General features: G+C 36.0%; 9 protein-coding genes and 3 long non-coding RNA genes across 21 annotated transcripts; 5 read left to right on the top strand and 7 right to left on the bottom strand.

The window, feature by feature from the left end:
* Positions 1–5,666: 5,666 nt before the first annotated feature.
* On the bottom strand, positions 5,667–7,368 carry LOC144425810 (uncharacterized). Its single transcript, XR_013477674.1, has 2 exons — positions 7,091–7,368; positions 5,667–6,506 (listed from the first exon to the last, which is right to left on the bottom strand). It is a non-coding gene; the product is annotated as an uncharacterized LOC144425810 (long non-coding RNA).
* Positions 7,369–17,980: 10,612 nt separating this feature from the next.
* LOC144427274 (uncharacterized) lies at positions 17,981–32,472 on the top strand. Its single transcript, XM_078116201.1, has 7 exons — positions 17,981–18,333; positions 18,690–18,953; positions 26,043–26,831; positions 27,133–27,236; positions 30,238–30,301; positions 30,985–31,942; positions 32,037–32,472. Exons 1-7 carry the CDS (start codon positions 18,009–18,011, stop codon positions 32,470–32,472), a joined length of 2,940 nt encoding a protein of 979 aa, XP_077972327.1. The 5' UTR covers positions 17,981–18,008.
* Positions 32,473–33,433: 961 nt separating this feature from the next.
* On the top strand, positions 33,434–37,722 carry LOC144424242 (uncharacterized). 2 transcript variants are annotated; one of them, XR_013476592.1, is made up of 3 exons: positions 33,434–33,611; positions 34,691–34,813; positions 35,700–37,722. It is a non-coding gene; the product is annotated as an uncharacterized LOC144424242 (long non-coding RNA). The 2 variants fall into 2 exon arrangements; XR_013476593.1 differs by having other exon boundaries at positions 35,697–37,722.
* A 6,419-nt stretch (positions 37,723–44,141) lies between these two features.
* LOC120334829 (protein Hook homolog 3-like) lies at positions 44,142–72,652 on the bottom strand. 3 transcript variants are annotated; one of them, XM_078113349.1, is made up of 21 exons: positions 72,433–72,652; positions 71,618–71,703; positions 70,582–70,654; positions 69,857–69,907; positions 68,780–68,912; positions 68,282–68,346; positions 64,335–64,490; positions 63,234–63,296; positions 62,504–62,664; positions 61,800–62,028; positions 61,216–61,329; positions 60,180–60,290; positions 58,828–58,982; positions 58,038–58,178; positions 57,344–57,431; positions 53,341–53,375; positions 52,522–52,674; positions 51,442–51,580; positions 50,740–50,811; positions 49,649–49,773; positions 44,142–44,505 (listed from the first exon to the last, which is right to left on the bottom strand). In XM_078113349.1, the coding sequence occupies exons 1-21, from the start codon at positions 72,472–72,474 to the stop codon at positions 44,487–44,489; spliced, it is 2,211 nt and encodes a 736-aa protein (XP_077969475.1). In that variant the 5' UTR covers positions 72,475–72,652; the 3' UTR covers positions 44,142–44,486. The 3 variants fall into 3 exon arrangements, with proteins under 3 accessions (XP_077969475.1, XP_077969469.1, XP_077969480.1); XM_078113343.1 differs by lacking the exon at positions 44,142–44,505 and adding an exon at positions 48,854–48,893; XM_078113354.1 differs by lacking the exons at positions 44,142–44,505; positions 63,234–63,296 and adding an exon at positions 48,854–48,893.
* A 2,309-nt stretch (positions 72,653–74,961) lies between these two features.
* LOC120334835 (dynein light chain Tctex-type 5-B-like) lies at positions 74,962–80,831 on the top strand. The gene is made up of 4 exons (XM_039402346.2): positions 74,962–75,232; positions 76,867–77,000; positions 78,036–78,211; positions 79,435–80,831. The coding sequence occupies exons 1-4, from the start codon at positions 75,084–75,086 to the stop codon at positions 79,552–79,554; spliced, it is 579 nt and encodes a 192-aa protein (XP_039258280.1). The 5' UTR covers positions 74,962–75,083; the 3' UTR covers positions 79,555–80,831.
* A 15,753-nt stretch (positions 80,832–96,584) lies between these two features.
* Positions 96,585–97,862, bottom strand: LOC120339708 (uncharacterized). The gene is made up of 4 exons (XM_039407894.2): positions 97,418–97,862; positions 97,133–97,295; positions 96,804–96,991; positions 96,585–96,715 (listed from the first exon to the last, which is right to left on the bottom strand). The coding sequence occupies exons 1-4, from the start codon at positions 97,557–97,559 to the stop codon at positions 96,585–96,587; spliced, it is 624 nt and encodes a 207-aa protein (XP_039263828.2). The 5' UTR covers positions 97,560–97,862.
* Positions 97,863–98,441: 579 nt separating this feature from the next.
* On the bottom strand, positions 98,442–102,768 carry LOC120334838 (uncharacterized). Its single transcript, XM_078110341.1, has 5 exons — positions 102,710–102,768; positions 101,927–101,942; positions 101,256–101,306; positions 99,309–99,532; positions 98,442–98,907 (listed from the first exon to the last, which is right to left on the bottom strand). The coding sequence occupies exons 4-5, from the start codon at positions 99,432–99,434 to the stop codon at positions 98,707–98,709; spliced, it is 327 nt and encodes a 108-aa protein (XP_077966467.1). The 5' UTR covers positions 99,435–99,532; positions 101,256–101,306; positions 101,927–101,942; positions 102,710–102,768; the 3' UTR covers positions 98,442–98,706.
* Positions 102,769–107,385: 4,617 nt separating this feature from the next.
* Positions 107,386–176,776, bottom strand: LOC120334833 (uncharacterized). 2 transcript variants are annotated; one of them, XM_078113340.1, is made up of 8 exons: positions 176,758–176,776; positions 126,144–126,321; positions 114,929–115,052; positions 113,386–113,519; positions 110,965–111,105; positions 109,817–109,987; positions 108,562–108,731; positions 107,386–108,246 (listed from the first exon to the last, which is right to left on the bottom strand). In XM_078113340.1, the coding sequence occupies exons 2-8, from the start codon at positions 126,301–126,303 to the stop codon at positions 108,055–108,057; spliced, it is 1,092 nt and encodes a 363-aa protein (XP_077969466.1). In that variant the 5' UTR covers positions 126,304–126,321; positions 176,758–176,776; the 3' UTR covers positions 107,386–108,054. The 2 variants fall into 2 exon arrangements, with proteins under 2 accessions (XP_077969466.1, XP_077969462.1); XM_078113336.1 differs by lacking the exon at positions 176,758–176,776 and adding an exon at positions 138,923–139,143.
* On the top strand, positions 156,593–161,472 carry LOC120334840 (uncharacterized). 3 transcript variants are annotated; one of them, XR_013477672.1, is made up of 3 exons: positions 156,593–157,040; positions 157,882–157,944; positions 158,031–158,188. It is a non-coding gene; the product is annotated as an uncharacterized LOC120334840 (long non-coding RNA). The 3 variants fall into 3 exon arrangements; XR_013477670.1 differs by lacking the exons at positions 157,882–157,944; positions 158,031–158,188 and adding exons at positions 161,192–161,254; positions 161,334–161,472 and having other exon boundaries at positions 156,598–157,040; XR_005568567.2 differs by lacking the exons at positions 156,593–157,040; positions 157,882–157,944; positions 158,031–158,188 and adding exons at positions 160,422–160,921; positions 161,192–161,254; positions 161,334–161,472.
* On the top strand, positions 165,874–175,265 carry LOC120334832 (uncharacterized). The gene is made up of 3 exons (XM_039402343.2): positions 165,874–166,771; positions 173,101–173,269; positions 174,301–175,265. The coding sequence occupies exons 1-3, from the start codon at positions 165,920–165,922 to the stop codon at positions 174,477–174,479; spliced, it is 1,200 nt and encodes a 399-aa protein (XP_039258277.2). The 5' UTR covers positions 165,874–165,919; the 3' UTR covers positions 174,480–175,265.
* A 2,349-nt stretch (positions 176,777–179,125) lies between the features above and the next one.
* On the bottom strand, positions 179,126–188,686 carry LOC120334866 (uncharacterized). Its single transcript, XM_039402381.2, has 7 exons — positions 188,320–188,686; positions 185,664–185,738; positions 184,678–184,812; positions 183,716–184,156; positions 182,496–182,957; positions 181,951–182,058; positions 179,126–181,637 (listed from the first exon to the last, which is right to left on the bottom strand). The coding sequence occupies exons 1-7, from the start codon at positions 188,380–188,382 to the stop codon at positions 180,906–180,908; spliced, it is 2,016 nt and encodes a 671-aa protein (XP_039258315.2). The 5' UTR covers positions 188,383–188,686; the 3' UTR covers positions 179,126–180,905.
* Positions 188,687–189,551: 865 nt separating this feature from the next.
* LOC120334853 (AP-3 complex subunit delta-1-like) lies at positions 189,552–233,339 on the bottom strand. 4 transcript variants are annotated; one of them, XM_078113329.1, is made up of 33 exons: positions 233,112–233,339; positions 231,660–231,755; positions 230,088–230,168; positions 227,994–228,182; positions 227,169–227,298; positions 224,100–224,239; positions 222,928–223,001; positions 221,268–221,317; positions 220,591–220,640; positions 213,652–213,700; positions 212,662–212,807; positions 212,111–212,259; positions 211,077–211,206; positions 210,351–210,454; positions 209,694–209,820; positions 208,752–208,856; positions 208,013–208,158; positions 207,479–207,632; positions 205,871–205,930; positions 204,478–204,498; positions 203,266–203,388; positions 202,432–202,510; positions 201,561–201,664; positions 200,994–201,070; positions 200,206–200,329; positions 199,046–199,225; positions 197,652–197,722; positions 196,904–197,099; positions 196,091–196,263; positions 194,997–195,236; positions 193,938–194,062; positions 192,321–192,403; positions 189,552–191,410 (listed from the first exon to the last, which is right to left on the bottom strand). In XM_078113329.1, the coding sequence occupies exons 1-33, from the start codon at positions 233,211–233,213 to the stop codon at positions 191,324–191,326; spliced, it is 3,765 nt and encodes a 1,254-aa protein (XP_077969455.1). In that variant the 5' UTR covers positions 233,214–233,339; the 3' UTR covers positions 189,552–191,323. The 4 variants fall into 4 exon arrangements, with proteins under 4 accessions (XP_077969455.1, XP_077969456.1, XP_077969457.1 ...); XM_078113330.1 differs by having other exon boundaries at positions 220,591–220,619; XM_078113331.1 differs by lacking the exon at positions 204,478–204,498.
* Between the last annotated feature and the right edge of the window lie 31,872 nt (positions 233,340–265,211).

The raw sequence follows: 265,211 nt of genomic DNA, 5'->3' as shown, positions 1-265,211 counted from the left end.
TAAAATTAGGAGACTCGTGGGTAAATGCATTGTTATGAGTATTTTTAAAAGAAAGAAAATAGAAGAAAACAAAAAAGGAAGGGGGGTGTCCTATGTTAATCTAAAGCGACCAGAATAATGCTATGGAAATTTAATATTTAGCTGAAAACTAAATTACTAAATTCATAAATTCAATTGGGCTTGAAACGATAATAAATAGAAATAATAAATAATTGGATATATATAAACAGTGAATCAGGGACAAAATTTTAATGTGACAAAATGTGGAAAATATTTTAGTGCAACTTAGTGATACATACACAGTATTAGGAAAGTAAATAACAAAAACATGAAAATATTAATTGAACTCCCGCAGTATGTGTACCATGTTTGGGCCAGACCCAAATCCTATCCAGACCTTCTTTATATTAGTTCCATCAAGGGCTTGGGAGCAAATGAGTTTCTTTCCAAACAGGACTCAGTCACCTCATATAACCCGATGTAAAGCAGGCGAACAAAACCAGTTACCCGCCCACTGGTACACATACTACTACATACATTAATTAATCAACAACACATAGCAATATCATATACACCAAAATATATGAAAGAAGCACCATTCCATTGATCAACAATAGCAATGATAGTAATTAAATAAACACTGGTATGGTGGAAGGACCTTGACACAAACCTGCAACAATGTAGAGCAGTAAGTTGTGTGTATTGAGAAGAAACATTACAAGTGATTTGAGCTATGGGAGTGGAACTTATCCATTACACAACACAACTAAAAATACGAATATAGTCAGGAATGACTGAAATGCAGGGTAAAAGTAATTGGAATTGCACAATCAATTTGGCTAAGAGATTTAACATTATTCAATTATGACAAGTGCAACTGCACAACATATACCATAATGAAAATTGAGCAATTAGAGGAAACTTTGTTCCAAAAAATCTCGAAATATAATAATAGATACCACACATAACTGATAACATTTGAATTGAACAACAATGATAGTAACTATTCTAGTGACAAACAATTGTGATGCAGAGATGAAATTTGACATTTTGGTAATTCCATTCTTGCAAGTAATGAAAATAAAGAGCATCATTTGGAAAGTTAACTATGAAAAGTACATATGCTAAAAGCAGTCAAATTTTATCAGGTAACAATATAAGGGTTTACGCCTACGGTAACTACTATAACCTCATATTATGTCAAAAAGTACAAGTGCTGAATAGTTTATAGTTTGGCTTATGATGAAAACTGTTGGTGTTACATGCAAGCCAACTCATGTACTATATATAGTTATCACATCAGGAGGAAAATAAATTTCTATATAGAAAAGAGCTGACTTAATAGATTATATTTGCAAAGATAAAGATGCAAATCGTGAGTGAAATAGTTATTAAGATGCAAAAAAAAAAATAAATACAGAAAATATATCCCTACACATATTAATATTTATTTATGAGATACTTCATATACTTATATTTGAAACAGCTATAAGACGAATCTATGATTTCATTGGGAATAGAGTTCCAAATACTTGGACCAGTAATTTTAATGGAGTCGCGGGCCAGACTGGAACTTGTCCGACTAACAAAATATGCTCCTCTACCCGCTAAACGAGTGTTGTATTGGTGGACATTACTACAATTTGTGAAGTAGCTATCGAAAATTTCAGGCAGAATTCCATGTTTAAATTGAAACATGATTTTCGCTATTTCGAATTTATATACATCAGCTACTGTAAGAATATTCATCTTTTTATAACTGGGACTTATTCTCTCACGAAAACGAGTACCACTCATTAACCTTACTGCACGATTTTGAAGTATTCTAATCCTATCCATAAAAGTCTTAGGGGCAGAACCCCATGCCACAATTCCATATTGAAGATGTGAGTAAAATAGAGCGAAATATACGGTTCTTAATACCTTTTCAGATACAAACGGTCTCAGTTTAGACATAGCACCTATGGCTCTGGACAGTCTACCTGCAAGTTGATTAATATGCCTATGCCAGTTTAGCTTATTGTCTAGAATAACTCCAAGATATTTGACAGAGTCACAGATACTAAGTAATGAGTCGTTTAGTATAAATTTTGGAGTGAGGTTCGAATTTTTAAGGCTTTTGTTACAATTAATCAATAAGACTTGGGATTTACTAGGATTGACAGTTAGCTTGTTTTTAATTAGCCATTCTGATATACAATAGAGATCCCTATTAACTATATTTTCTAGGTCGGACAGATTTTTTGCAGCGAAAGTAGCACTAGTATCATCAGCGAAAAGTTTAATTGGAGCCCTAATGGCATTGACAATATCATTTACATGAATTAAAAAAAGGGTAGGCCCCAGAACTGAGCCCTGGGGGACCCCTACCGACACCTTTTCACTTATCGATTGACAACCAACCAAACTTACAAATTGACGTCTATTTTGCAAATAACTTTTGAACAATTTATTGGCTATTCCCCGAATTCCATAGTAATTAAGTTTTGTAATTAAGATATCATGATCCACTGTATCGAATGCTTTTTTCAAATCCAGAAATACACTACAACCTAATGAGCCTTCATCTATAACGTTATAGTAATGGCTGATAATATCTAATATAGCATGTGAAGTGCAATGTCCATCCCTAAAGCCAAATTGGTCCCTATTTAGAATTGAGTTTTTGTCCAAAAAAGATTTCAGTCTCTTTAGTAATACTTTCTCATAAAGAATTGAAAGACAAGACAGTACCGAGATGGGGCGATAATTTGACACGGTTTCCTTATTTCCAGATTTGTAAACCGGTACAACTCTGGCAACCTTCAAATGCCTGGGAAAAATACCCAGGGTCATGGAGATGTTGAAAAGATTACACAAGGATTACACAAAGATTACACAGTCCATTGACTCAGTGAGATTGATGAAACTGTAATTTCCTTTTCATTATATCTTCAATACACAGCTCTATTTTACTTAACGCAATACGCAAGTTGTCACGGGTATCGAGGCGATTGCGAGCTTAGTGTTGATAACCGTTAGTGCCAAATATCCTCGCTCGCACAAGTGCCTTGTCACGAATTGTAGCAGAAAAGTGCCGCTGTCCGTCGCAAACACGACATTCTAGCTGGACTTCGGTATTTCTCGCAATATACAACTTTTTACTCATCAAATGTGCACACACTGCTTCGTTCGCGGTAAATTGTGCCTCGAGATGAAGTCACATTTTCTCTAGATATTGAATAATCTAATGTTGAGAGGCGAGCTTTTTCATTGCGTCGTCTATTACAATTTACATTACCAAAAAGACACCCATTTTTGGTTATTTTAATCCACTAAGACGACATTCCACACGGTCAACACAACGACAAGCGACGTGCATGGTTACCGATACCATAAAAATAATACACGTGACTGGCATATCAGAATTGTGATGTAACAATGAGCTCAAGACAGTTCTTTCCGTGAATGAAATTTTATATTTCATTATTTTTAAATACCAGAGTTTAGAAGCTAAATTGAAACATTGGGAAAGCTGAAAATTCGTCCTTCTCCTCTTAGATTGCCCTTGCATTGACGACCTTGTCGCGACCCATTTTAAAACCTTCCGCGACCCATACTTTAAGAACCACTGATATATATTGTCCTGTCCTATGAACTCTCCTGCATAAACAGTTTTGCATACTACTCCCTTGGCACTTTCACCACATCAACCCATCGCCCCACTTTGCACAACTGTCTGTGAATGGGACCATATTATACATATTTAATCTAACGTTTTTTGTTTTATATTTGTCAAAATGGGTACATGCCGCACATTTGTGTTTTGGCCAGTAGGTCTTGTACATGCATCCTGTCTCAAATATTAATAATTATCAATTTATTTATATTTCTCGCTATTACCAGACGAATAAACATACATGCAATTGGTGCTATTGGGACACGTGGTTCAAGTGTGATATGTGAGGCAAGTGGGACACGTGGGACCAAGCGAGACACCGCAAAATGTATGGCAGATGGTTGCATCTGTATAAATAATGAGAAATATAATGGAATCAGGTTCCGCACAGAAGATCATTTTTGTCTACAATGAATCCTCCCAAAATGAATGGCAGATGTGATAAATAGTCATGACTGACATGAGGCGCAGCGGTGTGGCTCATCGTGCTAAGCGTTGAGAATACGCTCGCCACCACACCTCTAATTACTCTGCGTGGGTTCGCTGGTTCGAATCCCATGCGGGATGGTTATGTGCGAGAGGATTGGTGGACTTCTCGCCACGGTAGGGTGGTTCACGTAACCGCTGGTCGGTTACGGCTTCCTCCACCATCAAAGTCCATGCTTCTGTAAAAATAAAATAATCCCATACCCGACATGGAATGGTAACCCAACGAGAGGCCGTGGTTCGCCATATGGATAAGCCGTATTATCGGCTTTCCTCTCCCCCGGGATAAATATGTAAATATCCTATCCTACCCTATGAGCAAATATTTGAAAAGTCTACTCTAGGTGGCAGTATAGAATAACAAAATTAATCAATGTGGTCTATGAAGATTGACATCTGATGATCAGGACATTTCATTTAATTTCAACTCAATGGACCTTTCCCCGACCTTTGACCTTTATTGTTTTGATTTTGGTCGCTCAGACAAACATTGCAAATATTCAGGCTTGCGTAGGGCGATAGAGTGGTACGTTGCTCGTTTTAAAGGCATTCGAATGGCATTTCACTGGTGATGGTGGTATTTTCGTGCTTCTGAAGTTATAACATATTGTCAAATGATCTAATATTAACGTTATCCCGCCTTCACATTGCCGTTACCGTACCTGACTTAGTTCCAAAAGCCTATTTCACATACAAAAATGGAATCACTCAGAGATGACTTTTCTATGGACTTGATTCTCCAAGGACTTTTCTTTCCATCAGCTGGAGAAGGATACAAAACTTCTCATTGAAAGGTGATATTTAAACTTATATGGTGAAGAATGTCAGAAGACTGAGAGACCTGCGTGACTACCGGTACCGTATCCTATGGTTCATAGACTAATAGTTAGCGTCCCAGGTAGGACTGAATTTGTGGGTTTACTATAGAAACAAATGAAATTCAGGGGCAGTTTCAAAAGTCTTTTAAATTTTCTAGAAACATTGCACAAACTACAGAAATCTGTAATTATGAACAGATGAATATTTTTTTCAGATACATTCATGATGGTTCGTTCAATCGTCAATTTTAGTTCAACGCTGGAGTTCAAAGCCAAGTGCTATAGATAAGTTCAGGAGTCTCTGATGCAATTTGTACATGCTAGGGCTAGGCACAGTGAAGGCACTTAAGTTTATGTCCTATCATAGAAACACAGATTTATTAGCTCAGCCTGATGGGTGCAAATATACTATTGAAAGATAGGTTTTACAATATAATTTATTCATTCAGTGTAGAAATAGAATATAACAGATCATAAAAAACATATGATGAAGGAACAAGCAAGTAAATCCAAGAAAATTACTACAAATTATACAGTTTTCCAGATACTGTGTTGTATAGGATAAGAATACACACCAGATATATGCTTTTAGGCACAACAATGAACGTCAAAATAATAGAATTAAATTCATTTTACAATTCCATTGACAGACATAATGTATCACAATGATTTTACTGCTGAGTTATTTCATTAAAGCTGTCTGGTTTCATCTCCTGATAATATGGAAGAATTGCGCTCGCTGAGCACTAACGTTACCTCTTTGTTATATAGTCAGATGGGCAAACACTCACCACTTGGTTCGGTTCTAAAGTTATCAGATGATTATGAACAAGTTGCAATTTATATGACAGTGATAAATGCAGTATAAGTATATATCACACACCACAGTTACTACAAAGTGCAAGGCCAACTTCTGGTATCAGGTGCAGCTTGGTGTGACTTTGCAGTTCGCACAAAAAATGATATTACGATCACCAGGGTCACACCGGACATGGCATGCATGCGGAGCATTCTCCATAAAGTAACATCATTTTATCACCAATGGATTGTAAAAGATTCTGCATGAAGCCCCAAGTCTTCAATATTAATTTCCCTTCTTTATTCATCATTTTTACAGTTAGCAAATATGACACCAATGCTGGAAGAAGTATGTGTTTTCTCATTTTGAATTACGTTAAAAGTGTTGCCCGATTCTGAATCTTGTTAATTCTTTTGTGCCCTTTTATTATTTCTTTTCCTGGTGGGTAGCCACGTACTTTTTGAAATCTATTTTAAGTTATGCTCGACTTCCAATTTTCTCTGCATTTTATTTGTATGTTGGCTTTTTGTGTTGTTTTATGCCAGAGAACCAAAATAAAATGATGAAGATGCTTGCTTACATTTTTCTGCTGTCTTGACAAAGCGCTGTCATTTTCATCAGCGGCATTTGAGGTAGTTTCAACTAAAGAGTCTGGGGGCAGATCTGGTTAGATCCTTGACAATCCTTTCTCACTTTCGTCAGATTCCCATGTCTCTGTATCAAATGAAGTATCTGGTGATAGATCCTGTTAAATTATGATCCAAAGTTAAATTATGGTATAAGTAATCCATACCTCACAATTTAACGGTGCTCTTTTGCTGGGCGACAAGAATCTGATATGGGGTCAGGGTATTCATCAGTTGGTTCATCGACTCCATGAAAATGCATGATGGAACGCATTGCTTGTATGAAAATTCATTTCATATAAGAATCAACATATTGAATATATATCATAGCATAGGTAATTTTTCCTAGGTTGAATTGACTGTGAGGCCTGTTGCATTCCTTTATCCACCTCATTGCTTTTGGCGGTCAATATGTGGCTTCGGAAAAGGCACAAATCTTACTCCATTTGAACGGCAGGGGTACCGTACAGGTTGTCAGACTGGCAAATACCATATGCGCAGCATTTACACATAGCCTAGTTAGTCTACCAAAATAATTCACTAATATACGGTATTCTGTTTAATAAAAATGCAACATCGTATTGAAAGTGAATTCTTCCGTACTGACGTACGGTAGGCTTCCGGTACTCTTGATTGCATCAGCATGACTGTCTACTATTTTTTGGTTCGAAATAGCATTTGGTTGACCTGTACGGTACCTTACCTGTAAGGTGCATGCAACGGGTACAGCCTTTTAGTATAAATATACAGATTTCGTAAACGTGATTTGCAACAAGTAACATACAGTATTACAGATTTCTAATTATCGCAGCCCTGTGAAGAAACAAAAAGCGAAAAAAAGGACAAAGATCTGCCTAAACCGCCAGCAACTTGTGCGGAACGCGTCCAAAGTTGTCTGAGCGACTTTTCAGCGGAGAATGTTTGTTTACATCTGCTCGCTTGTGATTGGTTGAGAATACGGATGTTTTGATGTCGGGGAAAGGTCCATTCCGACTTTTTCCTTTAGTAATCAAATACTATTATGCAAACTCCACACACCTACGACCTTTTTAGTAGTACATCAAATAATATTATGCAACCCGTCTATCATCTAATTTGGAATTTTTAGAACCTCAACAGCAGCCACTATGTGGCAACAATGAGCAATATCCATTTGGGTATCCATGGCGACAAAATTGTAGCTTCCGGGCTAAGTTCATAATTTTTCAAGTATCTGGAATGCAAAGCTTTGGGGTTCTTAGCGTTAGTGTTTGGGTATCCATGGCGACAAAATTGTAGCTTCCGGGCTAAGTTCATATTTTTTTTAAGTATCTGGAATGCAAAGCTTTGGGGTTCCTAGCGTTAGTGATATAGCTTTAATTCACAATTATTTGAGGCTCTTGATATACAACAACTTAATTTTGTTTTGAGAGGAAGGTTATTATTAGGATAGGATAGAAGAGAGTTTACATATTCAGAGGGAGAGGAAAGCCAACAACACCTCCTAACCTTATGGCAAAAAAACACCAGTTACCAGTACATGTCCGGTATGGGATTAGTTAGCCAGTTATTTGATTTGGGATGCATGTACATGAGGGTGGAGGGAACTGCAACTGACCAGTGGTTATGTGAACCACCCTACGGACTACGGTTGGGAGGGGTCCAGCAATCCTCTCACACATAATTATCCATAACAGGGTTCAAAACTTCAAACCCACACAAGGTAATCAATGGTGTGGTGGCGAGCGTATTTCCAAGGCTTAGCACGATGTGCCACATCGCCGAGCAGATTAATCAATTAGGGCTTGCCATTAAATTTCTTATATGTTTTCTTTTTGTTTTTCATGAGATGGATTCAGTTATTATCCCACCCTTCTCTGTTTATCATTTTCTCCCAACCCAATATAAACACAAATAAGAAATAAATCAAATAAATAATGGTGGGGCAATAACAATAAATTATTTTGAAAGTAACCCAGAGTTCAACCCAAATATTTTTGTTGAAACGCTTGAGAATTTCGATTTTTATAATTTATTGAAAAAGCAATATTTAGGTGTAATTATTCATTTCCACTTATCAGTGATGACTTGTGAAAAGCCCTGTTCAGAGTGTAGTAGTAATAATAATATCAAATTATATGAAAGTTATGTCATGATTTAATCGGGGATCTAGAGACACGTTATTGTAGTATAATCCAGTGGGTTGGACCCAGAAGTTCTTCAAGGTTGGCCTCGAAACCAGATGGGCATTATCATTATATTTAGCAATAATAATTATGAGCCAATATAGCAATTATAATTATGCGTTGTGTCGCCTAAATAATTTCAGTACGCCCCTACATGTTTGAAAGCGTAGGTAGTCAGTCTACTGGCCAGATTAGTAATTTGTCTAATTCGGGTATACAGCAGCAAAGGTGCCGGTTCATATGTTATTGTTATTGCTATGTCCAATGAGTTGCATTATGAATAACGGCTGAACCAGGGTACATATGTATACTTCATTCAAACACCCTAACTTGCAAAAGTAATATTAAATTGCATGTAGATGCATTGTTTCTTTTCTCATGTATTAACATCTTATTGTTGGTTGCAAAGGCAATGAAATTGGCAACACAAAGTTGATCATCATAAGTTAATAAATATAAGTCAAACGTATAAATTTTTTAAGCTTGCATGAGTTCGTACAAGCAGATTTTATTTTAAGGACCAGAACCAAGTTTAGTTCTGATTGAAATGTCTATAGTCTAGAAGAAATTTAGTTTTGACTGACTATCATTGGATTGCAATAAATTCTTCTTCTAAATGATCTAAGTAATTCGTCTCGAAGTGAAAAAAATATTCACAGCATGAGACTGATGTGAGAAAAATAAATTTGCCAAAAATGTGTTTTCAGATTCATATTATATTATGATGAGTCATACATGGTAGTTTGATTGTATTTTTGGTTTAGCTGTTTACAACTTGATATGAATGATAATTGTAAAATTTTTAGCTTTGCTAGATTTAGCTGTTTTCAAAAAACAAATTAACAACAAATTAATATTAAATTCAATAATAATCACAAAACTCGATTATGTGAAATTATTAAAATGTTGGGGTTTGTTGTAACAGTATTGGCAAGTTGGGTGCAATGGCCTAGTGTTGGCATTGCAGGGTAGAAATATCTCCCAAACTTAGAATCAGAACGAATCTGGTTCTTTTAAAATGAAGTATCTACTTACATATGAGTAGATAAGAGTAAAGCAGGCACGTTTACGCGTTGAATTCTCATTGTTTTTTTCTCTGTAGTCATTAATTTGAATTTGTTGCTTCTTTTTACACCTCGAGTCATAAGCCAGTAGGAAGCCGTAACCGGCCAGTGGTCATGTGAACTACCCTACAACAGCGAGGAATCCAGCAATCCTCTCACACATAATTAACCCTGCAGCGAATTCGAACCTGGGAACCCACGCAGAGTAATCAGAGGTGCGGTGGCCAGCATATACCTAACGCTTATCACAATGCGCCACACCGTCGAGTTAATTGGGAGAATTTTGTCTTTTTGTTAAATATTGTAGTTTAGATATTTGTGGATTCATTTTGTTTCTTTGTATGATTAGAGGATGGTATCTTTCATAATACTCTCTTCACAATTAGGATTCAATGTTACATATGCATAGAACAGAGAGTAAATAGTAACATTGTTTGGTTTTGCATGGAATGAACGGCAATTTTGATTGAGTCAGATTTTCAATGATATGTGTATATGAATGCATTACGTCAACTTATTATATTTTGGGCTTTTTTGTAACTACAGTAAAAATTTACAGTAGAGAATTACGATATTTTCAAATATACAAAATATAAAACTGATATATATATATAAATTTACTTTTTATATAACGCGTTTTTATTTAAAAAAAAAACTGCTAAATATAGAATATTGAAAAATGACTATATCATCATGCACTGGTACGTCTTGTATGTCACTAGAATCATAAATTTTTCATTTAACTGAATTTTCGGGCAAATTTTTGCAACTACACTTCGGTCTGTCATGTGAATGAGAATTTCTTATCCAGGTAGCCTAGCCTATCGACTAGATCAAAAAAAAATCATGCTATCGACCAGGTCTTATTTTAAGGGTAGGGCTTATAATGAAATCTTTTTTAAAATACAGGCTTGGTCTTATTTTGGGGGAAACGCGGTATGTCCAATATCAACAATCATAAATCTCACTCATTATTTATGTTTGGTGAATCCTTGAATGGTTTAGCAACCAAAAAGACAAGAACCACTGCTGACAAAAATTAAGTTTTTATATTCAATATTTCACGCCACATTTAAAATTCATGATGCACTAATCCAGACACAAAATTTACCAACAAGTAAAAAAAGATTCTTATCTCTTTGTTCAGCCAGTCACTAGTCCAATTAGGCTAAGGCTCGGATCTTTTATACAAAGCAAAAATGTGAGAAGAAAAGCACCTCCGCCACATTTAAAAATAACAAATTGGTAATTATCCTGTTGAGTTAGGGTTTGTGGCAATTTAAAAATTTGAATTTCCAGTGCAATCTGCATTTCTATCCCTCATCCTAACAGGATAATTATTAATTTTCCGAATTTAAGTGTTTTTGGGAGCTTTGTACAAAAGATCTTGAGGCAATACCAATCTATTCAATCGCTCTAGATCAGGGGTCGGCAAACTGCGGATTGCAAACTCATTTTGTGCGACCCTTGACAGACCCGACTTTTATTGCATAAAAAAAAATTGATATCAAATTTATTATTGCTCTAATCAGGATTTATGTGGTGACAAGTGCTGCTGTACGGTGTACGGCTTGTCTTGTATTAAGTTGCGTCAGATGTATATGGTGTACTAGCGGAACGTCCCATCGTTGGTTGTGAGTATAAGTTAAGTTTATGATGATTTTGAAACAGAGAAATCTGGGAAACGAAGGGGAGTTGGCGACAAGGGTCGAACATTTCAAAGTGCTTGAACGGAAAAATATTTTTCATTCTTACTCATTTCAAAACCAGTTTGCTTGATATTCCAAGTCAGCATCACAGTTATGAGGGATTTGATGTTAAATTTAAATACGAAACTTGTCTACGAAATTCGACCACAAGACCCTGGGCTGCGCCACTGCTCATCTGTGCGACAGTGCAAAACGTGTAATGTGTACATTCGGAAGCATATACTGTTGCGAGCAGCTTTATGTAAAATGCATTGCACGAAGAATAAATTTCGTACTCACTTGACAGATCGTGATTTGGACAAAGTACTGCGGGGCAACAAAGTTGGCTTTTGATTTCAACACTCTGGTCATGACACAGAAACAACATCATCCTCTACATTGATAATAAGTAAATAAAAACAATGTTTTGCTTGATAATATATTTAAAAAGGCCACATACACATTCAATTTTGGCAGGCTTCTAACACAGTAACAGAAGGTGCAAGTGCCCCATGATTCAAAGTTTAATTTAGCAAATATTCGAAGGCAGAAAATACTGCGGCCCACACGCTACCGGAGATGTTTATAGTTGGCCAGCGAGTACATAAAGTTTGCCGACTCCTGCTCTAGATGTATGGACATATGTGTTATAGTGTTGTTACGATGTCATGTTTGATATTTTTAAGTTTTGATATCTTCAAATATTTTTGATCATGAACGAATCCTACTGAGATGCTGAATATGCGAATGGCCTTAACCAGGGTCGTCTAACCCGTGGCCCGCTGGCCACATGTGGCCCGCCGAAGATTTTTGATTGGCCCGCGCTGTATTATTCGAAGCCCGATGTCTTTTACAAATCTGAGCCACTATTGTAACCTCTAATAAAAAAATTAATTATTTCTCGTCGTTCAAACGCGCGATAAGCACCAACGAGCTATCGGAATCTTTTTAAAGTCTCTTTGCGGGCGTTATTGCCTGAGAGAGAGATATTTAAATTTCATTTTTATTGTCTGCTGTTTATTTCAATCTGTTTTACTATTTTTTTTCTGTAAAGCTAAAAGAGGCAGTTTTCATGACCTCAATATTTGACAGCACTTACATAAACGAGCAAGTTTTTTCACGGATGAACCATGTCAAATCCCTGTGATATCACTAATTTTTAACATTCATATGAAAAATTCGCTTCGCATTTCTACATCGACCAACACCTAATCTTGACAACTTTGTATAAAATCAGTTCATACTTCACATTAGAATTTGTATTGATGGTAAAAACTTTTGACTTTACTGTATCTTCGTATTTTCATTGTTATTATAGTTTTGGTGACAGGCTGTTTATTCATTAACCTGTAGTCGGTGTAATGAAAACTAGAACATGACTACCATGACCATACCAAGTGGCCCGCGCAATCATTCGTAAACTAAAAGTGGCCCTTCCGCCAAAAAGGTTGGACAACCCTGTTTCATAAGCATGGAATTACATTCGTACTGCGTGTCTTGTCGCCGAGTAATTAAACTTTTCGCATTCACCGTAAGTAATGTTTTGATTCGCCGCGAAATCTTTTTGTTAAATAAGTGTCTAATTCTCTACACTGTGTTTCTGTCCACATCAATCTCGAATAAAAGTTGTTAAAGTTACTTGAGTATTATTTTACTTGAACAACAAAATGTCCAATTCTTTCAACAAAAATATTTAGCGTGTTACAGGCCATTTCCGATTTAATCTGCGCTGTTGGTCAAGTATGGATCAATACTTTGGAACAGGTATGAATATTACATGTTTCAAGATTTATGCTACCACCGAATGCAGATTGAGATTTAAATTTGAATTGTTCAGATATTGGTGAAATATTAAACTCTGAATGTTTGAAATATTAAACTTTGTTTGATTGAATTATTTATTTTGAGTACGTCGCAAGGCTACTACTTATGTGTTTATGTTCCTTTTGAAACTTTGATACTTGATTGTCGAATGGTTTTACAAACTCTCTTTAGAATGAGTGATTTATTAATTAAAAATGTAGAACTATGTACTGTTTTAGGGAATATTGCATATTAAATTATTATCAAAAATGCTTTCATCAATTTGAGGATGCATTTATTTAGAAAAAATAATAAATCAAACATTTTCATTCCTAAGCCAAATTCTGTATGTAACAATTTGCTATTCTATTGCTGAAGTCAAGTTTATTTATCCATCCAATAAATAATCATTCAAACCCAGAATATGAGAAAATGACAAATATACACTGGGAACCAAAGCTGGAGCAGCGGCACTCAAGGTTCTAATATCTGATTTGAAATATTCAGTTTTGAAATTACTATTTTCGCCGCAATTTTATAATTCAGAAGTGTTTCAAGCAAAAATGCACTCAATAAAATGAGAGCTCATCCATGTATTTTCTATTTTAATTCCTTCCTTTGTGTCCGTCTTCTCAATATTTTGGTGCCGGTCCACGAGGTCACCACTGCTACACACAATTATTTAAAACCAGATTCAACTATCTTACATACTAATATGAATGAGTGGTAAAATAATATTGCATTTCACTGTACCTAATGGATTTCATTTGATCAATACTTCACATGTAGATGGCTTGGTACATTTTTTTGTTCCTTTGTATTGTAAGATTATAACTATTGAATTCTAAGAGCTATTTGTTAGTAATTCGATTTAAACAAAGATTATATTTGGCACATCCATGATTCGCTTCAAAAAAAAATAAAAATCTGTGCGGCAGCGTTATACCTTTGTGTTCTGTTCTCATTTGTATTGTTTAAAAAGCGATCAATTTCCACAGAACCCACTCTCACATGTGAGCGCATATCATGTTACAGGGTTAATGAAAAGGTTTTTGTAATGTATCTGTTCCACGCCATGACAACCACATAAACATGTATCCTTCAAATATCTAATATAATTACATTTGCCTGATATACAAAATTTAAGAAGCTAATTCTAATTGATTAAAATATGTCTTTAAAATTTTAAGATGAAAAAAGTGGGAATTACCCACTCGCCTGTTTTAATAAATAAAGGATTATTTGTGAAGCGTTTGTCATTCTCATACTGAATTAACAAATGCAGTTTTTGGAGAGAGAGTGGTTGGAGAGAAATGAATAAAAAAAGTTGCTATAATGGTTCCAATGGTTATTTGTAATCTGTAGTGTTTTCTGATATAGCTTTAGACTTTGTTTCAAAATTGACAGGAGAGAAAATTTCAAACATAATTTGTAATTGAAATCAAATTTAATTCATTCCAGAATAATATTTTTTATAGCCCAACAACCCTGCTTTATCAGTGTTATTGTATTTTGTAGTTCAAAATACTGTTATTTGTCTGAGTATGTCTTTGTGTGAGTCAGATTTCACTTTTATTGGGTTGATTATTCATTTGGCTATCACAGACAGTCCTCGAACTTGTAATAAAATTAAAATAGGGAAAATGGGAATAAAATCATGCCCTAACCTGGTACACACACCATGGGAGTACCGATTTTTGTCCATACTACGTTTTATCAATGCAATTTTTTTTAATGACCTCGAGTTTTTGATTCTGTTGATTTCTGCCTGTATTTGGTATTTGTCTAAGTGAAGACATTTTTATCTGTCAGCCACAGGGAAAAATTTCATTTAAGAAGCCCTGGATGGTTATATTATTAAGTATGGTGTAATGTCTGATGAATCAGCGCTCCAGAAGTGTGTGTACCAATATGGAGGTAACTGATTTTGTTCGTCCACTTTACATCAGGTCGCGCGAAGGGACTGAAACCCATGGGCAGGGGATATATTCACTTGGCTAACACAGACAGTCCCCGAACTCGTAATGGAACTAAAATAAGGAAAATTGAAAAAAATCATGGCCTAGCCTTAACCAGGTTAGGGTTAGGCAATAATTTCATTCTGATTTTCCTTATTTAGTTCTATTACTAGTTCGGGGACTGTCTGTGTTAGCCAAGTGAATATACTCCCTGACTATAGGTTTCAGTCCCTTTACACAACTTAATGTGAAGTAGGCCAGTAAAATTAGTTACATTCATATTGGTACACACACTTCTGGAGCGCCCATTTAGAAATGCAAATACTGTCTAGTTATTTGGTAAAAAAACAAGTGTCTCTATTGTATAGTTTTGTTATGCTTGGTCCATTGTTTTTCATCTGAAACTATTGACTTGTTATCCTATCCCCATGCCCAAATTGGAATAGCAATTGGATTGTTTGCATACCGTAACCCAGACCGTGACACAAATTCTACTTTATATGTTTACCTCAATTGTTCGCCTAACAATAAATATCTACGCTAACTCAGAGCATACCAAAGTAAGCTGTCACGACACTAATGTGAGTCATCAGCCACTACGATGTGGGGGTGGCTGTGATATTGCCCACTTTGAGAATCACTGGTCTCAACAATATGTGTATACGCATGCAACAATGTGACACATGAAACTTATTTATTATTATGTCATAATATCCCAAAATTTTAGACAATTGTTATGCTGTCATTGTATAACAACATGTTTGTTTACCTCCCAATTTTTTTTTAAGTTAGGTATAAGGGGCATCATTTTCAAAAACTTGCCCCTGGCAGCAAAATTGTGGGGTCAAGCTTTTCCAAGCGATGTAATATAGCGCTCACTCCCACATCTCGCTATGAACGAAGCCAGGTGCAAACTGCTACTGATATCTAACAATAACCTAAAGAAGATTGACTTTTTTGGCAAAGTTATCCAAGCTATGCTAGCTTGCACTGAAACACGTCCTTAAAGAAAACATATGACGTAATTTCTTTCTGGGGGGAAGTGGTATGGCCCAATTATAAATAATTTAGGGTAATAACAGGGTATTATTCTGAAGTATATTTAATTTGGAATCTGTACTGAGCATTCCAGTAATAAGTTTCTACATCAATATATTTTATCAAACTCTACTGGAAACAATGCTTTTATCAAATTGGTGATTAATACGCCTTACTTTTGAGGTGGGACACCATACTTTAATTCCACTCTTGAATACAAATTGTATTTGAATACCCAGAAAGAGCTATTATTGGTGTATAGTGCAATATTCCATTCTCAGAAACTTTTTTTTTATATAGATATCGTACTCAACAACAAACCTTGTCAAAGGTTTGATTAAATGCCTTGAATAAGCATGTTCTATAATATCACCAAGATGTTATGTTCTCCTGTAGCTTGACTCATCGAGTTAAACTAGAGTTATTATCTTTTCAAGCTAGACAAATTAAACGTGACGCAATACATAACGATATTATATAATGTTGTTAATCATTCTCAGAGTTTTAACAACCCTTATATAACACTCTACTAATGACTACTAGGTATATTTGCTTTGGAACCAGTAATGAGTATTCCATTAATGGGTGTCTGTCGTATAAAATAAAGTTTTCTGAAAACAAGCTATAAATGGCTGTGATTTTATTGTATAACATAAACTGAAACTGTATCTTATACATGGGTTCTGGCAGAAACTATAAATATTACGATTAATATTTGAGTGAGTCAGGGATGTTCAAAGGCAATCGAAAATCAGGACCTGCGAATATCCTTTTAGAGTTTCTCATAGTTATTTAGTGAATTCGCGAACAGATCTGAGCGCCGCGTCCAAAAATATTGAAAATATTTCACAATTATAGTATCTTACATTTTATCATATTGGAAGACAGTCAGTCTAAGTGGGTACAACTGTATTTGGTTGCAAATGTACATGGGTGAAAATGCGAATGGGCGCAACTATACGTGGGTGAAACTGTATGTGGGTGCAAATGTACATGGGTAAAAACTGTATGTGCGTGTAAATGTACGTGGGTGCAAATCTAAGTGAGTGCAACTGTACGTGAGAGCAAATGTAAGTGGGTGCAAATCTAAGTGGGTGCAACTGTACGTGGGTGCAAATGTACGTGGATGCAATTGTAAGTGGGTGAAACTGTATGTGGTTGCAAATGTACATGGGTGCAAATGTTTGTGGGTGCAAATGTATGGGAATGCAAATGTACATGGTTGCAAATGTTTGTGGGTGCAAAACTAAGTGGGTGAAACTGTATGTGGTTGCAAATGTACATGAGGGAAAATGTGAGTGAGCGCAAATGTACGTGGATGCTGTGCAACTATACATGGGTGCAAATGTTCGTGGGTGCAAATGTACTTGATTGTAAGTGGGTGCAAATGAACATGGGTGAAAATGTGAATGGACGCAAATGTACGTGAATGCAATTGTAGGTGGCTGCCAATGTACGTGTGTGCAAATGTAGATGATTGCAAATGGGTATTCCGAAGTATGTGAACCAAGATGGCGGACACAGGAACGTAGTATGTGTACCAGGTTAAGGTAGGCCCTATTTTTATTTCAATTTTCTTTATTTTAGTTTTATTACGAGTTCGGGGACTAGCCAAGTGACTCCCGTAGTATTTGTACCTGTATTATGGCCTAACTATAGCCTGGTACACATACTATGTTCCGGTGTCCTCCATCTTGGTTCACATACTTTGGGAGTACCTGCAAATATCAATCGGTCAAATATGAGAGGGTACTATTATACTTGTACTATTATATATATGTTAACTATTATTATGTGATGGATATACCGACACACAGGCGAGTTACCTACATTAACTTACCCTAAAATGCCTAGATATTTCGTAATATACAGAATTATTATTTTGTGAGTGTAGATTGTATAGATATGAGTGACCGACTAGAAGATGTGATCAGAGGATGTGTGAGACAATTTGCCTCAACTTCAGATTTCAAAACCTTTGCACAATCTGGGAACGGACTCTCACTTAGTGAGCAAGATGTCACTACGATCATTGAAAACCACAGATTCTCTGCTGAAGAACAGAGGAAGAAATTGTTCTGGCTTTGGGTTGAAAGAAACAAAGCGAATGCAACTGCACAAGAGATAAGGAATCTTGTAACACAATATTATGGAGTAGAACAATATACTGCTGCCCCCTCTGTTGGCAGACTCGAAGATATTTCACAAGATGTTGCTGCCACGGATTCGTGTACGTTTTTAACCCCATTTTAGGCTATTCTCACGTTCCTTGTTGACCTGTTTTAAAGTGTCGCCATGTTTTGTGCAAAGAAACAAAAACTGTGTCATTGAGGATGCAATAGCTAACATGTTTAATATGAAGTCGGATCCGATTTTATGTTAGGAAATGTACTCATAGAAGAGCATGAATAATGTCCTATTTTCCTAGAAAAATCAAAATTATGGGCTATGGCAAGAGAATTCCTTTTGAATACCTCCCTCACTTGTCCAAAGCCAATATATTCATTCGATATCAATATTGCAGCTTATATTTCACATTTAAGTAAATTGAAAATTATACCTGCTAACTCACTACTTTATTTTTAGATTTGCCACAAATTGAAAATGTTTTATCCCAAAGAAGTGGATCCGACATTCTCTTGACTTGGGATGAGGTATCAGACAGCAACATTCTGTACAATGTAGAAATTTTCTCTGATGATGTGAAACTAGAAGAGACTCACACTGCAGAGGTTTCTCAGTATAGAATGAAGTCACCTATACTTGGTAAAGAATATCGTTTCCAAGTCTGGGCCAAGGATGCTTGGGGAAACTCTGGCATCAAAACACAGTCAAAGAATGTTATAAAAGGTAAGTTATGACCATTGATCATTAGGTAAAGTAGCAACCCATTTTCATCACTATAAAAACATGAAGTATTTTCATTCTGAAAACTTATGGATGTAGTTTGCGTCAAACAATGGTGTTTCTATAACTTCTTAATTGGTCGTCTGTGCGCCTTGGTCGCAGTGGTGAGAAAACTTGAGTAACTCACTCATTGGAACCAGACTAACAGCCATATAAACTTTACTTGTTGTCTATAAAAACTTTACTATTGTCTACTCCAAGTTCATGCTCCAAAAAAAAATAACTGGCTAACTAATACCATACCCAAAATGGAATGGTAACCGGGCGAAACCTTTTTTTCATTACAATTCAAAATAGGCTGTGAACATGTTGGCATTAACGTTGTAAATACAATATTTACAGTATTTCAAAATCTTCTTCTATTTTTTATTTTTACAATATTTACCGTGTATTGATGGTAGATAAATAGATGATTACCTGAAGTAGAATAAAACGAAGCTAACGAATATTCGAATATTTCACATTTTTTTTAAACTTTCTGGGCTCGAATATTGGCAATTTTGCAAAAACGGAAAATTTTTGTAAGATAACCGAATCTCTCGAGCTTTTCCGGTCGCGGGGGCTAAAATATGAATTTACCAATAAAAACCTTGGTGATTACCTGTACCTCAAATATTTTGGGGTTAGAATATTGACAATTTCGTAAAAATTAAAAATTTAGGTAAGATAGTAGATTTCTTTTTACCTTTTCCGGTCTCGGGGGCAAAAATATGAATCTATCAATGAATAGAGCACTAATATAAAAACTTACCGCAAGTGATTTTTTGGAACTTTTTTGGGTTCGAATACTGACATTTTTGAATAAATTGAAAATTTTGGTAAGATAGTCGATTTTTTTTACCTTTTCTGGTTCCGGGGGCAAAAATATAAATTTACCAATGAAAAGAGAACTAATATGAGAACTTACTGCAACAAAAAAAATTTGGTGATTACCTGCGATTTTTTCAACTTCATTTGGTTCGAATATTGACAATTTTGTAAAAATTTTGGTAAGATAGTCGATTTTTTTAACTTTTCATGTCCCGGGGGCAAAAATATGAATATACCATTTGATGCTAATTATACGACATAATTCATCCAAAATCAATAGGGTTCTGGTCCGAGATATACACATGCAAAATTTGGAGCAAATTCAACCTCACATGAGATATCACGTGTATCTAACAGACAGACAGACAGAAAATACCTATCAACATACTCACCGATCGAGATCGATAAGTAATAATATAATAACTTATTTCCAATGACGAAAGAAGGCTGAAGCACATTGTTGGTATAAATATAAATTATATAACCTATGTTTAGGCTCGGTGAACTTAATGTTTGAAAGTATGTGTTTATGTTTATTAATGTTTAATATGTTACGCACATATTGTGGTAGATTTGCACCTCTTATTGAATATGTGCAGAAGCACTTGGGTTGTTGTTTCCCGTTCATTCCCGATGTTGAATGCTGGATGTTAAATGTTGTATTGTATCTACTATTCTTTGTAGCTTCTTACATTTTAGTGGTTGCGTGTGGGTGTGACTTCGGGGCTTTCCATGACCTTCTGAGATTTCGTGACTGCATTCAACCTGACTCGAAGCGACTTCTAATAAAACTTGTGCGGATAAAAATTGGAATGTGGAAGAGAATTATGTTTGATTTAATTCTCAATTCGATTCTATATTTCTGTCGCTGTTAAATAAATACATCCAAAAAATAACCTTTGACACTAGTCCTTATTTTTGTCTTTAGAAAGATGGTGTAACCCCGTGATATAACATATAAAAGCTCTTCTATGAATAAAGATAGAACTGCGTAATCAAAATAATTCGATTTTTTTAAAAAAAATCTAATTTTTGCATAATCGAACATTTTGCACCTCAAAAAGTTCGACACAATTTTCCTTGTTGAAATATGTTCTTATATTAGACCTATATTCAATGTTGTATTCAAATCTTCGCCCCCGTGATCGGAAAGATTCAAAATATTTCGATTTTTTATACTCGATCATTTTCAAACCTTAAAAAGTTCGAAAATTCGTCAGATGCTACAATTTTGTTGTTGCAATAAGTTCTTATATTAGTCCTCCATTTATTGGTAAATTTATATTTTTTCCCCCGGGACCAGATAAGTTGAAAAAAATCGATTATCTAGATTTTCAATTTTTTCAAAATTGTTAAAATTCGAACCCAAAAAAGTGCGAAAAATCGCAGGTAAGCACCAAATTTTTTTTTGTTGTGATAAGTTTTTATATTAGTCCTCGATTTATTGGTAATTTCATATTTTTTCCCCCGGGACCAGAAAATCATGAAAAATTGCATTATCTTACTAAAATTTCTAATTTATCAATATTCGAACCCAAACAAAAATGCTCAAAAAATCGCAGGTAATCACAAAAATTTTTAAGATCTTTTCAGTCATAACCATACATGAAATGGCTTATTACATTCTACCGGATAGAGATACAACTCGATGCTATTTATAGAACTAGCGTTCTCTCCTACGAAAACTTCAAAAACCTGACTTTAAATGTTATAATCGATAATATCTTATCAGTCATGATCATACATGAAATGGCTTATTACATTCTACGGCAGTGGTTCCCAAACTTTTTTTTTGCGACCCCAATTTTCATAAAATCAGAGCCCACAGATACTCGCGACCCCACAACTAGAAACGTTGAGCAACTTCAAAAAACAGTACTGTATATCAGTTTAATTACCTCAATGGGAACACAATGTACTTGTATATGGGACTGCTAATGGACGTTGACGATGAACATTAGCGCAAAAATATACAACGAGAGCGCAGTGCGCTCGAAAACGGTGAAACTTCGAAAGATTTCAAAATACATGGCATCGTATAAAAACCATGATGTAAAAATCTCTTAGATCAGAATTATAACGGTTCTTTGGCGAAACATAGACGGACTTGATAAAATGTACTAGGCTGCAAAGAAGCGTACGATATCTCGAAATTAGTAAGACTGCTTCTAAATATACATAAATTATAAAGCTTATTTAGTATATTCCAACAGTGTCTTTATTATTTTTAGTAAAAGGTTAACAAATTACAGATTGCTCCATTATTAATTCTAAGTAAAACAGGGCATGAAAGTAGAATAGGAATAACGTGTACAGAATCACATCTTGCAGGTGCCTTTCATTATGCTGAGAACTTGTTGTGGTTTTTTGTTTGACAACTTGGAACGCTTCGAAAGTATGTATGAAACATCTAAATACGTAATATGAGGCGATATAGACAAATCACGCAGCCGACTGGTAGATTTTGCAAATTAAAAAGCGCTTTCGCAACTGATCAAAAGCTAAAGTGTAAATACTCTATCAAGACACCGCCTGGTAATCAATACCAAACTTGTCATCTTCCATAACCAAGCGCCTACACTGATACAAAATAACAAACAACATAATTTCTCGCAGTCTGGCAAAAAATCCAATTCGCATACTTTTGAGATATCCTGTATAGTTCGATTCAGTTATGTCAATTATTATAATTCGAATACGGAAAAGGCGAAACGTTAATTTGCGCAATCTGTGATCGAAATAAAACTTGGCCAATGTTTGCATAAGAAAAGTATTATGTGATATCGTAAAATGTGGAAAAACAGAATTGCATCTTGCGTCTTTATTTGAAGTATATCTGACTAATTTGTTACAATTTCGGTAGTGCTCTCAACATTTAAACAATCAACAGACGCATTTCAACAGTCAGAAAACACGATGCGGTCAAATGATGACATCTAGTCTTTCGATTACGTAATGAAAAAACAAGGAAGAAAAGGGCAATGCGCGAAACGTTTACCGCCGTATATATTATAACATTCAAGTATATATATATAATCGATAGCATTCGACATCTTCTGTATTCAAGAAAATTGCGCAAGAAGTCGTAAATCATCACAAGTGTAAACATCGTTTTACTCTCACTCTGCTTCTTGAGTTCTCCCTGCCAGACGAACACAAACAAATCATGCTTAAACCTGTGTAGTAATCCCATAATCTGAGGAGATGAATGCCAGCAGGGTTGTGAACATTGACTCATTTGGCCTTTTTGACATGAAATTTTGGCTCGGCGGTGTGGCTAAGCTTTAGGAATGCGAACGCCACAATGTCTATAATTAGGGTTACCATATTTTTCTGACTTCAAAGCGGGACACCTCCAAAGACACGACCCCTTAGCTGTAATCCTGTAACTTTACAGTTTCCGATTTTACCACATAGGCCTACATTTAAAGCCATCCTGGCTGTCTTCATTGACCATATTGTCATCGAGAGTTCATGTGCATATTCTCTATCTAAATATCGGGTTCAGTTCGAAAAATAGAAAGGAATAGACGATAACAATACGAGCGTTTAAAATTTAGATGTTTTATATACAGCAAAAGATGTTGTTCAATGTTACATTCATGTGAACGTCTGAATGGGACCAATTAGAATTGATTTTACATGTAATACGTTCGCTAACAATGTTAGCGGGAAACAACGAAACAAACAAAATAAACATTCACCTTCAGTAAGTAGGCTAGCGTTGTGCTACATAGCAATGAGAACATGTTCATGTAATATGCTGGATGGCTGAACGCCAAAGCGGGATGTTTGGCTGACTTGTCGGGAAGGCGGGACAAGACGCAAAAAAGCGGGACTATCTTGCCTAAAACGGGACGTATGGTAAGCCTATGTCTATAAGCCTAATCTATGATGTGAATTACATGTGCAATAAACAGCCATACAAGACTTATCAACAGCTTCATGTGATAGAAAAATGAGACATACACTCAGGATAAAAACCCGACAATAAATTGGATGGTACGCTGGTCACAACTGTAACACGCATTACACATCGTTTATTGCGTACCAGCGGGATTTAACATGATCAAAAAGGCTATAAAAAATATTGAGCAATTTGGCGCCGTTTGGACAATAAACGGTCGAGTTATTGCTGAAAAAGTTGGGCAATTTCACAGTACTTGCCAATCAGCACAAATGTAATGTAACATAAATGTAAAATAAGAAGCCTTACAAGGAAATGTCCACCATGCAACCACGAAAATGTGTCGCAACAATATGAGGCGCAGGGTTGCACAGAAGATAAACAATCAGAGTTTCAATTTTATTTACCGTCGTCATTACAATACGTGGCAAAGCGCTAAAATTCGATTGAATATTTCTTTTGACAACTAAACACCGTGATGAGGGGGAAAAGTGGCTATTAATCAAAAATCGGCCAAAAAAGTATTCGAATACTTTGATATCCTTGACTGTGATAGGTGCATATGGGCGTGTTACGATTCGTAGAGTCGGCTTATATGCGGACTTTTATAAAATCGTCATTTTAGGGCCGTTTTAGGGGGGAGCTTATATGCGCGACCGGCGTATCTGCAAGAATATACGGTATATTACCAAAATTTTCAAGTTTTTCCGAATTGTCAATATTCGAACACAAAAAAATTCGAAATATGTCAGATAATCACCAAAAATTTTTTGTTGCTGTAAGTTTTCATATTAGTCCTCGATTCATTGGTAAATTCATATTTTTGCCCCCGGGACAGGAAAAGTTAAAAAAATCGAATATCTTACCAAAATTTTTACAAAATTCCGAAAAATTACAGGTAACCCAAAAAATTACAGGTAATCACCAAATTTTTTTTGTTGTTTTAAGTTCTCATATTAGTCTTCTATTCTTTTGTAAATCCATATTTTTGTTCCTGGGACCAGAAAAGTTTAAAAAAAAATTGACTATCTTACTAAAATTTTCAATTTTTACAAAATTGTCAATATTCGAACCTCATAATATTTGAATGTTAGACTTCAAATATTTTCTCTTACTACTTTTTCTATTATAAGTTGCAGTGTTATTTCCAAATCCTCATCTAGATCAGGGGTTCCCAAGCTTTTTCACGACGACCCCAAAGACAACTTTCAAGTGTCCAGTGAGACCCTAGGTCAATATACTGTACATATTTTTCATGAAACTTTATAGCTTCTTTCACTGGACTTTTGAGTTTGGTCATGTGGTGGTATTAAGTAAAATAAGCTAAAACCAAACAGTGATGTCACAATAAGCACTTACATTTTCTATAGCATAAGCATAGAGCGACGGCTATGGGCCAGTTTTTCAGTAAGCCATGGTACAAACCGCTAAATATAACATTATTTGTCAGATCTTAGATGTTTTGTACATTCTCCCTCCACCATACCTCAGCGACCCCACTGACCCCGCGACCCTACCTAATTATTACTCCAATCCAATTTGGGGTCGCGACCCCTGGTTTGGGGACCCCTTATCTAAATATAAATTCTTCCATAGCGTGATGCCCCAAAGTATTAGTTTACGTTGTAAGTACATTTTGTTTGACGTAGACACATTTAAATATGAAATTCAGGAATATAAGTTTGATATTTGGCTGGCGTGACGGTTGTTTTTATTCTACTATTTGTGGTGGTTCAAGGTTTGGTTACTGAGGTTTGAGTGTACTATGTTAAACTGAAACTACTACTTTACTGGCTCCTGAACACTACCCTTTCCCTTAATTGCAATTCATGAAAATATATCGTGCTCTGTTGAATCATTTTTATATTTCTAAATGTGGATAAATTGTTCAATAACTGCTTTACCAGATTGCAGTGAAAAAATAAATAATAAAAAAAATTCTTACTCAATATATGTTAACAATATTTTGTCGCATTTTCAGTTGCTCCACTTTGATTTATGTCCAAGTATCCATGTCCTGCTCAAGCTACTACTTGCGTTTTATTTCAGTAATTAGCGATCTTCTCATTTTGTAGCCAATGACCCACTTTCCCTAATGGGTTTTATGCATCTGAAACAAATTTCTGGTTAACTATTCATACCCGACATGGACCGGTAATTGTACAAGGGCCATGGTTCGCCATATGATTGAAACGTCATGTTTACTTCCTTTTCCCCCAGGATAAATATGGAAATCCTAATGACATTGGAAGGGTTCTTTAGATAACTTTGAAACCACATGTTATAATTTATTTTTTGTCCCATTATTTTTTCAGTGGAAAACATTGAAGTTGCCGGTGGCTCCATGAGACTGAACGAATGCAAAGTCACGTTTCCTATTGGAACTTTCAACAAACAAACAAAGGTCTGGATGTCGGTTGGAATTGACAATTCCCTATGCCCAGAAGAATACATTGGTATCACACCAGTTTTGGATATCAGTGCAGATTCTAAATTTCTCCAAGATGCGATCGTGCAAATCAAGTCATGGTGTGTCGGTTTAGAGAAAGACAAAATTGACATATTACGGTTCTCAAGTAAAACTGATTGGGGCATTATTAAACCCCTGCGAATCACTAAGGATAACAGCATAGAATTTCGATGCAGGGAGTTTAGTCTGTATACTGTCGCTATCAAGTGGTTGCAATGGCTACTTGGTAAGCAGGAGGTTATTGTGGACAACTGTCTTTATATTTCGAACAAAAACAAGTTTCATTTCACATTTTTTGAGAAAAGTGAGACTGCTGAAACCAGTATCAGATCTCATTACAGAGAACTAGGGGCACAGCTTTCTCCAATTTGGTTCAACCCATTCACTTTAAAAACTGGTGACAGACTTCGTCTTGAGTTACAGATTGAGGGGGGTCAAGAAGATTTACAATTCAATATGCCTCATGGACAATTCATTTGCGACAATATTTTTCGAGCAGCCCAGAGACATGAATTAAGACTTCAACTTCTACCTGATTTGCCAGAATATCCTGAAAGACTCATCATTTGCCGAATTTTGATAAATGGCATATTGCAAGAAATGCAAAACTTTAATTTTCCATTAGCATCACCAGGTAAGTGATACTGGGTACAGGGTTGTATAATATGCAGTGTTCCAATATTCGTGATTCATAATGTCCTAGTTATGACTCTGCTTCTTAAGCTTGCTCAAATATTTGTTATCATGTTGTTAAGTTGTTAGTCCCTTGATGACTCAACTTGATTGATGAAGATTTAACCAAGGTTTTGTAGTGTGGATTAGTTTGTTCAGTTTCTATACTTGAAAACATGTTTTACCCAACCAACATTAGTTTTCAAATGTCAAATTTGAAATATCATTTAACATGAATCTAATGTGTATCTCATAATGTTTAGATATGTCAGGACTGCAAACTCTCAATTTCTATGGAGATGTTCATGTTCGAGGGGACATGAATATAAATGAACAAGGAAACATTCATCAACAACAATTACAAGATGTGAGTAAATTTGCCTTACGTAATTCACACAGTGGTACAAATACTCCTGGAGCGCCCAAATATGAAGATAAACGATATTTGAATAAGATCAGCTGACAAAACTTCAATTTAAAACAAATACAGTTCTATTCCTCGTACAAAATGATAATATCCCATGAAAATAATCTAACATAAATAAATTTATTAAATATAACTATTTTAAATTGCAGTCTTGATCATAAATGATAGATAATACACAACTCAACATCATATTATAAATATTCTTCCACAAGACATTCATTTAATTTGACTAACAAAATATCATGCTGACAGTGCATGTGGACGCCAAATTTGGAATGTCTTTTAGCGCCCACACCAGGGTTTAATTCTTGGATGGTCGATCTATTTTAGTAAACTGATTTTGTAACTCTAATGCAAGAAGACGCGCACGGTACAAGTTGATGTCGTTTTATTGTCAGTAAAGTACAGGTGTACGAGGATACGTACAAAATTATGACAGAGATACGTCGGTACGACGGTAGGCACGTCAGTACGGTTTTCTAAAGAAACAAACAAACAATATTTACACACTCAATGTGCCGGCAAGAAACATGTCAACAGTTGAAATCAATACCGTAACTTAGCAAAGTTAGGCAAATTAGAAATGAAATAAACACACGCTGGTCTAACCCAATGAAATAACAGTTACGACTGATTACAAAAACAGGCATTCAAATAACATTTTACACTGAAATACGTACTTCACAGTGTAGCTTCCAGCTTACAAAACAATCGGCAGTTGATTGAAAACCGTTTGGTAAAATTAAGTTACTGTCATTACATCTAAATATATAAAAATGACAATTGAAACCTCGAACCACAAATCTGCAGTCCCAGTATCCTGAACAGGTCGAATCAAGGTCCTTGTAGCGGCACGCGCATGTGGCTATTATGAAGTAACAATCAGTAAAATCCATTAACGTTTGTACCACCAGCGGTTCTAATGGTAAACAACAAAAATAATAATAAAGCGGAAGAGGCAGTATCAGCGCAATTGGCTGTTTAAGGCATAAATCAAACAGAGAAAAGCAAAGCATCAAAGACAGGCAGATGAAAACAGGGGCTGACGGACAACTCAACTACACGGACAACTCACCAGAGACAACTCGACTACCTAGAGGCCTGGTGAGTTGTCCGTCTTTGGGCATTTTCTACGGTGGTGTTTTAGGTCTATAGAAATGCGTTTTTGATATTTTTAGTGCTCAAATGTTGAGAAAAATACATAAATATGCTCTAGAATTTTTATTTGTATAAGTGCTTTACTTTGATCATGTTGTATGAATACAAATACAGTCTACAGACGAAATTGGAGTACCGTAATTCTGGACTGGTGAGTTGACTGCCTCTCGTTGCTCGGTAGTCGAGTTGTCTTCACCTCGAGCATCGATGACGTCACGTCGCAAAGCGATTGCTCGACTGGTGAGTTGACGGCCTGTCGGGCGACTGCCGTAGGCGAGTTTAGACTACTGCAACCATAGACTACTGAGCTCACATTCATAAATATTTAAGTGTTACTGTGAAGTATGAAGGTTTTAATATATTTAAATGTGCTCATTCAAAACATTTAGAACCAAAAAAGTTCAAAAAATCAAACGAACACAGTCCTATAAGTCAACAGTCTAACTTCGCTAACGTTACTCCAATTTCGTCTGTAGACTGTATTTGTATTCATACAACATGATCAAAATAAGCCACTTATACAAATAAAAATGCTTTCTAGAGCATATTTATGTATTTTTCCCAACATTTGAGCACTAAAAATATCAAAGACGCATTTCTATAGACCTAAAACACCACCGTAGAAAATGCCAAAAGACGGACAACTCACCAGGCCTCTAGGTAGTCGAGTTGTCTCTGGTGAGTTGTCCGTGTAGTCGAGTTGTCCGCCTCCCAAAACAGGGACCGGACCGTAAACCAGAATTGCTTTTCCAAATCGCTTGTTTGCAGTTGTTTTTTCCCGCTCATTTTGCTGGGTAGCTTACATCTGATTAAACCTTATAATTTGTTTCTGGCTGCAATTTCATAAACTTCATCGCGACCAAAGAGTCTCTCATATTAACCTTTCGGCGCTCCAGAAGTATTCGTACCGAGGCATTTTTCCTTAGGATACTTTGCTTTACTTATCCCTACATTGGTGCGAATACTTCAGGAGGGCCGTATTGGTACCAATGTGGGGATTAAGTAAGGAAAGTAAAGCAAAGTATCCGAAGAGAAAGTGACCTGGTACAAATACTACGGGAGCACCCATTATTAAATATATCAACCCAGATGCATAGTTAACACACAAATCATGTAAAAGAAATATATACGAAAAATAGGCCAATCCCATAAAAATAAAATAAGCATAGTCGCCCAATGAGATGGCCCCCGAAAATCCGGTTAAATAATTAGGTCCAGGAAAGTGACTTAATAGCCGGGAAATAATAATTAATAGCCAGTGCTCTTTGAGAAAAACCTAGAGGCGCCGCGATTGTTTCACTTACTTATCAAAATCCTGACTTGGCTAACTTTGTTACTGTCCAAAGAAGCAATAACGGCATTTATTAACTTTGACAACGGTAGCAATAAGGCGTCAATTTAAATTTATATATGGCATCATCTACATTTCCAATGCGTAACGCCATATTTCACTCACCGCCTTGTTGCCACATTTCGATATTATTTTATAAATATGTTTATCAAGTGTATTTTTCAAATACAAAGCAGCAATTACACCAAAGTCATTAAATAAAGTCATTTTAATTCGCTCATGAACATCAATCGGTAGGTAAAAAAGTTTTTCTATATTTATTTTTATAAATTTATTGAGGGCTATGTGAATAATACTCAACCTCTTCACAGGCTCCATAACCCCGAAAGTTTGACAAGTCCTGCTGTCATTGATTGATATTCACCTTCAATACAGCAGACAATAAAGATAGGCTATGTCAGATAGTTCATACGTAATATTTATTTTAAGCAGCAAAATGAACAAGGAGAAGCTGGTGCAGTAGGTGGAAACAAAGCAAGAAATCTAAGTGATGACGGTCGGTGAATTTTCACAATTTTTATTTCCAAGTATTTTCTCTTAGAGAGAATCATACTATAAGTCTTTGAGACTTCTGGAATAAGTTATTTTAGATGAAACAATGACATATTTTGTTTACATTATTGCACGTAAGAAGATTGCTGGGTTATTTATTGATGCAACAAGTGTCATATGTACTGGTGCGGACTGTACTGAACCATGGATTTCTCTCGGCGCGGCGGTGTGTCTCATCGTGCCAAGCGTTAGGAATGCGCTCGCCACCGCATTTCTGATTACCCAGCGTGTGTTCGCAGGTTCATTTCCCATGCGGGGTAGGTATGTATGAGATGATTGCTGGACCCCTCGCCATCGTAGGGTGGTTCACTTAACCGCTGGTCGGTTACGGCTTCCTCCACCATCAAGTCCATGCTTCCGAAAAACAAATAAATAAAAATCATATCACATACCCGACATGGACTGGTAACCGGACAAGAGGCTGTGGTTTGCCATATGGTTAAGCCGTCTTATAGACTTTCCTCTCCCACAGGATAAATGTGTAAATTCTGTAAATCCTCTGGGACAAGTTGAACAAATAATTCGAATATGCCTTGAGGGCACTTATACTTGTTCCTGAAGTCCATGCTCAAACAATATATTACCCTCGCACAATTATTAAAAGTTGGTTGCTTTTTACATTTACAGAATTCTCAATTAAAGATGGAAACTCTGAAATTATCTATAATGGAAATATCCCTCTGGGATTTAGAGTATACGAGGGAAGAATTGTAACGCATGATATTCTTGGGAAAACGTTCATACAGGACAAATTAGCTGTCAAACTTCGAACTATTGATACAAGCTTGTCGCCAAAAGAAATAGATAAACAGTATTGGAATGAAATAAAAAATTCAATAAATTTGCCGCCACATAACAATGTGGGTAATTACGTAAGACATCACACATGCTATCTTCCCAACGAACCTACTGTTGTTATTGTCACAGATCTATGCAATCATAAAAAGTTAGAAACGCATCTGCCTGGATTCTCAGTAGAAGATAAAAAAATATTGCTTCTACAACTTTGTTATGGTCTGAAACATATCCATGAGACTAAGCCTAAGCCGATTGCCCACCGAGATCTTAAACCAAGTAATGTGTTGCTATCATTAGATGGAAATCATATTAAAATTATTGATTTTGGAATCAGCAAGGAGTTTGCATTAGATGGAAAGAAAACCATTACCAGATCAACTGGATTTAGTGGAAGCTACGGTTGGGTTGCATCAGAAATGTGTTCAGACAACCGATCCAAAGAATTCGACGCATGGGTCAAGGCTGATATATATTCATTAGGCCTTCTTATTTATTTTATTTTTACTGATGGAAAACACCCCTATCAAGGAAGTCCTGCTTCTAGGCATGCGAAAATAGAGAACAAGGAACAACCAGATTTCTCAGTCATTGAAAATGAAAAAGAATTTCATGACAGATATTTACTGATCGACCTCCTGAAGGCCATGCTCAGTCATGAACCAGACGCTCGTCCTGGAATTACAAAAATACTTCAGCATTGCTTTACATGGAATGCAGTAAAGAAGATGAGTTTCATCCATGTTTGCCATCGATATTTTGAACAACCTTGTGATGAAGACAGGAAAAAGTCAAAGAGAACAGCAAAAAGACAACTAAAACACAGTGGAACGGTGGAACAGAGAATGGCATATGTTGATAAAAGAAAGCACTGATTCTTATAGCAGCGATGACAGTCAAGATCCTGTTCAGTTCGACAGAAGTGAAAAGGCACCTAAGGACAATGACGAACCTGTGCGAACAAAAGAAGAAGAAAAAGCATTGCAGAGAATTCATGGAATCATTGGTGGAGACTGGGTTGAATCGATAAAGGAAAAGCTGGAAGATCCCAACAGTGGAAATAATGAAAGACCATATGAGAACAGTTTTACTGATCTGGTCCGTTACATACGAAACACTCATGAATATTATTATAAGAAACCTGAAGAAGTGAAATCCAAACTTGGCTCAAAAAATGAAGGCATGTGGAAGTTATTCACTTCAAATTTCCCAGAGTTTTTCATTCACCTATTCCATCTCATTAAAAAGGAATTTAAAGGAGATGATGAAAAAAAGTATTTGCAAAAAAAAGCAAAGAATTGTGAATTGCCACAGAAATAAAGCAACAAAAAATTCCGAAACTGTAACTTATCGAATATCCTTGTCAGGTGATTGTCACGTTATAGCTATTGTTGTTGACTATTTCATTTTCAATTAACAACTGGTTCAGCTATGCATTTCTTTTACTTACATTTTATATCTTTTTTATATATGTCAAGTGTAAATTTTATAAGTAATAAAAATGAAAACACTGCGCTTCTTGATGATGTAAATTGTTGCAATCCATATATTGCATAGTCTCATATTCTCATATCATTCCAATTTTTGCATCTCCACTCTGTTATATGATTTTCACCTTTATCCCATAATATAAGAATGTCAATATGATAACCTAACACAGAGAATCCAAGCTAGCCCTCTGTTTCATCTTTTAAACTGGGCAAGAATGTTGTCGAATATCAGTAGTCGAGCAATCCTCTTACACAAACCTCAGGTTATTCAGTACCATCTTGAACGATTCTGACTGATTATGCCGGTAGTTCACTAAATAGCTGTGCCACTCTTACTGCATGGTACGGAATCCGTAATTTGATAAATTGTTGCATTGTTGTGCCAATTCCACTACTTATGCATGGTGCCTATAATTCAAATAATATTTGTGCTTGTGCCATTTTTACTGCTTATGCCATCTAATGGCATTTCAATAAATAGTTGTGCCATTTTCACTGCTTTTGTCCAATATGGATAATTTAATTAGGAACCATGCCATTGCACTGCTTTTGCATGCTACCAGTAGCATTTGACAAGTTAACTGCACTTGTCTAGCCTTAGACAAAATTGTATATATTGTTTTGTATTATTATTAGCAAGACACCTGATTTACTTGAATTATATTTTTAAAAGCTCCTTTTACCAAAATGTGATGATATAAAAATATAATTGCCAATTATTGCTATTAATATATGTATTGTATATTACAGGTACCACACTTAACATTAATTTAGATAATAATAGTTATGAATCATACAATGACAACTGTTTGAGGACTCAATGTTTGAAAAAAGATTGCTCATGAAAATTGGCAAGCCAAAAAAAAAAGGCACTCGATTGGATGTAGATGGAATTTACTGAAACAACAGCAAATTCTAAACTGCTACCATTTTTAGAGACAGCGGATAACCTTACTGGTTTATTCACAGGTGAGTTAGAGATTCCCCTGTGTCCTTTTTATGCAAAATATTTGATAAAAAGTTGGATATTTTTAGAAATTTTTTTGATTTTCTCCAATGTCCTGATTTGACTGATTTTTTGGTTTTTCTGTGACTTTTTTATATGTCACTTATCAGCGTCGTTCATTGTAAACGAGGCCCTGTGCAAGAATCCACATAAGCTTTGAAGACATGAGTCATTTTAGTTCAGCATTGCCTACCTGACCTATTATATCCTGGGTGAAGTGATGAGAAAGGGACCTCAACTCTAAATGTGTGAATTTGTGATGGAAAGTAATATACAGGGTGTCCATAAAGTCCCTTTACAATTTCAATTCTGTTATCAAGTCAGTTCTCGATAGATCTTAACCAGGTTTGTTATTTTTTAATCAGTAATTGTTTGAGTCTTTTTACTTCATCTGTGAGGGCCAAAACAACATATGGTATCGATAAATTCCCTTTGGTATGTGATCTCAGTGTTATGGAACTACTTTGGTAAAAGATCGCAAACTATGGACACCCTGTATATTGAAGGTTGTCACTTTGGTATGCGGTCTCAGTGTCATAAAGCTATTTTGGCACATGACCTCAATTGCTCAACATGATCTCAATCACCAAGGGGTCTTTCCAGTTTGGCTTTGCCTACCCGACCTATTAAACCTATTGAATGATGAGAAAGGGATTTGAACTCCAAACTGTGTATATTTGTGATGGAAAGTAATATACAGGGTGTCCATAAATTCCCTTTACAATTTCAATTTTGTCACCAGTCAGTTCTCAATATATCTTAACCAGGTTTGTTCTTTTTTAATCAGTAATTGTTTGAGTATTATTACTTCATTTATCACATCTGCGGGGACCAAAACAATATATGGTATCGATAAATTCTCTTTTGCAATTTTGAAAAATTTCAAGATTTTATGGACACCCTCTACTCGCGGAAAATTATGAATAGATATGTTTATTACTGGTTTCAGTAAAACTGAATTCCGTCAACTGGCAGGTGTCAGGTTACCGTCCCGACACTGATTTTCACGATCTGTGCCTTTGATTTGTTTATTTTAATTTAGGTTAAAAAAAAGACTTAACGGAAGATGAACAAAATTGAAGGAAACAGATTGGAAAATCTGAGACGAGGAAATACCAGGGCAATGTCAATTAACGGAATTTGGCATGATGGAAACAAAAGAAAGGTATGTCGAAAATCGTAATGGAAAAATTAAAATTTACAGGCTTGTTACAGTAATACCAGTAACTCAAAATAAGCCACGTTTTGATATAGTAAATATAGCTAAATTTTCAAAATAGCACTACTTGACAAGAAATATTGGGATGTATTTTCTTTGGTACTCCCGAACTATGTGAACCAAGATGGCGTACACTGGAACGTAGTATGTGTACCAGGTTAAGGTTGGGCCTGGGCCCTCTCGTAGTATTTGTACCTGAAATTATCGCCTAACCCTAACTTGAACACATACTACATTCCAGTGTCTGCCATCTTGGTTTATAAAATTACGGCCTAACCCCTACCTGGAACGCATACTACGTTCGGTGTCTGCCACCTTGGTTCATAAAATTATGGCCCAACCCTAACTTGGAACTCATTTTACGTTCCAGTGTTCGCCATCTTGGTTCATAAAATTACGGCCTAACACTAACCTGGTACACATATTACGTTCCTGTGCCCACCATCTTGGTTCACATACTTCGGGAGTGCCTTTTCTTTAATTGGTAAAGGCAGAGCTGTTGAGTCAAGAGCATTTTTTTCTTGATATTGCAGAGTCAAAGCAGTGATCTAAATTTCACACCTGCACTGGTGACATTGAAGTTCGAATTGAGTAAAAAATTTCAAACAATCAATAAAGGGGGTTACATTCACAAATTTGTTTTTCTTGGGAGCACAGAGCTGAAGTTAAAATTCCCTTCAACTTGGGGAGTATGTAGTAAAAGTCGTTTTTTGAATAGCCAGACGTACTTGCTCTGGGTGTAAATTTTGCTTGATTCCCTAAAGCTGGTTGAAAGGCTTGACATCATTTTAGAAATTGACACAAGTTTTTTATTTTTTGATCCAAACAGCAGAAGTGAAGACAAAATACCGAACGAAAGCGAACAATTGAAAATCTCTGCCTGACAAGACGAAATCGTTGGTGCGACATTGGTGAAAGCAAGCTGGAGTAGTGACTGACTCTACCTCATTCCTGTCATTCAAAGTCTATTTGATCAACTTTAGTGCAATTTAAAATCAACTTGACCCCCAAAAACAAAAAGCTGAGAACCAGCAGCATAATCATGCTTAAGTTAGACTGGGAATATTCTGGCCAGTCATGTCCCAATGCCTTCAGTCTATTGACAGTTAACCAGACCTGTCCAGCATTGAAACAAAATTATATTTGTTCTGTGTTGGTATATAGCAGACATGGGCAAAGTACGTCTTGCGGGCCGAATCCGGCCTGGCCGCCTGATGCTGCCAAAACATAACTGAAATCCAATTTTGATGTTTCAGCTAAAATAGCTCAAGGAATTTGTTGAGATTGCGGTTAAATCTAGTTTTGGCACGAGGCTTATTGTTTTCCACCTTTGTCTCGTAACACTGTAAATATTGTTCATAAAATGTAACTTTTTACCTCACACTTACATGGCCCATCAGTCTGAGTGGGCAAAATTTTGGTCCCTGGTTCGAAAACCTTGCCCACCCCTGGTATATAGCAATGAAAATTGTTTTATCTGTATTTTACAAAAATATGGCAATATTTTTTATAATATGATTATCATGTAATGCTATTAATATTAGCTAATGATCAACCTAATTGCTATGTTCCATAAATTCCATTATCTGACCCATTCTGGCAACTGGGATATTAACAGAGAATTGATATAAAAAACGATGAGTATGCGGGCATAAGCAGTCTTAGTGCGCACACTTTCTACAATTTTTAAACAGCGTTTTCATGCGTACACTCCAAGCAAGGCTGTAAGACCGTAAATATTGTTCAAAAAATGTCACTTTTTACATGGCCCACCAGTCTAAGTGGGCAAAATTTTTAGGTCCTGGTTCCAAAGCCTTGCCCACCCCTGTTTTAGAGCCTTCAAATATAGTAGCACCTCGTATATATCAGTGGACGATGCTTGCACATGGCCTTGTTTAAAGCAAGACACCCAAATAAGCACTATAATAAGAAGAAACAGACAGTTTTGCCACTATGTATTTCGGTTTTTCCCCATTCTGGGTAAAGGGATGGGCGTGGGGTGTACAACTGGGGGTCTTAACCAGCATAGGTAAATCCAACAAATCACTAATAACAACTAGGGTTGTGCTATTCAAATTGTAAATTATTAGGTTCAGACAAAATTTTCAAATCACCACCATCTTTGTTTGTTTTTTTTGTCCGCCAAAGGCCAAGCTTTTTTTTTTGTGAACAATATTTTTTTTGTTTACAATTTTTTTTCAATTCTCGCTGAGTGTGAGGCCAATCCAGAACATGATTCTTTATATATTTTTGAAATAAATTTCCTATATAAGACTTTTTTTTTCCTTGTAAGTTATTGATGAGACATGTTTTTAATGTGCGTGAACACCTGTTGAAGGGCGCTCCAGCAGTATCTGTACCAATAAGGAGGTAACTAATTTTTTTCGCCTACTTTACATCAAGTTGTGTAAAGGGACTGAAACCTATGGACAGGGGTTATATTCACTTGGCTAACACAAACGGTCCCCGAACTCACAATAGAACTAAAATAGGAAAAATTGGAATAAAATTATGGTCTAACCTGGTACACACACTACGAGAGTAACCATTGAAGTAACTGAGAGATGGATTCTATATTTCAGTAACTTGTGTGTTTGGACAAGTAATTAAATTACAATAAAAATTTTGTATACAATTAATTATGTTGTCATATTATTTTTATTAGATTCTGAAATTATCAGGTAATCAAAAATGCCCGGTACTCCTATCGTATGTGTACGAGGTTAGGCTAGAGGTTTTTCAATTTTTATATCTCAGTTGTATTACAAGTTCGGGGACTGTCTGTGTTAGCCGAGTGAATCTACCAGCCCATAGGTTTCAGTCCCTTTTACACAACTTTATGTAAAAAAGGCGAACAAAATTAGTTACCTCCATATTGGTATACATACTTCTGAAGCACCAAATGCCCAGCACCATCGCTACTCAGTAACCCAATCTTCCAAGCTCAAGAGGCCACAATAACAGTATTTGCAACAATATATAAAGGTTTCAATTATGTAGTTGTATTGATTTAAATATATTTGGGGTGTGAATTAGGTATTCAAATATGCCAAGCCCTAACCCCGGTCAACCTTGAAGTGTTCCCCGCCCCCTTTCAATTATGTCATTGTTACTGCAATATGTACTTATGGTCAGTGGCGTATCTAAGGTGTGGCAGCCATGGCTCGTGCCATGGGCGCCGTTTGGACTGGGGCGCAAAAACGGCGGAATATTTCAATTGTACAATGTTTCAATAAAATAATTTCAAATTAGAAATAATTGAAACTCGTATTTTTACGTTAATAGTAACGTACAAGTATCTCAATCCAATACCAGTCGTTAAAAATTGTTAGTCAATGATCAAAGGGGTGCATTTTCAAACTTTGCCACGGGCGCCATTCTACCTAGATACGCCACTGCTTATGGTATCCCGTAGTATGTGTACCATGTTAGGGTTAGGCCATAATTTTATTCTGATTTTAGTTCCATTACGACTTCGAGAACTGTTTGTGTTAGCAAAGTGAATATGCCCTCATCTGACCGCAACCTGTCACTAATCTCTGTTACTCAAAACTACAAACAATATTTGCAACGATAATTTTATTCGCCACCCTGGGTAAAGCGATGGGCATCAGGCGGGGTTTACCCCCCGTTTGAAAAAAAAAGCATTTTTCTGTATCATGTATAGCAATTTTTCGTAGCTTGAAAAACTGTTTAGATCCGCAAGACTCTTGAAACCCTATGTTTTCCCGCCGGCCGCTAGCTCTTGTGGGCCGACTTAGCAATTTAAAGTTTCAGACCCCTCTCTAAGGTATGCAGTATGCAAACCATGATGGCGGACACCGGAACGTAGTATGTGTACCAGGCTAGGCCATAAATTTAGGTACAAATACTATGGCAGTCACTTGGCTAATCCCCGAACTCGTAATGTAACTAAAATGAGGAAAATTGACCCTGGTACACATACTACGTTCCGGCGTCCACCATCTGATGCGCATACTTCAGCGAGTAAGTACCATTTGAAAATTCCTTGCTACCCCCCAGGGCATCAGGTTTCGCACTTGAGTCCTTCTTACCAACACTCCTAACTGCAAGCGGTCCCTGAACCTAATAATCAGACGCCAAGCTCCAGGCTAACGAGACCGTTGCAACAATATATATAGGTTTATTCACCCAAAATATTAATAACAAAAATAATAAGTATCTCTGTAACCGACAATTGACTCAACTTCATGACAAAAATATTCTTGGGAGAAAAATGAAGTTCCATTTGTGAGTTGGAGTTAGTCTTGAGTATGGGTATTAAAAACATTCAAAGTGGGAGACTGGATAATGAAAATAGCGGGTTTATTGGATGAACTAGAGGTAGAAAATTTTAAAGTGTTGATAATTGAACTTGAGCATATATTTTCAAGCGAAAAATGAATATCCATTATGGTTTGCAGATAACTTTTCACTTACGGTACTTTCAGCCTAATTTGATCTTGTATAGTGACACTTTAATGTTGAAATGCGATATTTTTACTCCATTGACCAAAATTTTGAAATAGAGGGTGTTCCATAAAGTCTTGAAACTTCTTGAAATTGCACAGGGTATTGTTGTTTTTGCCCCCAGATGTATTTAAATGAAGTAAAAATACTCAAACAAATACGGATTAAAAATTAACAAACCCGGTTAAGATATATTAGGAATTACTTTTTGGATACCCTGTACAATGATTGATCCCCGATGTTTTTCATATTGGTTGAAAGTTTTTTAAAAAGCAGGGAAAGTCAAAGTGAATTTTTGTCACTGTTCAAATACTTGTGTCGCATGACTAGAAAATTTCAGCAATACTTATATTCTGGGCATTCATAGATTCTCCTGAGGAGAAATGCAGCCTCGCGGGCAGAAATGAAATAATTATAGAGGGAAATTGGAAGATTTGTGCAGTGAGTTTGCAATAGCCTCCTACTAATCCGAACTTCTGACCACTGCTGATAAATTGGTACCCTTTTCAAAAAAGACAAATATTAACAATTCATATGCCGAAATTCCTCTTTTTGTCAAACTTGAATCCGGAAACGCCTGTATGATGTTTTCAGTTCATTTAACTTTTTTGTCAACATTAAAATTAAGCTGTATAAAATAATTGCTTTGTTCAAGTTAAATGAAGCCTTTTGGACAGACTGTCAGGAAATACATGGAAAGTAGAAAACACTGAATTTGGAAGAAAAGAACTGGATCAAGGAATCCAGGAAACTTGTGAATATCCAGGATAAGGAGAAGAGGAAAGAGCGACGATTCTAAAGAAAAGAATAAAAATAGATTGAATTCAAGGAATTCATATTTTTTTTCCATGTTTTCAACCCCCATCCTGCAGGGCAATTTGAACACATAGTAGATGATGTGTATAAAAGGATGCCACTTTCATATGCGATATCAGTGTCGTAAAACTACTTTGTGTCGTTGCACAATTGTGCAAATACAATTTGAGAATTTCAGGTCAGAAATGGCCAAATACAAGATACGTTCATATCTGAGTCATGTACAACACATAATGACATAGCAGTCAATATATAGGGTGTCCGTGGAGTCTTAAAAATGTTTAAAACTGCGAACGGAATTTAATCGATACCATATATTGTTTTGGCCCTCACAGATGTATTAATAAATGAAGTTAAATTCAACAATTATAGATTAAAAAACAACAAACCTGGTTAAGATATATTGATAACTAGGTGCTCCCGAAGTATGTGAACCAAGATGGCGGACATCGGAACGTAACATGGGTAACACGTTTTTTTCCAATTTTCCTTATTTTAGTCCTATTATCAGTTCGAAGACACTAGCCAAGAGCCTCCCGTAGTATTTATACCTAAAATTATGGCCTAACCCTAACCTAGTACACATATTACATTCCGATGTCCGCCATCTTGGTTCGCATACTTCGGGAGCCCCGATAACTGACTTCAGAACAAAATGGAAACTGAAAAGGGATTTCACCCTGTATATATATTGAAGGGTGTCCCTTTGGTATGTGATCTCAGTGTCATAGAACTACTCTGGTACGAGATCGCAAACTATGGACACCCTGTATATTGAAAGATGTCACTTCGTTATGTGATCTCAGTGTTACAGAACTACCCTTGGTACGAGATTGCAAACACCAATTGTGATACTACTTTGACATGCTTCTAATCTCATAAAGACATTCTCACAGAATCCAGTTCCTAACTCTGTCATGTTTGGGTTCGGGTAAAACTAATATCATGAAGATCACAAACCAAAGTTTGAATTTGGAAATGTAGGGAAGTTGAGATGAACAACAGAGATTTGGTTAGTTCTTTATTTTTCATAGTTGCCAGGAAGAAACGCTTTTCTGTTCAGCAAGAATACTTTACAAACAAAACTATTGCGAAATATTCCTAGAATGAACGATTTCAGACAAACCATATGAGATAGATGTTTTGGGCAAGAGCGTAGCCAGCCCCAAATTTTTTTTTTTGGGGGGGTGGGGGAGCAAATTATTATTTGCATAATGATGTCATATGATGTTCACTCGAGCGTTTTTTTTAAAGCGGGGGGTCGTATGGCCCCGTCAGACCTCCCTGATGGTTCTGGGAAAAGTAAATGGTGTTAGAATAAGCTTATGAAGTGGGGTCATTTACCGAAACAAAATTTTTAGGGGGACCCACGACTTGTATCCACATTCTACCACACAGATATATCATTTTGACTCGGAAACCAAAGTTAAGTAATATTTGGTTGTATTATAATGGGTTTTTCAAACAGCAAATGCCGCAACATTATCATATTATAGTTAGTAATAGATTTCATAATTACAATTCCCTAAAATATAAGAAATAAACAAAAAACACAATGAGAAGAAAAATATTAAAAATGCAGGTGCCATATTGTAAAAAAAACACAATTCCGACATTTATTCGTCCATGTGGCACATTTCTCATGCCATGAGGCACCAAGTGAATGCCACAATGCATCATGTCGAAGCCACTTCAAACTCAGGCAATGAAAGTCATATCAGGCTCTGGATATCTGTAAACAATTTTGTTCGGTTCAAAGGTCATGGTTCAAAGTTCACGAATGAGGGAAACCAATGATAACTGAAAATCCTGATAACATGCAACATAAGCAGCGAAAAATAATATTTTCGTTTCAAAACAACTTAATTATATAAACAGAAAAATATTCGCAAATTGACTAAATTGCATTTTCCCAAATTAGGAGTTATTTTGTAAAGACAAGTATTGCTATTTTGTGTTTTTAGCTAAATAGGAATAATGACATTTTTATGAGAACTTCCGGTAAGTCTCCAAGCCGATAAAACTTAAAAATCAGAGTCAAAAATTTGGACTAAAATTAAAAAAGGTTCCACACAGGGCCGGGAGACAGGAGTCTGGCATTTCGTTGGAGATGGGGCTCACCATGTTACTAGCTATATTGTTGGAATGTATCAATAAAGTGATTATGACAAAACAATAAATGTAACATGCCAACAAATCAACAAAAGAACATTCAGATGAGGGGGAGAAGCTCCTAATTTGAATTTGTACCTTTTTTTGAGAAATCAATTCTTTTCTATGTGGTTTGGTCAACATAATTATAAAACTTGGAATTCAATGAAAAAACTGAGTTGGTAAAAAACTAATATCAATGGACCTTTCCCCGACCTTTGACCCCGAAAAATTCTTTTTATACTTTACCATTGCAAAATTTTCGGGGCTCATTTTAAGAGTGGTTCCGCGAGTTGGCCCCTGTAAAATGGGGTATTTGTTTCGAACCATTATTATGATTCATCGCGTACAATAAACAGTTTTTTAAAAATACCGGTAAAGAATTTTAGACTAGTCTATCACAGCTATTTCTACACCAATTCTTTATTACTGCGATTAAATTAAAGCTTCTAAAAAGACATAGTGATCGTTGAATTATCTGATTTATATTTAAATTTCCAAAACACAACTGAAAACTAACGAATAGAGTTCAAAAACGCGGAAACGAGGTGATGTTCACAATCACGCCTGAAAATCTGCCTGAGCGGATGTGAAAAGTGGGCATTGTTACGTCATTTGCTGATTGGCCAATGTCACGAAGGAAGTCGATGCTCGGGGAAAGGTCCATAACTTGAAAGTTTCATATTTTTGAATTTTGCAATTTGCAACTGATGAATGAATATACATTAGCAAACATAATCATAAAACTTTGAATTCATTGAGAAAAATTTGGGTTGTTAAAAAACGAATGCAAAATATACATGATAGCCCTGATCAATACGCAACGGCATGAGAAAATGGCTCTATTACCCTAATTAAGGATGCCGAAATCCTGAAAGTTTTGTATTTAAGTAAGAATTTTAATTTGCAACTGATGAATGAATAGACATTTGCCAACATAATTATAAAACTTGGAATTCATCGAAAAAAACTTGACTTGTCATAAAACTAATGCACTCTGCAAAAGCGTGAGGAAATGGCTCTATTATCTTTAATTAGGGATGCCAATATCATAAAAGTATTAACTTCTAGAATTCTGATTTGCGACTGATGAATGAATTAAGTCGAATGTGCAGTTTTCTCCAAATAACCTTCTGGACGAACATACTTTGACACTTACACTACACTTATTCCACACATTTCATTTGAAAAAGAAAAAAAAAGACTATTTCTAATGATAAATTTAAAATAAAATATGGGATAGATATATTGTAGCAGCATGTAAACAAATATTTTGACACAGCATGTAGTAGCACATCACATATATGTCCATGTAGCAAGCGTGTCTGCAAGACGATGCTGATCGGAGTCTAGTCTGTAGTCATGACAACATGCAACAACACAAAATAAAATGTTAAAACAAATAAAAAATGAAATGAATTTAAAAACATCTTGAGCCGGACATGCTCCAAACATAAACCATGCTTAAATGGTATAAAGCATAATTGGCTCAAGCTTGGTCATACAATAATAAAGAAATAAGTACTCTCGAAGTATGTGAACCAAGATGGCAGCACTGGAACATAGTATGCGTACCAGGTTAGGGTTAGGCCATAATTTTATTCCAATTTTTCTTATTTTAGTTTTATTACGAGTTCGGGGACTAGCCAAGTGACTCCCGTAGTATTTGTACCTAAAATTACGGCCTAACCTGGTACACATACTACGTTCCAGTATCCGTCATCTTGGTTCACATTCTTCGGGAGTACCGAGAAATATTCCTCAATGGCTAAAAATTGGAAATTAATGTAAATTCATGATAAAATCAAAAGACCAAGTCTCAAAAACTAAAAAATGACAGGTTTTCCAAATTCATCCGATTAAAGCAGCATAAGCCAAATCATAAAATAGGGAAAGATCAATGAAAACAATTTTTCTCTTTTCTATTTCATTAAAATTATGGCAAGTAAAATTTTTGGTTAATTGATCATTATTACATCACTATTGACAAACTGTGATAAAACAATGGCAGTATAAAATTGATAATTGTGAAACGATAAAATCACTCTTGTGATATCACCAACAATATATAGTGATAGAACAATTCAACTTGTATGACAAAACAAAACGTCCGTGCATCCCACGTCAACATCAAAAATGAGAGAGACAGAGAATAGGAGAGAGGTCACGCATGGTTAGCTCTTCATGCTTTGGTTAAATAACTAAAAAGAAACATGCAAAATGAAAATAATCAAAAGAACACAATGATTAAATCTATGAACATATTTCAGTGAAGTTTCTTAAATGTTTACTCTAAACAAGGCACTTCACAATAGGGGTATGGGACAGGATTTTCATATTAATATGGGAGAGAGAATAGCCGATAAGACGGCTCTATCATATGGGTAGCTATTCCTTTATATAAATAGCCTATATTTGAATTTGTGTATCCTTGCCTTAGCATGGAGAACAGCAATCCTACCACCCATGAATTCGACCCAAAAACCCTTACAATCAGAAGCAGTGACCCTAACCCAGGGAGAGGGGCAAATTACAGCCTGCGGGCTGGATGCGCCCTCCGAACTGTTTCATTCGGGCCACTTGTGTCTGCTGAGATTACGACTAGTTTTTATGGGTACTCCTGAAGTATGCGCACCAAGATGTCACACAACCTGAACCCTAACCTTGTACACAACCTGACTTCAGGTTGTGCGCCATCTTGGTGCGCATACTTCCGGAGGTCTTTTTTTTTATTATAAAATTTTGTTGAAAATATCGATTTAAAGATATAGCCACAATGTCTAGCTTTCGCAAATAAACTGTTATTTATTCATATCGAATTTTGTGCCGAATTTTATGCTTTGTAACGGCATCACAAAAGTAATTGTCCACCCCTGGCCTGAACCATGAGTCGAGTAAATCACGAAGTTAAGCCTCACTGATTGCCAATTGACCAGCCCTAGCCAGTAGCCATCCCATTTAGATGACTCAAGTAATTTCAAGTCTTTGATAAATGATAACTAAAGTCGAGTCGATGGTGGAGCCTCCTCGGTGCTGATTAGACGGAAAATGTTTGAAATTCCATTAACACTGAAATATGGAGATTTATACCAAGAGAAGACTTATTTTGCAATAATTCTTGAAGTGGTTCAACTGGGTTTACCATCTCTGTACCTGGCCCTCACAACCAAAGTTACTACCTAAGATTTTTACCAAGTTAGTTAGTTGAATGAGGTAATTGTTAATCAGCAGGCAATAACTTACTTTTTGCATCGAATATAGAGGTCTGGTATCTGGATTTATTTGACGGATAATTTGCATATTTATGAATTTATAAATTTTGTTTTGGAGTAAAACTTGGAATGTATGTTCTAACGCAAATTTCAGGGTGATTTAGCCTACATCACTAAAGTGTCGAAAAATTTTCTCTCACAGAAAACACGAGAGTTTGGGTTGAATTTTGTCTCTGTGGTATATTCCACAGATAGGAATCAATTTTTAGAAGGCGTAGGTTACCACACAGACTCAGGATAACCAAATCTGAGTAACAGATACCTATATTGATTTATGTTGGTGTATTCATGTACCAAAATATTTAATTTGACCTAACTAAAACAAAGAAAACAAAAACGAAATCAGCATTCCGCAACCAAATGTGAAACCATAAACTGAACACCGAACTTAAGACAAAAAAAAAATCAAAACGAAAATGGTACTCTTATTGCCCGCCATTTTTTCACCAACTTCACCAACTGCCCGCCAACTGTTCCTTTGATTGTTTATATCAGCTTAGGACAGGTTTGTATTATACTGGGTGTTAGAAATATTTTATAGTGATACCTATTAAAAAATTTCTTTGTATTTGTTTATCAATAGTTCTTATTGTGCTTGTGGTTTTCATTTATCATACATTAAAATCATTGCCCGAAAAATGTCGCCTGATTTATAGTGATACCAATTGTAAGTTTAAATAAATTTTATTGTATGATAAATTAGAACTATAAGCACAATAAGGACTACTGTATTAATAAACAAAAACAAAGAAATTTTTATTTTGTATTTTTATAAAATCATTTTTATGATTATTTTTGTCATTTCGCAGAACAGAATAAAAAAACAGATAACAAAAAAGTGGCGGGGCAATAACAGGACCATGACCAAATATGGATGAGAATAAAAAACAATAAAAAAATTCATTAAAAAAATTTATGAAAAATTATCTTACCTTCTGCTCGTTTCCATGACGATACATGAAAATTAAAAGAAAATGCATTAGTTAGAGGGTATGAAAATATTAAAATATTTATCAGTAATAAATCATTTAAATTAAATATCAAAACATTTAAATTAAATGTCAATAAAAAATAAAAAAAATTGCGGCAGCAAAAATTAAAAAATGATAATATTAAAACGAGAATAGAAGACTTATCGATCGAAAGTTAGGGGATCCCCCAAAACAGCGCTCTTACTCCATAGTGACACCTTGTGTCCCATCACTAATTAATTGACAACTCACTTGCTAATTATACGACATAATTCGCCCAAAATCAACAGACTCTTGGTACGTGATATGATGAATGCACATGCAAAATCTGCAGCAGATCCAATTTTGCCTTCGTGAGATATCGCGTGCATCTAACAGACAGACAAACAGACAAATACCTATCAACATACTTACCGTTTAAAATCGATAAGTAATAAAAAGCAGATGAAATAAAGCAGTGGTCCCCAAAGTTGATTGAACTAAATTAAGAGCAGAAGAATATTCGAGGGCCAAGAGGGGGGAGTGCCCTCAAAGGGCCGATACCGGTACGTATGATTGAGATACTTGTATATTTGAATTGTTAAAAATATACAGAAGCTTAAACTAAAGCTTGGCGTTATCTAGATAGAACTTAAATTATTAAAAACTATTTCAATCAATTTTGGCGTGTCATATTAATCAAATAATGGCATTATTACTTATCTATCTATTTTAATCGGTAAGTATGTTGATAGGTATTTGTCTGTCTGTTTGTCTGTCTGTCTGTCTGTTAGATGCACGCGATATCTCACGAAAGCGAGATTGAATCTGCTCCAGATTTTGCATGTGCATTCATCATATGTCGGGCCAGAAGCCTATTGATTTTGGATGAATTATGTCGTATAATTAGCGAGTTAATAATTAATTCACTATATATATATATATAATTAGCGAGTTAATAATTAATTCACTATAGAGTAAGAGCGCTGGTTTGGGGAATCCCCTAACTTTCTATCGATAAGTCTTCGGTCTCTGACAGATATTCTCGTTTACTGTTTGGTTGAACATTATCTAGTTTCTTCGGAAGAAGTTAGAGTCCAGCGGTTCCCAACCGGGCCCTCTCAAGGGGACCATAGAGCAGTTTAAAGGGGGGCCACAACACAGGGCGCAAAACTGATGTTACTTTTGCCTTCACAAAAAAAAACGGCCGTTCTTCCTAGTTTCATTGCTTGATAAGGTTAGTTCTCAAGATGTTTTCACTTTGTTGAGGTTGAATTGTTTGAACACAATGGGATTTGGAATCTACCAATCACAATAACATTGGAATGATAAACAGGGGGCCATGAGTTCTAAAAGCCTATAGAAAGGGGTCTCGAGCCATAAAGGGTTGGGAAACACGGAGTTAGACTATGATCTAAAGAATTTATATGTAAAGCTATCATGCTGTGCCATCTAAAATTCGGACCTCCAGAAGTAACTGCCCCAAGATGGCACACATACTTCAGGAGCGCCCAAAAATTCATACATAGAGAGAGTGATGCCAGATTTTTTATTAAAAGAAATTCAATGTCAGTTAGTTAAAGAGAGAGTTTAGGTACCTCAGTAAAGAATAAGGCAGGGCATTTCGAATCGAAAAGAGAATTATTCAAATTGATTCAGACGGAAATTTCGAAACGCCGCCATCTTGTTTTTTTCTGTCCGCTAATGACCGGGGAGAATTCCTCAATTTTGTTTTATTGAAGCCGTATGTTTGAGGTGCAATCCTGACATACGACTCTTTTTTTCGTAGTGAGTTATTGATGAAACATGTTTTTTATTGTGAGTTAACACTCAGCGAATTGCAGAGTGGTGGTCTTCATGTTTTCAGTAATTTATACATTGAGAGGACAATTACATATCTCATGAGTATTTGAGATTCGATTCGAAAAAAAATTTTTGACTGTTTTATCGTAACGAGTCCTTTTGACAAATAAATTAGTGAAAACACGTAATCTATTACCCAGACAGTTTGCTGAGTGTTCACACAGTAAGAAACATGTTTCATCAATAACTCACTCGGCAGAAAAAATCATACGCCAGAACTGCATTTTAAAAATTTGACATCGATAACAAAATTGAGAGATTCATCTCGACCTGTGGGTAGACAGAAAAAAACAAGATGGCGGCAGTTCTAAATTCCTGTGTGGAATGACTCAAATAATTTACTATTCGACTTGAATATTCGGTTCAAAACGCCTAGCCCTAGCTTGTCCAGAGCCTTTTTCAGAGTAGAAAAAGAACAGCTATTCTACCCCAACAACTACAACCCACTATTTACTACTTCACCCAACTACTGATTCTATTTACCATCGAGAAGTGACAATTGAGCTAAAATATGGCAACAGAGAAAAGATGGTTAGTGTTGCATTATGGGAAATATATGCATTATGGGTAGAAAAGAGACTTTGCATGAAGAGCTATTTTGATTTTAAAATGATAATATAAAAGCAAGTAAAACATTCAAGAGAATAGCACAGTAATTGGATCTAATTTTTTTCCTAGTTGTTTTCCAGGCTGTATTTCAAATCGTTTCAAGTTATGGGTGTCAACTCTTCAACACACTCGCAAAATAAGTATCTAAATTTTTGCAATAGTAAAGTTATAGGGAGAATTTTTCTGGGGTCAAAGGTCGGGGAAACGTCCATAAATTGAGCAGGACGAAACAGGAAGATGTCAGTACTTCCAGAAATAGTAGCATTATGTATGTTGGCGGTGTGCCGCATCGTGCTAAGCGTTAGAAATACGTTCGCCATCGCACCTCTGATTACCCTGCATGGGTTCGCAGGTTCGAATCACATGCAGAGATAGTTATGTGCGAGAGGATTGCTGGACTCCCTGCTGCTGTAGGGTGGTTAACGTAATCTAACATTAAGTCCATGCTTCTGAAACTAATAACTGGCTAACTAATCCCATACCCGATATGGACTGGTAACCGGACGAGAGGCCGTGGTTTGCCATATGATTAAGTCGTCTTAGCGGCTTCCCTCTCCTCTGGATAAATATGTAAATCCTATGTGACTGTTTATTTGAGCTTTGTTTGGTATGAAAAAGACTTTTATGAAATAAATGAAAGAACAGCTTACCTTGCCGCAGACCCAGGGTGAGATCTTCTCGCAGCAGAAGCTTGTCGTTGCCTTGCTAAGAATGATTGGCCTGGGTTGGTGTGAGACAGTCGCTCATCGACTGCTTTCCGATGCAGTTTCATGCCCTGGAAACCAAAAAAAATGTGAGAATGTCAGAGATTTATCAAATCGTGCACCACAAGATGATTTCTAGTACGTTGAAACCGGGAATCAGACGGAGAGGCTGTGGTGCGGCATATGATGAAACAGTCTCCCTGGCTTTCTTCTCCCCTGGGATAAATATGTAAATCCTATCCTTCTACTATGTTGAGAGTTTTTAATTTACTCCTTTGCACTACACTTGCCGTAAAACGACAAAAATTATCAAAATAAATATTCAGAATACAGTACAGTTGGTGATTAGGACATCCAATCAGGTTATGACAGTTTATGTGCACAAACAAGCCCACACACAGGGTGTTCATAACGTCCCTTCACAATTCCAATTTCAGTTTTCAATATATCTTAAACAGGTTTGCTGTTTATTTTAATCAGTAATTGTTCAAGTATTTTTACCTCATTTAATACATCTGCGAGGACCAAAACAATATATGGTATCGATAAATTCCCTTTGCAATTTACCTATAACACCCTATGTATCACATTGATTAAATGTGCATATATCCTAATACTTCCTTGTCAAAGTGAATTTTTTTCCAAATGTGTTGTGAATTTTATTACAAAAAGAAAATGCCTTGAGTTTGAAAAGTTGTAACCCCCCCCACCCTTGAGAAAACCGGTTTTAGATTGGCAATGACATCAGAAATTATGGCTTGGATTTGTTAAATTGGAATTTGCATTCATATTGAAAATTTCAATCCCGACCCAACTAGGACTGTGATACTTGCAAAAAACACCACTCGTCTACCCAACTACCCGAGCCCTCGGTTGAAGAACTCATATTCCAGGAAAAAGGATAGTTGTAGGCACTTATATATTTATAACTCTACAATGTACAATGATTTAGGAATTCAATCCATAACTCAGATAGATTCTAATCCGGGACCTCTGACAATATGACCAAGAATGCTATCCTAGGACCCCTCACTTACCATATTATACCAGGCATTCACAATCATCCTTTCTTCTTGATCTCTAGTCTGTTTGGTTTTCTCTCTTTCTTGCTGTAAAATAAAATAAACAAAAATGCATAAAAAAACACAAACATGCAATGTTCCCTCTAATTTTTTGTAGTATCTGTGCACAGAAATTTTGGTGTGTGCGCACTTTTTGGGAAATGACTAATATTTGTACAAAAACCAATGAAGAAATTTTGGCGTTCTAACCGGGTAATAAGTGGGCCAACAACAAACTTTCTCAACCTGCCAACCGAGAGCATTGTTACATTACATCGAAATACTTCTGTGCGCAGTAAATCTATGCGTGTGCGCAGCCTCTAAAAGCTGTGTGCGAGCGCACACGCGCACACCTTAGAGGGAACACCGCTAACATGTATGGCATTGGTGTGGAAGTTTTCATGAAGCATGGCCTCTTCCAAGATTCTCAACACTTGTGGCTTTTCTATATAAATAACTAGTTTTCCTTTTAACCCCCAAAGAATTATTTTGGATTGAAGCAGTGATTGTGTAGGCTACTTAGTGCTGGCAGCTGCCAGAATATCTCTATGGCCGTCTAGGTGGGCCAAGACAAACAAACCCCTAGTGCAGTGAGGGATGAATAGAGGGTTCTAAAATAGCCAAAGAGAGGAATTTAATGAAAAAGTTTGGAAAACATTGGATTAAAGAAAAACTTACTTCAGCCTGTTTGAGCAATTTATCCTTTTCATTCAACTGAGCTTTCAGTTTCTCCATTTGAGTTCCAGATTGCTGTTGGTTTTTGTTCGGATCCAACGTTCGGATAACTGTCTTCGCTTTCTCAAGATATTTTTTGTACCTGGAAGAAAATGGGAATTTTTTTTATTTGATTTTAATCAAGCGAGGTCATAAATACTCTCTCGAATATCTCTGAGTATAGTCCCTGGTGAACTTTTTTCATTGAATAGCAAACTTCTTATTAACCTTATTTTTTTATCATGAATAAGGAGAATGTCGGACATTTTAAATATTTAGGCTTACACATATCTGGGTTATAATTATAACGTTACAGGAAGGTTAAGTCACTGTGTCCCAAGCTTGCAAGAGCGGAAATGGCATACTTTTTTTTTACTTAATGGGCCACGCAACTTGTTACTTATCGATCTTAAGATCGGTAAGTATGTTGATAGGTATTTGTCTGTATGTATGTCTGTCTGTCTGTCTGTCAGATGCACGCGATATCTCACGAAAGCGAGATTGAATCTGCTCCAGATTTTGCATGTGCCTTCATGATATCTTGGACCTAAAGCCTATTGGTTTTGGGAGAATTATGTCGTATAATTAGCGAGTTATTGATTAATTAGTGATGGGACACAAGGTGTCAGTATGGAGTAAGAGCGCTGTTTTGGGGGATCCCCTAACTTTCGATCGATAAGTCTTCGGTCTCTGACCGATATTCTCGTTATATTCTTTTTCATGGATAGGAAATAAGAATTATGCCAATCCTTGAGCATGCGAAATCATATGTAATGCAAAAGTTATTGCTATGTCCCAAGGATCGAAACAGCATTTTTGCAAGTGACAGAAAACAATTGATTGGAATTTGTAGTTGACTTAACTTGTAATTAACTCCTTAGTTGAGACTCAATCCCAAATTTTATATTGATGCTTTTGTCATTGAAAAGTTCGTATAATTTTCAAAATTTCTTCGTCATTTGAGGATGTCACCAAAAAAACTTTGTAACCTGCAGTTCAGTGGTTCGTCATACATCTTGAAAATCCCAAAGAAGTAATTCCTACCTTTCCTCCATATTCCTCATATCATCTTCTTTCTTTTTCAGCAATTCTTTCAATTCATTGACTTGTCGATCGCCAGCCGATACTTGAGGTTCGATCTCTTCAATGTAAGCTTTCTTGTTCTGAAGTTCTGAGTCGCGATCTCGAAGTTTGACTCTGAAATGTAGTTGAACAATTTAGTGCATATTATGGCCAGGCTGAATCAAGAGATAGCCAAAACAGAATATTTTACTATTCCGAATACATTCTGATAAAATAATTTTGACTAAGTGATATTAAATACAGTCTAAATTGGGGGCAAGTAAAAAATAATATAAATTAATATATTTGTATGTTAATCACATCTAAAACGATATAAATTTATTGTTTTCATTGATTTCTCGGCGGCCCAGAAGTATGTGTACCAAGATGGCGCACAACCTGAACCCTATCTTGGTAAAGATACTATGTTCCGGTTGTGCGCCATATTGATGCATATACTTTGAGTTCGAGAGCACCAATTTCTCTGCGATGTTTGTCATAAATGATTGTTGCATTGCATGGTTTTATGAAATACTTCACAACTTCTCCTAGAAGTATGTGTTCCAAGATGGCGCACAACCTGAACCCATCTTGGTAAAGATACTATGTTCAGGTTGTGCGCCATATTGATGCATATGCTTCGAGTTCGAGAGCACCAATTTCTCTGCGATGTTTGTCATATATGATTGTTTCATTGCATGGTTTTATGAAGTACTTCGCAATTTCTCCTGAAAGTGCTCTGAATAGGATTTCTATATTGCTAATTTTGAATCTAATTAAAGATACCATGAAGATACTTACAAATGTTCTTCTAACTTCTTTCTCAAAGCAGCATTCTGAAACAAAACGATATGAATTAGTTTGACTAAAATAACTTTTCAAAAAAAAGAAAAAACATTATCAATAACACATGAGAAATCTGATCTTGCTACATCGTTAAAATAAGGCTAACACGGTTATATAAACCCAAATAGTTTGGCACCAAATTTGAATTTTGGTTTCAAATAGTTCCTGAGTCCTGTTGCAGGATGGATTTTGAAATAAGCGATATGAGTATATAGTTGTGTAAGCGTGACTCTTGAATCACAGTGCAGATAGCTGGTGCAAACTAGCGTGTTAAGCAAACAGTGACTACTTGTGCTTGTGTAGTGAATTATTGTGTAGAGCAGAGGTGTGCAATATTTTTTGTCGGTGGGCCATATAACCAACTTCAGGCATTCAGTCGGGCCACGCAAAAATTTAAGTTTATCCATGCGGAAAAGGCAAGATAGGAGAATGCGACTATTGCTTAGCCTTGTAGTAAGTGATACAGGTACCAGGCAAAACAGCGAAAGATTTACTGCAGCGCAAGAGCAAAAACATTTAGTATTTTTACCAAGACGAGCAACTTTTTGAACATAAACTGTCGAATTAGGACTTTTGATTGATGGGTAAAAAATCAAGTGTTGGTAAGGGCCACACTAAATGGCTTGGAAAGCCAGGTTGTGGTCGCCTGTTGTACACCTCTGGTGTATCGGATACAAATTATTTGGCTGAGAGAACCCATTTGACATTAAAAAGTGTTTTTCCATGAAGCATTAACTAGGGGTGTCCCTGAAATGCAGCTTATCAAACAAGATTCAAATCACTCCTATAACTCGTTGTAAATTTATTTTAAACAGAATATGCCTAATTGATGTTTTCAAGGCAATTATAAATTCCTAATTTTTACATTAAAAATCATTTCTGGCCATGATTTATTGAGATTTTTTGGGCAAATTAAACGAATAGCATGATTTTGATCTAAAATAGTCGCATAGTCCAATTATATCGAATTGATCTACTACTGGATAATACATAGAACACATCACACCACTACGCTAACAAAGTCAGTAAAAACAAGAATCCAGGGCCGATTAAAACCAATTTACTAGCTATTTCAAATACATTGTGTTAGCGAATATCGAACATATTTTTAATTGAGTCATGTTCCACCAGGAATACATAGAAGTCATTGGAGGAATTTTGAGATTAATTTAGTGTTTTCCACTTTTCCAAATGTTTTTAAAGACATTTTTAGCCATTTTAAAAGATTTCAATTGCCCTGGATAATAATTTTTTGAAATAAATTAATTATTCTGAATTATTTTTGAAATCAAGAATTCAAACGATTGTGCCACTACTCTACCAAAGCCAATGTAAATTACTACACGCAAATTACAAAAAAATTGCCTACTTCTGAATAGTCTGAGTGTTATTGAAGAATAAACATTTGCTCTGAACAAGGCTCCAAAAAGCAGTGGTGGGGGCAGTAAAATTCGAGCTCAGGAAATACAAGAGGTTCAATAACATTGTAACAAATTTTTACAAATCCTGTTTTGCAATGTTTCATTTGAACAAAGTCAATCCGTATATTAGTAATTGAGATGGCCTATTAGTTTGGACCAAACTTGGTTGGAATTGCAGATTACAGATCTCCAGTTTATACCCCCCTCACTCAAAAAGGTGTCACAAATTGAGGAGGCAAAGCCGCAAACAGAAGATTCCGGTAGATCTAAAACATGTATAAATCAGTGGGTGGGCTCGATTGCTTAGCGGTCACAGCGTTAGAGCAAACTATGTTTGAGTCGCCGGTCACAAACAATATGCTTATAGGCGCATAAATCTGATCGCACTATTTCTCTTTTACAACTATTTGCAGCGATAGGTGGGTACGGCGTGTTACGATTTGTAGTGTCGGCTTATATGCTAACTTTAGTGAATAAGCTGTTTTTGGACTGTTTTTAGGGGTCAACCTATATGCGAGAATTTATTAGTGAATGCTTGTTCAGAACAGATGTACAAAATACTTCATAAACAAATCAAGCTACTCAGGCAAATTGTTGAACTCAATTAGTGAGCATTATTCATCTATCACACAGATTTCACTCTCTACTTGTGGATACTACTACTTACATGAGGCTGTAGGTTGGAAAAAAATAATACAATTATAACATTTGTGGAATAAGGGAGCAATGCTCAAAATATGAACACAAAGTCTTCGAATCGGTTGGGCATTATAGCACAAGGGCACCATTATTATTCTCATATTGGGGCTCCCGAAGTATGCGAACCAAGATGGCGGACATCGGAATGTAATATGTGTACTAGGTTAGGGTTAGGCCATAATGTTAGGTATAAATACTACGGGAGGCTCTTAGATAGTCTTCGAACTGATAATAGGACTAAAATAAGGAAAATTGGAAAAAAATTATCGCCTAACCCTAACCTGTTACCCATGTTATGTTCCGATGTCCGCCATCTTGGTTCGCATACTTCGGGAGCACCCAAATTTTGCCATAATGATCAGCGGACAACCGATATGGAATAAAAAGTGTTCCCCTTTAATAAATAAAATTGCTGGAAAATATTGCATTCCATACATAAAACTAAAAGGAAATTCGAAAGGAAATAAAAGTAATCGCCTCCTAGCGACTTTTTCGTCTTCTACTGAAAATTTTGAATGGAATAGAAAGTGATCCCCTTCAAATAAAAGTATTGGAAGGTCCCGTAGGACAACAAAAAACTTGAATGAATGTAAAAGTTATAAGACTTCTAACAGCTCTTTCCATGTTTAGGAACTGAAAATTTTGAGTCGATGGACCTTTCCCCGACCTTTGACCCCCGAAAAATTCTTCCTATACTTTACCATTGCAAAATTTTTGGGGGTATTTTAAGAGTGCTTTTGCGAGTTGGAGCCTGTGAAATGGGGTATGTGTTTCAAACCATAATTATGATTCATCGCACACAACAACCTGTTTTTTAAAAGTACCGGTAAAGAATTTTAGCCTACTCTATCACAGCTATTTCTACACTAATTTTTATTACTGCAATTAAATTAAAACTCCTAGGAAGACAGGGTGACCATTGAATTATCTGATTTACATTTAAGTTTCCAAAACACAACTGAAAACTAACGAATAGAGTTCAAAAATGCGAAAACGAGGTAATGTTTACGACCACGCTTGAAAATCTGTCTGAGTGAGAAAAGTGTCTGAGCGGATGCGAAAAGGGAGCATTGTTACGTCACTTTTTGTAATTTGCTGATTGGCCAATGTCACGAAGTAAACAAGGAAGTCGATGCTCGGGGAAAGGTCCATTGGTACACTAGTTGCAGATAAAAGTGATTTTTTTGCCCAATTCATGCCCAAATTTGACAAAATCATCCTTTCATTTTTCTAATCGAACATTTTGCTAATCTAAATATATACAGGATAAGGGAATATGCTTGTCAACCGTGGCTCTGGTTATTTGATTTATGTCGCATGGATTCTGTAAACAACATTTAATCCTGTCATCTTGAGCTCACCGACCAGTCGGTGAACATGATGGACTAGCGGTCAGCAAAACAATTGGGCGCTCCAGAAGTATGTGTACCAATATGGAAGTAACTAATTTTGTTCGCATACTTTACATCAAGTTATGTAAAGGGACTGAAACCTATGGGCAGGGGGTGTATTTACTTGGTTAACACAGTCAGTCCCCGAACTCGTAATAGAACTAAAATAAAGAAAACCTGAATAAAATTATGCCCTAACCTGGTACACACCCTACAAGAGCACCCACAATTGTGTAGGCGTTGGTGATTTATGGACCACGTTTCAAGCACCGCGCATAACACAGTTGGCGGGCCATTATAGTTTGACTTCGACACAATCACAAAAAAGCTAGGGTTGCTAAACTCGATGCTAGGCACAGTCTGTTGAAGATCTCAAGTTCAAATATTGCAATTTTTGGACAACAAATTGAATTAAATTTGAATAAAATAAGTAAAGTCTAAACTTACATCCTCCAACTGTGATCCTTTATCCTGCAGATCAGACTGAAGATCTTTCACTTGATTCTGGAGTTCCAGTGATCTTTGGTTGCTTAGCCTAAGAAAAATTATTTAGGGCAGTGGTTATCAAACTATTTAAGCCGCGCCCGCCTTTTTTGAATTTAACAAATCTCGCACTCCACCTCAAAATAACTAGCTAACAATAAGCTACAATTAACAGATAGTATGGTGAAAGTATGTTTTATTTAAAAACACGTTAAAAATACGTGAATGGAACATAAATAATAAGTTTTAATGACAAGCAAAATTTGTTGTTATTTCAAATAGTGCAGTTGTTTTCGGCAGACAAAATAAGAAATGTAAATACTCAAAACAAGGCGGGCAAGATCAAATCTAACAAATATTTTCAATTAGTTTCACGCCCCCTCAAAAAATAGTCCACGCCTCTCCCTTGTGGGGCACGCCCCACCGTCACAACCTATTGGTTGTGACCCAAAATTAAATCATCTAAAAAATTTCTTTCAACAAAAACCTAAAACGACTTTTATTTTCTTCAAATAATTTTGTTTTATTTTATATATTTGTATTAAAGTTTTGCTCAATAGTAATTGAAGCAATTTTCGATCCACGAACTCAAGCATAATGCAATGCTACTGTAAATATATTTTCATCATATCACAAGAATTCTCTAATTTGCCATTACCTTGTTTCTGTTTCAAGTTCATTAATTCGTGCATTAGCGACCTCTAGTTTTGACGTAAGTTCCGCTGTTCGTTCGTCTCCCAATTCAACTTGACGAGCTTGCAACATCTTGTTCTCGTGTTGGAGTCTGATCAACTTCTCTCTAGAAGTTAAAAATTTATTGTGTAAAAACTTATATTCCAGACTTTTGATATTAAAAACGTTTTCGTATGAGCAGCCACTATCATTTTTAGAAACGCCGCTATCTTTAACCTTCAGCATTGACTCCCCGATATATTACAAATTACACCCTGGGCTAGGTGACGGGATGAGATTTGAACATGCGATAACATGCATTGCTAGGATATATAATAAAGCCCTCAGACTGGAAGGTCATCCACCGATATTTTGCAAACATCATGCATACAAATATTTAGAAAACTTACTCAAAGCGAGATCACGTACATTTGCTAAGAGGACAAAATGATTTTTCTATGAGCAAAGTGACAGGCAATAACTAAATTACCAATCAAGGTAGACACCAACATATTTATGTTTAGCATTAACTAATAAGCCATCCTGTTATGATAGGATTTACATATTTATCCAGAGGAGAGGGAAGCCGATAAGACGGCTTAATCATATGACAAACCACGGCCTCTCGTCAGGTTACCAGTCCATGTCGGGTATGAGATTAATTAGCCAGTCATCTGTTTTTCCGTGCATGGACTTGATGGTGGAAGAAGGCATAACTGACGAATGCATGGGACTAGAACACATGAACCATTTCTCAATACACATTCCCAACTTACTTCATTTCTAAAGGATTCATGCTGAATCCATCAGAACCAGAATCACCACTTCCTAATAATGTTTCCTGGGTCACGCTCTTTGACCCTTGTTGATGAGAGGTCATTTGCAATTCATCATTGGTTTCTTGCAAGGAGTCCCGTTCAATAGATAATCTCTGTAATGGAAAATTTGATATAAAATAAGAATATTATCATCTAATTTATAAAGTTAGCTGGGGGACTCGGTTGGGGGACTGATAATACAGAGCTGACATGAACAAAATACAGCCCAAAGGCCAAATCCGGCCTGTTGGGTAATTCAATCTGGCACGTCTAATGCTGCCACAACCAAACTAAAACCAAATTTAGATGTTTTAGTTAAAAAATAGCTCAAGGAATTTGTTGAGATTGCGGTTAAATTTAGTTTTTGCACGATGCTTTTTGTTTTCCACTTTTGCTTTCGTAACACTGTAAATATTGTTAATAAAATGTAACTTTTAGTGTCACACATACATGGCCCGCCAGTCTAGATGGGCTGAATTTTTAACCCCTGGTCCCAAAAACCTTGCTCTTCCTTGATGTAATGTAAAGCCTGAAAGTTTCCAGTCCTTCCAGTATATGAAGCTACTTATGTATGTCGCTCATACAAAGCCTTATTCAAATTAAATGAGTGAAAAAGTCTGCAAAGCCTGTAGGCTGCAGTTCAGATAATGACAGTGAAGTAATAAGTAGTATTGAAGAATATTATTTTAAAACCATCAGTAACAGCCTGGAGTCAAAAGTCGAAACAGGGGCTGTGCCAGAGGAAGGGATTTCTTTGAAATGTGAAAAAAAAAAATTTTCTGTACCAAACATAGCAATTTTTCGTAGCTTTAGAAATTTCAGAAACCCCCGAGTTTGAAACTTCTTGGCCAAGATGTTGTCTCTTCTTCCCACCCCTGTCTCTGAGTCCCATGTCTGTGCTATTTCAGAGTAAAACTTCACCTATCTGACCCTAGTTCAGTTTTGGTGTTTTTTCAGTCTAACCGGCCCCCAAATCACATAAAAACTAGTCTAGAGCCTATTTCAGAGTGAAATTTTACCTCTTTTTCCGCTTTGAAACATTGTACAAGAAACCAATTATAATCCTTATAATGAGGGGTACGAATTCCATCCTTGAAAAATTTTTCCGTGAAATATGCAAAATTCATCCATAACCCTCATTACAGGGATTTTTTTTGATTTCTTGTACAATGTCATATTTTATACTTTTTTGCTCCAGAATTTAAATAAATGCAATTTCCTGGATATCCCTTACCTCGACTTAACAACTCTGAGCAGCAGCAGGACTGAAATACTGCTTGACCAGAGCCTATTTAGGAGTGAAACTTTACCTCTTTCTCTGCTTCAAGATTCTTGATTTTCTCCGATCTTGTTTTCACTTCGAATTCTGCTTTATCTGCTCTCCTTGTCTCTTCTGATAATTTATTGTGAAGATCTAATACCTGGAGAAAGACGAGAGGGCAAAGGTCAAATATATGAACAAGAAGGTGCACCAGGGGGCGACTCAAAGATTGGCATACAAATCTTCAAATTACTGGAGTTCAATCTTTCCAGAAATTACATTTTCACATTTTTAAACATGTTCTTTCTCGGCCGGTTAATAATTTTTCTCTAATCAAGATAGGGCTATTGGAGTTGTTTATTATGGCGTTACAGTCCGCTCCATATATGGTCAGGTGTAAATATGAGCAAATTATAAAATACCCTTCAAAACTATAAAGTTATTTTTAATAAAAGGAAACCTTCACATGTCCAAGATGGGTTCAATGATCCAAAATAAAGAATTTGGTGCAGTATGGATCAAATACTCAAAAGGTCCGGATTCGGACCGCAGTATGCCAGTTGAGTAGCTGAGTACAGATGTTCGCATTATAGAAACTGGGGATGGCCTTGACGTAGGCAGTCACGCATGGCAGAATAAAAACTGTGTTCCCATGAATAAAAACTTTGCACAGATATCAGATCTCATAGGATTCATGAGAAACAATAATCTTTAACCACTGAAAATTTCAAAGCAATTGCTCCAGTAGTTGAAGGGAAAAGCGTTTTTCATAACGAGGAGAAAAACACAAAAACATAATAACAAAATGATCCACTTAGAGTCCAACAAGAATTCGTCAACATTTTGATTCAAAAGGTCTTTTTTGAGCATCAGAGAATTCACTCAGAGCTTTGTCAAAGGAAAGATATTTTTAGCGGTATTTTATGTCTGTAACATTTAGTTGTAATTTCAGCAGAAACACAAGTGGGGCGGATGAAACATTTAGGTTGGCTGGATCCGGCCAGCAGGACATAATTAGCCCGCCCACGCCCTAACATTTTTATTTACTATGCAAAAACCTTGATAAAAGTCTATTTACTATTTACCTGTCTCTTATACGTATCCAATTGCACTCGGGCTGCGTTTGCTTTTCTCAATTCTTCCTCAAGTTGAACGGTTTGTTCCATAAACGAAGTGTTCTTATCTTCTAAGAGTTTAACCTGAAAAAATAAAGGAAAATCCTTATTTATCAAAATGTTTCCATGCATGTTTTTTACATCCTACACTCAAAAAAAAGTCTCACGACAAGTAATAACTGATTGTGAAATGTTTCACACAAATAGCTTTATCAAGACCCACGGTTCCTAACTGGGTCTTTATAGCTCCCTGGGGAAGCCACTGAGCAGGTTGAGGGGGCCACAAGGATAGGCTTAAAATTAATTTTAATGGAATTTTGTTTGTATACTTTCTCTTATATAAAAAAAATTTCAAGTTTTCTTTAGTCCCATACTATAAATACTACTGAAATGATCAGCATGAAAGGTTGGAAACCACTGATCTAAACAAAAAGCTACTAATTTTTTGGGGATTTTTTATGCGTCTGGTTCTTTGCCAGAGAAGCTTCCATTATACTAACTGATAGCTTGTCTAAGAGATTATATTAAGAGCAAACATGTAATATTCTAGATACCTGTCCTCTCAAATCACCCAGTTCTTTCAATTTCGTTTTGTACGTTTCCACGGTAGCTTCCAACTTTGTGGCTTTAATCGATGCGGAACGGAGATAATCAATCTCGTCTTTTAACATTCGTGATTCGTCCGCTAGAGTTGAAAGGTCATCGACACGGGTCTGTGATTCTGTCAGTTCACGCTCCAGTACCTCACAACGGAGTTTAAAGTCGTCTCTCGCTGATTCCAACCTGGAAAGCACAAATACAGAATAGGACTAGGGTAGAAATTGCCGAGACTGCAATATTAAACCCAGTCAGAAATGATTTTTCCAGTGTCCGGAAATTTTGCTGCAGGAAATTTCTCGGCATAGGGTTAGGTTAGGGGGTATGCTTCATCACAAATACTTGTTTTTCAGCAAAATGTTCTTGCGGCGATTTCCTGCCGAGAGATTTCCTACAGCGAAATTTCCTAGATCCAATTTCTCCAAACATGGAATCTATATTGGTTATGCTCTACATTCAAATCTACAAAACTCAGTTTTAATTTATTACCTAAAAATTTGTAATCGGAAAATGATTTAAGAATCTTGTTCTAATTGTATTGTCATGTATTATAATGTATAAATAAGTAGAGTAAAAAGCTAATTTAAAATTTTTTTTTGATATTACATTTTCGAGTTGTCGCCAACATCTAATCCTAGAGTCCAGGAATGTAATCACCAACCTGTACGTCTCTTCTTGTAGTATCTCAATCTGTTGCAACATTTGTGTATGTCTGACACTAGCTGGCGATGTAGGGTCATCAAAATGTTCTGCAGAAAGTCTTTCTTGTAGTTGTTCGTTCTCTAATTGTATGTTGGATTTCTCTTCATGTAACAGAGCCACCTGGATTAGAAATCTTGATAAGTTTCACGGCATACGGATACAGATTTGGCCATAGATGTGAAATAGGCGTCAGGATTTTTAATTTTCGTGTTCAGGAATTTTTAATGGTGGTAATATAGGTCTATTTCTCTAAACCTAGAGTACCACGGTCGTAAATTTCCTCAAAAAAAATAATTTTCCATGGCTGCATTTAAACATTCTTTGAATATGAAACAAACTCAAGTTCAAAGATAAAATAATAAGTAATTTGCTATTCTGAACAATTATTCTTAAATTTTAAATATCTGATATATACTATAAAATGGATGGATTCAAAAAAAATTTGTGCAAATTTTTGAAAATTCATAGAAACAGCAGTGCCAGAAGCTATGTGTATGTTAACATTTGATCCCTGTATGATAAATGCCCGAAATGAAACTTATCTAAATTATTCCTAAAGACAAGAATTTATGATATCGGATGTAACCAATTTCGAACCGATTGCCATTAATATAACAAATTTCAAGTGAAAACGGTGGAGTGAGTGGAAAGTGTGAAAAAAATAGATGAAAAAGAGAGAAACGACAAACCTGATCGAAAAGCATTGCATGGTCTGATTGCAGAGTTGTGTGTTCGATAGAAATCGTAGTCAGCTGATGGAGAGAGATAGATATAGGAAAGATTCAAGATAAGTGAGAATAAGAGATAACTTGAAAAGTTATAAAATATGTGACAGCTTGTGTGTCACTCTCTGAGGCAAACGAAAATATATCTGCTGGAAACATAGAAACAAAAGAATGAAGAACAAAGTACGCTCCAGAAGTGTGGTACCAATACGAAGGTAACTAATTTTGTTCGCCTATTTTACATCAAGTTGGGTAACGGGACTGAAACCTATGGGAAGGGGTACATTCACTTGACTAACACAGACAGTCCCCGAACTCATCCTCTTTTTAATAGAACTAAAAAGAGGAAAATCTGTATATAATTATGGCCTAACCCTAACCTGGAAAAATACAAAAAAAAAATGATAAATCAAAGAAGATTTTGTGCATTATTAAGGTGCTCCCGAAGTATGCGAACCAAGATGGCGGACATCGGAACGTAACATGGGTAACAGGTTAGGGTTAGGCGATAATTTTTTTCCAATTTTCCTTATTTTAGTCCTATTATCAGTTCGAAGACTAGCCAAGAGCCTCCCGTAGTATTTATACCTAAAATTATGGCCTAACCCTAACCTAGTACACATATTACATTCCGATGTCCGCCATCTTGGTTTGCATACTTCGGGAGCCCCGTTATTAATAATGGTGTGGTATATATTTTAACGGAACTGGAACAAAGCAAGATCACACACACATCTTAATGGTGAGTGGTCGCATGTATTGAATAAAAAAGAGAATTTTAAACATGTAAGCTATTTTGAAAGCACCAACTCTCAAAATATTTTTGCACAGGTAAAGCACAGGCAAACCCAAAGTTACAGGCGAGACACTACCACTTCATAATAGCGAGCGGTCGCATGTACCAAATAAAAATGATAAAAATTATATTTTCAAACATGTACACCATTTAGCAATATTTTTGCAAAGATAAGGGATAAATAGAATTTTTACTGTGGTCGGAGGTTAGTGAAACATTCATTGGGTTAGTCTCTGCAATTTGTCCCTCAAACAGGAAGGGGCGTTTACCTGGTTATCAAGCTCATGACACCTTTGCGCCATTTCTTCTTTTTCCGCAATCAGTTCTGTCATTCGTTGCCGTAGTGATTGTAATTCCTGACTCATGTCTGAATTTGCTGTGTCATTGTTTTCAGATCCGCAGGGAACATAGTGTTGCATGAGTTCCTGAAATAGAATAATATGATGGAATTCAGGATACAAATTTAGGCGCTCCAGAAGTGTGAGTACCAATATGGAGGTAACTAATTTTGTTCGCCTATTTTACATCAAGTTGTACTTCGGGAGTACCCAAATTTATTTCAGAAAAGAGGAAAGACAATATAGCTGGCTCAATCACAGCCTTCACAGGATAAGATTTTCTTTTATAGGGTGTTTTAAAGGGCCATAAAGTCCCTCTACCATTTCACATTTGTTATGAAGTCAGTTTTCAATATATCTCAACCAAGTTTGTTGTTATATTTAAATCAGTAATTGTTCAAGTATTTCTACTTCATTCAATACATCCGTGAGGCCCAAAATTTAGGTACAAATACTACGAGAGGCACTTGGCTAGTCTTCGAACTCATAGTAGGACTAAAATAAGGGAAATTGGAATAAAATTATAAACCGCGGCATGCTATGTTTCGATGTCTGCCATCTTGGTTCACACACTTCAGGAGCACCCCCAAAACAATATATGGTACAGATAAATTCCTTTTAAAATTTAAAGACTTCATGTATAGGACTTCATATGCCGGGTGAGAGGAAAAAGGTAAAATGACTTAATCATAGGAATAAATTTCCAAGTTTATTTCAAAGGGAACCTCAATCGAATGGCTTCATAATAAGATAGGTTGTTCGGTTCATCCTGGGTGGGAAAAAGTCGACAACAAGGCTTGTTCAAATGAATAACCATGGCACGTAGTCAGCTGACAGGTTCAGGCAAAGTTAGAATAAGATTTTTATTTTAATTCATAATTTATCGCATTTCATAGTTAGTTGAGTTGTTTAACCGAATTAAAAATATTGTCGCACAGTGTTGAAGAGGCAGAAACTGTTATCGCATCCTCCAAATTTAGTATACCCAATACAGCAGTGGTTTCTAAACCGCGGTCCGCGGGCCAATTACAGCCCACCTAACATGTTAACATGGCCCGCCGAAGTTGGGTGAAATAGTTTAACACTATGTTTTTACTTTTTTGCGTTCTAGATACCGCCAATTGTTATATCATTATCACAGTTTGTATATTCGTAACAATTCAATTATGTTCTTAATTATACGTTCCAGTACCGCGGCCTTTTCCGACGTTCCACTCGACTGGCCATCCTAGCGTATGACAATGATTACTAGTCGCAAGACTCCATAATCGCTTACCCAATTGTTTTTCAACCAGCATCCCAATTCGCTTCAATGAATTCATAAAACTGACAAAGGAATTGTGAGGATATGATTTTGTTTTATTTTTTGTGTTCTGAATAATTTGGACTTTAATTACCTGAAATTTCAATTCAAAATAATGTCACAATTCTCAAACAATTATCTATTATTAAAACATAATTATTTGATTAGTGAGACATTTATGAAACTATAATTACTCATTTGGGAATGGAAAAGTCTAACGGGAATGTTTTGTTTTTAACTGGGATACTCTGGGGTTGTGTGAGTTTATGTTGAAAAGGTTTGCCAATATTATGACACCGGCTACACTTTGTCATTTTGTTTTGCCAGTATTAGATTTGCTTTTTTGCTTTCAGAGTTTACTACTATTGTCCTTACAGCTATACAATTACAAAAAATGCAAAGGGGTTGCTTGAGCCTCTCGAATGTTTAATTGAGGTTCTGCGCCACCGATAGTTGAAAACCGCTGGGTGTAAGAGTGTAACAATATACCATATTAAAAATAAAAAAAAAAGGTAATGAATTCATTTGAATATTAGCTATTCTGGACACCTTCAGCCTACTAGGCAGACACTTCACCACCTGATCGCAACATAGGAAAACTGAAAACATACAATTAATTACTAATTATGTCTATCAATTTACAATGATTTCTAGAAATTTTCCTGTTGTACATGTCTAATGTGGAAAATATTTTATATTCCAAAACATCATTGAAAATATATTTTGAAATAATAATTATTATGTTTTTGTCACCTTGGTATTTTAAAGGGAGCTGTTGCAAAATTAATTGAAAGCCTTCTTATTAGATGAAGTAATTATTATATAAGACAGAAACTATGAATGTTTTCTCGTTCCTGGACCATTATGAAAGAAGCTAGGTTTCAAAATAGCCAGGTTTCAAAATATTTCATGATCAGAGCTCCCTTTCAAAGACTCTGAACCAGATACGTGAAACATTTTTTGTCGGCGGGCCATAAAACCAATTTCTGAAATCCAGCACGGCCACACAAGAATTTGGCGAGAAAGGCTATAAAAGAGAATGTGGCTATCATTTAGCCTTACAGTAATAACCGCACCAGGCTAATGAGCAAATAGTTTACCTCAGCGACAAGAGCCCCTGTTCTTATACCATTATTTGAAATAGGAATTGAGCTATTCTTAATAAATTAATAGTTATGAAAACATACTTAATCATCAGCCTAGTTACATATACGAAACTATTATTCATTCATTTCCTGCTAATTAAATGTTAAGTACAAGAAATCTCAACGTCATTATCAAATTATAAGCCGGCTTAATGATAGATGATTAGCAAAGATTAATTTCTATAGTCATAGGTTCGTACATACACAGTGTCTATAAAGTCTTTATACAATTTCAATTTTGCTATGAAGTCAGTTCCCAATATATCTTAACCAGGTTTGTTGTTTTTTAATCAGTAATTGTTCAAGTATTTTTACTTCATTTAATACATCTGTGAGGGCCAAAACAATATATGGTATCGATAAATTCCCTTTGCAATTGCTGGACACCCTATATTAACTAGAGCAGTGTTTATTAAACTTTTTTGCCGGAATACCTACGCTTTTTATCTCGCGACGCAGAACACCAAGATATTAGGAGGTTAAATTAATGGGTGGTTCCAAAACATTTAACCCATGGTAAAATTAAAAAAGTATGCTGCAAACTTCACAATTAAAAACGGTCAAATGTTAACGATATTGAACAACTAACAAAAATGCCACGCATTCCAGACTAAGACGAGGTCTGTCCGCTTGTTTAGATAGCAAGGCTCGTTTGTTGCCAGCTGGAAGACAAATTTACTACCCAATGTCGCCGAAGGCCGAGATCGCCATGACGACCAATTTAGACACAATTTCTATCCCAGTTCAGCAACATAACAGTTCCGCCGAACACTGTTTGAGAAACAATGAATAATAGAATTCCAAAATAAGTGGAATATTCGAATAAGGGATAACTAAAATCGTATAATTCACATATTAATCAAAAATTGCTGAAATCCAATCAATTTCGGTTCTAAATTAGCCTACTATCTAAATGATATTTTCAAATGTTTACAACATCCTGCATTTGCTTATGGTAAGCCAAAAATTTGCAGAAATAATTGATATTCCATAGAAATTGCATTTAGCAATGTTTCAATTGTTTTCCTACTGTTTACAAGATAATTCACTTTTTTGTCATTTAATTTTCCAGTATCAAATTCTAAAATCTCAATACAAAATATCTATTTGGCATAGGAATGTATTTGCCACAAAAATTAACATTGAAATGCCAAACTCTCAGTCCAAAATATACTAAATATTACAAAATAAATACAAGGAAGCAGTGCCCAGAAGTGTGTGTACCGTACCAATATGGAGGTAACTAATTTTGTTCGCCTACTTTACATCAAGTTGTGTGAAGAGACTGAAACCTATAGGCAGGGGGTATATTCACTTGGCTAACACAGACAGCCCCGAACTCAAATAAAACTAAAATACAAAATATCGAAATAAAATTATGCCTTAACCCTAACCTGGTACACACACTACAGGAGTACCGAAATGACTACCTGAATTGCTGTCATAACCACGTGTTGTACATCTTCATCTAGTTGCATAATTTCCTCAATGTAGTCTGAAAATGAAAAAACACTATTAGTTTTGTGAATAAAACATCAACAATTTTGATTTAAATGTAATTCAATCTATGATGTAGATACAATTATAAATACAGAGTCGTAGAAATTTCGCACAATTTCATAGAAATAACAATTAAAAATTTCCTTGTCTTTGTTTATTAATAGTTCTTATTCTGCTTGTAGTTCTCAGTTATCATACAATAAAATGTATTCAAACTTACAATTGGTATTACTATAAAATCGGACAAAATTATTTGGACACTCTGTATATTACAGTTGAAAAATCATAAAAATCGCTATCATTTTTTTTTTCATGAATCAAGTCATCGTCAATGATACCTCTTGGCCCAGAAACCTGCTTTGTGACCTTGAGTGCCAAGCCCTGAGCTTGAAAAACTACATAAGTTTATATGAAAGATATACACTCACGTTGCTTTTTGCTACAATTCACCACGACTCCTAATATGAGTTGCAGAAGTCTTCCTAACTGTTGTTTATCAGTTTGTTCACTTATTGCCATCAAATCAGGAAGTTGAAATCCAACAAGCTCATTTCCAGTGACCTGTTTGAGGCAAATTTTAAAGATATGTGTGAATATGTGTGAAATTTGGCACACTTTAACTCAGAGGTAAATGAGATGTCTCGCTGATCATAGTTAGAGGCAACTGCTAAAACTGCTACGTACATATGCTACCGGATGAAACGAATTTTTGCCACAAAAAATTGGATCTGGTTTTAAAATGAATGTTGTTGGGAATGCGGGTTTTTTACAGTTGAACATATAGTAGCCTAGTAGTAACCACTCACTACATAGGCCAGGGTGGGCGACTTCTCTAGTCAGCGGGCCAGATGTGGGTAAATGGAGTCCTCGGCGGGCCGGATTATTACATGAATAGTATTCAATATCTTTTAAAATCACATATTTATTCGCTATTTAGAATCTAAATATAAATACAACTGATAACAGTAGTGGGGAATGTTTACAATGCTCTCTGCTTTGACCTTATATTGTTTGTTTAACAAGTGAGCCAACGCAATTGTTTGTTCACTAAGGCAATTGTTTATTTCACCAGCTTGCATTGACAGTGCGGTGAGAGTAGAGCGATCGGCAAATTTCAGGAATGATGCGTCGGACCACATTACAGAGTGTTGGATGGATACAGTCAGTGGGCCGTTCAAAATTTCGTATGTAGCCCACCCCTGATCTAGGCTATTTATATAAGCTTAGCAGGGCAAAAATACAAGTTTTATAGTTTTTATCGGTATTGTGATTTAGTGTCAGTAGTTGATTTTTCCAACAAAATGAAAACACACGCTGCACATACAGTGAGAAATAAAACTCGCAAATAATGACATTTTGGGGTGAGGGAAGACGGAAAAATCAATATTGGCTATAGAGTAGCAAAATCTTTGATGGAGCCTAACAGAAGCTATTGCAAATGATAAAATAATGAGCATAACAAATGCTGATGTCAGAATTTTTGTATAGAAGAAACGATGACTCACTTCTCTGAAATAGTCGATCATATGATTGAGAACTTTCTTGAGGTTGTTTGTCTGAAAAAAAATGAAACAGATCTTTAGTTTAGAATTGCATAAAATGTGTTCCCCTTTCGAACAGTTGCAAAGTCGGCCAATATGGAGGTAACTAATTTTGTTCGCCTACTTTACATCAAGTTGTGTAAAGGCACTGAAACCTATGTGGTATATTCACTTGGCTAGCAAAGACAGTCCCAGTCAGAACTCATAATAGAACTAATATAAAAAAAATCGGTATAAAATTATGGCTTAACTCTGAACCTGGTACACACACTACGGGAGTACCGCACAGTTTTTTTTGTTTAAAATCAAACCAGGATCTCCGCTGATAAATGAAGCAACCCGTACTTTAGTAAACCATTACCATCCACGATATTGTGAAAAATTTAGAAATTCCTCAACGATCGATCCACTGAACGTTTTTCGACGATACCATGGAAACAATACACCAAACCGGATTTTCCTTGAAGCGCACATTACTAGGCTAACACCATAACCCGCGTAAAAAATTTCAACCAGGTCAGTCAAACAGTTAGGCGCTGCAGCTAAACACAAGTACAGAGAAAACAACTGAAAAAGCGGAGATCCAAAAATCGAAATTTTGTGAATTAGGAAATGAAATTATGGCAAGAGTATTGAAAGCATAATGTGCAACCTCTCAAGTCACTCATGAAATAGAAATAAAATTCCACCTTGAGTCTAAAGTTATCCCCGACATCTTCTTTTATCCTTGACAACCAAGCTGTATCGAAAAATTCACCGTCTCTGAAATAAAAATACCAATAATGTATCATGTGGATTCACATACCCAATCACACTAAAGGGTTCAACACTAATGACGGACTTGAAGGATTTTGAGACACTTCTAAACGTTATTAATAAAAGTAAAACATAACGACAATGTGATGTTTGTTTTTTGATTATTTAACATGCATGACTCCCATAATTTTACAGTGATTGTTTAAATATGCATGTAACTGCTTTTCTTGTTATAGTTGAACTATGCATGTCTGAAGAAGTCTGACCTTAGTCAGACGAAACATTACAGAAATATATTTGTGTTAGTGTGCAGCAAGACTCTTGAATCACTTAGGATAACGACAATGGTTATCATTTTTATTAATTCTTTTCTTGCTTTGATATATGCGTACGCCGTGTTACACGATTCGTGGAGTCGGCTTATATGCAAATTTTTCTAAAAATAAACCGCTTCAAGGCCGCTTCTAAAAGGTAAGCCGCTTTACCATTGCAATTTTGTTATGAAGTCAGTTCTCAATATATATCCTAACCAGGTTTGTTAATTTTTAATTGTTGTAATTGTAAGTATTTTTACTTCATTTAATACATCTGTGAGGGCCAAATCAATATATGGTATCTATAATGCCTTTTGCAATTTTAAAAAATTTTCTTCGTGGACAGCCTGTATATTCTGTATAACCCCATATATGTTTTGAGAAGGAAATTAGTTGTAGAAATAACAAGTTTTTGTTAGAAGCACTGCTCATCTTTCTTTTTTATTCATCTTTTTATATATCAATATTAGACTCCCTCATAGGTGACACTGCTCGATAACCGAGATTAGTTTATCGTGTCTCACAACACGATGAAATACATAATTCTATAATTTACCTCACTCTTTGCATACTTTTGTCTTTTCGTTATGTGAAAAAATAAGCTACTGAATGACTGTATAAATAAACAATGGTAAAATTCAAATATTCATCTTACATTTGGCCCAATATTTGAGCGATTGCAACTCCGTCTGTAACCTCATGAGGATATTGATGTGGAGCAGGAACATCGAAATTTGAAAGCTGAAAAAAAAGGAAAACTATTAATACTTATAAGATATACTATAATAGCTACAAAATCAAGACTCTGGTTTCTGGTGCCTTTTGTAGTCGCAGGAGGGATACAGCAGAGAAATTTCTCTTCCAACAGGGGAGATCGATTTATCAGTCCAAGATGATATGGGATAGAATAGAGCAGGGTTTACCAGTCGGCAGAAAAAATATTTATATTGGATTGGCAACTTACGCATTTCGGCTTCGAATGCCATGACAACCCCCCAGTAATAAATCAGACCAAGGGGGGGGGGGGGCAAAGTATGGCCAGCGGGCCAGGTCTGGCCCACGACGAGATTTTGACCGGCCCGCCGACTGTACATCAGTACATTATGATATTACCTCATTACATATTTAGTACATTATGATAAATTCATTATGTGTTTTTTGTTCATTTTTTTTTTGTCAAGTTTAAACTTTACTTCAACACGATTTATACGACTTTCTTTTTTGCATTAGTGAATAAATATGTGATTAAGATATTGAATACTATCCATGTTATAATTTGGCCCACTGAGGACTTCATTTTCCCACATCTGGCCCGCTGACTAGAGAAGTTGCCCGCCCCTGGATTAGACAGACAATGTAAAAACAAAGATTGCAGCCCTTATGAAAATACATACATACAGACAGACAGACTAATACCTATCAACATACTTACCGATCTTAAGATCTATAACAAATAACTGAATTACTCACCCAGGTCATTAAAGAATCACATAATATCTCGTGTTCATCCATATTTGGCGTTTTTGAATCCTACTAATTCCAACAAGCAAATTTCCCAGTTTTGCCAAACCGTTCAAAACTGCAAGTAAAAGTCCAGTACAGCCTTGAAGGCCAAAGTTTTCTTTTATTTTTCTTCTATCAATTTATGGGATTTTGATAGTATAATTACTCAATATATATTCTAGAAAAATCTGAAAGATATAACCATATTTATCAACTATTATTTTTGAATCATGCTACAGCAGTCCAGTATGACAGTGCTAAATTCTAAACAACCAAAGCAAAAATAAAACAACATACACAGAAAGGGTGGAATAGTTATTACGCGATTATCGTATCCATTCTAGGCAAAGGCATATTTTTAATTTGGCCTCAATTTTGTTGTGCCAGTTTGACTGGTGGCTAATGAAAAACGATTTGATTGATTGAATTTGTGAAGCAGACTAAAACTCAGAATAAATTTAAAATGTATGAAACGCGTTCCACCCACCTACGGTACTGACCTAAGGTTGTAAGGAGGGGTCTTGTGTAGTTTCTTACCTCACATACTTCTAGTGGGCGTAGCATGAAAATTTTTTCACGTATCAATCCTAACCCCCACCTGACTACACCATCCAAAAATTACGTCATTACGACGTCACAGTGACGTAATAGAGCCCTTTAGACCATATGAACTGCTATCTAAGACGCGCAAACGAGCACCCAAAATCGAACAGTTACCGGTTTTTCTCTCTTTTCTCGTCGCAACGATTCCAATAGGAGAGAGGTCGATAACGTCAGTCAGTTCTTTCTCGTCGGCGACAATGCTATGATAACCTCCAGAACTCTGAAACCGCCAGTGCTTAAGTCTGATATTGCGACCTACAGACAGACAGACAGACAGACTAACTACTGGTAGGCCTACTGAACCAGGTCTTTAGGTCCAATTACTGAATTAAATTGATAATACATGTAATAAAAACATGGTTCTATCTTCCGTCCAATTCCAGGATACCGGTAGGCCTACCGGTACGGTACCGTAAAAGTGCGTGATTCATATCAGATCGTCTTTTGTATTCATTCAGTCATTCCACCATTGGATAAACATAGAATAATTGAGAAATCAAAGCCTACGGTATTTTCTGTATTTCCAGGCAGCCAGACAATCTAATTTCTAACGGTACGGTAGCCTACAACTTTTTCAAAATTGACCAACATGCTCTCATAGTCTAAAAACCTACTAAATGAATTTGTGAAGCTATTCTGACAATTTTCACACCTTGATAACGCAAACTAAGTTAAACTTGACCCGAAAAACTCAAATCCATAACAGCTGATCCGCAGATTAACACCTTTCACCCTTTGCGTCGACGATGTGACGTCATTAATTCACATTCTTTGTATCATTTACTATTTTTACGGTTGAATATTTGAAATATTGTTGCCAGGTATTTTAAAAGATTTTCAACTTATGAGAAAGTTATTCATTATTTTGTTAAACAGAAATTTTACTGACATCATGATATTAAAATAAAGCAGTCGAGGTCGTTGTATCCGGATATAGACTTTGTAAAACATAGACATTGAAAAGAGAACATAAGAAAAAGCGCAACAGCAACGAGAGTTGAGCATAAATTTATTTTGTCCACATAATCAGCATATAAGACGATAAAATGATTGATAAAAACAAAATAAATAAAACTGATTACAGAATCGGGATAGCAAACAAAACCCCGAGTAAGATTTGAAACGTACATATTTTAGATTAAAAGGTGATGTCAAATAGGCCGCGAGCCGAGGCCCTAAAAAACGCCTAGAAAGTGAGTTCCGGAGCGCACATCAGGTAACTACCTGAAAATGATTTTAAAATGTTCCTTAAAAATTTAGTAACAAATATTGCCTTGTTCCCAGTTCCAAAAGTTGCACGTTTTACGGAAAAGACGCTTTTACTACAAGAAATATGTTCTACGATCTATCCTATATTACGTGTCCATTTATTATTCACCCCATTTATTTTTTGTTTTTACTTTATTTTTTTGTTTTTTATTTGAGGGAGGGGAAAGTTGCGGTGATTTATTGACTGTTTTATAGGCATATGCTTTTCTGAAACACAAAGTAAGTCCAAACACTTTAAATTAGATCAAATTATTCCAACATCCAATTATTATAAAGACATTGCTTTAGCAATAAAAAAAATAATGCTATAAAACAAAAAAATGAAAATGAAAGTTCGAAAAGTACGAAAAAGTGAACGTCTGAAAATACCAACCTAATTTCAAAAACAAGAATCACGGGCTAGCTCACCATATATAAATTGTTTGAGGTTTTCAATAAGGTAATCAGGTAAAACACTGAAAATATATTTAAAATTGAGCAAACGCTGAATATATCTGAAATTAGCAATTTTGAAATAAAAACGTGAAATATTATTGTTTACCATGTTTTAATATTAAAATCGTTACCAAATAAAAATAAAAAAAATTAAAACCTGCTCAAGGGCGAACTCTAGTGACACAATCACAACGTCTCCATAGCGATATTCGATACATCGTTTCCTCCGATTTTTTGTTGGCTCGGTTTTCAATTTTTGGCTAATTTTATCATTAATTTCACCGTAAAATTATTTAAATAAAGATTTTAGGATGTCAGAAAGACGCGCACACGATATAGCTCAAGCAAAAGCTGCTAGACTTCTTCAAAAACGTACTGGAAGTGTTTCATCAAGTGAAAATATTGGTCCAGCTCCTCCACATACGACACCAAGACGACATGCAAGAGGGGGATATGCAGCGTAAGTTGGTTCACTGGTGTTGATTTTCTTGTATATGATTAGTGACGTTTAATAAATGGTAATATTAGCTCACTCTGATATTGTTTATAGAGTAATACCACCATAAAAATCGAAATAATTTCAGCCTAAAAATTCTATTAGTATATACATGATTAACCGCCGTTGGGTGGTTCACGTAACCGCTGGTCGGTCACAGCCTACTCCACCATCAAGTCCATGCTTCGGAAAAACAAATACCTAACTAATCCCATACCCGACATGAAATGGTAACCGGACGAGAGGCCGTGGTTCGCCATATGATTAAGCCGTCAAAAACCTTTCCTCTCCCCCGGGATAAATATGTAAATCTTATCCTTATCCTAAAAATTCTATTAGTATATACATATATAACCTTCAATTATAGATTCGGATATTCATTTCATCGTGCTTGAAATATCGTAACAACACAATTAAACAATATAATAATGAATGATCAATTTAAATGAACAGATATACAATATTTCGGTAATTGACGTGATTAACATCGAAAACATAGAATAAAAAAATAACTAGATTTTATCATCATGACTTGTTGAATGAATCTAAAGTAGATAACATAAATTAAATATAGTGAGAGTTAACTAATGTCATAAGGCAATGGTGCCCATGCACAGATGTAATAGGCTACTTTTCTCTAATGCGATATCATCAATCAATTATATTCAGACTTGCTCTTCAGGCAGGCTCTCCCACCATCTTTTTAAAACAGGCTGTCACCCTGATGGTGAATGCGATACTTGCTTTGTACAGGAAACTGTAGTCAATTTTTTACTATTTTGTTCAAAGTATATTCATGAGAGAAATACTTTGATAAATCATGCACATAGTTTAAATATTCCATTTCGAATTAAATACCTATTATCTGATTCAAAAGTTATCCCCTTTGTAATTAGGTTAGTTCATTCAACCCACAGGTTAGCTGACATAGCTGGTATACATATGTACTTTTTTATATTTCCGCGTGGCTTAATTTTACATTAATTCCCTATCATACTGCAATTTATTAAAGTAGCGTGTTGCATAATTGTGTTCGCCTTATGTGGAACTGTTTTTGTCTAGAAAATTATTTTCAGTCTGGAGCACATAATCCTGGTAATTGAAAGCGCCATAACTTATAATAATAATAATGTAATAGGCTACTTGTAAGTGGTGTGTTAGATATCATTTGAAGTTTTGGCAATTTTTCTGAATTTCTAGCTTGCATACTTATCTTGTATAATGTTATTGTTATTTCATGGTACCGTGGAAGAGTTTAAATTTCCTTACCTGTCTATAACCTTGGTGGATGTTTTCTAGTTTTAAAATCTGATCTTAAATTTTATTTGTCAAGATCTGCCTGATAAGAGATAATTAATAGTGTTTGGTAATAATTCCTGAACCCCTGACCATCTGAAAGTCAATGACTGAGTTAAGTCTCAGTAACGACAATATTTTTTCATTTAGACCACTTGATTGACTTCAGGTCTTTGAAAAATAGTGAAGTTCAGCTTCCTCAAATATGATGCATAGTTTTGATACTTAAGTTTCAACCTAACAATTACTTGTCTTGTTTCAGCTCTCTAGAAACAATGTTAATCTAACAATAACTTTCCCAGGTCCGTCAGCACCGTCGTATCACGTATGGATCCCCACCATCTTGACGATGACATTCTGCTCTCGAAACCAATGCAATATGAGAACACCTACAGAATGGCACCGAAGAAAAAGTTTCCAACAAGTAGAATTGAAGGTTTGTTACATCAATAATATTACGAAATGTTTTAAATTTTCTCACGGAGCGAACCTCAAGACAAGTAGTCACTTATGCAGGCCTAAAAGTTGTTCTATCAGTGTCGGGGAGTCACCATTCATCAAGGAGTTGAAATGACTCAAAATCGTCATCAACTAGCTGCCATTGAGACCTAATTCAAATTGAGTCGACCTCAGAGCCAAGTTTGACTCGGATGCCTTGATTCTCTATTCAGGGACATTCTCTCAAAACAACAAGAAAATGAAAAATAGTTCCATTCGCACTTCTCATTTCATTTATTACAAGGATAAGCATTTATGAATATATGGCTTCTACGCTTACTTGCAATGTTTCAGTGCATGCTATTCAATTATTTATCTCTCAACTTTGAATTGAGGGACCTTGTTTCGAACAAACCTGTAAAAGAAAACATCTATGACAAGATTTTTACAAGGCACAGTGTTGAAGTTGGGGGGCACCCTGATTGAGTTTGACTTGTGTCACCATACATCACAGAATTGAAGTGACATGAATCATCAGGGAAATCAGGGATGGGAAAATTATCCGCACCTGAATATATTGTGCAAAACGAGTTACATATCTCAAACTCAACAATTAAGTATAAAGATTAACAAAAGCAAAAACAGATCTTCTATAACGTATTCAAACCTCTGAACGATCAAAGGAATCGGCACAAGAAGCTCTGATCCTGATTTAAACAAGCTTTTGGACGCCTACAGTAGGCCAATTAGTCATTGTGCCACTTGGTACAATAAATTTTGTCGTACATTATCTGCCACGCTAGTTTTTTTTTGCAAATAAACTATTCCTATTCCTAATGGCATATTGAGCCTCCGTCCCAGTGAGCAATTCTGTTATCTGGAACTGGCCCAGTCAGGAAAGTAATTGCCCACCCCTGATCTGAATGAAATGACTTAGATTCGTCATCAACTTGCCCCGGATAACCCATGACTCAGAGTTTAAGAACTTTTAAACAACACCAACATTTGCAAACACTTCACTGTTATTTTGCAGCGATTATCAGCGACGCCCTTACAAGCTACCTTCACCCAGACATTGAGTATGAGCCTGAACATTGTCGTGATCTGACGAAAACTATTTCTGAAGTTATCAAAGCCCGAGTGAAAGAAACTGTTCTACCGAGGTACAAAATTGTCTGCGTTGTCAATATTGGACAAGTCAATAGCCAGGTTGGTATTGAACTTTAAACAGAGTAATTTGTTATTTCACTCTAATGAAAATAATTTTTATGGTACTCCCGAAGTATGTGAACCAAAATGGCGGACAACGGAGCGTAGTATGTGTACCAGGTCAGGCAATAATTTCAGGTATAAATACTACGGGAGTCACTTAGCTGGTCCCCGAACTCGTAACAGAGCTAAAATAGCGAAAATTGGAATAAAATTCCCTAACTTGGTATAAATACTACTACGTTCCGGTGTTCGCCATCTTGGTACACATACATTTAGGAATACTCTTTTTTTGACAACTTGCATAGGATGAACATGAGAATCAAAAACTAAACTATCTTATCCAAACAATTTATTGAACATTTATTCAGAGAGGAAAGTCTATAAGAAGGCAAATCTGTGGTATAATTTGGCCTGGACCTTTCATATAGCTTCCGATCGGCCTGTCGGTATGCCGCATTGTGCTAAACGTTAGGAATACACTCGCCACCGCACTTCTGATTTCCCTGTATGGGTTCGCTGGTCGAATCTCATGCGGGAATAATTATGTGCGAGAGGATTGGTGAACTCAGTGCCGCCGTAGGTTGGTTTACGCAATCCCAGCCTACCGTCGAGTTACCAGTCCATGTCGAGTATGGGATTAGTCAGCCAGTTGATTGTTTCACATGCATGGACTTGATGACGTAGGAAGCCGTAACCGACCTGCCGCCCTACGATAGCAGAGCTATAGCTGATAGCTATGATAGAGTCCAACAATCGACACGCACATAGGATAGGATTTACATGTTTATCCCGGGGGAGAGAAAAGCCGATAAGACGGCTTATCCATATGGCCAACCACGGCCTCTCGTCCGGTTACCATTCCAAGTCGGGTATGGGATTAGTTAGCCAGTTATTTTTTTTCGGAAGCATGGACTTGATGGTGGAGGAAGCCGTAACCGACCAGCGGTTACGTGAACCACCCTACGGCGGCGAGGAGTCCAGCAATCCTCTCGCACATAATAATCCTTGCATGGGATTCGAACCTGCGATTCCACGAAGGGTAATCAGAGATGCGGTGGCGAGCGTATTCCCAACGCTTAGCATATTTATCGATCAGGATTCAAACCCACACAGGATAATCAGAGGTGCTATAGCCTGCGTATTCCTAATGCTTGGAATGGAGCGCCAATCAAAAAAGCTCTAAAATAACCTGACAGCTTATGAGGTTAATTTAATTACAGGGTCTTCGAATGGGAAGCCGTTGCTTATGGAACGCTGAGCACGATACATTTGCTTCAGCGTCATTTAAGAATGGATCAGTATTCGCAGTCGGAAACGTGTATGGGATTTATTATGAGTGAAAAGAGACTAAGGGGTTAAAGGTCAAGTCTGAACCCTCTTACTAGTGTAGTCAGTGTTATTTGTTATATTTTAGATTATGTTGAAAACCTATTGTGCTGTTGAGTGCTGTATCAGCCCTCAATGTACTCCACATTCAATGGGTTAGCACGTAAAATTCAGTCTAGCGTACCTATTTCTGACTCCCAGCTTTAGTTAGAAATTTGGAATATGCGTGTAACTTTGCTCCGAAATGGGTGTCCTTTACTTCTGAGTGAGTGCCCGCAATTTTACTGAGAGCTGAGTCTCGTTTACTTTTGAGTTAGTGCTTGTAACCCATTCAAAGTCAAATTTTATTCACCTCTGAGTGTGTGTGCGTAACTTCGCTCAGTGATGAGTCTCATTTACTTCTGAGTGAGTACCTGTAACCTTGCTCAGAGATGAGTCTTTTTTACTTCTGAGTGAGCGCCCATAACTTTGCTTAGAGATGAGTCTTTTTTACTTCTGAGTGAGTGCTTGTAACTCTGCTCATGAAAATTAAATTCTAAACTAACTCATTGTATCCGCTTTCTACATGCTTCTAGAAGGCCCTCATAAAACTACATCTGCTACCAAATGAGTGCTCCAGCCTATGCATACCTAATGAAATCTCGAATTATCCAATATTTTGCTACCTTTACTTTTATGTGTAATCATTTAAAAATCAAATTTTGTACTTTATTGTTCATATTTTAGAATCAAAAATTTGCACAAAGAGTAAGCAAGATGCATTTTAGGGGTTACTGCTGCCTTTTGTGAGGAATATTTTATATCAACCATAAGTTATGAATCCCACTTCATTTGCCCAAAGTTTTATATCTATCCTAACCCAGAATATACGTGAATCCCACTTCATATGTTCACTTTAAACATTTGCCTCAAGTTTTATATCTATCTCAACCCAGAACATCCCATTAATCCAACTTCATATACTCACTTTAACCGTCAGTTGGTCCTGCAAAGTGTTCCTTGCAAAAGGCAGAAACCCGTTTAGTACTGTAGTATGTACGTGTTTTTGTTTTATTTATGTATTTGTTACATCACAATTCTTGTTCTAATTTTCAATTGTGGAAGAGTTGCAATTATGACATCACACTGCTAACTGATGACACCTCTCTTCTGTATCGTCTTCTGTGCCTAATTAACAGCGATAATTTTCAGTGCCAAATTTTTGTAAATTATAGATAAAATTAATCATGTATTTAACCAAAAATTAATGTAATTTTTATGATTGTTTTTAGAATATTAAAGTCTTGAAAAAATTAAACTTGTTTTTGTGTCAGGGGGTAGATGGCGCACTAGAGCTTCTGTAATTGATAGAATATGATTTTCATATTTATCCCCGGGAAGAGGGAAGTCGAAAAGCTTGATCATATGGCAAACCACGGCCGCTTACCAGTGCATGTTGGGTATGGGGTTAGCCGGTTATTTGTTTCAGATGCATGAACTTGATGGTGGGAAACGCCGTAACTAATCATAATTACTCCCACAGGATTCGAACACGTGGACCCGCGCAGGGTAATTAGAAATGCAATGGCAGACGTTTTCCTAATGCTTATTAGCAGGTTGCGTCAATCGCCGTGCAAAAAATCTGGGCCGGGGAAATTTAAAATTGAATTCTCTTGGAAAATATTTCGACCTAATCCAGCCCCCAGACAATGAAATTTGACAACAAAAAATTTGAGTATGCAAGCAAAGAAGCCTAAAGGAGAGCCACAGGGGAAGCACGTTGTAGGGGGAAGTTTGTTGCTTTTTTGTTTTATTGTGTTTTGCCTGTTTTCGGGGGACGGGCACGTACTTGTACGTATTTCATTTTTTTATTAAGTTATGCCCGTCCTCCAGGTCCTCTGTATTTTGTTTGTCCCTTTGTTGTTGTTTTGTGTTTTGTTTGTATCAGAGTGACCGAATAAAATTGATTGATTGATTGATTTCACGATATAATTAATAACAAGAGAGCTATGCTCAAATATATGGACACGTAGCGCCACCCAATGGCAATAATTTTGATGACGTCATAGTAAAAAAAAAGTAATAGCCTTCTGGAGGAAAATTTTATCTTCAACCACTGAAAATTTCAAAGCATATGGTCCAGTATTCGAAGAGAAAAGCGATTTTTTAAAAATGGAGACGGAGACAAATAACAACAAGAGAGCTATGCTCAAATATATGGACACGTAGAGTCACATAATTTTGATGACGTCATAGCGAAAAAAAAAGTAATAGCCTTCTGGAGAAAATTTTTATCTTTAACCACTAACAATTTCAAAGCAATTGGTCCAGTATTCGAAGAGAAAAGCGACTTTTTAAAAACGTGTCAAGCGGTACTGAGTTAGCAGTCAGCCAGCATCTTACCTGTACACTGTAGGCCATATACGGTAATTGATCACAGAACAGTTGTTCCCTTGCAAATTTTATGTTGTTTACACTTTAGGACAGATAATTGATCACAGAACAATTCTTCCCTTTCAAATTTTATGTTGTTTCCAGTAGACTCTCATCAAAACAAGAGAGCTATGCTCAAATATATGGACACGTAGAGTCACATAATTTTGATGACGTCATAGCGAAAAAAGAAGTAATAGCCTTCTGGAGAAAATTTTTATCTTTAACCACTAAAAATTTCAAAGCAATTGGTCCAGTATTCGAAGAGAAAAGCGACTTTTTAAAAACGTGTCAAGCGGTACTGAGTTAGCAGTCAGGCAGCATCTTACCTGTACACTGTAGGCCATATACGGTAATTGATCACAGAACAGTTGTTCCCTTGCAAATTTTATGTTATTTACACTTTAGGACAGATAATTGATCACAGAACAATTCTTCCCTTTCAAATTTTATGTTGTTTCCAGTAGACTCTTATCAAAATAAACAAATATAGTAGGCTACAAGTGCTACAACGCTTGCATTACTGCACTGGTAGGACCGTGAAAGAATAAGTTACGGTAATTTCATTGTGGTAAGACACCGGTACCGGCACCAGTACCAGTATCGTACTTACGTACTGAGCTACCAGTACCGGTACCGAACCTGTAGGTCTGATATTCCGTTCCGCATACGATAGGCTATAAAACTTGCATTGCAGCATTAGTAATACCGCGGAAGGAATAAGTCAATTTCACTGCGTTACGGCACCGGTATGGCAACTTACCAGTACCGACCTACAGTAGCTGTAGTACTGAGCAAGACAATCGATCGCGAAACCGCTTGAAATAAGTGTAAAACAGTGTTCCCATGAGTAAAAATAAATACCGCGAAATTTTGTATGAAATATCATATCTCATAGGATTCATATAAAATTTAAGAATAAACAAAAGTAATAGCCTTCTAGCGAAAAAATTAATCTTCAACCACTGAAAATTTCAAAGCAATTGGTCCAGTATTCGAAGAGAAAAGCGACTTTTTAAAAACGTGTCAAAGAACAAGAACAAGAACAACAAGAACAACAACAACATAATATTGAAACGATCGTTATGTCCACTACGTGTCCAATAAACAAATATAGTAGGCTACAAGTGCTACAACGCTTGCATTACTGCACTGGTAGGACCGTGAAAGAATAAGTTACGGTAATTTCATTGTGGTAAGACACCGGTACCGGCACCAGTACCAGTATCGTACTTACGTACTGAGCTACCAGTACCGGTACCGAACCTGTAGGTCTGATATTCCATTCCGCATACGATAGGCTATAAAACTTGCATTGCAGCATTAGTAATACTGCGGAAGGAATAAGTCAATTTCACTGCGTTACGGTACCTGTATGGCAACTTACCAGTACCGACCTACAGTAGCTGTAGTACTGAGCAAGACAATCGATCGCGAAACCGCTTGAAATAAGTGTAAAACAGTGTTCCCATGAGTAAAAATAAATACCGCGAAATTTTGTATGAAATATCATATCTCATAGGATTCATATAAAATTTAAGAATAAACAAAAGTAATAGCCTTCTAGCGAAAAAATTAATCTTTAACCACTGAAAATTTCAAAGCAATTGGTCCAGTATTCGAAGAGAAAAGCGACTTTTTAAAAACGTGTCAAAGAACAAGAACAAGAACAAGAACAACAACATAATATTGAAACGATCGTTATGTCCACTACGTGTCCAATAACAACAAAATTTTGAAACGATCGTTATGTCCATTTCGTGTCCAATAATACAAACGTTTCACCCTTACTTGACCTTCAATTCATTTTCACGCGCTCCAGAAGTATGTATCAATATCAATATGGAAGTAACTGATTTTGTTTGCCTACCTTACATCAAGTTGTGTAAAGGGGACTGGAATCTATGGACAGAAGATACATTTTCTTGGCTAACACAGACAGTCCCCGAACTTCTATTACAACTAAAATAAGGAATATCGGAATAAGATTATGGGCCCATTCACATCTGTTCACACCAGTGCGTTATTCTTTAATTGTTTAAGTAAACTTGCGTTGTTGCGTTAACGCATCATTTTGGCGCACTGCGTCAACGCAACGAATTCTCGAGGAAACATTCCTTTGCGTTGACGCGCTGCGTTGTCTGAGATTTGAGTTGAGTTCCGGTGCTTTGTTCTGTGGTTTGGCGATGGCTTTGAGCAAACATCAAAAATTGGGATTACTGTTGTGGCTGAAAAGACGCAAGGATAAAAAAAATAGATGCAAAAGAAGAAGGTGGTGGGTGCATCCTATTTTGCAGAGAAGAGAGACTAGAGGTACGGTACCAGTATTGCAGTATTTTCGGGTCTCATGTACTTTCTTACCTGAATAACTTCTAGTGGGCGTGGCGTAACAATTTTTGGATATATGATTCCTGACCCCTACCTGATGACGTCATCCAAAAATTACGTCACTGCGACGTCACAATAACGAAATACAGCTTGCCAAAGTATAGCGACGGTCACCCGTAATGGCGCCTACGAGTATGTCAACAAACTCAATACGTCAGCGACCACTCTCTTATCGGGGTCGTTGTACAGAGCTCAAAAATAAACAAGAATCACAAGCGACTAAATTGTCGCCAAGGAACGTTCACGATATCCCATTCTGACCAATTTCTGTCCAGCAATAGCTCATGTATCGTGCTGCAATCTAAAATAGAGCGTTATACGATACAACTCTAACCAAGGCTTTAGACAAGCAGAAAATACATGTTATTTTACGCAATGGTTGAAGTTGGGTACCACACACATAAAGACTTATTATTTTATGTCCAGCAATAGCTCATGTATTGTGCTACGATCTATTAATAGGGTGATATACGATACCGCTCTGAGCTAGGCTTTAGACAAACAGAAAGAACATTTAATTCACGCAATGATTGAGGTTAGGTGCCGCAGACATAAAGACTTGTTATTTAATATCCAGAGACTGATCATGTATTGGGCCACATTTTATTAATAGGACGTGGAACGCTTTCACTCTATGCGAGGCTTTAGACAAGCAGAAACCGACATATTAAATTGCCTTAGCGCAATGGATGTAGTTTCTTACCTCGATAACTTATACTTATCTTAGCGTAACAATTTTTGCATATATCATTCCTGACCCTCACCTGACTTCGTCATCCAAAAATTACGTCAATGCGATGTCACAATAACGAAATCGAGCTTGCCCAATAATAGCGACCATAATGTAATCGTGATAAATACGCCTGTGTGTCCGGTATGGGTGTAGTTTCGTACCTCAATAACTTCTAGTTAACTTAGCGTAACAATTTTTGCACGTAATATTCCTGACCCTCACCTGATTTAATCATCAAAAAATTACGTCAATACGACGTCACAATAACGAAATAGAGCTTGCCTAATAATAGCGACGATTACTGGTAATGCCACCTATGGATGTAGTTTCGTACCTCAATAACTTATACTTATCTTAGCGTAACAATTATTGCATATATTATTCCTGACCCTCACCTGACTTCATGTTCCAAAAATTACGTCAATGCGACTTCACAATAACGAAATAGAGCTTGCCTAATAATAGCGACCATAATGCAATCGTGATAAATACGTCTGTGTGTCCGCTATGGATGTAGTTTCTTACCTCAATAACTTCTAGTTAACTTAGCGTAACAATTTTTGCATATAATATTCATGACCTTCACCTGACTTCGTCATCCAAAAATTACTCACTGCAACGTCACAATAACGAAATAGAGCTTGCTCAATAATAGCGACGATTACTATTAATGCCACCTATGGATGTAGTTTCTTACCTCAATAACTTATATTTATCTTAGCGTAACAATTATTGCATATAATATTCCTGACCCTCACCTGACTTCATGTTCCAAAAATTACGTCAGTGCGACTTCACAATAATGAAATAGAGCTTGCCTAATAATAGCGACCATAATGCAATCGTGATAAATACGTCTGTGTGTCCGCTATGGATGTAGTTTCTTACCTCAATAACTTCTAGTTAACTTAGCGTAACAATTATTGCATATATTATTCCTGACCCTCACCTGACTTCGTCATCCAAAAATTACGTCACTGCAACGTCACAATAACGAAATAGAGCTTGCCCAATAATAGCGACGTTATTCGTAATGGCACCTATGGATGTAGTTTCTTACCTCAATAACTTCTAGTTAACTTAGCGTAACAGTTTTCGCATATAATATTCCTGACCCCGCCCTGACTTCGTCATCAAAAAATTACGTCAATGCGAATTCACAATAACGAAATAGAGCTTGCCTAATAATAGCGACCATAATGCAATCGTGATAAATACGCCTGTGTGTCCGCTATAGGTGTAGTTTCGTACCTCAATAACTTCTATTAGGCTTAGCGTAACAATTTTTGTTTATAATATTCCTGACCCTCACCCGACTTCGTCATCCAAAAATTACGTCACTGCAACGTCACAATAACGAAATAGAGCTTGCCCAATAATAGCGACGTTATTCGTAATGGCACCTATGGATGTAGTTTCTTACCTCAATAACTTCTAGTTAACTTAGCGTAACAATTTTTGCATATATCATTCCTGACCCTCACCTGACTTCGTCATCCAAAAATTACGCCACTGCAACGTCACAATCACGAAATAACGCTTGCCTAATAATAGCGACCATAATGCAATCGTGATAAATACGTCTGTGTGTCCGCTATAGGTGTAGTTTCGTACCTCAATAACTTCTATTAGGCTTAGCGTAACAATTTTTGTATATAATATTCCTGACCCTCACCCGACTTCGTCATCCAAAAATTACGTCACTGCAACGTCACAATAACGAAATAGAGCTTGCCCAATAATAGCGACGATCACTAGTAATGACACCTATGGATGTAGTTTCGTACCTCAATTACTTCTAGTTAACTTAGCGTAACAATTTTTGCATATAATATTCCTGACCCTGCCCTGACTTCGTCATCCAAAAATTACATCAATGCGAATTCACAACAACGAAATAGAGCTTGCCTAATAATAGCGACCATAATGCAATCGTGATAAATACGCCTGTGTGTCCGCTATGGATGTAGTTTCGTACCTCAATAACTTCTATTAGGCTTAGCGTAACAATTTTTGTATATAATATTCCTGACCCTCACCTGACTTCATCATCCAAAAATTACGTCAATGCGACTTCACAATAACGAAATAGAGCTTGCCTAATAATAGCGACCATAATGCAATCGTGATAAATACGTCTGTGTGTCCGCTATGGATGTAGTTTCTTACCTCAATAACTTCTAGTTAACTTAGCGTAACAATTTTTGCATATATCATTCCTGACCCTCACCTGACTTCGTCATCCAAATATTACGCCACTGCAACTTCACAATCACGAAATAACGCTTGCCCAATAATAGCGACGATTACTAGTAATGACACCGATGGATGTAGTTTCTTACCTCAATAACTTCTAGTTAACTTAGCGTAACAATTTTTGCATATAATATTCCTGACCCTGCCCTGACTTCGTCATCCAAAAATTACATCAATGCGAATTCACAATAACGAAATAGAGCTTGCCTAATAATAGCGACCATAATGCAATCGTGATAAATACGCCTGTGTGTCCGCTATAGGTGTAGTTTCGTACCTCAATAACTTCTATTAGGCTTAGCGTAACAATTTTTGTATATAATATTCCTGACCCTCACCCGACTTCGTCATCCAAAAATTACGTCACTGCAACGTCACAATAACGAAATAGAGCTTGCCCAATAATAGCGACGTTATTCGTAATGGCACCTATGGATGTAGTTTCTTACCTCAATAACTTCTAGTTAACTTAGCGTAACAGTTTTCGCATATAATATTCCTGACCCCGCCCTGACTTCGTCATCAAAAAATTACGTCAATGCGACTTCACAATAACGAAATAGAGCTTGCCTAATAATAGCGACCATAATGCAATCGTGTTAAATACGCCTGTCTGTCCGCTATGGGTGTAGTTTCATACCTCAATACCTTCTATTAGGCTTAGCGTAAAATTTTTTGTATATATGATTCCTGACCCTCACCTGACTTCGTCATCCAAAAATTACGTCCCTGCAACGTCACAATCACGAAATAACGCTTGTCCAATAATAGCGACGATTACTAGTAATGACACATATAGATGTAGTTTCGTACCTCAATTACTTCTAGTTAACTTAGCGTAACAAGTTTTGTATATAATATTCCTGACCCTCACCTGACTTCGTCATCAAAAAATTACGTCAATGCGAATTCACAATAACGAAATAGAGCTTGCCTGATAATAGCGACCATAATGCAATCGTGATAAATACGCCTGTGTGTCCGCTATGGGTGTAGTTTCCTACCTCAATAATTTCTAGTTAACTTAGCGTAACAATTTTTGCATATATCATTCCTGACCCTCACCTGACTTCGTCATCCAAAAATTACGTCACTGCAACGTCACAATCACGAAATAACGCTTGCCCAATAATAGCGACGATCACTAGTAATGACACCTATGGATGTAGTTTCGTACCTCAATAACTTCTAATTAACTTAGCGTAACAGTTTTCGCATATAATAATCCTGACCCTCACCTGATTTCGTCATCAAAAAATTACGTCAATGCGAATTCACAATAACGAAATAGAGCTTGCCCAATAATAGCGACGATATTCGTAATGACACCTATGGATGTAGTTTTGTACCTCAATTACCTATAGTTAACTTAGCGTAACAATTTTTGCATATAATATTCCTGACCCTCACCTGACTTCGTCATCAAAAAATTACGCCAATGCGACGTTACAGTAACAAAATAGAGCTGATCACCCGTAATGGCGTCTGCGACTACGTTAACAAACTCAGTGAGGGCCGCGGCCTCCCTACCACACACACATAAGGAGGGACTTGTTATATTATGTCCAGCCATAGATCATGTATTGGGCTACAATATTAATATGGCGTTACGCGATATCACTCTAAGCAGGGCTTTAGACAAGCAAAAACGGACATATTAATTTACGTGCACATTATATGGGTGTATTTTGTATTGTGCCACCATTTATCAGTGAGGTTTATATTTTAATTTGTTTTTTTGTAAACTATACATTTTGGATAAGATAGTCCGGCAGAATCGGGCCTTATTGTTTTGGGACATAAAGTTTTTTTTTATTGTTTAGATATAATGTATATGACATATATAATGATACCCAGGTGGGTGTGGAGTAATGTTGAGCAATTTTTTTTTACAAGTGGATTTAAAGTATTCGGTCCAAGATGACGCACATTCTGAACTAGGCTTGCACGTAATTGACAAAAATCAATTCCGTAATTACGGCCAAATCGATTACGTAATGACCCCGTAATTGCGATATTTTTTTCACGCATTTAAACCTATCATAACAACCAATTTAATCCACTTCGTTTCCGAATGGGACATCGAAGTTTGGTTTTCATATTCCCGGCAGTACTACACGCCGGCGACAGATGTTAAAGACAAATATCAAGGAGTGAATTCAAAATAATTTTATTCTGATTTTAATCTTTTGTATTAGCTTTGATTTTTTTTATCCACTTTATCACCAAATTTTATGCGATCAATTTTATCATTACCAACACTGGTAATATATTTAAGAAACGATAGTTCACTTTTTTAAAATCGTATTAACGTATTAATACGACTTTCGTATTAAATAAAAATTCCGGGTTGCTAATTTATTAATCAACTACAAGCGTATTCTCTCGTTTGATTATACTTTCGCTTGCCTCGCGACGAAGACTTGTTATTTCACCGTTTTTTACAATATCCGACTTTACTACTTAGTTAGCATTTTATAATAATTATTGATGCCGACTTATTGACGATATTCCGAATTCCATGCTTCATTTTACATTAAATCATTTCGCGGCCTAAAAGTTATAGTCGACGATAAATCAAAATAAGTTGCCGCAATTGGTAAAGACAGGTAATCATATTTGGCCGACATATTGCGAGGCATTGTGAAAAACATATTGAGCAATGCCAAGTCCGGACAGATATATAACGATAAAATCGGTAACAGAACATCAAGATTTTGTAATAGAAAATAGATCTCGCGCAGAATAAACACGGGAAATCCGGTCGTATTGTTGTTTCTCTGCCGTCTCAGTCGCTTTACCGATGCCGAAAAGACTAAGTTGCGTTGGTTCATTACGCAATTTCTCTTCCGTCTTTATATTGCTGTTTGATAAGCGCGACATTAATTATTACGGCATTTACAAATAGACCATGTTTTATAAGTTGATCTCTTACATTCTTTAGTCATTTCACCCGAAGAAGTTAAAACCAGGTGTGTTGACGTCCATCGGTTTCGACACAATTCTATTCCTTATCTACGGTTAATATGTACATTGGCCATTATAGATAAGTTGATACAAGGTTAGTAAATGACGCGTTATGCCTTCCCCATCTGCCTAACAAGAGAGAGAAAAACGGCTGCGAATACCGGAACTCTAACACCTTTTACTTAAACTTTAATTTTTTACAATCGACGGAATTGACTGCTCTGAAGAGAGCTCATTTCAATCGCGAAAGCTCTCGACCAATAATTACGACTTTACGTAATTCGTAACTTCGCTTCCGTAACTCAAAATAATTCCATAATTCCGTAAATTACGTGCAAGCCCATTCTGAACCCTAACCTGGTAACCATACAGTGGATGACGAAGTCGGGTGAGGGTCAGGAATATTATAAACAAAAATTGTTACGCTAAGCCTAATAGAAGTTATTGAGGTACGAAACTACACCTATAGCGGACACACAGGCGTATTTATCACGATTGCATTATGGTCGCTATTATTAGGCAAGCTCTATTTCGTTATTGTGAATTCGCATTGACGTAATTTTTTGATGACGAAGTCAGGGCGGGGTCAGGAATATTATATGCAAAAACTGTTACGCTAATTTAACTAGAAGTTATTGAGGTACGAAACTACATCCATAGGTGTCATTACTAGTGATCGTCGCTATTATTGGGCAAGCTCTATTTCGTTATTGTGACGTTGCAGTGACGTAATTTTTGGATGACGAAGTCGGGTGAGGGTCAGGAATATTATATACAAAAATTGTTACGCTAAGCCTAATAGAAGTTATTGAGGTACGAAACTACACCTATAGCGGACACACAGACGTATTTATCACGATTGCATTATGGTCGCTATTATTAGGCAAGCTCTATTTCATTATTGTGAAGTCGCACTGACGTAATTTTTGGAACATGAAGTCAGGTGAGGGTCAGGAATAATATATGCAATAATTGTTACGCTAAGATAAATATAAGTTATTGAGGTAAGAAACTACATCCATAGGTGGCATTACCAGTAATCGTCGCTATTATTAGGCAAGCTCTATTTCGTTATTGTGACGTCGTATTGACGTAATTTTTTGATTATTAAATCAGGTGAGGGTCAGGAATATTACGTGCGAAAATTGTTACGCTAAGTTAACTAGAAGTTATTGAGGTACGAAACTACACCCATACCGGACACACAGGCGTATTTATCACGATTGCATTATGGTCGCTATTATTAGGCAAGCTCTATTTCGTTATTGTGAATTCGCATTGATGTAATTTTTGGATGACGAAGTCAGGGCAGGGTCAGGAATATTATATGCAAAAATTGTTACGCTAAGTTAACTAGAAGTTATTGAGGTAAGAAACTACATCCATCGGTGTCATCACTAGTAATCGTCGCTATTATTGGGCAAGCGTTATTTCGTGATTGTGACGTTGCAGTGGCGTAATTTTTGGATGACGAAGTCAGGTGAGGGTCAGGAATGATATATGCAAAAATTGTTACGCTAAGTTAACTAGAAGTTATTGAGGTAAGAAACTACATCCATAGGTGCCATTACGAATAACGTCGCTATTATTGGGCAAGCTCTATTTCGTTATTGTGACGTAATTTTTGGATGACGAAGTCGGGTGAGGGTCAGGAATATTATAAACAAAAATTGTTACGCTAAGCCTAATAGAAGTTATTGAGGTACGAAACTACACCTATAGCGGACACACAGGCGTATTTATCACGATTGCATTATGGTCGCTATTATTAGGCAAGCTCTATTTCGTTATTGTGAATTCGCATTGACGTAATTTTTTGATGACGAAGTCAGGGCGGGGTCAGGAATATTATATGCGAAAACTGTTACGCTAAGTTAACTAGAAGTTATTGAGGTAAGAAACTACATCCATAGGTGCCATTACGAATAACGTCGCTATTATTGGGCAAGCTCTATTTCGTTATTGTGACGTTGCAGTGACGTAATTTTTGGATGACGAAGTCAGGTGAGGGTCAGGAATAATATATGCAATAATTGTTACGCTAAGTTAACTAGAAGTTATTGAGGTAAGAAACTACATCCATAGCGGACACACAGACGTATTTATCACGATTGCATTATGGTCGCTATTATTAGGCAAGCTCTATTTCATTATTGTGAAGTCGCACTGACGTAATTTTTGGAACATGAAGTCAGGTGAGGGTCAGGAATATTATATGCAATAATTGTTACGCTAAGATAAATATAAGTTATTGAGGTAAGAAACTACATCCATAGGTGGCATTAATAGTAATCGTCGCTATTATTGAGCAAGCTCTATTTCGTTATTGTGACGTTGCAGTGAGTAATTTTTGGATGACGAAGTCAGGTGAAGGTCATGAATATTATATGCAAAAATTGTTACGCTAAGTTAACTAGAAGTTATTGAGGTAAGAAACTACATCCATAGCGGACACACAGACGTATTTATCACGATTGCATTATGGTCGCTATTATTAGGCAAGCTCTATTTCGTTATTGTGAAGTCGCATTGACGTAATTTTTGGAACATGAAGTCAGGTGAGGGTCAGGAATAATATATGCAATAATTGTTACGCTAAGATAAGTATAAGTTATTGAGGTACGAAACTACATCCATAGGTGGCATTACCAGTAATCGTCGCTATTATTAGGCAAGCTCTATTTCGTTATTGTGACGTCGTATTGACGTAATTTTTTGATGATTAAATCAGGTGAGGGTCAGGAATATTACGTGCAAAAATTGTTACGCTAAGTTAACTAGAAGTTATTGAGGTACGAAACTACACCCATACCGGACACACAGGCGTATTTATCACGATTACATTATGGTCGCTATTATTGGGCAAGCTCGATTTCGTTATTGTGACATCGCATTGACGTAATTTTTGGATGACGAAGTCAGGTGAGGGTCAGGAATGATATATGCAAAAATTGTTACGCTAAGATAAGTATAAGTTATCGAGGTAAGAAACTACATCCATTGCGCTAAGGCAATTTAATATGTCGGTTTCTGCTTGTCTAAAGCCTCGCATAGAGTGAAAGCGTTCCACGTCCTATTAATAAAATGTGGCCCAATACATGATCAGTCTCTGGATATTAAATAACAAGTCTTTATGTCTGCGGCACCTAACCTCAATCATTGCGTGAATTAAATGTTCTTTCTGTTTGTCTAAAGCCTAGCTCAGAGCGGTATCGTATATCACCCTATTAATAGATCGTAGCACAATACATGAGCTATTGCTGGACATAAAATAATAAGTCTTTATGTGTGTGGTACCCAACTTCAACCATTGCGTAAAATAACATGTATTTTCTGCTTGTCTAAAGCCTTGGTTAGAGTTGTATCGTATAACGCTCTATTTTAGATTGCAGCACGATACATGAGCTATTGCTGGACAGAAATTGGTCAGAATGGGATATCGTGAACGTTCCTTGGCGACAATTTAGTCGCTTGTGATTCTTGTTTATTTTTGAGCTCTGTACAACGACCCCGATAAGAGAGAGGTCGCTGACGTATTGAGTTTGTTGACATACTCGTAGGCGCCATTACGGGTGACCGTCGCTATACTTTGGCAAGCTGTATTTCGTTATTGTGACGTCGCAGTGACGTAATTTTTGGTTGACGTCATCATGTAGGGGTCAGGAATCATATATCCAAAAATTGTTACGCCACGCCCACTAGAAGTTATTCAGGTAAGAAAGTACATGAGACCCGTATTTTCACAGTACAGCAGTAGGTAGGCCTACCGTACCCCAGTACGGGTACCGTACCTGGGTACGGTACGTATACGACTGCACCGTATTTCTAGCCGTTTGTAATAAACAGAATTTGCTACTTACATGGTTCTAGATTTAACAGTTAACATACCATACTAGCCCTTTAGACCGGTGCCATATTCCAGTATTCAGGTATTTGATCTAGTTCAGTAGTTAAAAAGCTGAAAGGTGTTCTGACAGTCTGGACAGTGCTTATCATAGTACTGTAGTATTACGGTACCCTCTACTGATAGTCTACAGCTCATTTTAGTGCAAAAAGTAGTATTTGAGAGGTTTGAAAATATATATCATATTGAATGATTACCGGTACCGGTACCTTAACGGGTAATATCTGAATATTGTAACGTTAACAGGCGAGTACCACAGGCTTTTGAAAGAGATGAGATTGGAGAGGAGAAGCTATTTTGAGACCTACCTCCGCATGTCAGTCGAAGACTTTCAAATTTTAATAACTTTAGTTGGGCCTGTTATAAGTAAACAAGCTACAGCATTCAGGAAGCCGATACCACCAGAAGAGAGAATTGCAGTAACATTGAGGTACATTAGCTGATAAGTTAGCAAAAGCGGTTCATTATATCACTTTGTGAAACCAAAAATATGGATGAGCTATTCAGAAGTTTATGTCTATGATATAACAGGTTAAGAAACACTTATTCAGATAGCAAATACAAACATTTGTATATCCAGGGATAAACATCACAGTAATCAGCTTGTATCTGATAATAATGTGCACTCGTGTTTGCCATTGGCCGCATATAAAAATATGTTTCCATTTTATGATAGACTATTATTTATAAATTCATTCACACATGAGCATATTTTGTTATTTATTATTACATAATGTGTCAATTGCTTTACTTTATCTTTCATTTTTTCAGATTCTTAGCTACTGGCGATAGCTATAGAACTATAGCTAACAGCTATCGTCTTGGCATATCAACTGTGAGCAACATTGTCTCAGAAACATGTTCTGCAATATGGGATGCATTGAGAGGGGATTTCCTCAAATGCCCATCAAGTTGTTCCGAATGGACTGAGGTTGCCGATGTTTTTCACAAAAAATGGCAATTTCCAAACTGTTTGGGCGCTATTGATGGAAAGCATGTTGTTGTTAAATGTCCTAGCAATGCTGGATCGTTGTATTACAATTACAAAAAAACGCATAGCATTGTGCTCCTGGCTATCGTTGATGCATGGTAAATATTAAACCTGATTTTGTATCACACTAATTTGTATTCATAGGTAAACAATTTTTGTAACTTACCACTTGTGGTTGCTTTCTATGAATGGCTAAATAAATTAGAAACCAATTATTTCCCAATATTATGTGGATTATACATGGGCATTTATTCCAAACAGTGCCATCAAGAATTCAATGAAATTCATATTTTTCAGTTATAAATTTCTTGCGGTGGACATTGGCGCCTATGGCAGAGCAAGCGATGGGGGAATATTTGCGAACTCATGTTTTGGCCGTCGCCTGCAGAATGGAACCTTGAGTCTACCCTCACCAAGGTGGGTTATTTAAGCTAGTAGTCCACCTAGACTTGAAAATGACTGCTGATGTTTTTTTCTATAACGAAACAGGCTATGATTTTTCTTTACACCTAAGTAATAACCCATAAAAATGAAGCATGTTTATGCAGAAAAACCTCCTACCTAAACCTCATTTTGTATTTCTGGCTAAATAGGGCAAATTTATTTTCAGGCCATTGCCAGTAACGGATGGACCTACTGTTCCGTTCGTATTCATTGGGGATGAAGCCTTTCCCTTGAAAGAAAATCTGATGAGACCATTTCCTGGCAATGGTCTCTCGCAGGAGAAAAGAATCTTTAATTATCGCCTATCGCGGGCAAGAAGAATGGTAGAGAGCACATTTGGCATCTTAGCTAATCAGTGGAGAGTCTATCACAGACCAATACCATTGAAGCCCAGCAATATCGACTCTGTCATAAAGGCAACATGCTGCCTACACAATTTTTTGAGAAGAGATGTTGCTGGGGCTGCACCAGTTGACGATAATATTACAGTGTCCACTCAACTGCTGCATGACATACCCGGGAGTGGTGGCCGTGCAACACAGAGCGCACAATCTGTTCGCAACACCTTTGCCAACTACTTAGCAGGGGAAGGTGCTGTGCCCTGGCAATGGCACCATTGCTGATCTTTTAACAATTTTATAGATGATTACTGAACTGCAGAGGTATTACAAATCTGATATGCTAGTATATTTGGTACTCCCTAAGGATGTGAACCAAGATGGACACCTGAACCTGGTATGTTTACCAGGTTAGGTTTAGGCCATAATTTATTCCAATTTTCCTTATTTTAGTTCGGGGACTAGACAAGCGACTCCCTTAGTATTTGTACCTGAAAATTTTGCCTAAACCTAACCTGGTAGACATACTAAGTTCGGTGTCTGCCATCTTCGTTCACATACTTCAGGATTACCATATAATCAATAATTGAAAACAATGTGTTCCAAGTAAATTATATTTCCCCAAATTCGATGTTGTACAGAAGCTCGTGAATTTTAATTTTCGCAAGTTGCAAACGTTGTACTGGTAGCCTGCTTAGAGTATCTACGAGGCTCAATGCAAATTTTTCAGCATCATCACTCTCTGTATGTAAATAAAGGTATGATTATTAGATTGGAAATCATTTGTGTGACACAAATATGCCTCATGGAAAGGTTTTAGAATTAAATACCTTTGTTGACAAGACTCATGATAGTTTCGTCAAGATCAGTCGCTTTTGTAAGTGCATCTTTATCAGATGCTGATGTAGTGCAACTGGTGTTCATATTAGGTAAGTTGTCAGCTTCACCACTCATTTGGACATTATTTCCATCTTGGAGCACCACAAGAGTGACATCCTCGTCAATATTTGAAGACGTTCTTTGGAAAAGAGTAAGTTACATGGTCATAGTTTGGGGTTCCGAGATCTGGAGTAGTCAGTCAGTCATTTGCGACCGTTGATACTGTGGGGTAGGGATTAGAAATATTATTGCGTTTGTTACGAAAGCAAATAATACTTACGTTCGAAAGTCGACGTGCTCGTCTAGGAACTTTAGCACCTCCATGAACTTCCATGCTTTATATCCCCCTGCTGCTGCCCCACTCCTCGTAGCCTCTGATTCCCTTCTTTTCTCTTTCCTATACCTATCCTTTGTAGATCTCCATCTGGTCTTACAATCTGTCACTGAAAAGCAATTAACTTTGAAGTTTATTCTGTTATCTTGCATTTACTTAATTTCTTCCTAATTGGTTTTAGATGCAATATAGTAACAGATAACTATTCTAGGCTCATACTCATTTTCTTACCACTTCTTCCCAACGCCTCTGCGACCTCTTCCCACGCCTTTCCCTTTTTAATTGTATCCCTGTAGGCTGCTTCTTTTACAGCGTAAAGACACTTCCTTTCTCTGACCTCAACTATGAGATGTTCTAAGTCCATACCTGCCATACCGATATCTAATCAATCTGTATAAAAATCATTGTACATTTTTCATTGTTTTGAAAATAATAACTATCATTGATATACAACGGCATTATACAATCGCCAAAACGTCTCAAATTTATATCCAAACAACAGCTGTCTTACCTACTCTGCTCTTAAACACAATGCCTATCAAGTTCCTGATCCAAAATACGGGCACCCGGAATATGACCTTTTGACATGCGTCAACGCAACGCAGTGTGAACAAGTTCAGCGCATTGCGTTGCATCTGCGTCAAAATATAACGCAACGCACTGCGTTGGTGTGAATGGGCCCATAGGGGACTGGAATCCTTATTTTATGGCCTAACCCTAACCTGGTACATACACGATGGGAGTACCGGTAAAACATTTTAATCTTATGAAGAACTCTAAACATAATTTTGGTTGATTAAATATTAAAACTTTGTGATTGCATCAATGTTTCAATACCGGTATCTGATATTGAAAAACACTTAATCACAGTTTTAGCTATGTATATTCATCAACTATTGCTTTTGAAACTTGCTGTTTTCATCGAGCTTGCAACTATAAGGTAATATTTTAAATGACTATAGAATGTATGGACTATAGACTATGAATAAAATTGAATTTTTGATCTGGGATTTATTGTTCATCCAATATTAACAGTGGTACTTCGGGTGTCGCTGCTCGATAACCATTTTTGGTTCCCCTCGACTTCTCTTCCCCAGTAAAACTGTGTACTATTTTCTTGTAATTTGTGCCTGTGTTATTTATTTATTTTTTTACTGGTTGGAGAAAAAAATAAACTTGATTGATTATGACGAACCAGGCCGTCTGGTTACCAACTTACCACTCCGACCGAGTCGGGTATCGAGTCTGTGACGGATTAATTAACGAATTATTTATTTCTGATACATGAAATTAAAAATAATATAGACACACAAAACAATAAAACAAAAGCTGAAATCCTGTTACATTACACCCGGACACCTTTATATATATAGATGTCCATGATAATTTTTCAAAGTTGCAAGGGGAATTTATCGATATCAAAATTGAAATTATAAAGGGACTTTATGGACATCGAAAAAGAGAGAGAAAGTGCATTGAAATTAAAGTCCTTGGTATTACTGTCAAGTTATAAGCTGGTTTCATATTTCACAGATGACACCGGACAAAAACGAGGTTGGAGGGTTATTGTACACTCCCTGAAATTCTTTCTCTGGATTTGTATTGACAATGATACCAATGTTTTCCCATGATGGATAAGATGTCGGAAAAGAGGACTTCCAAGCTTCCGTTTCTATGGTGATTGTTCGTCCATTGGACAACCATAGCTGATTGTTCTGAAACTATTAAATTTTATTTTATTGTCAAAATAATTGCCATATTAGTTGAGGAATGAAAATCCACTTATACCGTATTTACGGGCTATGAGGCCGTCAAGAAATTGCTTAGATTGGGATTTCTCCGATATGGCGTGCGTAGATCGGTATTGGACAAGGCGCGACGGGAATTAAATAGATAATGGAGAGGAAAGCCGTCAAGACGGCTTAACCATATCGTCCATATGGCGAACCATGTTACGTGAACCACCCAACGGCGGCGAAGAGTCCAGCAATCCTCTCGCACATAACTATCCCCGCATGGGATTCGAACCTGCGAACCCACCACGCAGATGAGCGGTGGCTAGCGTATTCCTAACGCTTAGCACGATGAGCCGCAGCGACGCTCCTCACCACATCATACTGACCTTATACTTCATTCCTGTCCAGACGATAGTAGATGACTGGCCAGCAAGAATCATTGAACGCAAATAGGAAATCAACAACTGATATTGAGCAGGGTCGTAAATATTCGCCGGTTGTCCGTTGTTCATTTGTCCGCAAATGGATTTAGCTATGTTGAAGGTTACGTTATTTATACCATACACGACTGCTCGGTAGCACTTGGAACCGTAGAAAACGCCACATTTATCTGAAAACAACATTGTTGGTCCTCCCGTAGTATGTGAACAAAGATGGCGGACACCGGAACGTAGTATATATGTGTGTACCAGGTTGGGGTTAGACCATAATTTTATTCCAATTTTCCTTATTTTAGTTCTATTACACGTGTTGATCTCATGAAATTCCATGAGTCGGTTCTATAGAATCCCACCACTGCTAACCTGGTACACATACTACGTTAAAGTGTCCGCCATCTTGGTTCACGTACTACGGTAGTACCCATTATTGTGATCAAGGAGCTGAATGGACTAAGCTTGGGGTGCGGTAGTCACAGCCAACGGCCAGCAACCAATTTGCCTAATGTTAAACAAGGTCATGGACGCCATCTTGTGCCATATTTGGCAAACGCGAAACAATGGAGTCTTATGGGAAATTTCCGTCGTGTTGTTGTACCGAATCGAATAAGTCCGATGTTATAAGGGCTAGAATGAAACCGAAGGGCGGATTTTGAATTTTAAGATATATGCTATCAATATATATACCTCAATTAGGAATAAAAAAAAACTATCTAATGCGATAAATTCGACCACAAACACAGCGTAGAACCATTTTTGGTCATTTTTTCAAAGATTTTATAGTGATACGCCAATTTGAGGCTGTAAAATGTCTTCGCAACAATCCTACAATGTCATTTGTTCTTCTAGCGCAGCTTGGAGCTGAGCAGTAGGGCATTATGGGGCTTGACAGACGAAAAATGTTAACCAGAAAATAGAAACGGCCATTGAAGCGAAGTTGGGTCGGCCGGCAATGTCGACGAATAAATACAACTTTTCATCTGTGACGTCTGAGCGTTGCCTCGCTTATATTATATATACGCTTTGGTCACATCAAACATTATGTTTGTGGCCATCAAGCGGTCACTTTTACGTCGATGGAGTGCGTGGAAGTATTTCTCTATGACTCCGCCCGTGCCTCAATCGAGCGCGAATATAGAAACGCCAAAAAAAAACCAGACGCGCCACTCGACCAATCAACGACCGACGCTAACGACCAACGAGGTGTCGCTATACGTTTAATCGATGAATGCCATTCCAAAAAACGAATAGGAAAATTGTGCCTAATATTTGAAATTAAAAATTGCTATTTCTCCAAAGTTGCGTCATTGGATCTGGATTTCAAATTTTCGGTTTCGGTCGTTTTTTCGTTTTGATCAGACTCAACTATTCTAGGGAGAGAAAAGCCGATAATACAAACTAATCATATCAGAGCGATAAGACAAATCTTTTTAGATGTGAAAATGGCTCGCAAGTTCAGATGTGTGTTTGGTTGACAAAGTCGCAACTACTAGTGGCTTGGTTGATCACCATACTAGGAAAAAATTCTATGACTTAGTGGTCAAAGCGTTTATACCTAATTGACGCCATAGGTTCGAAATGTTGTGTTCGAATCTCAGATCTACTACTTCATCCACTACTCACAAACAATAGGGGTGATACAAAGAGATCGGAAGCTTCCAGGGTCTGTATTGCATACTTATTTGGCGCTCTCGTTGTATTTGTACCAAATGACGCACAACCTGCTACCCTGGTCCGGTACACATGATATGTTCAGGTTGTGCGCCATCTTGATACGAATACAACGGGAGCGCCCAAATAGGTATGCAATACAGACACTGAAAACTTCCGTTCTCTTGGTAATATCTCAGCTTCTTACATACAAGTGGGCGAGTTTGTGATGGTCAAATAAATTACTTTCAGCTTTTTTCTTCTCTTCGATACTCTTCTTGATCTGTCTGGCAATTTCTGTAAAACAATTTGGTGAGTCGGGTAAGGTATTTTATGCCAACGAAAAAAATCAATTATGCTGTCTCGATGCATTTTTAAGGAATATGGCAGGTCTATCATGATGCCAAAATACGTTTATCAAATTTGGAATATGACGTCACCAATGCATTTCACGTTGTATATTATGCCGTCAGAAGTTGTAAATCAAAACGCAAAAAAACATCTCAAATAAATAAAAATGGAATGACTTTTCATGACGGGTTAGGGATTTAAACCGGAGCTCCAGAAGTGTGGTGTGTACCAATATGGAGGTAACTGATTTTATTCGCCTAATTTACATCAAGTGGTGTAAAGGGACTGAAACCTATGAGCAGGGGTATATTCACTTGGCTAACACAGACAGTCCCAGAACTCGTAATAGAACTAAAATATGAAAATCGGAATAAAATTATGGCCTAACTCTAACCTGATACCAAACATTGGCAGTAACAGTCGAAACGTGACTTACCTTAAGCCCCAAAAGAAAATTTTTACCCATGTATGAGTCAAATTTTGATTTTTAACGCCACAATTATTTTAGGTCACGGAAGTAAATAATTTTCGAACTCAAAGTGAATCATGCAGTAAGGCGAACTCACCAGATCCATCGTTTTTCTGTGAAATAAATATAAAATGGAGATGATTAATAAAATGATTTCAACATAAAAGCTATTTTAAAATACGTTAGTTTCGTCAACAGCTAATAGAGAATAAAGTTTGAATTACGATGAGCGGTAACTAGCTCTATGATGTGCAACCTTACAGGAGGGCCAGATACAAGTGAATGGGTAAACCTTCATTTATGATAGCCTTTCTGGTAGTTGTAGGGTTCTAGATTAGACGTATTAGATTAACTAAACTAAAAAATAGTTTCGCGGGCACACCATTCAGAATTGGTAATCCTCCGCGGGCCGCACAATGTTTCCTTTCAGGCCAAAGCTTGCACACCCCTGCACGAGCTCAACGTTTCCTAATCGGAAGGGAATTTTGTCGTTTTTGGGGAGGAATTTTCTTTGTATTTGCTGTAGTGATACTAATATTTCAACACTAAACTACTTTATAAATGTATACAAGCGGGAGTCGACTGGCGCATTAACACCAGTTAAGCATCCATAATAGATTGAATAAATAAAGTTGTTTTTACGAATAGTTAGCGAGGAATTAGAAGTTCCAAAATAGATGAAGGGGGGTATTTCACGACAATATTTGGAACCACCCGACTATGGTGTTAAAATCTCATGACTAATATCTGGCAATCGGAATATTGAATATGCAATTCAAAACCGAAAGAATTCTGGTTCTTCCAAAAATAAGAACTGTTTACATGCCATATTTGGAGGACAGGTATAAAAATATATAATGGAATGGTAACTTCATTTTACCTCGCAATCTCCAACTTAGACCAGTTTTCCCTTCACGATTTTGGAATAGCAGGTTCCAGCTGTCAAAAATAAAACGTGGTATTTTACAAGGGAGCTCAGATATATGAACGCGACGGGAAATAATTTATATAAACAACATAATCCAGTGAACTTCGAGCAAAATTGAAATAATAAAATACTGGACCGAATGTCATACGGAAGTGACCCTTCTAATTATATACCAGGAAATGGTGACATATAGAGTAGGAGTCTGACGGGATCGCTGGGTTACGGGTTGAGTTTGATATATTATTAAAAAATCTCTCGTATACCAGCGATGTTAGTATCAGAAGTCAGGGACAAAAGCAAACAGACATTGCGCCACCCAAATTGCTGAATATTTTCTTCTATACCTTCTTGGCATTTCTGTTGTCGTCCACCCCGTTTATTAAGAGTGAGTGCCCGTAACCCTGCTCAGAGATGAGTATCCTTTTCTTTTGAATGAGTGCCCTCAAACTTGCTCAGAAATGACTATCCTTTGCTTGTGAGTGGGTCCCTGTAACTTTGCTCAGTGATGAGCGAGTGAGTCCCTGTAACTTTGTTTAGAAATGAGTACCTTTTGCTTCTGAGTGAGTGCCCTCAACTTTGCTCAGAAATCAGTATCCTTTGTTTCTGAGTGAGTGCCTGTATCTATGTTCAAGAGATGAGTATCCATTGCTTCTGAGTAAATGCATGTGGCCTTATATTGGACAGACTCCTTTGAAAAACAACAACCGGTTTCGATATATCTAGTAAGTATTTGTTTCGGAGGCAAATCTAACCAGGTTAATTCTCTGCAAGCAAGCAAGTTATGCCCTTTCATTATACCCCCCAAGCTAAATTCGACTTTACACGCGACTGAGGTAGAATCGAACAGATAATTTCTTCTACGCGAGGAGTGTGCAACCTGCGGCCCGTGGGTCAAATACGATCCACATGGAAAATTGTGCGCCCGCCGAGAAATGTAAATTTTGAATGTTGATTTTTAATTTAGTTCAATCTGGTATGTTTGAGTAATTCCAATTCCCTTGTGTTGCAAAGCCTATACCCGAGTTCAATTTATGATTTTCTATACCTATGACGACACAACGCTCTAACAGCTAGCTTGTGTGAACCAAACAACACATATCATGAAATCAATTATCACAATTTTTGGGCCTGCAACTACTAGAAAGCATATTATGTTAAATGAAGGTGCGGCCCGTATTTTCACTCACTTATTTGTATATGGCCCCCCTGTATTGAAGGTTGCACACCCCCGGCCAACGCCAAAACAACTAAACAAGTAAATAATGCGACAAATACGAATGCGGATTAGTAATCAAATAATCACACGTTAGCAATTTCGCAATAATTACCAAAAGCAGACACAAAATCTTACCGGGTAATTTTAGCTCCGCAAGCGAGCCACAGATGAGAGAGAGAAAGAAAAGTGTTTTGACGAAGTCCATGTTTGCTTCTAAGGTTTGATGGCACAACTAAGTGCTTAGATATAAAGAAAGTACTGTAAAAACAATTCAAGAATATTTCAAATTCAGTCATATTCAGAAAATAAGACGCAGTATTATTTTCGAGGAAACACAGTAGTTAGGGCTACCTTTATGATTTATCTCAGGGGTTGGCAACCTACAGCCCGCGACGCTTCACTGAATTATAGTAAAAAAACAGCTAAATTCTTTACATTACATAATTCATTGCGAGACACGGGTAGACTATATTATATCATAGTCTAAGTATGGAATTCACAATTACTCGTTTAATGAGCCTATAATTTAATTACAATTAGACAAATGGCAACAAAATGCAGAAAAGTTGATGCTAAGTGCAAAGGGTTCAATGACGCCGACAATATTCAAATGGAATTTTTTGAGATGCAATGCAATGAGGAAAAAAAAATTATATTCTGTTCTATTCGAGCAATAAAAGGTTGACGACCCCCGATTGATGTGATGCAGCTATGACAGCACAACGCGTGTACCACGGTCCAACTTTTATTTGTGCACTTTCTTCTATTCTCCACCTTCCGCAACTAATACAGAGGTTCTTAACTAATGGTAAATCCGCATATGCGGTACCACACATTTGAGGAGAGTATATTCTACTCTTTTAGTATAAATCTAGACTAATCAAATGCTGCCTCACCAAATTGAAATACTTTCCTATACAGAATCGCTCCGTGTTTCTCGCTCTTACTTACATTACGTTTGAAGTCTGCCAAAAATTGACGAGAGATTAACGCTTGACTCCTGATTTAATACCGACCTCGGTTCATTAAATTGTGATAATAATTTTGATGGCTATTCTAAAAAATCGTGCTTCGCGTCACTTTTCTTTGCTGTTGTATTTTATACATAAAGATATGAAACCAGCTCGCACCACGTAGCAACGTAACTTACACATCTATTGTAATTGAGATACCGGACACGATTAAAAATCTCGTTAAAGATTAGCGTGCAGTTAGTTTATTGGAAAGTTATCGAGTACCTAAATCACCCACCAGCCGCGAGTCTATCACGGGCCACCCCAGTCTCAAGTCAAGTCAATCACTGGGTCATAGGAGCAGCCGGGGGCGGGGATGAGTTGGGGTGGTTAGAGGGGCCCCATATTAATACGAGCAATATTCAAATCGTCGAAAAACGGGCACTATCTTTTCGGCATTTTGAAAAATTTAACGGCAGTTCAGCTAACCTCAGGTGTTAGCATATAACAATTATGACATAACAATATAGTAGATTCTCTCCTTTTCTCACTGAACAAGTGCGAAGCGTCACAAATCACTGATAAATGGACTGGCTCCGGTAAAAAATATTGTATTAATATAAAATAAAAATTTCTATTGCCCTACGACATGACCGGAACATTCAAGCCTATCGGACGTGTCAAAATTTGGACTGTCCCTGCTAAACCGGGACGTATGTTGAACCTAGGTAGAAGCCTCTTCCTAATTGTGTCTCTTGCCTATTTTTCTTTCAATTTTGCCCTTTTTTAAATCTTGGTGTCGCAGACTCATGATGATCATTTCTGGTCCTTCGCAACTTTCTGTCAATTGCGATAAAATCCGGTAATGTAGGGTAAAATAATTGGTGTTCTGATTTCTTGCACGACGAAATGAATTTATTGTCTATTGTCCCTAAATCCCGAGTAGCGAAATTCTTGCCTCTATTATCCCCAGTTTGAATAGGTCTGAAATTTCCATTCCGACTTCAGCTTCGAATAAAACTAACTTTATATATCAAAATATATCGCGCATTCAAGCTTTTCTTCTTCTTTTCGTTTTTTCAACGAAATCATTTTTAAATAAATGTTTAGTTTTATTCGTTACAATGATGATTAATAGAAAGCAATGAAAAATATATTTACACCCAGTATTTTGTCATAATATAAAATCAAAAACACTTTATATGACGTGACAATGAGAATAATTTTACAACAATTGTTTCAAATTATAATATAACAAAGCTAAGCAATAAAACAATGAAAATATTCTAAAATGGCACAAATTGGCGCCAAAACACTGAAAATTAATTCAAATCCTAGCTATAAAGTAAACAATATCATGATAGCAAAATAAAATAGGAAAAACAAAAAAATCAATGAAACACAAATTCATAATAGACAATAAATCTTATATTACATACAGAAAAAGTATCGGAATGAATAAATGATAGACAAGTTCCATTTCGTCCATGGCACTGTCATGCTCATATTTTGGTACTCCCGAAGTATGTGTACCAGGTTAGGCCATGTTTTTATTCCAATTTCCTTATTTCAGTTCTATTACGGGTTTGGGGACCTTCTGTGCTAGCCAATTGAATATATCGGTCTCTTCACACAACTTGATGTACACTAGACGAACAAAATGAGTTACCTCCATATTGGTGCACATACTTCTGGAGCGTCCAAATTTCAATATTTCTCTACCCAAATGAAAGTGTTAATACTGCTATTGTATATGTGTATGCGTTTAGGGTTACAGACACTGTTTTATCACATTCTAACAACATGATTAATTATTTCTGTACTTATAGATTAACGCTCTAGGGTTTTAAATACTGATATCGGTCTCTTAAGCGCGTCGTTGATAAACATGCATACGCACTCGAGTCTGCCTCGGAACGATTAGTCCTGACATGGGCAAACTATGGCCCGCGGGCCAATTCCGACCCTTTGGGTAATCTAATTCGGCCCGCCTGATGCTGTCTCAGACGAACTAAACTAATTTTGACGTTTTAGGTAAAACTAGCTGAAGGAATGTATTACGATTGCGATATTGTTCATAAAATGTAACTTTTCAAGTCACACTTACATGACCTGTCAGTTTAGGTGTGCGAAATTTTTTGCCCGTGTTACTAAAACCTTATGTCCGAAACCCTCTGGTCTAGTCTTAAGAGTCCGTGTCCTGCATCAGCGATACTAGCTAGATCTTATTGCGATTTTGTTAAAACAAAGCGAATCAAGTTAACTTCATTTGTGAGGTAAAATATTTTTACTGTGCAAACACATTAACAGAAGTCGAACATTTCAAGATCCCCCGTAACTCCTGTCACTTAATTTAAGGATAAAATGTGGAATGGGATTCATGGTAGTAGTTCTCACAAACGAATGGGGGGGGGGTGGGGGGAGTAGACGTCGACCGTACATTTGAACCCATACATTTTTGAGACAACCTAACTTGAGTAAGTTAAGTTTTAGATTTTTGATTTTTTGTTATGCTTTATGTGATGATGCGTATACATTGTGTTGACAAATAAATGATTTACTAGAAGGGTAGCTCACTGATTATAGACAGATTTACTATAAAAATTTCACTAAACAGCGCGAAAAGCTAGAAGAAGCAAATACCATGACGGTTGCACTCAAACTATTCAAATCATTTTGGCGGGAAAATATTATGACGTCACAATTATTTACAATTCACAGTGGAATATGTAAGGATTGTAGCCATGGATTGAATAATGTAAGATAGATACTAGAACAACCCTGATTTTATATATGAAATTGTGACTTAACAATCGTTGGGCTAGTTCAATTTTAGCGGATTTGCGATTATGACATCACACTCATGACACTTTTCTATTGTTGATGTGCCCGAGAGTAATATAAGCATAATATCCATGATCTAAAAGCGGGGAAATTTGTGTAATGTTTGATATGACGCAATAAAAGTATCTTTGTTGTGACGAAACAAAGCGCTTCAGGCACGAAAATGGTTAGAAATGGAACAAATAGTAGACATTGTCTTTGCGCATCGACATCATAACCGAGCAGTATTCGTCTTTGGAACTTTTATAGGATTCCTAGCCATGACGTCATCGGTGACGTCACTATCACACAGAAGTGGTTGTAGAATGAGTTGTAGATGACGTCACGGAACCGTGGATACTCTGAACACTGGTGGTGGGAGATGTGTGATGGTGAAGATGTGGGTGAAGGTGTTGAGGGTGAAGGTGTTGGGTTGGAAGATGATTGTTTTCCTCAATGTGGCCGTAATCATCTTCTGGTGTCGGTGCTGCCCGGGCCTGGAAGAGCAACATAAAATACTCTAAGATAGTATTAAAACACCGAAAAGATTATAAGTTAGCTATAGCCGTATGCAATGAGCAAGACGGATTCATGCACATATACAGCACATAGTTCAAATTTTTTGTAGTTTCGATTCATGGTTTACGTCCTTCTTTTGTAGTTAGAGCTTTTGGGGCTCTGTCGAACAAAGTTACATACAACATATTGGTTGTAAATTGTTGTGTTAAACCGTTAAACGACTCAGAAACAAATTACAATTGTTACATTATAGCATACAAACTATGGATCCTACTGCCCGGTCCGGTACTTACCAGCTTCTTTCTTCCACGTCCTCTTCGCGTCCATCTTTGAATCGCTTTCACAACTTTGTATTCTCCTGTTTTCTTTCGGTACACATGATACATGATACAAACAGTCAGGAATAGGATAAGTATGATTCCGCCAAGAACAATGAGTGCAATCACCCACATCGGAAATCCACCTGTGACATCATAAAGACAATTATTATGACGCCGCATGGTGAATGCACTAATACTACATCATATGACGTCATTAATTCATTGTGTGACGTCATTACAGAAACCATTGTTCCAGTGTGTAACCTCATTACTGAAGCATAGGACGCCATTGTTTGAAGTGTGCGGCGTCATTAATAAAGACGATGACGTAATATATGCATGTGTGACGTCATTGCTAAAGACTGTGATGCCGTTGTTATGTGTGTGAAGTCAATTTTTATATCGATGACATCATTATTTGAATACGTTCCGCCATAAATACAGCCCATAGCATCATTGCTAGAACGATTGACTGATACAATTTCAACAGATTTTTCTTGTTACCCAAAACCTTTCACATTACTAGAGTGCATGACTTTATTACTAGAAGGTATTCAACACTTTTATTTCAAATGTTAGATTTGTTGGTTGGAGTGATGTGGACTGATTATCTTAGTACGGAATCATTAGAGTTATAGGATTAGTGTTAAGTGATAAATCGGATCGGTTGATGAGACTTATATTAATATAAATTAATGTTATAGGAAAATAAAAACCTGAAAAAGAAATCGATAATTATAATGAAATCGAATTCAATGCATTAAGTAAGTATACGCTATTTATACAATGCGTCTCATGAAATACTGGAGTGATTGGATAATTAATATCAGAAATGACGCGTATATTCTGCGGAGATTAGCTAAAGGTATAGAATAACTAGAAGCTTTGATGATGCTACTTTTTGGACAAAAATATTTATAACCGAATACAAGACTGGCATTTCGATATTCATAACAAAAGGGGAAGGAGGGGGTCAATAGACGACGGTAAATTGAGAAGAGCAATCTGGATGTTGAAAATCGGAAAGATTACTTAAAATTTCAAACAGTAACTGTAATCTATTAATATATGAAATTATTGTGTCATCCGGATCAAAATCCATTTACAGAGCTTCAAATACCTTATTCTGTCAGTAAAGCGTTTTTCAGTAAATCTAAAACTTCTTAGTGGAAAAGATCGGATTCTGACTTCATAATTTGAATTTTCAAAGTTTGAGATATTCACTTACCAGCTTCAGAAACTTCCATCTCGCATTGGTCACCAGTGTATCCCTTTTGACATTTACAATACGCTTCTCTTGCAGCAACGCCTTTATTCGTTCGTCTCAGTAAACATCCTCCACCATTCAGACATCTTTTTGGGCATTCTGGGGCGACCACGCGGTCCGGTGGCGGAATTGCTGTAAAATAGTTACAAATAAACATTTAAAAAAACTTTTCTTGGTTTCAACAAATTAAAGCTTAGTTGCATTTGCAAATAACATCCTATAGCGCAATCCGAATACAGACAACGACTATACAACGCCGTATTATTACAACACAGTTGACCACTTATTACACACTGTCATATCAATGCATAACATAATAATATTATGTTATAACAATGCACCATGACATCATAAACACTGACAGTCGTTGATTAGCCCATGGTGTACCGGTAGCCTGCACAAGATAGCATACACGGGAAGTGCTACGCATTTTTACTTGTATAAATTTGTATCGTTAGAATTTCACAATCGTATTGGTTGAATCTAACTATATTTTCACCATAGAGACGAGAATACAACGAAATGGCGTACAAGTTAGAAATGAACTGTCAGAAGGCTCAATTCCGTGAGTAATAACCTAAGTTTAATCAAAATTTAGTAAGGATTACTAGTTGAGTAAGTGAATTAAACTGTATTATAACTGTTTTTTTTACTAATATTGACAGAACGATTAACGGTTTAGCTTTTTTATCTCATCCAGGGTTTTGACCGGTTATACAGTATACGAATAATTCGGCTTATCAGTCGTACTGTTCCTCGGAATAAATATGAAATACTATCTAATTGCAAAACCTGACAGGGCTAGTAACTAAAACTTAGGTGGTGCCGAAAATATTCAAATGCATTATTTGAGATGCAATGCAATGAGGAAGTAAATCTATATTCTATTTGAGAGATGTATCACTGCTTGTAACCAAGCCTAGATCGAATAATAACAACAGAACGTGCTTAAAAGTTTACATCACGGGTTTTCAATCATTGTTCTCACATTCACTTCTTCAAAAAAGTAAAATTTATCTGGTAAATTTACCCTGTAGTACAGCCTTTAAACTTTCTTCTCGCCATGATAAGTATGAAAACAGCCGATAGTTACAATAATCAATACTTACTCTCTAGAATTCCTTTGTCTGGGCCCATCACCCCGAAATTGGGATCCATTGTAGAAACGGTGGTTGTTGATGAGGACGACTCGGGTCGCTTTGGTGTTCGAGCTGGGGTAGGGAACGCTACTGTTGTTGTGGTTGTCGTACCTGTGCAGGTTGTCGAGAATTTTCATACGCGGGATTCGAACCTTAAACCTCAAGCTTGAGGATGCTTATGATGTTAGTAATAGCCATGCTTCATGCAACTCAAGCAATGAGTTATATGTGCTAAATGTATCTCAGACTGTCTTAAATGTTGTCAATTATATTTAGTTACTAGGCAATGTTGACGAACAGAATTGATGCGAGGCAAAGTGTTGTAGCAAGAAGAGGGGGTGAAAGAACCCAAGGGGGAGGCCTGAAGCAACAAGGTGAATTAGACATAACGAAATTGTAATCGTACTTTGGGTCTCGGAGCGCCAAACCTCTAAGTCTTCTTTCCCCCCATATGTGCTAATAGTGAAACAGATTAGCATTTTAATTTCAGTGTGTTTTCGACAAATAGAACGTTATAGTCAGCAAATTTTAAGTCGTGCTGTAATTACAAGTATCTTGACTATTTGAAATGACAATTAAATAATATTCGAATCGGTGTGTTTTAATTTTTTGTATATATCTTTTTACATTCAAGCTTGCTCAAACGGAAAGAGTATCCATAGCACAGTTGAAATCAACTACTGACACGCTATTGGCTGCATCTAATTTTTTTTATCAAAGGTTTGAGAAAACAAGAGTTAGAATTATAAACGAGTTTGTAACTATTGTGTTTAACACATTTATAAAATAGCAATACCTTTTAATATACTCATCCTGCTTTATAACGAAATTATAAAACACTATAATATTTCATTGATCATGCAACATACAGAAACGCAAAAGCAAGCAAAAATAGGAGTGAAAACAAAGCTGGAGTATGATATTGAATAGTTACAGTTTTCTTACATTGTAGATTCTAGCGGTAATCAGTAGTTTATTTATTCGTTATGCTAAAATTGGACAGCGTATGACTGAGTACTTATGGAGCAATTTTCGCATAAAAAGCGTAATTTTCGTACAGTATAACGTATTCAAGACTAGTTTATAGGAAATGAAATAAGTCTGCTTCTTTAAGAATTGATAAGGGAACGTAGTAAACGGCGAGAAAGGTTAAAATTGTGATTAAAACTGAACTTCCACATTCAGAAAAACGACAACAGCGCGAAAGCGAGGAAGTTGTTTTTCCATCAAAACTGACATGTTTTCTTTCTTAATAATTTATAGTTTCCAAATATATTGCCGGCATTGAGATCAAAAACCGCACGCGGGAATATATTTACTCCAAACATAATTAGAATGGCGGGGTGTTTATGAGACGTTTTGCAGCCGTTTTCCGCACTGGGCTACGGAAAATCTGCTTCTCAAGCCAAGTTTATTTTTCCCAATCAGTAAAAAAAACAATCACAAACATAATATGTGGAAGAAAGATGAATAAATCTATTTATTGGGAAGTGAGCAAAAACTTGTTATAGACCAGCGCCACCCAAGGTTCTAATATTTAATCAAAAAGATCCGGAAATTTAGGTCCAGAACCACTGTTATTTATGGTTATATATCGTATGCTTTTTGCACATTATCTTACTAACATAACTTCATAGACGCCCAAAAAGTATTCAGTCCACCAAGCAACAAATAATAATTAAACAATGCTAGAATACCATAACTTTAAAGTTTGGTTTTATTGGGAGTTCAAAGATGGAATGGATTTCAATTCATTAAATTTTATATGACTCAAGCCTGCCCAACACTGCTATGAATATACAGAGTGGTCGCTAGAAAAGCAGAAAGTTCAAAGGTTAGACGAGATCACGAATAAAATGCGTGTTTACTCATTACTTATCGATTTTAATTGGTAAGTATGTTGATAGGTATTTGTCTGTCTGTCTGTTTGTTTGTCAGATGCACGCGATATCTCACGAAAGCGAGATTGAATCTGCTCCAGATTATGCATGTGCATTTATCTTATTTCGGAACAGAAGCCTATTGATTTTGGGCAAAATATGTCGTATAATTAGCGAGTTATTAATTAATTCGTGATGGCACAAGGTGTCACTATAGAGTAAGAGCGCTGTTTTGGGGGATCCCCTAACTTTCGATCGATAAGTCTTCGGTCTCTGACCGATATTCTCGTTTCTTATTCGATACGTTTTTATTTTCTTTAAGGTCTTAGGTTGATACTTTTCAGGTTCTATTTGATTTCTGTAATATTCTGTGTAATATAACATATGCCTTCAAAACACTTCGTAAAAGTTATTCTTTGTAGAAAAATAAATAACTGTTTGACAAATGTTTTACCAGTGACCACCTTGTATATATATTTTGCATTACCACCCAACACAAATACACACTCACTTAGTTCTTTGACAACTTCAACGTGGACGTGCGACTTTGATGAAACCAGGTCGTATTTGGTGTAGTAACGAGTAACGTTCATAAGAAAGCATTGGTGCGTTGGCTCGAAATAGCTGAACGATCGGCATTTGAAGCTGGAAAAGTAAAAATATGGTTTAAGACTGTCAATATGGTTTATTTGTACTTTCGACCTACTTGTTCTATGTTATCACCAATGTTCTCTCTAAGAAAATTTTACATCACGCAAAGGCTTGTGAGTGAGTAAGAATATTTTGAGGCTGCCAAGAGTTCTAAATGATTAACAAACTTTGTGAAACATTACAATAGTATATTATATTTTAGAACGCGGACAAAGTACGTGCACATTTAACTCAAATGTCTTGTCCATGTTCCGTGTTTTTCTAATGCTTATACACTTTGTCCATGTTTATTGCTAGCACGCGGTGACAATATAGGCTTGGCTCAAAACAGCCCACTCCATGTGATTCCAGAGAAATCAAGGTACTTGGACCTAACATACATGTGTAGGCCTATAACATCACAATAAACAGTGACAACCGAGATACACATTAAAACATGGAACTGGCATTCTAGCTGCGTTGGAAAATATATATGACGGGCCACGCATTGCAAACGTAATGTTGCGAGTGCACGAAAATGAGATTTTACTCCGCAAATGGTTTGGTGGTAATGCGCAATTGCGAACCTTAGAGGGAACCTTGGTTATCAAAGTTGGCCTCTTTACATGGTATTCGTACGCGACGACGTACTGTTTTCACATATTGAAGTTTTGGTTGTAACCGAGTAAGCAAAACTTGATGACAAAAGGGCAATAGTTTCAGACCTCTATAAATCGCTATCCTATAATATAGTAAATTAGAAATTTTCCGCCACTCCAAAGAGTATTTTCATGAATAAACACGCATCTCATTCAATGTTCCAATATGTTTTGGTTTAATAACCAACTTCGAATCACTCACAGATTTGCATTGGGCATATTCCGACCCATCTACTTCACGACGCTATGAATTTAGAATGTCGATAACGCAGATAGTCATAAATCGCTATTTTAAACTTTATAAAAGTAAAAATTTCCAATTTCTACAAGGACACTTTCACACGACCACATTATTGAACGTTACGATATGCTTGTTTTTTCAATCAACTTCGAATTTCCCACGCGGTTGCATGGGACATATCCCGACCCATTTACTTCACAACGTTATGTTAATATATACAACGACGAATGAATTTTAGAATGTCGGAAACGCAAAACGATATGGGCGTAGACAACTTTTTGAGTGGGCGTGAAGCTAATTAAAAATATTTGTTAGATTTTATCTTGCACTCTTTATTTTGAATATTTGCATTTCTTTATTGTAAAGATTGCGATTGAATAAACCATACTATATGTTATTTGTAGTTTATTGTTAGATAGGTATTTTTGAGGTGGGACGCCAGACTTGACAAATTTTATAAAGGGGGCGTTTTAAAACCGGTTCTCAACAAATGAACAAAGTCCATCTTTCATTTTTCTACTTACCCTGTCTCATAACAACATCGCTTCTCGCATGCTTCAAACGTCGTTGCATTGTAATCTATATGATTGGGTTCTTTCACTCCGCGCAAATACATTCCCTCGAACTTGATGTAACTCATTCGGCATTCTGAAAAAAATACAAAGTGTTGTAGATGAATGCTTTTGAATTTGGGGCCGCTAAAAATAGTATATAGCTCAACATCCGGTCTCTTACACAGTGGTGATTTCGGTTCCGCCTTAGTATATGTAGGCTACCAGGTTAGGCCATAATTGTATTCGGAATTTACTTATTTTAGTTCTATTACGACTTACGAGTTCGGGGCATTGCTAAGTGACTCCCATAGTGTTTGTACATGAAATTATGGCCTAACCTGGTACACATACTTCGGGAGTACCGATCAAATTACTATATACTGTATAAATATGGCGTATAAAATATTTCGCTCTGTTCGATCAGGGCAATAGCATTTGAATCACAAAAATTGAATGAAAAAGAAAAGGCAAATATTCATGAAAATGACAAAAACAGACGTATCTGTTAGAATGAATCATATTTAACGATTGACGTTATGACACAACAATACTGATTATCCTCATTAATGCGATTAAGTTGTCAGTCTTTGTTTTCAAACAATACGATCCGTCGATTAATATTATTTGTGATAAAACAATGGAAGCATTATGACAGTAGTTTTAGTAAAAATCGCAGAAAACATCTTTAAATATTATTTATCAATGTCAGTCAGACGTCATTTGACTCATATTTTTGGCAAATAAATCTTTCTAATAAAACTTTTGTAAGTGGAAACAGTGGACTGACTTACTTTATCATAAAAGTTAATCTAATAAATTGTGTTTGGACTATTTTTTTGACCGTTAGGATAATTTGACATAAAATATTAGTATGATTATCAAATAGAGATAAAGAAGTCCCAAGATGTTTGGAATATTCAAAATGCAATTTCCTGACAACTTATTAGTTTTGACCAGCGTTTTTCAAACTGTGTCCCGCGAGCTTCTTGATGGTGTTCCGCGAGCTTTTTTAGTGTTCCGCGGGACAGGAATAGAAATTGCGGCTGAATTTAATTTTTACCATATGGTAAATGTTTTTGAAAATCAGCCTCTTCAATGGATTGTTAGCTTAAAACTGGAGCCCCAAAGGATTCCGTGATGAGCCGGTTTTGCAAGTTGGTGCATAAAGTAAATCCGTTACACAATTTTCTTTTAATATTTTCACTTTCTAATTTCTTGGGGTTCCGCGAGGCGCGATAATAAGTGTAGGTGTTCCGAGGTACGCTGACGTGGGCAAAACAATATGAGGAACGCTGGTTTAGACACATTATTATGAAAAGAATTTAAACATTGAATCCTTTTTAAATTATTCCGATTTTGGAATTTTCTTCGTTAAAAAGTTTTTAAATAGGTTTATCATTAACAGAAACTTTATCAGTTTAAATCATTCATTCATTAATGCTTTACAAGTGCAAATAAAAATCTTGAAATAACCCCAAAATCCAGTGAAAAATTAAACCAATTTTCTTTGAATCCACCAGACTTATTTTTCTCAAGTTCCATGTATATTTCCCTTCTTTAACTTCCTAATAATAAACTCACTGTGTTGTTTTCCGTTCTGAAATCTGATAACGGAGTTTCGTATTTTCAATTGATATTAATTTCATTTGAATTGCTTGTTTTGACCAAAAGACCCCAAAATGAGTTTCAATCCTTAAAAAAGCTATAATTTTCTTTCATTTAGTGGTAAAGTCGTGACATACTGAGGCGTCGCTGTAATTTGTATATTGAACTATTGACGACGTAGGAAGTTTGCGCAAATAAGTGATAATATGATTTCACGCTGTTTAAAATGATAAAATCGCTTTTCGCTTCTCGAGTACGAAGACAACTGTGTGAAACGTCGTATTTTCTATTTTATCAATGACGAAAGAGAAATTTAAGAAGAACGAAAATAAAACAAACGGCGCTCCACAGAAGTGTGTGTACCAATATGGAGGTAACTTATTTTGTTTGCCTACTTTAAATCAAGTTGTGTAAATGGACGGAAGCCTATGGGCAGGAGGTATATTCACTTGGCTAACACAGACGGTTCCCGAACTCGTAATCGAACTAAAATTAGGAAAATCGGAATAAAATTATGTCCCAACCCTAACCTGGTACACATACTACGGGAGTAAACGTATTTGTTTTAAACTGAAATAGAGGCCGCGAGATTTGCGAATTCTACTGAACTGAGTAAATCTCTTTAGATTGATTCTAAATAGTCATTCGTTCAGACCATTAGTTTCCAAAGTGGGGCCCTTTCGAGTATAATAGTTTTAGTTGAATCTGTTATTATTTGTAGAAACTTTACTTGCATTTACGACAGTTGTACTGCCGTTAAATTATTCAAAATGCCTAAAAGAGCGTGTTTCGATGATTTTAATATTACTAATATTCATAGGAGTTGTATATTAATGAGCTTCGGAATCGAACCAAGGTTTGCTCAATCCACAATGTCCCGGTATTTTGTTTCATATATATGGTAAGCCTATGTACATAAATTCAAAACGTCGGAATTGCTTTGCTTATTTGTTTTATAAACTGTTGATCAATCAATCAATAAATTTGTTTTTTATTTGATCAACAACTAATCATTACATTCCTGTCTTAACGTACACATGAACAATCTAATTCCAAGGAATAAAATTGTTTCACTAAAGATCAGCAGAAACTCGTTTTATTTGAACTAACTGGGTGATTGATTCTATGTTTAAGTGATTTATGTGTCTGGAGGAAACATTGCAATAAAATAGGTCAGATTCAAAAAAATATTTGATTCGATTTTGAAATCATCAGGTATTCGGAAATGTCCAGCCTTACTCAAGACCTGTAGAAAGTCTAGTACTTCAGCATAGAAAAATTCGACCTAGAAAAAATATAGTGATACTTACTGGATTTTTTACATAGTATTGTTTATTTATCAAGTCAAGTCGAGACAAAGGAATTGCGTTATTGGAATACCACAGCTATCATATACTAACCATAAGGTATTATTCGATATTTGTAACCAGATCTTATCGCGTTTTAAAACCTCCAGGGCAACATGAAAATTTTCCACTGTAAGATTTTTGGTAAATTTGTTCGAGGCGAGGCCAAAACATTAACGAGAAAATGAAAGTTTACAGGACCAAAACAAGACCAATAAGATACGAAGACAATGCATCAAAAACGCAATAAACACAACTGTGTGCTCAAAATAAATCAGCAAGACGCAAAACAATCACGATAAAGTACATTGGTGATGTTCGATGGTTGGATCAAAAGCTTAAAGCATATCAGGCAAAATAAGCCATATACTTTTGAAATTGTAAGCTCGGGACCGCAGATTGAAAGGGCTGTAATGCTCAACACTGATACCTAAAGCTGGGCATTTCCGAATACCTGATGATTTCATCATCGAATCGAATATTTTTTTCGAATCGAATCTCGAAAACTTGGAACGTAAGATGTCCAATTGTATGTGTGACTTTTTTATTGTGATGGGTCCTTCAGACACATAAAATAATGAAAATATTGAATTTATCACTCAAACAATTCCCACACAATAAGAACCATATTTCATCAAAAGCTCACTAAAAAAAGAAGACATATATGTCATAATTGCATTTAAAAAATATGGCTTTGCAAAAAGAGTGAGGGATTTAAATTGATACAAGTTGGCGACAATTTGGAATTATCCTTAACCGATTTGAATAATTTATCATTCGATTCGAATACTAAATTTGAAATTACAAGCCCTACTGATACTGTATATATATTAAAAAACGCAGTAAACAAAAGCGGTCAGAAACGAATCAGCAACAAGTGAAAACATGACAATAAAATACATTCTCATACAGGCTGACGACGCTCTTAGAGATCTGAACGCCAAAAACACAAAATAAAATAAAAATTATTTGTAATATTCGAAGCTCGGGCGGGGCTGTAGATCGGGATGGTTTTCATGCTCAACACTGATATAGGATACACGTAGCAAATAAAACTGAGAAGACATAAAAAAAAAATCAGTAAGACGTACAACAGTCACAACAAAATGCATTGTTTATAAGCTTGGCGTTGGCTCAAAAGGCTAAAGACTACGAACACAACACATTGATAAAGCTATATTGTTTGAGATATTGAGGACACGGGGTCGCCAGTCCAGTGCCAGATGTCATGATCATCATTGGCATTGGTTTTTCATAGTAGATTGGAGACGGACGGATAGAATCGAAAATGACTTTACCATTATATGGAAATTAACAATACTATTTTATTTCGAGCCTCCGAACGTAAATTTTTGCATCTTCAGTAGCATTACGACACACAGTGAAGTGCATAGTCAGGAAAACATGGTTTAGTCTTATTAATTTTCTTTGTTTACGGTTCACAAATAATGTGCGGTTTAATTCCATTAATTTGGTCGGACTTAGGCTCGATTTACATAAAAACATAGAATCACGGTTTTAATGTTTTGACAAAAAGAATGTTGTTTTTGAAAATACGATAATACGTGAAATAATATTTGAAACAAAGTGAGCCTGTGAATCGATTTGGTTCATATGATTGTTGTTGTTTGGACATTGAATCACCTTTTTCTTCAAGTCCAGCAATTGAATATGAAAGTGTTTTAGACATTTTCACAAAAACAGTTTAAAAACACAATGACAAGTGAAATTTTGTATAACACGAAGTTGCCTGTAAATAGTTTGGCTGCTGTTTATATCATTGTTATTGTTTGAATATTAAATCACTTCTGCCTTTAACTACTAGATTATTTGCTTTCAAATTTGTCAGATATGCAAGCGTCTGCTAAAGTTTAATATATTCGAATTTTCTTTCCATCCCATGACACGAGTCATAGAAATTGTCAATTGTTCAGATTCATTTTCCACTAAATGATTTTGAAGGAATAGCCTATAACAACATTTCAAGCATTATACGCTTCCTACTTCAAAATATGGCTCTCTACAACGTGTCAGTGATGACACCGGGATATCAGGTCGCTTAACTGTATGTTAAAGCTTTTATTTGATTACAACTAACATCTTGATATCAAATTATTTAAAAAAAATCTTTTTCAGTTTCACATCAATTTTATAATTTATTTGATAAAATCAGATTCGTGTCATCCCTTTCTATTTTTAACCAAATTTTTGGGGCAATTCGGTCTAAAATGACAGACGCTTTGTCTCCGGTAATATGATCGTCTCGATATGAATCATTTTATGTAATCTCAATATATGATACCCGAAATTTATCTGAATACAAGAGAAACAATTGGCTATCAATTTTTCACATTTAATTGTATCACATGATTTGTGAAGTTGATACTCCCGTAGCGTGTGTACTAGGTTGGGATTAGGCCATTTCCTTATTTTAGTTCTATTACAAGTTTGGGGACTGTCTGTGTTAGCTAAGTAAATATACACCTCGCCCATAGGTTTCAGTCCCTTCACACAACTTGATGTAAAGTAGGCGAACAAAATTAGTTGCCTCCATATTGGTACACACACTTCTTGGACGCCGAAAACTCCTAACTCACACTTTTCGGAAAAGGTTGTGCACAGTCTGACTGACTTAGCTAACACAGACAGTCCCCGAACTTGTAATAGAACTAAAATAAGGAAATGGCCTAACCTCAACCTAGTACACACGCTGACAGATAATAAAGGGGTACTGTTTTGTATGAGTTGAATTATTTTGGGTCGGTATTGCCCATCCAACTTATTTCACTCTGGGCATATACTTCAATTATGAATACCATATGGAACGTTTAAATAAAACTTAAATAATTTTACTATCAGTAGAGATTAGGCGAAACTTAACTCCCAATACTTCCCCAATCACTTTGTGCTAGTGCAGGGGTCGGGAACCCATGGCTCGCGAGCCATATATGGCTCTTTTGGTGACGGCATATGGCTCCCAGAAAAATCTAATATCCCAAGACTAAGCTTACTATTGTTACGAGATTTCAAACTCTTTTATAGCCAAATTTGGCAGGAAATTCCCAATACGTTTGAGAACGCGCGTCCAGCACGTGTGTGACGTGTCTATGTTGTGTAAGATAATTACCAGACAGGCATCGTGACAAACAAGGGGATTTGGAACATATATTGTGATATCACAAAGCGATGTAGTTTAAAAACACTACGGAGATGCCTAAACGAAAAAGGGTGATGAGTATCGTAGATTTCAACTTGGGCTGCATGTGAGCAACCGTTCAAGGCCCGCAGCGACTACATGCAGCATCAGAAATCACATTAAATGTATATTGGCATTGTATGTGTTGACTTTTGAGTAAACATTTCAAGCCTGATTAAGTGAAGAAATGTTATATGGCTCGCACGGAAATGCAATTGAAAAATGGAAATATGTATATTTTATGGCTCTCTTGACCAAAAAGGTTCCCGACCCCTGTGCTAGTGGATGGTGTAGCAGGAATAAAAATACCATACTATGCAATTCAAGAGTCCTGCTGCACACTAACACAAATATAATTCCGTAATGTTTTGTCTGACCAAAATCAGACTTCCTCAGACAAGCAGTTTACAAGTGCAGCGGCACTCTTGAATTGCAGTAAATAATTTTGATTGTTTCAATCTTTAACATTTATTTTCTCGTTATGAAAATGTCAACGAAACAAGGAAAAAAATATTGTTAAACTGGGAATTTACTACAAAGATGTAAGTGCACAAAGAGTGATGATTTGTGGGATGGTGCCAGCGCAGGCCTATCATCTCACTGAGGCTGGAATAACATTGGTCAGACAATACCATTTTAGAAAGTTTTCGGTTTTTTCATAACGTATCAGTGGCTTTTCGTACAGAGACCCTAAGCCAGGGGTCGGTAAATTACACCCGCGGGCCGGATCCAGCCCACTCGTGTATGCTGAAATTACGATTATAGTTTTTTATGAATATAAAATTGCGTTGAAATATCGATGAAAATCACACCACAATGACCCCGATTGTTACATTGTCATTCTTATCATTAGTCTAGCTGTTGGACCATCTTATTGAAGTAAATAAACTGTTTTTTAATTCATAGTTTTTAATATTGAGTTTGGACCTTCCGTCCAAGTAACCAAGTGTATTATCTGTAACTGGCCCACCCATGACATAAGCAAAGGCGACAACATCCTATGAAAATATTCAGCCTCAGATTTTTAGGTAATCGTTTAGTTATTTGAACCGTTTCTCGTAATCGCGATGAGTTATTTCTCAAGTACTAAAATGTCATTAGCAAGTGTAAGCCTTCGTTAAGCAAATTAGGCATGTAGGCCATTATAATCTCCACGGAATTTCATATTTTCTATATTTTTAAAGTTAATGTCCAATTCTCGTTTAGTTCAAAATATAATCTCAACGGAATTTTATAGTTGTGTCATATTTTTAGTGTCAATGTCCAATTCTCATTTCTTGATGTTTATGCCAAGAAAAATCTTTGTAATTATCCAGTATAATTAGATTTGATGTTCGCTGTTCACAATTTCAATTTTGTTATGAAGTCAGTTTTCAAAATATCTTAACCAGTCATTTGGGTAATATCACGAAAAAAGATTTTATCATCGTTTGACATAGTTTTGGAGTCAGATAATCTCTTGTGAATACGAATGTGTTATAAAATGAATTGTAACTTGATACCTGTCGCTAACTTATCCCTTTACACAACTTGATGTAAAGAAAGCGAACAAAATTAGTTACTTCTATATTGGTTCTCACTTCTGGTGCGCCATATATTTTATTTTAATGTTCAACAAGGTCTCATGCAATATGCTTCATCTTGAATCATGTACATGCGCACATCCGGATAGATATTTCCTATTTATCTCGGGGAAAGGAAATCCGGTAAGACGGTTCAATAGAACTGTTAATAGCATTTCAATATTTATCTTGAAGGAAAGCAGAGCGATAACACTTTGTATGTTTATTGTGTAATTTCTGTGCGGTGAAAAATAAACATCGATTCCTGTTATAAGTTGAACCGAACCTATTTCACGTACAAGTTAATCGTCGGTGACATTCAGTACATCATAGCCGGGGGCTGAAACACGTGTTTGGTAACAAGGGAGCTTACTTATAACTTGAAATACATATTTACTCAGGCTAATATGAAACAACAAAAAACGGGACAGTGCGGATTGGAAAAACCTTCGATTCCGTGATTTGTAATATTCAACTCATATGAATGTTATTGAGATTAAAATATTGAAAAACGTATTTTAAATAATTTAACTGCAATACAACCAATGTTAGATGCTAAATTCACGTATATTAACACATCATAATTATGACATAACAATATAAGTCTACCGAGCGAGACGCCGGGACAGCTTGTTAAAATCAGGACGGTTCCGGCTAAACCGGGACGTATGGTAAATCTATATATATACTAGTATACCGTGTATCCATAAGTCACAATTCAAATTAGGTAAAAAAAAAATTTATGTTCTTTGTGCAATTGATGTCGGGTCGAATTAAATGAAAAAATTAACCAAACATTGATCAAAATATATATATTGAGAACTGACTTCAAAGCAAAATTGGAATTTTTAAGAGACTTTACGGACTGTATACTGATATACCAGGGTTCATAAGTCATACTTCAAATTAGGTAAAATAAAAAAACTTTAATGTGCTTTGTGCAACTAACGGCGGGTCAAATTAAATGAAAAAATTAACTAAACATTGATCAAAATAAATGAAATCTTGTTGAGATCTATTGAGAACTGACTTCAAAACAAAATTGAAATTTTAAGGAGACTTTACGGACTGTATACTGATATACCAGGTCTTCATAGGTCATACTTCAAATTAGATAAAAAAAAACTTTAAAGTGCTTTGTGCAACTAATGGCGGATGAAAATAAGTAAATATTTAACTAAACATTAAATAAAATAAAACTAACCCTGTTGAGATATATTGATAACTGACTTTATAACAGAATTTCGAAATTACATCGGGACTTTAAGAACACCATGTATAACATATAACTAACTGATTTAAAAATACATAATGGGTTATGTTACCACAGAAATAAAAATTTGGCAAAATATCTAATACAGGGGTGTAGCAACAGGCTGCGCGCGGGACACAACCAGGCCCGCCAAGCCATTTAGTGGGCTCTTGTCAACAATCAGATTTTTCCCTATAAGCATAAAATCCTAATCCGACCGTTAATGTTAAAAAAGCGCTGACATGGGTAAAAATACATAGAGATGTTTGCTCATGCCGCTGCTTTAAATCTTTCGCTGTTTTGTACGGTGCCTTTATTACTGTAAGGCTGAACGATAGCTTCATTCTCTTCTCTTGCCGCCGCGGCGCTCTGGTTGTGCTAATTATATAATTCGTTGTGTACAGAACATGGAAAAACTAATTTTTTTTGTGTGGCCCAGCAGGATGTCTGAAGTTGGTTATATGGCCTACCAACAAAAAAACATCTCAAAAATTATTTCAGATTTTCTCAGATTACATAAAGTTTCGACGCCATTCATTTCTCAAATATCACGTTACACCATTATTCGTCATTATCATATTTATTTTCCTATTATTACAAAATAATCATAAGACGTTAACAATAGGAAAGGCTATAATTTTGACAGACTAAAATGATCTCATGTTCATTCTTATTTCACACCTCTACTCCAAACAAGGCTTTGAAAAAGCAATCACTCACTGCATTGGGAGGGAGATACAGTGTTTTAGGAAGAGCCAGAATCTATCTGTTTTGACACTTGACATTTATTTTGCCAATATTTTGGGATTTTACTATGGATTTGTTTCATATTAGCTGTTATTTTTTCTGATATTGCAGTATTTTACTGTGATATTTATATTTACTCTTCTATTTTTGTATTTGCCTGTGTTTACTGATTTGTTTGTGTTATTCGATATGGACCATAACAGTATGGTACTATAAAAGAATTGGATTGAATTGGATTTCATCTTGGGCGTGGTGCGGACACGGGATTTAAAGACGAAATATGTAACCCGTGGAGACAATAATTGTTGTTCAACGAGTGGGACGTTGCGTCAACCTGGCATACGTCGTACGATTTGTAATTCACTTGTTTAATTTCTCGCCAAGACCTCTCATATAACGTCGCATTCACCTATTCATACGCTTAGTGAAGATCAAATTCAATTCCTATTTGAATATAGTCATGAATCAGGTTCGAAGGGGAACTGACGAAGTATGAGATTGTATGGGCGAGTTGCAGCCTCCTATAAGTCAAACAGGGAGGTCAAAATTATGCTCCTTCATATTGACATAAAAGAAATTCAATTTTTTGGCTCCAGATAAGACCAGCAGTGTTAAATAGACGTTCAAAAATAATAATGAAACCCGATGGACAGAGAAGCAGCATACAACCAAAGGTAGGAAGAAAAACCCAATTTCTTATATGCAACCTATTTAAATATAGTAATGAATCAGGTTTAAAGGAAAACTTGCCCAAACGACCCGCGGGCCAAATCCAGCCTGTCAGTTAATTCAATCTGGCCCGCCTGATGCTGTCACAAGCAAACTAAAACCAAATTTTGATGTTTCAGCTAAAACTAGCTCAAGGAATTTGTTGTGATTGCGATCAAATTCAGTTTTGGCACGAGGATTATTGTTTCCCACGTTCGCCTCTGGTCCAATAACCTTGCCCACCTCTGGTTTAGAACAAATGAATATCGTTCGGGCCGGTAATAAGTTCTAGAACGGCTCATTCGTACATGTTGTGGGTCGTGACCTACATTATTTTGTCAATACGACCGGGTCAGGTACCGTAAATATATGAACGGATATTTTTCTGTTGTTTGACAATAATACAGGGTGCAATATATAGTTTGTTTTTTTTCAATTAGCAATTGTTTAAGTATTTTCCCTCCATTTAATACATCTGTTAGGGCTAAAACCATATAGGGTATCGATAAATTCTATTTGAATTTTAAAAACTTCAAGACTTCATGGACACTCGTGGAGCCCCTAGGTTTCTCTCAGGGAGCCACGGGGCTCCGTACGGAGCACTTTGAGAACCTATGAGCTACAATACCAACGCTTTTCAACGATCCTTTATTTTCTATAAAATAAGTGTTTATGTGAAAATTTCGAAAATAAAAGTGACTATATTCCTACATTTTTACACAATTTCGATTCTATTCTTGCTTCACAAACAAAAGAAATGACGTCATACCTTCCGTCGATGGTTCGTCTCCACTTCCGGATGCTTCTTCCGCTTCGAACACAATCCTGTGGATCATAGGTCCTTCAGTGGTTGATGCTATTGTGGTGCTGAGGTCTTGTGCTGATGCTTTGGTGAGTAATAAAGCCGTGAAGACCAACAACGAATACATGATAGATTATTGTGTAATCTGGAAAAGAAATGGTTCTCATGATCAAACAGTGAGCGCGATGCAATAAATGGCGGTGATTTAAAGCGCGTTGGATAAACTGGGTCGACATTGAAGATTAAAGGGCGCTTCAGAGGTGTAGTAATATGGAGGTAACTAATTTTGTTCGCCTACTTTACATCAAGTTGTGTAAAGGGGACTGAAACTTATGGGCAGGGGGTTTTATTCACTTAGTTAACACACACAGTCCCCGAACTCGTGATAGAACTAAAATAAAGAAAATCAAAATAAAATTATGGTCTAACCCCAAGCTGGTACACACACTACGGGAGTACCGCACAGTCACTGTTTATTTGTAATAAAATCGAACACGTAATAGAACTAAAATAGGGAAAATCGGAATAAAATTATGATCCCGGTTAAAGACCACGGTTCGAATCCCACCCACCACCTTACTCAGGGTGTAATAAATCAGGCAACAATCAGCAAAACAAAAGGACTAAAACGTTCAAATCTAGTCAAGGTATCTTACTCGACAATGACTAAAACGGTCTAATTATTCAATCCGAATACCTTATGAAATACCGCTTGAGAAGAAAAGTTTATAATTTGAATTTGGGATTTTTTGTACAAAGCCCTCTCCGCTATAATACAGAAATGTGGGATTTGAGAAAACATGAAATATTGTCGAATAGAGAAACATATTTTAAATTGGGATTATTCAAGTGCGAATTGTGCCAACTACATATACATTCATAGAGATTGGATTCAGAAAAGTTCTCGTTTTCTAGTGAATTCAAAGTATTCCCTGAACTTCCATTTATAAAATAACAAGTTTTGCAATAAAAATTTAGTACTAAAAAGAGCATTGTAAAATGTTCATGTTGCACAATTAAGATATGTTTTTAAACAATCTACGGTTGTGCACGAACTGATTTTATCTCGTTCTGGTTTAAAATAGTTGAACAGCCCGTTTTAATTTAAAGGTAAAAAAACCCATTTAGAATGATTAAGTGATGATTAATCGCAATACAATCCATGGTAATTCATCGTATCTAATAATATATCTATACTTGGCAAATAAAAGCGAATCAAAATTGGTCGCTTAAGCTGTGTCGTACCTCAACATTTACTCATTTATGCTGTATATATATATTGTTGCTAAACCGGTGGAAAAATAGCAAATGTCTGTAATTCGAAATATCAAATATAAATAGAACAACATGTGATTTAAACCGGGTTAAGTTAAGAAGGGAAGAAATTCTGCATAATACAATGTTTATTCACAATGTTAAACTATGACAACTGCTGTTACTTAACAGTTCGAATACATGGCAAATGTTGATTGAAAACTTAGAATTTAAAATCTTAAATAAATACGGAATAATCAGAACATAATTTCATTTTGACAAATTGAGTTAAAAACTATTTTATAAATCAGACCAAGAGTGTCCGGAAAGACATTCTTCATATTCAATTTACTTTCTACTTTTATAATTCACAACAACAACAGTCGAATTCATAATTTTATATTATCTCAAATAGTGAATTATTGTATGAAATTCAAACATTTTGCGATTCTTTGTAATGTCGATTTAGATAAATTAAATGTACAGTTTATACAACTGCTGTTACTATTATGAATGTTTAGCGAAATAACATTCTACGTTAGCGTATGCAACATTTCTGTTTTAGGGAGTGACCAATAATGAAGTTGTAAATGCCTGGGTCCGCACATCTTAAATTTTCCTCAAACTCATTTATCAATAAGTCTGACTAGCTTATCAAGTAGCGAAAGCAGAGAGCAAATAATACATATTCTAGAGATTGGCGACTGACGCTTTCTAACAGTTACTTTTTTCAAGTTTACCTTAATCTTGCGTAACTTTTTTAACATCCTGTATACTTGTATTCGATGCATCCGTATCCCCCAACACAAAGAGTAGTAGTTAGATACACATTCGAAATTGGTTATATCGATTCATTTAATTCTTGATTTCAGGAATAATTTAGAATATTTTTATTCGAAATGTTTTTTAAGCTTTGAATTTAGTTTTTTTAAGGTTGACGCTGACAAGTAGACCGAACGGTCATTTCGCGGTTATCCTGCCATTCGATACACTTATTTTGTGATCTTTCTTGGTTTCATTTTGTTAACCGGATTGCTAATAAAAAAACAATTTGATTGATTTCAAAATCTTATGGTAAACAAAAAATTAGTTGACTTCTGACAGAATAAAATAGAGAATACTAACTAAAATAATGTTTATCACAATTATTTTGCATAACCGAAACTTCTCTTCTGGAACAGACCATTTCAGAATTTTTCGATATTTCATATTCGAAACGATTATTTTAGAATGTATTCAAAATACTAAATTATTGGGTTTGGCCATCCCACACGCCACTCTAATCATATAACATTACCATTGTTGTCGTTTACCTGTGTGTCTTTTCAAATTTCAACTAAATATTTCCAACAGTCCGATTATACAACACTCCCACAGGTCGCAGCTCGAATATGCCTAAGTCGTATGATTGCCATACAATTCTCCTCGGTAAATATGAAAGTCCTATTCTATGTTTACTATCAAGAATACCAAATCTAGTCGTGCATGGTAATAAAAACCTTCTCTGCTGCAGTCCTACTCTGATTAAATCGAAAAAGGCAGGTTGGATAATTAATTAAATCATTTTTTATTCTATGGGCGTCGTCTGCCTGTTGTTAAGTCACACGGGCGTTTTCATATGCGCATTATGACACCACAAACAAATATTCAGGTGTTGTATAAATCCGACGACAATAGCCGATAAGTAGATGCACTTCCATATTTAATACATCGTAATGCGATTCAAGTACATCCATTATGTTGTAATTATGTGATACATGCCATAAAGGTTTGATTGCAAAATTGAATAAATTGGAAACAAAACGACCAAGTTTAAAGTACTGTCACAAACTGTCAACTGTAAAAAGTACAGATGAAAGTTTTTTCGGTTCCTGTCTCAAAATCCGACAATAGACTGACTCTAACGCACCCAACTCCGAAAAACAATTCGTCATAATTCAGGTACAAATACTACGGGAGTCACTTGACTAGTCCCTAAACTCGTAATAGAACTAAAATAAGGAAAATTAGAATATAATTATGGCCTAACCCTAACCTGGTACACATACTACAGGAGTACCAAATTTTTGGGTAGAATAAAAGCCTTACATGTTTTGGCCAAATATGTGCACTTCGATTTTCCACCTCCCGACTCCCAGAAGTTTGAAACTGAATAATTGTGAAATTTAAATTCCACAGCCAACATAACGCGGTATCGATAAGTTACCGTAGCGTCACAATTCACAAGACACATCTGTAACCGACTGGCTATCTCACACCGTATCTGGTAACCGTTACTGGTAACTGGAAAGGCCGTGGTTGGCAATATAATCAAGCCGTCTCATTGACTTTCTTCTCCCCGAGATAAATATGAAAACACCTCAACTTGAGTATTTTAGAAAAACCACGACTAAGTTTTCTTTTTAATTATCATATTCTATCGTCTTCACTTCAACTTACTTCTGCCTGTCCGTTCTATATCATTATGCTGTCATAATCAATTACATAATTAGATTATGAAAGTGCGGGAAAGTTCAAGAGCAATTGAATCAAACTACATTATGTCATCACAAACGCCAATAAAGCTTTTAGCGACCTTTATGTTTATGAGTACATAAAGGGTTCAATCGTATTGCTATTTAATGGTATAAACACGTCATAATGAGATACTTATATGCACCAATGGTAAGGAGCAGGTTTTTAATGTCAAAACGAACTAAATTTTAATCTAGCTTGCAAAAAATAAAGAAAATAAAACGAAAAAATATTTATTCTATGACTAAATAAAAGTAAGCCATATTTAGTGCGATGTATTGTGGTTAAAGGCTGGACCTGTTCTTGTTGGCGATATAAAATCATCGGGTTTACCGAGGTAGGGATTTCATGTTTGATTCATTTATAAGCTTTTCATATATCTGCCTAAAAAAACTATAAAAAAAAAAAACTTTTAGGACAGTGGTTACCAAACCGCGCCTGCGGTAGTGCTTGTTATTGCTCGGGTATTTCATGAGCTAACTATTATAATTATTAATTTCATTATATAACAAACTACGATTCTTGTCGTATCTAAAATAATCTCGCAGACTATCTTAGTGCCTATTTCTCAAAGTAATATCTCCCAGACCGCGATATACCTCCGCTGGCCCACGGTCAATCAACTTTGGGAACGAACCACTGTCTTAGGCATCAGTAAGTGCTTGCAAAATTATATAAAATCTTTCCACCTTCCTGTGCCTCCATAGTACAGTATACAGTGTTTTAATACTTGAGTCTGAACAGCAATTCAAATTTGAAAACAACTCCTACATTTACTAGCGTACGTTCACCTTTCCAGTTTTAAATAATTCATCTGCAAACTGTTTATTTTAAGAGCTTATCGTGGTCATGAAAGTTCATTGCGTTACTCATTGAAGAATTAGTATGGCAAGAAAAAAATATTTAGTCAAAGAAATTCGAATATCAGATTTTTAGGATAATTGGAAAATTGTACAATAACTACATAAACGGGTGTCCGTAAAGTCACTTTTTAATTTAAATTTTATTGTGAAATTAGTTCTCAAAATATCTTAACCAGGTTTGTTGTTTTTTAATCAGTAATTGTATTTTACTCATTTAATACATCTGTGAGGGCCGAAACAATATATGGTATCGATAAATTCCTTTTGCAATTTTAAAAAATTCTATGAACTCTATGAACAACCTATACATATATATACCAGTATTCATTCAAAATGAGGTCTCGGGTTTGCATTGTGCTCAGCGCTTTCGGGATAACATTTCCAATGGTTTCAAGAGCTATGCCCTGCCTCATTTTGAGTGTAATAGGAAAGAAAAAGTTTGCATTAATACGGATGATTGGTCTTGGATGGGTAGTGAAAGATGCTTCAGCCCAGGGGTGCGCAACCTGCGGCCCGCTAGCAAAATGAGGCCCACAATGAAAAAAAATGTGGCCCGCGGAGAAGTGCCAGGTTTGAAGGACGTGCGGCTCGCGGAACAAGTTTTTAAATAGTTTAATCCGGTTTGTTCGAGTATTTCCAATCCTTTTGCGTTGCAAAGCCAAGACATAAGTCAAATTTTTTCAGGCCCGTGACGTCACACTGCCCTAACAGCTAGCTTGTGCGAAGCGAACAACGTATGTCACAAAATCAATACCTAAACTTTTTGTACCGGCGACTACTAGAAAGAATATCTTAAAAAGGTGAAAACCGCGGTTATTTGTATCTGGCCCTCCTGTATTAAAAGCTTGCCGAACAGCGGGGAAACACACTCCGAGACATTAAATAAGTTATTTCAGTAGCAAACTTGAATACCACACATTTTGTTCGAAACTCATTCATTCCTTCAACAACAAGTATTGATGGAATTTGCCTTCATAATTTGCATCGGATATTAAATTATGATCTAAATAATTCAGAAGGCGGGAAATGACGCCCGGGGCGTGATCGGAAGATATTGACACCATAATAACGGCGTCGACATGCAAGTGCAACTCACTGTCGATGTAAAGTTTGGTTACAACACAACCGCATTAGAAAATTACTGTAAATAAACTACAATTTTATGCGAGTTCTAAATAATGATCATCTCAAGTAAACAAGAGAGCTATGCTAAAATATATGGACACGTCACAAAGTGTCGCTATTTTTTATTCTGACACATAAAAACGAATATCTTGAAGTCCACAGAAATTTTTGAAATAAGTAAAAGTAATAAATAGCCTTCTGGTGAAAAAATAAATCTTTAACCACTGAAAATTTCAAAGCAATTGGTCCAGTATTCGAAGAGAAAAGCGATTTTTTCATGACGAAGGAGAAGAAAAACAAGAACAACATAACATTGAAACGATCGTTATGTTCACTGACGTGTCCAATAATGATATTGTTATTGGACGTTTTCATTAAAATTTACTCAAAGGAAAGTCACAAACCAAAAAGTAGAATCTCATAGAACACCAAAAATAATTTGTGGGGAACCACTGATGATCAACTATATATAAGTGTTCCTTGTGGTGCAAAATTTAATCGATTATTCGCGATGATGTTGTGGAAATCCTCGCCTAACGCTTAGTAGTATGCAGTAGCATGTGAACCAAGATGGCGCACAACCTTAAAGTAGTGTGTGTGTATCAGGTAAGGGTTATCAGGTTGTGCGCCACCTTGGTACACATACTACGGGAGCGCCGAAAGCCTAACCTAACGCTTAGTACACTGAACCAATTGTTGAAGCGAATAAAACCATTATGCATAATTGCAAATATGTTGGTATAATTCACTGAACCTTAGAACTGTTTTTCGAAGATATTTTGAATTGAAAACTCTGTTCAGTTTAGTCAGAATTATTTAATCCACTGACCATAAAAACATCATGAAATCAGTTGACAGCAAATGATTTGAAAACAATAAAGCCCACATAATCGCGGTGGTGACTTAATCCGGAACTTTATGATTTAATGTTTTCAAAACACACAAAATGAGGCGATTCGATGTACATTTTGCAACAGACAGGCGCCAGTCGAGACGATAAAAAATTGAACTATAGTCAATTTGGCAGAAAATAACGCTACCGGATACCGTAATGCTGTTTTAGATCAATCGAATGTGCAGTTTATACAACTGTTGTTACTATTATAAATGTTCAGCAAAATAACATTCTACAATAGCGTATGCAACATTTTTGTTTTATGGGATGACCAATGAAATTGTGGAAACCATGGGTCGGTCCGCACAACTCCACCATAAATTTTTCTCAAAATTATTCCATACGTTAATATTGTAAAGTTAATTCAACTATGAAATTTCTATCTTATGAGTTTTCTACTATTCTAGATTGGAATACGGTTCAAGACTAACAGCCATTCATACGTAGAGAAGTAAGGAAATATTTTTCGCTACACGGGATTGTTAATCCAAGGAGGTCACCAAACTACGGCCCGCGGGCCGGATCCGGTCCGTGGCGTCTTTTTATCTGGCCCGCATCAACACGAAAAAATGGCGGAATATTTTCCTACGGTTGTTTTCCCGAGCATCGTCTTCCTTGTTTATTTCGTACCATTGGCCAATCAGCAAGGTGCAAAAAAGTGACACAATAACTAAATGCGGATATTGACTTTTGGAATTTATGTCCTTTTTGAATTTATTGTATAACATTGACAAAAATATTTGTCCCGCCCGTTTCCACACAGTTTGAGTTATACCCGGCCCGCGGTCAGAAAAGTTTGGGAACCTCTGATCTAAGCGACAAGGCTGAGATTGTATAGACTCGAAATTGCTGATTGAAATGAAAATTCTTGAACGTGAGCATGGTGTATAAAATCTATGTCAGCGGTTCCCAACAAGTGCGCTGCGGCGAGTTCTCAAGTGTGTCGCAAGAATTGACAGAATTCGTTGGGCCTCCATGTTTACAAACTTCAGAAGGCATAAAGTGCATAACAATCACAAATAGAGTTTTATTTAAAAGCAGCATTTTTGTCGTATAAGTGCGCTGAGAGTTTCCTCCCTGATATTTTGGCCGGACGAACAAACGGTTTGGGAACCGCTGGTCTATGTAGCCATTTTCCCAAACGAATTTAACCGTATTGTACTTGTAGGAAACATAAGCTCCATTGCTATCCTATGCAATTCAAGAGTCCTGCTGCACACTGGCACGAATGTGTTTCTGTAACGTTTCGTCTGACCAAAATCAGACTTCCTCAGACAAGCAGTTTACAACAATAGACATTGGTTCTTTTCTTGTGATTGTTGTAAACTGCTTATGGTTCTTTTATTCCTGCTACAGCATTCTTGCATTATACGCATACGAATCCACTAGCGCAAAGGCATTGTGGAAGGATTGGGAGTTAGTCTCGCGCAACCTCTACTGATAGTTCTGTTGCTACCGTTGTAAAAATAGCGAGGTCATCTATGCAACCAAATATATCAGTTGTGGTCATAAATACATCGATTGTTTTGAAATTCGAAGAATAAATACAAATCCTCTTAAAATGTTTGAAACCAAAATACAGCAAAGATAAGAGTATTCGTGTCATCAATAAGATGTCAATCATCAACGTATACTATTCCCGGCGCTAAATAAAAATATGTGTACCAATATGGAGGTAACTAATTTTGTTCGTCTATTCTACATCAAGTTGTGTAAAGGGACTGAGACCCATGAGCAGGGGTATATTCACTTGGCTCAAAGAAAGATCTAGGACGCAACCAATAATTAGTAGGGAGTTACTATTCTTTTTTTTTTTTCTAACTCTTTTTGTTATACCGCAAGAAGATGCTATTGTTAAAAAGTGCGGCGTTGTTAACACTTCTAGCTTGTGAAAACGAATCATTTTATGAGTTCCACATAAGTGTTCCCACCTTCTTCCGAGCGAGGCTCTACCTTACAAACAACTACTAATAACTAGGGAGTTACTATTTTTCTTGTGTGTTGGGTAGGGGATGATTGATATCGGCATCTGTTTGCTGTACCGTAAGGCGATGGGCATGGGGCGTTGTTAACGTTTCCAACTTGTGGGAACGAATCAGATTAGTGAACACTCAATATGTACGTATGTACAAATAAATATTAAACTCTGGATGACTTCCAAATTATTCAAACTCAATTTATGGGATTCCAAAAGTGATTTATTTCTAAGTTGTTTTGAACGAAATTTATTTTCGTTCTAAGAATTTGGATTATAAGAAAAATTTGATACGCTAGGAATCGGAAATCACGCGATATGAACGCACGAAAAGCATATATTATCTGTAAAACGACACCAAGATGTGGATTTAATTTATATATGTACGTATGTTTATTGGCCTCATAAATGTTACAGTATCTGCATAATAAATAGTATAGAATGTCAGTGAAGTCTTTCTTGAAATAGCAAAGAGAATTTATAGATACCATTTATTGTTTTGGTTCTCACAGATGTATTAAATGAAGTAAAAATACTTGAACAATCACTGATTAAAAAACAACAAGATATATATGGGTAAGATATATAATAAAATTGGATTTGTTGCGGTACTTTATGGACACCCTGTATAAATGTGTATAAGATTCGTTTAGCAGACATATTCGTTAGAAGAAGTACACTCTATGATTGTATATAAGGATATTAAAACAAGTAACTTTTTCCTTCGGACGAATCGACCGCAACTCCGCGCTGCTTGAAGAATTCAAATAGTAACCTATTCCCATATCCAACATTCACAACTGGTGAAGGAACGGGACAGTGGCCCGCATTATTGCAAAGTCGTATTAATCTCCTTCCTCACTCAGAGTGTATAAAACTGGGCTCCGCGAAAAGGCGAATTAACATTAACATTTCTCAATATGGTAATGATTTCATATCCAAAGAGTTATTCCGAGCAAAAAATATATTAAAACACATACATTATGTGTATGTTTATAAAATATACATTTCATAAGATATCTACGATGTATAAACATAAATGCATCGGAAGCTTTGGCATGGAATCAAATGTTTTCTTAACATGAATATATTGATTTCACGCATTTCATGTTCAGATCACGATCCGGCATAATGCCAAAGTTTTAGAATTTCTCAGATAAAATCTCATGCGGAAATATGACAAAAAAGAGCAATGGATGAGGTAGGCGAAATTGGCAACATTACCACCATAAACATACACACTGCACCGAGGTCTCCCTTACCTAAACTATCAGAAGGGAACACGCTTTGTGGTACAATTCTTCAAATTTATGTTTCTCACATAAACGAAGTGAAGGAATATGGCAAAAACGAAAGAAAAACGATCGAATATATGGATTTGGTTCCCAATACCACCATAAACATGCGAAATTCGTTGAGCACTCACTCCCGAAATTCACCAAAAGAGAACTTCACAGCGGCACGAATTTTCACAAAATTCGCGACAAAACAATGGAATTCAGAAAAAATTGGGAAAAATAGAAGTAATGGTGTTTTGGAAGATACTTCATATTTTATTTACTTAGACAACAGTTTAGCTTCTACCTGACAATAAAGGCTGACACTACGTAACAGGAAGTACGACATAGAAAGGTAAAACGAACTTATCGATTGATATACACAACATTTAAAATTAAAAACTATAAAACATTTATAATAAATACAATATGTAAAATACCGAACCATATATTAGTTATGTTCAACACTTCTTAACACACTATTGTGTTAATTTTTAGAACGCATTTTGCCACGTCGCATCCTTTAATAGGAAAAAACTTTTGTTGTCCCAGCTTTTAGAACAACTAGATTGCGTCCAGGCATAAAATTAATTTCATTCATTCATCGAAAACCATTCTCCGGACTAAAGATCAACAACAATGGAATTATTGCATTTAATCTGGAAGTACTCAGAGTGTATGAAGTTAGGTGAACTGCTCAAAAAATCGTAGCTATTTTTATTCAAACAATTAGCTCACGGGTGTATTTTTCAAAACTAGAGGGCCTAGTGGCGACCAAACATACTTGACCTAGTGGCGCGACAACGAATACACTTTTGAAAGACACTTCTGGATTGAATTGTAAATTTTGATGCGATTGGTTCAGTAGAAACAGTAAAAACGTGATTTTTTTTCTATGAATTGCGTCCAACACTAGAATTAATGTCAGCCACTAATATTATTTGAACTAAATATCATCAACAGAGATTTGGATTCAACCGTGAAATTCTTGCATTTAATCTGAAAATAGCTATTTTTGTTCTCCTAATCTCCGGATACATAGACCAACCAACAAAAGATCTTTTATCATGTTTTGTTCATGAAAAAAAAAAATGAGCTCGAGGGTATGAACAAACAACACTGTTGAATATTTTTGCGTTGCGGCATTCGGAAAGATATATTTGTCAAATTTTTGTTTTTTTGAAAATTGGTACACTCGCCAGTAATCCCATTCCAACAATGACGTAAGAAATCCGTAAGGATTAAACCAAAAACTGCAATATTTAGGTCATTTTAAAAGCTTACGCTCTTACATAAAGGAGACTTCCTAGTTAAATACGTTTCGAATCTGCAATTTATACCTGAATTTTCGAATACCAGCAATGACGTTAAAATATTCGAAGAATTATCTCAGAATCGCAAGATTCAGTTCTTTTCAAAAACAGAAGTGTTGTTTATGAAAGGCTGCTTGGTTGAATAGTTTGAGCTCACCATTTCAACGAGTGTATATAGTGCCCTTTCAAGGAGAAGATGTCTTGAACGCAAATTCACAAGGAGAAATGATGCTTAAATGCTAAGTCAAGTCTTATTACAAAAACTTTGGCGCTAAACCTTTTATCACTTGGGAAGATATCCTCATATCCCCATTGGATATGAAAGCATGATTGCCCTGTGTATCAGTGTTGTGAGTGTTATTTAGTTCGAAGCGGTGGTCCTTACTGTGTTTCCCCCGAAAATAAGACCTAGTCTGAAAATAAGACATAGCTTGAATTTTAATATGATTTTAATATAATTCTTCCCCTCAAAATGGGACCTAGTCGTTAGCGCGATCTCTACTGCACGCAGTTATTTAACATAAAAACGCTTTATTTATGAGTAAATGCACGTCGGTTTTCATATTTTGTATATTTGAATATCTCGTAATTCTCTACTCCATAACTTCTTCATAATCGGCAAGAATTATAATTGAGAAAACGACCCATACATACTTCGTGTGCAATAATAATAAATATTTATTCTGTTCAAAAAAACATCCCGGCGCAGAATTAATAACTCGTAAACACAATCCGCTAAGCAAATTGGTAACTAGATGATTAATCTCTTGTGAGTGAACTTCTAATAATTATACAAAACGGGATTATCCATAATCAGGGGATGATTATACACAGATTACCAATGTACTGATTTGTTAGGAGGGTGATTACTTAGTTAAAATGTTCATTCTAAAATCGGAAACATGGTTTCACCAAAGTAACGTTTATAATGAGCTATATGTAAATACATTGAACATTCAGCAAAGCGTATTATATATTGTAACATATTCTATACAGAAGTAATTAATTAGTATGTATGAGGAGCATTAGGCGCCACAAGAATCTCACCTTCTGCCCACAAGCTCAATAGTTCTTTATGAAGCCATTCAATAGAATATTGGCAGGGCGTAGACAAGGGGGATTTAGGGTAGGAACCGCCCCCCCACCCCCCACCCATTTTGAAATTTAAATTTTGATATGTCGAAAAATTATTTTTTTGTTTCGTACATAGCAATTTTCGTAACATGAAACGCTTTTTGACCCTGAGGAATTTTTAAAACACACGTTACGCGCTTTAGCTGCTACGGTCTAACTCGGCAATCAGAAATTTCAGAACCCCCTAATCCCTGGTAGATCAAATCAATACATTAGTACGGCCCTTATCAACACTTAGATTTTCTCTATCAAGCATAAAATCCTAAACCGACAGTTTAGGTTTAAAAAGGCGCTCTCATGAATGGGTAAAAATAAATAATGGTAGATATCTGAAGTTGGATATATGGCCCACTGACACAAAATGTTGCACATCCCTTAAAATAAATTAATTCTCACCTTATCACAGATGAAACGGATGTCTATCTTCTTGACCCGCACTGATGACAACACAGGGATAAATGATGCCACACACCAAGCGGTTACTAGGTTTCTTTGACTTCAATGATTTTGGTTCGTCTCATAAAAGCACTTTCTTCCTAATTACAGTTCACTTTATAGTACAAACAAATTCAGTTACTAAAATTATACGATTACGGTTCCGCAGTTGCTGATTAAATCTGAATTACATAAAGAATACAAAGCAAATTGTTAGTTCCGTTCGAAACAAAATGTCCGCATTTCACCTGGCTCCACTTCAAAGTTAAGTAGGAGGAAGTAGTATTTATGCTTCTATTAGCAATAGCATGGTGGCGTTCTGTGGGAGGGATTTGGTGATGAAGTTTTTTTTTAAGTTGAATCGTGGAAACTAATAGTGCATGGTACTAACATTACAGGGAAATCAAAACTTGTCCTCTTCATGAAAATTTGCTCAAAGCAGGGTCTTGAAGCCTTAAATAAAAGTAGAAAGAGTGCCGATAAAAGACTCCCAAGAGTCCACTGGGTATGCATAGATCACTTCACTTTTATGCAGTTCTTTTTCTTCCGCGCCAGCGACGCTTGCAACTCCCCTATCAGTATCCCTCTGCTTTTAGTTAAGAGCCTTACTTTTTCATGTTTATACATACTTGTAGTTCACTGAACTAACTGATACCTCTATCTATACTTAACCTCTGTATAGAAGTCATTCAAAACATTTATGCCCAACCTGTCTTAAGTATTTCAAATAATGCTAATAGTACAATAGACAACAAACATATCAACGACCGGGCGTAACTTACTTCACGCCCTCCAGCACTCGTTACATATTCTAACACAAATATTTGTAACATAGTATGACCTTGGGCATCGTCTTCAAGGACGAATATTTTATTATCCGTCTGACCTTGAAGAGTAATAAAGCATTGCTAATTTATTTAATATTGATCATTAAAAGATTTTACAATCCAATGGATATTAAGATATTGAACCATAAAAAATTTATAGCAGGATGGATTTATATTTGGACGATGAGAGGCCCACATCCCTCTCTTTAACAATGAGAGGCCTCTCTTTAACAATGACGTCATACGACTAATGACGCTATAATAGATTTTTGAAAATAGTTTTTTGTGGAATGTTTAATCAGGTAATATTTTTTTACGAGATGTGTCTGAACATTCCATTTGAATTTAGTAAATCGAGTAGCAATAAAAATTAAATAAAACAAAACAATTTTTTTTATATTATAATAAGTTTTATTGACACTATTATTTTTTTGGGATTAAGTTATACCAAACACATCGTCAAAGTTATTTAACTGTTAAATCTTGAAATTGATTACGAAGTTTCAGACTCAAAAACCAATACGCAACAATTCTACTTGGAGCGCGCTTACATCCAATAAAACATTTATAGTACGGATCCTCAATTTAACTCAATCGAAATAGTTTCGTTGACACGAAAATGAACTTTCACTACCTCCCTGTTATACCTATACCTATATATACTTTACAGTATATTACTTTGTAAGCCCTTTTTAGAATTTGTCAAGTTTAGCGCACCACCTCAAAAATTACTAGCTAACAATAAGCTACAAATAACAGATAAGGCGAAAGTATGTTTTATTCAAAAAAAACTTTGAAAATACGTGGACGGAATCACAATCTCTAAACAATGACAAAAATTAAATGACCAAAAAAGGCTGGCAAGATCAAATTTGACAAATATTTATTATTTGGGTTCACACCCTTTAAAACTTGTTTACGCATCCTTTTTGGGGCGCGCCCCAACGTTTGATAACTGCTGATATATATTTTTAGCTCATTCTGTACCTAACTTCGTAAAAAAGCATTGATGTGTAAACCCATTTCAAGTTAATAAAAGTAAATGAAACGATGAATTGTAAGTTGCTCTATTCGCGCTTATAATGATGAACAGGAAGTGAAAACTCGAGTTTTAAGCTTATTTTATACATTCAATCGACCCACAACTAATCCTATCCTCGAGACTTATCGGAATTTTTTTTATATTTCAACATTTCTGTTGTTTGTTAAAAATGACTTTAAAAAGATAGAATTTCAAATATGTGTCGAAACAAATTAATATAAATTCCATGACGTCTTAAAATTGGGAGTACGAAGTACTTCGACAAAAATGTGGTACAAACCGAGAAGACAACACATGGATGATCTCAATACTAAGCTTCATTGTCGAGTTTTATAGTTTTAATATTATCAATTGTATGGTTTTATCGAAAACCCAGATAGTTCAATAACAATTTAAGTTTCGAAAACACGATTTTCAATTTTTTATCGAAAATATAACCACAACACAAAAATATTCTAACTACTCAAACCAGGAAAAACATTTCTTCCTTAAGCCGTATCGTAATGACGTAAATTTTTTGTCCATATTTTATACTATTGTTGAATAAATGACTAACCTGCGTTAGTATTTAAAATATGTGTCAAAAATTTTATTCATAAACTTTCATTATTATTGTTTATCCTAAATTTTAAAAAATAAACAAAAAGAATCATCAGCGCGCTAGAAGTTTGTGTACCAACATGAAGGTAACTAATTTTGTTGTATAAATGGACTGAAACCTATGGGCAGGGGTTATATTCACTTGGCTAACACAGACAATCTCCGATAGAACTAAAATAAGGAAAATCAGAATAAAATTATGGCCTAACTCTAACCTGGTACTACGAGAGTACCAAATTAACAATACAGAAAAACATAAAGAGCAATTTATTGGATGAAATACGAACACTAAGCAAATATATTATTTTCTTTAATTTTGAAAAAGAGATACTTATTCAATGAAATTAATATTTAATTTTGAATTATTTGACTGAATAAACTGATAGACAACTTATCGTAGGAAACGCAAATATGTTACGTGAAATATTCTGTAATATTTAAAAGGGGATTAAATTTAAAACGAAACAAATTATATATTATTACTATTTCCTATTATAAATATTTATACAAAGATAGTAAACTATTTAAAAACAAATTGAAGACGTACAATATTTCATGACTTCAAAAACGAAAATAATTTGAAGAAATTTAATCACAATTTTTAATTATGTTTACTTATCTCAACTTAGTGAAACGTATAATAGACAAAAAAATCTATAATTTTGAAAAGGAGATAAATTCATGGGTTCCGTTTAGTCACAACAATGGTTTAATATTTTTATTTATACTATTGTAGACAACTATAAAAAAAAAGGCTAAGAAAAAAACGCACTTTGTTGAAGAAAAAGTATATAATAGACAAAAAAATATTCCATAATTTCGAAATGAAGATTATTTCGTACGTTCCGTTTAATCTCAATAGTTTATTAAAAAAACGAACTTTGAGAAAAAGCGTGAATATGAGACAAAAAATATTCTATAATTTCGGGAGATTAATTCGTGAGTTTCGTGATCATTAATCCCCCAAAATATTCACGAAATATTTTCTCATCATTCGTGTTTTATCTAAAATATAATCTATTATACTTTCGGACGATGACCGGAAGAAAATAACTATTAGCGACGATGACGCGATTGAGTATCGAATCAACAATTTTCCAGAATCAGAATCTGGTGATCACTGGTGAAAGCTTTTAGTCTTTATTGGGTAATATACATTCTTATGAATTTTTCGGTACTCCCGTAGTATGTGAACCAGGTTAGGGTCAGGTCGTAATTTCATTCCGATTTTCCTTATTAGTTCTATTACGAATTAGGGGACTGTCTGTATTAGTCAAGTGAATGTACACCCTGCCCATAGACTTCACTTCCTTTACACAACTTGAAGAAGGCAAAAAAATTAGTTACGTCCATATTGGTACACACACTACTGGAGCGCCTCTATAAGAAAGCGTCTATGGATTTCAACCCCATTATAAGTACGTGTCATATTTCGTAATTTCGGATTCGTAATTTATAATCGATTTTGTAAAGCCTGTGTATAGGGTGGCAAGCACGGCATTTTTGCTGGATAGCAACCAAACGGAATTCTCTAACCGTTATGGAAACTAAAATTTTGAAGCCAACGCCTTATGGACCCATATATTAGTAATTAACACCGAAAAAGTATACACAATGACTATAGTGAGAATACCATCTGTCTGGATATGAATCTGAACTGTTTTAGAAGTTTCCAGACTTTCAAATTTCCAGAGCTGCTGACAAAATCTAGTATTTTAATTCCGCCATAGTAGAACATTGATAAGTTTCTCAACTCACATTACAATAAACGTTTTCATTTTAACAGCAGATTTTGTTCAGACGTTCCTTCCTCGTTCTTATGCCTCGAGATACCCAAATACTTTTTCCATAAAACTCTCTGAATATTCTCTCTGGTCTACAATAACATTCAGTATTTGTAGAATTTTCAAAGATACTCATAAAGGTATTTGTATAATAGCTGCCGAATGAAGAAATTGTAATAAATTCTTTCGTTTAAAAAAATCTATAGCCTGGAACTACTACATTGAAGTAGCCTCTTAAAGCATGCTTAACACACTGACTCATAAACTCAATAAACAATCACGATCGAAAAATATTTTTCGGCCTCTGGAACAGCGGTAATAATTCCAGCAAAACCGAAATTTTAGAAGAAAACAAATATTTGTTTCGTCACAAATAGAGACTACCTGCGGACGACTTCCTTCCTGCTTATTGTGTGATCACAATCTACCTTGTCGATTGTGAGGTCATACATATTTCATAGAGATATGCATACGTTATTGCCCGCAGGCGAAATATAGGAAATTGAGATTTCCCGTTGTTTTTGCATGGCGAGTAGATAATTCGAAGATAATACATCATTTTATTTAGCTACCAAACTTGGTCTATTGTGAATGAATGAAAAACAACAAATTTGATCGTTTGATCAAAAATAAAATTTACCAAATGCACGAAAATTGGGAGAAACTTCTAGACGCAATATAGAAAAATGACAATTCGATGAAGTAATGGCAATGTTAGATAGTTTTACAGCAAGAATCGTGATTCTACCAATTGAAGCATTTTAAGGGAACGCTAAAAATGAAATACTGAAACAAATTTTGGCGAAGTGACGACAAATAATGTCACATAACAGTGTTTATCCGAAATTAATGAATTAGAATATTCCAACTCTAAGTTTTGAATATTAAATTCTAATTCTGGTAAAAGATAGAGTTAGACAAGAAGATCCAATATAGTCTTCGCAATTTAAGCAACAACATTTCTATAAGCCTATAGATAATTAATCTATATATAGAGAGAGTGAGAGAATTTATTAATTTGTCAAATAAAATACAAATAAATATTAAAATAATAAATTGAACAGCAAACAGTAAACTATATCTTGGTATAGACTAGGAGACGGCGATTCGACCAAATGTCATCGAAGTCAGCTAACACCCATTCCAGCCAAATAATTATTGAAAAAGAAATGAAAGAATTACTATTCAGATCTATTCTATCCGCATAGCTCTCGTCGAAGCGATTAGCGTGGGATATTTAGGTTGCGAAATTCATTTGGTAATTGACCTTTACGGTAACACGAAACTTTATATTCAACCCTAGCTGTCTATTGCTCATCTAAATTTGACGGATTTTCCACGTAATTATACCTCTGACTCACAAGAAACGCTGTATTTTTCTTGTGGGTAGAAGGGTCATTTAGCGGTTGAAATGGACATTTAGACATCAAGATAGGAATTTAAATTAAAAATAAATTTCATTTTGTATATAATTAACGTTACAGACTCATTTAAATTTACTATATTGGAAAGGAAAACGTCATCTGGAAAGCGGCAATTTCGTACAAAATAAATTTAAAGCCATTTCTTTCTTAAAAATTAATTTGCTGGCCTGGCTTTTGGATGTAAGATTAGAAATAAAAGTAATATACGCTTATTGAGGGCCGTTTAAGGTAGGGGTTCTCAAACTTTTGGTGTTATGGAGCCCGTGAAAAGGTTAACTATTATTTACGGAACCCACAATAAATTTATAAAAATTTGATTAATGTTCCTGAGTAAATTAAAATTACTATATTTTATGACTCGGATGTGTTTGCTGCTTGTCAAATTTTATTAATGCCGGTATTACTGGACAGTTATAACCTATGCGCTAAAATGAGGCATATGAGGGTATATTTCTCATTTATGAAGTGTATATTTTAATAGTAGTTCAAAATGAAATATTTCGTGAACGAATAAGAAACCTAATTTGAGCAAATTAAAACGGTAAAAATCCTAACAGCAAAATCTTGGAGTTGTGAAGTTGGGCGTGACTGAAATTGTTTAATTACGTTTCTAATTGTTACAAAAAACTGTAGGATATTTATTGATTGACATTTAAAGTTGATTGCCGTATTGTTCCTGCATTACCCCAAATTTTATTTCTCTCTATTTGAAAACAAACACAAAAATTGCTAACCACTGTTTATGTGCATGCCATCGCGTTTCTTATTATAGTTGAAAAATGCTTGTCTGAAGAAGTCTGACCCCGGTCAGACGAAACATTACATTTGTGTTAGTTTGCAGCAAGACTCTTGAAATCAAATAATGTAAAGTTGAAGTTGTTTTCATTGGAATCGGAGTTTTATTTTTAAACTTCCCATAGTCAGGAATTGAAATATTGAAATTTATAGGAGTCAAACCTAACCCCTTTCAAAGATCAATCTCAAAATTTTCTACATATTATTACGAAATAATAAGTTTATCAAGTGTTTAACAGTCTATTATTGAAGAATAGAATTTTTATTTGGAGTTGAAATAATGAAATCTAAAATACTAGACTTCCATGGAAAAAATTATGTTCTAAACAGAAACTGAAAAATTTGCGTTCTGAACAATCTATTAAAAAAAGCTCACACACTCTAGTTTTTATTATCATAATTTACTCAGGATTACGGAAATGAAGTCTAGTCGCAATTTTCATTCAAGTTGATTCAGTCGAGTTAATTCAACCCAGAGAAGTGGGAAATTTTCTTTGGCTCTACAGCCCTGGGATAAATATTCAATAAAGCTTACTTAACGTAATCCACTTTGTTTTCGAATGGAAACGTCATCTGGTAGTCAAGTCTCAAGTAGATTAAAGTATTTATCTGGATAAAATAAAGTGGACGGATAAGCTAGCCATTCACGTTGCGGTCTGTAACGTGTAAAACGTGGCATAAAAAATCATAATTTTTCCAACTGTCAAAATATAGGAGCCGTGGAGAATGGAGTGCTATGAGTACTGAAATGCAAGTTTTCTGCAGCTGTCATGAAGGCTTATAATCATAATTTGAAGGAATGTTTTATATTTTGATATATATTCGCCTGAATGTTTTACGACAATAACGGACGTTTTAAATTTGGGTTTGTCCAAAAAGAATCAAATGCATTACAAATTGGTTATGTTCAATATAATACCTCTTAGTTTTTGTAATGATTGAGAATATTTTCGTTCAAAAAGTTGTCATATTGACAATTTGACATCTGACAGTCAGACAAAAAATGAACTCCTTTTACTTCTTTCTTACAATGCGAAAAATTATATTAATCAAAACAATGTATATATCAAATATTCTGCGTAACCATTTTGATTTTTATGAATATACAAAAGTCTGTGTGAAATTTTCTGATGAACATAGGATGAACATATTAGAAAATAATCGAGATTCCGTAATCGAAAATAATCGAGGAACTATTGTACTGACAGTAGTGAGCGAAAGAAATGATTTTTATTTGTCCCCTACGATGGGCCTGAAAGCAACCACGATTGAAAATTATTTCCTCACGGAGTCACATTTTCAAAGACTTCGACCACGCAAATCATACCGTTGGCTTTTTGTCTTGAAGAACCTGGTTGTTTCCACATGTGAGTTGCTGTCAAAAGCCGGGAAAGTGATACTTGACCTTCGAAATCACACAATAATCGTATCACCATCATTACACTAGACTAGGGGCCACCAATCAATGGCCCGGGGGCCAGATCCCGCCCTTGGCGTCCTTCCATTTGGCCTAACACAAAAAAATGGCGAATTTTTTTCTAAGGGAGGCAAGATGCAAAAAATCACGTAAAACGATAGGCCTTTTCGCATCCGCTCAGAAACTTTTGTCACTCAGTCTGGCTCTTTTTCAATGCAGTTTGGGTCATACCTGGCCCTCGTCTAAAATGTTTGGTGACCCCTGCACTATACAAACCGTCAACATCTACTGGCAATACAATCTAGCTCTAACGGATGTGGCTTTTACGCTAACAAGTCGTTTTCATGGACGCCCCTATTTCCACTCTGTCATACAAATGTAATAATGTTATTCAATCACTAATTTTATTGCTCTACGTTAACAAACTATAATTAAGTATTTCTTTAAAAATAATTGTCATTTGGAATCTCCTTTACTTCCTTAGTACAACACAACACGCTCCGATTATGACCTGCTCATTGCAATGATGCATCGTATCAACTCTACAATACATTTTAGACATTCATTTAATCACTATTATACTTGCTTTACATTAACAAACCATGTTATTTCACAGTGAAGTCTTTTCACGACCCCCAGTCAAACGCAACATGCTTCGACCTTAACCTGCTCATATTCTATTGTGTTTCTCATATACAAAAGCATACTATATCGATACAATATGACAAGTAGGTTGCTGTGACCCTCCCCCAGGCTACAATCGTATATTAATCCCTCTCAGCGTTGAACTTCTTAACGATGAACAGGAATCGATATACTTGAGGCCGTCTATTGGATCCCTTAGTTTGCAAAACTTTTTCTACGAACAATATATCTGCCATTCCCACCTGCTCGCCTACCGTGTTTCTCCGAAAATAAGACAGGGTTTTAATTTCATCGATTTTCTTCTGAAAAATAACACTAGGGGTTATTTTAGGGGGATGAATTTTATTTCACTTATCAAAAACAAAATTAGAAAGAGAATTACGAGTTTTTCAAATATACAAAATATAAAAACCGATATCCATTTACTTATAAATAGCACATTTTCATTAAAAAAATTCGGCTATCGACTAGGTCTTAATTTAGAGGGAGGGTTTACATCAAAATCATTTTTGAAGTTCAGGCCAGGTCTCGTTTTTGGACAAACACGAGGTTACCGGGATACCGGCATAATTTTATTCCGATTTTCCCTATTTTAGTTCTATTACGAGTTCGGGGACTGCCTGTGTTAGCCAAGTGAATATACCCCCTGCCCATTGGTTTCATTGGACCCTTTACACAACCTGATGTAAAATAGACAAACAAAAGTTACCTTGTTATTGGTACACATACTTCTAGAGCGCCGGTCTTATTTTAACGGTAGGGTTTATATTGAATACAATTTTTAAAGCTCTGCCTAGGTCTAATTTTCGGGGAAATACAGGAATGCCGAGTCAGACCCATAAAAATATTCATATATTGAAATTTTAAACAACTTCTCAAGCAAATCTCTTCATCATTTTTTTCAATTTCACAAAATATTTACAAAAATAACAAGCATTTTATACGAGGCTTTAAACCTGGAACAGGTTTCTGAAATCACCCCATGTCATAAGCCAATGGATGTCACCCCAACCCTTGACCCCAGAAAAATAATGCCGAAAATAAACAAGGAAATCGATGCTTGGGGAAACATCCATTCTAAAGTGATAAGATTTAATGATATTTTGGCTTGTGAGTCATCTTTCTCAATAATTTCGTTAAATTGGGACGGGGATTACTATTTTCTTTAAATTTGCATATTTTTAAATAAATGAAAATTCCAAGCTAAAAATAACATAATCTCTTCAAACGAAATAACAAGTATATTTGCGACCTTTGTTAGATCATAGTCTAACTTTTTCAGACAAGAAATAACTGTAAATATGAAGTATCCCGTGACGGCGATCTTGGAGCAACAAAAAATGTTTTGCTAAATATAACATAACCATAGTAGTCGGCAAGATTTCGTACATATAGTCAAGTCAGGTTTATTTTTTTCAACCAGAAAATAAATACGGGGTATAGACATAGTTGTCGTAGTAGATTTTTTCAAATATTGGATTTTAACTATTTTCTAATTTATATAGAGTAATCCAGTGGTTCCCAAACTTTTTTTAAGCGACACAAATTTTTTGGCGGCCCAGAAATATATGCACCAAGATGGCGCACAACCTGATAACCCTAACCTGGTACACATGCTATGTTCAGGCTGTGCGCCATCTTGATACACATACTTTGGAAGCACCAATTTTTTAAGTCAAACAAGTTTTGCGAACCCATAAATCAAGAAACACACGGGCTGACACGATACCCCGGTTGTATTGTTAACACATACACCGTCCCTGAATTTACACATAAGCTGAACATATAGGCTAATTCTGAATAAACAAAAAGACTTTAATTCAATAATTCCCACGGCATTCCAATTTAATGATAGTCATAAATATTGCAATAAAAGTTATTCCTAATGTCATAAAGCTAATACTTTTCCCTGAACCTATTCTTCGCTACCAGAAACCAATAAAATAACAAATGAGAATGAAATAGGAGCATGTTTATAGCAAGCATCAATCATCACGACGCGATGAACTAACTACCTTTGTCTCTATGTAGGTGGGGCTAGTTTTATTTCAGGGGTTGAGAAACTACAGTCCGCGGGCCGGATCCAGCCAATCAAACGGTTTCATACGGCCCATCTGTGCTAACTGAAATTACGACTATAGTTTTTATGAATATAAAAGTACTTTACTAAAAAAAAACCGACGCCTAGCACCTCACCCACGGCTTAATAAATTGGGTGCGATGCCAGATTGGATGGTATTCAACTCCGGTTAGGGAACGCTGATATAAGCGTTATATTCGTCGAAGGTTGCTCGTCAAATTCGGACCCGTTTAAAGCTTAGTAATTCCAAATTTCCCAGTTGCTGCTAGTCTAGCCGAACGAAGATACAAAGTACCACAAAAAATAAACACTGTAAACAAGGACGTTTTAAAGTTTCCACGCGGCCCTTATATTGACGCAATAAAAGTGATCCTCATTGTAATAAAATTAATCCCGTACTTATTAGTCGGGTAATTCCGTCAGACAAGTCAATGTCGCTTGGGAATGTTGTGTTTCTGGAAATATGCAACGATTAGATAAGCACACTTCATAAATATAAAGTGATTTATTTTTTCAGGTGTGATATCACAAACATACACTGGTCACCTAATGTGAGTAATAATAGAAGGCTTTACAATCCATTGTTCTGTAATAATTGTTATTGTTACAACGGAGACAAACGTGACTACTGAGTAATTTATCTTTATGACGTGACAAAGCGTGCCAAAAGTGATTATGATAAAACACTTTCCCAACTTTACTAATTGCACTTGTAAAATCATAGCAATTTCAAACGTGGCCCAATCAAAATTTGGTACAGCATCCTTTCATTATATGCATATACGAATCTACCGACACAAAAGTTAGAAGAAGAATAAGAAGTTAGTCTCGCAAAAACCAAATCATTAGCGTAAGTTACGTATGTTGCGCAATATGTGTCTGCAACTCATATCTGACCCGGAAGAAATTCATAGATTAAATTAAATTTGAGATTTTGGATCTCATGCAAAAGTCCCTGCAACCAACGCAAAAAATGTGAAATTTGAGAAAATCACCCCCTCCACGTTTTAAAATTGATAATTATACAGTTAAAGTTCAGAAAGATTTGAAAATCTACATTCCAAACCACGAATTCCTTACCCTTGGATAATTACTAATTTTTTTCCAAGCGGTGGCGGGTTTTTTTTTGCGGGATTTTCCACAAAAGATCGGAGATTTAGATAAGCAAATGATCAGTTCATCCTAAAAATTTCATACATGCCATAAACTGGTATTTTGATTCTGCCATGTTGCAGAAAAAGGCGTCGTAAAACGTTAGGCATATGAGTTTCATGTCGCTTATGACATGCATGAGTGGGATTCGTCGAGATTTAGAACGTGTCACGAACCATAGTGTCCGTTTCTATGTTGTGTAAATATTTTTTGTTTAAATACTACAGGGTGTTCATAAAGTGCCTTTACAATTTTAATTTTGTTATAAAGACAGTTTTCCATATAGGGCAGGGGTGGCCAACCTTTCACATACCATGCGCCACGTTTTAAACATAATGTTTCAGAAGCGCCGTAAATATCTTGTATTCCCACGCCTAATGCCCGCTTCTTGTTGAAATTATATAAATTTATAATACACACACATATAAACACACGTATATGTAGTTTTTACAATTTACAACTCCACATGAATAGAAATTAAGCAAGGAAGTATAATAAATAAAATTGATCAATTTTATTTAAGTACCGCCTTTATGAGACTTTTGCTGCTGTTTTACTTTCGCCAGTTTTTTTATTATTGGAGTTCTATTTTTGAAAGAGTTTTTTCACAAACAATGCACAACGGTTTTCTTGACGGACCTGCAATGAATAACAACTCATTTTCCCATTGTTCATTAAATTCACGCTTACTATCAGTTTCCACCTTTCTTTTGTTCATTTTCTTTCGCACTGTGTTGGGTAACAAAATATATAAAAGCAAAGCTTAAGTCTTGAAAAGTACACAACTGCAAATGTTTACAAACAAAAATCAACCTTTAATACACGCCTTTACACACACAAGAAGAAACGTTACCAATTAAGTTTACAGAAAACCACTCATTTAGAGAATTACCGAATCACTGAATTAAACACTGAATGAATAAATTTCAATGACAGCCTCATATATATAGTTAACTCAACGAAAATTCTCGTATCCACGCAAAAATTCGAGCAATTTACGATAAACAGATTACGATTGATTACGAAACAGGGAATCATTGTGACGCCATGCTTCAAATAAAAACTACAGACTTCCTGAAAGTAGGAGAAAAACGCATTCTGTCTTATGAGCATTACGCAATAAAGCTGTTTTTAACAACGAAGAGAAAAAGGTACGATTAAGAAGTAAAGTTAGGCGTAATATTGTGACAACAGGCCTTTAGTATCAATATTTGAACTTCATTTATTTTCCTGTTAAAGATGCAATGCGCCACCTCCAATCATGCAATGCGCCACGTTTGGCGCATGCGCCATAGGTTGGCCACCTCTGATATAGGGTATCTTAACCAGGTTTGTTGTTTTTTAATCAGTAATTGTTTAGGTATTTTTACTTCATTTAATACATAGAGATCCAAAACAAAATATGGTATCGATAAATTCCCTTTGCAATTTCATAAGTTTTTACGACTTCATGGACACCCATATTATTCGATACCGTGTCAACATCCGAATATGTAATATGAGACTACCAATTACGCTTGTTAAGGAAAATATATTTCCTGCTCTTTCTCAACGAAAAATGCTGGACGTCGGCTGTCTTTGGATTGTGTTTGCTGTTTTAAGTGTAGAGCCGTATCAATAAATAACCACTGACTTATTGAACACATTAACAATATCTAAACTGTGACAAACCAAGTTCATGCATCTGGAACGGCTCTCCAGATGTGTGTGTAACAATATGAAGGTAACTATTTTTGCTCGCCTACTTTACATCAAGTTGTGTAAAGGGACTGAAACCTATGGGTAGGGGGTATATTCACTCAGCTAACACAGACAGTCCCCGAACTCGAAATAAAACTAAAATAGGGAAATAGGAATAAAATTATGACCTGACCCTAACCTAGTACATATAGTACGGGAGTACCTATCAAACACAGTAACACAATTTAAACTGCAACAAACGATGTCCTCGCCAAGTCCACGAATCTGGCACAGTTGTTTTCAACTGGGGTTCTGTGATATTCCAGGCTTCCTCCAGTACAGTCCAGGAGTTCCACAAGTTTCTATTCAAATCGGGGAACTATATTTATATATGTAAATTATTTAAATATATTCAAATTCCTATTTGGTTTGCCACCACTAATTAAACTAGCTAGCTACACTACGAGTAACATTTTGTTTCGCCTATTTGTTTGCTTTTATATATACTAATATTATACAAGGCAATTAAACGATTGCACGTGGGTCCCACGGCACAATAGGGTTCCGCCGGTACAGATCACGTTTCCAATCATAGAGTCTATATATTTATATACATATCCATTATTTAGATATAATGAAACACCTATGAAACTTGCTACGCTTGAAGATCATTTTATTTGGTCAGTATTTGGTTTTGCCTTTACATATATTCATAGTTTATGATACTGTTCAGACAAATAAAGTATTGCACAGAAATTCATCAAGCCTATGAAAAGTTTCATTTGGCCTCCGCTCTATCAAAGAGATGGAAAACCACCAACTGGTTTAGTATTGATATCCTAGCTGGACTAGCTATAGGACGATAAAAGTTGTGTTGCAACTTTAGTAGACCGCGTTGTGGATAATTATCTCCCGGGAGCAAATATAAAAATCCTTAGCCTACACTCCTAAAATTAAACAGATAAATATTTTATTGTTTCTATCAAACGTCATCCAGTGGACGGCGCGAATGGGCAGGCCTGTTGAGACGTACTCAGCTGCTCTAGCATGACACCACGTGTAAACTTCGACGTGTCCATTTAACGTGTGCGGTTCGCACGGCCAAAAAATCTTTTTGCTTCCACAGTTTCACTCCAAATGGAGCTTTGGTCTAGCAGCGTAAGGAGCTAACGTTTTTTGAGAACATATGGACCCAAAATGGCGGATGTGACGTCACACAACCGCTTTGGATTCCCCCCAATCACGCAAGAACGAGCTTTCAAGCAGAAAAATGAAGTAAGACTTTTGGATTACTGTTGGAAGAGGTGCCCATTTTTAAAATCTCCGAAATATTTCATTTCAGTACCTAATTAAAGAAATTTCAAAATTAAATAAAAATTCTTAGCCAATTGAAACCCTTTTTGCTTTATTATGATAATAGTAAACTTGAAATGTGAATCCATGATGTCAATTAGAAAACACAATTTATAAAATACAGTTGCTTTATTTTAGTTTTATTCACTTCGTTTAAAAAGCTAGGGTGAATTTGTGTAATGTAGATGTAGTAGCATCTAACCCAGGACTGGGCCAGGACTATCTTCGCTATGGGGCCACATTGCAAATTCCAAATGCAGTGGCGGGCCATACTAAGTGAAGTTAATCTATATCGCGCGTTTTTATTGTATTTTATTACACATTTGAATAAAACAAAGTATAATACAAATGTTACTTTCACTGAGATGAGTGTGTTCTTTGCTGCGCTTTAACGAGTCCATGTAAATCAGGTTAGATGGCAGACTGGGTAGCGCAGAGTTATTACAATATTAAAATTTACAGTCAAAGTATATTTTATATGTATATAAAAAAGAAAGTGTCTTATCTAGAAATCTGCTCGCGGGCCGGATAAAACGTTGCCATGGGCCATATGCGGCCCACAATGTTCCCAGGCCTGATCTACACATCTGGAAAAACAAGAGTGAGGTTGCGAGTCTGGAATACAATCGTGTAAAAATAAACGAATTTCTTTTGTTATCGATTGGAATGTGGCCTTGAAAGCGAGCTTGTGGTATTAATACCACGACGCTGGTCAATAATCAGTCCAAGTTATTCTTGAAAAACGAAGTAGTATGTGTACCAAGTTATGGTTAGAGCATAATTTTATTTTGATTTTCCTCATTTTAGTTCTATTACGAGTTCGGGGACAGGGTCTGTGTTGGGCCGTAAAATCAGTGATGAGCTGGAAAAATCATAACAACCGGAACGCACCTAATTCGCAAAAATGTAATATATTTACAACGCGACGCGGACGTTTACATAAGGTTTTGTCTGGCCTAATTTAGAGCCGAAAAACTACAAGGAAATATAAAGCAATTATCTGAACTATGTTTCCATGGGGTCAAAGGTCTGGAAAACATATATTACACGTTACTAATTATTTGCGTGATGTGATGTAAAAAAATTAGGAATTATGATATAACAAAACATAAATTAATAATAAGGTTTACCAGAGTAACTTTTTGTACAATAGTTTTATTTCAACAACAGGAACGCAAATGCAATGAAATGTCCAACAACCGGAACGCCGTTCCGGTGAGTTCTGGCTACAGCTCACCACTGCGTAAAATATTCGCGCCACAGAAGGATAGTATTTGAGTAAGGTAGGAGTTATCCAGCAGTTGAACAATCAGTTGAAGGAAATCCTATTGCACATAGCCAAGCCTACAGGCTTGAAACTGGCGAACCTATGACGGTAGCCGATAATCTTGCAATAGAAGGCAGGTTTCTGATGCCTCAACCAGTGGGCCACAGACACGTTTTCAGGCGAGCCATGAATTGTTAGACTGCTCCAAATTTTGCATGTGCATTCACCATGGTTCGGAGCAGGAGCCTATCGATTTTGGATGGATTATGTCGTATAATTAGCGAGTTATTAATTAATTAGTGATGGGACACACGGTGTCACTATGGAGTAAGACCACTGTTTTGGGGGATCCGCTAACCTCCGATCGATAAGTCTTCGGTTTCCAACCGAATTCTAGTTTATCACTATTGATTGATAATTTCCGTTTCAATTATTTAAATGGAAGTGCATATCTTTGCGAAAAGAACTTTTTGTTTTTCTCTTTCATATAGAAGTAAATGTTTCACAGAATTTTTTTGTGCAACGAAAGAAAAAAGGTTAAGATTCAAAAAAAGATCCTAGAAAGAGAAAAGATCTTAGAAATCTTAACCAATAATTTATTTTCCTCAAGACAAAAATAAAAGTGAAGCGCCTATTCGCATAATTTTATTGGGGATTACGTGATTTGGCTCAGAGCTTTGTTTGACTGTGCAAACTTTGTTGACGTATGTTAAGTCTAAATATACTCAAGTGTTTCCTCGTTCTAGATGACTGATAACAAAAGAAATTCGCTCAGTCTTTTACCGTTGTATGTTCATGCTTGACATTGAAAGGTGCTTCATCACAATACCGTTGTGTATTTTGAAGTGTTTTATAAAGATCCGAAATTATTTTCCATTATGAACATACAATGGTAGACTGAACGAATTTCTTTTGTTATCATTCAGAAGTTCAGAACGAGAAAAACACTTGAGTGTATTTAGACTCGACACAATAGAATGGTCAGTCATTGAGCAAAGCTCTGTAGTTGCATTTTGCTCTTAGAATTTAAGTGCATAGAACATTTTTTCCCTATAAAAGCATATGTAAGTAATAGTTGAGATCGTGTCCGGAAAATTCGCCGCAGGAAATTTCGCCGCATAGGAAATTTCGCTGCATGAAAAATCGCCGCAAGAGCATTTGCTATAAAACAGGTATTTGTGAAAAAAACAGGTCATAGGGTTGGGGTAGGCTTTAAAATAACGAATCTTTTTTAAATAAAAAGTTACTTCAAAAATCTGTTTTAATATAGCAAAATGCTCTTGCGGCGACAATTCATGCGGCGAAATTTCTCGCGGCGAGATTTCTTGCGGCTAATTTTCCTAGAACCAGTTGATATTTGTGAGATTCAGAATTAGTAGAGTTCCATCGGTGATCGTTATAAATATTACAATTATCGTATTATAATATTATGTCGCACAAGCATGAGGATGAAAAAACCTGGAGTATGCGCACCAAGATGGCGCACAAACTGAACATAGTATGTATGTACCGGTTACGATTAATGTTGTGCGACATCTTGGTGCGCATACTTCTCGAGCACCTGTTTTTCTTTAGTGTGCAGTAAGCAATTCAAATAAAAGATGTAATGTAGAATTCGTTGTGTCTTGTGATAACAATAGAAAAAATTATTTAACTGCCATTTTGACAGAATTATTCAACTTTGCTATAAAAAAAAATTTGTCGAAAAACAGTTTTGCCACTTGACTTGTACTTGAAGTGTTCATCGGAAAACTCGGCGGTGTTGGTATATTTGTATGAAATCATCGACACAGCAAACATCTTTTTACGCAAAATAACAAATTTACTGTTATTTTTTATAACATTGTTTTTCATAAATAGTTCAGTTTATTACATATTAATTTAGTATTTTCCCGAATTGGAATATGAATTTTGGTTCTCATGCCCGACTATTGTTCCTGCTGGTAATTTCATTACTGATGCTGTTGCAAGCTATAGATATGGCTGCTTGTCAACGAGGAGGAGAAGAAAGAGGTAAGTAGAGTTAATTCTGAAATTTTGCGATTGAAAGATATGTCATATTGAGTAATCCCACCACCCACAACTATATGGGGTGAACAATACTCCCCCCCCCCCCAAAAAAAAAGCATTAAGTAATTTTTAAGTAATGAAATTTCAAGCAGCCTATAATTTTCAGGTGTGACGCCATACTTTAATTCTTAACGTAAATAGAAATGAATTTCAATATCCAGAAAGTGGCTCATATGCCGGCGAAGAATATCAGTCAAAACATAAAACATCCTCATAAGTTACAAAATATCGACTACCGCCTAAATTTACCCCCCCCTCCCCCCAAAAAAAAGAAGAAAAAAAAGCTGGAAACATATTGGACATATTCAGCTTGATTGTAAATGGTATGGAATAGAAAAACATTTGGAAGCCTTAAAAACGTTTCAGCAACGCGTCATAAGAAAGGTATAAAAGATCAAACTGAAATCATTCCAAACTTTCGAGTGGGTGAATAGTTAGGTTGTTGCCCATGTTCAAATTGTGCCGCCACAGAAGTGTATGCATCAATATGTAGGTAACTAATTTTTTGTGCCCACTTCACATCACGCTGTGAAAAGAGACTAGAGATTATGGGCAGGGGGTATATTCACTTGATTAACACAGACAATTTCCGAACTGGTAATAGGACCAAAATAGGAGAAAATTGGAATAAAATTATGTCTTATCCTTAACCTGGTACATATACTACGAAAATACCCAAATTATTTTTAGTTGGAAATGATTTCAACCTTGCCAGCCCACGCATTAATTTTAACGGACAGTATGAAAACATCGCATAATCTTATTGCTAATTTTGTGTTTTTAGTGGGATTTGAAGAACAGTTGCAGATGAAAGAATATTGGAAGAAAGTTTTCAAAAAATAATGAGGTGAAAATAAATTATAAATCGTCGTTTTTTTGTGTATGCAACCGGTACTAAATGAATATTTATTTGATTATAACATTTTTTTTCAGGCATTTCCCGCGGAATTCTGAACATACAAGGAATTCTACTATATCCAATGCTATTCATATAATATAAACTAGATCTAACATGTATCCACATCATATCGTATAAAAATAAAACTTGAAAATAAAACTGAATTGTAATAAATGAGCTTGTGATTTGTATCAATATGGAACCTGTTTTAATACAGCAAAATTGTTTTTGCGGTGATTTTTTATACGGCAAAACTTCCTGCGGCTAACTTTCGTGGAACCAGTTGATATATATGAGATTCAGAATAAGTAGAGGTCCATAGGTGATCATTATAAATTTTACTGTTACACCTATCGCCATATAAATGTTACAGTTATTGTATTATATTATTATGTCGCACAAGTATGAAGATGAAAAAAATGTTTTTCGGACCTCCTGAAGTATGATATTACGTTCTAACTCTTGGCTTAACGGCCGTGCATGGTCGAGTAAAATGTTTACATATTCGGAACATTACTTGGCTAAGGACGGAAGGGATCACTGAAGAGCTAATACAAAGTGCTTTAAAGGGCCTACGTGGCATTTCTTATCTGGTTACAACGTAATGAACGTTACGTTAGGTGCAAAGACAAACATATAACACCATAACGCAATAAAACGACTTTTCAAAATTGTCTTTTTTTCTGACAGCGAGCGCTGTTGACAAAGCTCGCACAATTCACGATTGAGTTGGAGACGCGCGAGTTCGGTGTCCAAGCAGAGTGGCGCCGGTCACGTGGTACCGGATATTCGAATACATAGTAAAATGTCATTCAAATATTTTATAATACAAATATTTTGCCCAGGCTTAGTTGTTACGTTGTTGTTGTTACGATGACTTGATTTTAAATATGCGCTTAAGGTTTGTTGCAATTTTACCTTGCGTTGTTTGAGTGCGGCTCTTCATAACTGTGAGGTTCGAAATGCGGCTCTGGGACTAAAAAAGTTTGAGAACCACTGCTCTAAAGTGTACGTGTGTGCGCGCGCACACAGCTTTCGGAGGCTGCGCACACGCATATATTTACTGCGCACAGACTTATTTCGATGTAATGTAACAATGTTCTCGGTTGGCAGGTTGAGAAAGTTTGTTGTTGGCCCACTTATCACCCGGTTAGAACGCAAAAATTTCTTCATTGGTTTTAGCACAAATTTTAGTAATTTCCAAAAAAGTGCGCACACACCAAAATTTCTGCGCACACATACTACAAAAAATTAGAGGGAACATTGGTTTGGGGCATATTTTCATTTCGATTTTACTTATTTTAGTTCTATTTTGAGTTCGGGGATTGTCTGTGTAAGCCAATTGAATATACTCCCTGCCAATAGGTTTCACTCCCTATATACAACTTGATGTAAAGTAGGCGAACAAAATGAGTTACCTCCATATTGGTACACATGGTGACCGTACATTTGAACCCATGTACATTTGAACCCATGCGTATATCCACGGGTTCAATCTATATGCGGGTGCTAAAACCCATGGGTTAGGGTTAGTATGGGTTTAACTATCCGTGAAACGAAAAAAATTCCATAGGTGCAATAGCATACAGGTGCAATTGCCATGGGCTCAAATGTACGTGGGTTCAAATGTAATGGAACCGGTACACATACTTCTGGAGCGCCCCATTTTCAAATGTTGGATATGCTATTAAATGTGAGTCAGTACACAGAATAAATGTACGTAACCTGGTATACGCCTATTGGTTGTCAGATATGTGATTAAAAAAAGTAACGGTTCTCACGTAATCATTTTCAAAGTTAAACATCGAAAAAGCAAGTATTGGGCCGTAAATTTCACGCGCCACAAAAAGATAATATTTGAGTAAGGTCGGAGTTATCCAGCAGTTGAACAATCAGTTGAAGTAAATCCTATTGCACATAGCCAAGCCTATAGGCTTGAAACTAGCAAACCTTTGACGGTTGCTGATAATCTTGCCATAGGAGGCAGGTTTCTAATACCTCAATCAGCGGGCCACAGACACATTTTCAGGCGGGCCACAAATTGTTAGACTTATTGATAAATTATTTAATACTATTGATTGATAATTTTCGTTTTAATTATCTAAGTGGAAGTGCATATCTTTGCGAATAGAAGTTTTTAGTTTTCTTGTAGTTTTTCTCTTTCACATGAAAGTGAATAGACCTCAGAATTTTTTTTGCAACGAAAATGAGCCACGAAAGAAAAAAGGCTGAGAACCACAGATGGGCATAACGTATTTAGAAATCTTGATCAACATTTTATTTTCTTCAATACCAAAATAAAAGTGAAGCGCCTATTCGCATATTTTGTTTGGGGTTTACGTGTTCTAGTTCGACGGTGCATACTTTGTTGACGTACATTATTTACATTAACCTGACGTACATTAACCAGAACATAGTATTGTGTACCAGTTAGGATTACGGTTGCGCGACATCTTGGTGCGCATACTTCTGATGCACCTGTTTTTTCTTTAGTGTGCAGTAAGTATTTCAAATAAAAGATGTAATGTAGAATTCGTTGTGTCTTGTGATAACAATAAAAAAATTATTTAACTGCCATTTTGACAGAATTATTCAACTTTGCTATAAAAAAAAAACTTGTTAAAAAACAGTTTTGCCACTTGTACTTGAAATGTTCATCGGAAAACTCGGTGGTGTTGGTATATTTGTATGGAATCATCGACACAGCAAACATCTTTTTACGCAAAATAACAAATTTACTTATTTTTTTATTACATTGTGTTTCATAAATAGTTCAATTTCACCAGATATCAACTTAGTATTTTCCAGACTTGGAATATGGATTTTGGTGCTGATGCCCGACTTTTGTTCTTGCTGGTTATCTCTTTAATGATGCTGTTGCAAGCTATAGATATGATTGCATGTCAACGACGAGGAGAAGGAGCAAGTAAGTAGAGTTAATGCTGAAATTATGCGATTGAAAGATATGTCATATTCAGTAATCACCCCCCCAAAAAAAGTTGGTCATATTAAGTAATTTCAAGCACCCCATAATTTTCAGGTTTGACGCCATACTTTAATTCTTAACTGGTAATAGAACCAAAATAAGAAAAATCGGAATAAAATTATGCCCTAACCCTAACCTGGTACATGTACTACGGTAATACCCAAATAATTGTTAGGCAAAAATGAATTATAGCTAATTTCGTATTTTCAGGGGGATTCGAAGAACAGTTGGAGATGAAAGAATATTGGAAGAAAGGTTTCGAAAAATGATGAGGTGAATATAATTTTTTTGTGTGTGTGTATGCAACCGGTACTAAATGAACATTTATTTAATTATAACATTTTTTTTTCAGGCATTTCCCGCGGAATTCTGAACATACAAGGAATTCTACTATATCCAATGCTATTCATATAATATAAACTAGATCTAACATGTATCCACATCATATCGTATAAAAATAAAGCTTGAAAATAAAACTGAATTGTAATAAATGAGCTTGTGATTTGTATCAATATGGGAAATTCAATACTCTTAAGTCATTCAACAAAATGCGCATTTGTGAGGGGTTTTCCAGTCTGATCAATGGATACTGCCGTAGTATATGTACCAGGTCGAGATTAAGCGATAATTTCATTCCGATTTCCTTATATTAGTTGTGAATATAATGAGTGAATATAACCCTGCCCATAGGTTTCAATCCCTATACACAACTTGATGTAAAGTAGGCGAACAAAATTAGTTACGTCCATATTGGTACACAGACTTCTGAAGCGCCGATCAATGCTATATTAGTATATGACGTGAAATATCAGAATGTTTCGTAATGGGTTGAGATTAGTTTTGAATGCAAATCATTCGACCGTCTAACCCAGGGGTGTGCAACCATTATTACAGGAGGGACAAATTCGAGTTATTAGGTACAGCACCGGGTCGCACCTTTATTTAATTAATATTTATCTAGTAATTTCAGGCACAAGAAAATGTTTTATATTAATATTGATCTTACGAAATGTCAGGGGTCCGTGCAAAAATGGTGAGGTAAAACGCATAAATTACCGAACAAAACTGTTATTGTCACACCAACTTTAAACGAATTTAGTGAGAAACATGTTTTTATGACATCAAGGGCTGTAAAGAGACTGAAACCTATGGGCAGGTGGTATATTCACTTGGCTAACACAGGCAGTCCCCTAACTTGAAATAGCACTAAAATAAGAAAAATTGGAATAAAATCATAGCATATTGCAGAAAACATAAATTAAAAATAAAAGAGAAAAAGATCTAGCTCTGAAACAAAATAGGAAGAGAGAAAAGACAATTGATGAAAAGGAGAGTTTAGTGGTACTCGAGATAACCTATACAATGTGCGAAATACTTGTTGGACACGTCAGTGGACATAATGATCGTTTCAATATTATGCTGTTGTTGTTCTTGTTCTTTGACACGTTTTTAAAATATCGCTTTTCTCTTTAATTACTGGACCAATTGCTTTGAATTTTCATTGAGTAAAGCTTATATTTTTTGCTAGAGGGCTATTACTTTCATTTTTTGCTATGACGTCATCAAAATTATTGCCAATAGGTGGCGCTACGTATCCATATATTAGAGCATAGCTCTCTTGTTGTTATGAACCATCCAAGATGTAAAGCGCACGCACGACATTTCAAGTTGGAAAATGATGTCAAAATTTAGCGTTTTTGCATTTTGTTTATTCGATCTATTTTGAATTCGTCGAACTTTTCGGCTTCGGTAATCAAAATTTCGGACTTACGCACTGAACGTAAAATTTCCATGCAAACTGAAAAATCTGGCACTCCCGAAGTATGTGACCCAGATGGCGGACACCGGAACGTAGTATGTGTACCACGTTAAGGTTAGGCCATAATTTTATTTCAATTTTTGCTATTTTAGTGCTATTACGAGTTTGGGGACTAGCCAAGTGACTCCCGCAGTATTTTCACCTGAAAATACGGCCTATCCCTAACCTGGTACACGACGTTCCAGTGTCCGACTTCTTGGTTTATATACTACGGGAGTACCAAAAATCTTAACTAGCTAACTAATCCCATGGAAATGATGAAAAGACATGAAAAGACAAGTAGACAAAACCGTTCGTTATAAAGTCATTAATGGAAGTCTTGTCCAGGTCAATGTTGTTAAAATCAAGAAATGACATGTTCGTTAATTGATCCTGTGTGAATAATGCATCTCAAATAACTCTTAATTTTCATAATCACTGCACATCGTTGAAAGATAAACAATTTCTTTTGTTGTTGCCAGGCTACATGTCTGAAATTGGGTATTTAACCCACCGACAAAATGGCTGAGTGAGTGATCTGACTTCTGAGTGAGTCGGCGTAAAAATGGTTCGGGCTAATTGAAATAAAAATCCTACTGTTAACCACTATCCTACGCATTTTAAGAGTCTTTTCGCGCAATGACAGGAATGTGATCCTCTCAAAGTTCCGTCTGGCCAAAAAAAGATTTCTCAAAAACAAGAATATTACGACTATCACAAAAAATGGTACTTCCGACGTGTGTGAACCAAGATGGCGGACACCGGAACGTAGTATGTGTACCAGGTTAGGTCATAATGTCAGGTACAAATACTACGGGAGTCACTTGACTAGTCCCCGCACTCGTAATGGAACTAAAATAAGGACAATTGGTATAAAATTATGGCCTAACCCTAACCTGGTACACATACTACGTTCCGGTGTCCGCCATCTTGGTTCACATACTTCGGGAGTACCAAAAAAATTCTATGTGTGTATAAACAATCACACGGAAGCATAGGAAACTGATAAATACTTGACCCGCAAACATCACTTGATAACAAATTCTAGTCATAAAAACGATTTTTTTAACAGTGTAACGTGAAAATTTATGACAAGCGTCGTCGTAGTGACGTGTTTGCGCAAGAATTCATTAAAAAGATATTAAAGTAGAAGAAGAGACCTTTGTTGCGTCATATGATCATAGCCATGCATAAATGAGCATAAAAAACGAAATGATTCGGCATAGAATACATACGGTGGTCGCACTGTTGCAAAATATCAGTTTTTCGATATGAATTTCATGTTACTGTGACAATTTGTATAGTTAGGATCATTTGATGGCAGTTTTAAACATGACAGTATGACGAACAGCGCTATGTCACTAGTCTTCGAAGTTAAGTATCTGACCGCTCTATACCAGGGATGAAATCATATATAAATCTATATGTTGTCGTGTCAACCACTAAACACTGTTAACGAGTGACAAACATATATATATATAGGATGTATGTCCATTAGTCTTACATTTTCTTTAAATTACAAATGGAATTTATCGATACCATATAATATTTTGGACCTCACAGATGTATTAAATGAAGTAAAAATACTTGAACAATTAATGATTATTTCAGGATTTGATACTGAGAAATCCTGTTTGAAAAGTGTAATTACCCAATGTTACTTTGTTGAATTATACTAAAAATCCAGTTAATAATATGATTCTTTTCAAAGTACAATTTTCAATATTAATAAACAATACCAATTATTTATCAATTATGATCTATGCAAAAGACTTGACAAATTATGCCCGTTTCAAACTCGGCCAAGGATAAAACATATCTTGAGAGTAAAAACGTGATTCATATGACAAATTGTTTTTCAAACTATAATTTCAAACGTTCGAACCCTTTATGGTCCTAACTTAAATATTTGAAGAGACGGTTGTTTGCATTCATGTCTTCAGTTTGGATCTTTCTATCTCAGAACAATAAAATATTTTTAAGAAAAAGTTTTATTTGAAGTCATACCGGTGGCTGCATTGTCCTGTATTGTATGAAGGACACGCTGTGTTGACGTCGCGTAAAAGCGTAAAGTACGCGCGAATATATAGCCAGTCGTTAGTTACATGGATGCTAATATAGCGTGAGGGCTACCATCATACGTCGCCTACCTAAGTGCAGTCTGAGGTTAAGGTGTGTACAAATTAAATGTTTATCCCTAAAGTGGGTACTCCCGTAGTATGTGTAACAGGTTAGGGCCAGGTCATAATTTTATTCCGATTTTTCTTATTTTAGTTCTATTACGAGTTCGGGGACTGTCTGTGTTATTCAAGTGAATATACCCCGTCCATAGGTTTCAGTCTCTTTACGCAACTTGATGTAAAGTAGACAAACAAAATTAGTGACCTCTATATTGGTACACACACTTCTGAAGCGCCCTAAGGTGAATGTATAAAATAAGTGATATCCATTAGAGATGGAAAATGTGGCGGTGGCCGAGGTAGAGCTCACGTTATAACGTGGTTAACATTACGCTTATACGTCGAAAGAGCGAAAAAGTTTGCTAGCTTGTGTGAGTTTTGCGAGATCAATTGATTTGAAGCATTGGTGCTCCAGCATAAATAATATTAAGCGGTGTATTTTGTTACAGAGAAATATTACAGACAAATGAGAATTCTCAAAATATTTCGTTTTTACTTCGTTGTCGGTGTAATATACTGTTATGAGAGGTTTGAAAGGCGTTGATTTCAAAACGCCATATATACGTTATAAGTCAGAAATTACTGTATAAATCTGTATCGTAAATATCAGTTATTTTCCTATAAGTTTAATGGTGCAGGTGGCTGATATCAGAAAAATATACGGCAAAATATTTAGTTTCTACTTTGTCGCATGTGTAATATATTGTTTTGAGAGGCTTAACACGGAAATTTTAAAAGATTAGAACATTGATAAGTCAGAATTCATCGTATAAATCTGTATCGTAAATATCGGTTAATATGAGTTAAATGGTGCTAATATCAGAAACAAATACGGCATAGGTACGTCTCTCTACGCGAAGTGTGCCAAGTTTGGTTAGCGATTCCACGCTCTGAAAATTTGGTTCTATTTTAGCTTTCTGAATATAAGAAAATAAGATTTGTGATAAGATTTATCAAAAGATGGCATTGGATATCGAAGGTCACGTACATAGTGACGTCACGTATAAGTTGACTGGGGGTAGCGGAAATGACGTATTTGGAGAACTTGATATGTTATTTCTGGATGGAGGAACACAAAAATATTTACAATCGATATTAGACACAGATGACGTCATAGAGAAATTTGTGAACGTCACAAAGAATCTTGAAACGACCAAAACTACTTTGCCAGATGTGAAAAGTTTCAGTCGTAAACCCAGCAGCGAGAACACAAGTATGACGTCGTCAATGGCCAATATGTCGTCACAATCCAACGAATCAGAAAAGTTACATATAGGCCAAGATACTCTAATGGATTTATCATCAGCGAAGGGCGCACATTCGTCAAAAATGACACCCCCTATGACGTCAGTCTCAGATATGTCGTCAGCATTGACGTGTGATACGGGAATTCACCATGAATCATCTGCGAACAATGCCATTTCCCCACAATTAGTCTTTACTCCAGTAAACACTATTAAAGATAATATTGAAGCCATGCAATACGAAACAGATCACGAAATAAAACTAACAGATCTTAGCTGGAGTAATAGCATTTCTAACCCGCTCATACCGGAGCAACTCCAAACCCCAAAAGACAATCCACAGTTTGCTGTGCCTACACCAAAACACCACATGATACCAAATGGCCCGCATTCCTATTGCTACATTCTTCCAAATGGGCAAATAAGTCCGTATCCAATATTTTCAACGTACAACTTAAACAACCTCCCTCCTCCACCGCCCTATCCTGGACTCAAAATGTCGGAACATGTCGAGAGTGAACAAAAGATGGCGACGATGCAAAACAACTTTACCACATTTACCGCAGAGGTATGTAAAACATTTCCGGTTTTGACATTATGTGCAATATGTAAAACATAATCTTCAGTGAAAACACAACGCTGTTAGTGGTTCAAAGTGATATCAGTGGTTGGTGCATAAAAATATTTCGGAGTGCGTATAATCGGCTACTTACCCATGGCGACGTCGTAAAGCACTCCATGAGAAGTAATGCAATACATAAATTAGAGGTTTAATTGCGTTTGCATCCTATCGTGTCAAACCAAATTAGATGAAATTACAATGAGATTCATATTTCGACTCGTATTCCGAATGTACCATCGAGACTTATGAAGTCACGAGTTTTGCATTTTCGAGCTTTGCTTCCCCTGTTAGTGAGGGTACATTTCTGTGGTCGCCCATGCGTTTGCTAAGAGATGAATCTTCTTTCCCTTTGCTCAGAAGTTCAGTCGCTTCTACTTAAACTTTACTTCGAACTTTTTAACTTTGCCTAGACGTTCAGTCTCTTTTACTTTTAGGTGGTTTGACGTGACTGAGAATTTCTTTTAAAAATTACTGTGTTTTTCTGACTGTAATTTGTATATCTATCATTCATACGTCATATAATTGCGACGCATCTTTCATCTCCGTGCGTAAAATAAACGTGCTTTACGTGTCGACGCCCTGTTTGTAAACACGCAGATAACAATAGTTTGGAAATCGACCTGAACGCTTCTGAATAAGGTGACAAGGGGGCGCAGAGGGTCAAAGTGCAAATGTAATTGAATGATTCAGCGTAAAATATTTAGTCATATGGTCATATGGCAATCCGCGCTTCTATTCCAATTGTCAGTCCAGGTGGGTATGGAAATGACCAATTTGTCAATTTTAGAGTTTCTGGTTTACACACTTGATGAAGGAAGAAGTTGTACGTTGCAATTTATCCATCCTGGTAATTAACGATATGTAGGGATAGGGATATCACAAAAAAAATCAGATAATTATGATTAGATAGACGGAAATTTAAGTTTTAAATTTTTTCTGGGGGAAGGGAAAAGTATATAAGAAGTCGTAATCATATGACGAACCACCGCTATATGCCATTGTTAGTCCAGATCTGTATGGAAATAGCCAATTTGCCAGTTTTCGACCAACTGTTACGGGATCTACACTACGAGTGCGCAGTGTTAACAAATTGTCGCTTTGCACTATATTAGGGCAACCATGGGCTCAACAGATGGTATATCATGCTGAGGGTTAGGAACACATCGTGTACTCAAAACGAATAACTGGTTAATGAGCAAAGTTGGGCACATTCACTCTGAAGAAACGAAGACTCATCTCTTAGCAAAGTTATGGGCACTTATTCAAACGTAAAAAAATTAATTCTGGGCAAAGTTACGCGCATTCACTCAGAAGCAGAAGAGATTCGTCTCAGAGCGACGTTATGGACACTCGCTCAGAAGCGGACTCATCTCTGCAAAGTTACGGGCACTGACTCGGAAAAAGTAGACTCATCTATGAGCTAAGATACGGGCACTCACTCAGAAGTTAAGTAAGAAGAATCATCTCTGAGCAAAGATACGGGCACTCACTCAGAAGTTAGGTAAGAAGACGAAGGTAAGAACAAAGAAAAGACTCATCTGTGGGTGAAGTTACGGGTGGTCACGCAGGTGTAACGAGCTATTGGGACTTATAGATTCTCCTCCCTCCCGGAATAAACATAAAAATCCTGTCCATCATAAGGATCGCAGAAATACTTTTACCTTGCCATTAACGAGTTCACTGGCCTTCGTTTTGTTCGTCAGTTTACTTATTAGTTATTTTTATCCACAAACAATGTCGTAAAATTCCGAAGCTCATAAATTTCTCAACGAAAACGATGCTCGTAAAAATACTTCCTCTCGGTCATATTGTAAATACGCACGACATGGCGGTTTTAAAATTCTGTAAAGTATGAGTGCTAGCGCGAATAAAGAGAGGCTCTATATGACATATATTTTGTTTAAGCGCTATAACAACATTAATGACACAAACATACGGTGTCCATGAAGACTTAAAATTTTTAAAATTGCAAAGAAAATTTATCGATGCCACATATTGTTTTGGCCCTCACAGATGTATTAAATGAAGTAAAAATACTTGGAACAATTACTGGTTAAAAAACAACAAATTTGGTTAAGATATGAACTGACTTCATAACAAAACTGAAATTGTGAAGTATATTGTCGTCTTTTTCTTCTAGAATTTTAAGTTTACACGAGGCAAATTTTGTGGTGTCATGTACTAATCATTATTCGAATATGATTTTATATATTCATCTGGGATGGAAGAGTCGATATGACGGCTCAATCATATGAAAAGGCGGCGGTTTAATCAACAATGAAATAGGTAGCAAGACAACTGTCGCGTCGATATATTTTGTTACATGTCATGACTTTTTTGCCGATCATTTTTTTAATAGGTTAGTGGTGAGAGCGTTAGGTCTTACGATATTAGCGTCGAATGTCAACAGATTTCGAATTTAAATCTCATGCCCAGCACCGTCCAAATGGTGTAATAATTTGGTAGAAACCATTGGGCATACTCCACCCTTACCCCTGATGCTACCCACCCACTCTCTTTGCACAATTGTCTGTATGAAGGACCATATTATACTTATTTGATTATTGCATTTTATGCTCATCATAGGGGGTGTATGCTGCACTTTCATTTGTTTTAGGCCAGTATGGTCTTGTGTATACATCCCGTCTTCAATGTTGATATTTACTAACTCCTGTGTTTTTGCTTTGACGAGACGAATAAACATACATACATACACATACCCGCTAGCTGTTACGATCTAACTTGGAAATCTCATAATCCCCTTTCTGGAAATTCCTGGCTACGACCCTGGCATCCGTTGCGGATTAGATAGAGTTACCATAATTTGTGACCTCAAAGCGAGACGCCTCAAAAATCATGCATTCACCTTCAGTAAGTAGGCTACCGGTAAGCTACACAGCAACAACAGTATCGAGAACATGCTAATTGGTAATGTTCGTGTATTATTTTGACTTGCTGAGCGCCAAAGCGGGACTTTTGGCTGACCGGTCGGGACGCCGGGACAAGACGTTAAAAAGTGGGACTGTCCCACCTAAATCGGGTCGTATGGTGAGCCTAGGAGTAGAGAAGTTGGGTTCAGAGCAAACTTCTTCCACGCAAGGTGCAGTTAATTGGGTTTTCTTACTACAGTATTAGATGTTGCTTATACAGAGCCTTGTTCTCGTTGAAGGTGCGAAAACAATTTATTAAAATAAATAAATTGTAATACACGGCATCCTCAACCATGCATAGTCAAACCACGTCCTGTTCAATCATTCAACAAAAATATTTTTCTTCATTAAATCCAGATTGATTGGACGTTTTATTCTTAAATCCTTCAATAAACTTTCAATAGCATGAAATATAATAACAAGTAGGAACTGGCAACGCCCTTTATCTAAATAAACACTCAATACAATGTCACGCATCCATCTTACGCAAACGGAGAAAAGGTCCGAGACATGCTCTATTGAAAATGAATATATGAAAAGGGTTTAGCATGCTATTAAAAAGTTAAGTAAAATAAACTTGCGATTTATGAAATAGTTAGTTGCATCTCAGAGTAGAAAATAGTTACAAATTTGAAAGACACATCGAATTTGTCGAATGTAATGCACAAATAAAATTGGGTACTCCCGTAGTATGTGAACCAAGATGGCGGACACCGGAACGTAGTATGTGTACCAGGTTAGAGTTAGGCCATAATTGTATTTATTTTCCTCATTTTAGTTCTATTACGAGTATGGGGACTAGCCAAGTGACTTCCGTAGTATTTGTACTTGAAATTATGGCCTATCTCTAACCTGGTACACATACTACGTTCCGGTTTCCGCTATCTTAGTTCACATACTACGGGAGTACCTAAAATTGTGACGTAATCAAATGAAATGTGACACATTGTTATTAAACTTTAGAACAGCGATTTTGCCCGAAACTTTACTCTAACTTGAAGTTACTTTACTGTTTTCTAATTCCGATTTCAATAAACAGACAGAACAAGGATTTTACCCGTTTTTAATTAAACTTGAAAACAGCTCAGTCTCAGCACGCACGGAGTCTTGTGGGAGCAACCTCAAACCGTTTCTCTTATTTCAGTAATTACGTTGTCGAGGAAAGTTCTTCCCAGTAAGCTTAATACTTCTGTCATTATTCATTATGTTTGTACTTGATTCATCGCCGTCACTTTTGATTTATTTACCAAGCTTTTAGTTCTTCGAGGCGATGTATTGAATAAGCAAAAATATTACTTTGAGTTTGTGGTAATTGTAGAGACTTGCGGGATTTAATACTTTTGAGCTCTTGTTCATGGTTTAAATCAAGAATCCTTGTCGTCTGATTAAACAATCTCTCTCCGTATGATTACTATAGCCATCTTACTCTAATTCTGAATGTTCCCCTAACCCAGGGCATATTTCGGACCTCCTGAAGTATGCGCAACAAGATGGCGCACAACCTGAACTCAGGTTGTGTACCAGATTAGGGTTCAGGTTATGCGACATCTTGGTGCGCATACTTCAGGAGCACCCATATTTTTAACTGTAAAAAGATCGTGATTTAAATCATTTCGTTTTGATAAAGGTCTCCACAAAGTACGTAAATAAGTGAGCTAAAGAGATCTTTAAAAATATGTTAGGAGACATTCTGAGCCTTGTGTGTGCAATGTGGAATAAAATCAAGATTTAGTGCACTCACTTACAAACGCTATGTCTGTCGATGCTTGTATTTAATAAATGGAAGTGAGAAAGTATATGCAATCGTGGGGTTTCCATAGGGTTACTACGAAAAATTGCTATGTGTGATACAGAAGTGCTTTTTTTCGTTAAAAAAAGGGGGGAGGGGGTCCTACGTGCAAAACCTCCTGGCATCCGCATCATAACGGCAGTGTAACATTTTTTGGTTGAGATAGCTGACAAAGTTTCCTATTAATCCAAGGGAAAAGAAAGCCGTTAAGACAACTTTATAATATAGAAAACTATACCATTTAGTACTTTGCTCCAGTACAGACAACAAATAAACTGTTTTTTCCTGACATTTGAGCATAACTTTGAAAAATCAGAATTCACGAGAGCAAGTTTAGGTATCCAAAATATTACCATTAATTAACGGGAGTCTAATCTAAATCACAATGCAATTTTTTGAAATTTTAATACATCAGAAAATCCCCTTATTGAAATGTTCAACCATGCACGTTGAAATAGAATAAATTGACATTTTAATGGCGCGCTGCTATGTTTTTCATAACCTCTAAGTCGGTAGAAGTTAAATATTGACTTTCTCATTACGGTTCGAGTCTTGGTGGTATTAGTCATTGAAGTTTGGGAGCACGCCGAGGTCATGTGTACACATGGACGATCTTAACGTGGCGGCGCGTTGTAAAAAAAGATGATTCGCCGTTTGCTTACGGTTGTGTACAAAAAAAATCTGGGGTTTTTGACCAAGGAATGACCAGAGATATTGGTTCGGCACTAGGGATAATAACCAACAGGGCCAATGCCATGCTGAAACGATCCTAGTACCGATATTCCTTTAAATATTCCACGTGTGAAAAATGAATCCACGTGGTATCGATAAACATTATTCTTGACAAATGCTAATCAATAAAGTCCAATAAAACCTTTTGAGACTTGGTCATTATGGCATCGGCGGCACAAAACCCGTACTTCTTACCACATGCCCGCGAATTTTCTTAGCTTGAACGCTCTTAGGCCCTCACGACTCTCGAAAACTCAAGTTTTCTAATCTTAGTTCGGACCCGCTGGCTGTTACGGTCCAACCACAATTGTACTATTATGGCCTAACTTGGCAATCACAAATTTCAGAACCCCTTTGAAAACTCCTGGCTACACCCCCTCTATATTCTTGCGTTTGTGTGATAATAATTATCCCGAGGGTTTTTGTTGCTTTTGTTTTCTTGTTTTTGTAATTTGTTTTGATTATTGCTGTGTTACATAATGATTTAACGCCGAACGCGAGGATGAGAAGAGATCGTCTGCCACGTTCTGGGAGGTGACAGACAGTCATGGTTTGTGTTTCGCGTGAGAGTTTCGACTTCTGTTTGACTTCTAGCGGTCCATTTAAGCTGTTTTGATTAAAAGAATGAAGCCGCAGTCGAACCTCGGATCTTCTGTTTTTATCGTGGCAGATGTTTTGTAAAGTATAGGAAGAAAAAGCTGCGACACTTGTATATAGTTTTTAAGAATGAAAAGCGTAAAAATGTATATATATAAAAAAAAACTTACAACATTTTCGAAATTTAGTCTGTCATTTTCAATTTTGAATCGAATTTTTTTTCCCAGGTCAATCAGAACTTCGATGAACGAGTTGAACTTCCGCCTCCTCAAGTTCAACGAAAACGACCAACTCGTAGACCAAGAAGAGTTACAATACATAAATGCAGCTTTAACGGTTGTGAGAAAACTTACACAAAGAGTTCGCACCTGAAAGCCCACGTCAGAACACATACAGGTAAGACGGGTAATGAATGGGTTGGCGTGCGTAGCAAAGGTTGTGGCTTAAGAGCATAGGCGTAGCCAAGAGAAAGGATACATGCCCCTCACCCCCTCTCCATACCCTCTAAAAATTTCACTGACTTTTTATTGAAACGAAATTTGGCGACATTTGCAGTGAGGCATAAATTCCTACGCCTTCGAGATAAATAAAAATGCCCGAAAAGCTACAAAAATCAGTTTGCCCCCCCCCTCCACAATTTTGGGCGTCTGTCTACGCGCTTGCTTCAGAGTTGGGCTTTTTAGCAGTATCGAAGATTGGGTCTGGGTACATAGTTCACCATTCCTCGGCTTTGTGTACCAGTTGACAAAAATTTTTGTTTGCACTCCGGGTTAAAAACATTCGAACTCTATTTCCTGATTACGGGTTGTAAAAATTTGGACTGAACTTTAACTCTGAAAAAATCCAATTTTGATCCAAAAACAATGGCGCATCCAAGCCTTCTTCAGTAGACCGTTAAGGACGCTTAAGGTTTTTGAGTATTTATGGAAAATATGACTTCTAATATCACCATTGAGAGTCTGCAATTCTGACTCAGAATTTCCACTCTGGATTCTCACTCTGCGGAGTTTGAAAGTATGGCTCCGTTTTTGACCCCGAGAAAACATGCCAATCTCCGACCAAGGCTTTTTTAGTATTTCGGAATTGATACACGGCGCTGCAGTCAGACATTTAACAACCCAGGAGCGGAGCCGTTGTTGGTTTATTTTATGCGCTCCCGAAGTATGTGCACCAAGATGGCGCACAACATGAATCCTGACCTGATAACAAACTGTGTTCAGGTTGTGTGCCATCTTCGTGCACATACTTCGGAAGCTTCTCATTTTATACACTAACGCCTAACCAATTCAATGCACCCTACGTGAGGGCATATATTTACATATAAAATCTCTTCGACGACAACATAAATAGTCTTCGGGCCTGCCAACCACTACTTACAGATTGTGCTACAAATTTATTACTATTCACAACATAACTCTCATTTCCAGGAGAAAAACCGTATCGTTGTAATTGGATGGGCTGTGGATGGAGATTCGCTCGATCAGATGAACTCACCCGACATTACAGGAAACACACTGGACATCGCCCGTTTAAATGTGCCATGTGCGAGAGGGCATTCAGCCGTTCTGACCATCTTGCTCTACATATGAAACGGCACGTGTACTGATTTGTCAGTGACGTCATTATGATGACGTCATAGAACTATTAAAAATTGGAGTTGAAATAATAGAAGAAGGGTATTTGTCATCGAAAAAATAATATGAGAAATGAAATGTGGACAATCTCAGAACTAGGGGTTTCTTTGCGAGCAGTATCATTAATACTTTTATAGTCAATATCAAGTACTTCTCCATTAACTTGGTGTTCGGAAAACTTTTTCGCGATACATGAGTTTCTCGTGAATCCGAAGTCACATGCTAATTTTATACATTAAATCAACGCTAATCACGTTAAGTATAGGATCAATTCTACTCACAAATTGACTAGGCGATGTGGCCGGATGAGGACTGTTTTATTTTTAAACATTTTAATACATATACTTGAGATATCGGATCTTTTATACAGAGCCCCCATCACTAATGCAAAAAAGCCTCACCACGTTTTAAAATACCAAATTAGTAATTATCCAGTTCGGTTAGGAATGATTTGGAAAATTTTCAGCACAATCTGTATTCCTAGCCTTCACCCAAGAATAATTACTATTTTTTTGTGCGGTGGCGTTTTTTTTTTTCTCCGGGGGATTTGTACAGAAAATCCGAGATCTTTTTCAACGAAGCCAAAGAACTACACTTCGCGTTTACATTTGAGAAATGAAACTCGGGCTCTGAGGCAAATACCTATAATTATAAATTTTGTTAGTGTGTTGTCCATTTTTTGTTACAGTTTTTTAAACGTTAATTAAGCTTCTTTTTTACATTTTTACTATGGAATATACAAGAATATTGATATTGAAGACTTCTATTTTTAAAAGTAATAAGCGCCAAGTTAATCACAGGAAAGTTGAAGAGCAAATCTTAAGCGAAGAGAAAAGATTTGCGGTATCATCATAATCGCGATTGTGGTGTAATACGGTTGGGATCTTTGTGCAAAGCAAGCACCACTGTATAGAGTTCCGGTTATCGACGCGTATTTTTCTTAAGGCAGTCTTATATTTTTTGCGTACCAGGATAAGAATTGTCACTATACTGTCAACTAACGAATTTATGTATATGATCAGTAATCAGTTTATTTGATGCTCCCGAAGTATTCGTACCAAGATGGCACACAACCTGAACATAGTATGTGTACCAGGTCAGGGTTGTTCAGGTTGTGCGTCATTCTGGTACGAATACGTCCGGAGCGCCGTTCATTTTACACATACCGAAAATACACATTGTACGTACAGAATTAAGAAAGATAAAAAAAATGCATTTTAGTGTGAAGGTATACTCAATGAATCAGTAATAGTTATCGAGCAGCATCACCTATACGAAATATGTATAACGGCTTTCCAATACTCGTAAAGATTTAGTCGTCATTACGGTATCCATTTCTCCAACTAAAATCGTATTCTTTTGCGTTCAATGGCCTTTCGTTTCAGGCGCACGTTGATCTCAGAATCCACCCAGTATAATCACTGGGTATGGCGGACTAGTGCGAAGTTATTACTAATAATCAACCAGCGGATGGACGAGTATTTAGGTATTACTTATATATTTTGTTATTTAACTAACGAACCGCAGATTCGCGCACCGACCTGACAAGATAACCAAAACAACAACACGCTAATCTAATGTACAGGAAGCAGTATATTCATTGGTGCCTTTGCAATCGCGTTTTTGGTGTTCCATAAACGCAGGGTAATAATTACGATGATAAGCGTTGGCTACGCTCTTGCTTTTGCACCACGGAATGATTACTGAATGCGAGTTATCCAATTTGAAGGCAAATGACGATTGTTGGATTCTTCATCGTCACATGGTGGTTTACTGTATTCCCCGGTATGAAAGACCAATTAGCCACACACTGGTTTGTCCTTACCGGTACTGGTAACAGGGTGAGACGCCATAGGTCGTCATGTTGTTAGTTAGTTTTTTCTGATTGGTATTCCGCTATCGCGAGCAGAATATCAGAATCCTATTTCATGAAAATAGAATTTCAGATATTGTGCAAAACGCCGGAAAGGCAGCGCATTTGAACCAACTTGAACCAGTTTTGCCTAAATTGCCACGCTGTCCCTCCTCTCTAAACTGGTCATTATGCAACAATAACTGGCAGAATATATAACTGCCACTTGCATTAAACAAATATACACACTGAACACTTCAAGTCTGATATTACTGATTGTAAACTATAACTGCGTTCCGAGAAGCAATATCCGTCACTACGCAGTACGCAGGAATCTTCGATCAATCATTTTATTTTGGAGAGTCTCAAAATAAGTATATATAATAACACGCACTTACCGATGAAGTCGACATGGATATCCATCTTTATAGATCTTGCTGATTAGGCCGGCTTCTCTATGCTCAATACGTGTGGAAAATCCAAACATTTCGGCGGACTGCAGAAACCTGCGACCCAACAAAACCCCAATTTGCTTCACCATTGCCCTAACCGCAAACGCTCAGCAGCGCAATGGAGGAGCGTTCGTGTTACGTAATAATACGGCGCTAAATGTCATTGTGACGGAATTCAGATGTAAGATTGCTCTTTCGCCTCGCGGAAAAAAAACGTTAAGCATGAAACATATGCTGTATAGGTTATATGGCAAGAGAGTTCGATCATTCAGATATGGTCATGGACAAGTCAAATCAAAATCAAAAAACATAACCTGATCCTATTCCAGGATCAGTTCGAAATGTACTGGTTCAGGCAATGGCATTCTACCACAGCTTATGGCGACTATGGTGGCCCATCGTTGTCACGCTTAAAATTGAAAAAAAAATTAAAAAAAAAATAAAAAACTTAAAATAAAATTAGAATAAAAAAATAGTTATGAAAAAACATTAAAAAAAAAATTAAAATGAAATGCAAAAAAAAAAAAAAATTAAAAATAAAAACGAAGATAAAATAAGAAAGAAATTATAAAAAAAAAAAAAATTAAAAAAAAAACGTAAATAAAAAAAAAATACAAAGGTTGACAACGATGGGCCGCCTCGTGGCCCATCGTTGTCACGCGTTTTTATTTTGAGAAAATTTGCTTCGGCTTGGGACCAACGTTGTCATGCATAATCCTACGCGCACAAACTGTGTTTCGTGGGTTTCTACCTCACTACTGATTTTTTTGAGCAATATTCAATAAATTCAAAACGAAAATGTTCTATAAATTCTCCATGCTACAAGTTCAACTAGAAGTAATATATTTATAATAATGATAAGAGAATATAGAATTGAGCAGTGGTTAGCAGTGGTTCTCAACCGGGCTCCCGTAGAGGGCCACAGAGAAGTTGAAGGGGGCCACCATGCCAGGCGCAAAACGGATTTTATGTTTCATTTGAAAAAAATCCTGTTTTTCCTAGTTTAATTGCTTGATAAGGGTATTTCACAGGGTGTTTTCACTTTATTGAGCATGAATTGTTTGAACACAATGGGATTAGAAATCTACCAATCAACGTAACACTACTGGATGATAAATGATAAACAAGGGGGTCATAAGTGCTAAACGCCTCCAGAAGGACCACACTGCTCTAAAGTATTCATACTTTGGTTTCCCGCAAAGATTTTGGCAAAATTTTTATGTTTTGTGGTGATATTGTGGGAACTAATTTCTGTTTACCACATGACCTCTAGGTTGATATCGCTATCACAATAGCAGCAGTGAGTACAGCTCGCGCTGAGAGTGAGAAAGTCCGAGGCATGAGGTTACGCTGAAACTTAGTTAATCGATATGTCACAATAACAACACAAAGAAGCGCGAATACGTGTTGCGTATAATAATAAACATGGTCCCTTGTTTCCACGGAAGCTTTGTACGCAAACATGAACGTGCATCCATGTTTCTAAAACAAAATAAGCACGCAACTCAAAAATAATCACTTTTCTTAGAAATAAGCACATCGTTACTTTATAATACACGGGCTAGAAAATAAGCACAAATCTTAGAAATAAGCACGATATGGCAACCTTGCCTATAATTGATTCCGTAACTGAACTCATAGCTGTTTTCCTATTAGTTTTGACCTGGACTGCTTCAAGTTTCGCGTCGATCAGTATATTGTATACTGTATACGTTATTGCTGCAATGCTTGTTTTTGGTGACCGTACATTTGAACCCATGTGTATATCCGCGGGTTCAATCTATATGCGGGTGCTAAAACCCATGGGTTAGGGTCAAAATTTCCGTAAAACAAAAAAAAATCCCATAGGTGCCATAGTATGCAGGACAATTGTCGTGGGTTCAAATGTAATGGAACCCTTGTTTTTTTGTTGACGAAACAGTGAGCATATCTCTCTCTATTTTAGGCCGGTAATGCATCGCTACAAATCTATACGATCAAAGTAGCTCTTGACCCTTTGTAACTTTGCTCAAAGATTAACCTCCTTTGCTTTCTGCTTGAGTATGCGTAACTTTGCTCACGAGTTTCCTTTACTTTACAGTGAGTGCGAGTGGAACTGCCTTGAGCAAATTTATAAATTATATGCTATTTGCAGAGATCCTCTTCTTTTCTCAAACTATATTTCGATAAATATCTTAAACCCTCGTTAATTATAAAAAAAAAACTTCAATGTCTGCCTCATTATTCAATTCGTTTCATAATGACCAGTTATTTCAATGATTTACTTGGCGGAAAGGTGCATTTTTTCCCTCCTCAACATGTACACACTCCAATATAAGTTTGAATATTTTTAATGAATGGTTTTTATGTACCTGCATCAGCATAAAGACACGTTTTGAGTAAAGTAGAAAGAAATAAATAGAAGACAAAAATATCACTGCGATCTCCGACTTTAGCAGAGGTGGACAAAGTAAAAAAGTTGGTAAAATTTACCAAATTTTTGCAGTTAACTAGCATTTTTATTGATGGCTAGCTTTTGCATGCACAATTGTACAAAATGAGGATGGCTAACTCAGGACATCACATTTTTGCATTATGATGCCACGTTTGTATTATAACACCACTTTTCGTAAATTTTGACTTATACAACTTCGCATATTGTACACAAGTATCATGGTCAGAGATGTGGGACCGTAATTCTCAAACTGCCAGGGGTTGGAATCAACCCGGAGTCGCGAATCGATTGTATATTTTCCCACGGTAGCCGATAAGAAAAACTACCAACATGAAGTGAAATTTTCCCTGATTATCCTATATATACTTTTTGCAAAATCTGGTTTTGAAGTATTATGACAGAGTCTGTGAGGTCAGATATGAGCATATTAACACTTGAGTCTGATTTCTCAAAATCCCAGGAGTGCGAATTCTTCATCTGAGTTGCAAAATTTCCAATGGAATAAAAAAAGTCAAAATTTTCCATAGAAGCTCAAAAAGCATGTTCACTAAGCACCCTATTATTCTATCAAAGAAGTTTTGCATATGACATAGTTTTTGTTATTCTTGCAGTCTTGAAGACAAAATTTCTGGCTAATCGGGATCCAGAGCCGAAATATTTCTAATCCAAAATAGGGAGTTGGTTGTAAATTTTCTCACAGTTTAATGTCATACTTTTTTTCATAACTTTTTTATAATTACATTGTCTCCCCTCAATCAGGCATATTTAATACTGGTAACTTTTGCATTCGAATAAAATAACATTGATTTGATATGTGAATTCCATACACTGAAACATAACACTAGATTGACTAGAATCAAGAATTCGGATACAATGGAAAAGCACAATTGTAAACGGAGCCTGGACAAAGAAAAATATTCCAATCTCACTGCTGCATATATGGGATTATTATGGGTTATATATAGTCGATCAGTTTAGTTTGGAAATGCAGGAGATAAGATAAATTATGTTTGAGTGTCCCACTCCCACAGTTGTCTGAAATGAAATGGTGGATTTTTGGTTACGCAGCAAAACTTCAAGTTCTCGAAATGATAATTCAAATTGAAACTAATCCGAATTATTCCTAAATGCAGGGAATCAAACTTTCAATTCGGTTTAGACAACCATTCATTCTATTTATACATTGTCAAGACCAGTTTTAATCTCTTGAGGCACATCCTTCATTAGCAGAAGATATTTGCTCACTTGACAACTTTAAAAAACAATTCGACAAATAGGTGACTAAATAGGTCGGTTGAAGATTTTGAGTTAGAGCTTTCCTTCATAATCAACATGAAATTATTCCGTTAGGCAAGTCAATTTCTCATAAGATACTGCTGATTCACTCTGTCAAGTCGAATTGACTATAATAATATTCAGAAACATCAGAATTTACAAATAAGCAAGCATAATTCAGAATTGACCATGTTTTTCCTACAGAATGGATCCAATTTAGTATAGCCAAAATAAAATTGGCGCATTTGGTTGGTGAGTTGCATTTTTTGATCATCAACCATAAAATTTGTGATCATTGGACCTTGACATTCGAGGTCACTCAACCGTAACATTTCAGGCCGTTCAGCCGTGACATCTGAGGTCATTCAGCCATATCAGGGGGACTCTAGTCCAATTCGACATAAGGCAATATTTGTAAAGGTAGTTTTTCATCCTCCCCGGGGAGTGGCTCTGATTTCATGTGGTTACGAACACAAAAAGACTCCATCCAGTCATACCATGACCCGTTGTTACCACGACAACCAGTCACGCCTGGTTGTTTACAGATACGAGAATGTGTCGGCTCGTACTTTTCGCTAATAGTAATAGAATTGCAAAATGTTTTTTCTAAGTTGTGCTCGGAGTCCGAACTTGTAGAATCAGAGTCAATGTTCTCGACAAGATTCGAAAGCGGAAACATTGACGTCAACTCAATATCACCAGTTTCTTTTCGTCGTGTTTTCCGTTTCCGAAATTCGCGTCGAGTTTCGTAAAAATTAGCTGAGCAATCGCCGGCACAGCTTTTAAATGAAGTACTATTATAATCACCCAATATAGAAACAGTGGGAGAAATTCTTGTAGGTATCTCGTTGCTTTCAACTAACTCTTCAGGAACACTTGGATCCTTTTTCTCAATTTTTGTTGAAACTTTTTGGACTTGTTTTATTTTTACTTCAGTTGATTGTCTGTCGCTTGGCGAAATGTTATTTCGATTAATTTCTGTTTTTGTTTTTACGTGTAAATTAAAGTCTTTTCCGTTTTTAAAAATGCTGGATTGTTTTGGTGAAACTTTGATTGCTTTTTTCTTGATTTCTCTCTCTGAAGACGACGACCGGTGATCAGAAACGTCGCTGGGAACCTTAAAATGCAAGAGGTATGGGAATGCCGATTCTGAATTCCTTCAGGGTCAAACCATTCAAACTCAGCAAAGCGAAAACATTTTTGAATAACGTCGAGTGTACTGGGAAAAACGGAGAGTTTTCTTGTGAAGGGAAAGTAAAAACGGTTCATGCCTAGCATTGTGGCCCCCTTGGAGGGCCACAGGGCCCCCGGTTGCGAACCACTGCAGTAAGTTACTGGAGTCCTTTAAATGAGATGACATACTCAACTACCTGTGATTGACTGGATTTGAGATGGCCTGTGACACAACTCAGGTTTCATGAACTGCTTACCTGTTGTAATTGCTTGGTCCTGTGATCATAGGTTAACGTCAATCTCCTTTCCTTGGGGCCTCTTGGTTTATCAGTGGACGGTGAGGTTTCTAACGACGCAGTTTCAACCTGATTAATAAAAAAAAATGATAATTGAATTGATGTTTCCCCAGGCACCGATTTCCTTGTTTATTTCCAAAACCATAGCCAATCAGCAGTAAGTCAACAGTGATGTAACAATTTCAAATTTTTCAATCGCTCAGACTGATATTCAAAGATGTAGCGTGGACAATTTTTTGAAGGGGGCGAAAAGCTAATTGAAAATAAAAATGTTTGATTGCTTTGATAGCAAATTTTGCTTGTTTTCAAAACTTCATTTATTTCATTATTTACGTCCCATCCACATATTATCAACATGTTTTTTGAATAAAACATACTTACTATGTGTTTTTGAAACGAGCGCAGGACTTGACAAATTTTTAAAAAGGGGGCACGGCTAAAAAAAAACCACTGTTTTGGGTGAAACACATTAAACAAAATATGAAGATTCAATAGAAGAAACAAACCTGCAGCTGTTCTCTCTTCCTTTTGCGATCCGAATTAACAATCGAAGACTCAGGTGAAATATTTTTTAAATCATTGCAACTTTTCGGCGCCGGAATCGTTTTATTCATTTTATCGGGCGATTTATATTTTGTCGATGAATTTTGCACAGTGACATTCGGTGATGATTTCGACGTTGTCATTTTTGTTTCAGTTTTATTATTATTATAAACATCGTCTTGTCTTGGAAGCCTCTCGGTGGCGCTAGAGATATTTAGAAGGGCCGGGGAAGAAGTTTTGTGAGGGCTTTTGTGAGTCTTTTTTACTTTTGTGCGATTTTTGCGAGATTCTTTTGAAGTTGGGGTCGGAATTCGTAAAGCAGGTTCAGTCTGTGATCGGTGGAGTGTGACAGGGTTGCTATTGGTTACAACGTCAACTTCTTCATCTTCTGTCAGGTTATTTGCAGATTGCGCTCCCGGGCGAGCCTGAAACAAATCGTAAAATGTTAATGCCAAGAATTAATAAAAATTAAAATATCAGTATCGAAAATGGCATCAGTATAAATCCTCGAAAACTGATTACCGTATTTTACCGGACCATGATGTTTAAATAATTTTTTTCTTAAAAATCAAATATGCGCCTTATAAGCCCAATGTATAGATCAAATATGGCTTCAAGCTTTATTGCATATACCGGTACTCAAAACTAGGGATGGGCAAAATCGAATATTTTTTTTCGAATCAAATAATTTGAATATTTTTAACGAATACCGAATAGTTGAAAATCGAATATTTTTTTTTATATGCGACAAGATTCCAGAACGTCGGAGATCGAAAATCCCTTTGGAAATTAGTAGAAAGATTGAAAAGATCGGCCACCAAGCGTTTTTTTGATGTTTAGTTTCATCATATCCGTGATAGTTTTTGCCATCGCGATCGTTCCGCAGCAACATCCTAAAGTTGGTAATTTATATTCCCACCATTTCTCGTTTTTAATTCCTGCGGGTCGGCAGACATCAAATTTTTATCCAGCAAAAGGCTCGAATGAGCACCGTATGCCGTCATTATACAAAAACATTTTGCCCCCCCCAAAATTTGCGGCTAGCTATGCTCTTGCTCGCATAGGGTAATCAGAGGTGCTATGGTGAACCTGTTCGTAACACTTGGCTCAATATACCAACCGCAGAGCTAGATTTAAGCTTTGGCAACTTAAAAATTTCCAATACATTGGTAATTATACCCACCTTACTAAATGTTAATTTAAGACCATTAGTCCCAACAGACATAAGGGCAGAGTCCTTGGTTTGCTTCTTTCCTGTTTTTTTGACCTCCGACCCTTGGTCTTTATGGGTCAATGAGCTCGGAATTATTGCATTTGATCCCCGACCTTTAGGAGTCACCATGTTTGATACTTTGACCTCCGAACTTTGAACTTTTGGGGTCGAAGGTCCATCAACAGCATCTTTCTTTCTGTGAGGTTTATTACTTTCAGAATGATCTCTCTTTTTTCGGGGCCTGTTCCCCCCACTTTCTATCGGGGTATTGGGCCGAGATCGTTGTGGGGGCAGTGCAGGAGTGCGAGGAGAGGGGTACGTTGGGATAGTGTTATAATCGTGGGGTTCAGGTGGGGAGGGACTTGAGCCAACACTGTTTGGGGTTTCTGGACGGAGTCTTGGCGGTTGTACCTGCGCAATAAAATAAAAAAATTGACTGTAAAATGTTAGGCTTACTAACTTGCTAAGGGATATTTTTAGCAAAATATATATATGACGATTGATTAAACAAAAATTAAAAATTAGCTTCGTATGTTGGTAAAGAAAGGTACAACAAAAAACACATGGAAGCCAATGCTGTCATTGCTGGTTGGTAAATATTAGGAATATTATGACCTCATAACCAGAGGCTGTGAAGTCTAATAAAAAAATTGCCACCAGCTCCAATAATAATGAAAACAACAAATATGTATTTTATTTCTGTTTCTATCGAAATCTTAAAATGGATCCCTCATGTGAAAGCCTGAAATTCTAACTCAACAGAGTTTGAAATTTCAATTCGAGACTTCCTGAATCGAGAAGATGATTGCAAAAGTGTTCCGAGTATTAGACCAGCAAGTTTCATGGGATTCAGTCCCTTTAGGGTTAATCATGATTCAATCTATAGATAAAAAATTAGATAAGAAAAGAGATAACACAAAATGCAAACTCACCACTGGAGGGCATTGTCGAGTTCCCTGTTCGATCATCTGCCTCCATGATTTGACAAGATTTTTTGCTCGTTTAGCGAGAGGACTGTTTCTTGCCGCTTTACGAATATTATTCACGTAAAGTCCAAGACGTGTGGCCTGGAATATGTCAAAAAGTTTTTCCAGAAACTTCATTTATACCTCATAGCTCTTTTCCATTACTGTTAACTGCTTTCAATTTCATGCAATTTTTTGTGTAATTTTACCACCATAATTTTATACAGTTTTACCTCTTAATTTTGCTAAGGGATGGGTCTACCTTACCAGATGTGAGCAGTGTTCCCTCTAAAGTGTGCGCGTGCATACAGCTTTCAGAGGCTGCGCACACGCATAGATTCACTGCACACAGACGTATTTCGATGTAATGTAACAATGTTCTCGGTTGGCAGGTTGAGAAAGTTTGTTGTTGGCCACCCATTACCCCTTTAGAACGCCAAATTTTCTTCATTGGTTTTTGCACAAATATTAGTCATTTCAAAAAAGTTGCGCACACACCGAAATTCCTGCGCACATATACTACAAAAAATTAGAGGGAACATTGGATGTAAGTAACTTTTTTTGAGCAAATTTAAAAAAAAAATGCGAGGGATTTGGTATTCATCATAAGGGAGAGAATTGGATGGTTCTGAAATATTCTTTATTAGTTTATGACACAAATATGATTATGGCATGATTTTGTATTGATGCCAGAGAAAAGAAAAGTTGGTAAAACAGCAAATGAAAGCATCTGGCCGGGCCTTTTTCAGAATACCTATAGCTTTTGCAAGATACTGTATATGACAGGTAGGAAGGAGCTTATGTTATTTGTCAAAATTATGCATTTTTAACCCGCTTGGTTAAAAGTACCAATATACACAAGTTTGGGAAAGCACTTTCAGAAATGTACAACACCGAATTCCATTGATATTATTTGAGGTAAATTTTTTCATGCAGCAAGGAGGGGAAAGTACCTCCAAGTCCTCCTTAGTTACCACAGATCTCTCGAGTATACCGATCGCCTCCTCAGCAACTCCCATGTCACGAACCTGTCAATCAAAGAAGAAGGATCATTGGAGAATCCAAGACATGTCTTGCGGTACAAGGATTATTTGGCATCAAGAAATTTCAGCCAAAAAATTCAGAAAAAAGTTTAAAAATATGACATTATCTAAGGCAGGCAAATTACGACCCACGAGCCAGGCCTGACCCACCGAAGTGTTTCATACAGTCCTCCTCTGTCTGCTGAAATTACGACTAAAGTTTTTACAAATTTAAATTTCATTGAAAATATCACAGAAGAAACATCATTACGATCATGATTGTTACAGTGTGCTTCTTATGATTATACAACTGTTAGCTTAGTTGTTGTGAATAAACAATTTTTATTCAAAGTTTTTCATATCGAGTTTTGAGCCTCCGACCCAGTAACCAAGTCTATTATCTATAACTCAGGAAAGTAATTGCCTCCCCCTGATCTAAAGAAGCAATTAAAACACATTTTAATGGAGGTTGGATTGAACTTTGGCTGGCTACTCGCTTTAAAACACATGTTACTAGCTTATTCAGACAATGGATATCACTGATCGCGTGAACATCCATTGCTGATGGTACTGTGTAAAGGCCTGTTGTAATTTTTTCATACGTTTCAAGATGTATAGGTTTAAATAAAATTTATTGGTTGCAATAGTTGCAAAAAAGTTACTTTACTTACATATATTAGAACTATAATCCCTTGCATTTAAGGGTTTTAGAGAATTTTATGATACACAGAGATGTTTATAACATGACCCAAATCATATATCTTCAAATCTGTTCAAATATCTATTCACTTGGACATCCCTTCTCTAATTTATTTCGGCGCTCCGGAAGTGTGTTTACCAATATGGAGGTAATTAATTTTGTTTGCCTACTTTACATCAAGTTGTATGAAGAGGCTGAAACTTATAGGCAGGGCTTATAGGCATCACTTGGCTAACACAGACATTCCCCGAACTCATAATAGAACTAGAATAAGAAATGCTGAATAAAATTATGGCCTAATACTAACCTGGTACACACACTACAGGAGTATATTTATTTCAACTTCATTAAAACTATAATCCCTTACATAAGGATTTAGATCATCACATCCTCGCATTACCATAATACCAAAGATTAATAGGGATTTCCTGATTTGTTATTGCTTATTTTATTGAAAAACTTTACATCATTGAAAGGGCATATCAATATGTAGATAGTGCTGTCAATGAATGCTTGATCGCTTTCTTTTCTATGATTTCACATGAACTTGACAAAAAAATTATTGAAACGTGACTTGGCAGCATGAATCAGCCTACTGGTCTCAAATTAGGTACTTTTTGTTTACGATTAGTAAATATGTTATCTAATATTTGCATTATCGCTAGAAAACATTTTGACAAGTCACAAGTTTCTTTATTACTTATCGATCTCGTTTCCTGGAAATCCCTTCTCATGTGCTCTCCTGGGGGGCCGAGGGCCAGAGGTTGGGAACCGCTGGTATAGATTCATCTACATAGAATGACTACAACTCGACATCAACTAACTGCCAGCGAGACATAACTCAGTGATTGACTAACTTTGGATTAGAATGACCTGTGACTTCAGGTTTGGGAACTTTTACTTAACACTAGTTTTTGTTCATCAATATTTATTTAGCAACAGATAATGAAGTATAAAAATGAATCAAGTGTTTGTATCGATACCAAATTAAATATTCTGAAATTTCCAATTCTTAATTTCGGGAATAATTTATATTAGTTTTTAACTGTCATTGAAAAAATTATAATTACGACAGTGACTAAAAAAAATTATTTAAACAATGTTTATTTACAACTTTTCTCTATTTCCCAATAAATACTCAATGGATATAAGTCAACCTCCACTGCTCTAAGCGTTCTTTATTAATGGTGGCCTGTTTTAAAATTTAGGCTATTCAATACACATATTAAAACATTTCAGAATGTAGTCCAGAATAGTAAATTGAACTGAGAGAGTTATATTGCTGTATTCTGGTACTGTTGATTTCATTCATTAAAGAGTTTTATTATTCAATTTCGAGTCTAATAGCAAGCTCATGATAAAATTTAATCAACTAAAACTTTGTGGGCTGGAACTATTCTTCTAATTCTGTAGTTGAAAGTTCCAAAATTATATTGGCCAGATAAACCATTTCACAGTTGCTTTGAGCAATCTCATATTTAATACAGTAATAACATCCTGAATACAGGAGCAGGCTGATCAAAAAACATACAGCCAGACAGCTGACCAACTATCTACTGCTTAGTTCGGCAGTACAACATTAGAAGTGTTGAACATAAGCAAGAAGAATGAACAAATCCATAGACATATTTCAGTAGCCTATTCACTGTCATAAATACGTTTTTCTTTGAATAAATGTAGCTCTGTTGTACTGTCTGTTGACCTGTATGTTTGAACAAAATATTCAGGACACGGTTGGTTATATTCACAGCACACAGACCAAGTCTTAGAAACTTCATTTAAGAAAACTACCATTTTCAGACAAGGAAAAGCAACATTAGAAAGCAGAACGGTTTTATTCCGACTATTTCACATGTCACAGAGTAAATAAATGCTTAAAAAACTCACAGTGCCATTGTCGTCTATCACTCGCTTTAATCGCTCCTTAATTTCAAGGATTGACGCGGGCATTTCGTATAAATATCCGAAATTTCATCAGTTCATTGCCTGCTTATGTCCTCACTCCTCCGACGACAGACATGTTGTAAGCAAAGTTGCATTATGGGTAACTAAGCTCACTAACTCATTTGCATATCCCACAAGATGTCGCTAGATGATTTTTCATACTTTTATCGTTAGGGGTACGGAAATTTGGGAGTTTCCCAGCTGAAACTTAACAATCGGGCAAACTAGGAGCTTATTTAGGGTTACTCAAATACACAAACCGGCTAATTAGTGCGGACAAATCGCGGTTTGAAAGCGCGACTTGCCAGCGCTCGAGCGTTGACACAGTTACTTATATACTCGGCAACCACCGACGACATTTTTTCTTCACACGTCTGGGCTTTTGTGTGCTCACAATGCGACAGCTTTCGCACCGCTTGGCGTTTCGCGAGCCGACGAAATGAGACGGGATGGAAACACGTGTGGCATTAAACGATAAGCGTGCGCTTTAACTGTGTTGCATGGGCGCTTATTTGTCAATAAATTTAACAACATATGTATAATGGATACGAAAGATGATAAACTATAACAATTATTGAATTACCTTTGTAACACAAATGTAAACTAATGCGTTCGTTTGGTCTCTTGATTACAAACAAATTTTGACGTTAATTTTAAATGTTATTCACTTTTATAGCTACCGGTATATCCTATTCATCAAGAAAGTTTCTGGCTTCAAATATGCGCTGTAAATTTATTATTCCATCAAACAAGGTTTTGTATATCTATCCCTTTTCTGTCTTTGATTATTATGAAGAATATTTCCATTATTTCAAATACCAACCCGATTTATACCTCTGCATCAAATGCGTAGCCAGAAATCTTTAAAGGTTTCTGGAATTTGTAATTGCCAAGTCAGACCGCAACAAATAGCCGGTCCGGCCGGCAAACGTTGGGTTTCAGGAGCCTAAGAGAGCGTTTTACGCCACGAAAAAGCTCCAAATCCTCATATTCCAATTATAAATTATTTCGACAGAATTTTCTCCATGTTACCTTTTTTCGCAATGCCATTTTCGCGATGCGTTTACTATGTTTTGTCAACACTAACACGATACACAATACAGAGACTACAGTTAAAGCAAGTCATCCATATAATCAGCCCCACTACCCCCATGATACAAAAACTCAGGCACAAGAATAAATGGCCCCATTTTTTATTTCATTTGTCTAATATATATGTAACAATACGGTCATATTTACTACAGCAATAATATATACAAATCACACACAAATTCAACAACACCAGACATAAACTTACAAATAATGAAATTCACTTCAGGACTGTAGGGTCAAAGTTGGTTTTACTATCGTCTTGAAATCAGGAGACTTATATTCCGAAGTCCCCAGATCTAGGAATTATTTTTGAACTACTCAATTCGAAATTTTAACTTTTCAACGTAAGCTAAAAACTTTCAAATGACATAGTTATATTTCTCTTCTCGGTCCAAATTTTGCTGCCTGATTTTGTACGCATAGATTTGGAGTAAAATTTTTCTAGATTTAGAATCCAATTTTGTGAACTATTGGAATTGGGAAGTTAACTATCTTTCAAGTCTTTTCAATGGAAATCAAATTAGCTTTAAACGAAATATTGTATAGATCAAAAATGGATGTGATTTTTTCAGAGCCCACAGCCCTGGTTTACAAAGAATGGATAACTTAGTATTTTATCGAACAGTTTTGAAATACAGTTTTCTAGACATCAGAACATGATTGGTCGATTGCCACTGTCACGCCCACTATTTTATGACTTGCATGAAATTTTCGTTCGTTGGGGTATAGGCTTAATTACATTATACGGCTAATTTCAGCGTTGATTTTGAAATAGCAAAGTATACATACATTCGGCGCATAATATTTCCCTATAAATAATTTAATTTTTCCAGATCTCAGGAACAATGAAGATTTTGGGAGATTGATATACCACTATGCGCTCTCTAAGTAAAAAAGAGTGCAATCATGTCCACATCCACACATTTCCTAAGGGGGGACCCCCTCCCCAAGAAAAAACTGAACCCATAGTATTTCTGAATTACTCCCATCAAAATATAAAAAAAATAATTCAACATTTTAACTTCTGTTTGTGTTTGATTTTACCCAGTAGTGAGATTCAGCCGGTTCGCACAGAACTGTTCTATAGAATGTTCTATAGAACTGTCTCGCAGAATTTTAGGAGATCAGCGAACCGGTTAGCATTACTGACAAAACATATAACAGAACCGGCCGAATAAGATGACTTTTGCGATGGAACCGGCTGACAAAAATTTGAATCCCACCACTGATTTTACTCAAAGTATCAGTAATTTGGGACACTTTGCACAAAATTTGTTTTCTCTGGCATATTTCCCAAATTTTGAAGTTTTTAGTTTTTTTGTGGGGGGGGGGGGGTCACCCTGAATTACAAGCATTTGGAGCTTTTTTCAGCTGTTAATATTTTTTTAAATATTGTATAAAATGTGCGATCAACATTGATTAGGTTTTTTAAATACATGGAAGATGTGCCATATGCCAGTACAATCATAAAGTAGCACAGGAATAAGATTTTTTTTCATACTTACACCAGTGTTTCTTATACTTTCAATGGAGAAAACATGTAACTCGAACAGCTATAAATTATTAAAGCCAAAAAAATAATAGCAGGCTAAAATATTTTTCCCAGTATCAACGTTTCAAGAGGGTGAAATATGTGTAATTTTTAAAAATACAACCTATTTTATAATGTATTGGTCAGCATTCTTTTCTATCATCTATCAAAAATGAGCTCTTTCAATATCTTAAATTCGAATGTATTCAATACAGAAAATTATTTGGCTTTAGTTATTGTTGTCCAATACATCCCAAAATATCACTGTTATTTTTATAGCAGTGTTCCCTATATGAGTTTATTAAGCTTGAAGGAGTCCAGTGTTCACTTGAAGATTTCTTTAACTTCGTCAAGAATGTTTGAAAGTAGAGAAGAGTCTGTTGACTTGCCATCGACGGATATTCCATTAGGCTGAAAATGAGATATATAGTTTATATTGGAGAGAGGAAAGTGATGGAATGATTAAAGACACAACTAGTTAATGCATTGGATAAGGGCTGTGCAACCTGCGGCCGGCAGTAGTGCCAATTTTTAGCGATGAGTTTTTAATTCAATTTTGCACGTACGAGTAATTCCAATCTCTTTCCGTAGCAAAGTACAATTTATTATCTATGCCCACGACTTTACAATGCATCAAAAGCTAGCTAGCTTGTGCGAAATTTGTGTTCCCGAGACGACTAGATAGCCTAAGTTAAATGAAGTTGCGGCCCCAGTTTCACTCAGTTATTTCTATCTGGCCCTCCTGTGAAGGTTGCACATCCCTGCATTAAATGGTTCAGGAAGAATAACGAACAATTGGTGTCCCCTGGTAGTAACAAATGCGAAGGGCCCACAAGATCTGTAATGTATGGGGTCGGAACCCCCATTTGAAATGTTAAAAGAAAGCCAGATTTGCTAGCGGTTACAGTCTAACTTGGCAAACCGAAATTTCAGACACCCCAACCCAAAGGGAAGGGAAGAATACATAAAAAGATTTGGGTGCTCCCGAAGTATGCGAACCAAGATGGCGGACATCGGAACGTAACATGGGTAACAGGTTAGGGTAAGTCGATAATTTTTTTCCAATTTTCCTTATTTTAGTCCTATTATCAGTTCGAAGACTAGCCAAGAGCCTCCCGTAGTATTTATACCTAAAATTATGGCCTAACCCTAACCTAGTACACATATTACATTCCGATGTCCGCCATCTTGGTTCGCATACTTCGGGAGCCCCAAGATTTGGAATCACTCCAACACTATTGCCTACTGGACTTAAAGCTTCTTATACCCACACTGTCGAGGAAACAGATCCAAAGTAGCAATAAAATACGATTCTACTTACCACAGCCTTTATAAGCAGACAAACATGGTGTTGCTGAATTGTAGCAGCGTAGAGAGATGCAGAATCATCCACGCGTTCAACCACTGGAAAAGTAGGATATAGTACTTAGATAAAATGCTCACGCATGCTGTTTTTTCCTTAGCGTGGCATTAGGATATGATTTTCATGGCATCTAAAAATATCATGACCTAGTCCAGGGGTCGGCAAACTACGACCCGCGACGCTTCACTGAATATTGACGATTATATTCTCTACGAAACAGAATTTGTTTTGAGACACTAAATTATATTATAATCTAACAAGTATATAATTCACAATCACTCGTTTAATGAACCTATAAATTGATTATAATTAGACAAATGGCAACAGAACATGACAAAGTTGATGCTGAGTGTAAATGGTGTAAAGGCGCAGAAAATATTCAAATGATCAGTCTTCGCACGCTGCTTGAAATTTAACTGGAATATGTGTGAAAAAAGGTGATTCATCGCTTTGTAACTTTTTAAAAATATGTGCGGCCTGCCAATGACTTGCAACCTTTGATTTTGGCCCGCGAATGACAAGAGTTTGCCGACCCCTGACCTATCCCTACAATAGTCCTACTTCAGGATAGGATGGTAGAATTCGCATATTTATCCCTGGGAAAGGATATTCGCTTCATTCGTATGGCGAACCACGGCCTCTCTTCGGGTAGGATAGGATTTACACATTTATCCTGGTGGAGAGGAAAGCCGATAAGACGGCTTATCCATAGGGCGAACCACGGCCTCTCGTCCGGTTACCATTCCAAGTCGGGTATGGGATTAGTTATATATTGTTTGTTTTCGGAAGCACGGACTTGGTGGTGGAGGAAGCCGTAACCGACCAGCGGTAACGTGAACCACCCAACGACGGCGAGGAGTCCAGCAATCCTCTCGCACATAACCATCCCTGCGTGGGATTCGAACCTGCAAACCCACGCAGAGTGATTAGAGGTGCGGTGGCGAGCGCATTCCTAACTCTTATCCCGTTGAGCCACACCGCCGCGCCGTTAAGGGGATATGTTACGGTATGGGATCGGTTAACCAGTTATTTGTTCCAGATGCATGAACTTGATAGACTTACTACAGGTCAGATATATATTGTGGGGGTGGGGGGAGTAAGAACAAGAAGCAAGATTAGGGCACAATATTCTTGGCACAACCATATTTTCATATGATTTGGTGAAATGAAAAGTTGATACGCTATCTTTCTCATTTGCAAGTTGGGACTATACTATACAACTATACTGTAACAACGGACCTCCTGAAGTATGCGCACCAAGATGGCGCACAACCTGAACTCAGATTGTGTACCAGGTTAGTGTTCAGGTTATGCGACATCTTGGTGCGTATACTTCAGGAGCACCGTAACAACTATACAGACGTATGGGTATGCCATTACCTGCCAGCAAATAACAATTGAAGCTAGACTTAAAGAAGTTCAAGTCTATATGACCAGAAATTATAAGGCAGTCACCTCAGACAAGAGAAATTTCCAAAAGTAACTCATTGAATTAAACTGATACGAAAATTTAAGAAAATGTGTTCTAAATATGTGTTTTAATAATAGGAAGCATAAAAACCTGGCATCCCTCACCTGAGAATTTGAGATAGAAACAAATCTTTTGTAATGCATGACTGAATTTAAGGTCAGGAGCATTGACCCGTATCGATGATTTTTCCGAAACTTCTCCAGATGACAGAAGATGGGTGAAACGTTCACTGAAAGAGGAAACAGGGAATATTTTATGGAATATCACTAACTTGGAACTATCTGAGTTATTCGCAGAATAAGCCTCGTTATCACTAACCATCTAGTGTAGGGGCGTGCAACAATTTTTGTCAGTGAGCCATATGACCAACTTCAGAAATCTAGCCAGGTCACAATTTAGCTTTTCCTTGCGGGAAAGGCAATAGTGCAGAATGCAGCTATTCCTTAGCCTTACAGTAATAAAGGCACCGGGCAAAATGGCGAAAGATTTAACGCAGCGCAAGAGAAAAAAATGTATTTTTATCCATAAATTGCCGGATTGGAATTTTATGCTTGATGGAGAAAAATCTCGAGACAAAATCCATACTAAATGGCTTGGCTTGCTGGGTAGTGACCTGCGACAACCTGTCCTACACCCCAGTTCAAGTGAGTGTAACTGGAGATACTGCAGGCTTTACCTACCCATTGAGATTCGAACCCTCCCTCTTGAAATGTAAAAAAGTAATTTTTCTGTAACATACATGGGAATTATTCAGAGTTTAAAATGCTTTATAGACCCTCAAAGACACTTAAAAACTCATGTTTTCCGGCCACCTAGCGGTCTTACTTGAAAATTAAAAATATCAGAACCGCTTCACCTATGAAAATTCCGGGGTTTGCCCCCGGTTTGAAGCCTTATTCAAAGTGATGTAAAACAGTTCACTTATTACCTTTTTAGAAGAACCATAGTAAGCAACGTTCATAAAGTGTCTCACCTAGTGGCCCAGGAATTTCTGAAGGGGGGGGGGGGGGTGAAATCTTTAACTGCTAATTTAGACCGTAACAGCTAGCTGGCAGGACGCGAATGTATGATACAGAATTTTTGTCTTACATTTCAAAAAGGGAGGAGGGAGGTTGAGGTCGTGGTCCGACCTTTAACCCCCCTGGCTACGCCCTTGCTCTCACCTATTGCACGGAGCCGTCAGTAGATATGCGGAACACGGCAGATACAGTTTGAAATCCAATTTATGTTGACTTGAACCTTCTTCGTCTTTAAGAATGTACGTCACGGTTCCACGGAGACGTTGCGGCATGTTTAAACTTACGACGGAAAATAAAAGTTGGGCTTCGTTGCCAGATGAGGGCAGTAGAATGAATGGTATCTTCACCGGGTCGTGTGATGTTGAACCAGGTGCTCGGATGAGTCTGGAAATGTATGCGAATTCAGGATAAAACACACGAGTAAACACATATAAACGGACACACACACACACTGTGTGGTGAAATACCTAAAATTTTTAACTTAGTTAGACATGATGAAACTTTCACATTTATTCTTGGGAAGGGGAAAAGCCGATGGCAATCACAACATCTCGTCAGGTTGCCAGTCCATGTCAGATTTTGAAAATAATTTGAGGAACTGGTAATTGTGAATTTGAACCAAACCATTAACCCTGTGAACCATAAAACAGCCCTGCGAGTGACCTTATTCAACTTATTTCGAAGATGACCTTGAGCCAGCCCTGCCTAATGACCTTGAACCAAAAAATAACCCTGATAGGAAAAAAATAATCTTCGAGATGACCTTGAATCAAATAAAGGTATCCTTGAACCAGATAGAGGTGATATTTGAGTTGATCTTGATTAAAGTGAGAACCCGAACCAAATGACCTTGAACAAACTAAAAGTGACCTTGAACCCAGTGACAACCAGTTTTTTGATCCAAACAATCATGCCAAATGACCTTGAATCAATGATTCCCTAAGATGACCCTGAACTAAATAACCCCCACTGTAACCTTGAGTATGACCTTGACCAAAAATACCACATTGGAGGTGAACGTGAATTCAGTAATAATTTATTTAGTGGTCCAGGGAATCTGGCCTAACAACCTTGAACTTGAACCTTGAACTAACTCATAATAAATAATTGTGACCTTGAAAGTGACTTTGACCAAAAAAAAAACACCTTGAAGACGCCCTTCAAGTATAAACATACCCACAACAACCCATATTGTGACCAACATAATGTACCACCTGTGACCCTGAATACCCACTCACCTTGTATTCAAGGTATCCAAGACATTAAATTCAATACTTTTCAACTGTTTGTCGACGTTGTTCTGGAACACTAGCGCCACCATGATTTGTTTTTCTTGCATGGATATAACTCGAGTCTCATATTTTATTCCGATGTGCTCGTTCTCACCAAGATCAACGAAGCGTGTCATCGCCTACAAATGAAAATGTTTTTGCAAGTTAAGAAATAAATTTGATCTAACATTGGATAAAATTTTCATATTTTTCTAGAGAGAGGAATACCGATAGGACGGCTAAATCATATGGCAAACCACAGTCTCTCGTCTGGGTACCAGTCTGTGTCAGGTGGGAGTAAGATGAGACTAACATGAGAAGCGGAAAGCTGATAAGATGGCTTAATCAAATGGCGAACCACGGCCTTCCATCTGGTTACCATTCCATGTCTGGTATTGGTTTAGATAAGTCAATATTTTAGGTGATGAAATACCCAGAAGCATATGTATATGGGAAAGGGTGGAAATTTAAAAAAAATTCATCGTTTATTTCAATTTTCTGCCTCTATCATGCTTTCAGTTAGGCATAACCTATTTTAGGACATATACGATGCTGCATATTTAGAAATATCATTTTAAAATGTAATCAGAATAGTGTGTCCAAAAATTTTCACACAATTTTATAGTAATAATAATAACAATTGCAAGTTTAAAAAATTTTTATGGTATGATAAATAAATACTACTGTACTGTATATATCTTGTTAAATCATCAAGTATTTTTGGGGAGTAAGATTAAATTTACGGTATTCCCCCTCCCCCACTTGAGAAAATTCACTTACCGGTAATGGAGGGGTGCTTGGTCTCTCTTCAGTCTTTTCCTTTCCAGTTTCAGCCTTTTCAGGAGATTTCTCTCTTTCTTTCCTGTGTTTCTTGTGCTTTGAAGACTTTTCATGCTTTTTCTTCTTCTTATGACGATGCTGTTTAGCTGGGGATTCTTCAGGAGTATCCTGTTTCGGGGAGGGGGCATCCCCATCTCTATGCATAGAAAATTTAAAAAAATTATTACAAATAGCATTCGTCTGTAATATGCACGATAACAGTAAAAATATATTTATACAAGAACAACATTTGAAACTATTATGACATCGAAGGCTATTTCCTTTTTTCCAAGTCCCGTACCTACACCTCATTTAGGGTGTAGTAAAAGGGCGGGAAATGCGGGCAAATTAGTTTTTAATGAAAATAGCAGATTCTTACCAGGTGTGGCGTGCAACCTTCGGTTCGCAGGCCAAATACGAGCGACAAGGAAAAATTGTTGCCAAAATGTCTGACGATTTGTATTGGAAAATTAGTTGAATCGCCTCTATCTTTACCACGCACCACTATCAAGTCAATGCTTCCGAAAACAAATACCTGGCAAACTAATTCCATACCAGACATGGAATGCTAACCGGACGAGAGGCAGTGGTTCACCATATATTTGAGCAATCCTATCGGCTTTCCTCTCCTCCAGGATAAATATGTCAATCCTCCGAGCCTAAGTTTTGTTAGAGTAAAGCAAATATCATGTGAAAATATGGCACATACCCGTTTACAGCAGCAGTTGCTCCCGTAGTACCAGAGCCAGGAGACAGCCAGAAGTCCAAATCTTCTTTATCCTGGGAAATGAAGTTTTGAATTAGATTTATTACAACCATATTAAATTCTTGTCCACATTTGTGCAAATGAAACAATAAACGGCGCTCCAAAAGTATGTGCATTAAGATGGCGCACAACCTGATAACACTAACCTGGCACACATACTATGTGCAGGTTGTGCGCCATCTTGATCACATACTTCGGGAGCACCCAATAAACTGGTGAATTAACTAGCCCCTATTTCGTAAACAATTTCATATCGATGGCAAAAGTCATTCGTGTAAAGAATATCGTCACTTGACCACTTGGGTCAGTGGGCGGCTAGGTTTTTCAAGTGAATAGTAAAATGGAAAAGGTTTCAAGGCCCAGCAATAAATGGCACATGTGATATGTTTATTTTACATATTTAATTTGTAATTAAAACTAGTGCGAACGCACAGGTACTTGCTGTTAGCTTGAGCGGTTTAACAATCGGATACGCAAAAATAAAAAGACCAGAATAGTTTCAATGCCGATACTGCAGTTGAAATGAATGCAATGAATGATTGTTTGATATATGAACAAAAACTATTTAGCAAAAAATTTATATGTAATGTTGGATTTATAGAACTTTTATGTGTATTACTGCCCATAATTGAAATTTATTGAAGGCCCGCTGGAAAATGCTCGATACCTTCTTGGTGATGTGTTACAACACCTTCGCTACAAAAATGTAACAGCACCCCTATTATAATCTGGATATGAACAGGTTTAATTGGGCTCGGGTGAATGACTTGATCCTTTATATATCAAAGACTTGAGGTGATGCCAATACTAAGGGAAGGACTTGGATATTGTGTATTGAACTGCAGGTCCTTTCTCCTTTTTTACTATCTACTTCGGATCGTATGTGGTACTCACCACAAGGATGCTTGAAACGAGATAGTATTAAAGTGATAAGTAAAAATAACCTTTCTTTTAACGAAATAGTAAGCATGTTTGTGAGCTTTCGTTAGACCATGGTCTAACTTCTTCAAACAACACAAGATATAACTTAATCAAATAGCGCTATCCAACTATGTAGTAGTATGCTAGTATTCAACCCTGGATCCTGCCTTGTCTGGTCTCAATGACTTGAAGTGACTCGGACTAATCATCAATAAACCGCCAATGAGACTTAATTCAGTGATTCGACTTCGAACCAGATTACCCATGACCCAAAATGGATTCTTGGAGTTCACAAATTTTTACCAAATCCTTGTTTTGACACGGATTCTTAAGTTGTGGCACAAACATAGTCATGTTCCTAACCATTAGATAATAACGAACTTTCAACTCTAATTACGAATCCAACAAACACAAACCTTTTCTTTTGGGGCATCTTGGTGTCCATTCACTTTATCTTGTGATGTCACAGGAGTAGTGACATCATCACCATTGCTAGCGGCAACTGTTGGCTCCTCCCCCTCGTCAACCAATAGCAAGCTTTCTTGAGGATGCTCATGCTTCTCATGGTGATGGTGATGACGAGTCTTCTTTTCCTTCTGCGAAAACAACAAATGGGGCTTAGTTCACGTTTAGGACGGAATTTTTCTCCGTATTCCTTGTAGTATTACTGATATTCATTACTTATCGATTTTAATTGGTAAGTATGTTGATAGGTATTTGTCTGTCTGTCTGTTAGATGCACGCGATATCTCACGAAAGCGAGATTGAATCTGCTCTAGATTTTGCATGTGCATTCGTCAAATGTCGGGCCAGAAGCCTATTGATTTTGGATGAATTATGTCTTAGTGATGGGACACAAGGTGTCACTATTGAGTAAGAGCGCTGTTTCCGGGATCCCCTAACTTTCGATCGATAAGTCTTCGGTCTCTGACCGGTATTCTCGTTAGTTCATTAATGTTTCAAAATTGAAATTAAGGAGGTGACAAATATTTTGTAGTTAGCGATAAAACTGTTGACAGACCATCTGCACTAATAAACATGCTACTTTCCAGATATTTAGATAAAATTATACTTAAGTTAGGCATTTAAAGCGTGGTATCACACCTCAAAATTATGTGAAGGATCTACAGAGGATGTGGAGTAGGGAAGTCACTGTCAGAACATGACAGTTCAGTTAGAATCCAGTTGAAATTATTTTATGTGAGAATCGCCACACACCTCAATGGCCAGGGGCGTAGCCAGAAATTTTCGAAGGGGGAGGGGGGGTTCTGATTTTTTTGTAGCCGAGTTAGATCGAAACTTCTAGCGGGTCCAATCGAACGCTGGGATACGCATGTTTTCATTAGTCTTGGGGTCTAAAAAGCATTTTAAGCTGAGGAAAATGGCTATCTATGATAATGAAAAATGGTTTCAAAGGGGGGGGGGGGTTTCAACTAGCAAAACCACCCCCCTGGCTAAGCGCCACTGTCAATGGCCATTGAGCGAAAAACCATGGTTTGCTATATTAGTCATCAATCTTTTCAGCTTTCCTCTTCCCCCATAAAAAAATAGGAAAAGAAATTATTAGGCTCCAAACCTTCTTCTTTTCTTTCTTTTTACGTTTCTTCTTTTTCTCTTCTGGCTCTTCATCGCCCTTTTGTGGCGATTCTTTCGCAACTCGATGGGTTGGAGTTGGTAGTTTGTCTTGAGCAGTGAGTGGGCTGAATATAAAATAACATTGATAGAAAGTATTCAGCGAGGGAGATATTCAGCAAAATTTAAGCCAGCGCAGTACTTTTCCACCGCCTCTATGGTGGCCTTTTGATGTAAAGGACATGAATCTTATCCATCTTACTGTCAATTGTATGTGTGGCCCTGCTTTTTATTCAATTCCTCTATTTCCGAAATTACAATTATAATCTTGTATCAAGCAATCTTGCTAAATCAATTACATCCGCTCTGCGACAAAAAAACATCCCCATTGAAAAATAAAAAAATTGTGCGCACGCCCTCTCTCCAAAAAAATAACAAATGCACCCCGACTAGACCCACAACCCTGGGAAAAAATTATATAAAAAATTAACTCCCTCTCCTTCAAGAAAAAAAAACCATTAATATGACAAGATCCGCTCACATTTCTAAACCAATATTACTCCCCCCTGAAAAATATAATGAAAAAAACTTGTCAAAAGTTTTCTTGCGACCTTTACGACCTTGGAATTGATGAAAAAAATGAATGACATGTTAAAGTCATCTATTCAATAGAATGAAGTAGGACTGCATTTTATATTCAGAGAGAGAAAAGCTTATAAGACAGCCGGAGATGTTGAATGAGAAAAACTTGTCAAAATAAAACATGAAAAGAAAATTGCTCCTCAAACTCACCTCTCTAGATCAATGTCCAATGCTTTGTAAATATCTTCCTTCTTCGTGTCATCTTCAGAATCCGTTTGTACAGCTCCCTGGAGATGGAATTCAGTTTAAGAGAATTTTTCAAACAAAAGTCTATGCGAGCTTACTCAGAAGCAAAGGAGACTCATCTTTTAGCAAAGTTACGACCAATGAAATGCTAAAAGCTAATGAAACTGTAAAGAATTATGGTGACGCATCATATGCACTGACTCAGAAACAAGACCATTCTCTAATCAAAGTTACGATCAATTACCCAAATGCCTGAAGCAACTGAATCAATATAGAAATATTGTGTTGCTACATCCTTTTGTCATCAAGTAAATCAGTATTAATGGACACACTCACAAAGAATATTACGTAAATATAAATTCAGTACAATTTATTTTTTTAATACCAAATGGCACCAAAATGTCCATCTAAGGTCTGTCAATACTAAGCAACCTGTTGTCCACAGGTTAGACAGCTACAGAACATCAAATAATAATAATGAAAAATATGAAGTAGAATTTTAGCATGGGGGGGGGAATACCCCCTACATACCTCTGGCATTTCCTCTTGTACAATATCAACAGCATGCACTGGTTCAATATCTTCATCTGGCGATTCTTCAACAACTTGACGACCTTTCTTGCGACCTTTACGACCTTGGAGTGGTAGAAAAACGAATGACATGTTAAAGGTGTCTACTCAATAGAATGAAATAGGACTGCATTTTATATTTAGTGGAAGGAAAGCTTATAAGACGGCCGGGGATGTTATATTTATTATTCAAATACATTTGGAATCATTTATACTCAATGAAGTTAATTTCTAATTTTAGAAATAATTATATCAACACAGTTCATACTAACTCAGCCTTCAATAGTTATAGAAACAGTCTGACGTTAACAGTTTAAACCAGGTGTGTGAGACCTTAAATACCAGAGGGCCGGATAGGAATAACTGGGTGAAACCGCAGGTCACACCTTTATTTAACATAGGCTTTCTAGTAGTTGCAGGCACAAAAATTTTGGTTATTGATCTTGTGAAATGCGTTGTTTGCTCAAACTAGCTGTTGAAGCATTGTGATGTCATTGGCAGAGATAACTAATTGGACTCATGTAAAGGATTCGCATTGCAAAGGGATTGGAATTACTCAAACATACCAAATTAAATTAAAAACTCGTTTCGCACGAGTACATCATTCAAAATTAGCACTTCTCTGTGGGCCGCACAACTTTTCCTTGGGGCTCAATTTTTTCTTGAGGGCCGCAGGTTGAACACCCCTGGTTTAAACTATTCTGCATTACAAAAATCTCTATGGTCAGTATTCGAAAATGATATTTTTGAATGTATTCAAAGTCGTAGATTATACAGTTTTGGTCATCCCTAGAGAAATGGCCTTATTTATTTATTTCTCAATGTTTCCCACCTTTCTTATCTTTCTTCCTTTCCTTTTCATCCCTTCTTTTCTTGCGTTCTTCTTGTCGTCGACGACGTCTGTCTTGTTCCTGAAGATTAAAAAACAAAAATCAACAAAACAATTTAAAACTTTTAATACAGCAGTAAACACATTGTTGGTTTGATGTTTGATTTCACTCTGAGCAAGCAAGGTTCTAGCAGTCACAGCTACTTAAGCAGTTTTTTTAATAAATACACCTCAAGAGTACATAAGATTATTTCTGTGTTAAATTAAAAGCCACATGTAGCAACAAAATAAGGGCTGTGCAGGAATATTTACTTCAATTCCAAGCTCCAGGCCATTTAAAAATTGACTCTGTTTCCTGATTTAGGGAAATTGTGACAAGACTCCAGTTCCAAACTCTGGGAAAACAAGTTTGACCCCAAGGAAGTCACCAGGAAATTTTTCTCAATCAGAAAGAAGAAAACTTATTCAGCTGAATGCTTACCTAGTTTCTGTCATTTTGATCTCAAAAATTCAAAATTTTCATTGATTTTTTCTCTTGATTTCATATTCAGTTTGTATTTATTTTTTTTAATTAATCATTTTTTTGCCTGTTATGCTGATTATTGAGTCAAAATAAAATTATACTTTTCATACAGTATTTCAACTAGGAGAATTATTTGTACCTGAAATTATGGCCTAACCCTAACTTGGTACACATACTACGTTCCGGTGTCCGCCATCTTGGTTCACATACTTCAGGAGTACTCAACATTTTATAAATATGTGCGGCCTTTACGTTAGTTACTGGGATAATCAGGAGCAGGGCGGTTTGCATATTTTATTCTTCATGAAACTTACCTGTCTCAAATACTTGTCACTAGATGTCATCCCGGGTACATGTAGTGGAATCGAGATATCGATGTCCGTAACCGGCGGCAAATCACCAGTGTCATCGCCAGGTTCTTGGTAGCCGTTTGCCATCTGATAAAAAAGTTGTTTAAAATAAGATTTTTGTGTTGAAGGGAGGGGGAAAACCCACAAGATGGCTTAGTTTCAAAATATCTTGGCCTATGCCCCCTCAAAAAATTTTCTCAACGAATGTGGTTCCCAGGTTTTCTATGTAAAAAATAGTTTTGATTTTCAACATATTTCCGTCAGTTAAATTATGCGGCATGTTTAACAATTAGGCCAACAATCGAAAAAAAAATAAATGCACAGCAGTAAAAAAAAAAAAAAAACTGTGACAAAACTCTGAGGAATATCATGTTTTACTTCAGTTATTTCCCCACAAAGCACGAGAGAATTCTAAAATAGGAGATACAATATCTATTAGTTATATATGAGTCAGAAAATAAAATGAAATATTCAAAATTGTTTGATCAATAAAAGAGAATTATTTGAAGAGAGAACATGCTGCGATGACGAGCCTAACCATCAATTCTCTAACAAGAATATTGGTTGGACGCCGAAGACTTATCGATCGAAGGTTAGGGGATCCCCCAAAACAGCGCTCTTACTCCATAGTGACACAGTGTGTCCTATCACTAATTAATTAATAACCCGCTAATTATAAGACATAATTTATCGAAAATCAATAGGCTTCTGATCCGAGCTATGATGAATGCACATGCAAAATTTGGAGCAGATTCAACTTCGCTTTCGTGAGATATCGCGTGCATCTGACAGACAGACAAACAGACAAATACCTATCAACATACTTACCGATTAAAATCGATAAGTAATAAAGAGAGGGCCCCTATATTTTTTAGTCTATTTTTTTAACAGAAGATAATGCTGTGGAACCACTCGGTGAAATCATTACTGCGTTCACAAAATTATTCCTAATGTTCTAAACATAAATGATCTGGCGAAAATCTCAAATAATAAGCGAAGCAATTTTATATGGAAAATATTGACAATTTTACACAAATCCAGCAAAAAAAGAAGGAAGGCGCCTTTAAAAAAAAAAGCAAAAATAACATTACTATTATTAGTTTAAAACAAACAGGAAAAAGAAATGTTGTTCCCCATGCAAAAATTGTTAGTCCAAATTAAAATCTTTATAATTACCGGATGTAAAGAACGTTTGGGCTAAAATAAATTATTTACAATTTATTATCATCAGCAATTTTTCAAAAAAAAAGGATTTGAGAGGATCAAAACGTAAATATCATTTATATCAGTGGTTTCCAAAGTTGATTGACAGAGAGCCAAAATTAGAAGCGGAAGGATATTCGCAGGCCAAGAGAGGGACCGCAAGAAGGCGGTACCGGTATGTATAATTGAGATACTGACTGGATTGAATTGTTACGAAAACACCATGCTAGAACTGTGATAATGACGTAACAATTAGCGGTATCTAAAACACAAAACGAAAAAACATAAAGTGATAAATTATTTCACTCGAGCGGTGTGGGCCATATTAACTCGTTACGAGGGCTGAGAATTTCAGGGTAAACACTCAACCGGTTGAATTAACCGGTTAACGGAATCGTGACGTTTCACTTAATAATTTATCATTTTAGCTTGTTACGTCACACTGGTTACAAAGCAATTTCGCGTGATCTTATCCCGATATCGCTCAAAATTATTCACGAATGGAGATAGTTTCATGATCGCTCTTCTGCAAGAGGTATGCAGCATACTTCAGACATACAAAAGTATTTTAGTAAAACAGATTTGAAAAACAGCATCAACTATGCACTTGTTGGCTGACATTGAATATACGATTTTGAAATAAAATATATTTCGACCAAAAACTGATTCATAGTTAAATATCGTCAAATTTTCATAATCAGCAATCTTGGTATTCAAACTATTTTTTACACTTATTGGGTCCTTCCAATTACAGTCAGTTATATTCTTTTGAATTAAACGCCACAGGAGATAAATTTGCGATAACGTAATCATTTTTGAAAGAATTGTCCATTATAAAGATCATATGGGCCTCCCGAAGTATGCGAACCAAAATGGCGGACATCGGAATGTAATATGTGTACTAGGTTAGGGTTAGGCCATAATGTTAGGTATAAATACTACGGGAGGCTCTTGGCTAGTCTTCGAACTAATAATAGGACTAAAATAAGGAAAATTGGAAAAAAATTATCGCCTAACCCTAACCTGTTACCCATGTTACGTTCCGATGTCCGCCATCTTGGTTCGCATACTTCGGGAGCACCAATTATATTAACCTGAAATGCCAGTTAACGGTTAAACTAAATGTTAACCGTTAACCATCTAAAATCGGTTAACTGAATAACCGGTTAACCATTCCCAGCCCTACTTGTTACACAGGCCTCAACTGATCTGGATCGTATGAGGATGCTACTGTTATGTAAGGACTATTCTAGAAAGAATTTTTTCGGTTTTCGACTCAACATTGCCTACATAATTTGTTATAATCTGGGTGAGATTGAGGGAATGGGGTTTGAACTCAAGTCCACACACATACAAGAATCCTTACCTTGGAACTTGAAAGATAGTTAGGATTGCTGGCTTGCTCTTGGATTCTCTGTTCTCTCATCTGTAAAAAAAAAAAAAAAAAAAAAATTGAAAAGAAATTCACTATATTTTGTTTTAATGCCTAATCATTTTTAAAGTCAGTAGTTAACCCTACTTACAAAATTAGGTGCTCCCGTAGTATGTGTACCAAGATGGCGCACAACCTGATAACCCTAACCTGGTACACATACTATGTTCAGGTTGTGCGTCATCTTCGTACACATACTACGGGAGCACCTAAACTAATTGAAAAACCAATCTGGCCAGTGGATCCATTTGACAAAGTAATGTTGTTGAGAACAAAGTCTGCAACAAATGTCCCAATCAATTTTGAGTTTTCAGTGAACAAGGAAAGAAGGCGAAGGGTACCTCCCGAAGTATGTGAACCAGGTTAAGATTAGGCCATAATTTCAGATACAAATACTACGGGAGTCACTTGGCTAGTTCCCGAGATAGTAATAGAAATAAAATAAGAAAAATTGGAATAAAATTATGGCCACATACTACGGGAGTACCGAAAGAAGTGCTTCCCATGAGGCCATTACTTGGATTGCTTACTTTAATATTATATTTTTGGACCTCCAGAAGTATGTGCACCGAGATGGCGCACAACCTGAACATAGTATGTGTACCAGGTTGGGGTTCAGGTTGTGCGCCATCTTGGTGCACATACTTTGGGAGCACCATATTTCGTTATGGTGTTATTCATGATGCAGTTGAGCGTAGCGAAGATCTTTTATCATTCCTCTGCCAGAGAACCACTCGTTCCCACATGAAGTCACAGTTTGACAAGCCATGCACTAGATCAGCGGTTCCCAACCATGGTCCCTCGGCCCCCCGAGAGGGCCATGATGATGCTGGGCGCAAAACTGATTTTACTTTTCACTTTACAAGAAAACTCCCCATTTTCCTAGTTTCATTGCTTGATAAGGTTATTTCACAGGGTGTTTTCGCTTCTTTGTACATGAATTGTTTAAACATAATGAGATTTGGAATCTATCAATCACAATAACATTGGAATGATAAACAAGGGGCCATGAGTTCTAAAAGCTTCCAGAAAGGGGCCACAAGCCATAAAAGATTGAGAACCACTGCGTAGACCAGGGGTTTCCAAGATTTTTTTCAGGACGACCCCAAAGACAAGTGTCCAGTGCGGCCCCAGGTCAATATATATATTTTTAATGAAACTTCTCAAGCTTCTTTCACTGAATTTTGGAAGGAACTGGAAGTTTGGTCATGTGGTGATATTACTATTAAGCAAAATAAGCTAAAACCAAACAATGATGTCACAATAAGCACCTACATTTTCTATAGCATAAGCATAGAGCAATGCTTATAGGCCTGTTTTACAGTAAGCCATGGTGCAATTGCTAAATTTAACATGGTTTGTCAAATCTTAGATGTTTTGTACATCCATCCTCTACCATAACTCAGCGACACAACCGACCCCATGACCTGTTTGCGACCCTACCTACTTATCACTTCGACCCAATTTGGGGTCGCGACCCCTGATTTGGGAACCCTTGGTGTTGACAATCACGCCCACAAATAGAAGATTCCTATTACTCACTTTTTTTCTCTCTTCTGGAGATAGTTCTTTCATTTTCTCTTTCTTAGTCGAGTAGAAATCATCGACATTGTCCTTCAATTTGTAGTTGAAGGTCGTTGGAACATCGTCTTCAGATGACGACGGAGGGTCGTTGATCCAGGCGTCAAGGTCAAGCCTTTAGGAGAAGGAAAAATATAAATAAGTCGAAAGTTCTTGTTGCAAAAACTAGCTACATCCGTCCCACCGAAGTGTTTCATTCGGCTCACTGCTGTATACTGAAATTACGACTATAGTTTTCATGAATATAGGTTTCTGTAGAAAATATCGATGAAAAACATGTCATAATGACCCCGTTGTACAGTGTGCTTCTCTTATTATTATATGAATGTTAGCCTAGCTTTTGTAGTGTAAATGGACTGTTTTTTATTCATAATTTTTCATCATGAGTTTTAGCCTCCGGTCCCCGAACAAAGTCTGTAAATCATATCCTTAATCCTAGAATGAGATGAGAGAATGAATAAATAAATAAAGCCAACAAAAATTTCCAAATCTCACCCTTCCGGAACTGGAACCTTTTTCTGAGCCTTCGGTGCGACAGGATTCAATTCCCCTTTGAATAAATCGTTGAAATCTCCTGCGACCTTTGATCCCTTCCCTTGAGCTTTGGAAGCGTATTTCATCATGCTTAGAATGCAAGAGGCCTGGGAAAAAAGAAGTTATGTTGAATGTAATTTATAACCGTTTGACCAATTTTGTGGTTACCGGTTGTGAAATTTATTGACCATTATCACTCTATCAACAATTTGTTTTTATTTGTAAAACTTTATTCCAAAAATTGCGGACAGAATTCAATATCTGTTGTATACCGTAACTTCATCCCACGAAACAAAAAATGGTTTATGATCGTACAATAAGATAGCTGTAATAGTTGTGTAATTGTCCAATATCGTTTCATCGAAATGAATTGACTTTTATTTCCTGTTTAATCGCAAGTGGAACTTACAAATTTTTCCAAAATACCTAATTTTTGTGGTTAAGGGTTGTCTAGTGGCCATTACCATTTTTGAATAAACTATACTCTATATTGAAAAAAAAAATTTAATTTCAGAACTACATAAATAATCCAATATTTAGAATTTGGAATGGTAAACCAATAAACCAGAATCGGTTAATGGTTATGCAATTTTCTGTATATATATATCGTTCAACAAAATTTATTTTGTTACACAGTACCAATTTATGTTTAGTTTGTTTGTTGGCCATTATTGTTTTATTGATAAATTTTTTATCTTACTCTCTCCTGTACTTCCAAATCGCCGCTCTGCACAAACGCAGGTAATTTCCCCATCACTAGTTTCAGGAGTTCTTCTACCTTTTCATGGTCTTCATCTTCCTCAGCCTGTGAGTTGAATAGAATAGAATTATCATGGAGGGAGAGAAAAGCTGATAAGACGGCTTAATCATATGACAAACCACGACCTCACGTCCAGTTACCAGTGCATGTCCGAAATGGGATTAGTTAGTCAGTTATTTGTTTCGGATGCATGGACTTGATGATGGAGGAAGCCGTGCAAAAGCCGAGTTGCACAATACACTAAGTGAAGATCATTAAAAAATTAGGCAAATAGTGGTGTTTTCATGCGTAATGGATAGATTAGGATTTACATATTTATCCTGAGGGAGAGGAAAGCCAATAAGGTGGCTAGATAATTTGGCAAACCATGGCCTCTCGTCCGGTTACCAGTCAATGTCGGGTATGGGATTAGTTAACAAAGTATTCTTTTCCAGATCCTTGGACTTGATGGTGGAGGAAGCGATAACCGTCCAGAGGTTGTGTAAACCATGCTACCATCTCTTGAACATAATTATCCCATGAAATGCTAACCAATGTATCCAAACCTGATGCGTAGTGTGTCGTAGGATAATTCTAAGTAATATCAATTTGTTGGGAAATATTATTATCTTCCGCATTTAGACATAAAATGATCAGAAATTGACATTGAGAGAGAAGTACAATTGGCTATTTTGTGCATTCAGCCAAGGTGTGATCGTCAATGCCCATGAAACCAAACTAATGTGTTCATTGAATGTAAATTTGCTTATAGTACAAATCTTTTCCAAATGATTATTTAATGTGAAAACTGGTAACCTATTCCCATATTCAACCTGAATCATTGTTCGACATAAAATCTGCCATCTTATCTCATGTGAAATACAGAAAAATTCAGTGACTTACTTGAGTAACAGCAGAAGCAAATAACTTCATCGAGTTCTGGATGTAAATTGCTTGGATATGAGCTGGTAGACTGACCACACGATGGCTCAACATCGCATTCAGGAGGGAAGACGGGCTTTCGATGAATCTGTGAAGATGAGGTGAAATTTTTTATATAGGATTTGCTCAAAGCAGGCTCACAGGATTTTACCAGGAAGTTACAGGCGACCATAGAAAAGCTGTGTAAATTTATCGCAGTGTGTTGCAAGCCAATGTAAAGCACAGTCATATACACCTTCACCTCTGAGCAATAATGAACAAGAAGCAATCTTTAAACTCTTTGAGTTTTAGATAATTGGTTGCTCAAGTCAATCACTGAGTTAAGTCTCAATGGCTATTAGTTGAGTATGTATTCGGATGAACCAAGCCAGGTTTACAGTGAAATGATTTAAGAACCGCTATCACACCATATACTCGGAACGCCAGTAAGGTCATGACCCTTCACCTGCGACCCTGGGGCAATGCTCAGTCACAACTAGGGGTTTTTAAAACACTTTTCAATCATTTGTCATTCTTCAGATCGTTTCCATTGTGACCTGGACCTACTTTGCCTCTAGCTTGCACTCAAAAAACTTGCAGGATACCGCTCCCAAATATTTAAGATACCAAATAACTCACTGTGCAAATTCTCCACATACGTAAGCAGCAGCATAGAGCACTTCTTGCATACCGTTGCGCTGGAGCTGAGAAGCAATGACATGAGAATTCTCCAGAAGGACAGCCTGAAAAAATAAAGATTTTTGCTATAACTTCCTTGATCATTTCCCCAATAATGACCAATCAACAATGAATAAAAGGTGATGTAACCATTGGAATTTAACCATCAGTTCATACACTCAGTATAAAATTGTTATATTTATCCAAGCCAGGAAAAAAGCCAATAAAACAGAACCTAATATTTTTTGAATAAAACTTTTCTAAATGATTCAAAAAATCTAGAATTTAGAATGATTTTTCTATCGAGTAAAATATCCTGTTCAATTCAGAGTGTAGTACTTGATTTAATTCACCATTCTGGTAATACCATCCCTAATACTGACCATTTGTTTAGCTGTAAATGGTCTAATAGTTCTTGGAGAAGTGGCCTTATAACATATTTCCAAATAATATTATTCTCAATTGGGTAATAAAAGTTATTGCATATTTTATGAATTTGAAAATGCGAAAAGGTCAGGAAAGTTTTCGCCAGAAATTGAAGGAAGTTTTTAGAAGAGAATAAAGGAAGAGTTCAGTCATACAGTGAAAATTCCCTAGAATGATAACTTCCAAATGAAAATATTCTAAATCATTCCTAAAATTAAGAATTCATAATCTCAACAATCCTTGCCAGACCCTAATACTAACCATTTGTTTAGCTGCAAACGGTCGAATTGTTTTCACACGGATTGCGACATCTAGAATTTGAGATGAAATCAGTGAACCATGACGAGTCGCTCCCTCAGTTCTGGTGAGTTCAACGAGAACAGTAACGTACCTGGGAAAGAGAGGGAAGTTGATAAGACAGCTTAACCATGTGGCACACTTCGGCGCTCCAGAAATGTGTGCACCAATATGGAGGTAACTAATTTTGTTCGCCTACTTCAAGTTGTGTAAACGAACTGAAACTTATGAGCAGGGGGTATATTTACTTGGCTAACACAGACAGTCCCTGAACTCCTAATAGAACTGAAATAGGGAAATTTGAATAAAATTATGGCCTAACCCTATCCTGGTTCACACACTACGAGAGTACCCATACTACGGCCTCTCGTTCGCGTTACCAGTCCATGTCGCGTATGGGTTTTGCTATCCAGTATTTTGTTTCAGATGCATGGACCTGGTGACGGAGTCCAGCAATCCTCTCACAAATAATTATCCCCGTGGGTTTCGAACCCTGGCAGTGTAACTAATCAAAGGTGCCAACACTTACTGACTTAGCACAATGCGATATAGGATAGGATTTACATATTTATCGTGGGGGGAGAGGAAGGTGATAATATGGCTTAATGATATAGTGAATAGTGATATAGTTTTTTCCCTGATAATTTGGCGGCGCACGTACAAAAAGTTTGGGAACCGCTGCACTACGCCATATACCGGAGGTGGGTAAGATTTTAAGACCAGGGGCCAACAATTTTTCCCACTTAGACATGCGGGCCATGTAAGTGTGACATCAAAGTTACATTTTATGAACAATATTTACAGTGTTACAAAAGTAAATGTGGAAAACAGTAAGCTTCATGCCAAAACTAAATTTAATCGCAATCTCAACAAATTCATTGAGCTATGTTTCATCTAAAACATCAAAATTTGATTTTAGTTTCTTTGTGGCAGCATCAGGCGGGCCAGATTGAATTTCCCAACTGACCGGATTTTGCCCATGATAGGTATATACTCACCATTCAAAGTTAGTGATATACTGATAGTTCTGTTGGCTGCAGATTTCAATTATTTTCGTCAGTAATTCATCTCTGTATTGACTTCCTTCTGCTTTGTTTACATGAACCATCAGTTTTTTGACAATTTCCATCAAATTTTTCTTGGAAACCTGAAAAATATATTTTTATTGGTTGTAAAATTTTCGAAAAGGTTCAAATTTGCATAGAAAAAATTCTAGAATTTTCATATATGGTTATACTTCTATGAATTGAACTGTTATTGCGGAGATTGCGAATTATTGAACTGAATCCTGTGGAAAACATTGTATGGAGGCGTACCTATGAAGTATAAAAAGGCGCTCCAGAAGTATGCGTATCAATATGGAGGTAACTAATTTTGTTCGCCTATTTACATCAAGTTGCATAAAGGGACGGAAGCCTATGGGCAAGGGGGTATATTCACTTGGTTAACACAGACAGTCCCCGAACTCGTAATAGAACCAAAATAAGGAAAACGGATCAAAAAGAGATTGATGACCCCTATTTTATGTACTCGTAAACTCATAACTTACCATTCCAAACAATAAATCCAGCGCTCTCAATCTGATAGATTCGTCCTTGTCATCCAAGCATTGCAGAATAAGATCTTTATGTGATTGGACGGCTTTAGGATGAGATTTTAGAATCCGAGACATTGCTAATAGCCCAAGGTACTTCACTAAAAAAGAATATTTGGAGTATGAGAAGGATATTTTTGCGATTCGTACAAGCGACTATTGAAAGATAAAAGAACTACAAAACGTCCACTTTGATAAAGGCAGGCAAGCCATTGTCACAGTTTAGATTTTGTATTGTGTGTTAATCAAACAGAAGATTACAAAGGTTCCGGATTTGTTGTTTTATTGTAAACAACTCTGTAACTCAACAGACTTAATACAGAAAAAACAGTAAACACAGAAAAATACAGCCGACATCCAGCCTTTCCCAGTGAAAAAGCTTCTAATTTTACTGAAACAATGAAATTTAGAATGATATAACAGAGGATACTTTGGGGGCTTTTGCTTCAAGCCAGCCTTCATACAAGAAGCCACTTTTAGAATCTGAGACATTGCTAATGAGCCCCAAGTACTCGTACAAAATAAAGATTAAAGTAATTTAATTCTAGAGTCTCAAGAACTGACAAAGGGCAAACTACAACCTGCGGACAAATTCCGGCCCGTTGGGTGATTCAATTTGGCCCGCCAGATGCTGCCACAACTAAAACCAAATATTGATGTTTCAGTTAAAAAATAGCTCAAAGAATTTGTTGAGATTGCGATTAAATTTAATTTCGGCACGAGGCTTATTGATTTCCACTTTTGCTTTTGTAACACTGTAAATATTGTTCATTAAATGTTACTTTTCGCGTCACTCTTGTCCACCCCTGCTTCAGAGCCTCGTTAAATTTATTAATTTACACCTAAATTAGCAAGAGGCTGTGGAAGAACACGGCCAACCATCGCCCGTAGATAAAAACGATTCAAGGCCGGCCCTTTAAAAACAGGAAAATACAAACAACTCACAATTCTGATCTGCATCTTCAATGAGAATTCTAAGCTTCTGAACGCAGAGCTGAAATGAGAGAATAATTCGATTAAGCATTGCTTTATGAAGACATTTTCATCAATTTATGGTCAACCATTTGTGACACTGTGTGTGTTTGTTTATTAATCAGTTATCAGTAGTTTATTTTTTCTCTATGTTGAAAAAAGCACGACATACAAATAACAATAAATTATATGGAAAGAGAAATTGCATTTCAGGGTGAAGGGATATGCAAAAACCAATACTGGTTGACAAGCAGCTGCCTTGAAAAAAACATGAAAAAAAAAGAGAAAAAATCTAACTATACGTAATATCAACAAAGAACACTACATATAGGAATGTTACAAAACGCGCTTTTTCGCGCCAAAAAATGTACGCACCACGTCTGCTAAGTACCGTAACGCCGTGTCACAATACCGCTCATAAAAACGACTACGGGCTGCCTGCTGTTGCTTGGAATTCCATGAAATTTGGACATAACTTAGATAAAATGCGCAACTATGATTTGGTATTTGAATTTTTTCATTAGCGCATAAATTTCCCAACATTCGGGGCTTTTAAAAATTACGCTAAAGTTATACGTACTGCAAATTAATGATATTGTCTATGGACACCAATAAAATATATATGGACGCATGTATGTCATTCCTAACTTGATACTTACCAATTTTTATGAAGTTTGTTCAATCAGAACATCGTTAATTATTACCCGCAACGAGGCACTGTCAAACTAATATGCTCAACTCCAGCGTTGATTTGCGACGATCTTCCGACGGCCTCAATGATCGTTGCCAGAATAAAATCCTAAAGTAATCTGAATTTTCTTAGATGTGACGTACATCAAAAAATTAAAGATTGATATGTGTTTTTTTTTCATATTTATTAAAGTTCTTATTGAAAAAAGTCAATTCGTATACGTTTACGAAACGGTACAAATTAATTCAAGGCACGAGAAGTATGATCTTAGCACGCGTCTGTCAACGCGCATCAGTTATCGACTGAATGCCGACATTTTCCCTCGCAGCGATTTCTCTCGTTTTGCGTTTCACTAAGCGCGGTAAATCTCCTACGAGTTAAAGGAATATTAAATGATAATTAATCGTTCACTAAGGTCGGATATGAAAAACGCTAAATCAGTTAATTGCCGCGTATGCGGGAACTTGCGTATTGGGAAAGTCGTTGCCGACCAGAGGTTATGTAAAGTTCAGAAACTTTCTCGTACATAATTAATTGAAAAGCAGCTAATATCGTTAAAAAGAATTTGTAAATTTTTTTGAATTAGGTTCTTCTATTCACAATAACTTTTCGTTCAAAATTTTTTTCGATTACCTCCAAAAATAGCCGAGATACATTCTCTTGTTTATCGGTCTGACATTCTCGCGGTCACAGTTTTTGAGTCGGCGCAATACAATCCTTATGGAAAAAATTGGCCTATCGGGCGGTACTTAAATGCAGATATCTCCGTTAATTCTTGACCATTTTTCGCAAACTTGGTATTGTTTTCTTATTTTCACTTAGATCTATCCACTGGTGCAGTTTTTATTCAAATCGGATGAACTTTAATTTTTTTGTAACATACCTACTACATATGTCTATGCCTCCAAGTAGTCGCAAAACCCAATAAAATTGAAACAAGAATATCGGTCGAAGACCGAAGACCTATCTATCGAAAATTAGGGGATCCCCCAATACAGAAACTGCGGCTTCGATTTCTTCGCTCTTACTCCACAGTGACACCACATGTCCCCTTACTAATTATTTAATACCTCGCTAATTTACGACATAATTCATCCAAAATCAATAGGCTTCTGATCTGAGATATGATGAATGCACATGCAAAATTTGGAGCAGATTCAACCTCGCTTTCGTGAGATATCGCGTGCATCTAACAGACAAACACCTATCATCTGACATATTTCTATGACAAAACAACACCAAATTTTGTTTTGTTCGATTTTTTGTTCACCCTCTCACAATGGCAACGCGGGTCATAGATAACGAAGGCCTGGGTTTAGACCACCCTGCTCTCGTCTATGTATCTGAAGCAGAAAACTTGCTAACTCATCCCGTACCCAACATATTCTTGTATACGGTGCGGTTCGACATAATCCTATCTTATCTTTTACCAGGGATGGAGAACTTTTTTTAGTAAATGAGTTAAAATATGTTCATATTAGCGGAAAAAAGACTGGGTTATAGATAGGGCTGGGCATTTTCGAATACCTGATGATTTCAGAATCGAATCGAATAATTTTTTCGAATCGAATCTCGAATACTTGAAAGGTATGAAATTATATGTAACTTTCTAATTATTTTAGGTCCTCCAGACACATAAATTACTGGAAACATAGAATACATCACTGACAATAAGAAAAAACACGTTTTCATCAATACCTCAATACAGGAAAGAGTCGTATGTCAGAATTGTGTTGAAAAAATATGGCTTCAATGAAAAAAAATTGAGAAATTTACCTCGACCATTGGCGGAAAGAGTAAAACAAGATGGCGGCGATTCGAAAATTTGCTCTCAACCGATTCGAATAATTTACTATTCGATTCGATTCGAATATTCGATTCGAAATGCCCAGCCCTAGTTATAGATATTCAACCTTAGTTTGCATAACGTCTTGCTACATTTTTTTGCTCTCATCTTACAATATATTTTTGCTATAAATGCGCATTAAAATATCACCAACTGCCATAAATGGTAGCTTAGTTTGCTAACACTTATAAAACTCAGAGATACAGACCTATGATGGAATAAACTTTTCTTATTCTTTGGCGCCATGTATGTTCGTGGCTAAATTTAAAAATTTCCAAATACCATAAATGGTGGCTTGGTTTTTGCTCGCTTTTATGCTGTTCAGAAACAAATCTCTGCGCCCAAACACAGGATGCCTAAATAAACAAGCCTCTTATTTCTGGGTGTGCACGTCTAAGCTCGGTCTTAACAAACTCCTAAATAAACAGTTTTGGATGATAACATCTCACATGCCATATGAATATATTGCACCAAAAACACCTTTGTATATTTTCTAATGTTACAAGTGTGAACAAAGCAAGCTAGCATTTGTGGTAATTGCGAATAACCAATGGTAGCATAGACCAAAGAGAGGGGAGAATCTTGTATCATTTACTCTTTTCCAGCCGCATCCCCCGAGGTCATTTTACATGGGTATTTTTAACATAATTTTTTCGTCAACCATTAAGCCCTAATACTTCACTCATAGCTTCTTATAAGCGTGTGCTATAGTTCTATTCAGCGATATATCTTTAAAACACCCTCCTCTAATAATATTTTTTCTATACAACAAAATTCCGAAAATTTCTAATAAACAACCTTCAACTTGAGAGATTTTGTGTCTAGTAGAGGGTTAATAATTATTTATAATTAATTTTTATTTCAACGTTTTCTTGTGTTATTACCCTACAGAACAATACCACAACCACTATTATAGCGTAAACGGTTACTTTGAAATTCACAATTGTATTTACACAATTTTAAAGTTTACGCTTCAATTGACAATTTTGATGATGTCACAGCTCTAATAATTACTGCACAGAGCCCCCCCAATGCAAAAAACGTCACTTTTTTCGATGGAAATGCGCAGAGAAAGACGTAAAAAATCTGATGAGCGCCGTTACGCTTGAAAATTACCATTACCTTTACAGGGTTTTTTCATGTTCAAAAAATCTGGAAACCTCTACTAAGTATGGTGCAGTCAGAATTATATTTTTCAAAACATCACAGAGCCAGGGATGGTATGTATGACTGAAAATAATAAGTCATCATAAGGGATGATGTCCGAGTCACATTAGCGATTTTACATGTCTGACTGGCGATTTTGAAATCGGCACTATTTATATGGGTACTCCCGAAGTATGCGCACCAGGATGTCGCATAACCTGAACCCTAACCTGGTACACAACCAGAGTTCAGGTTGTGCGCCATCTAGGTGCGCATACTTTCGGAAGTCCTTTATATGATTCGCACTTTGTGTTACAGCTGGAAGCTTTTTTCTCTTCTCCCATATCGGGGGAAACGCGGCAATAAATAGCTAAGACCGATATTAACACTTTAGTACAAGATTTGGACAGATAATGGTACCTCGAGCCCATATGGGCGCTGTCGCCTGAGAAGGGTTCTAAAACAATCAAATTTATCTTTGCTAAAACAAACTTTCATTACACACAGCTTAAAAAAATACAGTGTTAGTGTGTGGCAAGACTCTTGGACTGAATAGAATAGTCATCTTAAATCTTGCTACGGCATCCTTGGGCACTCCAGAAGTGTGTGTACTCATATGGAGGTAACTAATTTTGTTCCTCTACTTTACATCAAGTTGTGGGAAGGGATTGAACCCTATGGGTAGGGGGTATATTCACTTGGCTAACACAGACAGCCCCGAACTCGTAATGGAAAATAGGAAAAATCAGAATAAAATTATGGCCTAACCTGGTACACATACTACGGGAGTACCCAGCCTTGCATTATACACATACGGATAACACAGGAGTTTGCAAACTTTTGGTGTTATGGAGCCCATGAAGAGGATGACAATCACACAATCAATTTTTTAAAATCAACACAAAAAAACACCTTGTCACTTACTGATTAATGTCCCAGAGTAAATTGAAATTACTTTATTTAATGACTCGGATGTATTTAATGCTTTTTAGACAGTTACAAAATTAGTCAAGTCAGTATTTTAATGAGTACCGGTATAAAAATGGCTCACGGAGTATGGAGCACTTTGGGAACCTGTGCACTAACGCATGCATAATTTTAATAAGTAATCTGACTTTAGTCAGACAAAACGTTACAGAAATATAATTGTACTCAAAACTCTAAATCTTAAACTACTTGATATCTAGGTTTGAATTAACAGGGGTGTGCAACATTTTTGTCAGTGGGCCATATGACCATCTTCAGACATCTAGCAAGGCCAAACATAATAACTAGTTTTTCCATGTTTACGACAAATCAAAGATTTAAATAGCTCGGCGGTGTGACGCATCGTGCTAAGCGCTAGGAATACGCTCGCCACCGCATCTCTGATTACCCTTTGTGAGATCGCAGGTTCGAATCCCATACGGGGATGATCATGGTAGCGTGGTTCACGTAGCCACTGGTCGGTTACGGCTTCCTCCACCATCAAGTCCATGCTTTCGAAAACAAATACCTGGCTAACTAATCCCATACCCGACCTGAACTGGATCAATAACCAGACGAGAGGCCGTGGTTCGCCATATGGATAAGCCGTCTTATCGGCTTTCCTCTCCCCCAAGATAAATATGTAAATCTCTCCCTATCCTTACAGACATCCAGAGTGCCGTGAGAAAGGCAAGAAAGAGAATGCGGCTATCGCTTAGCCTTTCAGTGATAAAGGCACCAGGGAAAACGACGAATGATTCGACGCAGCGACAATAGCAAAAATCATTATGTACATAAAGTCTGGGTGCGCATAACACAATATAAGGATCTTAAAAGAATTGAACAAATAACGCAAACAGTTTTATGAATAGTGAGAGTGCAATAAAGAGTTTTAATTCAGATATCGAAAAAAAATTAACTACTGATTACTGATTAAAAAGCTGCCAATGCTTGCTATTAATAGAAAGTGTGCTTTTACAAAAGAAACGAATAAAAATTTAGAATCACTACTTCTACTGAGCCATTCCGCATAGTACAGTAGGTGAGGTTTGCTGTTTTGTAGAGAGTTATCATAGTATTACGAAACTATCGTTTTTACGTGTTAAATTCATGTTTGGGTCTGCCTGTCTGTCTTAAAAGTAGGGACAAATTCAAACTTTATGACGCACGTTAGTCCTAAAAATGAGGATGAATCGAAAAAACAGCAATCTTTCGTTTTTAACATTAAATTTATGTTGTGTCTGTCTGTCTCAAAAACAGGGACAAATTCATTTCCGTTTAACACATATGTCCTAAAAATGATGATAAATCGTAAAACAGGAATCTTTGTTTATTTAACATTTAATATATGTTTGTTAGTCCCTCTTTTAAAAACAAAACAAAATGAGGACATAGGTTAAAATCGGGACGAATCCTAAAAACGGGCAACTAGCATAATTCCGAATGGCTGAGCATGACCTGTGATGTCATCAGTCACAGATGACTGATCATGACCAACCAGCCATGAAGGTGAAGTAGTCAAGTACTTGGAAGCCTATTAGCTCATACCTGTTCGTGTGTACTGGGACTATGGTTATGTTTATGGGCATTTACTAATTATACGTTTATACTGAGTTAACAATACAAAGTGTGCATATTTTCAAGCATGTGGCTACAGTATATTACTTTTATTGGAATCACTATCCCTACTAAGCCATACAGCGTAGTAAAACTAGCAAGGTTACGAAAATGTGCATGAGATACCTGTCCGCCTTTGCTACTGATCTTATGTGCAAATATGAATAAAAATAAAGTAAAATTTCCTTCTTGATTTGCTCAAAGCAAAGTTACGGGCACACGCCCAAAAGTGAAGAAGACTCCTTTCTGAGCAAAGTTATGGGCACTCAATTGGAGGCTAAGGAGTCACATCTCTGAGCAAAGTTACGGGCACTCACTCAGAAGTGAAGGAGACTCATCTCTGAGCAAAGTTACGGGCACTCACTCAGAAGTGAAGGAGACTCATCTCTGAGCAAAGTTACGGGCACTCACTCAGAAGTAAAGGAGACTCATCTCTGAGCAAAGTTAGGGGCACTCACTCAGAAGTGAAGGAGACTCATCTCTGTGCAAAGTTATGGGAACCTCTCAGAAGTAAAGGAGAGTCATGGGTAAGCAAGGCCGCTTTGCTTAGAGCAAATTGTCTTCAGGTAAGTATATTCAAATTATAATAAAGGGTTTAGTTCTAGATCTGTATTGGTGATATAATAAATAAACCATGCTTACTGACCTGTATCGATGAACTGTGATCTGTCATTCCTGAAGTAAATGATATAAGTACTTCATGTAAGCATGAAATGCAAGAGTTCGAAATGAGCGAAAGATTGGTGAAAAAAAGTTTCCAAAGTATAGCAAAAGGGTAAGGCGCACTGAGGCGCACTGTCAATAGATTGCTTAGTTTAGGTTTCATACATGAGCCACACCGGGCTATAGACCTTTCCCCGACCTTTGACCCCCAAAGCTATTTTAAGAGTGCTTTTGCGAGTTTGCGCCTGTAAATGGGGTACGTGTTTCAAACCATCATTATGATTCATCGCATACAACAATCTGTTTTTTTAAAAGTAACGGTAGAGAATTTCAGCCTTTTGCATCTTGCTGATTGGCCAATGTCACCTAGTAAACAAGGAAGTCGATGCTCGGGGAAAGGTCCATAAGACGCAACAGTTTTTAAAGCAATGCTGGCATTGGCTTTGTGTGTGGGCACTGAAGCACTACTTGATCCATACATTAGGCACAAAATCGATTTTTTAGAAAAAAAAGGATTTAAAGTGCATCTTATAGTCCATAATATACGGTAATCATGTAGAAAATTCATGTTTTTAATCTTATATGAGAAAATATCTAGCAATATCAAATTTAATAGTCCAAACATGAGTTTAAATGAGAAATAAAAAGCTTTCTTCTTACCTTGTATTACAGTATTTATACATTCATACAGCAGAGACATTGCAGAAGTACTGAAAAAGGAAGGTTTGAATTAAAAAGAACAATCAGAGCAAAAAGTGCTGGAAAATTAGTTTGAATTAGAAAGGACAATCAGATAAATTTATTAAAAGAACCCTCGGCCTATCTTTAAAAAAGTAAGCAATGGCCTTCAAAAAGCGTTATTATTTTACGTATTCAGCAGTTAAACTTAAAACAGTTGTTTTTATTATTATGTCATAGACATCCCTCGCATTTTTTCTGGAATAATCTCGAATTATCTGATACATTGTAGCTTTGTTCTTAGATATTATATTCAGAGTAAATTAACTGATTTATTGAATCCTGTCACTGTAATGCATTCATTCTTTCTTTTTTATATGTTGGCTTCTAGTATTAAACATGGCGAATCAAGTACCAGGTTTCAACCAGGTTGAAAACATACCTAGGTATTTTAATTTAAAGCATGTGACTACGGAACTGTTGGGAGTTTCGGGATGGCTGCCACGGATTAGAGCAGGGCTTTCCAAACTATTAAGATCAGACCCCTTCCAATATTTTCAAATTTTCCGCAGCGCCTGTTAAGTCGGCATTGTTATGCAAGTGTGACGCTTCTGATTCCATGTACTCCCTAGAATTTGTGAAATTTATGTTTTGCACTAGTTTTAACACACGTGTTTTGAATCAAACATCTGAAAAAAAGTACATGAAATATAGTACTTTGTGTGAAAAATGGTGTAGGCTACTCTTTGCAACCCCTAAATTCATTGGGCGCCCTCCTGCAGGGTCGCGGCCCCAATTTGGAAAGCCCTGGATAAAAGAGCTTAAGAATCACTGACCTTAACTTCCATTTGACAAAAGTCACATTAGAAACATATCACTGTATCACACAAGTTTGGCTAAGCACACAAACCACAGGGTTCGGCAACCTTTTGTCACTCGTGGGCCAAAAGCATAGGTTGCAAGTCATTTGCGGGTCGCACATATTTTTAGAAAATTGAAAACCGATTGGATGATACTTTTTACAATAAAAATCAAGCAGTGATACATCTCTCGAATAGAATATAAATTAATTTCCTCATTGTATTGCATCTCAAAAAATTCCATTTAAATATTTTCTGCGCCATTGAACCCTTTGCACTTGGCATCAACTTTTCTGCGTTTTGTTGCCGTTTGTCTAATTATATTTAAATTATAGGCTCATTAAACGAGTAATTGTGAATTATATACTTGTTAGGTTATAATATAATTTAGTCTACACATGGCTCACAATAAATTCTGTTACGTAAAGAATATCATCGTCGAAACAGCTGCTTTGTTACTATAATTCAGTGAAGCGCCGCGGGCCGGATTATATTACTCCGCGGGCAATAGGTTGCCGACCCCTGGCATAAACCCTTACCGAGGCTCCCGAAGTATGCGAACCAAGATGGCGGACATCGGAATGTAATATGTGTACTAGGTTAGGGTTAGGCCATAATTTTAGCTATAAATACTACGGGAGGCTCTTGGCCAGTCTTCGAACTGATAATAGGACTAAAATAAGGAAAATTGGAAAAAAATTATTGCATAACCCTAACCTGTTACCCATGTTACGTTCGATGTCCGCCATCTTGGTTCGCATACTTCGGGAGCACCCCCTTACCTGTGAATAAGATTTGTCAATGGTTCAATCAGCTTTTTCCCAAGTCGAGGTTCCAGTGGTGTCAATGCTCCAAACTGAATAAAAAAGGAAAACAATAATGATATAAGGCAGTGGTTCCCAAGCTTTTATGGCCTATGGCCCACTTTTCATCATTCCAGTGGTATTTAGCCTGTCACGTTATTTTGATTGGTGGATTCCGAATCCCATTATTTTCAAACAATTCCTGCTCAACAAAGTGAAAACACTTTATGAAATAACCTTAACTAGGAAGAACCCCTCCAACTACTCAATGGCCCCATTCGTGGCCCCCAAATAAGAACCGCTGGTTGTTAGTGATTTAGAACAAACCATGTATATCTCACATAAAAGTTGAAGAAAACTCATCAAGTCAATACAATCAGGATATATAAATAAGGACCCGGAAGTGACACAATGTGCTAAGCGTTAGTTCGCTTGCCACCGCACCTCTGATTACCCTGCGTGCAGTGCTGGGATTCAGCCGGTTCTATAGAACTGTCTCACGAAAATTTTTGAGATCAGCGAACCGGTTAGCATTGCTGAAAAAAACCACGTTTTTAAAAAAGCCAGCTGAAAAATATGACTTTTGTGATGGAACAGGCTGACAAATAATTTGAATCCCACCACTGCCTGCGTGAGTTCGCAGGTGCGAATTCATTATGTGTGAGAGGATTGCTGGACTCCATGTCGCCGTAGGGTGGTTCACGTATCTGTTGGCCGGTTACGACTTTCTCTACTTGTGGGGCTAACTAATCCCATAACCACCTAGTTAGCGGACGACATTGGACAAACTCTATATGAAAATCCTGACAAAATTTTTTTTATAAAAATGCCAATTTTCAACATTTTAATGAGCCCCTTGGTAGAATAAAACACATTAAAATTACGGTGCTCCCGAAGTATGCGAACCAAGATGGCGGACATCGGAACGTAACATGGTTAACAGGTTAGGGTTAGGCGATAACTTTTTTTCAATTTTCCATATTTTAGTCCTATTATCAGTTCGAAGACTAGCCAAGAGCCTCCCGTAGTATTTATACCTAAAATTATGGCCTAACCCTAACCTAGTACACATATTACATTCCGATGTCCGCCATCTTGGTTCGCATACTTCGGGAGCCCCAAAATTACATTTCAAAATTCTGCCAACTCACCAGTTTTATTATCTTGATAAGAACCCAGTTATTTGTTGATGTTGTCATAAGTTTGAAGAAAATCGGAGCGAGAGAGAGATAATTTTTCGGGTTCTTTCGAGCAAGTTCACAGATTACGTTCACAGCAGCAGATTGGACACCTAGGAATAAAAATATTTAAAAAAAATATTGTACAGCTGGGAATAAATAATTTTTAATGAATTAATTTTTTCTTATCAATAAGTAAATGATTAGAGTTGGAAATCACAAATTCGAGTCATGTTCTTAAACATGTGAAAACCATGAAAAACAATCAAAAATCTTGCAAAAAAGCTGTAAAAACTGCTTACTCCTATATATCTAGAATTTCCAAATTCTCAATTAATAATTGATGAAAATTGACATCAAAAACCAGGACAGCTAGATATAGAGAATCAATCTTGACTAGTTATCCAATCAGAGCCAATGTGTTCGAGTATATTGTGCCCATCTCAGACGTGTAACTAGTTGAAATAACTTTGTTCAATATTTTCTACATTTTGATGATATAAATATGGATTGTCTGCAATTTCAAAATCATTCAAAATTTGTCATTTTGGAAGACCAGGGTTCAATATCTAAATATTAGAAAAATAACACACAGCATGAATTTTAATTATCTAATAGCAAAAAATGAATTCCAAATTTTCATCGAAAACTTAAAAACGTTCAAAGGGGCTCATATGACAAAGTTTTTGGGAAAAGTATGTGTACCAATATGGAGGTAACTAATTTTGTTCGCCTACTTTACATCAAATTGTGTAAAGGGACTGAAGCCTATGGGCAGGGGGTATATTCACTTGTCTGAAACAGACAGCCCCCGAACTCCTAATAAAACTAAAAAAAGGAAAATCGAAATAAAATTATGGCCTGACCCTAACCTAACATACATTACAGGAGTATTAGTTTTTGTAGTCTAAATTCGGTTTTCTCAGTTTGGAAATATGTTACAGAATAATTCACATAATGGGAACATTCATTCATAATATCAAAAGGTAGATACTTCATTTTGATTTAAATTTAAAACATAAAATCAATAAAATTTGTGATGATTATTGATCAGTAATGTTATCAAAATCAATATTTAACTGGAACAGTAAATGAAGAAATTTAAAATATTCAATACAAGGATGATCGGAACCAAATAATTTACTATTCAGGATATACATAAAGTCATAAAGTCCTTTTACAATTTCAATCTTGTTATGAACTCAATATATCTTAACCAGGTTTGTTTTATTTAAACAGTGTTTTTTAATTCAATTTATACACTTTATATTCCTGCCATTAGCTGCACCAAGCACATCAAATTCCTTCACTTAATTCAATTTATGACACAGGGTGTAATAAATTGAATAGGTAATGCCGAACCAGAAACGGTTCTGATCATTCAAAAATATAATAGTTTCTCATCTATCAGTGATTGACTGCTTGGACAGAGACTTATTCAGAGTAAAGCACAAACGAGAATATCGGTCAGAGACCGAAGACTTATCGATCGAAAGTTAGGGGATCCACCAAAACAGCGCTCATACTCCATAGTGACACCTTGTGTCCCATCACTAATTAATTAATAACTCGTTAATTATACGACATAATTCATCCAAAATCAATAGGCTTCTGGTACGACATATGATGAATGCACATGCAAAATCTGGAGCAGATTCAATCTCGCTTTCGTGAGATATCGCGTGCATCTAACAGACAGACAGACAGACAAATACCTATCAACATACTTACCGATTAAAATCGATAAGTAATAAATAAAAACTAAGAACCAGGATGTGTTGCAGATTACACATATCGGATTAACGTCTTATGTCTCTCCGCTTATAATCCAAAGGCAGGGTTACTCAACTGGCGGACCGCAGTCCGAATCCGGACGGGTATTCGATTCGGACCGCGCCTAATTCCTTTTTTTGGATCATTAGCCCCACTTTTGAAATTTCCTTTTATAAAATCACTTTTATAGATTTAAATATATATGTGAAGAACTATAACTCCATAATAAACAACTTCGATTAGCTAATAATCATTAGTCGGCCGAAAAAGGATGCCGAAATATAATTTCTGAAAAGACCAGACCCAAATATTTTTGAAGTTTTGTATGCGGGTCATCAGTAAAAATAGTTGAGTAGCCCTGACCTAGGGTGTATTACATTGAGTAGACTGAACCTGAATGATTGTGATACTTTGAAACTAAGCCCTTCAATAAGCAGTCTTGTTCTGATGAAAAACATACACACCTTGGTCAGGGTGTGATGAATTGGATAGGGAATGCTGAACTAAAAAGAGCTCATTCAAAAATATCATAGCTTTTCACCTATCAGTGATTGATTACTTGTTCAGTGTAAAAAACAAATGAATACAAACTAAAAACTAGCAGATTACACATCTTGGATTCAATTCTTATGCCGTTTCCCTCCTCAACCTGAGTGTAAAAAATTGAGTAGGCAATGCTGAATCAGTATGATTTCCATCCTTTATTAAAAATAATCTAACCCCTAACTCAGGGATGGGCAACTTCTCCAGTCGGCGGGCCAGATGTGGGAAAATGAAGTCCTCGGCGGGCCGGATTATTACAAAAAATACTTCGATATCCAACCTCTGTTAAATGCTCGACACTCTCTTGTCAATTTTTCGTTTCTTGGGATATTCCATGGTTAATAAAACTTAATATAAAATCTAATTTCTAAAATCCATTTATATTTAGAATCTAAATATAAATACATCTGATAACAGTAGTGGGGAATGTTTACAACGCTCTCTGCTTTGACCTTATATTGTTTGTTTAACAAGTGTTTGTAACAATTGTTTGTTCATTAGAAAATTGTTTATTTCCCAAGCTCGCACTGACAGTGCGGTGAGAGTAGAGCGATCGGCAACTTTCAGGAATGATGCGTCGGACCATATTACAGAGTGTGGTTGGATACAGTCAGCGGGTCGTTCAAAATTCCGGGCTGTATGTTGCCCACCCCTGCCCTAACTCAACAGTGATTGCTTATACTGAGACTTTTTCAGAGTAAAAAGTAAAAAAAAAATTACACCAACCTTGATCAGGGTCCTCCAGCTTTTCTTTTAATCTTGGAAACGCAGGTCGAAGAGCGTCAGGATAAGCAAGGAATATTTTATATGAAATAAGGACGGCTCGTTTGCGAATGTAGGGACGAGTGGATGACATCTGAAGAATAAAGATTTTTTATTAATTATCAAATCGGGGGTTATCAATCTTTTTTGTAGAGGCATTTCAGAGGCATAAGAATAGAGGTCCCTGTGTAATAGTATGAATTGTATAAAGTATAACTACATATTTATCTACATAAGGTGTCCAAAAAGTATCGCCTGAGTTTATAGTAAAACAGTTAAAAATTTCTTTGTCTTTGTTTATTAATAGTTCTTATTGTGCTCGTAGTTCTCACTTATCAATTTATCATACTATAAAATTTATTCGAACTTACAGTTGTTATTATGAGCGATATTTTTAATTGTTATTACTAAAAAATCGAACAAATTTGTATATATTTAAGCAAATCTAATACTGGCAAAACAAAATGATCTTTAATAAAGTGTAGCAAGTTAATGATATAAGTAAATTAGCAAACCTAATAAAGGTATTTGGTTGTATTTAAACAATATATATATATATATAATAATTTAGACTCTAAGATTTAAGCGGATACTTGCGGAATTTCTGTGCTGCACTGACGTAACCAGGGTAGAAAACTACTGAATTAAGTTTGGCTCATGTGCAAAATAATATCTGTCCAAATTCTGGTAATTGAGTAACTACAGGCCTCTGCCTGCATATTAGTGTATGATTGAGACACTATAGCATTGCCTGTACAACTTTGATCAGAAAGTCATCAAAAAACTCACCAAAGCCAGAATATCGTTGACTAAATCTCTTGCTAAATCCGGAGTAATGAAGCATGACAGTCCGCTGAGAGCGACTCCTGTATCGTACATTGTCTGCGATCCGAGATCTTTTCGAATCATATTCGTTGTCAACATGAGAACGTCGGTTTCAGAGTGGAATGATTGAGATGCAGCGAAATATCCGATTCTCTGAAACAGAAAAGAATGATTAATTCTGTGAGGCGTTTTCGCAGTCTAGCTTTGTGCGATCAGGTACCCTGTCATCCTATGGTTGTGTGTGTGGGTGCGTGTGAGCGTGTGTGAAATATTTCCATTATTTTAGGTGAGTGAACACGTACCACTTCTTCTAGGCCAGTGGTTCTTAAACTTTTTCGAGCGCGACCCAAATCTGAGTTTTATGAATACTCGCGACCCAATCCTAAATAACGCAAAATGTGTTTTTAATGTTAGTACAGTTTGACTCAAATACAGACAACTATTTATTAGAAACAGTCCATTGACTCAGTGAGATTGATGAAACTGAAATTTCCTTTTCATTATATCTTCAATACACAGCTCTATTTTACATAACGCAATACGCAAGTTGTCACGGGTATCGAGGCGATTGCGAGCTTAGTTTTGATAACCGTCAGTGCCAAATATCCTCGCTCGCACAAATGCCTTGTCGCGAATTGTAGCAACAGAGGCGTCCGCTGTCCGTCGCAAACACGACATCCTAGCTGGCCTTCGGTATCTCTCGCAATATACAACTTTTTACTCATCAAATGTGCACACACCGCTTCGTTCGCGGTAAATGGTGCCTCGAGATGAAGTCACATTTTTTCTAGATATTGAATAATCTAATGTCGAGAAGCGAGCTTTTTCATTGCGTCGTCTATTACAATTTACAATACCAAAACGACACCCATTTTTGGTTATTTTAATCCACTAAGACGACATTCCACGCGGTCAACACAACGTTGCATGGTTACCGTTACCATAAAAATAATACACGTGACTGGCATATCAGAATTGTGATGTAACAATGAGCTCAAGACAGTTCTTTCCGTGAATGAAATTTTATATTCCATTATTTTTAAATACCAGAGTTTGGAAGCTAAATTGAAACATTGGGAAATCTGAAAATTCGTCCGTCTCCTCTTAGATTGCCCTTGCATTAACGACCTTGTCGCGACCCATTTTTAAACCTTCCGCGACCCATGTTTGGGTCGCGACCCATGCTTTAAGAACCACTGTTCTAGGCAATACCTTCCCTCTTGTATACATTCAGTACGTTTTAAACCTTATCTAAGGTTTTGTTTGCTCTCCTGATTTCTTATACTTATATTTATCTGTATTAGTTGTCATAATGAAATGAATGCTTGACAAGACAGAGTACAAATATTTGTTAGGGCTGAACAAAGCCTTCTGTAAGCAACTACTCAAATATGAGGTGCTACAACTTTATCGGAAGGGCAGCGATCTTTCATGTTCAACTTTGGGTACCTCCGTAGTGCATGCGTACCAGGTAGTCCCTGCCCATAGGCTTCAGTCCCTTTACAAAACTTGATGTAAAGGAGGCGAACAAAATTACCTCCATATTGGTACACACACTCCTAGAGTGCCCAACATTGTCTATGTAATTCAATTAGGTGTTTTCTTAATACAGCTGTTTACTAGGTAAAAGAGACTGTCATGAGATATAAACAGCTTTACAGCAGTATCTAAATAATTCAGACATGATTGGTAACTTCTATGACAGGATAGCCAGAACCAAACAGTTTATCATTTCAACTACATTCTGTAATAATAATTTATTCTAAGCCGAATAATTTTTAATATAAAACAGTCAATTTCCATTTAATGAGATTGAATACGATAATGTCGGAGAGAATTGAGATGATTAATGATTTAATTGGCTTTCTCTTTTATAAAGTTTTAAGAAATTAAAAGTGTGAAAACTGTGAGACATGAATTGCTCAAAATGAATCTGAAATGAAAATATTTCTAAAATTTTTACACTGAATGATAGAATCTGCATTTACTTATGAATATCTACATTTTCCTACCCAAAATAAATTTGTGAATTAAATGCAATGCAACCATCGTACCAACCTTGAATGTGAACTTTGGTGAACTCATGACTTCGATGATATTGAAAGCTGCCCAACTGATGTCATACCCAAGCATTTGAAGCTGAAAAGAATAAGACAAAGTTAGGTATAGAGATGGATGTATCGTCCCATACACCATTTGAATTTCCTACCTCATACAGGGATATTATGCTTCCATATAAGCAGTTCTTTAGATATAGGGATGGATGTATGATCCTAATTACCATTTGAATTTCTGTATAGTGCTATACAGAGCTGCTATTGGGCTGACATAAACAGAAGGTTGATAATATGGTCCCAACCACCATTCAAATTGCCTCCCTGACTTGACTGCCATATAGACAGCAGGTAGGAATCGGGATGGATATGCGGCCCTACTCGCCATTTAAATGGCTTCCTCCATAGCAGGCTGCCTGACTGCCATATAGACAGCAGATTAGGAATAGGGATATGGCCTCCTCTATACAGGGCTATTGTGTTGTAATATAGACAGTAGATTATGGAGTATATTATGACCCTAATTGCTCGAATTTGAATTCGCTTGTTTTAATTAAACATGAATTCGCTTAAAGGGAACTCGGTTAACGAAAAGGCTTCTCTTTAATTCATAATATTAACCGGTGGAGCGCTTTCTCGAGTATCTATGCCGTTTTAAATGGGTTATATGAAAGGCTAGGGCACATAACTTGTGAAAATCGGCAAAAGCACTTTCGCACTTTTTTTTTCGACTGCGAAGCACTTTCGCACTCATAATTTGCTTAGAGTTAACACTGATGTGGACCCCATCGCTATTCGAATGGCCTCCACTATATAGGGCTATTGAGCTTCCATATAGACAGTAGGTTAGAAATGGAGGTGGATATAATATATCGAACCATATTATGGTCTCATAGATCAGGGCTACTCAACTATTTTCACCGAAGATCCGCATGCGAAAATTCAAAATTATTTGGGTCCGCACTTTCCAGAATTTATATATCGGCATCCTTAAACGCACACTTCCTCGACCGGCTAATGATTATTAGCTAATCAAAATTGCTTATTATGGTGTTATAGTTGTTTTCATATATATTCAAAACTATAAGTCATTTTATAAAAGGAAACTTCAAAAGTGGGGCTAATGATCTAAAATAAAGAATTAGGTGCGGTCCGAATCAAATACTCGAAAGGTTCGATTTCGGACCGCGGTCCGCCAGTTGAGTAGCCCTGTCATAGATCATTTGAATGACCACCCCTGCAATAGGCTATTAGGTTGATATATAGACAGTAGGTTAGGAATAGCGATGGATGTATGGCCCTAATCGTCATTTGAATAGCCCCCTCTGTGGAGGGCTATTGGGCCGTCATACAGACAGCAGGTTAGGAATAGGGATAGATATTAGGCCGTGGCATAACAGCTGGTTTGGTTTTTAGGGCAGTTATACAAGATGTAATGCGACGTATTATGTGAAGAATTGCCTTCATAAACTCATAACTTTGCTCAGATGTGAGTTTCCTTTACTTCTGAGTGAGGACAACCTTACTTTGAGGAAATATTTTTTAAAAAAAAATAATATATTAACCGGCAACTCACATAGATAAGCTTGTTAACAGCATTTGCCTTGATTGCCGCATTGTCTTGCTTCAGTTCACTTTTGATTTCTTCAACACAACCAGCGATGTAGCGAGACTGAATTACAAAAAAGTATGTTCACACTTTGGATAGGTCTCAATTAGGCTTAAGTCACTCTATTCGAGATCAACTTTAGTCAAGATTTATCAAACACATACTCTGAGTTGGTCATCAAAATGAAATGGCTCGAAGTTGACAAACCCCCAATGAGAATTAACTCAGTGATTGACTCGCCTCTAGTTGGAATCGAGTCACCTTTAATCAAATACTCAAGGTGACTCAAGTTATCTGAATAGAATGACTCGTAGACTAACTCTCAGTCCAGTCTGGAATTCATGACCTTTTTCCATGAGAAATCGGGTGCAATCAGTGACTGCAGCACTCCAAATGTCTGCATCCGCGTGCAAAATTACTAAAACTGCGTGAAAACCTAGATTCTCAGCGTGCAACTAACAGAATGGCCATATCGGAAAAACTTTGAATAAACAAGTGTGATAGGCTATTATTTTAACGGGGTGCTTTGACGCAGAGTTCCATCTAGCAAATGACGAAGGCGATCCGATTGCATATGCCAAAGGTCAATTAATCGAACAATTATGTTCAGGAAACAAAAAAGTCTCGCATTTCAAGAGAGGCCCATTTAGCTGTTAATCGGCGTGGGTTATGGCATGTTCTTGATGCCGAAAGGTCAATTTGTAATATTAAAACTCATCAGCACTGTTTATTGGTGGCTGTTTCATTCCACCACCCTCCAGACTGTCATATATAACGGTGGACAATCCCAAATTTTCCGGCGTGTAAAATGGAATTTCGCTCGCATGCATTTTGAGGGAGCATTAGCAAACTCAGGTGTGCACCTGCCATGGCATCCAGTCTGGTCCTCAGTAAGACTCAAATGTGATAGACTTAACAACAAATACTAGGATAACCTTTGACCTTACTCGGCTTGTGACTCTGGGTTTCAGTGCATATAAATTCACCAACAATAAATTTTTAGGGGGGGGGGGGGGGAAGTAGTTAATAATAAATGCTACTAGTTTAATTAACCACACAGTCATATTTGATAGTAGGTTCATGATTTTTTTTCTAAATTCAAGATATCTTGAATAAATAAAATGATAGATGAAAGAATAAAACTTTTCCATTATAAAATCAGAACCTTTCCAATTCTGCCTCGCCAACCCAATTTTATAATAAATGATTGATATTGAGTTTTAAAAATTAAAATTTATTCCCTGTCCATAACAGCAAGTCTCTGTACATATGTGCGAATTTTTTTCTGGTATGGTACTGTCCACCCAATTTATCACATAGGAAATGCATATTTGATTTTCAGCAATTTTCCCCTGGCTGAGAATTGCATTGCAATGACACAAAAAAAAAATTCAGAACACAAACAAACAAGACACAAACCTCCGACTCCTTATGATTCCGAATTCCTCTGACAAGATCCTGCATATTCTTATCAAACATTCGATCCAAACTTCCCTTCACTTTTTTCAGTGTAAGAGCCATCTTGCTGTTTTGTTCAGCTGAAACTCCTATTGATAAATCCCAACCAATTTTAATGGTGTTTTTTGCTGATTTAAAGACTAATTTATTTAGATTTTATTTTCAAATTTTACCATTGTAATTCCTGTAAACACTGATTAAATACAGACATTGGAAATATGCAGTTGAGTGATCCAAACTTCCATAAATTTTCCTCTTCCCTTCCCTTATAAAATATTAGACTATAACAGTATAATGTTAAGAACTGGTTCCACAATCGGGGCTCCCGAAGTATGCGAACCAAGATGGCGACATCAGAATGTAATATGTGTACTAGGTTAGGGTTAGGCCATAATTTTAGGTATAAATACTACGGGAGGCTCTTGGCTAGTCTTCGAACTGATAATAGGACTAAAATAAGGAAAATTGGAAAAAAATTATCGCCTAACCCTAACCTGTTACATTCGGATGTCCGCCATCTTGGTTCGCATACTTCGGGAGCGCCCCACAATCATTACATTAATTGTTATATATTCGTGGAAAAATTTATCATCAACATCTGAATTTTACTACCAAAACAGTCAGACAGTAGAGTTATATTATTAATATTTAAATTTGTTTCTTTTTCTTGTTTGCTTTTTTGTTTTTAGAGTATAAGTATAAGTATAAGTTTATTTCGACTCCATAATCAGCATAACAATACATTTGACAGATAAAAACAAATAAATAAAAACAAATAAATAAAAACTGATTATGAAATCAGGGGAGCAAACAAAACCTTAGATAAGGTTTATAACGTACAAAATATAAGATGGAAGGTTTTGCCAAGAGGAAGTGGTACGTGTTTACTCACCTAAAATTATTAAGTTATTTCACACACGCTCACATGCACCCACCAGCCACACACACACACAACCACTGAGAAGTTATTTAAGTAAGAATAAAACGCGATAAATTTAGGGTATACTATACAGTAAACAAAAAAAAAATAAATAAATAAATACTGAAATACTAGAAAAGAAAATTATCTGCCACACCATATTGATATTTTTGTAATGGTTGCCATTGCCAAATTGATCGATCTTCTAATCGTTAATTAAGATATAAAAGGAAGATTCTATTGAAAACATATTGCCAAGCTGATTATAGTTGGAGTCAAATTATAGTTGGAGGTAAGTTACGTCGTACTGTAGCACTCATACCGGTACTGTCGCTTTAAAATAAAATATCCGTCTATTAATCTACTTGTTACCAATACGGTACCGGTACATTGGCCGATTCGGCGTTATCTTCAGTTGTTAGCATTTCAGCATTTGCTGTGAAGTCTAAGATATCGAAAAGTCACATGAGCGCTTATCGGCACCGGTAGTTACATTTCCGCAGCGTTAAGTATCCTTGTGAGTACTTACTTATCATGTATTGAAACAGAGAAAATATCTTTTACAAATCAATGCATGAAAATGTTTAAAATCACAAAAAAAAATCGACGAAAATCAAGAAAAAATCGACCGGCGGATTGCGAACCTTTCCGCTTCATCAAGTTTCCGATTCGCCGTGGCAGAAAGGTCGTGAACTTTTATCAATAGTTTTTTGGGTATTGATCAGAGTCTAGTTTTCAAATTGACTCATGAAACTTGTAAATAGAAGGCAACAGTTCATTCTAAAAAATATATTTTATTCGTTCGCAAACATTAAAACAATACAATTTATAAAAATGAAATAAAGATTTAAAATGTTGAAGTCATCAAAGTCAATTACCACTCAAAGACAAATGCATAAATAAATAGTTGAACAGGTTTAAATAATAGGATGATTAGAAAGAAACTTTCCGTATGGGATAATTTGCATCGCGTAGCACAATAAGGGTATATTTCTCAAAGATTGACCTCCAATATATTGACGTTTATTACTTGCCAAAAATGGTTAAATATCGATCGAAATTTAACGTCAAAAATTATGATTGCCGTTATGATCGTCTAGCTCAGTGTCTTTTAATCGGAGTTCGATCAAACCTCTGAGTTTCGGTGAAGCCGTTACAAGGTGGTTCGACAATATCCTCTGAAATATTGATATATTATGAAGTTATATTTATATTATCAAACATATTATTTAAAAAGATAACTATAGTTAGATAAGATAAGTTTATTTCGACTTCATAATCAGCAAAAAGGCAATAAAACGGTTGATAAAAACAAATAAATAAAAACTGATTATGAAATCAGGAAAGTAAACAAAACCTTAGATAAGGTTTAAAACGTACAGAATATAAAATGGAAGGTATTGCCAAAAAGAAGTGGTGCATGTTCACTCACCTAAAACTATTGAATCAAATCGTACACACTCGCACACACACAACCATAGGGCAATAATCAAGTTAGAACTAAGAGAGAAGCTTTCAATCAATCAATCATTTATTTCATTACTCTGACAAAAAAGCAAAACAGCACAAAAAGTAGACGAACAAACAAAATGCAGAGATACCTGGAAAGCGAGCATAACTTAAAATAAAATTAAAAAACATCAAAGTACGCGCCCGCCCACCAAAAAAAAATTCCAACAATACAAAAAAACACGATTCAGAATCGTGCAATGCTTTTCAAGGGATCTTTGGATAAATTATATTATATGGCAACAAAAAATAAACACGTAAAGAAGAAATTAGAATAAAAGATAGGAAATATAATAAAAATAAGAATTGCTCGCCACACCATTTTAATAATTTCATAAAAATTCCCAAACAAGAGTGAACAGTATTTAATATAAGGACAAAAAAAAAGATTTCGCCAAGCTGATTATAATTGGAGTCAAATGCCAAATTGCCGACCAAAATTGCCAAAGTTGAGTGCATGAAGAGGTGGGATAAATCTTTTCATTTACCAAGGACACACCAAAATATTGCCAAATTGTAGTCCAGATTACATTAATTATTAAATATTACTGGTAACAGTTAAAAAGTATAATATAATTAGAATAGGGGTTCACTGATATCGAACTCTCACGTATAAACAACTCATGGACAATGTTAATTATGTGTTGTTTAGCGCAGATATAAGTGTTAGTGAACCTGCCAATGTCTGTTATAGTTGACATGGACAAACTACGACCCGTGGGACAAATCCGGCTTTTTGAGTAATTCAATATGGCCTGCATGATGCTGTTACAAACAAATTAAAATCAGAATTTTGATGTTCTAGCTAAAAATAGCTCTAGGAATTTGTTGAGATTTCGATTAAATTTAGTTTTGGCACGAGGCTTGTTTCCCACTTTTTCTTTTGTAACACTGCCAATAAAATTCTGTTCATGATATGTAACTTTTTACATCACACTTACGCGGCCCGCCAGTCAAGATGGGCAACATTTTTGACCCCTGGTTCAAAAGCCTTGCCCACCCTTGCTGTTGTAGTTGACAAGAATCTTTGAAGGCTGATACCTAAATGAATGGAGACATCAACGTTTTCAAACCTTTCAGCTTCGTGAGTTGCAATTTTATTAAGATTTTTTCGACCCGTATGACTTGTACAACAAAAGCGTCTTCTCACAAATACAAGTCAACGCCATTGTGGCCTAACAATGATTTTTCGACACAGCGTAATGATATCTAAGATTAATGGTCGTGGTGATACCAAGTTACAAGACGACTGAAACATTGCAATATCTCCCGGGCTGTTTTTTAGATGTTTTATAGTAAGATCTAGATAGGATAGGATTTACATATTTATCCAAGGGGAAGGAAAGCCCCTAAGACGGCTTAATCATATGGCAAACCACGGCCTCTTGTCCGGTTACCATTCCAAGTCGGGGATGGGATTATTTAGCCAGTTTTGGCAAGCATACCTTGATGGCAGAAGAAATCGGCCAGCAGTTTATCAACTCCGAATGATCTTAGATATCTGCTATGATGTTTACAATTTGGTATCCTGAGTCAGAGTCAAAAGTTTCCGTTCAGTTATGGGTGGTTCACGTAACCGCTGGTCGGTTACGGCTTCCTCCACCACCAAGTCCATAAGTATAAGTATAAGTTTATTTCGACTCCATAATCAGCAATAGACGATAAAAAAATAGATAAAAACAAAAGTAAAAGTAACTGATAACATGCTTCCGAACATGCTTCCGAAAACAAACAATATAACTAATCCCATACCTGACTTGGAATGGTAACCGGACGAGAGGCCGTGGTTCGCCATATGGATGAGCCGTCTTATCGGCTTTCCTCTCCCCCGGGATAAATATGTAAATCCTATCCTATGGATCGAAGTTTTTTTCCCCAAATCGTTTTAATGGCGGCTAGATGTCGCTACAGATCCAGTGCAAAACCATTTTCGAAGTTTTTTTAGATGTAACTTATCTGAATATTGCAGGATACAGGACGATAGATCTTAAAGATCAATACTTGTGTAATAAAATATGTGGATACGAATGATCAATATTATGGAATTTTTTATCTGTATGTAATGATCTATGTTATTATTTTATTTAATATCAAAAAAAAATATGTGGCTACATTAAATATACTGATATAGGCTAGGTAATTCGACTTGTTTTGTTGTCTACCAAGTCCTACAAGAGTGGTGACTCTTCTACGGCCCATGGGCCGGGGCCACGGCCCATCTAATTTGGCCACATAGCTTGATGGGCCACGGCCCCATCGGGAAAAATTCAATTATCTTACTGAAATTTTCAATTTTTACAGAATTGTCAATATTCGAACCGAAAAAAATTGCGAGATGCCACCAAATTTTTTTCTTACGATAAGCCTTTATATTTAAAATAAGCAAAATACCAAGCAACAGAAAAGAATACTCCTGTAGTATGTGTACCACCACTGTGAAGCTAGCAGCACTTTCAGCCAGAATATTTTTATACATTGAATATAGGTTCCACGCGCATATATTGTTCACTTATAAGGTAAATATGAAAATTGAAAATGCTGATCAAAATATAATATTGGCACGAAAATAGATGAAAAATTCTTAAACTGAATGAATACATTAAATTTAACAAGAAATTAGTGTTTAAAAAAAGACTAACTAAGCGAAAAATGAATTTTCAGGTATTCCGCAAATACGAATTTTCGGAAAATTATCCTTTTCGGAACCTCGATTCCTCGAAAACCGCCAATAAAGGCAGCACCACGACACATTTGGAAAAAAGCAGATACCCTATAAATTCGATTTTTCTATAACAGAACAGTAGCAGTACGTTTTGGCTTGACCATATATATTACCAAACATATCGTGTAATCTAAATTTTAATAACGGCATGGACGTAACAAATTCAAATTGATTTTGTATTTCAAATAAATTTGCTAGATAATGGATAAAATATCATTTTCTTTTTGTCACACATTAATACTGTACATCTTTTAAACTTGGAATACGTTGCGGGAAGTATAAAACAGCAAAAAATCATTTGCGACTCCTAGTGAATTCTGTCCTGGATTACAAAAAATTATCGTTTTTAAAATGGCGATTTTTCGAAAACCGCCAATAAAGGCAGCACTACGACATATTCGGATAAAAGCACATACATTATAGATTCGATTTCATTATGCCAGAACAGTAGCAGCACGTTTTGACTTGGCCATATATAATACCAAACATAGCGTATATTCCTCGATTTTTAAAACAAAGGTACGTAACATATTAAAAAAAGGTTTGTATTTCAACTAAAGTTGCAGGATAATTGATCAAATATCTTTTTCTCTTTGTCGCACATCAATACTGTACATTATTAAAGTTAGAATAAGTTTCAGAAAGTATAAAATAATAATAAAAAAAATTTTGCGCACCCCCTTGAATTAGTTTGAGAATTTCAAAAATTATCGTTTTTGGATTGGTGATTTCTCAAAAACCGCCAATAAAGGCAGCATCACGACACATTCAGAGAAAAGCACATACCTTATAGATTCAATTTTATTATGTCAGAACGGTAGCAGAACGTTTTGACTTTGCCATATATAATACCAAACATAGCGTATACTCTTCAATTTTATTAACAATGTGGACGAAACAAATTTAAAAAGGAATTGTATGTCAACTAAATTTGCTGAACAGTTGATAAAATATATATTTTTCTCTTTGTCACACATTAATACTGTACGTCTATTAAACTTAGAATGAGTTGCAGAAGAAAAGTATAAAATACCAAAAAAACATTTTACGCCCTCTCGTGGCTTCTTTCAAAATTTCGAAAAATTATCGATTTTGGAAGGGGAATTTCTCGAAAACCGCCAATAAAGGCAGCACTATGACACATTCGGAAAAAAGTATATACCCTATAGATTTGATTTCACTATAAAAAAACAGTGGCAGCATGTTTTGACTTGGCTATATATAATAATACCAAAATAGCGTGTATTCTCAGTTTTATAAACATTGTCGACGTAGCAAATTTAAGATGGATTTGTATTTCAACTGAAGCTGCTGGAAATTGATCAAATATATTTTTCTCTTTGTCACAAATGAATACTGTACGTTTATTAAACTAAGAATTAATTGGGAAAGTTTAAAATATAAAAAAAAAACATTTTACGCTCTCTATAATGGGTTCTTTTCTGAATTCCGAAAAATAATCGTTTTTGAAAGGGCGATTTCTCAAAAACCGCCAATAAAGGCAGCACTACGACACATTCGGAGTAAAGCAGATACCTTATAGATTTGATTTCATTATGTCAGAACAGTAGCAGCACGTTTTGACTTGGTCATATATGATACCAAACATAGTGTGTATTCAAAATGTTATAAACAATGCAGACGTAACATATTTAAAAACCGTTTGGTATTTCAACTAAATTTACTAGATAATTCATCAAACATCATTTTCTTTTGGCATACATACATACTGTACGTCCATTAAACTTGGAAGGAGTTGCGGAAAGTAGGAAATACCGAAAAAATCATTTTACGCCCTCTTGTGGATTTTTTTCGGAATTTCAAAATAATATCGTTTTTGAAGGGGCGATTTCTCAAAAATTGCCAATAAAGGCATCACTACGACACATTCGGAGTAAAGCAGATACCTTATAGATTTGATTTCATTATGTCAGAACAGTAGCAGCATGTTTTGACTTGGCCATATATAATACCAAACATAGTGTGTATTCAAAAAGTTATTAACAATGCAGACGTAACATATTCAAAAAACGTTTGGTATTTCAACTAAATTTACTAGATAAATTATCAAACATCTTTTTCTCTTGGACATACATATATACTGTACGTCCATTGAACTTGGAATGAGTTGCGGAAAGTATGAAATAACGGAAAATCATGTTTCGCCTTCTTGTTGATTATTTTCAAATTTTCAAAAAATTATCGTTTTTGAAATAGCGATTTCTCGAAAACCACCAATAAAGGCAGCACTACGACTCATTCGGAGTGAAGCAGATACCTTATAGATTTGATTTCATTATGTCAGAACAGTAGCAGCACGTTTTGACTTGGCCATATATAATACCAAACATAGCGTATAATTTTCAATTTTATCAACTATGTAGATGTAACATATTTAAAAACGGTTTGGTATTTCAACTAAATTTACTGGATAATTCATCAAATACTTTCCTCTCTTGGGTATACAACAAAACTGTACGTTGATTAAACTTGGAATTAGTGTGCAAATCTTAAAATGCCAAAAAATGATTTGACGCCCTCTTGTGGATCCTTTTCGGAATTTCAAAAAAATATCGTTTGTGAAAGGGCGATTTCTCAAAAACCGCCAATAAAGGCAGCATTACGACACATTTGGAGAGAAGCAGATACCTTATAGATTCGATTTCAATGAGTCAGAACAGTAGCAGCACGTTTTGACTTGGCCATATATAATTCCAAACATAGCGTATATTTTCAATTTTATTAAAAAATGTAGATGTGACATATTTAAAAACGGTTTGGTATTTCAACTAAATTTACTGGAAAATTCATCAAATACTTTCTTCTCTTGGGTATACAACAAAACTGTACGTTCATTAAATTTGGAATTAGTGTGCAAATCTTAAAATGCCGAAAAATGATTTGACGACCTCTTGTGGATCCTTTTCGGAATTTCAAAAAATTATCGTTTTTGAAAGGGCGATTTCTCGAAAACCGCCAATAAAGGCAGCACTACGACTCATTCGGAGTAAAGCAGATACCTTATAGATTTGATTTCATTATGTCAGAACAGTAGCAGCACGTTTTGACTTGGCCATATATAATACCAAACAGAGCGTGTATTCAAACTTTTATAAACAATGCAGACGTAACATATTTAAAAACGGTTTGGTATTTCAACTAAATTTTCTAGATAATTTATGAAACATCTTTTTCTCTTGGACATACATATATACTATTCGTTTATTAAACTTGGACTAAGTTGCGGAAAGTATAAAATACCAAAAAGCATTTTACGTCCTCTTGTAGATTATTTTCAAAATTTCAAAAAATTATTGTAATTGAAATAGCGATTTCTCGAAAACCGCCAATAAAGGCAGCACTACGACACATTTGGAGAGAAGCAGATACCTTATAGATTCGATTTTATTATGTCAGAACAGTAGCAGCACGTTTTGACTTGGCCATATATAATACCAAACATAGCGTATAATTTTCAATTTTATCAACTATGTAGATGTAACATATTTAAAAACGGTTTGGTATTTCAACTAAATTTACTGGATAATTCATCAAATACTTTCCTCTCTTGGGTATACAACAAAACTGTACGTTGATTAAACTTGGAATTAGTGTGCAAATCTTAAAATGCCAAAAAATGATTTGACGCCCTCTTGTGGATCCTTTTCGGAATTTCAAAAAAATATCGTTTGTGAAAGGGCGATTTCTCAAAAACCGCCAATAAAGGCAGCATTACGACACATTTGGAGAGAAGCAGATACCTTATAGATTCGATTTCAATAAGTCAGAACAGTAGCAGCACGTTTTGACTTGGCCATATATAATTCCAAACATAGCGTATATTTTCAATTTTATTAAAAAATGTAGATGTGACATATTTAAAAACGGTTTGGTATTTCAACTAAATTTACTGAAAAATTCATCAAATACTTTCTTCTCTTGGGTATACAACAAAACTGTACGTTCATTAAACTTGGAATTAGTGTGCAAATCTTAAAATGCCGAAAAATGATTTGACGCCCTCTTGTGGATCCTTTTCGGAATTTCAAAAAATTATCGTTTTTGAAAGGGCGATTTCTCAAAAACCGCCAATAAAGGCAGCATTACGACACATTTGGAGAGAAGCAGATACCTTATAGATTCGATTTCAATAAGTCAGAACAGTAGCAGCACGTTTTGACTTGGCCATATATAATTCCAAACATAGCGTATATTTTCAATTTTATTAAAAAATGTAGATGTGACATATTTAAAAACGGTTTGGTATTTCAACTAAATTTACTGGAAAATTCATCAAATACTTTCTTCTCTTGGGTATACAACAAAACTGTACGTTCATTAAACTTGGAATTAGTGTGCAAATCTTAAAATGCCGAAAAATGATTTGACGCCCTCTTGTGGATCCTTTTCGGAATTTCAAAAAATTATCGTTTTTGAAAGGGCGATTTCTCAAAAACCGCCAATAAAGGCAGCACTACGACTCATTCGGAGTAAAGCAGATACCTTATAGATTTGATTTCATTATGTCAGAACAGTAGCATCACGTTTTGACTTGGCCATATATAATACCAAACAGAGCGTGTATTCAAACTTTTATAAACAATGCAGACGTAACATATTTAAAAACGGTTTGGTATTTCAACTAAATTTTCTAGATAATTTATGAAACATCTTTTTCTCTTGGACATACATATATACTATTCGTTTATTAAACTTGGACTAAGTTGCGGAAAGTATAAAATACCAAAAAGCATTTTACGTCCTCTTGTAGATTATTTTCAAAATTTCAAAAAATTATCGTCATTGAAATAGCGATTTCTCGAAAACCGCCAATAAAGGCAGCACTACGACACATTTGGAGAGAAGCAGATACCTTATAGATTCGATTTTATTATATCATAACAGTAGCAGCACGTTTTGACTTGGCCATATATAATACACAATATAGCGTGTATTCACAATTTTATAAACAGTGTAGATGTAACATATTTTAAAAAGATTTTGTATTTTAACTAAATTTACTGGATAATTCATCAAATATATTTTTTTTAGACATTTATCAATACTGCACGCTCATCAAATTTGGAATTAGTTGCAAATCGTATAAAACAACAAAAAATGTCTTACCCCCTATATTTATTTTTTTTTTAATTTGTCAAACATACCGTTTCTGGAGTGACGAGTTTCCAAAAACCGCCAAAAAAGGCAGCAGTACGACACATTCGGAGAAAAGCAGATACCTCATATATTCAATTCTATTATATCATAACAGTAGCAGCACGTGACAAGACCATATATAATACCCAATATGGCGTATATTCTCCAGTTTTAAGAACAATGTGGACGAAACAAATTTAAAAAGGGTTTGTGTTTCAACTTAAGTTGCTGGATTAGTGATCAAATATATTTTTCTCTTTGTCGCACATCGATATTGTACGTCTATTGGACTCAGACTAAGTTGCGGAATGTATAAAATAATAAAAATCATTTTACGCTCTCTTGTGGATTCTTTTCATAATTTCAAAGAAATATGGTTTTTAAAAGACGATTTCTCGAAAACCGCCAATAAAGGCAGCATTACAACACATTCGGAGAAAAGCAGATACCTTATAGATATGATTTTATTATGTCAGAACAGTAGCAGCTCGTTTTGACATGGCCATATATGATACCAAATATATCGTATATATTTTCAATTATTTAAATTGCGTAGATGTTCACATATTTTAAAAGGCTTCATTATTCACTATTCAATTTCATTATTCATCAAAATTCTTGTTTATAACAGATTTAAGGAAAGGTTTTAAGTCAATTATTCAAGTTTCAAGGTTACCGAATATTTAAGCTATTAGCTTCAAGAAGAGTTATTCCATGCACAATACATTTAAATGAGTTGAGGATTTCATAAAATACCTCAACGACATCTGTCTTTTTTTTTCTTTTCTGCCTATTTAATTTACTTATCAGTAATTTCTCCAAATCTACCAATATAGGCAGAATTACTCCTTATTCAGAAAAAAAGAAGAACACTTAGAAATTTGATTTTATTGTGACAGAACCAGTAGCAACACTTTTCGATTTGGCTATAGCATATATTCTATGATTGTAAAACAATGTAGATGTAACATATTCCAAAGGCCAACTGCATTTCAAATATTTCTAACAGACAATTACGCAATTATCTTTACTTAGTTTGTCTTAATTCATAAAATTTGTAAGTAGTCTCGAGTATTATATCCAAAATTTTAAAAATGTTCGATATTTTTCTAGGTGTAATTTCTCAAATAAAAAAATTGGTCAATAAAGGATACTTTAGGAGTCAATGACGTAGAGGGAAAAAAACGCCATAACATAACAAGCACGTTTTGGCATAGCTATTAAGGATGAAATTCCTCTGAAAGAGTTAAATAATTGAGAAATCACTTTGAAATTCATCATTCAATAGGTACATTTCACAGCATTTCCATAAGCATGATTGGTGAATTCTATGTTATACCAGCTTGTTGCAGATCATTTTGAAAAGGAATCCTCTTTTAGACAACGATCATCAGACATTGGGGTGATAAAATAACCATGTTACCATAGAACAGAAAAATAACAACATGCTCTAACATGTCCACACGTAATGTCTATTTTTTTCAAGGTAATTTCAATTCAATTTCAAGGTAAAAACCAATCTAGAGTATATTTTTAAAGTTTCAAACAATAATGCTGAAAGATATTTTGATGATATCGTGAATTATATCTATAGCTGATTTAACCAGCAGGGAATTCGCAATATTTGCATGTTGAAAATTAAACTTTTAATATTTTACAGCGTCGTAAAATGAAAAACAAGCTCATTTAAAATAGTACATATAAGAAAACACATACAAGAAACAGCCTAAAAATAATAAAATACAGAAATTTTGAGCAAAATGTTGTGGCTTTAAAATTGAGTAATTTGTTACATGAGCCGAGTTCATAAGTTAATAAACAATTCGTTCATATCCAAGTTTTAGAAAAATATTGCTGCACGTATCTCTGTCGCGACGTTTATTGGTAGAATATTACTCCAGAACAAATGTTAATATTATTGTCTTGTGTCAATATAAATACGTAACCGACCACGGTTCAAAATTGCAATTTAGATGGATTGGCAAACCATTGTAATCATTGTAAATTTCAAGCAACCTTTCAATCTCAAATACAATTTTTGAAAAAATGATGCAAGGTTACTTGGACAAGTCTACTAGTAAAACATTTGTATAAATCATCATAATGGTTCCTCAATTTAAGATTTCCAGAAATAATATCAAATACATCGCCAGGTAGATCGGAAACAAAGTATTTAGTCATACCAAAGCTAAATTACTTTACTGAAATCGAGGAATCTATTGCCTGACATTCATAATGATATTCCAAAAACATTTATTAGTCATATGGTCTATTGCGGACCATCAAGCTCAATCGACGTTGTAGAGTTCTCGTTTTAAAATATAAACTGCAAAGGTGTATTTTGGAGATGGTACATTCTTCGTGAATTACGTACTATTTTACTTACTCCCCCTCATTCGATAATCTAGAAAACTTATTATACAAGCTTATACGCATCCAAAATGTTTTTCTAACAAATATATGCCGAGCCGTACTAGACATGCCCGAACGAGTGGTTTGTACGTCAAATTAATGAATTGGGGATATTTCAATTTTCAGCTTACGAAGAAGATGAATAGACCTGTGCCATTTGCAGATCATTTACGGTTTTCTTCTATTTTTTTTTCGAATCCGTTGAATGTCTTTACAAAACGGAAAATATTGAAATGAACAGTGGAGTAGTCTTCGCCTTTCACTTTCATAACATAGTGGATGATACCTTCAGGAACGAGAACTTCTTTCACGTATAGGGATATATGCTGCTTATCTGATTTTAATAGTTCATTTAATTCTGTACCAATAGGAACTGTGGAGCCGTTAAATGTTTCTCGGATAAACTTGAATGGGTATGTTTTCATGCGCATTTGAACGCAAAACTTATTTTTCAGATACTGCTGAATATTACAGAGCAACGTTGCACTGATCCCGTAGTTTTCGTAAAATGCTCTTCTGTTTCTTTTTTTGAGTTTGTTCGTGCAAGACATCAAAAACAAGCTATGACGGAACCCAGAAAACATGTCGGCAGCTTCATGTATAGACATTTTTGCTAAAATTTTCATTTGTTCTAATATATATATTAATGTTTCCGGTTTCATGGTTTTCCATACTACGTCTTCAGATTCATATATTGGAATGTATGCACGAATAGTCTCTTCCTGTTTAAATGAATGAATGTTTCTTGGTTCGCTTGTTATTTTCCCTTGGACATGTTTTATTCCAGCTGAGCCTAAATTTTTTTTATGAACGTAGAATAAAAGGACACAGTTTTTTTCTATAATTTGTTTAGCCTGCTTCAGTGGTTTAACACGTATGTTACAATCGTCGTAAATGGCAGCCACCTCGACGTCAGGAAAAAACGAATAAGCAATATAATGTCCAGAATTAGCTTGATATCCCAGATGAACTATAACACTGCAAAGCTGGTAAAGAACAAATCTTTTTGTGGAAGCATTGAATACCACCACGTTGTCTTCAATGAGTACTTGCTGATGGGATTTGTTTGTGTCGACGTTGCGCACTACATTTAGCACTAATAAAGAAGGGCAATTAAGCAATGAAAGATGGGACGGTTGTGATGATGACGTACAACCGCACGATCGTGTTTGCTGTTTCATGTATTGTTGTATATATCTGCTGATTGAAAGTAAATTTCCAGGCTGAATGGTAAAAGTGAGACAGTTGGTACTGGCAGGATTAGAGGTTTTGCACATACACTCAGAACATGCTGTCTCACAATTAGTATTTAAGTCCATCATATTGAAGAAATTCTTTTCAAGTAATACCATCACATACTCTCCCACGTCCTGTTGATCTCCGACTGCCCATCCATGTTCAGCACAATTTTTTGTAATGGCCGTAAGAATTGCTTCATCTTCAACACTTTCACATCTCAGTACAGACAGCAATATTTGCAGTGTATGTGACAAATTTGATAACTCATGATACTTAACATAAAACTGTCTTTCGGGAGTAACTTCGTGGTTTAAAAATTTTATGACTGCGACAAAACTTTGTATGGCCGAATTGAACCAACAATTGTTCCATTTGTTCACCAATCCGATGTTAATGTTTCTTTCAATAAGAGTTGCGGAAGCAATTGCAACTCGTTTAACTGTGGAAACAGAATCAGTGTAAAGTCGATGTAAAATGCAATAACGAAAACTGTCTATTAAATCATCAGCGTACACTTTTGGCAGATCAAAATTTCCACATATCAGGTCTACAGCAAGACAAGTGCAACTCCCGCAACTATCCAAGTCCTTTTGCTCAATTAGGCAGTGGGTTTCGAAAGGTATGTCCATCCCTTTTTTTGCAATAGTTGCGTTTAAAAACGGAATGAAATATTGGTAGATTCTACTTATCAGATTCGGGTTCGTTATCTTTTTGGAGTCCAATAAAATAAGGCTATTAGTCTTTTTTCGAAAATACATTATTGAAAAGTGATGTTCCCACAAAACAGGGAATATAAAAATACCTTGAAATTTGTCCACATTCCAATGAAATTTACCTTTCAATGCTTTGGAGGGATCTGTGAATTTTTTACCGGACAAGACTTCACATAACAAAATAGTATCGCTACAGGCAAATAGGTCGGTTTTTCTGTTCGCGTTTTCTAGTGACACAGTAAGATTAGTGAATGCATTAACAACATTTTCAGTAAACCACCCTGGATTATACTGAATTCCCATTCTTAATAAATTCAATGTTTTTGATGCTTTTTCAACCTCACTTGTCACAGCCCAATAAGACCGTGGACAAATTGAATAAACGTCTATCCAATAGATTATTTTATCTGATGACAATGTTAACGCTTCCGTGTATATATCCGTGTCTGAAAATATATTTTGCCACATCATTTCTGAAAATCTTTTAGTAGCAGTCATATTCAAGTTCCACCGTGGCGTATGTGAAGTGATTGATGGCATGATGAGCCCAGTTACATCAACTTTAGCAGGCACGGCTGGCTGAAACAATTTGTCCACCGTTGATACTTCGCAAATTTCTGAAACTGTCTCTTCTATTCCGATGTGTGATTTTTTGTTAGAGAGGCAATAGTCATGATCGGCTGCTATATTGAAGATTTGTGGTGTTGATAAATAGGAGTCGGCTAAATTTCCAGGTTCGTCATTACCGATGGTAATATTCTTGTCAACTTTAGTGATCGAGTCCAAAGATTTAGCGTTGAAGTATTTTAGTTTTTTATTCGGAGAGGTGTAATATCCTTTGTCTCGCCGCTTTCTTTTTTTGAATTTGGATTCAACCATAGGTGACTCTGGTGGTTCATGTCTGTTGGGGTGAAATGCAGGTATTTTCCTCTTTTTTGTTTTGACAATTTGTTTGTATCCTCTGTGCTCGAGAATATCTTGAAATTGCTTTTCTAAAATTTGCAACCCGGGTTTGTATAGATGAACAAAATGATCAATGCCAGAAGCTCTTTGGTTATTTAGAATGATATTTTTCAAATACCAAAAATGTTGTTCGATGCAACCCTGAGTTCTGTTATTAGATGAAATGTTCTGAACAGAGAGTTTTGCCAAATTTGAATATTTTTCAGATTGCGAATAATATCTTGTTTTTTCGTCAAAACTTGTGTAAGTGGTGGCATGGCGTGATAGATCCCCTAACATGAGTTTGGACGTTGCTGATATCCTACTGAAAATTATTTGTACAATTTTATCGCAGAATTTTTCATCGTAATAATAATTTTTGACGTCTGAGTTTTTACTAAATTCATGTTCTTTGTATGTATCTGATTGACGGAAGTCGATAGTCATTTTGAAATATCGTAAAAAGAATGGAGATTTTTGTTCTTGTTGGAAGTCGTCAGTCCTACTTGCAATAAAATATTCGTCTTCATCCAATAGCCGATCATCTTGGTACAGGTCCGCATTTGAGGGAAAGTTTCCTTCATTCACACTTTTGTTTAGTTTTGCAAAGTTGTCATCGACTAAAGAAGATGTCTTTCGACAATTCGTTATTATAGCAAAACTCTTGAACATCTCATCAACTTCAAGCAATGTTTCACAATTAAAAAACCCACTGATCCATCTCATGGCGGTACTGGTATTAATGTTTGTGTGTTTCGAGCACATTATTTTTGCGGCTTTCATTGCATGACTATAACAGTTTTGCACGATTGTTAGTTTTAAATCCTGTTCATTCGGATGACCCGATACAATTCGAAAACATCGAAAATAATATCGGAGTCTTGATTCGTTATTGAAGCACTTTAGTACACTATTCCACATGGCCTTCGAACCATCTACCATGATATGTAATGGACGAACTTTGGATTTACAAATTTGTAGTTGTAATGCGAGGAATTCTTGAAGAAAAATGCTAATGTCGAGTACACTGTGCCGAGTGGTAACGTTTGCTGCAACAGGCAAAGAAATATTTCCCCGGTAAGGATTTCTTACCAACAAGGTGTAAAGTTGAAAATCAGGAAGGCCCGCACTTCGCTTTATTATTCCTCCAGTAGAGTCAAAATATATTATATCTTGCAGGCAAAATTTAGTGTATTGTTCCAACTGATTTTTACTAATTATTCTAACATATGGCGGAAGCATGGATGCCCCGCGGATGTATGGTATTGTTTCCAATTTTGACATTTTTTCCAAGTTGACAGATGGAAATTCCGTTTTTCTGAAATCCTGCTTTTCGCTCTTGATTTTCCTTAGTACATCACGCGATGGTGAAAAAGTATGTGAGCCATAATATCTTTGCGAAAAACTCAATGATTCATAATTTTCGTTATATTGAATTGATGGCAATATGTAATGCATTTTTTTACGCATTTTTTCTCTTTCATTCCCTCTAACTGACCTACTTCGTTTGCAGCCTTGTTGGTGCAGTATTTTTCCTTCGATACTTATTCTTCCTTCTATCAAATTTTCTAGCTTTACAAAATCTACTCTGTAATCCACCGAACATCCGCAGCAACTTTGATGTGCACAGTAAAATTTAGCATAGCCCAGGTGATGAGAATTCTGAGTTTCGGGCGGAGCATACAGGTAGTGATAGCTGACTGTTGGAACGCAGGAGTCATATATTTTACAAATTTGTTTAATAGTTGTTTGCTGGTAGCGATTATTTCCAAAGCGGTGTTTTTTCCTATTGTAGGAAAAGTATTCCCATTCGTCAGAGAGTATATAAAAACTTCCATGTTTCAATAGTTCTTTAGACATCTTTATATTTGTTGTCATTTCGATTACGTCGGTGTTTGGTAAGACTCCATATCCGTTCTTATTTTCGAACAAAGTATCCTCACATGCGTGCTCGGTTTGAAGTGCCTCCATAGAATCAACCGTTTCCGGGCCATCAATGGTTGCGTAGATATAGTTGAAAATTTCGTCATTGTCTTGTCCGTGGAACACAGCTTTCCTCCAATCGCAAACTAAAGCAATACTTTCCCAATCGTTTTCACTAAAATTTTCAACCAAACTCTTTGGCCCTGACAAGCATTTGGGATGAAACCATTTGGAACAAATATCGCATTGGACCATAAATTCGCCAGTATATGGCCGTTGGCATTTACAATACCTTTTTTTTGAACTTGGTAAATTATTCGTTTCAACCGATATGCAACTATTTTTGTCTGCAAAGTCATCAATTAGTGCAATGTGATTTTGAATTTCGGTTTCGACCATTACAGAATCATCATGAACAGAAGATACGTCCGACCCATGATTCGAGGTTGTTTCGTCAGTGCTGACCGATCTCCCGTATTTTATGATATCACCATGAAGGATAGTTTTATTTTCTGATGGCGGAGTTCGAGTTAGAATATCCTTTGATGTTTTTGTTGCGGCGTTCCCGTCTTTCTGGTTGCGGTTCCGAAACAAATAATTAATTAACAAGGCGTCTCTTTTTGCAGGTGAATTCTTTATCCAGAATTTATGCTTTTTTAGAAAGTTTGTACGATGAAACAGCTCCGATTCAAACTTTGTGTAGCTTACTGACTTTTCGGAAAGGTATTTAAAAACTGCCTTAAAAATATTTTGATTTTTTTTAGAGAAATCTCGAAGAGTTCCTGGATTGTTGTATGGCATACCTCCTAAATCCTCCGCGACATTTTCTTCATATATTTTTGGAATAAACAGAGTTGGATTTGATCGGTCGATGCTTGTATGGTAACTTGCGAGGGCTGATCTCGTATCTTTGAATGTAAAGAAAGAATATAAGAGTCCATTTCTTGTTAATTTACTATATATACTGAATGAACGTTACACATGTATTTATGCTAATGTATCTCGACGTATAACTGCGCACGGAGAAGATCATGAGCTATCGTAACACAAGCGAATGGTTCCAAACCAAAACCGATTACTTTTTTTCAGCTGATATTATTTTCCCGTCGCGGGAAAAATATACACTTCGTCACAAGTAAAAACTTCTAGAATGTCATAATAATTGGTATAGTGGTCGTATTCAACTATATTTCATCTATTCAACTATTTTATAAGATTCATGGTAGACCTAACTTTCAAAAAATTTAAAATTATATTCATCTTACCACGTCATCAAATTAATTGTCACGTTACGAAATTAATTGTAAATCTTTCAACTTGATTAGGTTATATTTAACATAGCTTACATGGATCGTTTGAAACCTAGAAGGACAAATTTTTGGCGAAATGGAGTGCGCTTTCCAAAATTTGCTTCCTATTGATTATCATTGTTAATTTGATACTCTATGAATAAGCACAATTTGTACGATTCTTAGAATTTGAAGTACTGAAATTACCGCATAAAACATTTTATATATATACTGGAACTTCTACGCCAAAACTTATGGCGTTTCGAGCAAAAATTACCAATGGTAGGATCGCCGCAAAATGCCTCGAAAATATCAAAAACGCTGATGCAACAAGTTTTTTCCATCACCGTCCGTTTCGACAGCCTCCGCTGAGAGTACATTGCCCAATCGGTACATTGCTTAAATTTGAATTGCATTGGCGTTTATTATACCTTTTTTTGAAAAACTGAAATGAATGTTGGCATTTTTTTTTGTTTTTATGCGGAATGACACAAGCACGATGTACATATATCATATCGTTGTCACGAATATCCAACCTCAAATAAAGAAAATATTCATCATCAAGTCGGAACTTACCCGTTGAGTTAAAGGGCCATTACGATTTGAATACAGACTGTATGTCTAAAATTTCATGATCCCCAAATAAGTTGTATGATTTAACGATGTGGTAAAATGTCTATACGTTGACATTTTTCAAGTCATTTTTTCGTTATTGTTGGTTAACCCGCATGATACATAACAAAAGCCAAATAAATGCACTAACCTATTTTGATTTTGTCCGATTTTCCTCCTCCAATTAAACCAATCCCGATATGTCTAGCAAATTTTCGATCTAAACATAATTTAAAAAAAAGAATGTTCAATAAACTTGATGTGTGTTTTTTGGTGAAATGTCAGTAGATTTACAAAAAAATTATCGAAGTACGTCAAATATCAAGCATAAAATAAACAGGGCACGAAACAGTTTCATATATTTTAACTCTGTTATAATAAGATAGAACATCAGACTTTGAAGAGGATAATCATACCACAAATTACCATTTATAATTTTTTTTGTTTTCTCAAATAATGAAACAAAGCCTTGAATAACCACCTTTGCCGCTTAGTTTATTTCGATATATTTAAATTGGAATTTATTTACAACCGTAGATAAACTCATTTTTTGGAAGGACTTCCCCGCTTTGTATATATAGTTCTATATGGTTCTAACGTTTACGCTGAAACAAAATGAAAACTCTTGAAATCTGCCAAACTTTTGCATAAATTTAGTGTGGGAAAAATATCATAGCTATCACGACAAGAAAAATGAAAAAATTATTTTTATGTATGCAAAAACTATGAAAATTATTGTAATCACAAATTCAGATTTTAATGTATAATTTCTCCACAATTTTTTTTTGATATAAACATAACACGATAATTTAAAATGAATTACTACGTCATATTTTAGCACTCGAACGTGTCAATATTACTAGGATGAAATAAGTATTTTTCTTACATTAACGCGACGTATGGAAAATTGGCACAGGTTCGCTAAATTGAGACAACGTCAGAAAAGTTTAATTTTCGCCTCGTTCTGTCCGTATAAAAATAATTTTATTCTCCCTAATGTATATATATTATTTTCTACATACCTGATCTGGTATTTGCTATGTAATGTCCCAAGTTATCAATATATAGACGTAGGCCCAAGTTGGACAAATACCAATCTTCTCTTGAAGCCCAATAGCCACGCCATTCGCCAACAGGAAAGTCAATTATTGAAACATTCGATTTTGCTGAACTGATCCCCGAAGCATTCAAGAAATTAGCAAAGCCTTTGAGATTTTCAACCGATCCGCTAACGGTAGGAGAAACATATATCTAAAAACATCATTGCGTGATATTTTTTATAGTGATATTTATTTAGTTCTTGTTTCGAGTAGTTGTGTTGAATCAGTGATCAGGATTGCTTGCAAAAAAAATGGATAAAGCAATAACCAATATACTCGTTATATACTTCAAATCTTGAAGTTATTAAAATATAAAATGGCTCACCTCAGATCGTGAAAATTTTTTTTGGCACGCAACAAAAAGTTCCGTGACGTCCTGCCATATTTCAATACTTCTATCTGCTGCAGAGATATATTCTAGGTTGTTTTTCCCTATTTGAAGAATAATGTATTCAACACTGATAATAGGTTTGAACGAAAGATTTTCAAGTTCAGTCTTGAAATCTGCCACATTGCCATTTTCAATTGATAGAACAGATAAATTGAAACGAAAGTCATGCGACGGACTGACAATCTGAAATAAAAATAATTTGATACCAATCACATAAAAGAAAAAGATTTAAAGAATATGTATAATGTATTCGGCGAATACATATCTTAATTGCGATGAGAATTGAATGATTGTGAAGAGAAATGAACAAATGTGCTGATTTATTACGAATTAAAATATCTAGCGGTAGAAGTTGATATTGCCTCATTTCAATTCCCAGATGACTTTTGACTAACATAATTATGCTAATTTGTACTTCCAGAATTTTCAACGAACACTGAATAATGAGTATTGTCATTTTAAACAATATTAATTGAGATGTCGGCCGCCGAAACGATCGCCGTGACAATAAATATTTTTATTTTTCGGATTTTACTGGAAGACTGAAAACTCCGTAACAATGCGGCGTTTTTTATTTCATAATTTTGTCATAACCGGAGGCTGCAGTATATTTTTTGTCACCGCGATCGTTTCGGCGTCCGAAATTCCAATTAATGTTGTTAAACTATATTAAAGCACTTTTTAATTCAATAGCACATATTAACTCTCATTTTGATGTAAGATCGTGTCCGTGTTACTTTCGTAAATAATAATTAAAAGCTCCGCAAATTGGTAATCTCTTGAATACTCATTGTTGAGTATTCACGTAACTCAGCTTTGGGTCAAAACACTGATACTAAACACATAAATGAATCGGCAATAATGGCATTTCTATATGGTCAAAATAATATTTCTTCTCAATATCTAGAGAAATTCCCATTAAATACATTATTTACCTGTCTCATTTATCTGGTTCGACGTTTCTAAATTTACAAAAACGGTGTTGACACGCTTTATGCAAAACTAGGAATTGAAAAATATGACGCAAAGAGGCAAGGATTTTTTTTTCACATTTATCGTTTCTATCAGTTAGCGCTAGCCGTCGGTAAATTCTTACCCGTAACTCGTTGTATATTCATGTTTAAAAATACTATTTTGCTTTTCAATGCGCTGTGATTTGTATTAATAAAAGTGAATGAGTTGGGAAAAGAATGCCCTAAATTAACCCATAACCTTTTCTCCTTTTGAGCGCTCATAATGGCGGTAAAATTCTATTCAGGGCTGTTTCATGGAGAGAAGGGAAAATAGGTTTTCCGGAATTGCAATCAACAATTACACAATCTTATTTATCATTATCAACGCCAACTAAAAAATATAACATCGTGACGACGAAAAATTATCTGGCTGTGTTAATTTCGCTACGATGATAACGCACATCCCTCCCTGGCTGCGCCCCTGTAGTGAGTGTCCCTATTATACAAAATCGTTGCACACTTTGTGACATATAGCAGCTAGACTTTGGAAATGTTGACTAAACTTAAGTTTTCTAAAAAGACTTAGTTATGAATACTGACCTCCGGATATACAAGATTCACTACATTCTCATCGCCAATCAAAAAAATGTGTTTCTTCTCGATATTTTGTCCAAGTAATACAGCTCTTGGTTTCCCGCACTCCCCAACTTCCGCAAAAATGCCCAGGGTACGAATTCCAGGACAATACATATTACGCTGGTCTAAGTTTATATAGCTAAAAATAGCAGAAAAAACAAAAATTAGATTTCATGGAACGCACTAGTACAGAGCAACAGTGACGATTCATTTCTCAAAAGCAATACGTTTGTTCATACTTTACGTGCGCGCATTGAAATATGGGTCGCGTGGTGATTCTCAAAATGCGCGCTGATATTCCACTGTGAATGCTTAATTTAATATCTTATGTTCGGTATTAGGTATGGCCATGTCGTGCTGCTATTCCACCATAATGTATGATCAAACATATAGGTGTTCTTCTTCTGTAGTGCGTGTGTGGTATGTAGTGCTACCTTTATTTTCGTGTTTTCGATAAATCAACCCTTTGATAGCAATGATTTTCAATAATTGGTAATTTTGAAAATATTATACGAGACGGCATAAAAACATTTTGTGATACTACGTTTAATGCAACTCATAACAAATGAGATAAATGTGCAATTACACGATATTTTTAAAAAAAGTTGCTGAGTCATTCCATTTACGACATACTCTCTAATGCAGGGGTTCCCAAACCGCGGCACGCGGGCCAACTACGGCCCGCGAGACGATTTCAAATGGCCCGCCGAACATTAGTGAAACTATAACCGTGAATAAATACTAACACGTTTAACAATTTAATTGTGTTCATCCTTTATGTCGTGGTTGCCGCCAATTGTTACGTCATTATCACAATTTAAGCACGTGTATATCGTAACAATTCAATTATACCGGTATCTTAACTTACGTACCGGTATTAGGATTGCGTACATCAGTCTTTTAGATATCACGTATCAGCCCTATATTAAGGAAGCTTGAAGATGTCACAAAAACGAAAACTAGACACTGAAAACAGGCGTTTTTCGGATAAATGGCAGCGTTCTTTTTTTTTTATTGAAAAGAATCAAACTTCAGCAATTTGCCAACAAACTATTCTTGTTCTATTCCTGTTAAACTACTGTCCAGACTGATAGATAATCACTTAGAGTGCGGTATTGCAAATACAATGTAACAAATTGGAGCCACGTTTTGAACATCAGTTTTCGAGCAAACCCCAATTACACGTATCCACAAAAATGCAAGTAAATTATGTTGGCTATTCGTTTTTTTTTAAATATTCATATACATTGAGACGTTTTTTTGTTTAACATCGCTATCTGGGGTCATCTCTCATCTCTGGGGTCAATCTCAACCTCTGTGTCAGTAAATAATATTGGTAGTACAACTGCAAAAACCATACTCACCGGAGATAACAGTGTTTTATAAACTTCAACTACAAATTTAATTAGATAACAAACCTTGGGTGTCGCTGCCTGATATAATCAGTTCCCAGCGATTTCCCTTCCCAGTAAAATGTGTGTCAATTTTACTTTTTTCATAATTTCGTTTGTTATTTTTACTGGATGGAAAAAATAAACTTGACCATGATATGAGTAGACATTAATACGAAGCCGTACTCCAGATGAGCAAGTAACTTCATTAGTCGCTATCAGTTACAAATTCCTTTTGAAAGTCGTGCTTGTTATTCCTCGGGTATTCTATCACCTAACTATTATACTTATGAATTTTATTACATAACAAACTGCGATACTGGGTGTATCTAAAATCAATCTTGCAGCCTATTTTGGTGCCTATTTTTCAAAATTTTCTCTTCCTGAACCCCAGCCTTTACGTCGGGCTTTTTTGGTCATCCAAATCTAAAGTGTTATTCTTTATTTCAAATGTTTGGTATTGATGCCTTTATTGGCTGTTTAAAGGAGTCCAATTACCACCATAATTTTTCTTATCCACGAGAGGGCATGAAATTGTCTGGTATGAAATAGATATTCACCCGACTCTTGATCTTGAAATTATCTCTCTACTTAGCTATTGCAACATTTTGGAGGCCCTTTTTCGAATTGTTTTGGAGATATGCCGCTTATAAACTAATTTACGAGCTCTAAGTCATTATTTTCATTAAAATATAAAACCACGAATCGGTTACAAGTAATGATGGATCATTTTAGCCTATCCCTAGTCAATCGCTGTCTTTCCAGAACGCACTTTTTTCATTGCAATCAAACTTAAGCTCATCGGAAGACATGATAACGATTAAAACACTTTATCCAAACCTATTTTTTTGAAACATGGCGGAAAACTTACAAATACCTTGCGAAATTGCGAAAGAAGGCAATGTTCACAACCATGCTTGAATGTCTATCTAAGAGATCAAGGTGTATCAGCGAGTGTAAAAATAAAAAGAAGGGAAATTTACCATATGTTTGGTATTACGTATGGCAGAGTCAATCGTACAGCTACTGTTCTAGTACAGTGAAATGGAATTCAAAATGTATTTGTTTTTTTTCCGAATGTGTCGTAGTGCTGCCTTTATTGGCGGTTTTTGAGAAATCGCTATTTCAAAAACGATAATTTTTCGAAAATTTGAAAATAATCATCAAGAAGGCGAAACATGATTTTCCGTTATTTCATACTTTCCGCAACTCATTCCAAGTTCAATGGACGTACAGTATATATGTATGTCCAAGAGAAAAAGATGTTTGATAAATTATCTAGGAAATTTAGTTGAAATACCAAACCGTTTTTAAATATGTTACGTCTGCATTGTTTATAAAAGTTTGAATACATGCTATGTTTGGTATTATATATGGCCAAGTCAAAACGTGCTGCTACTGTTCTGACATAATGAAATCAAATCTATAAGGTATCTGCTTTACTCCGAATGTGTCGTAGTGATGCCTTTATTGGCAGTTTTTGAGAAATCGCCTTTTTAAAAACGATAATTTTTCGAAATTTTGAAAATAATCCACAAGAGGGCGTCAAATCATTTTTAGGCATTTTAGGATTTGCACAATAATTCCAAGTTTAATGAACATACAGTTTTGATGTATGACCAAGAGAGAAAAGTGTTTGATGAATTATCCAGTAAATTAAGTTGAAATACCTAACCGTTTTTAAATATGTTACATCTATACATAGTTGATAAAATTAAAAATTATACGCTATGTTTGGTATTATATATGGCCAACTCAAAACGTGCTGCTATTGTTCTGACTTATTAAAATCGAATCTATAAGGTATCTGCTTCTCTCCAAATGTGTCGTAGTGCTGCCTTTATTGGCGGTTTTCGAGAAATCGCTATTTCAATGACGATAATTTTTTGAAATTTTGAAAATAATCCACAAGAGGACGTAAAATGCTTTTTGGTATTTTATACTTTCCGCAACTTATTCCAAGTTTAATGAACGTACAGTATATGTGTGTGTCCAAGAAAAGAAGATGTTTGATAGTTTATCTAGTAAATTTAGTTGAAATACCAAACGTTTTTTGAATATGTTACGTCTGCATTGTTTATAACTTTTTGAATACACGCTATGTTTGGTATTATATATGGCCAAGCCAAAACGTGCTGCTACTGTTCTGACATAATGGAATCAAATCTATAAGGTATCTGCTTTTCTCCGAATGTGTCGTAGTGCTGCCTTTATTGGAGGTTTTTGAGAAATCGCCCTTTCAAAAACGATAATTTTCCGAAATTTCGAAAAGAATCCACTAGAGGGCGTCAAATCATTTTTTGGCATTTTAAGATTTTCACACTAATTCCAAGTTTAATGAACGTACAGTTTTGTCGTATACCCAAGAGAGGAAAGTATTTGATGAATTTTCCAGTAAATTTAGTTGAAATACCAAACCGTTTTTAAATATGTCACATCTACATAGTTAATAAAATTGAAAATATACGCTATGTTTGGAATTATATATGGCCAAGTCAAAACGTGCTGCTACTGTTCTGACATAATAAAATCGAATCTATAAGTTATCTGCTTTTCTCCGAATGTGTCGTAGTGCTGCCTTTATTGGCGGTTTTTGAGAAATCGCTATTTCAAAAACGATAATTTTTCGAAAATTTGAAAATAATCAACAAGAAGGCGAAACATGATTTTCCGTTATTTCATACTTTCCGCAACTCATTCCAAGTTCAATGGACGTACAGTATATATGTATGTCCAAGAGAAAAAGATGTTTGATAAATTATCTAGGAAATTTAGTTGAAATACCAAACCGTTTTTAAATATGTTACGTCTGCATTGTTTATAAAATTGAAAATATACGCTATGTTTGGAATTATATATGGCCAAGTCAAAACGTGCTGCTACTGTTCTGACATAATAAAATCGAATCTATAAGTTATCTGCTTTTCTCCGAATGTGTCGTAGTGCTGCCTTTATTGGCGGTTTTTGAGAAATCGCTATTTCAAAAACGATAATTTTTCGAAAATTTGAAAATAATCAACAAGAAGGCGAAACATGATTTTCCGTTATTTCATACTTTCCGCAACTCATTCCAAGTTCAATGGACGTACAGTATATATGTATGTCCAAGAGAAAAAGATGTTTGATAAATTATCTAGGAAATTTAGTTGAAATACCAAACCGTTTTTAAATATGTTACGTCTGCATTGTTTATAAAAGTTTGAATACATGCTATGTTTGGTATTATATATGGCCAAGTCAAAACGTGCTGCTACTGTTCTGACATAATGAAATCAAATCTATAAGGTATCTGCTTTACTCCGAATGTGTCGTAGTGATGCCTTTATTGGCAGTTTTTGAGAAATCGCCCTTTCAAAAACGATAATTTTTCGAAATTCCGAAAATAATCCACAAGAGGGCGTCAAATCATTTTTAGGCATTTTAGGATTTGCACAATAATTCCAAGTTTAATGAACATACAGTTTTGATGTATGACCAAGAGAGAAAAGTGTTTGATGAATTATCCAGTAAATTAAGTTGAAATACCTAACCGTTTTTAAATATGTTACATCTATACATAGTTGATAAAATTAAAAATTATACGCTATGTTTGGTATTATATATGGCCAACTCAAAACGTGCTGCTATTGTTCTGACTTATTAAAATCGAATCTATAAGGTATCTGCTTCTCTCCAAATGTGTCGTAGTGCTGCCTTTATTGGCGGTTTTCGAGAAATCGCTATTTCAATGACGATAATTTTTTGAAATTTTGAAAATAATCCACAAGAGGACGTAAAATGCTTTTTGGTATTTTATACTTTCCGCAACTTATTCCAAGTTTAATGAACGTACAGTATATGTGTGTGTCCAAGAAAAGAAGATGTTTGATAGTTTATCTAGTAAATTTAGTTGAAATACCAAACGTTTTTTGAATATGTTACGTCTGCATTGTTTATAACTTTTTGAATACACGCTATGTTTGGTATTATATATGGCCAAGCCAAAACGTGCTGCTACTGTTCTGACATAATGGAATCAAATCTATAAGGTATCTGCTTTTCTCCGAATGTGTCGTAGTGCTGCCTTTATTGGAGGTTTTTGAGAAATCGCCCTTTCAAAAACGATAATTTTCCGAAATTTCGAAAAGAATCCACTAGAGGGCGTCAAATCATTTTTTGGCATTTTAAGATTTTCACACTAATTCCAAGTTTAATGAACGTACAGTTTTGTCGTATACCCAAGAGAGGAAAGTATTTGATGAATTTTCCAGTAAATTTAGTTGAAATACCAAACCGTTTTTAAATATGTCACATCTACATAGTTAATAAAATTGAAAATATACGCTATGTTTGGAATTATATATGGCCAAGTCAAAACGTGCTGCTACTGTTCTGACATAATAAAATCGAATCTATAAGTTATCTGCTTTTCTCCGAATGTGTCGTAGTGCTGCCTTTATTGGCGGTTTTTGAGAAATCGCTATTTCAAAAACGATAATTTTTCGAAAATTTGAAAATAATCAACAAGAAGGCGAAACATGATTTTCCGTTATTTCATACTTTCCGCAACTCATTCCAAGTTCAATGGACGTACAGTATATATGTATGTCCAAGAGAAAAAGATGTTTGATAAATTATCTAGGAAATTTAGTTGAAATACCAAACCGTTTTTAAATATGTTACGTCTGCATTGTTTATAAAATTGAAAATATACGCTATGTTTGGAATTATATATGGCCAAGTCAAAACGTGCTGCTACTGTTCTGACATAATAAAATCGAATCTATAAGTTATCTGCTTTTCTCCGAATGTGTCGTAGTGCTGCCTTTATTGGCGGTTTTTGAGAAATCGCTATTTCAAAAACGATAATTTTTCGAAAATTTGAAAATAATCAACAAGAAGGCGAAACATGATTTTCCGTTATTTCATACTTTCCGCAACTCATTCCAAGTTCAATGGACGTACAGTATATATGTATGTCCAAGAGAAAAAGATGTTTGATAAATTATCTAGGAAATTTAGTTGAAATACCAAACCGTTTTTAAATATGTTACGTCTGCATTGTTTATAAAAGTTTGAATACATGCTATGTTTGGTATTATATATGGCCAAGTCAAAACGTGCTGCTACTGTTCTGACATAATGAAATCAAATCTATAAGGTATCTGCTTTACTCCGAATGTGTCGTAGTGCTGCCTTTATTGGCGGTTTTTGAGAAATCGCTATTTCAAAAACGATAATTTTTCGAAAATTTGAAAATAATCAACAAGAAGGCGAAACATGATTTTCCGTTATTTCATACTTTCCGCAACTCATTCCAAGTTCAATGGACGTACAGTATATATGTATGTCCAAGAGAAAAAGATGTTTGATAAATTGTCTAGGAAATTTAGTTGAAATACCAAACCGTTTTTAAATATGTTACGTCTGCATTGTTTATAAAAGTTTGAATACATGCTATGTTTGGTATTATATATGGCCAAGTCAAAACGTGCTGCTACTGTTCTGACATAATGAAATCAAATCTATAAGGTATCTGCTTTACTCCGAATGTGTCGTAGTGATGCCTTTATTGGCAGTTTTTGAGAAATCGCCTTTTTAAAAACGATAATTTTTCGAAATTCCGAAAATAATCCACAAGAGGGCGTCAAATCATTTTTAGGCATTTTAGGATTTGCACAATAATTCCAAGTTTAATGAACATACAGTTTTGATGTATGACCAAGAGAGAAAAGTGTTTGATGAATTATCCAGTAAATTAAGTTGGAATACCTAACCGTTTTTAAATATGTTACATCTATACATAGTTGATAAAATTAAAAATTATACGCTATGTTTGGTATTATATATGGCCAATTCAAAACGTGCTGCTACTGTTCTGACTTATTTAAATCGAATCTATAAGGTATCTGCTTCTCTCCAAATGTGTCGTAGTGCTGCCTTTATTGGCGGTTTTCGAGAAATCGCTATTTCAATGACGATAATTTTTTGAAATTTTGAAAATAATTCACAAGAGGACGTAAAATGCTTTTTGGTATTTTATACTTTCCGCAACTTATTCCAAGTTTAATGAACGTACAGTATATGTGTGTGTCCAAGAAAAGAAGATGTTTGATAGTTTATCTAGTAAATTTAGTTGAAATACCAAACGTTTTTTGAATATGTTACGTCTGCATTGTTTATAACTTTTTGAATACACGCTATGTTTGGTATTATATATGGCCAAGCCAAAACGTGCTGCTACTGTGCTGACATAATGGAATCAAATCTATAAGGTATCTGCTTTTCTCCGAATGTGTCGTAGTGCTGCCTTTATTGGAGGTTTTTGAGAAATCGCCCTTTCAAAAACGATAATTTTCCGAAATTTCGAAAAGAATCCACTAGAGGGCGTCAAATCATTTTTTGGCATTTTAAGATTTTCACACTAATTCCAAGTTTAATGAACGTACAGTTTTGTCGTATACCCAAGAAAGGAAAGTATTTGATGAATTTTCCAGTAAATTTAGTTGAAATACCAAACCGTTTTTAAATATGTCACATCTACATAGTTAATAAAATTGAAAATATACGCTATGTTTGGAATTATATATGGCCAAGTCAAAACGTGCTGCTACTGTTCTGACATAATAAAATCGAATCTATAAGTTATCTGCTTTTCTCCGAATGTGTCGTAGTGCTGCCTTTATTGGCGGTTTTTGAGAAATCGCTATTTCAAAAACGATAATTTTTCGAAAATTTGAAAATAATCAACAAGAAGGCGAAACATGATTTTCCGTTATTTCATACTTTCCGCAACTCATTCCAAGTTCAATGGACGTACAGTATATATGTATGTCCAAGAGAAAAAGATGTTTGATAAAGTATCTAGGAAATTTAGTTGAAATACCAAACCGTTTTTAAATATGTTACGTCTGCATTGTTTATAAAATTGAAAATATACGCTATGTTTGGAATTATATATGGCCAAGTCAAAACGTGCTGCTACTGTTCTGACATAATAAAATCGAATCTATAAGTTATCTGCTTTTCTCCGAATGTGTCGTAGTGCTGCCTTTATTGGCGGTTTTTGAGAAATCGCTATTTCAAAAACGATAATTTTTCGAAAATTTGAAAATAATCAACAAGAAGGCGAAACATGATTTTCCGTTATTTCATACTTTCCGCAACTCATTCCAAGTTCAATGGACGTACAGTATATATGTATGTCCAAGAGAAAAAGATGTTTGATAAATTATCTAGGAAATTTAGTTGAAATACCAAACCGTTTTTAAATATGTTACGTCTGCATTGTTTATAAAAGTTTGAATACATGCTATGTTTGGTATTATATATGGCCAAGTCAAAACGTGCTGCTACTGTTCTGACATAATGAAATCAAATCTATAAGGTATCTGCTTTACTCCGAATGTGTCGTAGTGCTGCCTTTATTGGCGGTTTTTGAGAAATCGCTATTTCAAAAACGATAATTTTTCGAAAATTTGAAAATAATCAACAAGAAGGCGAAACATGATTTTCCGTTATTTCATACTTTCCGCAACTCATTCCAAGTTCAATGGACGTACAGTATATATGTATGTCCAAGAGAAAAAGATGTTTGATAAATTGTCTAGGAAATTTAGTTGAAATACCAAACCGTTTTTAAATATGTTACGTCTGCATTGTTTATAAAAGTTTGAATACATGCTATGTTTGGTATTATATATGGCCAAGTCAAAACGTGCTGCTACTGTTCTGACATAATGAAATCAAATCTATAAGGTATCTGCTTTACTCCGAATGTGTCGTAGTGATGCCTTTATTGGCAGTTTTTGAGAAATCGCCTTTTTAAAAACGATAATTTTTCGAAATTTTGAAAATAATCCACAAGAGGGCGTCAAATCATTTTTAGGCATTTTAGGATTTGCACAATAATTCCAAGTTTAATGAACATACAGTTTTGATGTATGACCAAGAGAGAAAAGTGTTTGATGAATTATCCAGTAAATTAAGTTGAAATACCTAACCGTTTTTAAATATGTTACATCTATACATAGTTGATAAAATTAAAAATTATACGCTATGTTTGGTATTATATATGGCCAACTCAAAACGTGCTGCTACTGTTCTGACTTATTAAAATCAAATCTATAAGGTATCTGCTTCTCTCCAAATGTGTCGTAGTGCTGCCTTTATTG

This window comes from Styela clava, chromosome 1, assembly GCF_964204865.1.
Source record: "Styela clava chromosome 1, kaStyClav1.hap1.2, whole genome shotgun sequence".
Lineage (NCBI taxonomy): Eukaryota > Metazoa > Chordata > Ascidiacea > Stolidobranchia > Styelidae > Styela > Styela clava.
The sequence above is the reverse complement of the archived record's forward strand: the minus strand, read 5'-3'. Positions and strand labels throughout refer to the sequence as shown.

Excerpts from the sequence above, each read along its gene's own strand:
- LOC120334833 (XM_078113340.1), bottom strand. The coding sequence starts at position 126,303 with ATGTATTCGTTGTTGGTCTTCACGGCTTTATTACTCACCAAAGCATCA. Across the intron at positions 113,520-114,928 it reads CGATGTTGTTATGAGACAGG|CTTCAAATGCCGATCGTTCA; the intron begins GTAAGTAGAAAA and ends TTACTTTTCCAG. Across the intron at positions 111,106-113,385 it reads TGAAGTTGTCAAAGAACTAA|GTACGACAACCACAACAACA; the intron begins GTGAGTGTGTAT and ends CAACCTGCACAG.
- LOC120334838 (XM_078110341.1), bottom strand. The coding sequence starts at position 99,434 with ATGAACAACGGACAACCGGCGAATATTTACGACCCTGCTCAATATCAG. Across the intron at positions 98,908-99,308 it reads GGACAGGAATGAAGTATAAG|TTTCAGAACAATCAGCTATG; the intron begins GTCAGTATGATG and ends AAAATTTAATAG.
- LOC120334832 (XM_039402343.2), top strand. The coding sequence starts at position 165,920 with ATGGCATTGGATATCGAAGGTCACGTACATAGTGACGTCACGTATAAG. Across the intron at positions 166,772-173,100 it reads TTACCACATTTACCGCAGAG|GTCAATCAGAACTTCGATGA; the intron begins GTATGTAAAACA and ends TTTTTTTCCCAG. Across the intron at positions 173,270-174,300 it reads CCACGTCAGAACACATACAG|GAGAAAAACCGTATCGTTGT; the intron begins GTAAGACGGGTA and ends TCTCATTTCCAG.
- LOC120334853 (XM_078113329.1), bottom strand. The coding sequence starts at position 233,213 with ATGGCTCTTACACTGAAAAAAGTGAAGGGAAGTTTGGATCGAATGTTT. Across the intron at positions 230,169-231,659 it reads CTGTTAACAAGCTTATCTAT|CTTCAAATGCTTGGGTATGA; the intron begins GTGAGTTGCCGG and ends TATTCTTTTCAG. Across the intron at positions 210,455-211,076 it reads CGTTTGCAGCTAAACAAATG|GCTGTCCTTCTGGAGAATTC; the intron begins GTTAGTATTAGG and ends TTATTTTTTCAG.
- LOC144427274 (XM_078116201.1), top strand. The coding sequence starts at position 18,009 with ATGAGTGACCGACTAGAAGATGTGATCAGAGGATGTGTGAGACAATTT. Across the intron at positions 30,302-30,984 it reads AAGAAATCTAAGTGATGACG|AATTCTCAATTAAAGATGGA; the intron begins GTCGGTGAATTT and ends TTACATTTACAG. Across the intron at positions 31,943-32,036 it reads TGTGATGAAGACAGGAAAAA|CAGCGATGACAGTCAAGATC; the intron begins GTCAAAGAGAAC and ends TGATTCTTATAG.
- LOC120339708 (XM_039407894.2), bottom strand. The coding sequence starts at position 97,559 with ATGGCAGGTATGGACTTAGAACATCTCATAGTTGAGGTCAGAGAAAGG. Across the intron at positions 97,296-97,417 it reads AGAGGCGTTGGGAAGAAGTG|TGACAGATTGTAAGACCAGA; the intron begins GTAAGAAAATGA and ends ATTGCTTTTCAG. Across the intron at positions 96,992-97,132 it reads GAGCACGTCGACTTTCGAAC|AACGTCTTCAAATATTGACG; the intron begins GTAAGTATTATT and ends TCTTTTCCAAAG.
- LOC120334829 (XM_078113343.1), bottom strand. The coding sequence starts at position 72,474 with ATGGATGAACACGAGATATTATGTGATTCTTTAATGACCTGG. Across the intron at positions 68,347-68,779 it reads GAATTGTAGCAAAAAGCAAC|ACTACATTGAGGAAATTATG; the intron begins GTGAGTGTATAT and ends TTTCATTTTCAG. Across the intron at positions 61,330-61,799 it reads TGGGTGATTTGAGAGGACAG|GTTAAACTCTTAGAAGATAA; the intron begins GTATCTAGAATA and ends TTATTTTTTCAG.
- LOC120334866 (XM_039402381.2), bottom strand. The coding sequence starts at position 188,382 with ATGCCCGCGTCAATCCTTGAAATTAAGGAGCGATTAAAGCGAGTGATA. Across the intron at positions 185,739-188,319 it reads TGATAGACGACAATGGCACT|GTTCGTGACATGGGAGTTGC; the intron begins GTGAGTTTTTTA and ends TTTGATTGACAG. Across the intron at positions 182,958-183,715 it reads TTAAATTAACATTTAGTAAG|GCTCGCCCGGGAGCGCAATC; the intron begins GTGGGTATAATT and ends GATTTGTTTCAG.
- LOC120334835 (XM_039402346.2), top strand. The coding sequence starts at position 75,084 with ATGTCAGAAAGACGCGCACACGATATAGCTCAAGCAAAAGCTGCTAGA. Across the intron at positions 75,233-76,866 it reads GCAAGAGGGGGATATGCAGC|GTCCGTCAGCACCGTCGTAT; the intron begins GTAAGTTGGTTC and ends TAACTTTCCCAG. Across the intron at positions 77,001-78,035 it reads TCCAACAAGTAGAATTGAAG|CGATTATCAGCGACGCCCTT; the intron begins GTTTGTTACATC and ends GTTATTTTGCAG.